We start from the raw sequence: 274,899 nt of genomic DNA, 5'->3' as shown, positions 1-274,899 counted from the left end.
GGAAATGATCTGTTATATTATCTAATAATCTTACATTAGATACTGTCCTTGTGGTTCCATCTCTTGAATACAATCTTTTGTCTGTTAGCCAAATTACTTCCACTCTTGCTTGTACTGTAACTTTCTGGCTGTCGTTTTGTGTCTTTCAAGACATTCTAACCCAAAAGATTTTTGGTTATAGTGTTAGACGGGGCAAGCAATTTGTAAGCAATTATATGGTTATGGCACTGAAGATTAGACCATCTTTCCATTGGATATCTTAAGAAATTGCAACAACAACTTTTTTCAGGTTTGAATGATTTGAATTTTCATTGTGACACCTATGAACTAGCTAAGAGCCATCGTATCTCTTATTTATCGAGTTTAAATAAAAGTTCTGAACCTTTTGATGTTATTAATTATGATGTTTGGGGTCCAGCAAAGGTTCCCTTTATTTCTAAAGCTCGTTACTTTGTGACATTTATTGATGAATGCACTAGAATGACTTGGGTATTCCTACTTATAAAAAAAAGTGATGTGTCTAGCATTTCAGAAATTTCACAAAATGACACATACTCAATATCAAAAGCAGATTCGTGTTTTGCAATCTGACAATGGTACTGAGTTTGTCAATGCTTCTCTCAAAAAATTTCTGACCAATCATGAAATTCTCCATCAGACCACTTGCACCTATACTCCCCAACAAAATGGATTGCCAGAAATGAAGAATAGACAACTTTTGGAAGTAGTGCGTACCTCCCTCTTTGGCATGAATATACCTTGGTTTTATTGGGGTGAAGTTGTCAAATATGTTGCCTACCTCATCAATCGAACACGTTCTCGAGTAATAGATTTTCAAACTCCTCAACGCAAGCTGTAATCCCTGATTTCAATTCCCCATCTCTCGACCCTTGAACCTCAGATTTTTGGGTGTACTACATATGTTCATATCCTAAAAAACTTGAGAAATTAACTTGATCTATGTGCCAAACAATGTGTATTTGTTGGCTTCTCTAAATTTCAAAAAAGATATCGGTGCAATGATCCACACACCCAAAAGCTCCATGTGACTCTAGATGCCTCCTTCCATGAATCAGTGCCTTATTATTTAGGGGGAGTCTCTTGGAAATCTCTTCAGGGGGAGAGTTCAAGTGAAGAGAATGTTCAACAAGAGAATCGTAGAGGTGCTGAGTTTATTGAGTTAGAAGCAGTGAATGAATTTTTCAAGTGTCATGATGTGTAACAAAACTATGATCACAACCATGAAGCCGAGAGTGATTCATTAATTTCTCTTGAAGAACTCTCAGAGTTGCCTCCGTTTGCACCATCAAATAAAGAATCAACCAAGAATATTCCTCCTCAAGTAAATATGAATCCTGTGTTTGATGAGTCTAATGAAACATGTGTTTCTACAGAAAATTTAACCCCTGGATATCCACAAAGATTGAATAGGGGAGTTCCAAAAAAACAGTATGAACCTGTTCCTGAAGCCAAGACAAAATACTCAATCAACAACTATGTGTCCTCCCATAGGTTGACTAAATCGAATGCCTTTACTGTTGATCAATTATCCAGGGTTTCTATTCCTAGTAATGTGCAGGATGCATTAGCTGATCCAAAATGGAAAAAGGTGATGAACAAAGAGATGGAGGCTCTACAAAAGAATGTCACTTGGGAACTTGTTCCCCAACCAAAAGGAGTAAAAACAATTGGATGTCGATGGGTGTTCTCGGTGAAACTCAAAACTGAATGGAAGCATTGAAATATATAAAGCTCGGCTAGTTGCAAAGGGATATACACAAAGGTATGGGATAGACTATCAGGATACCTTTGCACCAGGAGCTAAGATCTGTTAGAGTATATGATGTAATTAGGGTGGCACTGATGTAATTAATTTACGTTTTCTATCTCTTCTTCACTCTTATTAGGGTGAAGGGTATGCTTGTAATATTGGTAGTTTTGATATCTATAAATATACCTTATGGGGGAGGGTTTGGAGCAAGTCCATAACCTCCCGTTTTCTCCCAATGGTGTCTCTCTTATTTTTCTCCATGACCTAAATCATAGAGTCCTGAAAATCAACATGGTATCAGAATTATTTTTTTATTTGCTCATATTCTGTTTTGTTTTTTGTCATTACTGAAGTCCCCTTTTGTTGAAGAGAAGAAGACGTTGTTGCTCTAGTGTTTGCTTCTCTCTGCGATTGTGCCTCATTACTCTATTTGGGTCTGTTACATAAGATCAAACGAATTCTCCATGGAGGGAAGAAAGGCAATTACAAAACTCAACTCTTTGCAAGTAAGTTTTTTCCGTTCCAGAACTTCTTTCTGAAAAAGGTTTGTTGCTGTTGTCATAGAAGTAGTATGAGACGTGGTTGTTGCTCAAATATGTTGGTTTTGTTGAAAAATATTGAGGCTCTGGCTGGACGATGAGAGTCTCTGGTCATATTGGCTAGTCGTTAATCTTCATTCTCTTCATTCTCTGGTATATTGCTGCCATGGCTGATTTACTGGACGATAAGGCGTATTCAATCAACCAAAGGATCAGGTCACACCTCTGTCATCCAGAATTTTTGGAAATTTCAGCCAGCTATCCGATAAAATATTTCATTCTGGATTTTATCTACATCAGTGGTTCGTCATTGTCCCGCTCTGTTCGGAAGCGGGGACGACGACAGCAGGCTGTGGCTGGAACAGCTGTTCCTTCGCTGCCTTATTCTTGCCTCAGCCGGATCTGAGCTATCTCTGCCAAAAATCATGGTCCCGTTGTGTCTGCTGAAAAGTTCTCTTCACTGAACTTGCCGAAAATCTGAGCTTGCCGATGATCTCACCTTGGCCGTTGATCACGGTCTGATTACTACGGAAGGTTCCGTTGAACTCTGGCGTGGCCTCTATCTTCCGTGGCTGGATTACAATATCCAGTAAGACGCATCCTTTATCTCATTAGCCGGATTAAGTTTATACGTCACGATATGTTTTAACCAGCTGGAGGATAAGTTCTCGTAAGTTTTGGTACCTGTTTTTGGTATCTCGGAAGATATCGCATTCGTTAATTCTGGCACGAAAATAGGATAGGACAGTCGCTTCTGAATTTAGAACTCTGCTCTTGTTACCTCTCCATCTGTTTTGGTGGACTCCTATGATGTCGTCTTCATCTCTTCCGCCGATGGGGGGATGCTCTGTTCGGCCGAGAAGAGGAAGACGAAGCCGTTCATACGTCTTTCCTAAGTTAGGAAAAAATTAATGTGGCGCCGGTTCAGCGCCTGACGCAACCCAGCATCCCGAGGGCAGTTACTCGTTCTGTTCCTGACCGAGTCAACTCGGACCGAGTCAACCTGACTCGGCCCACTTCTTTTTTGCCTCAGTTATACGGGTTTCGATCTCGAGTTTTATACTTATTTTTTCTGTGACTCGGTTATATTGGTCTATTATTTGACTCGGTTCAACTCGGTTCTCGGTCTTCGACTGGATTAGTATCTTGGATTATTACCCGGATTTGGTGCAACTTCTTTATTTACTAATGGACTCACTACGGACTATTTCATATGTCTTTATTACTCTTAAGGACTTCTATAATTTACCGGTTATCCGATACTATACAACTGCACATATTGCGCATATTATCTGGGCATTGGCCTATTTCCGATGCTGCTATTGTGTCTCTTTGATTGAGACATTATTTTTGAAGAAGAACTCCTCGGTAGCTTGCCTTGGGTTCTTTTGATGCAAAATTTGAATTTCTTAGAAAAATAAATCATATGGTGGCCTTAGCATAGTATTTTCTCTTTACCCATTACCCATTACCCTTTGGCAGTCTTTCTCTTGCCATCCTTTATTTGACTCTCACTTACCCTTATTGGCCAACCCTTTAAAGCCTTGCTTTGGTTGTCCTTTTTATTCATATGGGTGTTTAAAGTCCATTGAGCCTTTTAATTGGTACCCGTGGGTCTTTTATCGTCGTCTTGTGAATGACAGGCATTACCCACTTTTAGGGATTATTTTCACTATATTCGTGTGAAATCCTTGAGTTTGGTTTCGACTTATGTTTAATCATCCATTTTTACCCTTTGAGAGTTTGTGTCCAGTTTCGTACTTATCCTTGGGACACTGTGATGGAGGAAATTATTATTACATTTATGTTATTTGGTTCAAATTGGGATCACTGCCATTACCTCCCAGCTTGGGGGGGTGTTGGAGTATATGATGTAATTAGGTGGCACTGATGTAATTAGTTTACGTTTTCTGTCTCTTCTTCACTCTTATTAGGGTGAAGGGTATACTTGTAATATTGGTAGTTTTGATATCTATAAATATACCTTATGAGGTTTGGAGCAAGTCCATAACCTCCCGTTTTCTCTCAACGGTGTCTCTCTTATTTTTCTCCATGACCTAAATCATGGAGTCATGAAAATCAACAAGATGAATACAATTCACATTCTTATATCTATAACAGCAAATCGAAAGTGGCCTTTGCAACAATTTGATGTTAAAAATGCATTTCTCAATGGAGACTTAGAAGAAGAAGTTTACATGGAGCTACCATCTGGAGTTAAGCGTGGTTCTTTGTGTTAAGGTGAAGTCTATAAATTGAAGAAGTCATTGTACAGTCTGAAACAGTCACCTAGAGCATGGTTTGGGAGATTCTCGGTGCCAATGAAGGAATTTGGCTATAAGCAAAGTAACTCCTATCATACTTTGTTTATAAAACACAAAGAAGGAAAAGTAATAGCTCTAATTGTATATGTTGATGAAATGGTCGTGACAGGAGATGACCATGTGAAATGCAAGCTTTACAAGGGTACTTAGCCACTAAATTCGAAATGAAGGATCTCGGACAACTAAAATATTTTTTGCGAATTGAAGTTGCAAGATCGAAACATGGAGTATTCCTATGACAACGAAAATATGTGTTGGATCTTCTAGCCAAAACCGGAATGCTTGATTATAAACCAGTAGCGACATCCATAGAAATGATTTGTAAGCTCGGAATTCTCCCAGTTCAAACCCCAATAGACAAAGGGCATTATCAACGATTAGTTGGAAGATTAATCTACCTATCACACAATACAAAATGTAGCATATGCGGTGAGCATTGTGAGTCAGTTCATGCATTCACCAAGTGAAGAACATATGGAAGCGGTCTATCGGATCTTCAGATACTTAAAGAGTGCTCCAGGAAAAGGTTTGTTATTATCAAAAAATGGTATCTCTAATATTGAAGGATATACAGATTCTGATTGGGCAGGTGATCAGACAACCAGAAGATCCATGTCGGGTTACTTTACTTTTGTGGAAGGGAATCTTGTCACTTGTAAAAGCAACAATTAGAAGGTAGTATCAAGATCAAGTGCTGAAGCTGAATTTCGAGGCATGGCTCATGGTGTATGCGAGTTATTATGGATAAGGAATATACCGAGGGACTTAGGGTTTGAATACGCCAAACCTATGAATCTCCACTGTGATAACAAGGCAGCCATCGAAATAGCGAAAAATCTTGTTCAACATGATCGCACTAAACATGTTGAAGTTGATTGTCATTTCATCAAGGAAAACCTCAATGCAAAGATTATACAATTTTCTTTTATTCCATTTGAAAGTCAACTAGCTGATATGCTCACGAAGGGAGTATCAGGGAAAGTATTTCATGGTATAATTGACAAGTTGGGCATGATCGACATCTATGCACCAACTTGAGGGGGAGTGTTGGAATGAGCTGTTAATTGTGTAAGTTGTTACCGTAATTATAGGAAACGATTTTTTTCTTTGATTTGTTCCTAATTCTAAGATCTAAATTTGATCTTAATTAGGTTGTAAATGTATTATAAAAATCCTCCATGAGGAGAAGAATAGACATCGAAAAAAAATATTTGAAATCCTACTCTGTGTTATTCGGTTTTATGAGGGTAGAAAGGGGGCATATGAGCTTCCTTCTGTCCCGTAACTTTTGAACAGGCTACTCACCTCTATAATTTGTTCCTCGGTTAAACAAAATCAATTGACAACGAAGAACGAAGAGATTGATGAAGAAAATATAGAAATAGAGGAGGAAATCGAAGAAAAACGAAACTTACCTAAAGCACAAGATTGTAGACCTCTTCTTTCTCTGTTTAGGCTTGGAAAAGATCCGACCGAGGGAACTTCGCATCACCATCAATGATTTCCTTCTGATTTTCGTCTGATCTTGTCGAGCCTCTTGAATCCTTGATTCGCTACTCCCTGAAATCGAAGACTGAAGACAAAACAGAAAGTGGAAGAGAGGAAAGAGCTGTTTGTCAAAAATTTAGGCTCAAGCCTGAAATTGCTCATTAAGTAATGAGCCAAATCCCGAGCCACTGAACCGAACAGTGGTTTGCTCAAACCTCATCTCGAACTCGGTTCGAGTTCAGAATTTTTTGAGCCGGAACTGAGCCGAGCTTGAGCTGTTCATGAACCGGCTCGATTCGATGCCACCCCTACTCAAGGTTTCCTACTTTTACATCGTTACATCCACCTAATCTACACAAGAAGAGAAAGGAGACTAAAGAAAGGGGTACACTCTTGAATCTTCCCTAGGATATGTTGTGGTAGGCTTGATATAGGTAGTGTATATATTTAACAATCATATAAAATGTTGACATAATTGACGACAGAATGACATGAACCTTTTGTCATCATATCTTTACTCATGATCCATGACTATCTTTCACACAAAAAACCAATGGATAAGTAGAAGGTTTACTTGGCTTTATTTATCATCGCCAATGTTAACTTAGGTTGACTCAAGTCTCTAATTATGAGGATAAGGAAACTTAAAATACTGCACTAATGTTGTAAATCAAGCATTTCAGGAAGTAAACATGCATGTGATCTTCAAGAGATACACACAATGTCTAGAAGAGAATGGGTTAAATCAATATAAAAGTCATCAAGCAAAATGAAGAACAAGTCATCTTGAAGAAACACCTACAAAGAATGAAGTATGAAGACAACAAGTCATATTGAAGAAGCACCTACAATGAAAACAACAAATCATCTTGACGAAGCACCTACAAAGAATGAAGTATGAAGACTTGAAGAACTAGAGTCCAAGCACCTTAGAAATTCTTGAAGAAACTTTAGCCGTGTAAGAGGTTAACCAACCAACTTCCAATTGTGGGTAAAAGTGTGAGTAAGAGCATTAGGGCATCAAAGTTTTTCTAAAACCATGTTTTAGAATATCATAAGTGTTTTATAAATGTTTAATCTCTTATACTTAGCCTTTCTCATGTTCACAACATAATTAACTAATCTACCAACAGATGTGATTAATTATTATTTTAAATATATGATCGATTATATAGAAAGCAACAAATATTCTAGCATGCTCAATCATTGTTTATAAATCATTATCTATCATCAAGATTTGCAAAAAAAATTCAAATATATTATTGATTGTTGATCAATAGTTAGGCCTCTTAGAAAACTCACGTTTCCTAACATATTTTATTCAATTATATTTAATATGGACTAAAATTAAGTTGTCTAATTTTGGTAAACCCACTAAAGAATGAATATGGGTCAATTGAGTAGATACCCATATTGTCTTAATTAGGGAATTGTGGGAACCCTAATTAAACAATATAAATAGAACATCAGGGTTGTGGTCCCCAACACACTAAATCCAACATGGTTTCTCTTCTCCCCGTTCGGAAGAGTCATGATGGTCCCATAGTGGAATAAGGGTGATTTAGTTGAGGAAGATCATAAAACCATTCTATTCGTCATAGTAATTCCGCATCAGAAGACAGAATTTTGGAATGGATCCAGGTATGTATCCGAATCCTAATCTAGCGTGATGAAAATTTTGGGTCATGATTAAAGATTACGGTATTCTAACAAGTGGTATCAAAGTAGCATTACTGTTAGATTATTGGGATTGGAATGGAGGAATTCCGTGGAGAAAAAGGTTGGTTCTGTACAGAGTCAACGCTGTGTGCGTCGCTCTCCACGAAACTCGGTTTGGCGATGTGCGTCGAATGCCGGCGGCCGACATTAGACAGGAGTTCGACGTCCGGTAGAGGGCCATCGGTGAAAACCGAAGCCCTCTGTGCGTGGCTGGCGGTTGAAGACGACCTCTAGTGCGCACAGGGAAGAAAGAAAGAATTTTGTTTTTTTTTTGGAACTGTGGTTACCTTCGATTTAAATTACGAGTCGACTCGACTGAGTCAACTTGGACCGATTGGGATGATCACAGGGGGATGAGATGACTCGGACGGGTTGGCGCGACTCGGATATCAGGGTCGAATCAGACAATTCGAGTCGACTCAGACGGGCTGATCTGGCTCGCCCGAGAGAGGACCGAGCTGACTCGGTTCTAAAAATCAAATTTTTGCACCTGCGGGGATTTGAACCCGCGTGCATGAGTTCGTGTTTAGCGCATAGGACAAGTACGCCAACTCACAACCGTGTGTTGTCATAGGGTCAAAAAATAGTATATATATCAAATTTCAGAAATTACAGAATCTATTTTTTATGCAATTTTCATTCATGTGAATATTTATGCATGCACAGATAGTTGTTTTTATGCAATTGGTCTAGTATTTTATTCAAATTGATTGAAGCTACATGTTGCCAAAGTAACCTCTGTAGTGTAGATTAATTTGGCTGAAAATACATAGATATTTGTACGGAGTTATTTATGCAAATTGTGCTCGGCCCAAAGGAAGACAGTTTGGCCAAATCAACAACGTACCTGTGATGATAAATGTGTGACAATTATAAAGACTTTTCATGTGAACAATAGTCAGTCCAAAGAAAGGCTATTGTTTGACAAAACTGATTGTCAGTATTTGATCATTACAGAGAGAGTACCACTTACAGTTAATGTCTCTGCCCAAAGACTAGGAATTAATGTTGGACTAGGTATCTTGAGATGGGTCACCAATTTGGAATGTATGTACATGTCTTGTTTTCTTTATATGACATGTTAGTTAATGTGAGTATGCTTGTTTATTTTGTTCTATATACAGTTTATGTTGCTACTGCTTCGAATGTTACTGCTCAAATAAGCAGCATTCCAATGTTAAGTGGGATGAACTTTAAGGCATGGAAAGATACCGTGGAAATTGTCCTTAGTTGTATGGATTTAGATCTTTCACTTCAAGCGGAGCAACCCACTTCTACTCCAGAAAACCTCAATGAGGTTAAAATTGAGAAGTGGGAGCGCTCTAACCGAATGTGTTTGATGATCATAAAATGCTCCATTTCGGAGGAGTTTCGGGGCTCTATTACTGAGAGCAAGAGCGCCAAGAAGTTCCTTGAGGAAATTGAGCAATATTTTGCCAAGAACAAAAAGTTGGAGGCGAGTAGCCTTTTGGCTAAACTCATTTCGATGAAGTATAAGGGCAAAGGGAACATAAGGGAGTACATCATGGAGATGTCTCATCTCGCATCAAAACTCAAGTCATTTAAGATGGAGTTGTCTAAGGACTTGCTCGTGCACTTGTTTTTGATATCTCTTCCTGCACACTTTGGGCAATTCAAAGTGAGTTATAACATTCAGAAGGACAAATGGTCCCTAAATGAGCTCATATGTCACTGTGTGCAAGAGCAAGAGAGGTAGTAGTGGGATAAGACTGAAAGTGCTCACTTGGCCTCAACCTCTCAGAACAAGAAGAAGAAAAGAGGTAATGAGGCTGTAGAAAGATCTTCTCATATTAAGAAACAGAAGAAACAGGATGAGGAGTTTACCTGCTACTTCTATAAGAAGTCAGTACACATGAAGAAGGAGTGTCCCAAGTACGCCGACAGGCGTGTAAAGAAGGGTATGCCTCTAACTCTAGTTTGTTCTAAAGTTAATATAGCTTCTATACCTAAAGATACTTGGTGGGTGGATTCTGGTGCTACCACTCACATAAGTATGTCTTTGCTGGGTTGCATGTGGAGCCAATCGCCAAGTGATGCTGAAAAATTCATCTTTGTGGGCGACGACAATAAAGTTGCGGTAGAGGTTATAGGAACTTTCATATTATAATTAAACACTGGATATTATTTGGATTTATTTGAGACATTTGTTGCACCGTCTTTTAGGCAGAATTTAATTTCTATTTCCATTTTGGACAAATCAGGTTTTTCTTGTTCTTTTGGAAATAATAAAGTTAGTTTCTACCAAAATTCAAATTTTGTTGGTTCTGGTCCCTTAATTGATAATTTGTATATGTTTGATGTTGTTAGTTCCTATAGAGAAATACTGCAAACAAGTTCACGTGGTATAAAGCAAAAATTAAGTGAGAATTCCGCTACATTATGGCACAAACGTTTACGATACATCTCTAAATAGAGAATTCAGAGGTTTGTGTCGGATGGAATGCTTGAACCCCTAGATACTACAAACTTCCAAGTTTGTGTTGAGTGCATCAAGGGGAAACAAACAAACGTTATAATATTAGGTGCCAAAAGAGCTACAGATGTCTTAGAACTTATACATATAGATATTTGTGGTCCATTCCCTACAACTTCATAGAATGGACAATAGTACTTCATTACGTTCATAGACGATTACTCTAGATTCGGGTACCTATATGTAATACATGAGAAGTCACAATCCCTGGACGTCTTTAAGTCTTTCAAAGCTGAAGTTGAACGTCAACCTGGAAATAAAATAAAGGTTGTCAAATCCGACCGTGGTGGTGAATACTATAGAAGGTACGATGGATTAGGAGAACAACGCCCAAGACCCTTCGCGATTTTCCTCAAAGAGTGTGGAATTGTTCCGCAATACACCATGTTGGGCAAACCCAGCATGAACAGTGTTGCAGAGCGACGAAACCGAACTCTTAAGGATATGGTAAGAAATATGATCAATCATTCATCTTTGCCAAAGTCACTTTGGGGAGAAGCTTTAAAGACTGCAGTATACATCCTTAACAGGGTACCACACAAAGCAGTTGCCAAAACCACCTATGAGCTTTGGGCAGGCAAGAAGCCTAGCATTAGGCACTTGCACATTTGAGGTTGTCCAACTGAGGCGCGGCTTTATAGGCCACATGAAAGAAAACTGGACTGAAGGACGGTTAGCGGTTATTTCGGTTGTTACACTGAATGCTATCGGGGCTATAAGTTTTATGATCCCACATCAAGATCCTTATTTTAAACGGGAAATGCGAGATTCCTTGAGGATATTGAGTTTGGAGAGGAAGAAACATAAGGAATGTTGTCTTTGAAGAAGATTTTTTTATTGACAGTGATCAGGTTTCTATACCTATTGTTGTTCAAGGCATATCATGCACTAGAGGACAATGTTCAGGTTCCTATTCCTGACATTGTTCTAGATCAAAACAACAATGAGATTCTTCCTCAATGCGATTCCAGATGATTATATCATATTTCTCCAAGAACATGAGGATGGCGTCGGATTGACAGAAGATGATCCGATTAACTTCTGTCAAGCCTTGCACAGTTTTATCTCTCAAAAGTGGATTGATGCCATGAAGGATGAGATGAAGTTTATGAATGAAAATGACATTTGGGATCTCATCGAGTTGTCTAAAGGTGAGAAGCCCATTGGTTGTAAATAGATATTTAAAACCAAGAGGGTTTCAAAGGGCAATGTCGAGAGATATAAGGCTCGTCTAGTCGCTAAAGGCTTTACTCAAAGGGAAGGCATAGACTATAAAGAGACTTTCTCTCCGGTATCTTCGAAAGACTCTTTTAGAAAAATAATGGCACTAGTGTTCATTTAGATCTAGAGCTACATCAGATGGATGTCAAAACTGCGCTTCTCAAAGAAGACATTGATGAGACAATTTAAATGGTACAACCAGAAAATTTTGTATCTGGTAATCCAAAGTCTATTGTCTGTAAATTGAAGAAATCCATCTATGGTCTCAAACAGGTTTCCCGTTAATGGTATCACAAGTTCCATCAAGTCAATGATATTCTGCTCACTAGTAGCGATATAAGCTTACTGCACGAAACCAAGAAATTTCTGACGAAGAAATTCGAGATGAAAGATCTTCGTGATGCCTCTTTTGTATTAGGTATACAGATAGTTAGAGATCGTTCTCAAGGTATCCTTAGGTTGTCACAAAAGAGCTATATCGATAAGGTTTTGAGCAGATTCAGCTTGAAAGATAGTAAACCAGGAGACACACCCGTCGCTAAAGGAGACAAGTTTAGTCTCAAATAGTGCCCTAATAATGATCTTGAAAGAAAAGAGATGTAAAAAATTCCATATGCATCAGTATTAGGGCGTTTAGTGTATGCTCAAGTTTGTACTCATCCCAACATAGTATTTATAGTAGGAATTCTGAGCAGATATTTGAGCAATCTGGGTATGCAACATTGGAAAGCAGCCAAACGCGTGATGCATTATTTGAGGAGAACAAAAAACTACATGCTCACTTATCGGAGATCAGACAATTTAGAGATCATTGGGTTCTCTGACTCCGAGTTTGCTAGATGCCAAGAGAGCAGACGCTCCACATCAGGCTACATCTTTATGTTAGGGGAAGGAGCTATCTCATGGAAGTCCACTAAGCAGACTCTCATAGCTTCTTCAACCATGGTTGCGGAGTTCATTGCTTGTTTTGAGGCGTCCAACCACAGAATATGGTTGCGAAACTTTGTCACTGGGTTGCGAGTGGTAGATGGCATTGACAGGCTATTAAAGATTTATTGTGACAATAACTCGGTGGTACTTTATTCCAACAATAACAGGAGCTCGACGAAGTTGAAGTTTATCGACATCAAGTTTCTAGTTGTTAAAGAGAGAGTTCAAGATAAACAGATTTCTATAGAACATATAGGGACATACTCTATGCTAGCAGACCCATTAACCAAGGGCTTAACGCGTAAGGTCTTTCATGAGCACACTGCTCATATGTGCGTTATTTTTTTAGGATACCTTGGTTTAGTGGGAGTCATTTTTGTATTATCTGTTTGCTTTAGACATCGAGTTATTCAATTTTTTATATAATAAAATTGATTGATTATTATTCTATTTCTGAACTTGCTTGTGTTTCTTTTAAGAGCAATGTTCGCATTGTATTAAGGACTTTGGAAAGATCTCACCAAGTTGGAAATAGGCATGTCTGAGATCACATTGCATGTAATTTCCATGCTATTCCATATTTGAGCTATGTCATTGAGTGTATTAGTATAGTGATCATCGTGGTTTAGTCACGACTGTATTGTGATGATAGTCGCGGTGGTTCTATTATTAATATACAAGATGGTTCCATAGTATATAGATGCGCGCCTAAAAAATTTGTAATATAATTGTTTCAGGAATTATATGTAACCCAAGTGGGAGATTGTTAGATGAGTGCCTAAAGAATTTGTGATATAATTGTTTCAGGAATTATATGTAACCCAAGTGGGAGATTGTTAGGAAACTCACGTTTCCTAAGTTGGGTAACATATTTTATTCAATAATATTTAATATGAGCTAAAATTAAGTGGTCTAATTTTGGTAAACCCACTAAAGAATGAATATGGGCCAATTGGGTAGATACCCATATTGTCTTAATTAGGGAATTATGGGAACACTAATTAAACAATATAAATAAAACATCAGTCTTAATTAGGGAATTATGGGAAACACTAAATCCAACACGGTTTCTCTTGGTCCCGTAGTGGAATAAGGGTTAAAGAAAATCATAAAACCATTATGTTCCATGTTCCGTCATAGTAATTCCTCATCAGAAGACGAAATTTAAATCCAACTCTGTTCCATGTTCCGTCATAGTAATTCCTCATCAGAAGAAATTTAAATCCAACACTCCCCAACACACTAAATCCATCATAGTAATTCCGCATTTAAATCCAACACTCCCTAACACACTAAATCCAACACGGGGGTTTCTTGGTCCCACACTAAATCCAACACGGGGGTTTCTTGGTCCCGTAGTGGGTTTCTCTTGGTCCCGTAGTGGAATAAGGGTGATTTAGTTTCTTGGTCCCGTAGTGGGTTTCTCTTGGTCCCGTAGTGGAAAAAGGGTGATTTAGTTAAAGAAGATCATAATAAAACTGGAAAAAGGGTGATTTAGTTAAAGAAGATCATAATAAAACCCGTAGTGGAATAAGGGTGATTTAGTTAAAGAAGATCATAATTACGGGAATAAGGGTGATTTAATTAAAGAAGATCATAATAAAACCATCCTATTCTGTAGTGGAATAAATGTGATTCCTATTCTGTAGTGGAATAAATGTGATTTAGTTGAAGAATATCATAAAACTATTATGTTCCGTCATAATAATTCCGCATCAAAGAAATTTGCATCAAAGAAGAAATTTCGGAATGATCCAGGTATATTCTAACAGGCCATGAGGATTAAAAAACAGCTATTCAGGTATATTCTAACAGGCCATGAGGATTCAAAAACAGCTATTCAGGTATATTCTAACAGGCCATGAGGATTAAAAAACAGCTATTCAGGTATATTCTAACAGGCCATGAGGATTCAAAAACAGCTATTCAGATATATTCTAACAGGCCATGAGGATTCAAAAAATCGATCATAGATCAGTGCAACAATTTTAACCCTAAGCCTTCTATAAAGATTTATGTGCTACAAGGGTTTTATTTTACCCTTGCATGAGTATAAGCTCCAATCCTCCATATTATCCAAAATCCTTGCATTCAATGTTGACATTTCTTGTTTCTACAAGCTCCGCACACGTTTAGAAGTTTAGTTCTTACTAAGAGTTGATTATCTTAAATTCTGTCCATTGGTTGCCTAATATGACAAGTTGAAGACGAAACTTTAGATTCCACCATCAGAGATAAAAAGACTAAAATCGGTCCATATGTTGCCTAATATCATGTCTTCGTGACTTCATCTGTATCATAAGATCGATAGATAGTTCATGCTATTTCTCTTTCATTTTTGCTCCAACTTGTAAAACCACCGAAAGACTCTCAGAGAAGTCTGAATTCGAAGAAAAAAAACAACAAATATATTTGTGCCATGGCATGGCGTCTCTCATCATCTCTCACATTTCTTTGTCCTTATGCTTTTCCTTGGCTTCCTTCTCCGCCGTCGTCTCCCCCCAGTCCTCCTCCGACTTCCCCACCACCGTCTCCTTTATTTTCTGCGTCGTGTCCTTAGCCGCTCCCCAAGCACCCTGCACCGTCTGCTTCGCCTTCTCTCCCAGATTCTGCACCGCCTCTGCCGCCTTCATCGTCCCTTCCTTGACCTTCTCTTTCCCTTCGTGGGCCGTCCCTTTGGCCTTCTCCTTGCTCTCCTGTGCCCTCTCCTTTGCCCTTTCCGACATATCCGACGCCTTTTCCACCCCTTCGCCCGCGTACTCTTTTGCCTTCTCCTTGCTATCCTTCGCCATTTCAGTCCCTTCTCTCGCGTACTCTTTCGCCTTCTCCTTGCTCTCCTGCGCCGCCTCCTTCGCCCTTTCCGACACCCCCGACGCCTTCTCCCGGGTTTCCTTCATCTTCTGCTTCGCCTCCTCCGTCAACCGCTCATCTCGAGCTTCTTCCGGTGCACTGTGTGCCTGAAAAAGATTCAGCAACAAAACTCAATACTAATCAATCACTCTTCCCCGTCCAAAGACGAACAAAATAACTTACATCGTAGGACTTGGAGGCGGAGGTGAAGAAGATTTTGGTTTTCCGAGTGGAGGAACGGAGGGGCGGCAAAGGGTGTGAAACGGACTTGGAGATGTTGAACAGAGCAGTTTTTGCAATCGACATGGCTGCCTTGATTTCGCCGTTCCGCGTCGAGTGGCAGTGGGCTTTCGCAGTACAAATATAAGAACAGTTAGGAAAAAGGTGGCAGATGCTTGAAGGGACACGTGTGAGAGAAGAGACACGTATCTGGCATGCTGAGAGCCATTTGAGGAGCTGTCATCAGCCCACACGTTTGGACTTAGTTCGACTCTATTTCATTTTTTGGTAAAGTGGTTTTTATTTTATATGTTTACGTTTAATTTAAATATTATTCTCTTTTGAAAATAAAAAAAATTAAATCTAGCAGAGAAATTATTTTTTACTCAATAATTGACTTTCCCAAATTATAATTCAAACCCATTATGCGATGGGTGTTTTTTCATTACAGTAGTGGTTATTTTCTTTTCTGTTAAATCCTCATTATCCTTTTACTGAGTTACCTTTCTCTTACCATTCTTTTTTACTTTTATTTACCCTCTTCAGTCCAACACATGCTTCCGTTGGTCTTTTTTTTTTTTTTTATATATGGGTGATCTTGTCCATTTTCATTATCGTCTTTTGAGTAACAGGCATTACCCTCTTTAGTTTTTATTATCATTATTTTCTTCAAAATCTTTTGAGGTTGGTTTCGACTCCTGCTTTATGACCCATGTCCGATTGAGTACTTATTCTTAGGACACCTTGATGGAGGAGATAATTATTACAACTATTTTTTTTTTCAAGTTAGGATCATTGCCACTACCTGCCAATTTAAGAGGGAGAATAAAATGAGAGGTATGAAGCATGGGGTAGGTGACAAAATCTACTATGAATGATTCTACAAGTTAAATCAAGTCAGGTCACATTCATTACTCTATTAATTTGGTGGACGTTTTCTTCTTATTTTCTTTACATGTAACAATTTAGATTGGAAGTTGAGTGTTGCAGTAGTTGCGTCTCCTTCCGAATTTTATGTGATTAGAATATCCAAGTAAGGGAGAGAATTAGATGAAAACAAGAAGATTACAAGCAAGATGTGAATAAGAATAAGATGAATACAAGAAAGCCAATTAAAATTTCTTTTCCAAGCACACAAGTTTTTTTACTAAGATTATTTATGAAGTGAAGATACAAACACTAGCTTGAGGGAGAGTGTTAAAAGACATCCACATGTGTAGGGGTGACATAACTAGTAAATAAGGAAAACTTTCATAGAGATGACATAAAATTGTAGTTATGCAAGTTGGTGTATGTCCTCTTATGTCCTTTCCTTTTTGAAGCTTGTACCCCGAAGGGCATTATAGTCATTGTAAACACCTTCACACACCTATAAATACAACTTCAAGACATTCAAGCCTTTTCCTCTTAGGTCAAATTCATCCATACACCTCTCTCTCTCTCTCTCTCTTTTCCCCTTCCTTCTCTCCTTTGGTTTTTTCTCTCCTCTTTCCCAAGAGCTAGAGTTCCTTTATTCTTTCATTCCCTTGAGATCTTTCGCGTTAGAAATCAACAATAATTATTGATTAGGTAAGAAAATAATCAATTAAGCGATGATTTATTCTAATTAACCTGCTAATTGACCTATTTAATGTAATAACTAATAAATTATTTAATAGAACAAGTAGTAATTATTCTAATTAATTGAATACATTCTAATGATATAATTAACTACTCAATTGATTCAATTAATATGGTTAATAGGATTAATAGAGTTGGTGCAAACAACCAGAATGACATACTAGTTGATCATCGCTAATACTAGTTAATTAATTGATAATTAATTAATTTAATTATTTAATAATTACTTATTAGATAAGAAAATGATCAATTATGCAATGATTTGTGCTAATTGACTAGTTGATTGACCTATTTAATGAGATAACTAATAATATTCCAATCGAACATGTAGTAATTAATTAATTAAATCCATTATAATTAAATTATTAACTAATTAAGTGACTCAATTAATTTTCGTAGTCGAATTAATTTATTATTATTATTTATTCATTTTTAATATTGTAATAGTTAATTAATATATTTTTAATTATTATTTTTTTATTCTTTCTCTTTTTCCTTATTTTTAATTTTTCCTTTTCTTTATTTTTCCTTTTTTAATATTTTTTTATTTTTTATTTTACGGATAATATTGACCCGGGTTAGTATCTTTTTTCTTACCGTCCCTGTTGAGTCATTGACTGAGTCGATTACTCAGTATTTTTTATATATGAGTTGGATTGTGGATGGAATCACTCCTATTTTGGCAATTCTATTATTAGCCTTGGTCTCATCTGACTTTCAAATCAAAACTTTGGATGACCTAGTTCCTTAACTCACAGTAAAAGGGAATTTTACTATATACTATCCATTTTAAAAAATAATAATATAAATAATTAACTTTTTAATTTAATAACATAAATACCTAAGTTTGATCAATCAATTGCACATGTATACAGTCAAAGGCTATAGGTAAAATTTGAATGCTTACATAGTGGCACATCAGTTCCTGAAAAAACCAAATGACATATCGTCCACCATATCATTGCATAGCCGCGTTATTATCCATGTAGGATACCATGCTATTGAACAACTTTGTCATTATCAATATTCTATGCCACATCACCACGATCCACTAAGTTTAATGAATTTTTTTGAAAAAAAAATATTAATTATTTTTAAATTAGAAAATGTCTTAAATCGATTAAAAAATGTTAAACATATTAGAAGAATATTTTTAATCAATTAATATAAATATTTATATTTTTATTAATATAAATATAAGGGAATAAAATGCGTACCAATAAATTAGAATTTTAAACATTAAAATATTTTTTAAATAAATTTTTCTATAAAAAAATTTTAAATCAATAATGAAAGGTGTTAAATAGGTAAGAATAAAATGTTTTAATTAATTAATATAATAATTTTATATTTTTAATTATAAAAAAGAAGGTTGTAAAATATGTACCAATAAATAAGAATTTTTAAGACTGAATTAGGTATTAACATATTAAAAAATAAATAATTAATAATCAAAATTTATATTTTTATTATATTAAAGTGAATGTAATGAAATGAACTGTGTAAGATTTTTAAAAGCAGAGATTAATATTTTTAATAAAAACATAACTTAAATCAATCATGAAAAGAAAAAGGGAGAAAAAAAAGTAAGATAACATGGAGGGCTAACTTGGCGTTTGATGATATGGCTATGCAATGGCATGGCTGAGTGGTTCTTTAGGTGCTGATGTGCTACATAAGCGATCAAAGCTTATGTGTTACATATGGTATATATGTATAGTTGATCGGTCAAAGTTGGGTACGAGATACCAAGTCGGTTACTTATACTATTATTAAAAAAATATAATATAATTCCCTAAAAAACATGCGAATAAACCGGCCCAAGGGGAATCATCGTTCACCGTTCACAGTGATTTGGTCAGGAAAAAATTCAAACATTTGGTCTACTAGCATGGGCATTAATGGTGACAAAACATCTATGTGATAATATAAAAACATGTAGCATGCTATGATAGAACGATATCTTAAGTCGTGTTATCCATTCAAAACGTGAAGTTGTCTTTACTTTCATCTTTAAAAACATCAAAAAAGGGTCCAGAAATGGAAGTATACTGGTTGGAAACGAATATTCCACAATATAAAATATGCAACTTGAATGCTCTTTGATTTCGAGTTCTGGACCTTCTTGGCATTTCTGCAGGGGTCAAGAGCATCTGCATGTGCCTTCACTCGCTTATTCTGATTTCCAGATAGGAGTTTCTGGGTATGTTCAAGAAATTAATTAACTCTCTATACCATGATGAAGCTCTTCTTTATTAATTTAAATAAGGGAAAGCCAGTTCATCTCTGCAGCAACAATGGCGTCTGTGCCAGCTCCTACTGCAACTGGTTTCCCTTCTTTCTATAAGGTGAAAACAGTAGCACTTGCCAGACTTCGAGCATCATCGTCTTGTTTTGAAAGAGCCACCCGTTTACCGATCGAGATTGTTTTAACTGAACATCATACGGAGAAAATGAAAACCATTGCAGGACATAGCTTAATGGGGATGATCCCAGATGACGCGACTGCGGTTACTAAGCTTCTAGCGATTGCAGACATAGTCGCGGATCGTGCTGAGATGCATTACAACGTGGCAGAGCAGCGAGATAATTGGAATAGGCTTCTTCTGATCTCCATCAATGCCATGACGCTCTCCGCAGCCACCATGACAGGACTTTCGGCCGTCCCCGCTGTTGTGGGAGGAGCTCGAGTAGCCTTCGGACTTTCTGCCACGTTCTTGTATTTAGCTGCCACGGCGCTGTTGGTGGTCGTGAACAAGATCCAGCCGTCTCAGCTTGCCGAGGAACAGAGAAACGCCGGTCGGTTGCTCCGCCAGCTCTACTCCAAGATCACCACAAGCCTTGCCGTTCAGCGTTCCGATGCTGCTGATGTAGAGGAAGCCATGGAGAGGATTCTGGCCATCGACAATGCCTACCCCCTTCCCTTACTCTCAGCAATGCTTGAGAAGTTCCCCAGACGAGTTGAGCCAACCGTTTGGTGGCCTTCAGTAACCCATTTACAGCCACAACCAGAAGTGCAAAACAAGGATGACAGCGGGAACGTTAACAAGAACGGGTGGAGTAAGAAGCTAGAGGAAGACATGAAAGAAATACGCAGAGTTTTGGAGGAGGAAGATATCGACGAGTACATGAGACTTGGCAAATTGGTGTTGACAGTTAATCGCGTCCTGGCAATCTCCGGCCCAGTTTTAACCGGTCTAGCTGCAATCGGGGCTGCATTTGCTGGGATCTTCTCTCAGGGATCCTGGGCTCCAGTGGCTGGTGTTCTCGGCGGAGCCATGGCCAGCGTGGTGAACACACTGGAACATGGCGGGCAGATTGGGATGATCTTCGAGATTTATCGAAACTGTGCCGGTTACTATACGCTTCTGAAGGAGTCGATTAGTTCAAACTTGAGGGAAGAAAGGGTCGAGAGGAGGGACAACGGAGAAGTGTTTGAAATGAAGTTGGCTCTGCAGCTGGGAAGAAGCCTATCAGAGCTCAGAAACCTTGGTTCTGCTTCACATGAGAAAGACGATGATACAGTAACCGAGTTTGCTGGAAAGCTGTTCTGATACAGTAATTTCCTTTCGCAAACTTTTTATTTTCTCGCAATTCTGGTGTTTCCGACCAGATCCCGACCAGTAACTAAGTCCAATGGACATTCACCAGCAGCGGCCTATGAAGAAGATGATCATTCATATAAATAATAGAATCTAGAGGATCACATCTTGTTCTCCCAAGAGTAATTCCTTCGTGTGGAACATAATTAGATAAATGACGAATTTATGAACTTATTTAGGAAAATACCTAATTTTGACCTGTCTGTGTACAATTAAAAGTAACAGGTAAGCTTTGACGGATCACATGTTGCCACATCAGCACATGGTCAGTCGAATGACACCTTAACTGACACATCATCACCCATGTAGGATGCCACATCATTAAATGACACAAAAAACCTCAGTTTAACATTTAGCTTGGCAAATCATGTCATCATCAATTTAAAGTATTTATAAATTAAAAAAATTATTCAAAAAAATTATTATGGAGTTTAAAAATCAAAGTTATCGATACACTTTTTATTATTTTATATTTAAATTAATAAATTATTAAAAAATCTTACTCTTACCTATTTAACACCATTTATTATCGATTTAAAATATTTATTAATTAAAAAAATGAAAAATTAATATTAGAGTTTAAAAATAAAATTTATCGGTACACTTTTTATTACTTTATATTTAAAATAATAAAAAATAAAATAATAGCAGCCAGTAGTGGGGAATGGCGGCAGAGCAGGCATGGCAAGAGGGCGCGAGGGTGAGAGGAGAGAGATCGAGCGGCGGGAGCGGGCTCAGCGAGAGGAGAGGAGAGGAGAGGAGAGAGATCGAGTGGCGAGAGAGAGAATTGAAAAAAAATAAGAAGGGAGACGAGGGCTTACGTGGCATGAGATGACATGGCATGATGACGTGTTAAAGTATTTAATGATGTGGTATCTTACATGGGTGATGATGTGTTGTTCGGCTCACCGGGAGCTGATGTGGCATGATGACATGGTGACACATAATCGATCAAAGCCTGCTTGTCATTTTTGACTATACACATATGCAATTGACCAGTCAAAGTTAGGTATTTTCCTAAATAAGGTCAAAAGTTTGTCATTTATCTAATTATGTTTAAAAAGTTGGGTAAAAAACCTAATGTCTCTTTAATCATCACTTGGTGTCAAAGTAGCGATTTGAGGAGTACAATTTGATAAGATAGTGATCTACTTCAATTTCGACAAGAGAAACCAAAAATCCATAGTTCGATTTCGATTGTTTCTCATAGTATGTTTAGAGCATATCAATCTCTCTTTAACCTTTAGGAAGATTTAAGGGTTATTTAGTACCTAAGGATCCTTTAGAAATTGGTGAAAAGGATTTGTTTTAGTGTAAAAAAATTGGTTTTGTGAAAGTCTCCTCGACACCATGAGTCTACTCCACTTTCACAATTGGTATTTTGTTTATTGTAACAACAAGAAGATAAAGTCGACTTCATAAAAGATCAGAGTTAACTCCATAGAGGATTGAGTCGACTTGATTGGTCATAAAACAAATGTTTTGTTGGTTTTCTTGTTTGACTTTATGCCTTTTTTCCAAATTTCGTGGGGGCATTTTGAGCATGAACAACAAAATTAGAGATTTGGTGATAGTTAAGTTGGATAATTCTAATTACATCTTGCGGAGTGACTTAGTTTGCGCATATATTTGAGGCAAGATGCTCTAGAACATAAGGAAATTGAGAATTCTGCTACATTCCTTACAGTTGAAGGGAAGCAAAGTGACAAAAAATGAAAGAAAAATGAGGTTATTGTTAGTAATCCAAAGTTTAAGAAGTGGGATTGCAGGATATGCAAGTCCTTGGCTAGATCGAAGCAACTTTGTTTCTTGAAATTCTCTTTCAAGTGAAAAAATTTAATAGTGCCCATGAGTTGTAGTAGGAGTTACGAAAACTTTTATTTTAACTGATGCTTGAGTATTTAAGTTATTGATGGAGTTGCAGAATTCTAAACAAGGGGACAAATCCATTACCAAGTTCTACAATCAGGTGTACAATTTATGTTCTCCACTACAAATTATTTGAGAAATGATCTCCTCTTAGGATAAATTTGTTGACCTAGGTTCACTCCTATCAATATTTTTACGATAAAAAAACTCAATTGAGCTAATGATTATAAATTAAGCATTTTAAATGCCAAACCTTTAAGATAAACAATTTCAATGATCTTTGCAAAAGCACCTACAAATTCATCTCAAGGCATTGAGCTCAAAGAAGTGACAAGTCATTTTGAAGAAGCACTTGCAAGAAGTTTGAAGACTAGAGTCAAGTCTAGTAGAAATATCTCATGAACTCTAACCATGTATGAGAACAATTATCCAACCTTCAATCCTCAGGTACATAAGAGTTTTGGAGCTTTTGGACAAATTCTTTCAAAATTGTGTTTAGTTTATGCATATCAGGACAATTTTATCATGCTTAGAAGTCACTTCAAAATACTAGTAATTGGCATGATCTATTATACCATTGGTTATGATCGATCATCCAAAGTGCAATCTAACATGCAATATAAAGCATGATTTGATCAACCTATCTATCTTGATCGATCATACAATATCTTGCCAGAAAGAGCTACAAAACATGATTGATCATTCGAACTGGATTGATCGATCGTACCAAGTCAGGTATATTGAAATATAAAGCATAATCAATCATACAAACTGACTTGATCGATTGAATAAAAATATGCCAAAAAGGGAGTATGATGAGTCATTCCCCTTTACATGATTGATCATACTGACTTCTTTACTACCACGACTAGAAATCATAATCGATCGATCTGGTAGGATTGATTGATCGATCAAGATTTTATGAAAGACATGAAAACTTGTTGATCGATGCTATGTTTAATAAATAAACCTAAGGAATAAAAAAAATAGCCATTACGTACAATTGATCAATCATAGCTTTCTAGTGATTGATCAATTTGTATGCCAACTTTTTGCAAATGGCTAAATAACTACTAGTTTAGTTGGGATTTTATCAATAGCCCTTGAAATATCTCTTACAATATTGATTGAATATTTACTTAAAAACAAAAAGTATTAATTGTCATTTACTAAAAATTTCTACTCAAACTCACTTTTGAGAGAAAAGAACACGATTTTGTATTTCCTTTCAAGTCTCTCAAAGTTTCTTTGCATCTAGTATTCTCAAGCACCATCAAATTTTCTCTTGTGCTCAAATGGATTGGAGACTTAGATATCACTAGGAGAATATTGATTCTCCCACTTAAAGGTGTAAGTTTCCCTTTTCTCTTACATTTCACTTTGAAATTGTAAAATTCTTCTAGAACTTCAAATCTAAAAAAGGAAAGGCCCACTTGAGCTACAATCTAGTTGTTTAACTCTTTTGGAGAGTTTGTAACAATGTAATATGGTATTTACACTTGGCTTAAAGAGAACCAAAATCTCTTTGAGATTTTAATTTCTATCTAATTGAGTAATCAATGAAATTTTCCAAAGCAAGGGTTCTTGGGTGGTGATTACCAAAACGGGGACATTGAGAGCACAAATTATTTGTGTTCTTTTGTGGTGTGTGCTTACTTACTTTATTGTTTGCATTGATTTTTTATTGAGCATCAAAATTTTATTTTGTATTTCTTAATTCACCCTCTTCTTGAGAAACCACCTAGGCCAACAATTGGTCTCAGTGGCCATTAACATTTGAAATCAAAATCTTAATTAATTTCATTAAAATATTTCAATGACATATCAAGACAAAATGTTCGTTCTTCAGGGATTGTCCGCCAAATCTCTCCTAACGTTTAACGAGACAAACTATGAGTATTAGAATGTAAGAATGAAATTCTTCTTCCAATCCATGGATTAGGACATTGGTTTGTCACAAAGAATGGACCATTCGAACCACTAAACATAGTTAACAGTTAACTTATCTCCTAGAAGTATGGGGTTTACTAGGGAAGATAAAAGATAACTTTGAATGAACTCTAAGGCAATTAACCTCCAAATTATGTGCCTTAGGTTCTAATAAGTTAAATAGAATCTCTACATACAAACATCCAAAGAAATTTGTGATAGGTTAGAAGTGGCCCATGAAGGAACTACTCTTGTTAAGGACTCTAGAATCAACCTCTTGGTTACCCAATATGATGAATTCAAAATGAAATCGGGTGAATCAATTAATGAAATGAACTCTAGCTCCACTCATGTTATAAATGGGTTGAATAGACTAGGAGAGAATATTTTCCTTCATTGGAGAAATGACAAGCTTCTCAAGGCACTTCCAAAGTCGTGGAACATCAGGAAGATAGACATTTGTGATAATGAGATGGAGCCTAAAGGAAGAGAAGAGGAACAACCTATTTTGCACTTAATGCCAAGTCTAGTGTGAAAGGTGACACTAGTGAAGATAACTCTATTTAGGTGGGCTTCATCATTTGGCATCTTCAAAGATGTACAAGAAGAAGAATTTTTTTGAAAGAAGCCAATTCAAAGCTAACAATGATAAATCAATTAAAAAGATTGCTATTTGTTTAAGTGTGGAAAGGTAGGCATAGAAGAAACAAATGCCAAAATTTTGAAAGAAGAACTTTATCCTCAAGTAAAGTCTTGAATTTCTGGAGAAAAAAAAAATTATTGACTTGTTGTAATTTGAGTACAATGAACTTCTATTTATAATAGAGGAAACAAGTAGAATCCAATTATAATTAAACTACCCTTATCTATGTTACACTCAGAGTACTAAAAGATAAATCCTAGAACAATTGAACAAAAAAATTAAATAGAAGACTAACATAACTAAAACACATTTAACTAAGATTCTTCTGTGAGACCTCCTCCTGTAGACTCCACCATATTAATTTTGGCACTTTGAGAATTCTTACTGTGAAAGTCATGTAACACTCTTCCACATCTGCTCTTTAACACTACCCCTCAAGCTGGAGTTTGTAAATTCAACTAAGGTTGATTGATCGATCATCCAGAACATGACCAAATTGTGTTATAAAGCATCATCAATAAATCCAATTGGACTGATCGATCAATATTGTCCAGGCAAAGAAAAATCATGATGATTGATCGATCAACCTTCAGAGACTAATCAATCATACAAAATTTTGTCAATCAGGAATATAAAGCATGATCGATCATACTTATTATGCACTGCTAGTATGAATCTTGATTGATTGATCTTACTATGTACATTGATCAGTCAACTTTAAATGTCAAACCCAATGAGAAATATTGATCGATCATACCATCAATCAATAGGTCACATTTTGACAAAAATATAGTCGTTACATAGGATCGATCGATCAATGTAAAATCAACATTTTGCATACGAGCAAAAAATGACTAGCTTGGCTTGAGGAACTTATAAATTCCCCACCAAACCTCCCATTGAGAAGTTAAGGAGATTTTATTGACAAAACTACTTCCATTTATTCTCAATCATTTGAAAATCCTTCCTAAGTTTGATTTTGAGAAAAAGAGAGCCACACCTTGCAAAAACTTTGCTTTTTTTTTTTTTTTCTCATTCCATCTCTTTGCATTCACATCACTCAAACTCCTACATTCTCCATTGTTCATTAAGGGCTGGAAGCTTGAAACTCTCTAAGTAGAAGGGTTTCTCTCCAAATTCAAGGGTGTACGTTTTACCTTTCTTGTAATATTTCATTTATGATAGGTTCATCTAGAACCTTGATAAATCTAGAGAGAAAGGACCCACTAGCTCTAGAATCTAGCTAGTCTCTTGGGAAGATTAAGTTGTAATTGTGTACTTGGGCATACACGCAGCTTGAAGCATAGTCAGGATCTCCTTCTTGTAATTCCAAGCCAATTGAGCTATTACTATTGGAATTTCCCAAGCATAGGTACTTGGGAGGTGAATACCAAAGGCGGAAACATCAATAACAAAATATTTGGTGTTCAATTATGGTGTGTGAATTTTTGCCTATTTGCTTATATTTTTATTTGATTTAATTCTTGTACACCTTAAGTCCTAAAACTTGAAAAACTCAATTCATGCCGCCCTCCAATGTTAAAATTATGCAAAAAATTTCTTTCAAATTTGAATACTATTATGAACATTATGATTTGAAAGTATAAGATCAATGCATCTTAAACAAAAGGTGTTAAATAACAAGTTGAAGTTTTGAAATACTTAAATGAGGAAGAAAATCTTCAAAATTTACTTATTTTGGAGTTTTGGAGGTGGCACCAATCCTCAAAATTGTATGTGAAGGCTTAGAAGACTTTGAAAACACTATGACTCAAATATCTCAATGTTTGAGGCAAGTTTAGTTAAATAGAAAATTCTTCCAACATTAAAAAGCTAGTCACAATGTTATTAAAACGGAACCGGCCATCAAACCAAAGGATGGTCGATTTTAATCTAATCGGGTTAGATCGGGTTCAACTGTAGGTTGGACCGAAGTGGGATGCTATCATTAGATTTAATTATATATTTATTATTTCATAAGATTTTAACACAATTTATTAGTTTGGAAAGTTGATACCACAAGTGTTGGTCATCATTTCAAATCCTTCCTCCAACAAAAAAAATTTAAGCTTTTTCATATACCGGTTACCAAACTAACCCAATTCAGTTAGTCTGATTTATGGTCAAACTGGACCAACCGGCCAGGTTAGTTGATTTTAAGTGAATCTGATTTTTATCCAAATAAAAATTGAAAAAGCGTTCGATTCCAATTCAACCCAGTTGAACCAAATGGTTCAATCTGGTTTTAACAACATTGACAAGTCATTAAGGCCATAATGATTTTTTGTCATTTAGCAAAACTAGGTTAAAATAGGTCTAGAAAATCTAAAAAATGTACACTAAATCTTATTTTTGCTACTAAACACAATGGTAGATCATTTGAAAATTAATTTTGAGACCAACTCCAAAACATGTGTTCGAAAGATTGAAGATTTGAAGTTTTGCACAAAAGGGATGGCTTTATTCAAAGATTTGAAGTCTACGTATGGAATTTCTCCATTTCATCTCGATACATCCACCTTCTTGGGCCCACTAACATTGATGTAGCGAACAACAACTCCCTTGGTTTGAACTTATTTGGACCGCCATCGTAGCACGTTTTTTATAGCACTCTCCACAGGAAAATATTGACCTATGATGTGCTACAAAAACATTTCTAATTATTTTTAATTAATTTAACCATGAAAACTAGTAGCAATATTCACTAGAATATAACAACACAATTGATACCTTCTACCTAAAGTGGATTTTGACTCTCTCTATTTTATAGAATAAGTAGGACAAGTATTTTGAATCTTCTGCATGGACAAAAGAAGGGGAGAAAAAAAGAAAGTGCATGTTCAAATCCATCAAGAATCGATTTGGGTCAAATTCATATTGGATCGAGTTTTATACTATATGTAAATATTGTATTTGAAACATAAAATTTCTTTACTTAAAATGAATCATTGAAGTTATATTAACAAAATTAATAAGATGAAGTAAAATAATAATAAAAATAAAGCAATAAAAATGAAATTATATGCCTAATTAAATCATAATACAACAATTTAGTATTGATGATCTAACATTCATATCAGACTTAGAATTGAGTTGGATTCATATTAACCCCCTATCTCTTATAAGTGATCAGTCAAATCAGCCAACTAACTTATTGCTAGGCTTCAACTCAACCACCAAATCAGACCTAAACCAACCCACTCAACCCTTCTCTCCTTTTTCTACCTTTGTTGGAACATCTCTTCTATGGTCTTTTCTCTTTCAATGGCAGCTAGTCATCAAGGTGGGATTTTGCACCCTGATCCTTTTTCTATTTTATTTTATTTTTTTGCGAAACCTAATGCCCTGTTAGTGCCTTTTGAACGAAACGTTGGAAATACATTTCTAGTAAAAATACATTTTCAGAGACCATTAGTGCTTCATATTTTTTGGAAATATTTTTTTTAGCTGAATTTTTTTATCAGGAAAATAAAATAATTTTTCAAGTACGATTTTTCAACCAAGATAGCCGGAAAACCATATGAAAATTTTTTGAATAAATATTTGACAATTGATACTATAATACTTTTAGCATAAGGTTATTTTTCTAATAAAAAGACATTATCAGGTCCATTAAATTTTCCTTGGAAATTTCTATAAAAAATCATCTAATTTCCTAGTAAGTCGCTAATAAGATTTTATCTCAACATTGTTTTGGAAATGTAACATAGGAAAAGTATTTCTAGCTTTTATTGGGATATAAATTTCCAGCCAGGGGCTCTAATGGGCCTAAACCTATCCTGCCACCTTCAGAAAAATAAAAAGTGAGAGGTCAAGGATTTGTTTAATTTTTTTTCTTATTGAAGCAATAAAAAACATATTTTCCTTTATTCTACATTGAATGTTTTATTGGACAAGTGTAATTAGGGAGAAAATTTGGGTCATGTGAGAATTATTTTTTCACTTGTACTTTTTTCTATGATTTAGTATTGGCACAAATGCACCATAAGAAATGTTGGGCCACTTCTCTTAAAAATACTATAAAAATTTCTATAACTTTCCTCCTTAAATACTTTTTGGCTTAAAACCCAACCCAATCACTGAATTTAGTTTCAATAAAATCCAGTAAATAAAAAATAATCTTTTAATCCCGTATGCAACGGAATCCACCAATACCCTATACTTAATAAGGGGAAATACCTAAAATTTTATTATTAAAATTATTTTTATATCTAAAAAGTCTCTTAAACTATTTTATCATCTGATCCCCACTCATAAATAGCAATGTATATTGCCTACTTTCTTCTAATTTTTAATAAAATTTTATTATTTTTATTGATAAGTTAATATCATAATAGTCTCTGTGTAATTTAATTGTAAAAAAATCATTGAAAAGGAGGTAGAATTTTAAATTATATCTAAATACAATTAATTGAGGGTATTTAAATACTTACTCATTATAAGAATTATTTAATTAATTTTTTTATAATGCATTGTTTAGATATTTTAATAAGGTCATTTTAGCTAGTTTCTTTTATTCAGTGTTAATAAATCGGCCATTAAAAATCAATAGAAATAATTCTATCATTTTAAGGGTTTTATTAAAGTAAATACAGGTAATAAAATTTTATAGAAGAGTATTATATATATTTTAACCTTGATGAGGTCATTATTGAAGCCCTCCCCAAGGTTCTGCCAGGTGAACACTTCACATATGTTCTGCTCCAATGTACACACAAATACTTGAGCTTGGCAAACATCTTGGCTCACCGAAAGGTGCTTTTTTCACAGGGCTTAACCTTCAAAAGACAAGCCAGAGGCTTCCAAACAATCAAGTAGGTACAGGTAGGGGTGGCATCGAGCAGAGTCGAGCCTGAACCTGCTTATATTCGAGCCGAGTTTGATTTAAATATTTTAAAATCGAGTTCGAGTCGAGCCTAACCTCGAGCCTAAAATTTTTATCGAGTTTGAGCCCAATAATTTTAACCGAGCTCGAGCTTCAGCATTCATTTAAAACTTTTCAAAAAATACATGTCTCGAGTTCGAGCTCCAACATACATTTAAAATTTTTCAAAAAATACATGTTAAATAAATTGTATATAAAATTATTCATACATTTTACATAAAATCTAGTATGACCTCTACAAAAATTTGGGCATAACCTCTACTTAAAATTGGGCATAAGGGTGACATCAAATTGAGCTGAGCCAGGACCTTCCAATCTTCAAGCTGAGCTTGATTTAAATATTTAAAACTCGATCTCGAGCCGACCCTAGCCTCGAGCCTAATAATTTTAACCGAGTTCAAGCTCGAGCTCTAGCCGAAATCGAGCTTAACCTACATTTAATACTCTAAATAAAATATATGTCAAATAAATTATATATAAAATTACACATACATTTTCTAAAAAAAATGATAGAAAATATTTGGGATTGAATCTCGATAATGGATTAGAATGCACTAATATTGATATTTTTTACCACAAATGTTGTCTAACTTATTTTGTAATTTTTGAATCTGACCATAAATTTACTATGGCCTCTTTAGCGCCCCTGGTTGAAAATTTATATTCTAAGAAAAACTAGAAATATTTTTCCTAGGATATATATTTCCACAAAAAAACTTTTAAATAAAATCATATTACTATTAGTGACTTACTAAAAAATTACAAGAAATATTTTAAAATTTTCTCAGGAAAATTAAATGGACATCTTAATGCCTCTACTAGGGAAATAAATAAAAATTAATAATTAATCTAATATATTACTATACTTATAGATAATTTTTTAATAAAATAAAATATCAAACACAAAATTACTATGAAAATTGTCTCATACTAAAAGTATTACAACATCAACCATCAAATACTTATTCAAAAAATTTCTATACAATTTCGCAAGAAAATCTTACCTAGAAAAAGGCGACCACAAGGAGCAACACAGAGGGAAAAAGGCAAAAGGCGGCCGGCGAGGCAGCTATCGACGGGTACAGAGGCAACCACCGCAGCGGACGAGAGGGGCTCAACAGTGACGAGGGGAGGAAGAATCCTCCCCCCTCCCCGCGGCACTCCAGCTCTCGAATCCCACACCACTCGGCTAAATTAACGAGTCAGCTTGCGAGCTTTCAAGTTGAACAGTCGAACTCAACTCGTTAATTTAAACCAGCCAATCCCGGAACTTCTTGCAAGCTAACGAAACCATATATGTATTTTTGAAAAGCCAGTAAATAGTCTTCAAAACTTCTCAACTGTTTGGGTTAGTCCACAATGAAGAGGAATGAATTCCCCCCGCATTACCTAGTTCATTAAATAACGTCATTAGTGTAGAATGAATTATATTGAAGTTAAATTACATGAGTTCATTCTCCTAGGCAAAAATGGGGGAATTTGGATTCAGCTACACACACACACACACACACACACACACCCACACACACACACCCACACACACACACAGAAAGAAAAAAATTATTGTCATTTCCCTCTGTCCTCTCCCTCTCCCTTGGCCTTCATCTCCCGACGATTTTTTTTGCCCCATCTTCGCTCTCTCTGCTCTCTCTGCTTTCTCTCATCATCTCTCGTTGTCGCTCTCAGCTTTCTCTCGTCATCGCTCAATTTTTTTTGCCCCATCTTCTTCTTCTCTTCTACGCATCTCCTCTCTGTGTCTCTCTCGGCCTCACTCTTCCTTCTCCTTCCTTCCCCCACCCCCGATTTCCTTCGATTTAACCTATTCCTGTTTCGATATACTTCAATTTCCTTCGATTTTTTTACATTTAGGCGTCGATTTCTTCAACTGAGCTTAGATTTCTCCATTCGGCGATGGTTTTCCCAAAATTTCAGAAGGTAAGCCAAAACCCTAATTTTTTTCAACTAATTTAGTATTGCATTTGATTTAATTTTAATTTATGTGTGTAATTTATCTTGATTGTGGCCTAATTGTGGGATTTAGGGTACAATTTCGTCTTGATAGGGTTTAATTTCGGGATTAGAGTTGGGGTTTGGGACTTTTAGGGTTTTAAGGTCTAGAGTTTAGTCTAGGGTTTATGGTTTTTTTTAAAAAAAAAGTAGGGTTCTCGGTTTTTGGGGTGATAGTATTTTAAAGGCTTAGGGTTTAGTGTTTGGGGCTTTTAGGGGTTTTAAGGTCTAGGGTTTAGGGTTTAGGTTTTGGGAGTTTTAGGGGTTTTAAGGTCTAGCATTTAGGGTTTGGGGCTTTTAGGGGTTTTAAGGACTAGGGTTTAGGGTTTATTTTAATTTGTTAGGGTTCTCGGTTAGACTTTAGGGTTTAGGGTTAAGGGTTTGCGGCTTTTAGGGGTGTTAAGGTCTAGGGTTTAGGGTTTGGGGCTTTTAGGGGTTGTAAGGTTTAGGGTTTAGGGTTTTTTTAAATTTGTTAGGGCTCTCGATTAGGGTTTAGGATTTAGGGGGTTTAGTCCAGTTCAAACAAGGTTGAGTCACCTACACGGCCGTCCATTAGCCAACAAAACCCGACTACTATCATTGACGATGTACGATTCGTAGTGACTACAAAGTATATGGGGCTCTACCAGGGGTATTCGTTGAAATTGGACTTGATGTGTTTGTTTTTGCATTGTTCTAGTCATCTGCAATGAAATTAGTTCGATTAATTTTGAAATATTTAAGAATGTTGTTCATTATGTTTGGAGTACTATGGAGTGCTCTTGCTATGTAGTGAGGAGATTTAGGTGTTATAAATATCCACCACATGGTATTTTTTTTTTTTGTTGGTTGTGTTTCCGTGTGTCCCTAGTTACTACGATGGTAATGGTTGTCTGATAAAAAAATTTCCATGAGGACCATCTCGGATTTAGATTATAAATGGCTGGAAGAAGACAACAAACTCCTCGAATATATGACATTTGGACCTTTGATGATGACAACAAAATGCTCGATCTCTTGGTTGAGCAAGTCAATATGGGGAACAGGATGCCCAATGGAGTTTGGAAGCATGAGGTGTATTAGGACTGTGTCAATAGGTTCAATGAAGACGCAGCTATTAAAAAAGTTGTTCAACAGCTCAAGAATCGAACAAGATGTTATGGACTCAATAAGACTGAGTCATCTACTTTACTTTTATTATTTATGTTGCTTTTAATTTCGAATTTTATTGATTTGTAATAAGACTTAAAGGTAGGGGTAGAATTGGGTTTTATAACCCTAACCTATGTTGATGTTAATTACCCTATTTAAGGGGTAAGGATGGAGAAATAAAGCAAGTTCGGAATTAGCATAAACTAGGGTAATTTAGGTTCCTTCTAGGCTCTCTATTCTAGGTTCTTGGTATGAACTCTCTTGGGGATTTGCTGCATCCATTGGGGAGTCTTTGAGGAGATCTTGGAAGGAAAAGGAAGAGGAATTACCTTTCTCTTTCGAGCTACAAGAGAGGTCATCTCTTTCACGAAAATTCTGGTTGCTGGATTGGTGTTGACGTCAAGAGGTATTTGGAGAAGGGTTGGCGTGAGCTAACCAGGAAGGAGGACAAATTCTGGTTATTGGATTGGTGTTGATGTCAAGAGGTATTTGCTAATTTTATTCCAAGCATTAAGATTAGATTTATGTTTCTCTTTTACGTAAGGAACCAGTGCTGCATAAAATTGGAAACCCTACCTTGACGTAAGCCATAAGAAAGGGGGTTCCACGTTGGGGCCTCAAGGAGCTTCCTTGACTAGCTGAGTTCATTCATAATTAAGAAAAGGAAACTCCTTTTCAAGGGGAATGAATTCAGTAAAGGGAAAGGGGTTGTTCTTGAGTCATTACAGCAAGTAAAACCCTCTTGTCTTGAATCATAAAAGAGGGGTTTCATAGCTGAGTGCTTAAACAGTCCTTTAACTTGCTTGTTGCATCTATAATTGAGAAAAGGAAAATCATTTTCAATCCTAACGTGAAAGGAGAAGTATAAGAGAGTTTTTTCACAAATACGTGATAAGAAACCTTCAAACAGTGCTGGATTCATATTCAACTCGCCGAGTTACTAGATCCATGGCTAGGGACCGTAACACAAGATCATGGAAGAAAATTTACCATGCAGTAGCGAGCTGTCTCAACACTAGTGGATTCGGCTGAGATGCAACCACACATCGAGTTACTGCATGTCATTCTGTATGGCAAGACTATATCAAGGTCAGTAAATTATGATGTACTGTAAAACATTTTGTATATTTTTCGCATTACTAGAACTCTATTCTAAGCCGTCTAAATGATGTTTTATTCTTATAGGAGCATAAAGAAGTTGAAAATATACACAAGGAGGCTGTCCCCTTAATGACAAATTGGCTTTTGTAATGGGAAGCTCAATAGCCATGGGGACAGTAAGTTAAACTGACGAAGACATGTGCAATGATGTCCAACATGAAGAAGAAAATTCACGCTTGGACATGCTCGAGGATATTGATTTAGGTAAAGAAACTCCATCACCATTCTTTACAGAAAATGAGTCGGCACCTGAGCAATCTCAAAATGCTAACTCATCAACATCAAGTCGCCGTAGAAAGTGACCAGAAATGTCCACTGATGACAGTTTCATATTCCTTGATACAATGAAAGAAATTGTTGCGGTATTGTGATATGCTATAAAACCAGATGATGATAAAGTCAACGAAAAGAAATGGATTGCAGCCCTAGAAGAAATACTATTGAATGAACTTTTGGTGTTGTAAAAGCTCGATTCCAAATGTTGAAAGGCACTCCTCCGTTTTCTTATAAGATCCAGATGAAAATTGTAATAGCTTGTTGCATATTACACAATTATATACGTAAAGAGGATTACAATGACATGTTTGAATTGGAAGATGATGATTCGGATGATGAGCTTCATGGAGGAGGTGATGATGTCCGATTAACAGGTACAAATGAGGATAAAGATAGCGATGATAGCGATGATCTTCGGGATGAAGACAACCTATCAACAATCATGCGAAGGCGTCATGCATTAAAATCCACTAGAGCCGCACAATTTCGAGATGCCATAGAGACTAGCATGTGGAGTGATTATTAATGGTTGTACTTTATTGCTTTTAAACATGTATGTTGTCATTCGTTTATACTAAACTAGTAAGTTGATGATTTTAAACGCGCGAACTCGTTGTTATATTCCAAGACATACACCTTTGCTTTTATGTTGTAAATTGAGGACTATTAGGAGTAACTAGGCTCATTTTGAAGCATGTGTTTTTTTAAGTTTTAATTATATATATATATATATATATATATATAGATATATATATATATATATATATAGAGAGAGATATATATATATATATATTATTAAAAAAATATTTAAATTATTCATTTTTATTTCATAAAAATATATTATTAATTACGTAAAAAATTCATAGTATGTTATTAATAAAAAAATATTTATTCAATTCAAATAAATAATTTAGTCGTTAATTATATTCGCTTTTGTTATTTTATACTTTTTTTCATGTGTTTAAAATTTATTCTAGTCACACGTAATTAGTATATTAATTTATAATCAATTTTAATCATTAATTAGTTTAATTATCCAATTTCTATAATTAATTAAACAAACGGTTTTATGTTTTGTGTTAATATCTTATTTTTTTATTTTGTATTAAAATAGTGAGTTTTAATGTTAAACTATATCTTATGTCATTACAAAATAATTTATTTATTTATTATATTTACTTATGTTATTTTAAAAAAATATTTATTTTAAATAATTTATTTTAGTCGCACGTAATTATTGTTGTAATTTATAATAAACTATAACCATTAAGTAATATAATATAATTTTTCATTAATTAAAATATTAATATATTCTAATACTACACATTAAATCACTTAATCATGTTTATTTTGGTTAATTATATATTTAAGTATATTGTAAAAGGTTATTTATTTTCTTCTTTATATCATACTTTTCGTTTGGGGGCACTAACACTAGAATCTATTTTCCGCCACTTGAACTTTTCTACACTAACACCCAAAGATGAATTGAAGTTGAATCAATTAATTTAAGTTCAATTCAATTTTTTACTTTATTTCAAGTTCATTGTGTGCTAAAAATAGTCTATCTTATCTACGTTCAGATAAGACGCCACAAGCTTTTATTAGAAAGTACAGTTTAAACCGAAGAGGAATGAACATACGGTTAGATGAAAAAGTAACCAACCGTGTATTGTAGGATGAAACCGGAGACTATCTCTTTCGGCATTGACATTGCCCCACGCAGATCGTCAAGAGTGAGAGGGTCATGCCCATTCCTGGATCGCAACAACTGAGCAAATAAAAAGACGATGCTGTAACACCAATAACAGACAAATAGCAGTAAGATACATAATTAAGGGATGTCTAAAACATAGATACCGAGCATTGAGAGCGCCAGGCCGACCACCTGCCACTTAGGGTTGATCCAGGCGAAACAAGTTGGTCTACAGAGGCCAAAACCACAAGCCAATGCGACCCACAAAGGAAACCCGGTCGATAAGATGACTGAATCCGACCATGAACACCTTCAGCACCATTACCGCTGCTCCGGATTTCGCTTTCCCCGGTCGAAGAAGTAAATAGAGGTGTTACTAGGTTTTCCCTTCTGACATCGTCACCGACAGAAGTAACGCGCTTGATAGATTTCCCATGCCTCGGCCAACTAAACGAACACCCAGGTATAATTTTGATTACTTAAAAGTAATTTGGTTTGTAAATTAATTATTTGACAAATAAAATTTTAAAATTCTACTTAAAATCGTGATAAATCTAATAAAAACCTATAGAAATGAAAATAATATGATTAATCATGTTAACATATTAATTAATATATTATTAAATTATTTTCAAGCAAGTATTTTTAAACTAAATCATCACTATTTATAAAGAGAGGCTTTTTTTACTTGCATACGGAGAAAAGAATATTTATAAAATGAAATTTATTGGATAAATAATAAAAGGGTAAATTAATAAATATTTAAAAAATATTAATATTTTTATTTATGTTACTTTTTTATAACAGAATAAAATAGTAAAATAAATAATTAGTTATAATTACCACCCTTAGTGAATCGAGCCTGCATATTGAAAAGGGTTTAGCGAAGTTTATGAAGGTTAAAAAATTGAACAGAACAACAGACCGGATTCCGTCGTTTTTAAGGATCGGAAAACGTTGATGCAATAAAATACTATTCATCCATTTGAACTGCCATGACTGATCTCATCACATTTGCAAGTTAAGCTAGTTGGGTTAATTGAATCAGAAAATAGTGCATTCCATTCAGAAACAGAACCCAATCCACTGTTATTCACAAAAAAAAAAAAAAACACAGTAATTAGATTCAATTAGCAAAACCCTAAAAAATCACCCTATTAAATCGGTTTCTGAAATTTAAATTCAGGTGTGAAGGGTGAGTAGGGCTTCGGTTTTGAGAGAAGGGGCGGCGAGAGAGCGAAATAATAGGGTAATAAGAGAGGAGGCCCTAAGAGGAAATTATAGGGTTTGGTTTTGAGAGAGAGGGTGACGAAGAGATGAAATGATAGTTTTCGATTTTGAGAAAGGGGCGGCGAGAGGATGAACAGAGGGGAGCGGAGAAGAATAATGAGAGATAAGACTGAGACGAAGTCTGGGTTGAGACGAAGAGAGAGGGGGGGGGGGGGGTGCGTCGAGGGCTAGGTCGAGCGGCGACAACAGAAGAGTGAGCGGCGGCAATGGCTAGAGGAGAGGGGGCGAGAGGAGACGCGAGGAGAAAGATCGAGGAAGAGAGATTTTTGTGAAAAAAACATTCAAGTGAGGGCTTACGTGGCACGATATGACAGGACAAAATAATTTAATAATTTTGGTTTTTTCTGTTTTTGGCTTCGAGACATAAAATTTATTATTTTTCCCAAAGATAAATGTCCAATATTGTAGATATTAGGTAATAAAAAATGTATATGATTTTTTTATTTAAAAAAATATATTTAATTTTTTCATTTAATGATGTGGCAGTTTATGTGGTAGATGACGTGGTAGCCGACGTGTTGATCTATATTTACTACACTGATGATGTGGCGACACACAGGTAGTCAAAGCTTACGTGTCGTTTTTTACTGCACACATGTGCAGAGGAGCGGTTAAAGTTGGGTATTTGTGAAAATATTTTGATGACGTCGTTGTTTTTCAAAATAAGTTATTTTAAATGGTTGTTTTTGTGAAATTCCCAAAAATAAATTCTTTCTCCAACTGTTTCCAATAAGAAATAAAAAACAGTAAAAGATCTTTCAGTCAACGAAAGGAAGCCGTTTATTAGGCTTGTAATGGTCTAACCTGACGGGTTCTCCTATTAATCATTTCACAGTTCGAAATTCTAAGATCAAATTCAAGAGTGAGATTGAGTCAAGTCAATGAAATGAACCCAGAGAGAATTCGAACGACGCCACCCTTCTCTCCTCCGCTGCTATATAAACAAGAACAACTTACCTCTGTTCTCATAATCTGTTGTGCAGCTATTTCCTTCCACTTTTCTTTCACAGTCAGACGTTTATACCTTCAAATCACTATCTGGAAAAAGGGCCCGATCGAACGCAACCTTTACAAAGAGAGAAATGGTTGCCTGCAAAGCTTCTGGTCTTTTATTGTCATCCTCTTTTGCTTCATCTGGGTCCTCGAATGGCAAAGTTCTTGCTATTCTGCAAGCACGAAGAACAAAGCTTGGATCAAGTCCTCTTCGGCTGCCGAAGCTGAAGATGCAGAGCATAGAAGAAGTCAAGATTGCCGGGAAAAAGATTGAAACCCGAAGAAATGGTACAGAAGATGATGCTGACTCCATCACCATTACGAAGCTTTATGCACTTGCGGAGGCCGTTGCTGATAGGGTTGAGATGCATTCAATTATCGCAGAACAAAGAGCAGATTGGAACAAACTTCTTCTCAACTCTATCAATGCTATCACCCTCACTGCAGCTACCATGGCCGGTCTCTCGGCAATGCCGGCAGCGCCGGGTGCATCCTTTTTAGCGTTTAAGCTCTCGTCCACCGTCTTGTATTCGGCGGCAACAGGACTACTGCTGGTGATGAACAAGATGCAGCCATCTCAGCTCGCTGAAGAACAAAGAAACGCGGCTCGGTTGTTCCGTCAGCTGTATACCCAAATTCAGACGATCCTCGCCATAGGTAATCCATCCCCGGCCGACGCCGACCAAACCATGGAGAAGATATTGGCACTTGATAAGGCCTACCCCCTTCCTCTACTGCCTGGAATGCTAGACAAGTTCCCGAAGACAGTCGAGCCCACTGTTTGGTGGCCAGAGCTGCAACAATCTCAGACAAAAAAGAAGGCAAACAAGAACGGATGGAGTGCTGAACTTGAAGAAGAATTAAGGGAAGTTCTTCAGGTCCTGAAGGAAAAAGATGTTGCAGAATACGTTAGATTAAGCAAATTGGTGTTGAAAGTGAATAGGATACTGGCGTTCTCAGGGCCATTACTAACAGGCCTCGGTGCAATCGGAGCAGCATTTACTGGCTCTTCTTCTGTTCATGATGGGTCATGGCCTGCTCTACTGGGCGTTGCCGCAGGTGCACTGGCTACTGTTCTCAACACGTTGGAGCATGGCGGACAGGTCGGGATGGTTTTCGAGATGTATCGCAATAGCGGAGGATTCTATCACCTGTTAGAAGAATCCATTCGTTCAACATTGAAGGAAGAAGATGTGGGAAAGAGGGAGAACGGCGAGGTGTTTGAAATGAAAGTGGCTTTACAGCTGGGAAGGAGCCTCTCTGAGTTGAGGAATCTTGCATCTTCATCACACGAAGAAGACAAAGGAACAAGTCCAGAATTCGCTGGGAAGCTCTTCTGATTGTTTTTCAGATTTTTTTTCTCCATGTTCATTCTTATATTCGTTAATCAAAGCATAAAATGCTTTGCTGTACATTCATCTATGCTTACTCCTGACTTGTGAAGTTGATTTTGTAAGCATCCAATTAAAGGAGTGCTAACTGACTCTCACACAATGAAACAAAAAGAGCCAAGCACAATGCAAGAGAACAACTAAGGAAGTAGGGGAAATGAATTCTTATTTCCAAGTCATCTATAATTACAACCTAATGGACAATTATGGTCAGACAATTTATTGACTCAATAGATAAAATAAGATTAACAAGTTTTTTTAAAAAAAAATTAAAGGTCCTTTGAAGAGGTGCTATGGCAGAGAGAAAAGAGGAAGGGGGAAGGACAGGATTCCCTTCCCATTTCCATCACCAGGGAGAGGTGGCATGACCCTTCCAAATGCAAGAAAACAAAGGGAAAGATCTTCCTTTCCCCTCCTCTTGTTGAAACAAAGAGGTAATAAAGAATGCCGGAGGTGGGCGATTCCCCCTCCTAATGCTGAAACATGAAGGGGGAGGGGGGGTCTCCAAGAGGGGGTGGCAACAATATCCCTCTTAGTGGTAAAATTCAAAGAGGGAGGGAGAAGCAGGACTTCTCAAATGGCCATGTCACCAGATTGAAGGGAACGAACCCATGCAACTTGAAACGTTCATAATTGTCAACTAGAGGAGAAAGGATTCTAAACCGTTAACTTCGTCGGTCAATGTTCAGAAATGTCACAGACGTCTTACATGACTGTTTCTCCTTCATTTGAGGAGCAGCCATATTAAAATTTCTCAACCTTTCCTCCTCAGTAGCTGAAGAAAAACATAGAAAATGGCTTATGGTAGATTTTTTATTGGTATACATCGTTTAAGTTTGATTTTGTATATGTTAAACTGCGACAAGATGTCGTATTCTCAAATGCGTCGGTCTGAAAGCCATATTTCCTTCATCACACGGAAACCAGGAACCCAGCGTACCCTATTGGAACAACGTTCTATCTGATTCTCGAGCTTCCATAGGCAGCAGGAATAGAAAATTGGTAATCGGGGAAATTTTCTTTCTCTAATTATCTCTGGTAAGAGATAAGCAATAGTGAATAGTCGTAGCTGACGGGTTCTCATCTCAAAAAGTTGGCGCTGTCGAAATTATAAAATTAAAATCAAGACTGAAATTGAGTCAAGTCAATGAACTGAACAGAGCGAGGATTCACACAACCAACCCTCCCACTCCTCTCCCGGCCTGCTATATAAACAAGAACTGCCCGCTTCTGCTCCCATACTTTCTGTTGTGCAGTCTTCCTTCTACTTTTCTTTCATTCACAGAAGTTCATACCTTCAAACCACCCATCTGGGAAAGACACTCGAAGGCAAGCTTTACAAAGAGAGAAATGGCTGCCTGCCGAGTTTCAGGTCTGTTATTATCATCTTCTGTTGTTTTTTCTGGGCAATCTAACGGCAGAGTTCTTGCAATTCTGCAAGCACCCAGGTCAAAGCTTGGAGAAAGTCCTATTCGGCTACCAAGGTTGCAGACACAGATCATAGAAGAAGTCAAGATTACCGGAACAAGGATTGAAACCGGACGAAATGGTAGAGAAGATGATTCCGATTCCATCACCATGTCCAAACTTTATGCACTGGCGGAGGCCGTTGCTGATAGGGTGGAGACGCATTCTATCATCGGAGAACAGAGAGCAGATTGGAACAAACTCCTTCTCAACTCTATCAATGCTATCACGCTCACTGCAGCCACCATGGCCGGTCTCTCGGCAATGCCGGCAGCCCTGGGTGCATCCTTTTTAGCATTTAAGCTCTCGTCCACCGTCTTGTACGCGGCGGCAACTGGACTACTGTTAGTGATGAACAAGATACAGCCATCTCAGCTGGCTGAGGAGCAAAGAAACGCCGCTCGGCTGTTCCGTCAGCTCTATACCCAAATCCAAACCACCCTCGCCGTCGGTAATCCTTCTCCGGCCGATGTCGACCGAACCATGGAAAAGATTTTGGCGCTTGATAAGGCCTACCCGCTTCCATTACTGCCTGGAATGCTCAACAAGTTCCCTAAGACTGTCGAGCCCACTGTTTGGTGGCCAGGTGTGCAACAATCACAGCCAAAAGAAAAGACCGAAAAGCTTGCTGGGACTGACAAGAACGGATGGAGTGCTGAACTTGAAGAAGAACTACATGCAGTTCTTCAGGTCCTGAAGGAAAAAGATGTTGCAGAATATGTTAGATTAAGCAAATTGGTGTTGAAAGTGAATCGGATACTGGCGGTATCAGGACCATTACTTACAGGCCTCGGTGTAATCGGAGCAGCATTTGCTGACTCGTCTTCAGCACATGATGGGTCATGGCCTGCTTTGCTAGGCGTTGCCTCAGGAGCCTTGGCTACTGTAGTCAACACATTGGAGCATGGGGGATAGGTCGGGATGGTTTTCGAGATGTATCGCAACTGCGGAGGATTCTATCACCTGTTAGAAGAGTCCATTTGTTCAACATTAAAGGAAGGAGAACTGGGAAAGAGGGAGAACGGGGAGGTGTTTGAAATGAAATTGGCCTTACAGCTGGGAAGGAGCCTCTCTGAGTTGAGGAATCTTGCAGCGTCATCAAATGAAGATGATAAAGGAACCAAGCCAGAATTCGCTGGGAAGCTCTTCTGATTCATTATCAGATTTTATTTTTCTACTTGTCCATTCTTTTATTCGTTAACGAGTGCAGTGCATAATCTTTGTTGGACATTGATCTAACCTAACTTCCGACTTGTGAAACTGGTATATAAGTATATTTGTGTTTCCAATAGATTTTTTGTACCTCTGTTTACAGAATTTCTTGTATTGAGTAGTTGTCAAACATATATCTAGAGCCCGAAATTACTCTTCTCAATATTGGACTATATGAGAAACTGATGTTGATTGAATAGAACCGCGTTTTTCCATTGAATTAGAGTGATATATATACAAATTTACAATAAGAATCGCCTAAACAATTAGGGTGATTCAGAGGAGCCCCCTCACGATAGCCCACGGTCAGAGAGATCAATCTTATCTCTTAGCAACAGAAATTGAGAATGTGGCAATGGCTTGGTAAGGAGATAAGCAAGTTGGTCAGCAAAAAAAAAAAATGAGCCACAAGAAGTAGACCAGATTGAACCTAATCACGAATGAAGTGGTAATCAACTACTACGTGTTTCATTCTAGAGCGAAACACGAGATTGGAGCTTAACTGAGTGGCACCAATATTATTACAATAGCAACAGGAGAAGACTACAAAGTCACACCAAGTTTAGTAATCAGATAGCACACCCACCGAAGTTCAGCAATAGTAGTAGCAATTGATTGATACTCAACCTCAGTAGAAGAATGAGCAACAATGTGTTGCTTCTTTGAACTTCAGGAAATGATATTGCTCCCAAAATAGATAAGGCAAGCACTAGTAGAAGTGTAATCATCTTTATTGTCAACCCAATCGGCATCAGAGAATCCATGACGAGATATAGGAGATTTACGATGTAGAAGAAGCCCTTTATCCAGTGAGATGAGTCTTTTTTAGCAGGTCTTGGATGTATCTATGCTGAGAGAGTAATATGTCATTGTGATGAAAGCAACCTCAACTCCAAGGAAGTAAGAAAGAGAGTCAAGATCTTTCAAAGAGAAAAGTTGAGCGAGACAATCAATAAAATGAGAAATAAGGTCATCACTATTACCAGTAATAATAATATCATTGACATACACCAGTAGAAACATAACATGTTTGCTAGTATTGAGAGTAAATAGGGAAGTATCAAAGTGAGAATTCTTGAAACTTGAACCCACAAGAAATTGTCGCAATTCATGATACCAAACTCGTGGAGCCTGTTTGAGACCATAGATATTTTTATGAAGTTTACAAATATAAGTTGGATGATTTGAATCAACAAATCCCGGAGGTTGTGCTATATAAACATTTTATGAGAGTCGGCCTTGAAGAAAGGCATTGTTGATATCAAGTTCACGAAGGAATCAACCATTGATACTGCAATACTAGGTACAAGTCTCAAGTTGTTGGGCTTAACAACCGGGTTAAAAGACTCATGGTAACCCATTTACAACCTACAAAATCAGTGATACCATCAAGAGGAACTAGCTCCCATGACCCATTACGGTCAAGAGCATTATATTCTTCAAACATTTCTTGAAAGCCAGTTATGATCTTTGAGGGCTTGAGTCATGGAAGTAGATTCAAGGTCAGGTTGGGATGTTATGTGTGTGCGAAGGTTGAGTTTTTTATTTGGTTTACGAATATTATTTTGCCTGAGTGGTCATGCGATGTTGGGTGAGTTGTTGGAAGGTAGATTGTGTTTCGATGGATAGATGGGCAATATATGGTGATGGTAGGATGGGTCGTGGTTGTTGCTCAATTTCTATTTGATGAGTTGGTATCTCAGAGGTTTGTGAATTATATTAGAAGGAGGCATGTCTTGAGGGCACCCTTGAGGTGGATTGTTAGAAGTCAGTTGTGGTGACGAAATTGATGAAATAGTAAGCATAGGGGGGATCCAAGTATCTATGGTGGTAGAGGTGGGATGAGGTAGGTGATTATTAATGGAGGTGTACGGGAAGATTAACTCTACAAACTTGACAAGATGAGAAAAAAATATTTTTGAAGTAGATAGTTCAAAATAGAAGTAAACACTTTGAGATAATGAGTATCCAAGAAATACGCATGGTTTAGTGCTTTGATGAAGTTTGTGAAATGTATATGGACGAAGCCATGGATAACATAAACAACCAAAAATCTTTAGTTTAGAAGAGTTTGGCATTTTGTGAAAAATTAATTCATAGGGAGATGATAGATTGAGTGTAGTGGTCGACATCTTGTTTATTAAATAGACAACAATGGCAAAGTCATGGGACCAAAAGGTAATTAGAAGGGAGGCATGAGAGAGTAAGGTGTGACCAGTTTCAACAATATGATGATGTCGTCTCTCTAAGTAGCCATTGTGTTCAAGTGTATGGGGTAGAGTGGTTAGGTGATGGATGTCATTTAAAGAAAGGTCAACTTTGAGGCTCATATATTCTCCCCCATTATCTGAATAGAGTATCATAATTTTTTTTTTTGAAGTAATTTTCCATGATGGCTTTGTAATGGTGAAAAACTTCCTGAACTTCAGATTTTCGTTTGAGTGGGTAAAACCATATGTATTTGGTATAGTGATCAACAAAAATGATATAGTATTTGAAACCATCTTGTGATAAAATAGAAGTCCATACATCAGAAAAAATAATTTCAAATGGTTGTGTAGCGATAAGAGATGAAGTAGAGAAATGCATCTTATTTTATTGCAAAGACATGTATTACATGAAAACTTTTTTGCCATAGGAGTAGAAATTTTTTAATGATAACTAGAAAAAATGTATTTCAAAATGGGAAGAGTGGGATGACAGAGACTGCCCCAATGAGAAGATCATTCACATGAAAGGAAGATGGTAAAAATTCAACGTAAGCATTATTATTAGTGCAAAAATGAGAGATAAAAATTAAGTTCTTTTGCATGATTGGTATGCAAAGGACATTATTCAAAGTAAAGGTTGTAGTGGGAGTTTGAAGAGATATAGAATCTGTGTGGGTGATGGAGAGACCAGTGTCATCGCCAATCATAACATCATTAGAGCTAGTATAGGGCGCATGAAGAGATAAGTTTTCAAGTCTATTGTGACATGGTGAGATGATCTATTATCAAGTAACCTAGTTGAATTGCTGGAGATGACGTTAGCAGCATAATGAACTCATGGCTGCCATGGTGTTACCGAAGTATAAGGAGGTGGAAATCCTATGTTGGTTGGTTGAATTGGTATGAGTTAAAATGATGGACATCGCTTCACCGAGTGCCTGTGGATATCACAAATTTGACAAAACCCTAGATTTGGAAAAGGTCGAGGTCGATTGTTATGTTGGAGCACTTGAGTTGGTAGCCATGGGTGGTCGGCTAGGGTTGTTAGGTGACGGGTGCCAACCTGCATGACTAGTAAGATATTGAGAGGGCGATTGTCAGTTGTTGTTGGACTTTGGTGGGTGTTATGTGATATTTATTCTATTTGTTGGATTTGTAATTATTGGAATATGTGCATCAGGTGTTATGTTTGCATGAATGGTTGCTTCAAAAGATAAAATTTTCTCATGAAGCTCATCAAAGGTTATGGGTGTGTCTCGAACTTGAAAAATACGAACAGGCTCTTTGTAGTCATCTCCCAATCCATCCATTGGTGCTCTTAGTATGACAAGTTCATCTGCACGAGATTTAATATATTGAAGAAAATCAGTGATATTCATAGTACCTTTGGTGGGAGTTTTTACAAGATTATTGACTTGTTTAATGTGGCCACGAGATGGTTTGGTGTATGTATTGCCAATAATAGTTCATGCTTCTCTAGAGGTGGTGGCTCAAGCAATGAATGGGATAATTGTAGGAGACTGAGTTGGTGAGGGCATTAAGAATCAATTGATCTTGTTAGATCCAAACATTGTAAGCTGGATTTGGAGAGAGGTTTGCAGTGAGGGTCTTCGGTGGATAGGGTTTGGAGCCATCAACGTACCCAAAGAGATCATACCCGATAAACAGAGTTTCAAATTGAAGCTTCCATGAGAGATAATTGGTAGAACTGAGTTTCAAAGGAGTTTGTGCAGAAATATTGATGGTAATAAGTTTAAATCCGTTGGTTTTGAGCACTATTGAGTGTACTGGAGCATTTAAAGCTTCGTTTGTAGTGGACATAGTTATTGATATGGCTGAGTTGATGTACATAAAATAAGTAATGAGTTGGAACTGAAAAATAGTGAGCAGGCTGCCTTCGATCATGAGAGATTTTTTTTCTTTTTTTTTCCCGCACATGTGAAATTCACATGTGTACCTCGCTTACGTGTGTGTGCTTCATCTTCAATGTCGTGCACACTTCGTCTTAACCTCCCATTGATACAATCGGGAGTGGTGGTTGCATCGTTGCGCCTGGGTGGCCACTACGATGCTTTGCAACACCATTCCGAAGGCTCAGTTGGGGTTGTCGGAGGCGCATGAATGTTCGTGGTTGTGCTGGAAGGAGTGTAGGCAACAGAGAGTGCTTGAAGTTTTTGCCAAAGCCTGTTTCCTTTTTTCTTTATCCCGATTGTAGTTGCCTTGCCGTCGCACTGGGCAAGCTAGTGTAGGCAACATAGGAGGAACAATTGATGGAGACAGAAGCTTGAACTGGTTGGTGAAGAACAATGAGTTGCGGGCACCAGTGATGGTGCTAGTGGTTGTTGCAAAGAGGTGTTACTAGAGGAGAGGAAGAGCAAAAGATCTTGACAACAAATTTCCAAAAGGAAACAAATACAAAGGATTCAACGAGCTGCTTTGATACCATATGAGAGATTATTATTGATTGAAATGAACCATGATTTTCCATTGAATTAGAGTGATATATATATAAATTTACAACAAGAATCACCATAAATAGAAGGGTGATTCAGAGGAGCCCTATTCTCATCGAGTACTCAACCAATTTAGCTATGAATTTTTTCAAAGTCAAACTGCGAAGTTTATCTCTTTAGACGACTCATCTGCCTTTATTTTCCTAATACAATAACCCCCTCCTCCTATGACTTTAAATTATAAGACCAGCTTTAAAAGGATGCTTTGATTTTTATACTATGATTTAAACTAATCGACAAAATATAGTAGTATTAATATTGGGAAGAGCTATGCATTTGAATAATCCACAATCTTCTACTGACTCTGTACAAATACAAGTAAATAGACACTGACGAAGATAAATTTAGAATCAATTGCTTTTCTTAAAACGTCACAATGTTGAACGTCGTTTTGCTCTTGGATTTGAGCCTCCACAGATGCATTGGATGTCTGATCTCAACAGCTCTTCCTGCTGTCTCTACTCCATTTCTGATTTTCTGGGTATAAAATTTCGTAAGAATGGTGGTAGGAGGATGACCTTGTCTCATCTCGGAGCCTGAAGATGTCGTTTTTGACTCTTACGAAGTCCGTGTCTTTAGCGAGTTGATTACCATAAATCCTTGCACCTTGGACGTTCGTCACAGTCTGCGATCGGAGAATGATTCTAACCCTTTGCTTCGTTGGTCAATTTTGTAATCTTAAAGATCTGACTCTTTTCTCTCTCCTGAGACTAACTGGATACACAGGATTAAACCTTTTGAGTGAAGGCTCCTTTGCAATGACCACTTGTCCCTTGTAGTGGTTTTGAATAAAAAATACTCAGAGAACAACTGAATACCTAAACATTGACTTCCATTTTGAAAAAAATATGTGCTTTTGATTATGAATAACAGCAATGCCAGCACGAGAAGTCACAGTAAGATAGAGAAGAACCAGGCAAACTGTCATAATTTCATTAATTGAGGAGATTAGGAGATTAGGTTGATATTTCTATTGCAATATGTTCTGATCTGTACGGTAAAAAATTACATCCTCTTTGATTACACAGCAACGCTAAACAAACTCTTTTAAGAAGGACAACATCATGAGCTCATCATGTGTCACAGCCTCCCTCTCTGTATGAACTTGAGAGACCACCTTGTTCCACTCCACCAAAGCATTTAACGCTTGGTTACATTGGGTAGAATCGATGGTGACGAAAGATCTACGTGCCCCGTTTCTCTTTCCTCAGCCTTTGGAAGAAAGAAATAGTTAAACAGCAAAGGGCGAATTGGGGCCTGCCTGGTATGTCTCATCTTGAGGCAGAAACAATCGGGATTATATCATTCAGAGACCAGAACAGTTGCTTTGAGGAAGCCCAGACGGTTCTTTGTGAGAGTTATCTTCTCCTCTGCTTCAGCTGCTTTCTCTCTCACTCCACGGACAACTTCCTCGGGCTCTTTCTCTACAAACTACAGTGAGAAGCAAACAAGCATGTATATTATGCATTTTTCATTATCATCAATGGCTGTACCTTAACATGATACCAACATATACTAGCAAAAACCAGTAGAAGTTATTTGAGACACTATAGAGTTACAACATCATTACTGTAGAAGTATGGGGTATTTTACTCATTTTATAGTGGTAGTAAATCGGTAATAACATAGCCAGGAGGTCTCAGATTTATAGTATGGAGTAGGGGTAGTTTGTGTTAAAAGACTAGGGGTGGCATGACTAAAAAATAAAGAGAACTTCCATAGAGATGACATAGAGTTATAATTACGCAAGCTGGTGTATGTCCTCTTATGTCTTTTTCCTTTTGAAATATATAGCCCTAAGGGCTTTGTAGTCATTTTAAATACCTTCACACAACTATAAATATAATCTCAAGGTATGGGGTAGAGCATTCAAGCCTTTTCCTCTTGGCTCAAATTCATCCATACACCTCTTCCTCTTTTCCTCTTCCTTCTCTCCCTTGGTTTCTTCTCTCCTCTCTCCCAAGAGCTAGAATTCCTCTCTTCTTTCCTTCCCTTGAAATCTCTTATGTTTATGTTTTGTCCCTAGAAATCAACAGTTTGTATGTGATTTTCAATTATTTTGGATGTTGGTTTTTGGCTCTTATGTAAAGGGTGATTCACTCTTTTTGTAATACATCATAAAAGGCTTAATAAAATGGGAGATGGGGGTCGACTTCTCCCCTTAACAAGTTGGCTCAACTATAATCTCTTCTTTCATCTCATTTTATATGGTACAAGAGCAGTACGATCCAAGAATCAAGTTAGGTCTTTCCTCTTTTGAAGCCTTAGGTCTCTCTCCAAGATTTGATTCCTCAAGTCTCTCTACTGATTGGACTAACGGTTTGGTCTTTTCCTTCTACTGTGTCTTAACCTAAGGGTTAATAGCTTATACTGCTGCTTTACAAGCAGTTACTATGTCATTATCTGATCCTGTAAGGATCGAATTGTGTTCCTGAATAATTACTGCCTGCATCACCTAGCTTAGACACAAGGCTTCCTGAGCATATTAACTTTTGGGCCCATTTGCTGTCTTATCTCCTGTATTGGTTCAATTAGTATTCAAAAAGGGGATAGTACATATCAAGGCTTGGTGCTAAGAAATACTAGGAGTTTTTTTTTTTCATATCCTGTGAGGCCCACATATCTGCACATTTATATTGGATCTGCCTAGTGTTTGTCAAAAGGTGTGTGACGAGACTTGTTGTATCACTGCATGTGTTTGTTGGCTGATTATGAGGGTGAATATGGTTGATTCGGGATAAGTTATCACCCCTATGAGGTCTATTGAAACTGCAGAAAATCAGGAATATAATCAGATTGACCTCTGTAAAGTCAGATGGGAAGAATTACTTGAATTGGTCTCAAGCTGTTAAAAAGTTTCTGATTGCCTAAAGGAAAGCTAAGTATATTAGTGGGGATCCAACGGATCAAATTACAAAAAATTGGGAGGCTGAGGATCATTAAGTACAGACATGGATGCTGAATTCTATGAAGCCTCATTTTAATAATCAAGTTATCAGTTGTGAAACTGCCAAGGATATGGGGAAGACGCTAGAGTATCTTTTTTCAAGAAAGTAAATTGTCTCATGTGCATGAGCTACATGTTAAGTTTTTCAACATGAGGAGGGGAAATAAAACTGTGACAAAGTACTTATATTGAGATGCGTGGGGTGTTGCAAGAGATTGGTACTCCATCCCTTCAGATCTTGTGAAACTGCAAGAAAAGGATGGACAAGTAAAAGCTTCCAGATTTTTGGATAGATTGGGTCTAGAATATGAGGTTCTATAAGCACAAATATTAGCAGATAATGATGTACCTACTCTCGAGAAGGCTTATAATAGACTAAATACAGCATATAATGCATTAGTGTCTAAAACCAGCAAGGAACCTAAAAGTTCAGATACTGCAGCCCATAATCTATCCTCCTAAAAGTTCAGATACTGCAGCCCATAATCTATCATCTACTCCTCGATTTGAGACAGCTAGGGGGGGAGGGGGAGATAGAGGACGTGGAGATAAGGAAATATTCACATTGTGGATGAACCAACCACAATTTTGATAAATGCTGGGAAAAATTTGGAAAATCGGCATGGGCTAACTTCATATCTAAAGATACTTCAAGTATATAGGAATTTATTACTAGTCCACAAGGTGAAATTTAGCAGTTCATCATTTAGGACAACTCACTACTACATCTATGACCATTATTGTAGCTAATACATCATACTTCGCTCATGCCACTTTGGTTATGCCAGGTATGTCTACACAACATGTTTCTTCTCAGTCATAATGGGTTATTGATTTTGGGGCTTCAATTTATATGTCATTTCATCCTTGTTCACCGATTTATCCCCTACTTCCTAATGTAAGTTTGTGATCATGGTGGGTCCATTTGGGCCGATCTTCTAACACACTTGGATATGTGGGGTTTCCTTGGTCGTGTGGGCTTGGGCCCATCTTCCAACACTCCCCTTCAAGCTGGGGGTAAGAGACCATCATGAACTCCCAGCTTGCTACAAATGGTGTATAGAATTTTCTCGTATAAAATGGCAGTCCTCCATATCTTCCAACGCTCCCCCTCACACTGATGGTCTCTTCCATGAGGCTCAACTAGCATAAGATAAGTCAGAGTAAAATTACTCCAAGCCGTATGACATGGCTCCATACTCCAGTCATAACCTATGCTGGATGTAGGGTACACTCCTATCTTCTGTAGGTAGTGGGTCTATACGCAGTGCTCAAAAGGATAATAAAACTCCTCCATCACTGTGTCCCAACCTGGGACACCGACTCCTATCTTCTATCAATATGTCTTCCTTGGGTACTCTCGTTGTCACAAGAGATAAGATCCCATCACTCTCAAAACATATATGTCTACATATGTGACATTCTTGAACCAGATTCCGTCTCATCCGATCACCCTTTCTCTCAATCTAAGTCTTAGTCGAACAGTCCACTTCCTATAGTTGTTATGAAAGCTCATGTCTCAAATGCCTTTCACACAATTGCAATTTGTCTTCAAGACATTTTTTCCCGTTTCTAGGGTTACAACTATTCAGATTTTGATCTTTGTAGTTGTCAATAAAGGATGGCCCTTATTTTAGTTGGACATTTGAAATGTATTTCTATATGGCAATTTGAAAAAAAGAGGAGTATATGGAGCAAAATCCTGGGTATGTTGCTCAAGGGGAGGTAGGAAAGGTATGTCGGTTACCGAAAGCCATTTATAGTCTTAAACAAAGCCCCATAACGTGGTTTGAAAAGTTGAGCCAAGTAGTTATGGAGTTTGGGTTTACTATGGGCCAATCCTTTAGGTACCAAAGTACATTTAAGTGTTGTTTACAAAAATTTTGAAGTATCTCAAAGAATCTTATGGAAAACGATTGTGGTATATATCACATGGTAATGTTGATGTTATGGGATATTCTGATGTTGACTTTGTAGGGTCAAAATCAAACAAAAGATCTACAACTGGACATTATTCTTATGTGAAGGAAATTTAGTGAGTTGGAGAAGAAACAGAGTGTTGTGCCCAGATCAAGTGCAGAGGCAGAATATAGAGTCATGACACATATAATATGTGAACTCGTGTGAATTAAATCTGTTATGGTGTAAATGGGTTTCCTAGTATGAACCTATGGTTATGAAATGTGACAATCATACGACTGGATATTGTTATTATGTCAAAGGAAATTTAGTGAGTTTGAGAAGTAAGAAACAGAGTGTTGTGACTAGATCAAGTGCAGAGGCGGAATATAGAGCCTGGACACATACAATTAGTGAACTCATGTGAATTAAATATATTCTGGTGGAAATGGATTTCCTAGTAATGAACCTATGGTTATGAAATGTGAGAATCATGTTGTTATATTCAAAGGAAACAATCCACTATTTCATGAAAAGACCAAACACATTAAAGTGGATTGTCAATTTATTCGCGATGTTGTCATACAAGGAAAAAATGTTACTCCATATGTCAGATCGTTTGAACAAGTAGGAGCATTTATAGCGAGCTAGAGCTGTTAGATATTTATGCTCCAGCTTGAGGGGCATGTTAGAAAATATGGTCCAGGGGTATTTTGGTACTTTACCAATGTAATTTTGTCTCTGATTGGCCAGGTCTCTTGTTAGGAACTAGCCTACGACAGTATCTTAATATTCGGTCTTTTTTTATTTTTTTCTGTTTTGTTTAGGTGCATTATGTAAGGATGAAGGAGAGGGGTAGTTCTATCGTTTTTAGCCCCTCTTACTTAAGTTAGTATAAAGGATTAGACTTTTTCCCCTAATCCAGCAGCATTTCTCACGCTGGTTTTCATCCCCCCATTCTTCCTCGCTCTTCTTCCTACTTCTTCATCCTCTCTATTTTCCTTTGTTTTAACAAAGTTAAAGCAGCAAATATTGAGAAATTATGCAACTGACCTAGTGCAGAATAGCAGACATTCATTTGTGATATAATAACTTTTATCCATCCACAAATCAATTAATCCATTCTTACATTACGATCACTATATCTCCAGTGTGAACATGGGAAGACTCTCTAAAAGCACACCATTTTACGGAAGATAAATTTATTACATTTTTTTGAAAAATATAAGAAGGTCATTAATGTTGGTTAGCCGCAGTTTAGCAAAGAATAACGTCATTAGCTAATCAATCAGGTCAGGGCAGAATGTGGATACAGTAAGATGTAGTTTAAATAAGATAAACAGGATAAATACACGATACATTACCATTTGGATATCCGCTCCTCAGAGGTAAAATCAAATGACTTTGCTGTCTCTGGAGAAACAAATACTCCATTATCCGACGCCGCAACTAAAACACCCCAAGTCACAAACTAGTAAATGAAGGAAAGAACACGAAAGACGAAGCCACGGAAATCATTCTGGAATAAATTGGACCACGAAGGAAAAGGGTGAAATATTATACCCAACAGGGGTTGAAAACAGAAGCAGGGGATGAAAACAGAAGCATAATAAAAGCATTACCAGCATAAAATCTTTGACTGAATCGTTTGATTTTCCGATGAGGAACGAAATTCCAACAATACGACAAGAGAAAAGGAGAGGATTAAATCTATGTATGGAATACGAAGAGAAGATTGAGGGACTAGAGAGCGCCATTATGAGTTTCTGTTTGGCTAGCGGGAAGGTTCAGACATCCGCTTCACTTCGGCCCACGTCATCAAGTTTCTGCGACAGAAATGGGCAATGTAATGAGTTTTATGAAGTTAGGAGAAGATTCAGTTTCTGCCAGTGGGTGTATTACGCGTCACGCGAGTTCCCGAGATAGCAATCCTATTCGGTGAGAACATGAACCGAGAAATGGATAAGGCGGGAACAAAAGCCTCCTCGCAGAATCGCCGTTCCTCTCGTCTTTGCAACTTTCGAGCAGAGAAATCAAGTTGGTAGACGGATCCAGATAATATCGAACCCGAATCCGATGCGGATGCGAATCCGAGACACTTATAATAACTGCAATCTGGAACAGGGAGATCCGTTCCAATTCGGGGACTAGCTTCTCCAACCCGGACCCATGTGAACGAAATGGGGATACCATATGTGGTAAGAACGGGTCTGAGATGGGTCAGGTTATAGGGATGGAGTGAGTTTAAGTCAGATTTATGGAGACAAGATGGGGAATTGTCCAAACCTACACGATCAAGGAAGGCTCACATATCCAAGTATGTTGAAAGATGGGCCCAAGCCCATAAGACCAAGGAAGGCTTACATATCTAAGAGTGTTGGAAGATGGGTCCAAGCCCATAAGATATGGGACCCACTATGATCAAATGAGGTGGCATAAGAAATCTAACAGGGCCTCAATTATTATGGAAGTAGGTCTAATAAAGGAGTTTTAGTTTAAAAGTGTTTTAGTCAAATTAATCTTCTATTTATATTAAGTTATTTAATTATGCTAGGACTTATCTTTAAGTGTTAGAGTTTGGGTGTAATTGGAACAAATATAGTTTAATTGTAATTGGACTCTACTACTTTCCTCTATTATAAATAGAAGTTCATGTACTCTGATTATAAAAAGTCAATGAAGTATTTCTCTTTTTGATAAATTCAACAATTTTTATTAACTTTATTTAGTTTTCAATTCTTGGATATTTGAATACTTATAAATAGATCATATCTAGATATTGCCATATCCAGTCTATTTTATAGCACTAGTGAAATTAATTTTACTACTTTAAAGCATAATAATAAAAGGTTTTGATTAGCCAATACAATATAGCATATATCAAATTATTATAATAAAAGTTTAAATCAATGTAAAAAATCGCCCCAATAAAGTGATTGAGTTTAAATTAAACAAGCATCGATGTTAATATTCAAAATTACCAAGTGGGGGCATACTATAAAGAGGTAGGGAGTGCATATCCCTGCCCCTCCCCCTTCATATGCCAATTTGGAAATGCAGATCAATTTTTACTTGAAATCTTGAAAATCAATATAAACTTCTCAATGTGATTCAACCTCAAATTCAACTTTACAAATTTGGAACTAAAATAAAAATTTAAGATTCATCTTGTAACCTGGTGTGCGAAGAGGTTGATGTAATTGACTTTTCCAACAAATTGAAAAAATTAAATTAAAAATTTTACTTATCATATTTATTTTTTGTAATAACTATTATTGTGTCTCTACCTTTTTTTCTTCTCTTGCAAAATATACCCAATGACAGTTTATCATTATTATCATTATCGTCAAAACTTTAATGCAAAGCTCTATCATCTTAAATTACTTAATTTGGTGTACAATATCACTAATAGTAAAAAATTTAATTTAAAGTATTAAAATTATAAGTCATTCCTTATTTTCTTGACCTTATTATAATTTCATTCCTATAGGTTACCTTAATTTTAAAGCAATTTTTTAAAGACATTGCAACATAAAGAAAATTGTAGCAAACACGTAACTACTGAGGAAACATTTATCCTTTGCATCACTTTGGTGATGAACACATCCTTATACTACCTAAAATGGCTAAGGGTTCGACATCTAAGGTTTTGCAACATTTCTCTCCCTTGGTATGTCTTATCCTTCAGGATCTACAAAAGCAACTGCATCAAGAGGTTGTTGTTTGCCTTAAGAGATGCTAGTTGATTATAGCTTTAATGGTTTAGGGGGAGGATGAACTGGTGTGACACTAATCCCTGATTGGAGTGTCCATTCTTTATTCGATTTTGTTATTGTGGAAATTTGGTGATTATTTCCAAATTTGTAGGCTTTGAACTAGGTGACAAAAGGTATGATAATGTTGTTGTCATCCAAATAGTTCTCTTAAAAATTAATTATTACATATCTATCTGTAGATTAGATAATTTGATCAATATCTTGATTGATCAATGTTGTAGGGGGGGACTACCCGAGAAATAGTCCAATTTTCTGGAAATCGGATTTCATCCCAATTTATCATTATGGGAGTGACAACATTTGCACTCATTAAATCAGTTTCTATTAAAATTGTTTTACATACTTTATTTTTTATCTCCTACATCATTTCGAAGGATATCTTACCTCTCAAATATACAAAGGGAAAGAAATGTTGCAAAAACCTTAGATGTCGAACCCTTAACCATTTTACGTGGTATAAGGATGTGTTCATGGCTAAGGTGATGTAAAGGACATATGCCAATAATGAATATTGGAAAGCAAAATTCATTGATGGTTTACCTACTTTATTTATAGAGAAGGTTAGAAAGAAATTAAGAAATGACGTAGGAATGATAAACTACCTCAATAATAACTGCATTCTCAATAACAACTCAATAAATTTAATAAATTGCATAAACAAAACAATAAATATGTAATAAAGTAGATATAAAATAGAAATAGTAAACTAATTAATAAGTATAAAAATTTAACACAAAATTAACAACAATATCCGATAAAAATAATAAAAATGAGTATTTTATAAAACAAGAGTTAATAATATAAAAATAGGTAATTAATTATTAATAGCAAAAAGTAAAAGTAAATAGATTAGCGAATAAAATAAAATAAAATATGTTAATAATGAATTTAAATATTAATTAAAAAATTAGACATTATGCTAGTTTAGAAAAAATAATTAATCAACTAATAAAATATTAAATTAAAATTTTAAAAATTAAATAAAAACAAAAATATTGAATAATCAATTTATAAAAAGATCATAAACATGAATGAAGTAATTAGTAGCAGAAAGAAATTAAAAACCAAAATACCACATAAATCAGTATAAATTAGTAGTTTGGAAAAATATAACTAATCAACTAAAAATATTAAATTAAAAATTAAAAAACTAGGAAATAAAAAATAAATAAATAATAAAAAATATTATATTTTTTTAAATTAAGATAAATAAAAATTATGTTTGGAATAAAAATCCAGAAACTAATTGAGGAATAATAAAATATTAAATTACCAAAAAAAAAAACTCTTTATACAAACAATGGAAGAAAAATTTGTAAATAAGCCTCATCGATGGAAAGACTTTCAAGTTGAAGAATCTAAAACCTTTTTTCCTCTTAAGACCATCCCATATTGTGACCATGAGAGAGAAAAAAAAAATGGGTTGGTTGAGTATGTGGGAGGGGGAGGGGGAGGGGTGCAAGAGGAGCATGTGAAGATGGCACACCACACTTGTTGTGGTCCACCTTATCACTTCATCCTCATGCTTCCCCCTTATCCTCCTCTTCCCGACAAGATTCCTCCCCCTAGTGACACCTCTCTCTCTCTCGGTAGCTTTCATTCTCTCTCTTTAAAGGGTATTTGTTTATTTATATTTTAAATTATCCAAGAATTAAATATTTTAAAAATTAAACATTTTTTTACCTAATAAGAGATACATCTTTTATATAAGAAAATTGAGTATAAACTCACACGGTTGATCCAATATGAAAAATCATTTGGTGCGAAACAAATAAAACAATTATCTCAGTTATTCCCCCTTATCCTCTCCTCCTCTTCCCCGACAAGATTCCTCCCCCTAGTGACACCTCTCTCTCTCAGTAGCTTTCATTCTCTCTTTAAAGGGTATTTGTTCATTTATATTTTAAATTATCCAAGAATTAAATATTTTAAAAATTAAACATTTTTGTACCTAATAAGAGATACATCTTTTATATAAGAAAATTGAGTATAAACTCACACGGTTGATTCAATATGAAAAATCATTTGGTGCGAAACAAATGAAACAATTATCTCAGTTATTCCCCCTTATCCTCTCCTCCTCTTCCCCGACAAGATTCCTCCCCCTAGTGACACCTCTCTCTCTTAGTAGCTTTCATTCTCTCTCTTTAAAGGGTATTTGTTCATTTATATTTTAAATTATCCAAGAATTAAATATTTTAAAAATTAAGCATTTTTTTACCTAATAAGATATGCATATTTTATATAAGAAAATTGAGTATAAACTCACACGGTTGATCCAATACGAAAAATCATTTGGTGCGAAACAAATGAAACAATTATCTCAGCTATTCCCCCTTTTCCTCTCCTCCTCTTCCCCCACAAGATTCCTCCTCCTAGGCCTAGTGACACATCTCTCTCTAAAGGGTATTTATTTATTTATATTTTAAATTATCCAAGAATTAAATATTTAATTTTTATTTATTTTTACCTAATAAGAGATACATCTTTAGAAGAAAATTGACTATAAACTCACATGATTGATTCAATAAAAAATTATTTAGTGCAAAATATGCGAAACGGTTATCTCATCTATTCAATCATGAGTCCTCAACCCAAATCCATCTAAATTATGTATATCCAAATTAAGTTTAAATTGACTTAGTTTAAATTAATATTTTCTTATCCTCCATATGGTTCTTTTCTTTGTGTCACGATTGAAGTCTATTTTTATTATTTATTATTTATTATTTTCTTATTCTGCATATGGTTCTTAATTGGGTCATTTTTTTTTTCTTGCACGGAAATTACAGAAATTTTACTAAAATTTGCACATCCCACTTATGGGTGTCAAGAAAATTACAGAACCGGATCGACTCGGCTGATGAGACGATGCGATCAGAGACATGGATCAATTAACACAAAATGGAAAGAAGAACTCCATCGACATCTGCTCCTGCAACAGCTCGAGCTATATACATGTACACATACGAATCACGACAATAAAAAGAAATTGAAAAACGGTTTATGATCTATCTACATCACCAACTCGTTCACCCAGTCGAGATCAGGGCAGCCATTGTCGTTTGAGAAGCTACTGTTGTCTCCTTGGTCATTCATCTCCTTTTCTTCGTAATAATCTTTTGAAGCAGAACCGGTTGGGGACAGCAAGAAGGCTTCAGTGGTGCCACTGGATGATGCGGACGGAGAGGCTGAAGCAGAAGCAGAAAGATCCACGGTATCTAGGGAGGTGACGAGCTTTGCAAATAGGGATTTGTAGTTTAAAACTCCATGATAGCCGGAAGTGCAGCACACCAGAGGTGAGCACCCTGGAGATAGCGGAGGGGACAATGGCGGCGAGAAATAGGAGAGACCCATTAAAGTAGAAGTCGGGGAGGACTCGAGTTGTGTGGAAGTGGATTTATAGGGGGAGAAAGCGCAAGAGCATATGAGGCTACGTGCGGTATTGCTCTTCGCGGCCGAAGGGGAAGAGGTTAAAGTAGAAGAAGACGGCGACGACGATCCCAAAGACGGCAGAACACGGAGCTGATCGGGCGTATGCGCAAAGAAACAGACCTTCCTCCGACAACTCCGTCCATCCCGACATGGCTGCGTCCGGTATCGCGCCGGATGGAGCCAACACTCAAACACCCCGTGCGCAAACTGGCAGGCGTCACCCCGTCGGCAAACCCCGCGGCGGAACTCGGGACAGGCATTCCCGGAGTAATGAAAGCAGCAAGGGTCCCTCCGGCGAGCCTTCTCACCAGGGTGAGCAAAGGGGCAGTCCGTCCAATCGTGACTGCAGCAGCGCATACACCGGCGGACCTTGAACTCATACATCCGGAAATCGTCGCCGGCGTAGGAGTCGGAATGATAGGAGTCGCCCGCGTCGTAGCGGGTCCTGACGGCTGAGGACATGTTCAGAGAAGCAGGGGAGGAGGAGGAGGAAGAAGAAGAAGAAATCTCGCAAAGGATTATATGGAGGGAGGTAAAGAAGAGGAGGGGGGAGTTGCAGAGAGTGAAGGGGAGGGAAGCGGTTAATAAAGAGTGGGGCAGGCCGTTAAGCACGCAACAAATGGTGAGATGGGTGTAGGTGTTGGGGGAGGGCTGCGTGGCAGCATAGCATTCGGCGGCACCATCCACCTTATGAGAACCCCAAGCCTCGCCGAAATCATTTTTAATCTATATTTATCCTTTTTGCCCTTAATCTGTGATTATGGGATTCTAGTTTATCCTAATTTTAATCATCTTGCCGAAATCATGGGCCAATGGAGCAATCCTGACCATTCCTATCGCTTGGACTTGAAAGTAGGGTCAGACTCAGAGAGGGGTAATATGTCTTAAATCGATGAAATTATTCTGTTGATCTATAAGATCCAACGGCTGTGATCGTCGAAGCAGTAGGTCAAGCGACGGTCCGGAACCCGTTGGTGATATACTTAATTAGCGCAAATGGATCAAGGCTGAAAGAGGAAAAAAAATAAAAAAAAATTTGGACCATTTCTCGATTTGTGCGTGTCATCCTTGCGCAGGGGCCATGCTAATCTTCTCTGTATCGTTCCAATTTTATCGGATGTCTCCGAAGAGACGACAGTGTTCCTCTCAGTGTTCCTAAATAAAGCAACACAAATAGGTTGGCCTTCACGGTGTGGGACTATTTGTCAGCACACGGCGACTGTTAACGTGAGTGATTCTCGGTTTTTAGGTTTTTGATTGACATCAATGTTTTCAATCCTGGAACTTCAGATCTTACTCTTTTTTATCCGAAATCACTGCCCACCGGTCTCCTCACCAAAAAATTCTTACTATTCTCTCCATTCCTTTGATTGTTTCACTCAAAAAGCTCTCGAGTCCTTCTCTTTCGCCCCAAAGTTGCAGCCATTCTGTTTAAAATCTTTCTTTTAAGTCGCCCCTTGGGAAGAGTCACCTTAGTTTTGTTTTCTTTCCTTTGTTTGCACATCTCTCTGTTATTCATTCAGTTTTTTTAGTTTTTTTATTTTACCCTTTTCATAATTAGGCTTTTACCATGTAGAAATATTTCCCACTTTGGACTTAGTTTTCCTCCTTGAAGAAGAGCCCATTATCTGTACATCTATATTTCTTGATGTACAGCAATAAGATCAAAGGACTCTTACCGTAAGTTCAATACCTTATTTACCACTAGAGTGATGATAGTGCATATAGTTCCTTATTACAACAGCTTAATTTCTCCACATTAGTCAATCTTGAGACCTTAGGAGACCATCTGCTGACAGTACTGCTTCAGATATTAATATCTGTATGAACTTTATAATTTTTTAAATGATTACATTCTGCAACCCTCAATTTTTATGCATGCCTTGATATTCATTTAGGACCTAAAGCCTGTCTTTTGCTGTTGATAGGATTAGTGAAGCAATTTGTAAGTGCTCGACTAAGGCAAGGAGTGAATTACGGAAAAAAATGTGTACAATAAATCTACTTGTTATACAGTGCATCATCTATTCCATTATATGGTTTGCTTGTGCTAACAGCCATCTTGACATAATTTTGGATGATGATTCAAATATGAGATTATCAAGTTAAAAATAATAAAGTTACTGGTTTTTAACATAGACAGGTAATTGTTTTTACTACCTTTGCTAGCAGGTTTGTATTATTGCTGTAATACAATGGAAATTTTTATTGCTTCCAAATATTCCTATGAATTATTACCATTGTTACTGGTTCAGTAATATTATTTTCTACTGCAATGTCATTGTAGATTCTCATTTCCCTATTACTCCTTCCACTTTATGTAGGCTCAGTAGTTATTCTCAACCTTTGTCACATTTATAAGTGCTTGGTCCTGATATTAAGATCAACAGAACATTTATGTAGGTGTCTTGTTTAAGGGGTACTGATCTACTCAAATTATATTGGCCTTTAGTAAGAGTTGGTGTTTTATGAGTAGCCTTTACTAGTCAGTCTTGGATTTATGTCATTTTATGCAGGTTTTCTTAATTGCTCCCTATATGTTCTATGTTTCTTGTCCAATTTGTTTGGATGGAAATATTTCTGGTTGTAATGTTCGCATAAATTCGTAATAGTTCTTAATACTTAGCATGTTTCTATCTGAATGCGTGTGGAGGCTGAATAACATATGAAGCTGTAATAGGTTATCACATTTGTAAATCCGTAGTCATTTGTGGTCTTGCCACATTAAAAGAAGCTCTTACTACTAACCCTAAGTCATTATTCTCTTTATCACTAGAAGTTGTCTCATTTGAATAGGCCTTGGTGGTAATACTAAATACCAATGATTTACTATATGATGATGCCCTTATCCAAGGGTGCTCTCACTGTGTAGTTTTTTGAAAATTTTGTTGTTGGTAGTACATCGGAAATAGCTCTCTTCTAAGTTTCATTTCTTAAAATTTCATGTCTCTAGACTCTCAAATTAAATGTCAGAGTGTTATGTTGTTTGAGACTTGTTTGTTTAGAGTTAATTCAGTATATAAATGAAGTTTTCACCCATGATGCAGTTGTCATACTTCTATTCTTTTTAGGGGTGTCTATGGAATCCAATCCACTAAGGTGAAATCAACATCTGATCCATTAAAGAAAATGAAAATCTGCTCTTGTCATCTTTTGATGAATCTGGATGGGTAAACAATTTTTTGTAGTTTGAAAATGGAGATGGACCATCTATTGAAAAACAGACATTTATGATGAATCCTACTTTTGAGAACTCTGATGAGAACTCTGTGCTTCTGTGGTGTGTTATTCTTTTTTTCTTCCCCTTAACATAGATGTAGTTGTAGTGGCATATTTCTGTCATTTCTGTACTCGGCAAAATTGAAACAATATATAGATTTTTTTGTATTTCGATTAGCCATTAATTAGGTTTATTGCAAGCCTTCAAAGTGCATTCTTCTCACGTACGAACCTTCAATCATCAAAGTTTGATGTATGTTACGACTAAATTTTTTCTTCCTATTATTTCCTTTTCAATGCTTGTTTGCTGCTCTCCTTTCCTTCATTAAGTGTTTTAATGAATATCCCTTTCTTAATGGGTCGAATATGGTTTTTACCGGGTAAAATAACGGATAATCTGGCTAACCTGTTAAGATCATAGAAAAGTAGATTTTCTTACTTTGTTCCTAAGACTTTGTTTGTTTGCAAGCATGAGAAGAGAGGATTAAAAGGCAACACCATAGGAGGGTATTTCTCTCTCTGAATTTAAAGTTCCTGTTTATGCAAATGGCATTTTTTTTCTCATTGAGGAATTGTTCCTTTCTAATCCATTATTTTTGTTTTCGGTCCTACTTTTTTTGTTCTTTACTTGGAGCCGGTTGCCTGATAGGGACGAAATTTAACAGGCATGTGCTATTTTTATTTTTAATTTTATGTTTCTGTGAATTTTTGCAGTTTGTCTGATAGTCTTGGAGTTTAATAGGTCTATACTGTTTTCATTTTTGTTTTATGTGCAGTAGGCATGATTTCAAAAGCGCAGCTGAGATTTCTAACCGTGATATAAAAAAAAATTAGCAGGTAGCATTCTTTATGGACCCAAAACCAGATTCTTTAGGGGTCGTCCACTTAAGCATATGGAAACTATCTATTCTACTTTACATCTCTTGGAACCATGATTGAAGAATAGAAGGAATATAGCTTTGCTGGAGCTTTAGCTAACTCAAGCAAATTTGAGGTGGAGTGTTTAAAATACTACCCTACTGCTATTGAATTCAAGTTAAAGCAAACAGAGGGAAAAAGGCAACTCTCAAGATGAGCCTAAAGATTGGTCTTGATGCCCTCTCCCAACTGCTTAGCAGTCTACAAAATAGTTGAAGCATGAACGAGCCAAAACGCTATTTATTGATGACTATTGAGAGTTATTTGCTGTTTTTAAGAAATCTAGAGAGAAATGCAGTGTTGAGGGCTATCTGTGCTTGATATGAGGAGTTAACTAATCCCTCTATTTGTTTGAGTGAAGGTTTAAATTCCGATACCTTTCTTATAACATCATTTCTCCGAATTCTTCATATTCGCCCAATTGAAACTTTTAATTGGCTTTTCATTATATATGCATGTTTGAGACCAATGAAAGCCCCTGAGAAATGGGAGCATATTGTGTAAGATTGAGAAAGCAAGCTTTTTCATCATATATTTATGAATACTTCTAAAATTGCTTTATGATTTGTTTCCTATGTAGATATTTTTGCTCGGTTTATGTTAGGAAAATAAATAGGATTGATGGATTTTCAAATGCTGCTATTTGCAGTACTTAATTTTTTCAAAAGTATTTGATGCTATTGTAGGGAAGACTCTGTGCTAACAAGAAAACTCTGTGGCCTAACGGTATGGCACCAGGCAACTGGAGATCTGGGTTCAAATCCCGGTAGAGTCATATTACTCTTATTGTGTACTACACTTTTTCTAGTTTTCTTGATTAGCCATTTGGTGATATTTGTTTGAGCTTTCAACTATAGATGTTTTTTTTTTTAACTTATTGTTTCATTTATTACTGTTTTAAGTGTGTTAATCGAAAACAAAGGCATGCTGCATAACTTTGCTTACTATGGTATAGAAATGTGTATTGCTAACGTAAGACAGTCCAAGATGAAAGATACTACCGATGTTGACATCTTATTTTTGTTGTTGTTGCCATCTCATCTACTAACATAGCAAAATATCAGCTTAAGAGAGCAATGGGATTCTAACAGTTGGGGGGATGGGGGATAACTCCAAATTCATGCAGAACAATTGCACTTTTGGTGGCATATATACCTGGTTGGGAGTGTTATTGACAAAACCCTTCATCATATTCTTCTTCGTGGCATATATATATATACAGGTTAAATTTGTTTGAATCAATTCAATTTGTGCATTTGTTTAAAACTAATTAAATCAAGTCAAAGAGTACATATGAAATGGCAAAGATATGAAATTACCATGCTCAGTTACATTAGTTTACAATACTCAAATTATAATACTCAAATTACATATGAAATTACAATGCTCAAATTATATTTGTTTAAACCACATAAGAGTATTACATCTGAAATTGCAAAAACACATTTATGTGATACAATTCATAGCATAAAGAAGGTGTCGGAGTATAAATGATAGAGAATAATATGCTTCAAAACTTGACAAAATTTTTATTGTCAAAACTTTTGATAATCGGCCCTATGCCCTTCAATATCTTTGACTCAACTTGTGTAGTGCAACATCTATCTGAAAGTTCAATGAATACTTGCAAAATAATTAAAAGTAATAGTGTATGCCTACAAACTTTGATTCTGAGGTCACAATCTGAAAGGTCAAGTAACTTGCCTTTCTTTGTAGTAGCTCACAATCTTTTGATCTAGCTCATAGTAATAAACCATATTTTTTCAATGGTTTCATATACTTGCAAAATAGTTAAAGTGATATCAACTTTTCTGCTTCATGTATCACTACACCAAAATATATAAATTTATAATGCTCAGATGAGAATAACTTGAACACTCACAATTTGTTGTTGAAGTTTGAGACTCATATAAGGGATATCCCTCTACTGTATCCCTCTACTGATATAGAACCTTTTGTTCAAAAATCTCAGGAGGATAGATCGAAGGATTACCTTTAATTTTCTCTTTCCTAAATTCATTTTCCACTTGTTGAGGTAATTGGAACTCAAGTATTTGCTGGTGGAGGGTAACTGTTTTCTTTTTTACAAATTCATATGCTTCATTAGAACAATTTGTTATACGTAAGCAATCAACCCAAATAAGTCCCAACTCTCTCATTCTATTAAGTGTTGAGAACACTATACAACACCTCGAAGTTCACAATTACCATGATCCAAACTAACAGTTATACTTTGTGTCCATCTCTTCATGATGTAGTGCTCAAAAAGTTGATCAATATACTTATTTCTTAAAATGATAAGAATGTGCCTATAAGGGATACCTTCTGACTCAAACTTCATATAAAGACAGTAAGCAAGTTGTTGATGTGGATCATATGAAACTTTTCAGGCCGTTTTTTTTTTTTAGGAAGACCCCACCCAAGAAATTTTACCTAATGTATTGTTGAATTTCCCTCCCTCTGTGAACCAAACTTACTCTCTGTTAATTCTTTTTGAAAGTTAAAAAGTATGAACTATTTGTATACTTCTACTACTTGCTTCCCTACTCCTTTGAGAAACTTAAAGCTGCTCTCCTTGTTTAAAACCTGAACCGGAGATCTCAATGCTTAAATTAAATCTCGAACCGGGGAAAGGGAAGATAACCCCGCCCCATTGGGAAATCCCAAAATCAATCGTGTTGCACGTGCGCCCTTTGGGCCGCTCCTGTCTCCTCAGTCCAAAATAACCGTTAGTCTCGACGCCTTTCCATGAGTCGTTCCAAACATCCAAATAGTGTGCATTCGAATTTCCGACCGTTGGACAGTCTTAACGTTCTAACGCGCCTCTCTCTCTCTCTCTCCTCTTCTGACTTTCCGTCCCTTTTTCCAAATTCCGAGTTCTCCTACAACTAAATCTTCCGCGGGTCTCTCTGCTATTTCTTCTTTCAATCTCTTCGCACCGTTTTCCTCACGTCATTTACCTGCTCATCAAGTCCTGCCATGGCAGCGGAGGAATCGAAAGGAGGAGAGGAAGTTGTAAAAGCAACAGAAGTCGTCCCCAGACATTCCCAGATCGACGAGACATACGAATTTTCGGCACCGAAGTTCTTTGATTTCATTAATGGTGAGACGGAGGAGGAGATGAGAGCTGCCGAGCTCTGGTTCGAAAGGGATCATAGTTATGCTCCTTCGCGTATGTTTTTCGTCCTCAGATCTGCGTCTTCTTGTTGAGTTTTCACGATTGAAAATCTTTTGTCCACTTTCTGGAGCTAAGATTAGTTTAGGAAATTTTAATGATTACAACCGAGTGTAGGATTTATAGGGTTTTTGCCATTTTTCATTTCCCGACTTATTGAAAGGTGTGATGCAATTCTGTATCAATTGACACCCCAGTACGATAAAATTTGGAATGGGTGAAGGTGGACCAATGATTTCTATTTCCCCTTTTAAAATGAATAAACGTTTATCTCTCTCGCTTCCTGAAGCTTTCATGCCGAGAATCAAGAAGGGGCGATCGGTTCAGCCGGAAAGTCTCTGTAACTTTGAAGATGACGAGCAAGTTGAAGCCACTGTCCCTGATTCATCTTCAGGTTCCATTACCAATGCCACAGAGGTCGGAATGCAAGAATCTCAACATCAAGGAGAACACGATACAACGGCTTTTGTCAAACAGGTAGTTAATAATTTATGCTGTGATTATTTGAAAATATCTATCAAGAAGAAACACCCCTTTTTCCTTCTTTGTATATTCATCTCTCCCTTTCGTGCTCTGATTAGTCTGGATGGTCTTCCTCAGATTTCTGTCGACACACCCAGTGAAGACAGCGGAAACAATCAAAAGGATAACAGGTTCCTTTTTCTTCCTCCAAACTTCGTGCCTTTATATGAATTTGCCAACCTGTCTCAAGACAAACTTATCAACTATCATCGAATCTTCTTCCTGCCGCAGATTCTTGCCTGAAAACTCTTCTAAAATGCCGGCAACCGAAGGTTGGGACTATTGAATTTTTCTTTTCCTTCGAATAATTAAGTGTCATGAAATGCACTTCAGAAAATAAAAATAAAAATCTAATTATTATCTCCGCGGACACAGAAGCTTGCACGCCCTTAGTACAACCAGTATCTTCAAGGAGGCCACCATTACCAAGTAGTTCAAAGAACCAAACTGCCAAAAAGATCGCCAGTCTGATTCGGAATCCTTCTGCACTAAAGCCCAAGAACGAGTCTCAGATACCTTCAGATAAAAGCGCCAGATCAGTGAAGCCAAAACACACATCACTGTTGTCAGCTGATAAAAAATCTGTCAATGGAATGAGGTGCCTGTCTCACTCAATACTGTCAGACCTTTTTCTGAATCAATTATCTGAACAACTCACCGAAAATTTTACTTTCAATATCAATCGACCAGGTGCCCGAAGAGTGTGGCAAATAGCACAGCAGCGACTGAGATTGCTCAAGAAAACCAAGCAATCAAACGCCAAAAACTGGACGGAGGAAGATCCAGACAGGTATGTCGACGGGTAATTCTGTTCTTTCTACTATAATCCGAGTAACCTGGCTAGTGCCTAACAAGGGATGTCCCACTTTTTTATTTTCAGATACTCAACGTCAAAAATCATGTTCTAACCCACAAGTCCAAATTGGCACTGACTAATGGAAATGAGGTGGGCGCTTCTGCGAATAAACGGGGCAAAGAATCTAAAAAGAAGGACCCGACACAGCGGAAGGTCTGTACTGAAAACCAGTCCAAATGTTCTCTAATCTCTTTCGGGATTGGGTCTAATGCTTTTACTTCGAAATATTCAGGTTTATGTTCGTGAACAAATCAACCCTAACCCATTCGTTTCAACGGCTGAATTGGTGAAAAAATTCCAATCAGATACAAGGACATTACAGCTGCCATTTACCCACAAATCCCTTTCTCAAGTATGTTATGATTGCAGAAACGGAGATGAAAAAAGGTCCATTAATGCATTGGTTTCCGGCGTAATAATATATTTCCTTTTATGTATTTAGGATGATATTGACTCCATGTTACAGAGGAGAAAAGTGCTTAAACTGACACGTCCCCAAGAGCCTGAATTCCACACTGTGCAACGATTGAGACCCACGAAGGTAAAGAGCACAGCGGAACTGGAGGAAGAGATGTTGGCAAATATGCCAAAATTCAAAGCTCGGCCACTGAACAAAAAGGTAAGTTTTACACCAAAGGATCAATAATTTAACATTTCTAGTTGAAATTATAATAACAAGGCTTTTAATGTGGTTGCGTATGCCACTTCTCAGATCTTGGAAGCACCCACAATGCCTGCACCACTGAGGAGCACACCGCATTTGCCAGAATTTCAGGTAAAATAGCATTCATAGTCACACTGCTGTTAATAGTGTCAATGATGAATGTCAATTTATGGGTGCTGAAATATTATTCATTTTTAAAGGAATTTCATTTGAAAACGATGGAGAGGGCTGCTCAGAACCCTGAAATAGCATCCTCATCAAATCCGTCAACAGTTGTGGACAATTCATGCCAGGTAAGAAACTTCTTCGGTTCTTACTCGGTGCAAAGCTTCATACCTGCATTTGACGGTTTTCTCGTCTACTGCAGAACCATCAGAAGCCTCACAAGCTTACTGAACCGAAGATACCTCACCTTGAAACATCATTGCGGGCTCGACCGACACAGTAAGTAGCTCACAAGTTTATAGAATCTATCCTCCTCCAGATTGATTAGTGAATGATAATTATTGATTTAATTTTTACAGGGTAAAAAGTTCTCAAGAGTTGGAGCAAGAGGAATTGGAGAACATGCCAAAATTCAAGGCTAGGCCGCTTAATAAGAAGGTGAGAGGCTGAGTTACTTTGTAACGACACCAGTCATTTACATCTTAGGCATTTATAATGTTATATGTCTACAGATATTTGAGAGCAAGGGAAGCATTGGAGTGTTATCCAATCTGAAACCCCAAATAACAGTTCCTCAAGAGTTCCACTTTGCTACAGATGAGAGATTGCCACCTCCTAAATCAGTTTTTGATCTCTTTGAAAAGGTAGTGGAACATGTTAATCTTTACCTCTTGTAGAACATAGAAACTTTTTTACTTTTTTTCCCGTGGAACTGTCAATAACTGGAGGATTTTTCAGTTCTCATTGAAGTCTGAACCTTGCCGTGAGCAACAACTTCCAAGGACCACTATACCTAATCCATTTCATCTCCATACTGAGGTTTGCCTCTCGTTCCTATCCCATTTTGAGTAAGCATATTGGAACCTTGTTTTGAACCAATAGAGAACGTGACAGTTAGGGATCCCCTCTTACTCATGACAGGAGCGTGGGGTGGAGAAAGAGAGAAGGTTTGCAGAAGAACTTCTGCAAAAACAATTGGAGGAAGAGAGAGCAAGAATTCCTAAGGCTAATCCATATCCATACACTACTGACATCCCAGTGGTGAAGATTCTTTCTCTTTTTTTGTTTTCTATTTCCTTCTTATTTCCTCGTTTTGTGATTTGCACTTCATTCCAGATAATAAGAATGAGATTTTTCACTTATTTCTATGTGACTTTCTTCTTTTCTATAGGTACCTCCAAAACCAGAACCAAAGAAATGCACTAAGCCTGAAGCATTTCAATTAGCAAGCTTAGTTAGACACGAAGAAGAGATTCAAAAGAAATTGGAAGAAAAGGAAAGAAAGGAGAGAGAAGAGGCACAGATGAGGCTGTTCAAAGCACAACCAATAATGAAAGAGTAAGTTCCTGTCTTAGGTTGATTAACAGTACTTTTTCCTCTGTTCAGAAAATTATGTATGATCAACTAATTCTTTCACCACCCTAACCACGGCAGGGATCCAATTCCAATTCCAGAGAAGATAAGGAAGCCACTCACTGAAGTACAGGAGTTCACACTCCATGTAGATCATCGAGCTGTTGATAGGGCAGAGTTTGATGCGAAGGTAGAACAATGCCATCCAACTCCATTTTAATTCACCTTAGCTTTTTCTCTATTAACAGCTTACATGTATTCTCATGTTTTGCAGGTCATGGAGAAGGAAATGGTGTACAAGAGGTACAGGGAAGAGTTTGAAATGAATCAAAAGGTAAGTAATAAGCAACGTGTTGTACTCCATTTGTAAATCTTTTTACTGAAAGTATAGAATATGGGTGCAGTGGGTCAGGCTCTCGGATCTTTTCAGTTTTGATAAATTCTCTTTAATTTGATTTCCTAAAAACTTTTCTCCTTCATTGCAATTGTAGATCGAGGAAGAGAAGGAGGTGAAGCAAATGAGACGGACGATGGTTCCGCACGCCAGACCTGTTCCCAACTTTGCCAATCCTTTCCTTCCACAAAGGTAGTTTATTTGTATAGGATCTGTCTGCAGATCGGAGAAATCTTCTTAATGCTAGTTGTTAATGTTGTTGGTAATGTTGACAACAGATCGTCGAAGGAGAAAACGAAGGCCAAATCTCCCAAACTTCGGGTACAGAGCAGGAAGGAGAGGAGAAGGGTTGGTTCTGCTGCAGCTGCTACTGACATGAGATAGTGTTTTCCTAGGCACCAGTTGGAGTACAAGATTGCTTGTAAGCCATATTGTGCAGCTTGTATAACATTTATGTGTATTATTTCTTGCAAACTTCATTTTCCATCTGAAGGAGGAAGAAGAGTCAACAAATTCATTAAATCTTGAGAGGTTGTCATATGATTCACTTCAGTTGCAAATGTTAAGATGAGATTCAACTCTATTCATTGCAAGTCATTCTTTTGATTATGTACTACGCCTGTATTCCGGCCTTGCATCCTAGCTTTTCTGCTCTAAGTCTGGTTCTTCCCCTCAGAACCCACATCTTGTAGTCATTATCATCTCTCCTCCCATGCTGTCCAGCTTCATAAATGATGTAAATTGAATACTGGTCTTTATTTATAATAGAAATATTACATAGAATCTAAGTTAAATTAACCTACCCATATCCCAGTTACACCCAAAGTATAACTCTGAAAAGATGAGTCCTACAACAATTACACAACTCTTAACAAAATAAAAGTCATGATAATACTAAAATTCTTCCATGGTTGTAGCTTTTTCTCATGAGAGTCGGTCATGTAAAACTCTTTCATATTTATTTTTCATAACTCCCCTTCAAACTAGAACTTATAACTTCAGTTTGAAAAAAAAATATTGTTGGTTTTCAATATTCTTCGTCAGTGCAAAATTTTGATTTTATGTTATCTCCTTTACTTGGAGTATTAATAGTTTGGTCAACAATAACACCTATGGTTTGGAATATTTTTCAGCGAACACCACCATATTCCTCTACTTCTCTCCCTCAAACTAAGTAGCACATAGAGCCCCAACTTGCATGAAAGAAAAAACAAATAGATAAGAAGATAAGTGAAGACAATGACTTTTATAAACCCTGCTTATAGGGTAGAACCCAAAAAATGAGCCAAAAAGAAGGATGGATGATAGATAAATCAAAGCCAACACTAAGACTTTGAAAATAACTTGAATAGGCTAGGATGCCACTTGCAATCTCCTAAATACCTTTCGAATAAGAAATATCCATATCAAATGGTCACAAACAAATCACTAAGGACATGATGAACTCATTCATATAAAATGAGAAGATCAACTCAAATAAAAAGGATTGATACATTCAACTCCTAAATACATGAGACAATTTCTTAAGAAGAACTTCAAACTGTAGATGAATACTGATGGAAAATCTATTGAGGGGTATTTTTGTCTTTTCACATCAACATATTTAGTTATGTCAGGTGTTTTGGTTATGTACATTGGGAGATATAAGGGTTTAAGTGTTTTAAGTATGTGAGGGCATTGTTGTATTTTGACCATTCTTCACTTAATAAATAGACTAGGGGGTTGAGCATGACCACCTACAAGACTCTTCTCTTCTCTTCTCTTCTTCTTCTCCCCTCTTCTCTTCTTCAATTTCTCTCTTTATACTCTCTTATTTTAAAATTTCACATGGCATTAGAATAGTGAATTCTAGCTGAAAGCCTTTATTAAGTGTTTTTCAATTCCATTGAAGAGTACGTCACCTTAAAAGGAGGTTTCTTGAGGTTCGTACCTATTGGTTCAATAAAAATCAACCTTTTCTTTTTCTTTCTACCAAAACCTTAGGGTTATTCGCCACTACTACATTTAAGTACAATTTTTCATGCAATAAAGTCCTAAAAGGACTTATGATATGGGGAAATTCCCCCTTTACGTAGTGCTTAGTCCAATATTGGGCTTCTTGACTATGTCACTCCTCAGAAGGTGACATCAGCCCTAACTATTACAAAATTATGGTTTCTGAGTGTGTAATCACTCTCTATCGGTGGAAATTGTATCAATTTGAAGTTTGACATAGATTGTATAAAAACCCTATTTTTTTTTGTGGTGGGCCCCCCTACCTTGCACACCTATCTTGTTACCTGAAGTTATATTTACTTAATTGTGGCTGTTTTCCTAATTCAAGTGAGGTATATACTTTGTCAAGGCAAGTTGGTAGTTTTGATGGAAAAGATACCATTGTTATCACTTGAAAAATTGATGGGCATAATTATCTTAGTTAGTCTGTCTGTACAAATGTATTTATTTAAAGGTGAAGAGAAAATAAAGACGTATTAGAGATGACCCTCCTATGCCTATGAATGATGATAGGGAGGCACAAGATTGCAAAGTTATGTCATGGATTGTAAATAGTGTTAATTCCAAATTGAGGAATCAAGTCATGAATTTTTATACTTCAAAAGAGGTGTGGGTGTCCCTGGAATCATTGTATGCACAAGAGAGCAATCTATCTCAAGTGTATGAGTTATAAATAAATTTATTTTGTCTAAAGAGAGGTAGTAGACCTAGTACAGAGTACTATAGTGAAATTCTAAGGGTATGGCAAGAGATAAATGTCTATCATTTGTTCACTATTGATGAATGAGAGTTTAGAAAGCAACATATTCAGCTGTTGGTTGATAAATTCCTTGATGGCATGGGTTCTGAATTTGATGGATTAATGCACAATTACTTGTTTTAGATGATGTACCTACCTTGTCTAATAGATTAAACAAAATCATGCTTGTTGTAACTACTGTTGTATCGAGGGGTGCTAAGGGAGTGTTAAGATGGTGGATGCCTATGCACTTAATACCTCTAGTTTTATAGAATCTTCTAGAGGTTGTAATAGTATCAGTAGAGGCAGGGGTAGAGGTGGACCTCGTCGAGGTCGAGGCCAAGTTGATTGCATATCTGAGAGCAAATGTAATCATTGTGGCAAAATCAAACCATTTCTCAAATAATTGTTAGACCAATTTTAGTAAACCAACGTGTTCAAATTCGACCATTCATGATAGTAGTGAGACTCCATTGAGGTGTTAAGCACTATTATACTAGGGTCATGTGATGAAATGCACCAATTACTACTACAACAACAACAACAACACCTAGTATAATGCATGGCTTAGCTCTCAATTGCTTCTTCCTCAGCTCTATAGCACATGCTTCTGCTCCTACCACCACTCTGGCTAGTTCAAATATGTGTGCTCTTCACGTATATCATTATCATGGGTTCTTGACTCAAGTGCTACTGCCCATATGTCAGTTACATCATCCTTCTTTTTAGATTTAAAAAGGATCTTTTGATATTTGATATATTACCTTAGTTGATGGTTCTATTTCATCAGTTCAAGGAGTCAGTACATTTTCCCCTACATCAATTGTATATCCTCAGTTTGTGTTATTTGTTTCCAAGTTTCCTTTTAGTCTATTTTTTGGTGAGTCTGTTGACAAAATCAATGGATAGTTCGTTAACTTTTTATCCTACCCACAATGTTTTTTGGGATCTTGTGACGAAGAGGATGATTGGTTTCACACATGAGATGGGCAGATTGTATTATTTGGAGAGCCACTCACTAGATAATACACTACATGATTTACACTTTATACTCTCACCTATACAGTGGCATTTATGGTTAGGTCATCCCTCTCCAGAAAAATCGGTTAAGCTATTTCCTGCATTTCCTTCTAGTTTTCATTTCAATGTGACTCATGTTAGAGGGCAAACATTACTTAACAACATTTCTTGTATCTCATTAAGGGAATAATCAATTATTTGACATTTTTCATTCTAATGGTTGGGGTCTTGTCATGTAACTGCTTTATTTGGTTATAAATACTTCTTTTTGTTTATTGATGATTTCAACAAATGTACTTGGGTGTATTTCCATCATGAGAACTTGGAGGTGTTTGATGTATTTTAAAAAATTTTAAATGAAGTAAAAAATCAATTTTGACACTTTTATTCATGTACATCGTACTTATAATGGGTTGGAGTTCATGAACCAAAAATTTGATATCTTTGTCAGAGTCAATAGATTATTCACTAGTCATCTTGTTTGTTTACTCCACAACAAAATGGAGTAGTTGGAAGTAAAAATTGTCATATGTTGGAAGTGGCACATACTGTGTCATATCATATGAACTTACCCAAGTTGTATTGGGGTGTAGTCATTAATGCGTGTTTTCTCATCAACGGGGATGCCTTCATCTATTCTTGGGAGTAAAATACCATATGGCTTTTATTGACTTCTATTCCACTATTCCTATTATTTTCACGTGTATTCAAATGCGTTTGTTTTGTAACCTCGTTCAGTAAAGTATATTTTCCTGGGATATTCTTGTACATAGAAGAGATACAAATGTTTTTTCCTTCTATAAAGAAAATATGTGTATCCGCTGATGTAAAATTTTTTGAGGATACTTCATTCTTTGCGTCCTCCTACACTTGTGGAGGACGGTTCAAGACTTTCACCTCATGTATATCATCGGCGACTGGTGCCCTCACCTTAGACTACAATTACTTCTCTCACACTAGATCAAGAAACCACTTTGTTTGTAGGTCCTAAGGTAAGTGATTTATATCTTCCAATTGCTCTTTAGAAGGGTGTTCGAAAAGGTACACATTATCCATTGTCAAATTTTATTTCCTTTGATTTGTTGTCTAATTGGTACAAAATGTTTACTTTTTTTTTACCTCTTGCACTATTCCTTCTTTAGTGCAAGCTACTCTCTCCTTTCCACATTTGAAGCATGCCAAGGATGTTGACATGGAGGTACTGTTGGATAGGGGGACCATGCAGTTGTGTGATATGTCTCCATGTGCTATTGTTGTTGGATGTGGATGGGTGTAAACAATGAAATATAAGGCCTATGGATCTATCAAGAGATACAATGCTAGACTAATAGTCGAAGACTACCCCAAAGACTTAATGTTTTTGTGACCTTTTCTCTAATTAGAAGATTTTCCTCTATCCTAATTTTGGTTTCTATAGCTGTGAACCAGGGGTAGTCACTATGTCAACTCGACATTATAAATGTTTTCTTGTATGTTGATCTAGAAGAGAAAGTTTATATGGAGTAACCTCCTAGATATGTTACTCATGGGAGATTAATAAAATTTATAGGCTCAAGAAAGCTATATATGATCTCAAACAAAGCTCGCTTGTATGGTTTGAGAAATTTAGCAAAATTGTTATGTCCATTGGATTTCCAAGAGTTATTGTGATCATTCACTTTTTTGCCCTTGTTGAAGAGCAAATATGGAAGAATCTTACAAGACTCTCACAACAAGAAACCTCACAAAGACAAAAATAATATGGTGGAGTCTTACCGGAGTCTTAGAGGAGGAGGTCTCATATAAGAGTCTCACCTAAAGGTGTTTAAGTCATATTAGGCTTCTATTTATGTTCAGTTGTTCAATTATTCTAAGACTTATATTTTAATGTTTAACTTCGGGTATAACTAGGACAAAGGTAGTTTGATTGTAATTGGATTCCACTAGTTTTCTCTATTGTAAATAGAGGCTAATTGTACTCAGTTATGATCAAGTCATTAAAGTATTTCTCTTTTCCAGAAATTCAACTTGGTATTAGAGCAGGTTCTATGAGTTGACTTAATCAACCCACAGAGATAATGTGATCCCTTTCTGGTTTATGTTCTTTTGTAGTTTAGGTTCGTATTCTACCATTTTTCTTTATTTGTTGCCATAGTACCTGTTGTTTCCTTAGTGTTCACACCTCCATACTAAACTTTTTTATTGAAGAGCTGATATGGAAGAGTCTTACATGACTCTCACAATAAAAAATCTCACGAGCCATAATTAATATGATGGAGTCATACAAGAGTCTCACAGAAAGATGTCTCATAGAAGAGTCTCAGCTAAAAATGTTTTAGTTATGTTAGTCTTCTATTTATGTTTAGTTGTTCAATTATTTTAGAACTTATTTTTTAGTGTTTAACTTTGGGTATAACTAGGACAAGGGTAGTTTAATTGTAATTCAATTGTACTTCTTTCCTCTATTATAAATAGAGGCTCATTGTACTCAGTTAACAATAAGTCATTGAAATATTTTTCTTTTCCAAAAATTCAATATGGTATTAGAGCGAGTTTTGTGAGTTGACTCAGTCAACCCACAAAGATAATGTGATCCTGTTATGATCTATCATCTCTAGTAGTTTAGGTTTGTATTATATATTTTTTCTTTCTTTTATGTCCCAATACACGTTGTTTTCTTGGTGTTTGCACCTCTATACTAAAATTTTAATATTAAAAATTATACATTGACAAAAAGATCTTCGAGCCTACTTTCAAACACAAAAATAATTTTGGAAATCAGAGTTTTCTAAAAAGTTAAATCAATATTTGAAGCAGCAAAGGTCAAACTACAAGAGATGTTCAAGCAGCAATAAAAAACTTCAACTTTTGAGGCATTTTATGCCATCAAGAACAAGACTTTATATGGAGAATTATATGTCAAAAAATATTTATCTGTACGTTTATTTTCTTACCTATTAAACCAATTCTCAATTTGAGTTTTCTAGAGGGAGATATCAATATCAGAAGAGTCAATGGGTTATGCAAGCCAAAGAAAAAAAAAGTACTTAGTTCAACAAAATTAGAGAGTCCAAAATCTATCAAATTAATTCTCTCAAAATAAGTATATTTTATGAAGAAATATTATACTTAAAGGAAGTGTATCGAAGTTTAGTTTCATAAGGAGAAAATTTCATGTCAATCTGATCTATATGTAACGAGATATTCTCATTGGAGTCGGTAACCATGAAGCCACAAAATGAAGAAAATAAAGAGGTCATAACAGTTTCAAGAGTGAAGTTTTTGATGTCAAATTAGGTATCAAATTAAAGTTCTTTGAGTCTAGTTTCTTAAAAAATAAATTATTTTTTTATTTTGATCTATTTTGTGGGAGATATTAATATAAAAAATATTAAAGGTCAATTCTGCCAAAAATGTCTCATTTTCCTATTTTTTCTCCATGCTGGCATGAATTGAGTTTCCTTTTCTCCTAGAATCCTAGTTTTTTAGCCAAAATTTTCTTCTAATTAGGGATTTTTGGGCAGAATTAATCACTTCATGATGTGCTTGTTCAAGCAATGTCAAGTTTTACATTTTTGTTGCTTGGTTGTGTATCTTACGCATCGTCAACTCTGAAAATTGTGGTCACCTCCAAAAAAAGTTGTACTTGGTCACATTTATTAAGTTATATTGTTTATTGTCTCCCCTAGTTTTTTTTAAATCATATTCTAGAATTTATTTGGAAGTATAAGTCTTGCATAGTCGCCTTCTTTCAGTTAAAGTTGTTTTCCTTTACCATTTCTTTAGTTTATCTTCATGTGGTTTCATCAGTTCAGAGCAATGACTAAACCCACTACCCAAGAAGTATAAGAATGTGTCTAACATCCAACTTGAGTTAAATATTTTATTCACACCTAAGAGGTGATTTGTGTTTGAGCTACCTTTAAAAAATGAGTAGTCTCTTTATTGTACCCTAAAGTTGGGCAGTTTTTCCGCCTCTAAAATTGAGCAGAGTGTATTTTAAACTATGACCGTTTTGACTGGTATATGAAGCTTTGTCGTATGGCTAGGAGTAATTTTCTTCTCGCATATTGTGTTTTGTCCAAGTTGGGTCTCTATGTCATTTTTATCCCCAACTTGTGAAGGAGAAGTAGAAGAAGAAATACAAGAAAGAGGTATTTTGTTCCACATGTTGTGGTAATTCTTATGTGACCAAAATATTCAAGAAAGGGAAAGAACAAATGATGAAAATTTAACACCTATGGAAACTTTTTAGTCAATGGAGATTGAAGACCAAGAAGACTTTTCATTACAAATTGAAGTTATAAACTCTAGTTTGAGGGGGAGAGTTAAAGAACATAAACGGAAAAGTTTTACATGATACTCATAGTAAGAAGTCTCACATAACAAGAATTAAGATGATGGAGTCTTATAGGAGGAGGTTTCACAAAATAGTCTCAGTTAAAAATATTTTAGTTATGTTAATCATTTATTTATATTTTAATTGTTCAATTGTTCTAGGACTTATCATTTAATGTTTAACGTTGCGTGTAATTGGAATAATTGTAATTGGATTTTATTTTTTTTCTATTATAAATAGAGACTCATTATACTCAAATTACAACAAGTCGATAAAATATTTCTCTTTTACAGAAAATTAACAAGATGGACTAAAAAATAGGTCTTATATATGGGAAAACTGTATTTTATCAAATTTTAACTTGTGCCCCACCCTACTTTCAGTTTGAGATGGAAACTTCTGTACCTAAGAAATGCGTCCTTCATACGCGTCTAGTGAGGTGATGAACTGAGTCAGAAAATTATTGTTTACTGAATTCTGTCGCGCTAGCTTTTGTCCTTTCTTCTTTGCCCTCTACCTCCTGACTGGCTCTGTATCGAAAGGAAAGTCGGCTTCTTTCATTAGAAATCGTCTAATTCATGCAGGCGCAGCCAAGAAATATAAAACTACCTCGTCTCTGCACGACCATTGAAGATTTCTTAGGAAGCTGGTTTGACTCCGTTAGCTGTTTTTCTCTATAAATACCCATTAACGGCACACTTTTTTTTTTCTCATAGCAACAATCGAATTCCATCATCTCTCCTGTTCCTGAAGTTGGAGGATGGCTGCCTTTGCTCTTGTACTCGTCCTTTTGCTCACTGCTTCCTCTGTTTCTTTAGCATCCGATCCCAGCTCCCTACAAGACTTCTGCGTTGCCACGAAATCAGATGGTAATTATATGCTTTTGTTTGCTATCGTCATAATCTTCATTTCCAGACGAATATGCCTTTGCTGGTAATATATTACTGAATACTACGTTCTTGTTTTTTTCTTCAGTGCTGGTTAATGGGTTGGTCTGCAAGGACCCAAAGCTTGCTACAGCTGATGATTTCTTCTTCTCCGGACTTCACGTACCTCGCAACATATCAAACACAGTGGGTTCTACTGTCACCCCTGTTAACGTAGCACAGATTGCAGGACTGAACTCACTGGGCATCTCCATGGTTAGGATAGATTACGCACCCTATGGCCAGAATCCCCCCCATACTCATCCCCGAGCCACAGAGATTTTGACTGTCCTTGAAGGCTTTCTCCATGTTGGCTTCGTCACTTCCAACCCTGAAAATCGCTTGATCGCCAAGGTTCTCCAAAAGGGTGATGTCTTCATCTTCCCCGTTGGACTTGTCCACTTCCAGTTCAACGTCGGTAAGACCAACGCAGTCGCCATTGCCGCTCTGAGCAGCCAAAACCCAGGTGTGATCACCATCGCCAATGCTGTGTTCGGCTCCAACCCGCCGATTCCAGCTGATATCTTGGTTAAGGCCTTCCAAGTGGATAAGAAGATTGTGGGTTACCTCCAGTCACGGTTTTAAGATTAATTTTTTTGAGAAGTAGACACGATTTCAAATTGATCACCGAACCTGACCAGTTTCTTATTTGTGTTTTTTAATTCATTGTTCTGTGTTCTGTCATCGTTGCAGTATTGTTGGTTGCTCATTCTTGTTGTAATGAATGCTTTGGCCTTCTTTCATTTCTCTTTTTCTTCTTATTCATAAAACTAAGAATAGGGATTCAGAAGTAATCAATGGCGGTGTAGCCACTGTTCGAGTACACACGAACACGAATCGGCCAAGAATACATAGAGAATAAAGCAGATGACAAAACTGAGATCTTTACGAGACATAATTTGTGATTCTTTTTTATAAGGTTTCTTGCAATCAATTATACTCGACTAGGTATTGCTTAGAGTCTGTGAATTTTCGCTGAAACAATTTGGTGAGGATAAAATTCACCATATTCGCTTTTCACAAATTTGAGTCCTAATGACCTGTTTATGTTGTTACAAGAAATAAGTGAGAAAAAAAATATTTTTGACCAATTTTCCCATTAAAAATTTCTAAATTGAAGATCAAAGTCTCCTTGATTTTTTTTTTTTCATTTCGTTTTCTTAGTGAAATTTACTATCATTTATAATCATATTTTTTTGTTAGACAAGATGAGCTAGGTGAAAATTTTCCCATCTTCTAAAATCAACACGAATAAAAAAATATTTTGGTGAAATAAGAAAAATCATCTTTAATATTTTTCTATGATTTTTTTATGAAGCACAAACACACATTCCTAATAAGTAAAAATCGGAAAATCCATTACAAACCATGAACGAAAGTATTTTGGGAAGAACATGGAATATTGATTCCTTGTCATATTAATAATAAACTGCATGGGATTGGATAACCTTGAACAAGTCGAACAATTCCAGTTGGAACGAGAATCAAATTCTGCAGTCCCTTATTGATCTTCAATTATATTATCGAGTATAATAAGTATGAGATTTTTTCTCTGTGTATTGAACCTCTATGGTATTGCATCAGGGATGATTCGAGAGGATATGTAAGCTCACCTTGTTTATCCGCATCCGTTACAAGTTGGCAGCTGATCCATGTCTCGGATCTGAGCTTTGTGCATTGGATCGACCCGAGGTTGAGCACCGTGGACCCTGTACCATCGTATTGGGTAAGCCCACAATTCCTATGTTGGGGCTAGTTTTTGAAATCGGATTAGTGAGCCAACATGACTATTAGGGTGGAGTCTTGGTGGCTCGCCACCTACCTCTCGATGCTAATGAACTAGATATGGAAAATTCAATTAGGCATTTTTTTCAATGAATTTTTCAAAACGGAAGGAGAATTCATCATATTCTTTATCTCTTTCAAATGAATGCTTCAATTTAAAGCACGATGAAGATATAGCAAAACACATTTGTTGAGTACCTAGCCAATACTACCCAAAAGACCGGCCTGATAGGTAGCGAAAAACTAAGTACTTAACCCAGGACCATAACATCACATCCCACGTTCACGACCCGACGTCCACGACAGATTTTACCCACATAGCGATGAGGGGATAGCTGTTACATTATCACAGCATGGCCTACGTCCGGGTGACGTGATCACCTGCGATCGTGGGGAATCGAACTCGCAACGTAACACCCACTCTGATACCAAATGCTGATTATCTAGCCAATACTACTCAAAAGACCGGTCTGATAGGTAGCGGAAAGCCAAGTACTTAACCCATGACCATATCAATATTCATTTAAAACATATTATCCTTTAGGAAAAAATATGATTTTTTTAAATTATTTATGATAAAATAACAAGCAAAATGTTTGTATTAAGCCAAGTTATCTAATACATGAATTAATATGAGTGATAACAAACGAAATTTATATGGCAAAATATTAAATTAACTGAACGACAAAAGTAGGTTCAAACTAGACCTTGGGCTCTGATACCATGTGAAGCTAGTCCAAGGTTCACCCCAAAATGATCAGTCAAGTTCAGAAGTCTCTTTTTCAACTAATAGATATAAGATATTTAAACTTACTAATCCATGTATAACTATCCTTTTTACTATATTAAGATTAAAAAGGAGATTGTGGCTTGAGAAGGTTTCAACTCTGATGTAGTAAAATATTTTATAATTTGACTTTCAATAAAATTTGTTGAGGTCGAAGCCCAGAGATGTTTTTTGTTTATCAAAAGGGCAATCTCTTTGTTTTACTCTCAACCGGCGCTTACTCATGTTCTTCTGCTTGTAGAGAGAGTGAAAATGGTTAGCGTCTACCTTCTTTTTGTCCTCCTTGCCTTGGCTTCTCTTCTTACATTTGCATCAGGTCCAAGAATATTGCAGCATTTCTGTGTTACAGAACTTAACAGCACAAGTACTATAAATTAAATTATTTTTTTATCTTTCAACATGGATCCATTTTTTTAACCAACGGAGGTGATCAGTGTTAAGTACTAATTGAATTGTTTCTTACCTTCTCATGTAGTTTGAGAAAATGGGTTTGTCTGCAATGACCCCAAGTTCGCTATAACAAATGATTTCTTCTTTACTTTCAGAACCCCATTGAACGTTGTTGGTTTCATAGTGAGAATAGTGAATGTGAACCAAATTCCTGGTCTCAACAGTTTGGGCAGCTCCATGGTAAGGATCGGTTATGCGCCTTACAGCCAGAACCCTCCCCACATGCACCCATGAGCTACAGAGATTTCAGCCCTCCTAGAGGGCTCACTCTTCATGGGTTTTGTCAGCTCTAATCCTGCCAATAAGGAAGGTGATTCAAAAGGGTGATGTGTTCGTCTTCCAAGTCGGAGATATCTAACTTTGAGCAGCTATAACCTGGGGTGATCACCATTGCTAATGCTATTTTTGGGTCAAACCCGAAGATTTCAGCTGATATTCTATCTAGAGCTTTCTAGGTAGAGAAGAAGATTGTTGATCTTATATAGTCCAAGTTCTAAACGAGAAGATAGCCAGTGCTAGCTCTCTATATGTTTGAGTAATAAAATCCATAGTGATACCTTTGTACTGGTATAGAGGAAGGTTTAGCATTCATGTAGTAGCGACTTGACAAAGATGTTTCAATTGTGGTTCTTTTCTGTCGGTATTGTAATAATAGAAGTTCCTGAGAGTTCCTAAGAGTGTTTATTGTTCATTATTTTGAGACCCTTGAGTGTTTGATTCTGTCATTGTCTATCTTTACTAGTATTCACATGGAACTGTCAAATAGCCATGAATTCTTTCACCATGGAGTTCTTAGGGGAAAACAAAAAGGACAAAGTATTTAATTAATTCTTTGATTTACCACAAAAAAAGGAAACAAGAAAATGTTGATCCCTTGAGGTAATTGTTGGCTGAAAATTACCTTAGATCATAGTGAATTAGTGGGCTATACATAACACACACACACACACACACACACACACACACACACACACACACACATATATATATATAGATAGATATTATTTTGTTCAAGTAAAATCAACAATAGTTGGAATATCTATGTTCTTATGTTGCTAAATTGATTGTTGAAGGTACAAGTTCAAGTTACCAATATCACAACTCTGTTAAGTTAAAAAACTAATGATGACAATGTAAAGTGGTTGATCGATCAATTGCGTGTAACGATTATTTTTCTGTCAAAATGTGTCTTAGTGATCAATGGTATGATCGATCTATATATTCCCATTGGGTCTGATATTTTAAGTTCATTGATCAATGTACATGGTATGATCGATCAATTAGAATTCCCAATGGCAGTGCATAACAAGTATGGTTGATCAATGACCTTGTTGTGACCGATAATGTTTTATATCCCTGACTGACAAATTTTTGTATGATCGATTAGTCACTAAGGTTGATCAATTAAGCAACATCAATTTGCTTTACTTGCACAGTATTGATCAATCAGTCCAAATGGGTTGATTGATCAGTCACTAAGGTTGATCAATTAATCAATAAAAAATTACTTTACCTGGACAGTATTGATTGATCAGTCCAAATGGGTTGATCGATCATGCTTTATAGCACATATATTTTTGGCTTGTGCACTTCCAGTTGATTGATCATTGGCAAATGTTGATCGATCATTCTAATGCCAGTTCATCATGTGGATTTTTAAAGCATAAGAATTAATGATCCTAAGTGATTCTAACATGTATGAGATGTATGTAAGCATTTGTGAAAACATGTTTGAATGTAAAATATGTCCTAAAGCTCCAAATTTGTATTATACCTCTAGTTTTGGAAGAAATAGAATGCTCTCTTACATAGAATGAGTTTTTGACATTTCTAATTGATTCCTAAACTCTAGTGTTCAAATTTTCTTCATCTTCTAAGGGTGCTTCTTCAAAACTTCTTTGACATTCCAATGCTTGTGTCTATCCAATGCTTTAGACCTTGAAATTGATACCTCTTGAAGGAAAAGTATCTAAAATTGTTATCATCAAAATCAATAAGGGAGTCTACGTTTGGTCAACTCTTCAGAGGGCAATGTAGAAAGAAGAGAGGATAATTCCTCTCCTCCCTCCCGTCAAGCAATAGAGGAAGGGTCACACCCTTTGTCCACAACAAAAGGGAGAGGAGAGTGACCTCTTCATCAATGAAGAGAGAGAGAAGGGGAGAGGAGGCTACCCCTCCTGCCCTTCTTTCTTGGATAGAAGTGATAGTGTCGTGCCTCCTCTCCATTTGAGAGAAAATAGGGGGCATCATTGAAGAGAGAGAAGGGGAGGAGGAGGGAGCCCCCTATTTTTTGTATGGTAATCATTAAATTTTAAATTACTTCTTTACATCTAAGCTTGACGGAATCCATCAATTGTATTTGAAATTTGGTCATATATGGAGTTAGCAACATCTGACCATTGAATTTGAAAATACAACAAATAAGAAGGTCATATTAAAAAACTACCCAAATTGTTTATGAGAAAATAGCTATTATTCCCCCATGACCACCTAAAACTAAGTATCATGTTAGATGATGGAAGAGCCTGAAAGCTGAAAGCAAAGTCTAGTTTCATTTAGTTTCTCCTTTGTGCTTGGCCTTAATTGTAGGGGATTATTTTGACATAAATTTTTAAGATAGGATTTGTTAGTTGGATGTTTTGAACAATTGAACCATCACAAGGGTCTCCTTTCTCTCCTTACCTACAAGAAATCTTTGATGAACATCTCATGAAGAGGTGTCTACCTGCAGCTTGACTAAGCAGACCTGCCTATGTTGGAATCCCCACAGTAATTAGGCAAAAAGTATAACCACACAAATTAGAATTTGTGATAAAAATAACTCACCTACCTAAAAATCTGATAAAGGAGGGGTGGGGTGGGTGGCCTTCTCCCCCTCTCTCCGTTTTGTGTAATAGACAAAGTAGAGGAAAAGGAGACGACCCCACCCCTCTCCACCTTTTTTGGTGGATAGAAGGAGGTAGCCACAACCCTACCTTCCGTCTATAAGAGAGAGAGGAAGGCAGGAGGAGGTTTCTTAGTCTTTTTTACTAAAATATGTGTTTTTTATTTGTTTAATTCTATATTTTTAAAATTTTAATATTTTAAACCATCTAATGACTAGTCTATCCTCCAAATTTAGTGAATACGTTGACTGTATTTGAAAATATGGCAGTTAGCAAGGTCATATTTGAAATTAGCCAAAAAAACTCATTGGGATATAAGAAAGAAATGTTTTGTTCAGTTCAGCCTAGTTTAATGTAGCAATCCATGGCCTATATGAAGAAGGATTTAGAGGTCTAAGTCAAAACCAGAGTTTCTCTTGTCTTCATGGAAGATTTGAGTGAGAAGTGGAGGGTACTTGAGAAACTATTGGGATGAAGAAACTCTCCAACAGGTAAATTTAGAGGGTATATCAGGCATCATCCAATGTTTAATGGACATCCTCTTGAGATAAAGCCTTTGCGTGAAAACTAGGTGATTTGGGGAGAAAATAAAAGAGAAAAAGGATTTCTGGAAGAGGGGCAGATTTGTCTTGGCTGCCTTAGAATCCGAGCCAAAAATCCCCTTCCTATTTCTTTATAATCAGGTTTTAAGTTAAAATTTACAAAAGGACAAAAATGCCCCTCAATAATCAAAATTACATCTCCTAAAATATATGTCTAAATTGAATAAAAATTTAACTAGAGATAAAACAAGACATTCTCTATCTAATAGCATACTATGAAAGAAAAATATAATATTGAAAATATTAAAAATGACCAAAATACCCCTAACTTGTATTTTAACACTCCCCCTCAAACTGGAGAGTAGATATCAAACAATCCCAGTTTGTCACTAAAGGATACATGTTCATGTCTCCCCAAAGGCTTGGTAAATATATCTCCCAATTGGTCTAAAGACTTTACATAAAGAGTTACCACTTTCCCCTGCATAATTGCATGTCTAATGAAGTGGTAGTCAACCTCTATATGTTTTATTCTCTCATGGAATACATGGTTGCTGGCAATTAAAATGGTTGTCAGGTTATCACAATTCATAACCATAGGGTTAGGAAACATAAAACCAAACTCAAGAAGTACAGACTTAATCCACATAAACTCACTAATTGTATGAGCCATTACACTGGACCTAGCCACAACTGTTTGTTTCTTACTTTTCCAACTTATTAGGTTGCCTCCAACAAAACAACAGTAGCCTGATGTAGAACGTATGTTCATCTTACATCCAACATAATCAACATCAGAATACCCAAGTACATCAATTTTTCCATTATGAGTATACAGAAGATCTTTTCCAGGGGCACCCTTCAAGTACTTCAAAATCCTCTAAGCAGCTTCTAAATGGACTTTTTGAGGATTTTTCATGAACTGGCTCACAACTCCTACAACAAATGCAATATCTGGCCTGGTAACTATAGCATAGATCAGTTTACCTACTGACGATCGGTGTTGAGTTTTATCCTCGAGTGTAGGACCCTAGTGTCATGTAGATTATGATTAACTTCCATGGGGGTGTATATGGGTTTAACACCTAATAAACCATACTCCTGTAATATATCCAATATATATTTTCTCTGAGAAAGAACAATACCTCGCTTGCTACGAGCGACTTCAATGCCAAAGAAGTACTTGAGAGAGCCCAAATCCTTTTTGTCTAAAAATGTGTGGCCAGATATTGTTTAACTTTTGTAATACCATCAAGATCATCACCAGATAATACAATGTCATCTACGTAGACAACCAAAATCACCATACCAGTCTTCCTTTTTAAGTAGGAACATAGAATGATCACAATGACTCCTATAGAACCCGAATTATAATACCACATCACTAAATTTTTCAAACCAGGCCCATGGACTCGGTTTAAGTCCATAAATAGCCATCTACAGCTTACATACCTTTTTTGTCTCCCCTTGAGCTACATACCCAGGAGGTTGCTCCATATACACTTCCTCATGTAGATCACCATATAAAAAGACATTCTTTACATCGAGTTGAAAGAGAGGCAAACCCTTATTAATAGCCACATATATTAAGATACATACCGAAGTAAGTCGGGCTATAGGAGAGAATGTCTCAAAGATATCAACTCCAAAAGTCTGCGTATATCCTTTCGCTACCAACCAAGTTTTGTATCGGTTAATAGAGCTATCAACATTATATTTAATAGTATAAACCCAACGACACCCCCACAATAACTACTCCTGCAGGTGGATCACATAGATGCTATGTTTTCTGAGACAGTAAAGCACTCATCTCATCATCCATAGAATGTTTCCATTCTAGAGAGCACAAGGCTTCCTGCACTGAACGAGGTATATGGGAAGTAGACAATGACATAGCAAAGGACTTGAAGGATGGGGAAAAAAATCAAGTGACACATATTTGGATATCGGATGAGAAGTACAAGATTGTTTACCTTTTCGTAGACTAATAGGCAATGAGGAATTTGGTGGATCATGAGAAGAGAGCTCTGTAGAGGTAACTGTTGGAGGCACTACAGGAGTACAAGAGTGATGGCTGTAAACACAAAGAAGCAATGAAGAACTCGATGACGTTTGTACATCCAAAACTATAACAGGAATAAGACTGTCTGAAAGAGATTCAAGTGATACAGGAAGCTCAATAGATGATGAAAAATATGGAGTATGTTCAAAGGTCACATCAGCTTACACATATGCTTTCTATCGAAGATGATCATAACATTTGTACCCTTTTTTTTACGAGAATATCCCAAAAAAACACATTTGATAGACCGAGGTAACAACTTATCAACCGAAGTTTCAAGCATATAAACAAAATAGGTACATCCAAAAATACGAGGAACCACACCAAACAATTTACAATTGGGTTTTAAAACCTGAAGAGGAACTTGACCACTCAAAACAGATGAGGGCACACTATTAACCAAGTAGCACGAAGTTAAAACCGCATCTCCCCAAAAAGATTTAGGAACATCCATATGCAATAATAGTGTCCTTGTAACCTCAAGGAGATGTCTATTTTTACATTCAGCCACCCCATTTTGTTGTGGTGTATAAGGGCAATATGTTTGATGGGTAATACCATGAGATGCACAAAATACTAAAAATTTATAGTTAAGATATTCCAAACCATTGTCAGTATGAAGTACGTGAACACATGCACCAAATTGATATTTTTTTCTTTGAAAAAATTGAGGAATACATCAAATACTTTGGACTTCTCCTGTAGGAGATACTCTCAAGTGACTTTACTGAAATCATCAATGAACGGCACAAAATACTTAAAACCAAATGGGCTAGGAACCCGACATGGACCCCATGCATTAGAGTGGACTAATTCAAACAACTTGGTGCTTTGACTAGAACTAATTGGAAAACAGGAGCGATGATGATTTCTCAGTTGACATTATTCGCAATCGAATGAAATATCGACTGGTAGAAAAGGAAAAAACTGACACAACTTAGCTAGTGAGGGATGTCACAAGCGCAGATGTCACAAGTAAGAAGAATCTACAATAGTGAAACGGATACATCATCCAGCATGTAGAGCCCTCTCTTCTCATGTCCTGAACCAATCGTCCTCTTCGTCTACAAGTCTTGGAAAACACAAAAAGTAGGATAAAAGGTTACTGAACGGTTTAAGGATTTAGTTATAAGATTCACTGACAAGAAATTAACTAGAAACTTTGATACAAATAAAATAGAATCTAAAGATATTTGTGGAGTAGTGCGAACTATACCCTCCCCCTGAATGGGAGAGGTGGATCCATGAGCTAAAGTAACTCGACGATATGAATGAGATGGACTAATGGAGTGAAATAGAGAGGGCATACCTGACAAGTGTGTAGAGGCTCTTGAATCAATGATCTAAGAGGGGGAATGAGACACATTTAGTGCATCATACCTGTACTAGCCATCGTGGCACTCGCTGAGGAAGGAGGAGTCTCTGTAGTCTGAGAAGCAGTAGATGAAGTAGTCAATTGACCCAGTCGCTGTAATAACTGTTGAATTTCCTCGTAGGATCCCCAGTGTGTGAGTGTGCGTCCTTATTTGTGACTATAGAGTTGGCCCAGGTAGGTTTACCAAATTTGTCCCAGTATTTCTCAGAAATATGATTAGTCCTACCACAATAAACATATTTTTGATTCCCCCGATCATTTCGGTCACAAGCACAGGTTGTATAAGAGCAACATCTACCTCTATTATTACCACCATGAAACTAACCATTGGGCTTACCAGTAGAAGATTGAAGGTTAAGAGCAACTGCTTCTGGGAGGGCTCCACCTAATTCATTCTTATTTATAATTGCACCTTCAGCTCGAAGAACTCTATGAAAAGCTTGTTCAAGAGTGGTTACATCCTCATTGACCAACAATTGGACTCTAATAACATCATACCCATGCCCCAAACCATCCAAAAATTGGGCTACTTGAATCTAATTTTCTTTCTTACATTCGTAGTAAAAAGATGAAATATACTAATCTCCTGTAGTACTGCCCTAATCTCAGTGAAATAATTTGTCACTGATCTACCTCCACGCTTCATACTATAAAACTTCATATATAACTCATAGATCCTTGATAAATTACTTTCTGTAGATAAAATGGAAGCCAATGTAGTCCACATTGCCTTAATAATACTGCAACTCAAAATTTGATCATTAAATCTGGATTCCATACCATTGACCAACCAGGTCATTACCAAATTATCTTCTGCCACCCAATCTTCAGTAACAGGTACCGCGGGATCATCATTTATATATTTTCCCATTCTTCTGGTCCTTAAATACATCAAAACTGATCTAGACCAATTTACATAATTGGATCTATTCAACCGGATCGTGGTTATCTGAATAGACTGAGAGAATTTCACATCTGAGTTCTCTGCAGTCCTTTGGACATCAACCCGTGTGTTAGAATCAACCATTAAATATCACCAAACACCACAATTTAGTACACTAGAGTGTCAATTAACCAAAGGGAAGCATTTTTCCCAAAATTCAATTTTGCATAGTCAAGTGGGTCCCACACCGAATTCAATTAAGTCAATGCAATACCCAATACATTCAATTTAGAACCAATAGTGATTAATTCTAGCAAATGAAATCATAAATCAATAAAAGAATGACCTAATTGCAAGAAATCAAGATGGTGTAGGCTATATGGATGATGACGCAAGTATTAGGTTGATTATGCAGGCAGATTTGAATTTTTTTCTCAAATTGGGATTATCAAATACTTCTAAATCCCAACATTTAGTCAAATAGAAATTGTAATCATTAATAGCCATACTATAAGAGAAAAATGTAATATTAAAAATATTCTCTATCTAATAGCCATACTATAAGAGAAAAATGTAATATTAAAAATATAAAAATAACCAAAATACCCCTAAACTTATATTTTAACAGTGAAAAAAATAGATGAACCTCGAGATTTATTAAAAAAGAGAGGAAAGGTGGAAAACTTTAAAAGGAAAGGAAATGAAAAGGGAAGAATAACAAGAAAAGAAAACTGAGAAAAGTAAAAAAGAAGAAATTTGGAAAAGAAACCTAAAAATGGCTCTTAGAAAAAGCTATAAACTCCGAAGAAAAAGTGTAACTTTCCCTGAATCCTCAACAAGGAACCGCATGGATATAGATCTAATATATGAAAGTAGTGTGAATCCAAAATCAGACATGAATGCATCATATGTGGAGAGCTTAGACTAATGGCAAACTCAATCAATTGGATATAGAGGAGGTCACATTGACAAGAGTTCAAGGGTAATCTATAATTTAATGAAATATATTAAGAAATCTCCAAATGTATATTGAAACTTATATATTAAGAATTGGATGTTGAGCATTCCATTGGTTTTTATTAAAACCAACTTTAATTACAAATCTCAAGTGCACAAATCATTATTCTTGATATTTAGGTTGGCTCTCGATTAAAAGAAAATTTGCAACCTGACTTTAGAAGTCTAATCCTTGAAATTTTACAAATCTGAGAAATCTATGAAAAGATCTGTTCAATGTGATACGATATCAAGATTATGTCATCAAACGTTACAAGACTGACAACAACGAATTGAAAGTACTTGTCAAAGATATCCACATCTAAGACGTCATAGAGATTGATACAGAAGACCGAGTTGGAGATTAGGTTCTACGCAACTAATATCTTCTAGTTTTACAAAGCAGCTTTCGTGGTGAAGAAGATGACAAGAAACAGCAGAAAAGCAGAAAACAATAACTCGACGTAGACTGTGGGTCTGGCAACACCACGAATTAGTCTAACGACTGTGATCAGCCACCCACTCACCGGACAACCTGCTGTCACTCAGCCATGACGTTCTTACCCATTTGCAAAAGCATTCAAGAAAGCGACTACGGAAATCGCCCATTACCCTTTACTGGGTCGGATTGTATTAAAAAACAGTGGCTTTCCTGAATCAAGAAGCTCAAGGAGAGCCAAAATCCACCACCGAAGCAATCTTTTGGCAAATCTGACTACATAAGCTTTTGGCCACAATCCACACCAAAGAAGGCTCACCTTCACTATGTAGTTTTCCTTCTTCATTCGCCTTAAATTATCATCAATCTTTTACTAGATTAAAAGGTAAATAGCAACTTCATCGTGGAAGCCTAGAAAGTCCAGTTGATCATATTTAGTGAAACAAAAGACACGGAAAAGACATCAAAGTAAATAATTAGTCTTAAGGCACGTATGCATCTAGTTTACTCCATCTCCATCATTGCAATAAGAAAAAGATAACATGATAATCAGAACCACCATCTTAACAGAGTTTGTTCATTTTCTATTTTTTTGGCTTTTTGAATAGCATTACTGGTTTAATCTCTACTAAATATCAATTTATTCATGACTCCTCACTCAAGCAGGAAGACCCCGTTCTAGTTGTGTATCACATCAGAGAAAGGGTCTCTGTAGAATCATCAATTAGTATATAGGTGACTTCCTTTCATCTTCAACAGCTTATGCTTCACTAAATGCTTACCTAATAATGAAATACATTTCAGGTGAGATTAGACCCAGAGCCTGATAGTCACATAAATTTATCCCTATAAGTGCAGCAGATAGTTTGCATCACTTTCATTCTTTTTAACAAGTTGGTTTCATGCCACTCACTTACCCCTTAAATTGATGTAGAAGAACATCTGCTCAGAAGGATCAAGTAGAATGAACTGGAAATTCCAGCAAATAATGTATGCCACAATCTTATCAGTAACAAATACTAAACCCAACCTAATATTAACACCAGAAAATAAATAAGAGAATTTAAAGTTCATATCATAACATAGTTAATTTGATAAATTTGTGTGATAACTTTACAAAGAGTTAGTGAAGCTGTGATAACTTCTGCAAGCATATCAAACTAAAAGCAGATTTTTTTTAACTCACCAAGCTGTCCGTAAGTACATGATATCGGCACGTACTAAACCACTTAGAAGGTGTTATCTATACAAAAATTTAACATCACCTTGATCATCATTAAAGCCTTGTTCTAACTATGTTAGGATCAAGCTGGTTTAAACAGAAACTTTCTCGAAATACTCTGTTTCTACCACCAGATCCTTTTTTTTCAATATTTTTTTCAAATGGTGAGATTTTATTGAGAACAAAAGCAAAGTACCACTGGAACCTTGATTTCTTTAACTCCTACACAATGAAATGAGACTACCATTGTGCTTACAACTGTTTCATATATAACCACGCTGGACAAGCAAAACAAAAATAAAAATAAAAATATAAAGCACACCTCACTGACAGGCAAAACAAAGATATCTTCAAGTAAAAAACAAGGACAAAACTCACTTCAAGCCTTCCCCACCCAAAAGAAAAAACAGAATAAAGCAAAAAAGGCCAGCAAACATATACAGAGGAACTCCATGCTATGCATCTGGAACCACAGAAAGTAAACGAAGGTCAAAGGCACCTCCACAGGTTCACAAGCAAATCTGGCTAACAGAATCAACCAAATAAAAGATACCTTCAATGAAAGATCATTACATAGATATGGGGAATGATCTTGATCAGTGATACAGTAATATATAATAAATAAATGGAAAATGATGCCTTCAGCACGAGAGACCACTACATTGAGGAGCCCAAGTATACACCAGATTCAACTTCCACATTGTTGATCCAAGAAGATGGTCCATAGAAGTAAACAATTTCCTCAACGAATGGAATTAGTAACTTAAAATATAGCATTTGGAGTAGCATTCAAACTCAATGGATTCTTGATGGATACTCTTGAAGCAAACTTGAAATTAGTGCTTTGCATCTCGATGAACTAGCTCTAACCACCCTTTAGCCATTTCAAATGTCAAATGCCTAGCCAATACAACCCAAAAGATCGGTCTGTTAAGTGCGGAAAACCAAGTATCTAACCCAGGCAGACCAGGGGCGGACGGAACCTAACCCAGGTGGACCGGAACCACCTAGCTCTGACACCCACCATTCCCGTTCCCTACCGCTTCCGCCGGGATTCGAATGCGGAATGTGGTCCCTAGCTCTGATACCATGTCAAACGCCTAACCAATACAACCAAAAGACTGGTCTGTTAAGTACGGAAAACCAAATACCTAACCCATCAAGGGTGGACGGAACCTAACTCAGGTGGACTGGAACCACCTAGCTCTGACACCCACCGTTCCCGTTCCCGTTCCCTACCGCTTCACCCGGGATTCGAAGGCGAAACGTGGTGCCTAACTCTGATACCATGTCAAACGCCTAGCCAATACAACTCAACAGACCGGTCTGTTGAGTTGTATTGGCTAGTCGTTTGACATGACCGGTTTGTTAAGTGCGGAAAGCCAAGTACCTAACCCAGGTGGACCAGGGGTGGACGGAACCACCTAGCTCTGACACCCAACGTTTCCCTTCCCATTCCCTACCGCTTCTACGGGGATTCGAACGCGGAACATGGTGCCCAACTCTGCTACCATGTCAAACACCTAGCCAATACAACCCAAAAGACTGATCTGTTAAGTGCAGAAAGCCAAGTACCTAACCCAGGTGGACCAGGGGCAGATGGAACCTACCCCAAGTGGACTGGAACCACCTAGCTCTGACATAAAAAACAAAGAAAAAAAAAAAACCATTTAAAATTTATCGAATGGATGATATCAGATAACCATTGGTGACCATCGGGCAAGCTTTAAAATCCAAACAGAAGTTTCACACATCAGCATAAAGATGTTGCCATATGAAAAGTAAGATGGAATTGGTAAGGGTTTATTTTGTGGGCGTTATCCCAAAGCTTTTCTTGGCCCCAAAAATCCATTTTCAATCTAAGATTACCACTTTTTTCATATTTTTCCTTTTTCTGAACATCCCTTATGATTCATAATCACAATATAAATAAAGGTTAATCAAGTATGCGACAAGTAAATTCCACAATTTAGGCCGATGAAATCAGCCTCCATCTTCCACACGATTCCGTTATAGCAAAAGTTAAAATGATTTAAGTCGGCACATCCACGTACTATACCTATCATAGATATATGATGCAATAAAATTGCCTCCCATTTGCAATAAGATGTACAATCGGAAATTACTACTCTCATCAATAAGAGCTTTAATCAACCCTGCAGAAAATAACTCTATTGACAATCATCAATAGCACACGCACATGATTAAAACTACTAGGCAACAAGCACAACTGCTACTGAGTTTGTAAGATCAAGAGGATAGGCATAAAGAGTGCCTTTGATTAGAAAAAAGCCACAAGATGACAGAAGAGAGAGAGCAGGTTTAAAACAATTGGATCTTATCTGATCTGGAAATGCTTGAAACTGCTATTCCCGGGGAGAACTATAGGCATCCTCCCACTCTGGTCTGCTTGTCGGCAATGATCTTTACGGCTGGAGCTTTCTCCATGAGTATCAGTTGATGAACTCTTCCTGCGTCGCTCATTATGGCCTGCTAAACGCCTGCGGCAGCTCCTCTTTGCTTCGTCGAATTCCGATAACTCATGGAACCTTCAGAAAATTGTAAAACATAATTATACTAAAAAAACAGATCCGAACTATACTTTGTAAATACTTACTTAGCCAAAACCAAGAGTTTCGCCACCTTTACTAACAAATCTTAGGGAGCATTGAACAACGGGTTAATTACAAAAAAAAAAAAAAAAAAAAGTCTGAAGCTTGAACATCCGCTGTTGACGCTGGAGATAAAAACAGAAAAAAAAACCAAGTGAATGCAAGACGGAAAGCATCAGAATTGACTTTGGCCAAACAGCATATACAGTCATCAGTAGGATCTTTGAGGGGAAAAAAATGATATCAACCGTAGATACTCCGTGTGACATCCGGTAACAATTGACACAAGAACATTCCCTGGCGGAAATGAACAGTAGAAAGACAAAAGAACTTGAGCACTTTCTAGTAGTTTGAGCCGTTCACTTAGATAAGCTCCGATCTTTTCAAACCGAACAAATTATGAACATAAACGAACTTCGCACTACTCTTTTCCGTTAAAACTTTGCTACACTAGCATAAGAGACGTGGGGAAGAGGAGCCGCCGCAAAACTTAAAGCAACAAATTCACCGAAACCGTACTAGAAGCAAGTGAAATTGAAATGATCCACCTCTGTAACGAAGTTCAGGCTTTTGAGAGAGAGAATTTCCGGTTGCAACTACCTGCTGCATTGCTGACAGAAGCGCTGCCGAAGACCGCCGACGAGAACGACAGGCGCCTTAGAGTGGTGCTCGCAGACTTTGTGCCTCCGGTGGTAGCGTTTCGCCTCGGACAGATCAACAGCGCACTTCTCGGCCTGGCAGGCGGGCGCGCTCAGCTGCTGGGCCCCACCGCCTCCGGCAGACTTCTTGCCATGTGGGGACACCGCCGCGCCGACGTGTCTCTTCCTCTTATCGTCCTCCGCCGCCTCCTCCTCGTCAGCGTCGTCATCCAACACCTTGGGCTTCTCCGCCTCCATCCCTTCCCCTTCTCTTTTCCTTCTCTCCATGGGCAGCCCAGAAAATTAGAGCAGCAGGAGCAGACGGAAATAGTGAAGAGAGAAGAATGAAAAGAGAGAAGGAAAGAGAAAGAGAGGAAAAAGGGAGCGGTAGAAATTTAGGGTGAGAAGAGGAAGTGAGGTGAAAAGGAGGAGGGGCGTGTGAGGACCACAAAGCTCCATTTCTTCCTTTTCCACCACTGGCAGTACACTACGCCCCAACAACACCACCATCAACAACAAACATATTAGAGTTTAGATAGAGAGAGAAAACTCCACGGTAAACACCTACCTTTGTTTCTTAACAGTCATGGTACAGTTGAAGCACAGAGAAAATATATAATTTTTCTCCCTCTATATAATTGACGGAGTTGCGACTACGAGTACACCAATCGCTAAAACCTAGAAGCTGTCTGCACCAATCGCACAGACCCAAATATTTGTCTACACCAATCATCTGAAAAGCCCCAGCTTCTTCCTCAACAGTGATCTTTACAATCTTTTAACCAGAAAAATAAAAAAAAACTAAAAATTATAAGTAAGGGAGAAGAAAGGATTTTCCATTTACCATGTACGTGTATTGCTTTTGTAGGATACCAGCATTTACCTGCTAATTCTTATTGAAAACCGGGTTACAAATTGATGTTATTTGTCTGCCTTTTACAAACGGTCCAACAGAGCTTAGCCATAACAAAAGTAACAGTCGAACAGATGCTCTGTTTTGATGGCGAGTACAAAGCAAGACCAGACCCTTTCCGAAATCATTGTTTTGCTTTATAGTGTTCCAAGTTTCAGCATCAAAATTGAACTGAATCGACCGCTCCCACAACGAAAACCTGTCAAATTTTGTGGAGAAAATCAATCCTTATTCCAGCTGAACTACAGCTAAACAAGTAAATAAGGGAAAACGATCGCTTGTCTCTGAATTTCAACAGAAAGAAACAAAAATTGCTCAAAATTTGAAAGACCATACTTCGGTTTTTTTGTATTTTTTCTGTCTACGATAAATTCTTGACGTATAATCTCCCTGGACGCAGAAGAGATCAAGAGCATGAATAAGGAACCCCCGTGAGGGCGACGAGGGCTGGGCTACCATTTCCCTTCCACCAAGTGTTTTTCTGCGGCAACACGTGCTTCGTACGCTTTTATCTGGTCCGGATTAAAAAACAGAACCTCCGACCGGCGTGGTCCGCAGCCGGTTCAGTAACTTTTGATTCCAAAAGCGCGGGACCCACACTCTGCCTGAAGCGGGTCGTACTCGTCCGGCCTATTTCGTGTAACGCATAAAATGTGGGCCCATCGTGATGAATAATTGCGGTCCCACTAGAATAGTACTACTGCCAGCTTTTCTTTTTGGCCTAGCTTTTTCGCCGTGGTCCGTGGAAGTGGTACAATGTGCGTGAGCCTTTCGGATCGAAGCAAAGTATCACTTGATCATTGAGCAACACTCTTCAAGGTGGGCCCGCATCTGTTATGAAAGCGGAAGAGGTAAAATCCGACGGTTATCCCGTATGTGACTTTAACCAAAAAAAACCTATTGACGGGAGACCGGAAAATATTAGTCGAGTGTGTTCACACTAAAACGGGTTACACAACACGTGAATAAGTCTCCGTCATGGAATCATTTTTATCTATCACTTCTAGTAGAGGTGTATCACTTTATCCGTAAGTGTACCCGTCCATAGCACAATATTGGAGAATGTTACGGGTATCAGATTTTGGCAAATCTGGCACCCGTTAGATGTAGACAACTTATAATTTGAATGGTGAATTGATGTTTATAGAAAATGATGGGAAATGGTAATTTATAAGCGATATCATAAGGTCTTCCATTAGTACATCGATTGAAGATGGGGTCTAGAACTATTTGTTGTACTCGACCAATCACATGGTTCGAGGTTAATGGAGTTTAAGCTCATAAGACTCATTCAAACATGACTAGGTGACCCAAGTCAAGGGAGTTCATGAGAGCAAGACCTATGGTCAACCCAATAGTAAAATCATGTTGGTCTCCATTATTGTGATGATAACAAAAAGCATAACTTGAAAGTGTGTTATTAATAGTGTTATTAGTGTATTTTATACATATGTTTTCTAACACGAATATTATAAGATGTATGGCAAAAGTTCAAGACAAAAAAATGGATAATCAAGTTGCTAAGTCAAGACCTGAAGTAAAAACACATTGGAGATTGTTGTTGAAATGAAAAACTTATACCAACAAGATGTTTGAACGACTTGAAAACTTAAAGTCAAATTCAAATAGAAAATCTCAAAAATTTTAACTTTGTAAGTAGATAGTCAACCAAACTTTGATTTATACGGACAATTATGTTATGGAGTTTTAGAACATGAGATATTACAAAACCATATTTTACTGATGGTATATAAATATTTTATAATTGAAAAAAAACCCCTTAGAATAGCCTATATCAAGCTTAAATGTCAAAATAGTGAACCGGTATATTGTATAATCAATCTATTTAAATGGGCTTGATCGATATGTAGACTGGTAAAAAATATAAAACATGATAGATCATACTTTATTGACTTATAGATTATACAAAACCCTACATAGCCAATCATATAAAATATGATTGATCAATCAGAATAGATTTGATTGATCAATGAGTTTTTTGAAAGGTTAAAAACTCATTGATTAATGTCATAATCGATCAATATGCCTAAGGAACATAAAAAGTATAGATGTTATACATGGTTGATAGATCATAACACCTTTCTCAACTTTTTGTGAATGAAAAAGTTATAAATAGGCATTGAAACTCACAAGGGACTAAGAACTAAGCATTTATTGGCAATTCAAAGCATTCAAAAAACTTTTTCAATTCATATAAACTCTCTTTGAGAAAAAAAAAAAAAACAATTTTATCTCAAAATCATTTCATTCTCTTTCAAATGAATTAGCATTGCTAGTTTTGTATCTCCTGTTCAAAATGGTGTACGTTTTTTTTTTGTTTGTGTATTTTTCGAATGATCTTTTAAGAGGTGTTCTAGAACCTCCATCTAGAAGGAGAGAGTATTGTAGAATCATAATCTAGTTTGTACGATCTTTTAGAGAAAATTTGACTTGGGCGGAGATTAGACATTCTCTTTAAGAAGGGTTTTTGGACAGTGACTACGGTTAGGGAAACCACGAAAACAAAAATATTATTATCTCTTATAGGGTCTAATTGTTAATTATTTATCCTATTTTATTTTTATACACTCACAGCTTAAATTTTAATTTAAAATTTTCAATTCACCTAGCCACATGGGCACATGCATAGCTTTGAGGGAATGAAACGGTGTTCAATATAAAGCACCACACCAAGTCGCATATTAACGACTGATACCTGACCTTGACGCTTGATAGTGCTCGAGTGCAAAACTCGCCGTCAAGATGTTTGCTGAAATGCGTCACCAGGCTCCACTTCAGGCGAGCGTGGTACCTTTGGTATCATTTCATGCAGCAAGCATCCATGCAGAGCCCACAACCTTTTCAGTAAAGGCATCTCGGGACAAATGATCCAGAGGACAGAGGGTCGTTGGCCTGTTGTCTCTTTCTGCGACATGTCAGATCTATTGCTCTTGCCTCCGACCCCATTACCCAGCTTCCCCTGTAATCAATCTCTGAATTCTCCGCCGCTGGAGCTCAGTTTAAACCGAGGAACTGAAGCTGTATATGTCTTGGTGAAGAAGGCGGAAGAGTGGGAACTGGAAAGCTGATTCGATAAGGACATTGAACCGTATTCGATGAGAGTCGTCTTTTCTGTCGTGCCTCCAGATTACGGATTGTTCATTGGGCACGACTGGTAGGAAGGAATAGCCACAGCGGCGCTGTGTTTTCTGTCCGCTGCTTGTTTCGTTTTCATCACGTGGGTGGATGCGGGCGGGTGGGTGGGTGGGTGAACCCGTGAATTGTGACGTGAGGTTCCCTTCGGCACGGTACATAAACGCATAATGCATTCACTTTTTATCTTCTTCTTTCTTCCCGGTGACGCTTTTGCCTGCTCAGGTCACCGTCGTCAAGTGCTGTCCCAGATGCGAAACCGATACGCCGGAGTATTCCAAAGTGACACTTGTTACATGACTCGGGTCTCTCTTGGCTTGGAATTTGTTGAACAGAAAATTAAAGACTACTGAGTAACATTTTCTTTTCATTGAAACTTCACCTGTTTTGTAAGGCATCTTAGGCCACCAAGAAGTAGGACCATGTATGAACTTGATGTCACACCATCATATAATATTGTACATATACGGTGGTAATTGGAACTTTAGCCTATTAACCTAATTACCTCTTGATTTCACTTTCATTGATCTTAGGAATCGACTTGATTTTTATGTAAGATATGTGACTCTTTTGGAGTAGGAAACATTGGATAAAACTTTATTTGATGCATCTAGCCACTTTAGAGAAATCATATTTTCTATATAGTTTAGAGGTTCTACTCCTAAGAGAAACTCATCCCAAGGATAACATCATAATTTTGAGAGAAATCAAAAAAATTGAGAATTTATTGATTTTATTCAAAATTATGGATATTCTAATTCCCATAAAGGATTTGACAAATAACTATTTTGAAATTATTTTTATTTTTCAAAAATATCTCATTTAAAACTTTATTGGAGTTGGGGCCAGTGGACCATACTATTGTCTGTCATGTCTGGGATCAAACTCAGTTGTTGGGGGACACTACATTTAACTAGAGTTTGAGTTTGAGATAAAGAAAGAATCCTAATTAGAGTCAGATAGGTTGATGGGCTCTTGAGCTCCATACAAACACTCACTGAGGAGGTCACATTAATTACCCCATCTGCTAAGAAAGATACCTACCATCAAAGAGTTGTCGCCAAAGAGGATTGTTGGACTTCAAGCAATAGAAAAATTTCTGCAAAGAGATAACTCTTTTAACAATTTTAATTTTTTAAAATCCAGAAATGGTTGTTAATTATAGAAAAGTCAAAATTAATATATGGAACAACATAATAAACGTGCATCTACATGAAAAAGATACAAATACTTGGCATATGAGGCTATTTATTTGGAATCTGATAGTTGTTGTTGTTGTTATCGTTATAACAATTAAAACTCATTATCTTATATTATTATGCATGGTACTCATAGTTGGGTATCATAAATAAATCCTTAAAATTTCGATATAACATGTTGATACGTATTGTATATCAGTGCAATATGGAGTAGGCATTGGGTAAATATACAATAAAATTTTAAACTTAATATGTATGTATTTATTGTTGTTGTATCTCACACTTAACAGATAAGATAGTAGATTACATGCCCGATGAAAGATAAAACACCACCAATCACAACAAATCATGTGTCATAGATGTTGGGAACTGAGTATTTGAAGTATAGAAGAAAAAAACAAGCAAAAACCTCACTTTCGAATTCCCAATATAAATGTAGACACCTAGTATGCGGATGTCCCTACTACATTTGAATAGTGCTACCTAAAAATATGCAAAAGTGAATTTCAAGCTTTGATTTGAGCAAAATAAGTCTTTTGGTAATAGTTCAAACCAAGAATTTTTAATATTTATCCATGATTTTTTGTTAAGGATTTGTGTGCTTTTCAAACAGACAAAAAGTTTCTTTTTAGTTCAATTATGAAGCTTGTTAACAACAAAAGAGGACTCTCTAAAGCAAACTCATACCTTCAAATCATTTTTAGAAATTGGACGAGTCTTTATTTTTAAATCTTTGTCTAAGCTTAGATATGACTCATAACTAATATTTGGGTGTTGCAAATTTGATTTTTAGTTTCAAGTCAAGTCAATTTGCATGAACTTGAGATGTTATGACAATAGAAGCACACATAAGACTAGGGTGTAAATTATATTTGTTTTCAAAATTGTTGTCTCAACTTATCAAGAGACACAAAGTGTAGTGAAAATTGTTAGTAAATCTTATATTGTCATGGGACTAGCCTTGTGTAAATTTATCTCAACTCATATCATGCTTAAAACTTGTGTGATTATGGTTAAGTTGTCGTGTAGTGAGTTATATATTCATCGGTTAAAAGTATTTGTTGCCTTTTGGTGTTGCCAAAAATCCTTTTGTAGACTTAAGTTTGGGTCTAGGCTTATGTGACCTAGTTGAGCTTATGTAAGTCTCTTCTATGGGCAATTGATGCAATTGGTCTTTGTGGCCTCATTGTTGTTAGTATTGTTTATCAATTTTACAAGTGGTTTTAACTCCAACATATGAAGACATTTTGGAAGTGGATTAGCAACCTGAGTTCGAGTTTTCAACTATTAAAAAAATCATTGTATAAATTGAGGGTTAATTGAATGTATATTTGCTTATATTAGAAGTTTTAGTATATTTTTCAGGGAAAAGTCCTTAGAAATTAAGTCGATCAAAAAGTTTTAAACTTTGAAATTGTCGGTATAAACATGTCCCCTTTAATACTCAATTGTGACTGGTGTAAGAATAGCTTTTTTGTTACATCATTTACAACATATTTGGTTTGTGATTGTTTAATTAAAGGGACCTCCCCCTCTTTCTTCATGAGGAGTGCCACCCCTTCTATCATCTATAGGGATCAAGAAGCCCCTCCTAGAGTACATAGAGGGACAAGCGCCCCCTCCCTATTTTGTTCTCTATTTGAATAAAGGAGCAAAGGTGAGGAAGGAGCCACCCTCCCATCTTTTCTACTCCAAGAGGGGCTAACTCCCCCTCCCATCGACGATGAAAGGAGAGGTAGTGGTGGCTCTACCGTAGGTGAAGGCAAAAGAGTAGGGGGGCTCCCAATTACCCATTTAATCGGCTTACAAAATACTGTGATTGGGTTTTCATTAAAAAAAAAAATCCAATCCCACCTTGTAACATCAAGGGTTGACCTCATCCACATTTAGGGCAGTTCAAAGCAGCGTGTGTTCGGAATTTTCTTGCTTTGGATCCCACCCTATTACAAGAATAGGTGTCATTAACCCTTTCTTACTCTATTTTACATGGTTAACTAACTCTGCATTGTCATGTAGGGGTGGCATTGAGTCGAGCCGAGCTCGAACTTCCGTATGTTCGAGTTGGGATTGACTTAAATATTTCAAACTCGAGTTCGAGCTGAATCCAGTCTTGAGCCTAAAATTTTAATCGAGTTCGAGCCCAATAATTTTAATTCAAGCTTCAGCTCTAGCTGAGTTCGAATTCTAACTTAACATTATTTTTTTTTCATAAAATACATATCAAATTGAGCCATTATCTATGGCCACACTAGAACTAGTGTTAACTATTGATGTCAATTGAACATGAAATGTTGGCATTCTTACTTCTTAAAAAAAATTAAAAATTAATTACATAAAAAAAATCCAAACAACAAAGATAAAAATGCAACTGTTCTTTATATTTATGTGGGTTAAGAATATTTAAATTATCAATCAATACTTATTTAACATTATAAATCACTTCTATGAGTTGTGAGTATGAACATTTTTATAGCATTGGTACTGGTTTTGATATTCTGAGAGGCAAACACCCCTGAATGGATGGCACACAAAGCTCCGTTTGTCAACTCAACCAGATGAAATAGGTGTTAGGAAACTCACGTTTCCTATTCTAAATTGGGCAACATAATTATTATTCAATTATTTTTACTATTTAATGGAATGGGCCAAAATTAAGTGATCTAATTTTTTTACGCCCATTAAGGAATATAGGCCAATTGAGTAGATACCATAGGGAATTATGGGAACCCTATATAAGAGACACATTATGGTTATGGTCCCCAAGATACTAAATCACACACAGTTTCCCTTCTCCCCATCCAGAAGAGAGACGACAGTCCCATTGAGGAACTAAGGAGATTTAGTTGAGGAAGATCACAAAACCAATTCATTCGTATCGTTTGTCATAGTGATTCCACAATAGAAAGACAAAATTTTGGAATGGATCTATGTATTCCGAATCCTAATATTCTGTCGTGATGTAAATTATGGATTAGGATTTAAGATTAAGATTTTCTAACAAGTGGTATCAGAGCAGAATTACTGTTAGATTATTGGGATTGGAATGGAGGAATTCTGTGGAGAAAAACAACGGTTTTGTATAGCTCCAACGCTGTGTGTGTCGCTCTCCACGGAACTCGCCTCGGCACTGTGCGTCAGTCGACGTTGGCAGCAGTCGATGTCAGACGGGAGTCCGACTTCTGACAGAGGGCCATCGGTGGAAACCGAAGCCCTCCCTCTGCGCGTGACAGTAGGTTGAAGATGACCTCCAACACGTGCATGAAATAATTTTTTTTTTAAACTTAGGTTACATTTGATTTAAATTACGAGTTGAGTCAACTCGCCCGAGAGAGGATTGAGCCGACTCGGTTCTCAAAATCCAATATTTAGCACGTGAGGATTTGAACCCGCACGAAAGTTTTCAGTTTAGCGCAAATAACTAGTATGCCAGATCACCTTAGTGTGTTTTTTTATATAAAATTTTTTATATATTAAATTATAGAAATTGCCATTGGGAAATGCTACAGTGCCCGTTCACTACAGTTCATCATTGTAGATGGGTGAGCTGTAGTGCCCGTTCACTAAAGCGCCCATTGGGTGCGTTGTAGTGCCCATTCACTGAGGCAGGGTGTGCTGCAGTTGGTCGTTCACTACAGGGCCCATTGGGTGTACTGCAGCGTCGAAGACAGAGAGTTTGGCGCTGCAGCGCGTCTTGAGAAAAAAATAAAGAAAAATTAAATTAATTTTGCTCAGTTGGTCTAGTATTTTAAATCAAATTGATTGAAACTACATGTTGCCAAATTTACCTTTGTAGTGTAGATTAATTTGACTAAAAATACATAGATGTTTGCGAGGAGTTCTTTATGCTCACCGTGTTCGGCCCAAAGGAAGACACAATTTGGCCAAATCAACAATGTGCCTGTGATGATAAATGTGTCACAATTATAAAGACATTTTTGTGTGAACAATAGTCGGTCCAAAGAAAGGCTATTGTTTGACAAAACTGATTGTCAATATTTGATCATTGCACAGAGAGTACCACTTACAGTTAATTTTTTTACCCAAAGACTAAGAATTAATGTTGTACTAGGTATCTTGAGATGGGTTCCCAATTTGGATTGTTTGTACATGTCTTGTTTTTCTTTTATTTAACATGCTAGTTAATGTGTGTATACTTGTTTATTTTATTCTATATACAATTTCTATTGCTACTACTATGGATGTTTATTCCCAAATCAGTAACATCCCAATGCTAAGCAGGATGGACTTTAAGGCTTGGAAAGAAACTGTGGAAATTGGCCTCAATTGTATGGATTTGGATCTTGTAGTTCGGGTGGAACAACCCACTTCCACTTCGGATAACTGCAATGAGGTTAAAATTGAGAAGTGGGATCGCTCCAACCGAATGTGCTTGATAATCATGAAACGCTCCATTTTGGAGACGTTTCGGGGCTTTATGACTAAGAGCAAGAGCGCCAAGAAGTTCATGGAGGAAATTGAGCAATATTTTGCCAAGAATGAAAAGTCGGAGGCGAGTAGCCTTTGGCTAAACTTGTTTCGATGAAGCATAAAGGCAAAGGAAACATAATGGAATACATTATGGAGATGTTTCATCTCGCATCAAAACTCAAGTCACTTAAGTTGGAACTGTCTGAGGACTTGCTGGTGCACTTGGGTTTAGATATCTCTTCCTGCACATTTTGGGCAATTCAAAGTGAGTTATAACACTCAGAAGGACAAATGGTCCCTCAATGAGCTTATATCTCACTGTGTACAAGAGGAAGAGAGGAACCAGTGGGATAAGATTGAAAGTGCTCACTTGGCCTCAACCTCTCAGAACAATGAGAAGAAGAGAGGTAAGGTTGTTGCGGAAGGATCTTCTCAGAATAAGAAACCGAAGAAGCAAGATAAGGAGTTTATCTGCTACTTCTGCAAGAAGTCGGGACATATGAAGAAGGATTGTCCCAAGTATGCCACTTGGCGTGTAAAGAAGGGTATGCCTCTAACTTTAGTTTGTTTTGAAGTTAATTTAGCTTATGTACCTAAAGATTCTTGGTGGGTGGATTTTGGTGCTTCCACTCACATAAGTATGTATTTCTAGGGTTGCCTGTGGAGCCGACCACCAAGTGATGCTGAAAAGTTCATCTTTGTGGGCGACAACAATAAAGTTGTGGTAGAAGTTATAGGAACTTTCATATTACTATTAAACATTGGGTTTTATTTTGATTTATCTGAGACATTTGTTGCATCGTCTTTTAGGCGGATTTAATTTCTATTTCCATTTTGGACAAATCAGGTTTTTTTTTGTTCTTTTGGAAATAATAAAGTTAGTCTCTACAAAAATTCTAATTTTGTTGGTTCCGGTCCCTTAATTGATAACTTGTATATGCTTGATGTTATTAGTTCCTATAGAGAAATACTGCAAACAAGTTCACATGGAACGAAGCAAAAATTAAGTAAGAATTCAGCCACATTATGGCACAAACGTTTAGGACACATCTCTAAACAGAGAATTCAAAGGTTCTCGGATGAAATTCTTGAACCCCTAGATAATACAAAGTTCCATGTTTGTATTGAGTGCATCAAGGGGAAACAAACAAATGTTAGAAAATTAGGTGCCGAAAGAGCTACAGATGTCTTAGAACTTATACATACAGATATTTGTGATATATTTCTTACTGCTTCATGGAATAGACAACAATACTTCATTACGTTCATAGACGATTACTCTAGATTCTGTTGCCTATATTTAAAACATGAGAAGTCACAATCCCTGGACGTCTTCAAGTCTTTCAAAGCTGAAGTTGAACTTCAACTAGGAAAGAAAATAAAGGTTGTCAAATCCGACTGTGGTGGTGAATACTACGGAATGTATGCTGGATCAAGAGAACAACGCCCAGGACCCTTCGCAATTTTCCTCAAAGAGTGTGGAATTGTTTCACAATACACCATGCCGGGCAAACCCAGCATGAACGGTGTTGCAGAGCGATGAAACCGAACTCTTAAGGATATGGTATGGAGTATGATAAATCATTCCTTCTTGTCAGAGTCACTTTGGGGAGAAGCTTTAAAGACCGCAGTGTATATCCTTAACAGGGTACCGAGGAAAGCAATTGCCAAAACCCCCTATGAGCTTTGGATAGGAAAGAAGTCTAGCATTAGGCACTTGCACATTTGGGGTTGTCCAGCTGAGGCACGAACTTATAGGCCACATGAAAGAAAACTGGACTCAAGGACAGTAAGCTGTTATTTCGTTGGTTATATTGAACGCTCTCGGGGCATCAAGATCCTTCTTTGAAATAGGAAATGTGAGATTCCTTGAGGATATTGAGTTTGAAGGGGAAGAAAGCATAAGGAATGTTATCTTTGAAGAAGAATATGTTATTAACAGTGATCAGGTCACCATATCTATTGTTGTTCAAGACACAGTTCAGGCACTAGAGGACAATGTTCAATCTCCTATTCTTGATCTTGTTCTAGATCAAGACAATAATGAGATTCTTCCTCTAACACCACCTTTAAAACAAACTCAGCAACCACAAGAAGTGCCACTAAGGAGATCCACTAGGGAGAGGAGAAATGCAATTCCATATGATTATATCATATTTCTTCAAGAACATGAGGATGACGTCAGATTGACAGAAGATGACCCATTTAACTTCTGTCAAGCCTTGCGTAGTTCTAACTCTCAAAAGTGGATTGATGCCATGAAGGATGAGATAAAGTCTATGAATGACAATGACGTTTGGGATCTCATCGAGTTGCCTAAAGGTACAAAGCCCATTGGATGTAAATAGACATTTAAAACCAAGAGGGATTCAAAGGGTAATGTCGAGAGATATAAGGTCCGTCTAGTCGCTAAAGGCTTTACTCAAAGGGAAAGTATAGACTATAAAGAGACTTTCTCTTTGGTATCTTCGAAAGACTCTTTTAGAACAATAATGACACTAGTGACTCATTTAGGTCTTGAGCTACATCAGATGGATGTCAAAACTGTGTTTCTTAATGGAGACATTGATGAGACGATTTATATGGTACAACCAGAAAACTTCGTATCTGGTGATCCAAAGTCTATGGTCTGTAAATTGAAGAAATCCATTTAAAATCTCAAATAGGCTTTCCGTCAATGGTATCACAAGTTCCATTAAGTCATCACCTTATACAATTGACGAATGTGTATATCATAAGTTTAGTGGGAGTAAATACATCTTCCTGATATTATATGTCGATGACATTTTGCTCGCTAATAGCGCTATAGGCTTACTGCACAAAACTAAGAAATTTCTAATGAAAAGATTCAAGATGAAAGATCTTGGTGATGCCTCTTTTGTATTAGGTATACACATACTTAGAGATCGTTCTCATGGTATCCTTAGGTTGTCACAAAAAAGTTATATCGATAAGGTTTTGAGCAGATTTGGCATGAAAGATAGTAAACCAGGAGACACTCTCGTCGCTAAAGGAGACAAGTTTAATCTCAAACAGTGCCCTATTAATGATCTTGAAAGAAAAGAGATGTAGAAAATTCCCTATGCATCAATAGTAGGGAGTCTAATGTACGCTCAAGTTTGTACTCGTCCTGACATAACATTTATAGTAGGAATTCTGGGCAGATATTTGAGTGATCCGGATATGCAACATTGGAAGGCAACCAAACGCATGATGCGTTATTTGAGGAGAACAAAAGACTACATGCTCACTTATCGGAGATCAGACAGTTTAGAGATCATTGGGTTTTTTTACTCTGACTTTGCTGGATGCCAAGATAGCAGATGCTCCACATCAAGCTACATCTTTATATTTGGTGAAGGAGCTATGTCATGGAAGTCTGCTAAGCAGAATCTCATAGCTTCTTCAACAATGGTTGCGGAGTTCATTGCTTGTTTTGAGACGTCCAACCATGGGATATGGTTGCAAAGCTTTGTCACTGGGTTGCAAGTGGTAGATGGCATTGACAGACCATTAAAGATTTAGTGTGATAATAACTCGGCGGTACTTTATTCCAACAACAACAGGAGCACGACGAAGTCGTTGTTTATCGACATCAAGTTTCTAGTTGTTAAGGAGAGAGTTCAGGATAGGCAGATTTCTATGGAACATATAGGGACGAACTCTATGCTAGCAGACCCATTAACCAAGGGCTTAATACCTAAGGTCTATCATGAGCACACTACTTATATGAGTGTTATTTCTGAGGATATATTGGTTTAGTGGGAGTCATTTCTATATTATATGTTTGCTTTAGACATTGAGATTTGAGATTTTCTATGTAATAAAATTGATTGCTTATGATTCTATTTCTTAACTTTCTTGTGTTTTTCTATGTGTAATGTTCACATTGCATTAAGGACTTTGGAAAGATCTCATTAAATACTAAGGAAAGACCAATAGGAAATAGGCATGTCTGATATCACATTGCATGTAATTTTCATGCTACTCATCCATATTTGATTTATGTCATTGAGTGTATTAGTATGGTGATCACCATATGCCTTCATCTTCCAACACTCCCCCTCACGTTGTTGCATCCTTCCATGAGGCTCTGCTGACATAATATAAGTGAGAGTAAAAATCACTCCCAGCCAGTAAGACATTGCTCCATACTCTAGTCATAATGCTAGATGAAGGGCACACTCCTTCATCTGTAGGTAGTGTCTATCGACATTGCTCTGAAGTGTCCACCATCGTATCCCTCCATAGGACAACAACCTTCAAGTGGTAGGAGTAATAAAAACCATTACAGAGGGGGGGGGGGGATATGTTTATTTATAATGGTGCCCCAATCTGGACACCGACTCTCATGGTATCCCAACCATGATATTTTTTAGAGTTAAATTTATCATAGTGTCCCAATCCGGGCACCAACTCTCATGGTGTCCCAACCGTGATATTTTTTAGAGTCAAATAAATTATGGTATGAGAAAAGGTATTGAGGCCACCTCTTCTTCAATAATAATGTTTTATCCAAAGAGAGATAAAAGCAACAACTGTAATATAACACGACCATCTTCCAACACATATAACACGAACCAAATAATAAACCTTGTAGAAGGACCCATTAAATAATCATAATCAGATATAAATATTTTTTCTTAGATGCAAAAACTTCATCTTTTGTGCTCCTCCTTTGTTGAATATTTTGGTCACATAAACTTATTCACAACAAATGGAATAAAATACCTCTTTCTTGTACTTCTTCTATTTCTCCCCCTCAAACTGGGATGTAATGGCAATGATCCTAGTTTGAACCAAATATCATAGATGTAGCAATAAACCCAAATAACATAGATGTATAAATAAGCTATCAAACCAGGGAGAAGTGAGATATTTTTCTGATATATCAACTCAAAAAGTGACACAAAATAATGGGCATAAATTTGGATTTTTCAATGCAATAGAATACCCGCATAACCTTTGATTCCTCCAATGCAAATATATCTTTAAATATAGATCCGATTGACATGAAATGTTTACCTTATGAAACTAGACTTAAATAAATTTCATCCAAGTATAACTTCCCTTCATAAAATATAATTATCAAAAGAAAAATAATCTGATAGATTTCGTTCTCTGTCATCTGGCCGAACTAAGTATTGTTTCTCCTTTTTTTCCAGCATGACCATTGACTCTTCCAAGATCAATATCTTCTTATAAAAAACTCAGATAGAGAATTGGTTGAATAGGTAAGAACATAGACATACATATATTTCTTTTAATATATAATTATCCATATAAAGTCTAGTTCTTGATAGTATAAAATACCTCGGAAGTTGAAGCTTTCTGCTGCTGCTCGAACCACTTTTGAAATCTGACCTTCACTCATTCAAATATCAATATCTCTTTGTAGATAACTCAGATTGGAAAAAAAAATATTTTTCCTTGGAAAGTAGACTTAAATATCTTTCCGTCAATAAATAATTTTCAATATAAAAATCTCAATATAAAGGTGAAAAACTCAAAGCAAAATACGAGGGTAGGGACTGAAAAAAAATAAAAACTACGAACCTAGAATTAGGGTTTAGGGTTTAGATAAAAGGATCTCATTATCTCTGTGGGTTGACTAAGTCAACTCACAAAACCTGCTCTGATACCATTTTGAATTTATAGAAAAGATAAATATTTAATTGACTTCATTGACTTCTTATAATTAGAGTACTTGAACCTCTATTTATAATAGAGGAAGGTAGTAGTCCAATTACATTAAAACTACAATTGTCCCAGTTACACCGAAACTCTAACATTTAAAGATAATTCTTAACATAATTAAATAACTCAATATAGATAAAAGACAAACATAACTCAAACTAGAACTCTTCTACAACGTGACCATAAGATAAAAATGCCTTTATGAGTCCTTCTTGATCTTCCAACTTATGTGATAAGGATGTCACCTCGTGGTAATCATGGTGGGTCTTACTTCTTATGTGTTTGGGCCCATCTTGTGGGCCTTCCTTGGTCGTGTGGCTTATCTTATAATACTTTTAGATATGTAGACCTTCCTTGGTCATGTGGGCATCGACTTATCTTCCAACTTTGGTTTGTGTTATATGGGCCTAGGCCCATTTCACCTGCAACTATTGTGTCTCTTCGGATGGGACATTATTATTGAAGAAGTGGTCACATCAGTATCTTGTCTTCCTCTTTACCCATTACCCTTTGGTTATTTGACAACCTCTCTCCCACCATCCTTTATTTAACTCTCAAATACTCCTTTGGGCCAACCTCTTGTGTGTTGCTTTGATATGTGTTTTAAGTTCATACATAAATACATATATATGGGTGTTTTAAGTCCATTGAGACTTTTTTATATATATACCTATGGGTCTTTTATCGCCATTTTGTGTATGACAGACATTACCCACTTATCACCCATTTCTACCTTTGAGAGTCGGTGCCCGGGTTGGGACACCGTGATGGAGAACTTTATTACTACATTTATGTTATTTGGTTCAAACTAAGATCACTGTTATTATCTCACCCCCAGCTTGAGGGGGAGTGTTGGAAGACATGGAGGATTGCCATTTTATATGAGAAGATCCTATCCACCATTTGCAGCAAGCTAGGAATTCATGATGTTTTCTCACCTCCAGCTTGAGGGGGAGTGTCGGAAGATGGACCCAAACCTACACGACCAAGGAAGACCCACATATCTAAGTGTATTGGAAGATGGGTCCAAGTCCATAAGATATGGATCCACATGATCACACGAGCTGGTGGGACCCACCATGATCACGTGAGGTGGCATGATGAGTCTTACAGAGTCAAAATTATTATGAAAGCAGGTCGCATAGAAGAGTTTCATTTTAAAGGTGTTTTAGTCATGTTAGTCTTCTATTTATATTGGGTTATTTAATTATGCTATGATTTATCTTTAAGTGTTAGGGTTTGGGTGTAATTGGGATAAATGTAGTTTAATTGTAATTGGACTCTACTACCTTCCCCTATTATAAATAGAAGTTCATGTACTCTAATTACAAAAAATTCAATGAAGTAATTATCTTTTCCATAAATTCAAATTGATCATTTAGATTTAATCATTCACATGTTTTAAAAGTCAACATAATTGAACTAACACTGGAATGATCGATAAAGTTGTGCGAATGATCGATCATCCAAAAATGCACAAGCCAAACTTATAAAGCATGATTGATCATCTAAAGCATGACCATTACATGCTATAAAACATGATTTAATCAATAATGTCTAGGCAAGTAAATATTACATAGAATGATTGATCATCCTACACGAATGATTGATCAAACAAAAGCTTGCCAGACAGGGACATAAAGTATAATTGATCATAGGAAGTTTATCGATCGATCGTACTTGCATTACCCTATTAGAGGGAATTTTGATTGATCGATCATCCCTTTGCAATGATCGATCAAATTAACTTTTCGGGACCAAAGGTAATATATGATCGATCAGTCCATCGATCAATAAATCACATCCTAATAGAAAATGAGTCGATCAGTCCATCGATCAATAAATCACATCCTAATAGAAAATGAATCGTTATGATCAATTGATCGATCAATCAATTTAAAAAAAAATTGTAGATATGATTTATTAAAAACACCCCAAATGAACATATGATGCGGATTTGAGGATTGTCCTTCTAAATTGCATGCAAATGAGTTGTTAAACCGTGATATTTATCTTACTTAAAGATGTAAGTTGTCTCATATACCCAATTTGACATTCTACAATTAGATACAAATCGGTCTGATTGAATCCATCGGTTGATTGAAATGGATTCAATCAGACCCTATCTCCTAACTGAATCATATAAAAGGAAAAACCCAGTCGGATTTGCGTACTTATTAGTCCAACTGGATGACCTAATTCAATCAGCCAAGTCACCCTTCCCCCACATGCACTAGTGGTGAGGGAAGGTAGCTTTGACCTCTCCTTCACCACATAAGAGGAACTCTGCTAAGGTGTTGCATTGATCGTTCTAACATGGTGCTAAACCTCTTAACCAAATTTGAAATTGGTTAATTTTGTAAAAACAGAAGAAGATAAGTCAGGTATTGTGTTAATAAATTTTTTAGAGGGTATTATGACAAATCCCCTAATGAATCGCCTTAGTCCGACCTTGGACTCGAGTAAACCAATTTGACTCAAGGGTGATCCAACAAGATTGATCTAGTTTGTCCTGTCTTAGTTGCTGTACCATCGCTTTGTCCGCTGGCTGCTGCGTCCACAAGATGACAAGATCTATCAATACCCAAAGTTGAATTATTAATCATCCCATTCACGTCCCATCAAAACCTTATCCCCAGGTAAAAAAACAATACTTTACTCATAAATATCTCAACAAATCTTATCTCGTCGCTTAACACTCCATAATAAATGAATAATCCAACCCTTTCCCCTTGGACCCACCTTCCAACAACCAGTCTCATCAAAATTCATGTCTAGGGGCCCACATTAAACCCAAAGCTAATTAAGATCAAACGGCACTTAATGATAGATTAGAAGTCCAAAAGGCAAGTCACCACATGGCTATAGAAAAACAACATACTTATTCCCCCTTTTGTACATATACACTACACCCCCACCAGACATACGTAGATCTACGGCCTACGGAAGACGTACTCGGTAGTCGGTTGCCACTCCAGGCAAGGAAAAAACTTCGAAAAGGCACACGTGGACTTGACACGTGTCAGACCTATTCACATGGTGGAACTCCCGCCGCCTCTAACACTCAGCGGTGGTTGCTCTTGGTGTCGCCACTGTAGAGCCTGCAGATGTGATTTCCTTTAGTAGAAAGAAGAGAAAACGACCGACATAGGACGATCTAGCAACTTTTTTTTCTGTTCCAAAGAGTAGAGAAACATACCAGTCGTAAACAGTGGGTGAGTTAGGCTGTGGCTTATCGAAGACGTGAGCACCGATTGACTTGGTTGCAAGATTGCTGCCTGGATTGAAAACACTCCTCCAGACGTTTTCCTTTTTAGCTGAGGACGGAGTCGTCGGCGTTGTTGGAGTTGCCGGAGAAGCTGGCATGGACACGGTCCGATGGAACTTGTCCTTGCTGCTTTCGCCATCCACCTCCACGCTCACTGTAATCGAACAATTTTACAAAGGGGGAAAACCTTAATTATCTCGCTCCAGACACTACCAAACTGTAAAAGAAAAAGGCAAGAGGGAGATCAAACCAACTTTGACGAGTTGAGACCTTCCGGAGCTTGCCGAGGCCTCGATCTGGATGAGGACCAGCGATCACGTCGTCCCAGAGCTTCTCCAGCAGAACCATTTTTCTCTTCTTTGAGGGCAGCAGCACGGACGCGTAAATTTATAAGAGCAATCCATAAATTCTCACTTCTTTAATAATATTCTATTTATTTAATTAATTAAATTAACTATTTCATTTCTTACGTGGAAGATAAGGATGAAGTAGCGGGACCCACAATAATATCTAGTTGCACACGTGCCATACTGTCTCTACACAGGACAAGTTTTACTCGATTGGAGTTTGAATTGGCGTCCGAGACTAAAGGTATCTGAACTTCTGCCTAATAGCACAGAGTGATTTGGATGATGACTTTTGGTGCATTCCGTCATGAGACACAATGCTGAATGAGAAAGGGAAGTATTTAAGGTGGAGTTTTTCAATTCAATCTCTATTACTCCACTTGTGTGGAGTGAAAAACAAAGGAGAAAAGACAAAAGATACGGAGAAAGAAAGAGGAAGAAAGGGGAGACAACTACATGAAAGAGACAGGTTCATTCCCCAGGATCCTTAATCTGGTTTTTATTAATCTCTTAAGCGAAATTATATTAAAAAGATAAAAATACCCCTCTAGTATACCAAAAATTACATCTTTAACCCCTTAACGTAACATTCTACTAATGTAGTATTGGCAGCACTACTTTATACACTCTGAAATAGCAAACTATACTATTGATTTTCAGGACTCCATGAATTGCATTCATAGAAAAAAGGGAAATAAACTCACTAGGAGAAAACAGGAGGAAAAAAGTTATGGAATTGATTACTCCTTACCTTCCCCTTGAAACTTTATTTATAGATTTATGAAACTACTATATTATAATAATACCCCTGAACTTAGGGTTTAGGGTTTAGGGTTTTAACCCTGAAACTTAAACTTAATTACATCACTGTCATCTCTATGAGATGACCCTTTATTTACCATCCTGTCATCAATGTATGTGGGTCTATGGGTCTTCTCCTTGATCTATGGGCCTTGAGCTCATCTTCTATATCTCTTGGTTGAATGGGTCTTCCTTGGTCTTATGGACTTGGGCCCATCTTCTTATACACTTTGATATGCAAGTTTTCCTTGGTTGTGCGGACTTGGGCCCTGTCTTCCAACATAAACAAACTATAAAACTCCCTCTCAAGTCGGGGCATATGTTTTTAGAAACCTCTTCCTAAGGGTTGTTAAACACCTAGCTAATACTATCCAAAAGATCGACTTATTAGGAGCGGAAGACATAGGTATTTAACCTAGGATCCAACTGTCTGACTCACTGTGATTGTTGTTCCATAATAGTACTCCCACCGTTACGAGTCGACAACCACAGCGGCCAGCGACACTGGCCCAACCACAACCTACCAGTAATTTTAATCCAGCCTCTACGACCTACCAATAATTTTAATCCAGCCTCTGCACGCCCCGGAATCTAACTCGCAACGTGGCACCCGCTCTGATACCAAATGTTAAGCACCTAGCCAATACGACCCAAAAGACCGGCATGTTAGGAGCGGAAGGCATAAGTACTTAACCCAGGATCCAACTGTCTGACGCACTGTGATTGCTATAGGGCCTTTTTTAAATACATCTCCAATTTAATCTTTTATCTTGACAAATGGAGTGATCATTTTTCTAGATATTATTGCATTACAAATAAAATAACAGTTCACTTCTATATGTTTGGTTCTCTTGTAGAACATTAGGTTGCTATTATGAAAATAGTTGCTTAACTATCACACTTCAATACAATTGACCTATTTGACGTTAGGTGCAACTCATTTAACTCCGATTTCACCAGCATGAATTCACCGATAGTGTGAGCCATAAATCGTTATTCCGCCCAACACTTGATATTGCCACAATGGTTTGTTTTCAACTCTTCCAACTTACAAAATTACCACTGACAAACACACAGTACCTTGTAGTGGACTTCCATTCTAGCTTGGACCTTGCATAGTTTATGCCTGTAACCTATAATATCTAGATGAGCATGCGACTTGTAAGACAATCCTTTATGGGAGCTCCTTTTTGTTAGAAGGTGGGCTCAAGCCCACACATCCAAAAGGTGGCATATTGGTAAATAAGAAAACTTCTAATAAAGATGGCACGAAGATGAAATTACTTATCTATTTATGTCTCTTCTCTTATAATGTTATAACCCTAAGGGCATTGTAAAAAAAAACTATAAATAGATGCCCTTGGCTAAGAGGTAGACCATAAAGATCTCTTCTCTTCTCAAATTCATCCAAACTCTCCTCTCCCTTCTCTTGGAAGTTGATCTCTAATCTCTCTCTCATTTCTCTCTTCTTCTCTTCTTCTCCTCCTTATTCTTCTTCTTCTCTCCCTCTTTGGCTCGAGATCATTATGAATGCGTCATAAACTCTACATGGTATCATAGCTGAGGATTTAGGACTCCCACATTGAAGTGAAACTTAAGTACCTTTGAAGATTTCATGCAAGGCGCTCTTGAAGGAAAAGATTCAACCATGGAAAGATAAGTGAGTTCTAGTTATATTTTTTCTTACATTCATACTAGGTACCGAGCCCATAATCTCTATATTACATCAAGAAACAAATGGCTTTCATATGAAAAGTTGTGAAAGCTAATACTTAGTGTTTAAAGGATATTATGACCTTGATCTTCTTGCACTCACATATTGCAAGTTTGATCAAGATCGGTTGCCAACAAGGTTATGAAGACCTATTGATTATTAAGTTGATGGTTATATGATGGAAAAATGATATGAGACTTAACTTGATCTCTCATTATTCAATACCAGTAGTTCACTTGATTTTTTTTTTATTAAATCAAGTTGGTTTATGATTTATGGTACTTAGATTCTCCAAACATATAAAAATTGTTTGAGGGACTTTGTCGAGCTCAAAGAGCAATTGTTTTTTGGTAATTTATGATTTTTTGGAATTACTAATTCCTTCTCCAACCCTTTAAGACTTATGAGCAATTTCATTGCTTAAAGGATTTTTGGAAATGAGTGAGAGAAATATGTTTTTTAAAGTGATAAATATGACAGATATCATATGGAAAAGTTAAGCCATGCTTGGGTTAAGAACCAGCCATGAGTTCTTGAGTTTTTTTAAGACTAAAAGAAAGATTCGAATTGGTATTGAGTGAGTAATTGATCTATGCTACTTAAGATACGATTTTTGGTTTATTTGGAGCCTGATTTAGTGGTTAATGTAGAGGATAAGAACTTATATTTATTTGAAAGTGTCTAGTATTTGAAAGAAGGCCGTTCAAATTGATTAAGTGGATTATTTTTCAAATTTGAATGATGGATATTTTTGACAAACATGAGCCTCCAATGATTAGGGTTTCTGTTTGAATACAAGTTCAAATTTTTTGGACTCTTAAGGTCCTTCTTGAGTTTAAAATTCGGATTGGGAGGAAGGCATCCACGTCACTCAGGTACCTTTTTTTTTGGACAACATATTATTGCTTTAATTGCTTCTCAAGTTTGATTATTGGATTATATCAATTCTACTTCAGTCCATATCAGTTCTTCAATATTGGATTATAGCGATTGTGCCATCTTTATTGGAGTTTTAGTTTGATTGGATCTTCATCATATTCTCCTCTTGTTAGTGCTTTCCTAAGCATTGGTTGACTTAAGATTGCTGAAGGAAATACAAGTAGTAAGAGTAACATACTCAAAATTACTAATATTCCCTTAAGGGGATTATCCAATTATCTTAGTTGGTCTCAATCGGTAAGAAGAGTTCTTATTACTCAAGACCTTCTCGGTCACTTAACCAAGCCTTCTCCACCGATTGATGAAGAAAATCACACCTATCTAAAGTGGGTTAAGGATGAAATTTTGGTAATTAGTTGGCTTATTGATGGCATGGAAGAGTATGTAGCCAACAATGTGGTCCACTTATAATCAACCAAAAATATTTGGGACACTTGTACTAAGTTATACTCTAGTACGACTTCTTTACAAAAGTTATTTGGTATATTGCAAAACATGCTCAATACTAAGAATTGAGACAATATTCACGAACTGTTTGCTTGGTTTCAGGATCTACTTTAAAAGTGGAAGACCACTAAACCATACTCCACTGATATTTCAGTTCAAGAGAGACAAAGGGAAGCTTTAACCACAACAATTTGTTTGACAAATATCAAGTCATACCTTGAAGTTGTTAAGACAACTTCTTAGCTCCTCCGCATTACCGTCCTTTAATGAAATAATGATGCTTCATATGCTATGTATTTAGGTAATAGAGGTACATCATCCTCTAACCAAGACCACAACAAAAATTCAAGAGGAGGCTGAACAAGAGGTGGTAGAACCGGTCCTAGTTACTCTCGCACAGAGCCTCAAATATGCACTTATTGTGGTGGTCAAATCCACCTTGTGGAAAATTATTGGAAGCTTCATGGAAAACTGGAATGAATCATGGCTACTCCAACCTCCGTTACTGTTAAATTGGGTCCAAGGCCTTATCCTAAAATGACTAGCCACTTAGGAAACCTCTTCTGTCAACTAATAAATGCAAGATCTTTATACTCACTAATATATGTGGGACTATCCAAAACACTGCCCCTCACATGTAGACACGTGGATAATTTGGGTAGAGGCCCTCACGTGGTGGCACGTGGATAATTTGAGTTGATGTCCACATATGAGAACCTTGCTTTGATACTATATTAAATTGGGTCCAAGGCCTTATCCTAAAGTGACTAGCCACTTAGGAAACCTCTTTGTCAACTAATAAATGCAAGATCTTTATACTCACTATTGTATGTGGGATTATCCTTAATAGTTACCAATGATAAACGGGAAGAAAAGGCTAAATCACAAACCGGGAAGTTGACTCTCACTCATGAAGACTATGAAACATTTAAGAAAATGAAGTCATTCATGGGTTCTTCCCTTACATCTTTACCTAAGGCTGCTACCACTATCACTTCAGGTATGTTTTCTTCCACTTCCTCCTCTTTATCTTGGATTAGAGACCCAGGGGCCTCTAAACAACTCTCAGGTAACAAGCATATGCTAAATTTTTTATCTCCATGTATTCCCGATAAGTTTGTTACTATAGCTAATGGTACCCAAACCAAAGTACTTTACAAGGGATCATCTTCTATTACACCATCTATCCCTCTTTGAGATGTCCTATTTGTTCTCCAATTCCCTTTAAACTTACTCTTGGTAAGTCAATTCGCAAAACATCTAAATTGCTCTATCACCTTCTCACCCTCTTCTTGTGTATTTCAGGATCTAACAACGAAGCGAGTGATTGGTGAAGGTCATGAAAAGGGGGGTTTATATTACTTAGACCTGCCTCCATTAGCTGCACTTTCATCCTCTCCATCCGAGGAGCAACTTGGGTACAACCAGCTTGGCCATCCTTCTACGTCTTCTCTTCGACATTTATTTCTTTAAAGTCTTTGTTTACTTTAAATTGTGAGGTTTGCCAGTTAAGCAAATATCAGCAAAATACATATTCTCCTTGCCCTACCAATAAAAGTGTTGTTCTCTTTTCTCTAATACATTCTGATGTATGGGGACCCTTGAATGTCTCCAATATTTCTCAAGTTAAATATTTTGTTACTTTTGTTGATGATTTTACCCGGGTTACTTGGTTATATCTATTTAAAGAAATATCTGACATATTTACTATCTTTAAGGCCTTTCATGCTATGGTATTAACCCACTTTAGCAAGAAAATTCAAGTTCCTAGGTCTGATAATGCTAAAAAGTATTTTTCTAGTGAGTTTCTGTCCTTCTGTGAAAGTAATGGCCTTATCCATCAAGCATCTTGTACCTACACACCTCAACAGAATGGTGTTGCTGAAAGAAAGAATCGTCATCTCCTTGAGGTTGCTCTAGGCCTCCTCTACTCCATGAAGGTACCCTACTTTTATTGGCCTCATGTCATACTTATGGCCTATTTCCTTATCAATAGGTCACTTTCATCTGTAATCGGTCATAAGACTCCATATTCTATATTATTTCCTAGTGAAGAATTATTTTCTCTTCCCGTAAAGGTCTTTGGGTGTGCTTGTTTTGTCCATATCACATCTCCTCATAAAAATAAACTTGCTCCTCACTCTATGAAGTGCATTTTCTTGGGTTACTCTCACACCCAAAAAGGTTATGTCTGTTACAATCCTACCTTTCCTACCCTTTGGCAGTTACTTGTGTCTAGGGATGTGACCTTTTTTTTAGGATACCTCATTCTATTCTTCGAATGAAGCTCCTCCGGGTTTGTCAGTCCCTCCTACCACTTCTCGTCCATTTTTATCCTTTAATGCCGATGTCACTTCGCCCCCCAAAGCATCGGCCGACACCACACCTGTGGAGTTTTCGGATCCTACCGGGGTAAGTCCTTCCCCTATTTCATTTGGTCCACAGTTTGATACTTGGCCCATTGCTTTAAGAAAAGAACCTCGTACTTGTAATCATCCTATATCCAACTTTATGTGTCACCATCGTTTGTCTTTTGCATGTTATTATTTCCTTGCATATCTTTCTTCCATCTATATTTTGCAGTCTTTTCAGGAAGTCCTGAGACATCCAGGATGGAATGCGGCTATGGATGAGGAAATGCAAGCCTTCTATGAAAATCAAACATGGAACTTAGCACCGCTTCCGACGGGTAAGAAATTGATGGGTTGTAAATCGGTTTTTATCGTCAAACATAATCCGATGGTGTTGCTCACCTTAAGGCCCGCCTCGTTGCTAAAGGGCACACTCAATGTTATGGTATGGATTATGAGGAGACCTTCTCTGCTATTGTCAAGTTAAATTCGGTACGTATCCTATTATCGCTTGCCGTTTTAAATCTTCATGGTTCGTCTATTAACTCAATGTCAAAAAGGTTTTCTTAAATGGTGATATACACGAGGAAATTTATATGATTCAACTACCTGGTTATGTGGTTGACGGGGAGTCTGTATGCCGCTTAAAGAAGTCCTTATATAGGCTTAAATAGTCCCTTCAGGCCTGGTTTGATAAATTGAGCCAAGCACTACTACAGTTTAGATTTCATCGGTGCTCAGTAGATCATTCAGTATTTATTAAAGATACTTCAAAAGAAAAGATATTGTTGGTTGTGTATGTTGATGATATTATCCTAACTGGCAATGATGCGAATAACATGCAAGAAGTAAAAAACATGATATGTCATGAATTTAAAACTAAAGATCTTGGACTTCTAAATTATTTTTTGGGCATAGAAGTTTTTCAATCCAAGTATGAGATAATATTATCTCAGATGAAGTATGTTTTGGACCTCCTCGAAGAAACGAGAATGATGGGGTGCCGCCCAACTGACACACCAATGGATGCGAATATTAAATTATGCGCAAATTCTGGAGAAGATTATTGGCAAACATCAAAGACTTGTGGGCAAATTTATCTACCTCACGGTAACTAGACTAGACATATCATATCCATAAACCACAACTTACCCATTGGCAAGCCTTGGAAAGAATATTACGATACTTAAAAAGAGCCCCAAGAAGTGGATTGCTTTATAAGAAAAATGGCCACTTCAACATAGAAGGTTTCTCAGACGCAGATTGGGTTGGATCACCTGATGGCAAGAAGTCCACTTCTAGATGTTGCACTCTTTTTGGAGGGAACCTAGTTACTTTATAAGAAAAATGGCCACTTCAATATAGAAAGTTTCTTAGATGCAGATTGGGTTGGATCGCCTGATGACAAAAAGTCCACTTCGGGATATTGCAAAATGTTACAAGATCTAGTGCAGAAGCATAATACAGGGTTATGGCTCACACAGTCAGTGAACTCCTATGGATTAGGTCCCTTCTTACTGAATTAGGATTTTATAAAGGAGGTTCTATGGGTCTATATTGTGATAACCAAGTAGCTATTCATATCACTTTGAATCTGGTCTTCCATGAAAGGACCAAACACATTGAGTTGAACTGCCACTATATACGGGAGAAATTTTAAGTGGTATAATCTCCCTCAAACATGTTTTAGCACAAGATCAAGTAGTGTATATTCTTACTAAACCAATTACATCTAAGATCCTATCTTTTATATATGGCAAGATGGGTATTTATGATGTCTTTTCTCCTCTAGTTTGAGGGGGAGTGTTAGAAGGTGGGCTCAAGCCCACACATTCAAAATGTGGCATATTGGTAAATAAGAAGACTTCTCATAAAGATGACATGAATATGTAATTACTTATCTATTTATGCCTCTTCTCTTATAAGTTGTAGCCCTAAGGGCATTGTAAAAAAACTATAAATAGATACCCTTGTCTAAGAAGTAGAGCATAAAGTTTTGCCCTCTCTTCTCAAATTCGTCCAAACTCTCGTCTCCCTTCTCTTGGAAGTTGATCTCTAAACTCTCTCTCCTTTCTCTCTTCTTACCCTCCTTCTTATTCTTCCTCTCCTTTCCCTCTTGGGCTTGAGATCATTATGAAGGAGTCCTAAATTCTACACTTTTAAATATCTTAAGATCCTCTTGACAACTTCAAAGTGAATCTTTTGACTAATTGACTCACAAATCCTATAGCAAAAGATATATTGGTCTAGTAATCATAGCATAAATCAACTAGCCTACTAACCTTTTGTACGTTGTTTTCTCCTCGAGCAAAGGAATGCCTTCATCATGTGGATTTTAATTTACTCTATAGGGGTCTCTACAAGTTTTGCTCCCAATAGTCAATGCTTACTCAACATATCAACTACATATTCACGCTGAGACAATACCATACTGCTCTTACCTTTTGAAACTTCTATACCCAAAAAATATTTAAGTGACCCTAAGTCCTTAATTTGAAAGTGTTTCTTTAGATACTCCATCACTTTTCACTTTTTTAATCCCCCTCAATATCATTCCAGACAGCCAGACAGCACTATGTCATCTACATATACCTCCAATATCACCATACTTAAGGGTTGGTGAAGAATAAATAATGAGTGATCACAATTGCTCCTAGTAAATGCAAAAGACATGACCACGTTACTAAACTTGTCAAAGCACGCTTGTGGACTTTGCTTTAAGTTATAATTTGCTTTGTTAAACTCCTGTAGTTTTCCAATCTCCCCTTGAGTAACACACCCAAAGGGTTATGTTATATAGACCTCGTATAAGTCCTCATATAGGAAAAAATTTTTAATATCCAACTAGGAGAGAGGCCAACCTTTATTAACAACTACAAAAATGATATTTTGAACAATACTCAACCATGATACAAGAGAAAGTATAAAAAACATTTAGCATCCAACCTTGCATCATTGCTCTCCACTATCCCATCATTATATTTCACCATGTAAACCCACCTACATCTAACTACCATAGGCCCATTTAAAGGATCAACCAATGTCCAAGTTTTCCTAGCAAGCAAAACACCCATATCCTCATCCATAGGCTTTTTTCCACTCAAGGGACGCTAAGGCTCTTGCACTTTAGTGGGAACGGATATACTGGACAAAGATAAGGCAAATGGCGAAAAACAAGTGACAAGTAATTAAAGAACATATAATGAGAAATAGGATATCGTGTACCTTTTCAGATAGCAATCGGATATCAAGCTCACTAAATTCTGGAATTGCAGGCATGGAGGAAGAAAGTAAGGGCAATGAGAAAGATGTTGGTCTCTTTACCCATTACCCATCAGTTATTTGGTAGCCTCTCTCCTACCATCCTTTATTTGACTCTCAAATACATCTTTGGGCCAACCTTTTGTGTGTTGCTTTGATTGGTGTTTTAAGTCCTTTGAGACTTTTTTATATATATACTCATGGGTCTTTTATCGCAATCTTGTGAATGACAAGCATTACCCACTTATCACCCTTTTCTAACTTTGAGAGTCGGTGCCCTGGTTGGGACATCGTGATGGAGGAGCTTATTACTACATCTATGTTATTTGGTTCAAGCTAAGATCACACCCCCACACCCCCCCCCCCCCCCCCCCCCCCCCCCCCCCCCTTAATTGGCATTTATTACCTCCTAGCTTGTTATTTTGAGAGTCATTGTCCTATAGAGGGACACAGTGATGGAGTTTTAATACACTTATGAGCACTACGGAAAGACCCACTACCTGAGAATGATAAGAGTGTGTCCTACATCCAGCATGAGTTATGACTGGAGTATGGAGCGGTGTCATATGGCTTGGAGTGATTTTACTGTCACTTATCTTATGCTAGTTGGGCCTCATGGAAGATATCACCAGTGTGAGGGGGAGTGTTAGAAGATATAGAGGACATTTTATATGAGAAGATCATATACATCATTTGCAGCAAATTAAGAGTTCATGATGTTCTCTCACCCCCAGCTTGAGGGGGGGGGGGGGGTTGGTAGATGGGCCCAAGCCCACACAACCAAGGAAGGCCCACATATCCAAGTATGTTGGAAGACGGGCCCAAGCTCATACTACCAAGGAAAGCCCGAGCCCATATGATATGGGACCCACCATGATCACGTGAGGTGGCATAAGAAGTCTTATGCAATAAGAAGTCTAATAGAGCCACAATTATTATTGAAGTAAGTCTCACATAAGAGTTTCAGTCTAAAGGTGTTTTAGTCATGAGAGTCTTTCATTTATATTGGGTTATTTAATTATGTTAGGACTTATCTTTTAAGTGTTAGAGTTTGGGTGTAATTGGGACAAAGGTAGTTTAATTATAATTGGACTCTACTATCTTCCTCTATTATAAATAAAGTTTCATGTACTCTGATTATTATAAGTCAATAAAGTATTTCTCTTTTCCATAAATTCAAAATTTAATTATGCTAGGACTTATCTTTAAGTGTTAGAGTTTGGGTGTAATTGGGACAAAGGTAGTTTAATTGTAATTGGACTCTACTACCTTCCTCTATTATAAATAGTGGTTCATATACTATGATTACAAAAACTCAATGAAGTATTTCTCTTTTTCATAAATTCAACAGTATTGTTAAGAATTAGAAGCTCTAATTCCAAACTAATGAGAGCAATAATAATAATAATCACGAAAGAAAGGATAAACAAACATAAGTACAAACAAGATTTATACAGGTTTGCCTCAAGGTGAGACTACATCTTGTGTTTCGCAACTGCAATAATCCACTATGAAGATGAAATAATTTGCAAGAGAGATCGCACACACTTATAGGTGTTTTTTTTCTCTAACCTCTCTTGGCCGCAACTAATGCTCCTCGGATGATAAAACCCTAATAGTGGTGCCCCAAATATAAAGAGGAAACTAGGGCAACCGTGATACAAGAGTAAAATTTCCAAACTGCCTTTAATGAAACAATAGTTATTATATCGTGGACTTGGCGAGGGCTCCGTTCCCACACCCCTGGGAGGGGGGGGTTTCCCACCCCCTTCCAACACCCACGATGACCTTATCATGAAAGTCGATCCGCGTACCTGCTCAACGTAGGGCATTGATTAGGCTCCACAACTTAACTAGTACCTTTCTGGTGGTCTGCTAGTTCTAGTAAATCTCCTGAGTTTAGTCGTAGGAATGTTCTGATTTATTTCTAGGGGTATGTTTTCCTAGTCTTCTTCAGCAAACTCTCCATCTTAATAATTGAAAGATCTTTCAACTGAATCACTTCAAACTTCTTGGTTTCATCAGTTGTGCTCTCAAATTTCGTTCTCAATTTGTCTTTATACAGGGCACCTTTATTGAATATCACGTCTTTGCTCCTGATAACCTTACAACTTTGGTCATTCTAGAAGCGATAACCAAACTCGTTACCACCATAGCCAATAAAGAAACATATCTTAGATTTAGCATCAAGTTTACTTCTAACAACAAAATCATTATGAATATAAGAGACACAACCAAAAACTTTCAAGAAAGAAAAGTTTATATCTTTGCCGCTTCAGACCTCTTATGGTATTTTTCAATCCAATGGTGTTGAGGGACCTCTGTTGATCAAATAGGAAACTATGTTAACAAACCATAACATCTTTGGCAATCATGCATGTAATCTCATGCTCCTAGCACGCTCGTTCAAGGTTTTGTTCATCCTCTCACTCACACCATTCTATTGAGGTTTTTAAGAAATGGTCTTCTTCATCTTGATTCCATTATCGGCATAGTACCATTTTAAATCATCATTTATGTATTCTCCCCCATTATCTGACTGCAGACACTTCACCTTCAAATATGTGTCATTCTCAACCATTGCTCTCTATCTCTTGAATGTATAAAAAACATCTGATTTCTTTTTTAGTAAATAAACCCATACATTTCTGTGTGCATCATCAATAAATGTCACATAGTATTTAGAATCACCAAGGAAGGGAGCAGTTGAAGGCTCCCACACATCTGTGTGAACCAACTCCAATTTTGCTGTCTTTTGCTCCTTTCCAGCCTTAGAAAAGTTAACCCTTTTCTGCTTGCTCAAAATACAACCTTCACACAAACTGTTGTTTATAGTTTTCAATCCTGGTAGCTTCCTTTTGGACTAAAGCACTTTCATTCCCTTCTCATTTTTGTGACCGAGCATCTAATGCCAAATATCATAATTAGTAACAATATCAACAACTGCAACCGTGTCTCTGCATTTGGAAGTGATGTAAAGAGTTCTAGTTTTAACTCCTCGTGCAACAACCATGGCTCCCTTAGTGACTTTCCAGGTAGCACCATTAAAAGTCACATTATGACCCTCTTCATCAAGTTGCCCTATTGAGATCAGATTTCGCATAAATTTTGGTACATGTCTCACCTTGTGAATTTTCCACACTGACCCATTTGACATCCTCAAACTGACATTACTAATACCGACAATATTCAAAGGTTCTCCATTAGCAAGATACCCCTTCCCATGATCTCCAACAACATAATTCTCCATGATCTCACAGTGCACAATGGTGTGAAAAGAAGCTCCTGAATCTAACACCCAAGAGTCAATAGGGCTATCAACCGATAAGAGTAAAGTATCTTGTACTTTTTCAATCACCGCATTTACGGAATTGTTTTTCTTTTCATCCTTCTTCGATGCTCTGCAGTTCTTCTTTATGTGACCAGACTTGCCACAATTCCTGCACTCTACATTCCTTCTGAATTTGGACTTGCTTCTACCATTTCTTGACTTCTCTCCACCTTTGCCCTTGTTGGATTTCCTTTTGAAGTTCTTGCCCCTAGTATCAACATTTAGGTCAGAATTAGATGTCGACGATTCTCTGAAGTCCTTTCTACGAACTTCCTCTGCAAGAATAGTATCCCAAATATCATTAAAGATCAATTTTCTATTGCTTATAGAGTTACTGACCGCATCCCTCATAGGCTCCCAACAATTTGGCAAAGACGCTAAATGAATTAAGGCACGAATGTCATCATCAAATTTAATTTGAATGAAGGTCAATTGATTGACAATTGTGCTAAACTCATTCAAATGTGTTGCCACTTATGTATTTCCTGTCATCTTTAAATTGAAGAGTTTTTTCATGAGATGTAACTTATTATTTGTGGAAGGCTTCTCATACATGTCGGACAGAATCTTCATCATCCCCGATGTGGTTTTCTCTGATGCCACATTATGAGCAACGTTCTTTGAAAATGTTAATCGGACAATTCCCAATACTTGTCTATCAAGGAGATTCTACTCATCATCTTTCATACCTTCTAGTTTCATATCCAGAAGTGATGAGTGCAATTTTTTTACTGTATAGATAATCTTCGATTTGCATCTTTCATAAAGCAAAATTCCTACCATCAAACTTGTTGATTCCTAGTATTGATCCTTCTCCGCTAGCCATTGCTCTCAATCACAAACCAAAACTTTGATACCACTTGTTAGGAATTAGACGCTCTAATTCCAATCTAACGAGAGCAATAATAATAATCGTAGAGGAAAAAAAAAGCAAACACGAAAATACAACAAGATTTATACAGGTTTGCCTCAAGGTGAGACTATGTCTTATTTTTTGCCGTTGCAGTAATCCACTATGAAGATGAAATAGTTTACAAAGAGAAATCACACACACTTATATGTGTTTTTTCTCTAACCCTTCTTGTGCTGCAACTAAAGGTCTTTCTCCATGATGATGATAAAACCCGAATTGCACCCCCTGCCTCTAATTATAAAGAGAAAACTACGGTAACTGCTTTACAAGAGTGAAATTCTCAAACTCCCTGCCCTCCTTCCAACCCCCACTACGACCTTACCGCGAAGGTCAATCAGCGTACCGACTCAGCGTCAGACATTGATTAGGCTCCACAACTTAACACCTCATCAGAAGCACCCAAAACAATATTATTCCATGGTGCAGTAAGGACTGTATTTTTCTCATGAACCGTTGAGTTGTACCATGCTGGTTTCCCATACTTAATACTCTTAAGTAATGATTGCATTTATCAGAGAAGCAGTTAGTCCAACTATAATGACTGCATTTTGGTTCGAATTTACCATCACCTCAGTCTCAGCCTTTGCTAGGCTAGGCCCATCTCTCCCCCTGCCTCTACTACTACTCCACGACCTTTGGAGGACTCTTAGTAGTTAATAATGCTAAGTGCAGATTAATCAACAATTTTAATACTCTTGTCACTTCTAGATATTACTATATTCTCGGTCCTCATAATCTATTAAAGGTAGAAGATAGAGTAGGTACCTCATTTGAGGCAAGTAACTATGTTTTTACTTCATCAAATTCTGATTCTAATCCATCAAGGAACCTTGAAACCAGCAATTGAGATTGTTGTTTTTTCAGTTCTTGTTCATTAGTAGTGAATGAGTGATAAACATTAATTTCTTACTCGACTCCAAGAAATTCACTATAAAATTCAATAACAAGTCTATCACCCCTCCTGATAGTAAAAAAATTTGTATACAACTCATGCCCTCGAGATAAATTACTCCCTTGTGCATATAAGGATTTTAGTGAGATCCACATCTTCTTTGCTGTCTCGCAATTCATAATCTGATTCCTTAGTTTGGAATCCACATTATTTATTAACTATGTCATTACTTGAGAGTCTTTTGCCGCCCAATCATCATTTAAAGGTACTGGTGGGTCATCTCTGATAAACCTTGACTTTCACTTGGCGGTCAAGTAGATCCTCATAGATTTGGCCTAACTTAAATAATTTGAGTCACTCAACTTTTTTGATGTAATTAAAATAGTGTCTTTTCCATCATAGTTACTAACTTCTCTTGAGGGAGGAGTGTCAACTTTACCGGTATCAACCATTAGAGTATGATAAGGATTAAATAAACCTTAATTTTACCTTCAAAAGACTTGTGTAAGTGTCAAATATGTAGGCTTCACTTCCGAATTTCCTAGGGTTTGGGCAAAGTGAGTATACGCACACCAAAACAAGGTTAACTTTAAAGATGATGCAAACACATGGTCATAATCTTGGTTGTGCACATAGGGATGGAGTTACCTTAGCCTAGAAATCCATCAAGAGGCAAAGATTGTACATAGAACTACTCAATCAGTAGTAGAGATTATCAAACCTAGAGTTATGGCAGAAGTAGGAGACAAAAAAATAAAAATTTTATTAACTAGTCAACAACAAAATTGAAAAAACTCTGCTTTCTTGGATGTTGCACCTTTCAAAGAGAAGATCTGATTGACTAAAGGACCCTCCAATCAGGATCTATCACTTTGATACTATAGAAAAGTAAAACTCTGAGAAAAAGGGTAGAAATTGAGAGGAAGAAGAGAGACGAATAAAAGATTCTTGAAATTGAGTCTTATTAGGGGTTGTGCATGACCCCCATTTTCTTAAATAAGTGGGATAAGTGGGGTTAAATTCAAATTACAAAATTACCCCTCTTCACTTAAGTGTACTTAATCCTTTATATCTCCCACTACACTTACTAGAATTATATAAAATTTAGACCAATGACATATTAAAAGATGTAGAACAACATAGCATAGACTCCAAGAAATACATAATATGTAAAATGACCAAACTGTCATTCTCTAGGATTTTCAACAAAGTCAATAATAAATGACTTCAAATAATATGAAGGAATGATGCACATTGTTTAAGTAATCTTTTGTTTTGGTTCGTATTGTATGTATAAATTTTTTTATAATTATTTAATGATATTATTATTTTCAATGTAACTAAATTTTATTTGATAAGTAAAAAATTTTAGTATGTCCTAACTCCCAACACCACCGCCCAAAAGAAATTTTCTAACTCCACCAAAACCAGAAATATAAGGAGGTAGAGCTTCAACCCTTCCCTATCATTTGAAGGCAATCGTCCCCTCCGTCATACCGAAGTTCCATGGGAGGAAGGGAAAGACAATGCCCTTCTTCCATGGGGTTACAATGAGGCTTTGTTTTCTCTCATCCTTTGCAAAATGAAAATTCATGCAAAGAAGAAACTTCCCCCAATCATTTATTTAGTTTAATTTTATGCATGACATTATCCAAGGTTGCTGGGTCAAATCGGGTTCAATTAGAATTGATTACCTCTTGCGAATATTTTTTTATAACTTTATCCCCAACCAAGTTGGTAATTTTTGTTCCACTTTGGTAAATAAAAACAATTATTTTATAGTTAGTTTTCTATAATTTTTATGAACCTAAGTATATATATAAACTAAGTCCATCCAATTTTCACTTTTACTATCATAATTGAATTGAATAATTAAAGTTTATTTATTATTATTCTATATTTGTTTATTAGTCTATACATTTTTGTTGATATTATTTTAATATTTTATTAGTAAAATAATGATTATAATATTAATATAAATAAATTATATTTTTTAAAAAACAAAAAGTTTGGTAGTAAGTCCAGCCTCTTTTCCCAATTTTAAATTTGGAGAAAAAAAACTCTTCGAAGTTTTATCTTTGACCTACTCATCTAGACACTCGGTGCACACTTGCTAGGTCCAAATGTAACTTTCGCCATCAAACCGCGCAGAAGGCCTCCGTCAGCCCATCCTGAGCCGTATCTAAATCGTATCAGCACGTCCTGAGCTTTCAATGTCGCTCATCGCGAACTTGTGCCGAACTGACAAAATGCAGAAAGTGGAGTGAAGGGGAGACTGCACAGTGAAATCCCCTCATGTTCTTTTGTTGACATAAATTTTCTCTACCGAGATGAGTAGATGAGATGATTCCGTTTTGGGAGAAGGGAGGAAAGAGCTAAGATGACAAATTGAAGAGGAATTAGAGAGTAGAAAAATGGGTGATGCTGCAAAGGAGTATGTCGCCGGTTTCGCTGCAGGCATTGCCACAGTTGTCACTGGGCATCCGTTCGACACCATTAAGGTACATATATCTTCTTATAATGTTCACTTAATCCTTGTTTATTGTCTGATGTTGTTATTTGTTGGAGTCTCTGTGATTAAGTTTTTGTTTGGTGTCTGTTCTCCACTCAAATATGCAAAAAGACTTATGGCATTTCTTTCATGTACTTCTTGTTCGCAAACTATGATGAAAGTTATAATGGAAATTCCATTGCTAAAAATATCTGCTTGGTTGTATGAAAGTACCGATAAGTACCGTAAACCCGGTCAGTAATCACATTTTTATTTCATTGATATTATAGCCGAAACTTGCTGAAGATATCTGGCTTTTTCATACGAAAGTACCGAGGACTGTAAACGTGGTTAGTAATTCCATTAGTATTTCTTAAATTTTCTTTATAATTTTACTAAAAAAACGCACTGCTCTGTACTTTCAAATACCCAAGTATTTGAGAGTTTGTATTTTTATTCAGTAAAACGTTCATCATATTTTTCTCTTGTTATTTGAAAATGTAAAATAGCTAGTTGAAATAATTGCAATTAGGACCATTGTCTCAGGTAACACATCAAAATTTTCACAATGACATTTAGAGGAAGCGCATATATTAGATTCCTTATTATGTCAGATGTTTTTTTTTTTTTGAAATAAGATGTATAAGCTTATTTATTATGTCAGATGTGCTTGTTCTTTTTCAAATTGATTAGCATAAAGGAAGCCGAATGTTTTCTTTTAGTTGTCTCTCATCCCTGTCCTGGCTGTTGGTCCATATGATAAGTTATATGTATCTCTCAGGTGAAACTCCAGACGCATAATACCGAAGCATCAGGAAAGAAGTACAAGAATGCACTGCACTGTGCCTCAAAGATCTTGAGTAGTGAAGGAGTAAGAATCCCCTATCTGCCGACAAGTAATTATTTTTAGTGTGAAGGAAACTAATTCTGTGATGTTTTGCTGTATATTTGCATGTTGGCCCCAATAAAATACGGGTTTTTTCAGGCTCTAGCAATAGCTATTGTAGATTGCTTTAAGAAGAAATTTGGCTTGATGATCCATGGGTCAAACTAGTTGATAAATGATCAAATCAATCAAATTGGCTTTTCTCATCCTGTCTAAGAGTTTTATAGAGAGTAGCTTGTGTTCTTTTTTTTCATTTAGTTGGAGCATGGAACCGACAATAAATAGCGAAAGGCTGAAAATAGCATGAATATAAGTGATGAATAAAGGCTTGAAGAAGGGTAACAAAGAGATAAAATTAGCTTTTGACACAACTGATTGGGGAATGAGGATTCATGGAGATGACCTTGACATTGTAAAGGATAAAGCTATGGCAAAGACGATGAGGATAGATAAACGGAGCTAAAAAACAATGATTCCAAGAGCACTTAACTCTCATATTTGCCTTTCCCTCAAACAATGACAAGTAGGAAAAAACTATGGACTTGACCAACTGTGATTAAGGATAAGTTTTCCTATTTTATCTGTACTGAGGATTGCCCTCAGTTTTTAGGTGCATGAGGTATACTTTTGGTTGCACGAAACAGACTGGGACGATAAGTGTCGTAGTTTGCATTTCTTTGCTGGATGGAATCCACTAATTAGTGAATTGTGTTTAGGTGGATGAAAAAGTCAATGCTTATTGTCAAGAGGGTGCTGATATCGTGATTTTTTGAACATGTTTAGTGCAAGAGTAAGAGTAAATGTGATCTTATTTTCCTCAAATTATCTGAATTCTAAACTTTGAATTGTAGTTAAAAATTTATACTGGTATAATTTTTTTGAAGGGTACTAAATACTATAAATTGGACTATAATGGGCACTAATGTTCATGAATTGGACATGACAACCTTCAAATCAATGGTAGCAGTGAACATTTTCTGATATCATTGTAAGGAAAACAACAACCTGGTACAACCCAATAACAAGAATAAAGATTTCCAAGCCAAAGAGAAATAATAGACGAACCTTCACTGCTGAAATCAAAATAAATAAACCTCCTTGAGTCGACGATGAATCCTCGACAGTGCTAATGAACCCCTGATAGCACTAATCCTTCGGCACAATGATAATAGAGATAAAAAACGGGCAATTCCACTCTTGAAATCAAGGTAGAACTCACTGGAAATAATCGACGATAACCACTGGTATTCAAGAGACCAGTATTCTCCCTGAGGCACGCTCTAAATACAAAACGATGCTCCCCTTCCTCTCCCACTGTTCCGCCTCTAAATTCCCTCCTGAACCACTTAAAATTATAAAATTCCCAAAATGCCCCTATCCACATTAATCACTCTCTAATTATCCTCCCAACTGCTGTTTACTCCTGCTAGAGTAGGTAACACTAATTTGGGGTCTATCATTACCCCCTGCCCAAACTTTCACCTTGTCCTCAAGGTGAAAAGCAGGAAACTGGAGCCTTATTGCCTCAAAATCCTCCCAAGTGGCTTCAAATTCGGGTAGGTCCTTCCATTGCACCAAAACCTCCAACTGTTGTTGCCCATTTTGTCCACTCTTCGTATATTTAAAATGGCAGCAGGTTCAACCTACATTTCTAATTCAACAATCAATTGTGGAGGAAGAATTGAAGATGAATGTGATATTCTTTTTGCTCGACGAAGTTGGGAGACAAGAAACACCGGATGCACAGAGGACTTTTGTGGGAGTTGCAGTTTGTAAGCAACTCTTCCAACTCGTGACACCACCTCAAAAGGTCCATAAAAATGTGCTGCCAACTTCTCATTGCGCCGAGTGGCCAAGGAGTGTTGCCGATAGGGCCTGAGTTTTACAAACTTGCGATCCTCCACCTGAAACTCTCCATCCCTTCTTTTAAGATCAGCCGTGGCCTTCATTCTCTACTGAGCCCGTAGTAATTGCATCTTCAAATCGTCAAGATACGCATCCATCCCGTTCCTCTAAAATCTGTTCGACTTCAGAAACTGTAGCTGTCCTAGACTTATAGTGCAATAAGGACGGAGGGTCACGTCCGTATAAGACTCGGAATGGAGTAGTACCTGTAGAAGAATGGAAGCTGGTGTTATACCAATATTTTGCCCATGACAACCATTTCGCCCAAGTTTTTGGTCTATTAGAAGCGAAACATCGAAGATAGGTCTCCAAACACCTGTTAACCACTTCAGATTGACCATCTGTTTGAGGGTGGTAGGTGGTGCTGTGCCGCAAATCAGTCCCTTGGAGGTGAAAGAGTTCCTGCCAGAAATGACTCATAAACACGTTGTCCCAATTCGAAATAGTAGACTTGGGCACCCCATGCAAACTAATCACCTGTCTTACAAATAAATCAGCCATAGTTTTGGCTGTAAATGGGTGCCGCTACACCAAAAAGTGAGTATACTTGCTCAACTTATCCACCACCACCATAATAGTATCAATGCCCTTTGACTTTGGCAACCCTTCAATAAAGTCCATGGTCAAATCCTCCCAAACCATCTCTGGTAAGTCAATAGGCTGTAGAAGACCAGCTGGAGACCTTGCCAAGTGTTTGTTCTTTTGGCAGATCTCACAATTTTGAACGAATTCAGTCACTTGTTTCTTCATACCCAGCCAATATAAGTTCACAACCATTCTTCTATATGTTTTAACATCTCCTGAATGGCCCCCAATAGGTGTGCAATGGTATTCACGCAATAAGGTTGGAATTAAGGAAGAAGTCATAGATAAAACCAACCTACCATTGTAAAAGAGCTGCCCAAACTCTACTACCTTGTCACCAGTTTGCAATCGTGTGATAATTTGTTGTAAGAATGAGTCTGCTGCCACTTCTTGTTGTAAAACATCCATATCCAGCCATTGCACCCCAGAAACTGCAGCTATATTCATCATGTCCGGTTTGCGAGAGAAGGCATCCGCCACTCTATTACTTGCCCCCGGTCGATATTGAATGTCAAAGTCATAGCCCATCAATTTCACCAACCAGTGTTGATATTTCACACTTACAAGACGCTGTTCCAGCAAGAATTATAACTTTACTGGTCAGTTCGCACCAAAAACCTCCTTCCTAGCAGGTAAGGACGCTATTTCTGAATAGCCAACACAATGGCCATGAGTTCTATTTCATAAATAGACTTCAATTGGGCTCGTTCACTCAATACTTGACTAAAAAATGCAATCGGCCGTTGATCTTGCAGTTGAACAGCCCCTAGCCCATATCGAGATGCGTTGGTCTCCACAATAAACAACTTCGAAAAATCAGGTAGAGCCAAAACTGGTACCGTAGTCATGGCTTCCTTCAAACGCTCAAATACCCCGGTGGCTTCATCCGACCACCCAAACCTTTCTTTCTTTAATTAATTAGTCAAGGGTCTCGCAATATCTCCATAACCCGAAACAAATTTCCGGTAGTATCCTGTAAGACCAAGGAAACCCCTTAGTTCCTTAAGTGTGGTTGGTGCGGGCCAATCCACCATAGCCTGTATCTTACTCGGATCAATTGACACCTCCTCTCTAGAAATGATATGTCCCAAGTATTCTATCTGTTCTCTCCCAAAAGAACACTTCGTAAAATTAACATACAGCTTGTGTGCTCTTAATTTCTCCAAAACAGCCACTAAATGATCACAATGAGCACTCCAACTTGGACTATATATCTCAAAATATCATCGAAGAATACCAATACAAATTGCCGGAGAAAGGGTTTGAATACCTCATTCATAAGGGGTTGAAATGTAGTTGGTGCATTGGTAAGCCCAAAAGGCATGACCAAGAATTCGTAGTGTCCTTCATGAGTCTAGAAAGCTGTCTTGTGCACATCTGCTGCTTTCATTCTGATTTGGTGGTATCCCGACTTCAATTCCAGCTTCTAAAAGACTTGTGCTCCATGAAGCTCATCTAACAACTCATCAATCACTGGGATGGGAAACTTATCCGGAATAGTCTCCTTGTTAAGGGCTCTATAGTCCACACAAAATCTCCAGCTACCGTCTTTCTTCTTGACTAATAGCACGGGGCTTGAAAAAGGGCTAGTGCTAGTATGTATGATTCCAGCAGCCAACATTTCTCCCACCAACCTCTCTATTTCATCTTTTTGTATTTGGGGGTACTGGTATGGACGAACACTCACCGGTGAAGCTCCATCCTTCAAAGTTATGGCATGCTCCTTTTCCCTTTTTGGTGGTAACTCTTGGGCCATGGCAAAAACATCCCCAACTCCGTCAAAACTTTCTTCACCATCACTGTCGTGTCCTTCTTCAGTTGTGACGCTGCCACTGTGGTACTGTCCAACCCCACAAGAACCCCATGTCCCTCATGCTTGATAGTTCGCATCATCGCCTTGAGTGAAACCAAAGTTTTGTGCAAGGAGGGATCTCCCTGTAACACCACCGTCTCATTTTCCAATTCGTATATGTTCCTCCTAAGGTTTCCAACCATTGTACACCTAAAATCACATCAGTGCTTCCTGATTCTAAAGGCAGAAAATCCTCCACGACCTCTATTCCTTGAAGAGTTAATCGAACCCCCTTACAAATTCCTTCCCCTGGGAAGTGCCGCACTTGTACCCTATTGAACGCCATACTTTGCTATTGGAGATAAAGGCAGGCACATTTTTTTTACCACTGTAGTGGAAATAAAATTATGGGTTGCTCCCCTATCAATAAGTACGATGACTGGTTGTTCTCCGATACTTCCCGCAATCTTGATAGTCTTTGGAAGTGTTAATCCAACTACCGAATTCAACTACACCTCCACTATTTGAGCAACCACTCTAACCTCTTCCTCCTGCTGTTCACACTTGCCGTCTTCATCATCCTCCATAACTTCATCTTTCAGCTCTTGTAAAATCAGCACTTGTAGATCCTTGTTTATACATCTATGCCCAACTGAGAATTTTTCATCACAACGGTAGCACAAACTCTGCTCTCTTCGGTATTGGATTTCGGCTTCCGTGAGTTTCTTGAATGGCGTCTTCTTCTACATCTCATGTTTCTTCATGTCTGCCATGGACGTGGTCCTCCCATTACCCCCAACTATGGTCCCTGCTAGTTTTGGAGTACCCAGCCCAAACCGAGTCTGCTTAATAACTTTATTTTTTTCTTCCAACTTTTGGGCCAACTCCATGGTCCTTCCCAATCCATTGGGCTCCAACACCCTCACCTCGGCCCGAATTTCAGGCTTAAGCCCATTAACAAAGTTGGACTCCAACACCTTTTCTGGAATATCTTTCAATGTGGAAGCCAAATCCTCAAATCGCCTTCTGTAATCTCTCACGGTGGTCTCCTGCTTCAGCGCCAAAAATTTCTCATAAGGAGAACCGTCTTCGGAACTTCTGAACCGTTTTAGCAATAAGGACTGAAATTCTTCCCAGTTCATGATCTCCCTCCTGTTATTTTCATACTTGAACCATTTTAATGCCTCCCCTTCTAGACATACTACTGCGACAGCCAGTTTTTCACCGTGAGATACCCGGTTAAGTGAGAAATAGCGTTCAGCTCTGTAAATCCAGTCATCGGGGTCTTCTCCCTAAAAAACTGGCAACTCTAACTTTCTGGGTCGCACTTCATATCGGCTCTGCCAATTCCGGTCAACCTCGCCATCGTGTCTTCCGTGTCCGATACCTCTCTGGATCAAGTTATCGCCCACTGCCGAGTCCAGCCCTTGTCTCGTCGTCTCCAACCTACTCTACGCATTCAGATTTCGGTCGAGCTCCTCTTGGGTACGCAGGAGTTGTTCAACACGCCCAATCAGCGTCGTCAACCCCTGTTCCAAGGCCAGAATCTTCCGAACCTCTTCCTTCATCGAGCTCTCCTCCTCCCTTACTGAGCTCACGATTCCTCCACCGATTCCACCCTCGACTCCATTTTGGTGGTTGCCATGAGGATCGTTTTTCACGCTCTCGACCCGACGTTGTTCTCCTGATAGCGTTGCTGTACGTCCGATAGAAATAACGAAATCTTTTGCGAATCCAATCAACGGAAAGAAACGGAAACTCCGCTTCACTGCTGAAATCCAAAGGCGAACCCAACCTCGCTCTGATACCAGATGATACAACCCGATAACAAGAATAAAGATTTCCAAGCCAAGGAGAAATAATCGACGAACCTTCATTACTGAAATCGAAATAAATATACCTCCTCGAGTCGACAATGAATCCTCAACAGCGCTAATGAACCCCCGATAGTAGTAATCCTTCGGCACAATGATAATAGAGATAAAAAAATGACAACTCCACTCTCAAAATCAAGGTAGAACTCACTGGAAATAATCAACGATAACCACTGGTATTCGAGAGACCAGTACTCTTTCTGAGCCATACTCTGAAGACAAAACGACGCGCCCCTTCCTCTCCCACTGTTCTGCCTCTAAATTCCCTCCCGAACCACTTAACATTATAAAATTCCCAAAATACCCCTGGCCACATTAATCACTCTCTAATTATCCTCCTGTTTACTCCTTCTAGAGTAGGTAACACTAATTTGGGGTCTATCACAACCAAGCAGAGAAACAAAATTTCACTCTGGTGATATGCCTAACATGGTTAAAACATCAAGGTATTTAAACACCAAATTCATGAAATGATGGTAAACCATTCATTGACAAGCATTTTATGAAACAATGGCCGTCTATGACAGGTCTTAGGTGATTTGATGTACAAAATTTGGACTTATTTGGTGATATATTACCTTGATGATAAGCTTCCATGGATGTTTAATTTTCACTTGTCACAGAAGCAAGTTTCTAGTTTCTTTTTCTAATGCATTGTCCTTTAAATGCATGTCATGCTCAAATACTATTCCATTCTCTTTTCAGGTCAGAGGACTTTATAGAGGTGCAACATCTTCTTTTGTTGGGATGGCGTTTGAAAGTTCGCTTTTCTTTGGCATGTACTCCCAACTCAAAAAGACATTGCAGGTTTTAACATGGAAAAAGTCCTTTTTTTTAAAAGCTAAACTTCGTCTCCTGTTTTTGACAATTATACCAGCTAACTTGTGTCTTTGTTTGATTTAACATTTTTTCTGTTGGTTCATAATAAGGGTGAAATGTCGAGTAGCAGGCCACAGATCCAGGTAGTTGTTCCTTCAGCAGGTTGTAGTGGAGCTATAATTAGTTTAATACTATGTCCAGCTGAGCTGGTGAAAGTAAGTTTGTGTGCCTGCTATGTGTAATCATGATTTTGTGCTATTCACAATTCTTGTGACATTTAAAGCTGTTTCAGTGTAGGATGCAAGTATATGGAATGGATTTAGCAAATACCAAGTATAATCGATACAATGGTCCTCTTGATTGTGCTGTGACAACCATAAAGACAGAAGGGGTGAGCAGATACTTTTGTCATCTTCTTCCTTGGTTGACACTGTATATGCATGAAGTTGATGTATGAGCTTTCTTTCAGATTAAGGGTATATTTCGTGGATATTATGCAACAATATTGAGAGAATCCATTGGAAATGCTGTCTTCTTCAGCACTTACGAGTACACACGTTATTTCATGCATACAAAAATTGGTTCTGCTCTGAATCACCTTAGTGAGCAGCCAAAAGCATTAATAAATGTTGGGATTGGCATAGTCAGTGGCGGGCTTTCTGGCATAGCTGTAAGTACTGAAACATAGTATCTTTGGGATAGAAAAATCAGTGTAAATTATATTTAAAAACTCTTCTCAGACTTACTATTTTGGAAAGAAAGACCATAAAACTTGTTGATGGAACTGATTCAGGTTCAGATTCATCTGGAGTAACTTGGAAATGTTTTTTAATTCAATAATTTTTTTTTGCTCATTTTCCTTGTTGAAACATATGTAAAAGGGTATTTTAGTCATTTCTCATGGTCGTATGTTCCTCTTAGGATAGCTGTTACCTTGTCTTCTTGTTGAAACTATTTGGTTAAATTTTCTATCATTCTAATGGGTAATTAAAGAGTTATAGGAGCTTAAGTGTAGAGGGTATATCAGTCATTTTGTAATCTTTTAACGTATGTGAGGTTACATGGAGAATTAGGGTCAATCTCAGACCCATTGGCTGCTACTCTTTCAATGCAGCTTGCCAACTTCTTCTCTTCTCTTTTTCCTTTTCTTTCTTCCTCTATTTCTTCTTATTTTTCATATTTTTCATATTTTCTTCAATCGATCTGATTTTTATGGGATTAACAAGATTTTTCTCCATCTCAAGCATGCATAGTCTCCAGAACGAGGGATTTCACATAATTACTACTGATTGAAGGTAAATGTTAGATTTTTTTCCCTTTATTTGTGCCATAACCCTAGGGTTGATAGCTTGTGCTGTCAATTGAACTACTTTATGAAGTTTTTTCTGCCCCTAGAAGGTTGTTTGGGTTCCCCTATCTAATTTTGTGCTTGCGAGGTCTGCTAGACCTGCAAATTACCTGCATCATCATTCCCAGGGCTGACATAAGCCCTATTTGATCTCTTTTGAAGTTGTTTCACACAGATTACTGTATAGTGGACGTGTGGTCATATCAATTGTGTTGGTGCCCTAATTTTATGCACTATGTGGGCGCCACTTTATTTGTGCAGGCTTATATATTGCTCCTTTAGTGTTATTTTATATACTAGTTCATTTGACAGTATATTCTGGCATCTATATGTGAAAATTCTGGTGGCTGTAGTTACTGAATGATGGCTGATTCAGGAGAAGTGATTACACCAGCCAAAAAATCTGAGAATTTTTAAGTAGTAAGGAGACCATTATAGTCACTATTGAGAAATTAAATGGACAAAATTATTGTTGGTTTAGGATTTATCTGAAGACTAAACGGAAGACAAAATACTTAAGGGATGATCCTCTTGACCTGATAACGGATGATTGGGAGGTAGAAGATAGTTTAGTCATGACTTAGCTCCTAAAATGTATAGAGTCAAAATTCAGAAAGCAAGTGATGAATTGTGAGACCTCCAAGGAAATTTGGAAGTCACTAGAAGCCTTCTATGATCAAGAGAGCAACTTATTTAGAATCTATGAGTTGTATTTGAGATTTTTGGATTAAAGAGGGGATATCACTCAGTTATTGATTATTTTAGTGAGTTGTAGAGTATTCTACAGGAAATTGAGACATATCATCCCTTCACCACCAAAGAATTTGAGCTTCGAGCACAGTAGGGACAACTCCATAAATTCTTCGACGGTTTGGGGTCAGAATATGATGCAGTTCGAGCCCAATTACTTGCAGATGATACTACTCCTACACTCAGAAAGGACTTTAATCGTGTAATGTGTGCAGAAGTTGCTGGAGTTCCATAGGGAAATAAGGATAACAAGGGGGTATAAGCTGCTGGTCTCAATATCCAGCTAGTTCAAGATCGCTTGAGACGCCTCGTGAACGTGGCCAAGGTGGTTGAGGATGAGGCAGAGATACATTTGGGCATGCCTGAGATTGTAGTGGTGGAAGTAGTGACAAAAAATGTGTCCATTGTGGATGTGCTAATCATATTTCAGACAAATGCAGGGACAAAGTTGGCAAGCTAGCCTGAGCAAACTCAACTTTTCTTAAGAGTGGGAAATCCTCTACTAGTGGTGTAGTTGGAATTGCTCTTGGTGCACCGGAGGAACTTCAACAGTTGATTCAGTGCATGGCACAATTGGTTGCAATCTTCATCCATGGCTCAGAATGCTTCCATCCCTATAGCTACTGATACGAACCACATCAACCTGTGACGAAACCCGATACCAAATCTGGTAATCGTCCCCAAGACCTTTCAAGTTTGGATGGAAACCGCGACCCGTTGCTTAGCAAAGCAAGAACCTCGGTATAGTGAAGACGCCACAAGCGGAGATGGAAATCCGTTTGATAAGTCGATTTTGAAAGCCATAGGAGAAACCCTGATAAGTTCGAAAAGTTCCTTCAAGAACTCAAGAAGAATAACTCTCAATTTCAATAATGATCAAATGTCTTGAATCCATGTACAAGTCATTTATTTATAATGGAGGACGTGGTAGAATCTAGATAGAATAAACCCTTTCCCTAATTACATTCAATTAAAGAAAACTACTTACGGTAACTTGATGTAAATAGAATCCTAATATAATACAAACGAGATCTTCCAAGATATGTTGCCTACTCATGGATATATTTGTGGATCCCACAAGATCTTCTAACCACCTGCCCTTCTAGGATAGATTGCCAACTCATGGCTATCCTTGTGGGTCCCACGAAATCTCATGGTGGGTCCCACATTGTAGTAGATTAAATCTTGCCCATGTCTTCATGGTGGGTCCCACTAGCTTGTGCCTCCATGGTGGGTCCTACAATATAACAGAGTAAAACCAACCTATGTTGGTGGGTCCCACTAGCTTGTGACTCCATGGTGGGTCCCACAATATAACAGCGTAAAACCATCCTATTCACTGTGTTTTTTATGACCTATAGACAGGGAGGATGATTGGTTTCGAGTATGCGAAAGAGAACTTCTACTACATGGAAGATGTAGTACAACCATCTCCATCTCCTTCAATTTTCAATGCAGTTGTTTCACCTCTCCAGTGATACTTGTGGCTAAAACATCCATCTCTAACCAAGTTACTCCAATTACTTCCAAAGTTACCTTCTACTTTGTCATTTCAATGCGACTCTTGTCAACTCGTGAAGCACCATAGAGTGTCCTTTTCCCCCAGTTCAAGTCGTAGTAATCATTTATTTGATATTGTTCATTCAGATGTATGGGGTCCTTGTAGGATACTCAATGTCTCTGATTACCTTTTTTTTCCGTTTATTGATGACTCCAATCGGACTACAAGGGTGTATCTCCTATGGGAGAAATCAAAAGTTTGTTATGTATTCTTGAAGTTTTATAGTAAAAATAAAAAAATCAGTTTGGTTCTTCATTTCATACTGTGCATAATGATAATGGCCTTGAATAAAAAATTTGATACATTTTGTAATGCCAATACCATTTTTACATTAGTCTTCCTGTGTCTATACTCCACAACAAAATGGAGTTGCAGAACGAAAAAGTCGTCACTCGATGTTGTACACATTATGCTCTTTCAAATGAAGGTTCCTAAATCTTACTGGAGGGATGTTGTTCTCACTACTTGTTTTTTTATCAATAGAATATCGTCATCTGTGCTTAGTGGTAAGATTCCTTTACAGATTCTAAAGCCTACTAGTGAATTATTTCCTCTTTGCCTTCGTGTCCATGTTCTTGGTCAATCCTTTGATAAACTATCTCATCAATTAGTCAAATGTGTCTTCTTGGGTTAGTGTTGTATAAATTATTTGCCTTATACCTTTCCAAAGATCCATCTGAATTGTATTTAGTTGTGAGCACCCATCTACACCCAACTGGTTTCTCCGCTCTTGGCAGCCTCACCAAGTCCCAACTCTTGTTTTTCTCAAGTGCTTCATCTCAATCTTCATAGCATTTTTCTAATTCTCATTTCCTAATGCCTCACATAATGTTTTAGGAATATCAACTTCATTTAATCTAGTAAGAAAGGTCTTGTGTTTAGGAGAAAGATTCTTATAGGATATGAACAAATACAAAGGGTGTTTGGTATCATCTTTAACTCCTTTTCTAAGAGCAATAGGAACATCACAGTCCTGTTGTTCAAGTGTTTCAGGGACTATCATCGAGAGGAGTACTTACTTCGATATGACCAGAAGTAGAATCAAATGATTGTGCCGGCATAGGTTGATAGATTGGTACTCTTTTCTTTGAGTAAACCTACAATGGACCATTAGAGTCTTGAGTTTGCATCCCATGTAACATTCATTGTGACTTGGATGTATGAGGTTCAACTTCTAATTGCAAGTTTGATTCAGATGTGGTGTTTGGCAGAATGTTTGTCTCGGAATAAACGACTGGAAACTCAAGGAGAAAAAAATCCCTATCTTTATCTTCTATGAAAGATTTCTCCTCCTGAAGGTAAGGACTAGTAAAGTAATGATCTTGTTTGACAAAAGTAATACCAGCTGACACATAAAATTTCCTTATAGGGCTAGAAATTTGTAGCCCTTTTTTGTGGAGGAATAGCCAACAATGACACATTTAAGAACTCAAGGGTCGAGTTTTCCTCTATTTTGAGAATGCACATGAACAAATGCAACACAGCCAAATATTTTTTGGACAAGATTAGTTGATGCATTAAAATCTGGAAATAAATGTTGGAGAACACTCATTGGACTTTTGAAGACCAGAACTCTTATAGGGAGCCTATTGATGAGATGTGCAGCAGTTAAAACTGCTTCCCCCCAATACTGTTTTGGGACTTTTTTTGAAACAAGAAAGCCCTTGTAACGGCTAGAAATTCTTGCATTCGGCCACTCCATTTTGTTGGGGTGTGTTAACACAAGTAGATTTATGGATGATACCCTTTTCTTGGAAATGAAGAGAGAGAAATTGGTTAAAAAAGTCTTTAGCATTGTTAGATAAAAAACTCTTTATCCCAACATCAAACTGAGTTTTGGTCATATTATAAAAAGTTGGAAAGACCACACTCACATCAGATTATTTTTTAACAGAAAAATCCAAGACACATGAGTGCAATCGTCAATTAATGAGACGAACCATCGTGCCCTAGAAACATTAGCAACTGTAGACACTCCCCAAATATCACTATGAATCAAGGGAAAAGGAACTGATTTTCTTTTATTGTTGATAGGAAAAGAAGCAAGTTTGTGTTTTGCAAGTTCACACACATCACAGTGAAAGCTGTCAACGGCTCAACCTTTGAACAGTGAAGGAAACATTATTTTGAAAACCTTAAAAGATGGGTGACCAAGATGAAGGTGTTGAAGCCAGATCTTGTCTTTTAGGATTTGAATGACTCGAAAAGGAATGATAATCGTGATAAACTCTTAACTCTGTTATCCATTCAATTCTTCAAGATAGTAAAGACCGTCTCTCCCTAGCATGTCTAATCATCCTCTTTGTGCCCTATTCCCGAAACACAATGAGAGGGATTAAAGGACACACTGCAATTAGAATCAGCAGTGAGTTCTTGGATTGACACAAGATTGGTGCATAATTTTGGGACGTGAAGGACATTCTTAAGTGTAAGGTAATCACTCAAAAAGACATCCCCCCTGGCCAGCTACAGTTGTCATTGCTCCATAAGCCATAGTTATTTTTCTATTGTTGGGCAAGGGGTATAGTAAACAAAATTTTGAGATGAATGGGTCATGTGAGCTGTAGCTCCTGAGTCAATGACCCAGGAGTTGAAGGAGACCTTATTCGAGGTATTAAAAACATGAGTAGAGGAAACATGAGAAGAGCGAGGAGAAATACTTGAGAACACCAAAGAACAAGTACCTGTTGTTGGCGGCTTCTCTAATGTCCCCAACAGAGTCGTCAATTTTTTAATCTCCTTTTTGTGGTATTCGGTAGTTGGGAAGTTTTCTTCATTCTTTGGGTGTGTTAGCCATATGCGCTTGTCCCTATCCTCTTGTTTGTCCACTCTTCTCGGACCATTTTTTGTCCATTGTTTGAGGTTTGCCATGGAATTTCCAGCACTTCTCCTTGGTATGGCATGATTTTTTGCAATATGTACACTACAAAGAGTCCTTATTGGATGGTCTTGACAGATCTGTTTGCCCATTGCCTTTATCAAGATGCTACTCAGAGCCTTAACTCTTCATAGTATAATTTTTGGACACCAACTGCCGAACTCACTACTGTCGGAGTTTCAATCATAACACCCCTTCTACCTTCCTCAATAAGAACAATTACTATTGCCTCATTCAAAGATGACAAATCCTTTTTTCCAAGTATTTGTACTGTTACGGCATCAAACTCAATGTTTAATCCAGCAAGAAACTCATAAATTTTATCTTTTTCAACATATCTCTTAAGGATAGCTGCATCTTCACTGCATTTCATCTGGATGCATTGATAATGATCCATCTCTTGTCATAGGTTCTTCAAAAAAATTGAATATTCTGTGACTGATCGATTTACCTGTTTAGCGACTGAAATTTTTGTTTTGATCTCATAGATCTGTGCAACATCACCAAATTTAGAATAGGTCTGGTTGACTGCTTCCCATATCTCCTTGGCCGTGTTCAAAAACATAAATGTATCATTATTTTCTGGTAACATAGAGTTCCATAACCAAGACATCACCAAAGAATCTTGTTCATCCCAAGCATAAAATTTAGGATCGCCTTGTTTCGGACCGGTGCCAAGCAGGTGACTCAATTTTCCTCTACCCTTTAAGAACGTGTGGACCAATTGAGACTACTTCAGATAATTTTTCCCGTTCAACCTATATGCTGCCTGAATATTCTGCAATTCTCCCATTGTGGCAGACTTGTTGTTGTTGGTCAAAGAAACTTCGAAGTGTCACTGGTTTCAGTGAATGAAGACATGGTTTGAAGAAGAAAAAAAGATACTGGAATTCACGATTTGATGGTGACTTCACCAGAAAAACAAACTCAAAGCTCTAATACCATGACAATGATTTATATGTACAACAGAGTGTCACTATATTAGGTCACTACCTAATCCAGGAATTACAAATATTCACAGCTGTACACGAACTGTCTTTTCCCACATGCTGCACATGCTGTATTCACAGTTGTACATGGACTGTATTTCCCCACATGCTGTATTCATAGCTGTACATGGATTGTATTTTGCCACAGTAACAGAGTACTATAGTTCCTTTTTGGGTATTTGGTAAGAGATTAATGTTTATCATCCGTTTACTATGGATGAACGGTGCAAAATTCCTTGATGGTTTGGGTGCTGAATTTGATGGAATCAAGGTGCAAGTCCGATTGTACCAAAGGCAGAAAAAGATGCAAAAATGGGTGAAGCTACGATTCTTAATACATTAGCTACTGTATCTAGTTCCATCGATTCGTCCAGGGGACGTACAGGGTTGGCAGAGGTAGAGACAACTCAAGCTGAAGATGAAGCCGTGAGGATGGCAAATCTGAAAGAAAGTGAGTTCATTGTGGACTCACTAATCATTATTTTGACAGATGCTGAATAAAATTTGGAAGGCTTGCCCGGGCAAATTCTACTATACATGATGGTAATGCACCTGTTCTTGATGTTACAACACCTGCCATACTTGGAGCCACTGATGAAATGCAACAACTAATTCAACAACAACAACAAATTGCTCAACATATGGCACAACTCTCTATTACTCCCCCTTGCATCTTTGGCCCATGCTTCTCCTCTCATAGGTATGTCTACATTCACTCTTATGTCATTCTCCATCTTGGTCCCTGATTCAGAAGCTACTAAACACATATCAGGTATGTCTTCGTTATTTTATGACTTAAAGGAGTCCCCGCTCATTAAACATGTCAATCTTGCTGATGGGTACCTCCTGGGGAAGATGGGATTCAGGGAAAAATGGTGCTTCTGGATCTAAAGCTGTATCTCCTCTGCAAGCTACTCCGTCCTTCTCAACGGAACAATTTGTGGGTATTTTAAGGGAACCAGGGGAATCAGATAGGGAGATCCCCTCTCCCCCTTGCTCTTCAACGTGGTAGTAGAATATCTATCCTCCTTGATCTACTCAGCCAAGAACAAGGGATAGCTCCTCCCCACGACAGATTGCACATTGTTTGATATTCCGATCCTCCAGTTTGCGGATGACACTATTTGCTTCGGGGTTGGTACTATGGATTAGATCAGAAAATTGCGTGCTGTTCTGGGATTATTTGAATTGGCTTCCGGTCAGAACATAAATTGGGGAAAACACGACTCTTTTTGGCTACCACATTGATCCAGTTGGGCTACGGGATATGGCGGACTACTTGGGATGCTCTGTGGGAAATATGCCAGCTACATATCTTGGGCTCCCACTCTTTGATTATGGGCCTTCGGCGTCACTATGGTCCCCCCTCATTGAGAAATTTGAAAAGAGGCTAGCCACTTGGAGGGGTAAGCTCCTATCTACAACGGGGCGTCTCACTCTCCTCAAGTTTTGTATGGTAGGGCTGCCAAACTATCTGATATCATTCATGCACTGTCCGACCTCCGTTTGCTCCAAAATTGATGTCATCTGTCGGCGATTTCACTGGAGAGGTTCAAAAGACACCTATAAATACCATTTGGTTAGTTGGAAGGATATTTGCATGCCTCATAATAGGGGAGAATTGGGCATCCGACCTACAAGGGAAATGAACAAAGCTCTTATGCTCAAATGGATTTGGAATTTCAAACAAATCTTCTGAATTTGACCAAAACAACTAGCATAACATTTTATGGAGGAATATGGTTAAATTATACTTCAAATTTCGGGTGCCTGGTGGAGAGAGGGTGGCGTCGTTCGCCTCCTATCCCCGATATGGAAATCATCACACGAGCAATGGAAGGACCCCTTCTCTTCTGGTTGGATGAATGGTGTGGCCCCCGATCTCTCTCGGAGGACTTCCCGGGGCTGCATAGGGTGGCTAGAGACCTCTCTTGCTCTGTGGCTGATTCATGGAGTGATCAGTCGTGGAATCTCCCGTTTCGTTGGGGGACTAAATGATGAGGAATTGTTGGCTTTTTGCTCTCTCCTTACCAGACTCAGTAGTACTGTTATCCGGGAGCATTCAATTGATAAGTTGATTTGGAAGCCCAACACTAATGACTGATTCATTGTTACTTCTGTTTACTCTCATATAAGAAAGCAAGACTATGATAATCATGTGCACAAGGCAAATCTGGCTTGGAAACTCTTAGTGCTAAGCAAAATCAAATTTTTTGTATGGTCGGTCATCAAAGAACAGATTCTTACCTCGGACAACCTTCATAGAAGAGGCTTCACCGCCCCTGATCTTTCTTGTCCCCTTTGTGGTGAGTGCGATGAGACAGTCTAGCATGTTCTCTTACGTTATGGATTTTCGTGGCAAGTCTGAATGAAGATTTTTCAGAAGATTGGGCTCCAAGTAGGGCTGCATTAGGATGTCTTCGGCACCTTTGAGAAGGTTTGAGGGATTCACCTTCCTCGAATGGGTAAGTTAATACTTTCAGCCTGTCTTGCGCATGTTCCATGGTGCATTTGGCTCGAGCAAAACAATTGAAGATTAAACTCCTAAGCTTGCACCCTGGACAACATGTCTTCTCATGTCGTGGGCCTCATCTCAAGCTGGCATCATACAAGGAAGGAATTTTTCGCTCTATCGGGTGTTTTCCTTCGGGAAAATTGAAGTTTGATCGCCCATATGTCTGGCCCCTACAAATGGTCATCTTGGATCCTCCCCCTTGCGACTGCATTAAGCTGAATTTTAATGGTAGTGTTATTGCTTGTCCTGGGCCGGCTGGAGCAGGAGGTGTGTTTAGAGGTCACAATGGTGACCCTATTCTTTCTTATGCTGGTCTGGTGGGCATTGCCGATTCTAATACTTATGAAGTTAGTGCTCTGCTGTTCGGCCTCCAAATTTTCAGGGATCATCTCTTGGTAAGTTAATCATCGAAGGCGACTCGAAGACTTTTATTAGTTGGTGTTCCAAAGACAGCTCCCCCCCTTGGCATCACTGATCCATCACGGATAGTATTGCTGACATTGTATCTTCTATTGATTGTAATTGGAATCTCATTCCTAGATCCGTCAACTCTTTGGCTGATAAATTGGCAAACTTTGGAACTTCCCAACAATCTCTCATTGTTTGGGAAGGTTTCTGTCCTTTGTAAATTGTTCTTTTGAGTTTTTGTCTTAATAAAAATCAGCATCATTTAAAAAAAAAATTAAAAAATAAATCTTGCTGATGGGTCAGTTTTACCAGTACGAGGAGTGGGAAATGTCACCCTCGCTTCTTTCCTATCACCTCAGTCTGCATTACTTGTTCCCAAATTTCCTTTAAATTTACTATCTGTTAGTCCACTTGTAAAGTCTATAAACTGTTTTTATCTTTCAGGATCTCGTGACGAGGAAGACGATTGGTTCCGCTTGTGAGAGAGGATTTATTATTTGGACAGCCACATACCAGATAATACGTTATATGCACTATACGCAGGCGATTCACCTCTATAGTGGCATCTTAGACAAGGTTATCCATTACCTGCAAATGCTAATTCAAGTAGTTCTAGAATTTCCTTCCAACATTTTTTTTAGTGCGAGTCTTGTCAATTGGGCAAGTATCACTTGAGTTCCTTTCTAGTGTCATCTCATCCGACAAGTAAATCATTTGAGCTTGTTCACTCAGATGTCTGTGGTCCTTATCCTGTGCTTAGTTAGTTCGGTTATAAGTATTTTATTTCATCCGTTGATGATTTTAGTAGATGTACTTGGATTTATCTCCTTCGAGAAGCTTTTGATGTATTCTAACTTTTTTATAATGAAATAAAAAATCAATTTGTAGCCTCAATCAATGTCTTGCATACATACAAATGGTCTTGAGTTCATAAATTGAAAGTTTCTCTTTTTGTTAAGGGATTATTCATCAGACATCTTGTGTATTCACTCCACAACAAAATGGAGTTGCTAAATGTAAAATTTTTAATTGAGGTGGCACAAACTATGTGATTCATATGAATGTTCCCAAATCATATTAGGGTGATGCTACATTTACTGCATGTTTTTTGATAAACAAAATTCCATCTTTAGTTCTTAAGGGTAAAATTCCCATTCAAATTGTTTTACAACTATACCACTTTTTCTTGTAACCCCCCGTGTATTTGGTTGCGGTTGTTTTACTCATGCTTTCGAACCATCCAGGGATAATTTGTCGCTCTCATATGCAAAAAGGGTACAAATGTTTTTGTCCATCTATGAGAAAAACATTTGTATTTACAAATGTTACAATTTTTGAGGATGTACAATTCTTTGAATCTCCTAGGTCTGACATCGTTTCTCCTGGTCCCTCAGTTCCTAATCTTGTCATTCCTATTCTAGTTGATGAATGTATTCAGTCTACATTTGATATCCCTATTGAGAAACTATTATAGGTATATCGATGTAAATAGGCACCATCTCATTGTAAATAGGCACCATCTCATCCCGCTCCAGACTTCTTTCTCAGAACAGCCATGGCTCTACATTGTCCCCTGATCCTGATGAAAGTGACCTACACCTTCCTATTGCTCTTTGCAAAGGTGTCAGGAAAGGTACTTGCCATCCTCTTATCTCATTTTGTCTCTTTTGATTCATTATTTGACAGTTATCATAAGTTTGTTTTGTCCATCTCCACTTACACTATTCCTTCTTTAGTATATGATGCCCTTTTGCCTCCTCATTAGAAGAAAGTCATGGATGTTGAGATGGAAGCACTGGTCGAAAGAGGTACTAGGGAGTTATGCGACTTACCTCTAAGGGATGCAGTAGTTGGTTGTCAATGGGTGTATACAATAAAATACAATGTAGATGGATCCTTGAAAGATATAAGGCAAGTCTTGTTGCTAAAGGATACACCCAGACTTTTGGAGTAGATGTATGTAAGACTTTTCTTTGGTTGCCTGCCTGTCCTCTATTCGAATACTGGTCTTTGTTGCAGTAAATCAAAGTTGGGCTCTGCCCTAGCTAGCTATCAAGAATGCTTTCTTGTATAGTGATCTTGAAGAAGAGGTGTACATGGAGCAACCTCTAGGGTATGTTGCTCAAGGGGAGATGCGTAAGGTATGTAGACTTAGAAAGCTCTTTATGGTGTAAAACAAAGTCCATGGGCATGGTTTGAAAATTTTAGCCAAATAGTTATGTCCATGAGATTTTCAGAAGTTACTGTGATCATTCCTTGTTTATTATGAAGAGATCTTTTGGGATTGTTGTTTATTATGTAGATGATATCATCTTATCAGGGAGTGAGAGATCAGGCATTGAAGAAGTCAAATCACACTTGGCGACTCATTTTCAGACTAAGGATTTGATTCAACTAAAATATTTTCTAAGCATCGAAGTTGCAAGAAGCAAAGAGGGAACTGCTCAGAGGAAGTATGTAACTAACATGTTTCAAGAGTATGGTCTTTTGGGAGCTAAACCAGTTGATACACCTATGGAGGTAGGATATGATCTTCATGATGATCAGAGTCCGGAATTGTAAGATAAAACAATGTATCGGAGATTAGTGGGCAAGCTCATATTGCTACAGTTACTAGACCAGATATCTCATTTGCAATGAGTTAGTTCACGGAGCGTCCATGTAAGATTTACCTAGAGGCTGCACAGAGAATCTTAAGATATCTGAAAGGAGCACTAGGAAAGGGTTTTCTCTTTAGACCCAATGATCACTTGAGGATTGAAATTTTTTTTTATGCTGATTATGCAGGCTCCAGGTTTGACAGAAAATCGACCATTGGGTATTGTGTTTTTCTATGAGGAAACTTAATCAGCTGGAAGAGTAAGAAACAAAATGTTGTTGCTCGATCTAGTGCAGAAACGGAATATAGAGCAATAGCCAACACTGTTAAGTGAATTAATGTAGGTGAAATCTATTGCCCAGGAGTTTGGCTTCTATCAGAAGGAACCTATGACTATGTACTATGATAACCAGGCTGCAATCTTCATTGTTAGTAATCCAGTGTTTCATGAGAGAACAAAACAAATAGAGGTAGATTGTCATTTCATTCGGGATACAGTGATGGAGTTGACAACCCCATATGTTCGGTTTGGTGATCAACTTGGTGATGCTTCACTGAAGCACTAGGGAAGCATCAATTTCTGAACTTCTATAACAAGCTGGGTTTCTTTGACATGTACGCTTTAGCTCAAGGGGGAGTGTTGAAAAACTAGTACAAGGGCATTTTGGTCATTTCACCTTGCCCTCACTCTCATATCTTGATTTAATCTTGTTCCCTATGTTGAATTATGTCTATAGTCCAAGTTTCATGTACATACGACATGTAAAATGGGAGATATAAGAAGATTAGGGTTTCACTTAAGTGAGGGCATCATTGTGATTTTATGAAATTCACTTAAATAATAAATAGGTTGGGGGTTGTGCATGACCCCCAATGCAGCTCACTTTTCCAAGCTTTCTCTCTCTCTCTCTCTCTCTCTCTCTCTCTCGCTCTCTCCCTCCTATATTCAGTCTTGTTGTATGGTGATTTGGCTTAGGAAGTTTATATGGAGCAACCTCTTGAGTGTGTTACTCAAGGGGACACAAGGAAAATGTGTAGACCATATAAAGCTATCTCAAGGGCCTCAAACGAAGTCTATGAGCTTGGTTTAATAATCAGTAGTTATGTCATTGGGATTTGCAAGGATGGCCCATCACGCTAGGTTTATCTCTCTTCTTTTTTAATAAAATTTCACCTAGTTCCCTAAAAAAATGTCATTGGGATTTTGATGCAGGCGAGAATCTGATGAGGGTATATGTTCGGATCCGGAGTAATTAGTTGGATCCTTAATCGGATCTTTAGTCGGAGTTGGATCCATATTCGGATATTTAGTCGGATCTTTAATCGGATCCTTATTCGGATCTTTTGTATTGAACCCGGGTTGGACCAGAATTATTAGGGTCGGGTTCGTGTTTTTCCGAGCTGCAGCCCGGGCTTGTCGGGGGCGTTGGATTTGGTTAAAAGGTTGTTTAGGTTTCTTTGAAGGGAGATGAATGATATCTTGAATCGGAGTTAGAGAATTTCTCTACGATTTTAGGGCAGCTTTCGTGACTCCTCCCGTGATTCTCAATTTGATCTGCCTGCAGGATAATCGCTATCCTGTCCGGCATCAGTTGGTATCAGAGCTTCAGGCTCGGGACGAAGCTGATCTAGCCAGACACTGCAGCGAGCAGAAGGGTCGACGAAGACGACGCCGTCGCCATCGCCGTCACCGTTGAGCTACCGCTCAACACTGCTGCCGTCGCCGTTGAGCTACCGCTCAACGTTGCTGCCGGAAACACTCGGGATTCGACCGAGCAGAGCTCGGGACTCGACCGAGCAAGTTACAGACACAGAGCAGAGGCTCTGGCTTTGCCGGAAAAGAGGGATTCGGCAGGAAAAGGGTCGGCATCGACGTCGTCACCGCCGGAACTGCTGTGCGACGTTGCCGTTGCCGTCGCCGTAGTCGGATCTGCCGTCGATGGAGCTCGACGACAGAAAAGGTTCGATAATTCCGGAAAATCGAGCACCGAAACAGAGGTTCGTGGTGCCGAGAAAGGGGGTCCGAGACAGGAGACCCTCGTTGCCGGAACGAGCCAGCGTCGCAGGCGGCGACAAGCTACCGGAGACGACAGCCGGAGAAGACCGCCGGAGAGGTCTCGATTTCGAACACAGAAGGTTCCGAAATCCCGATTTCGGGAGAAACTTTCCATCGGCGTCGGGACGTCGAGGTATTTTCGATTTGGGGAAAATTATATTATTATTTTATTCGTATAAAAAAAAAAAAAGTGGACAAATATTGTCTTCCATGGCTGGTGGTCGTGGTCGTAGCCGTAATGTTCAAGTAGTGATAATTGACGATTTGCAAAGACAAGTCGCACAGTTAGTACAACTTGACGATTTGCAGAGGCAAGTCGCAAAGTTAGTGAAAATTTCAGATTTGCAGAGACAAGTCGCAGAGTTAACCCAGCGTCTCACGACGCAGGAGTTCGGGTCTCGTGAGATGGAAACTCACCATTACGATCCCAGGTGCGACAACCAGAGTTTAGGATTCCAGGAGCACCGCGGTCAGGGAGATCGACCTTTAGACCTTGGTTTCAGCGTACCGCTACCTGAGATTTCTGGGATGTTACAGACCGACGGAGTCCCCGCCTGGTTCCCTGACAATGAGGCGTTTGGTGATCCTGTGTATGATGATGATGTGGAGGACCCTGTGTTTGATGCTGCTGATGTTGTTGCAGACGTGGTCGATGTGAGTGAAGAGCTTGGTGACCCTGTGTTTGATAATACGGATGTAGAGGACGGCGTGGTCGAGGAGATTGCCACGTTTGGTGACCCTATCTATGATGATGCAGATGGTGAGGAAGTCATAGTCGGTGACACTGCGGGGCTTGGTGAACCTGTGTATGATGTTGCTGATGATGATATGTTGTGTGGTGATGGCCATGCGCCTCTCCTTGTTCGTCTGAGTCTGGTGCCTCCCGCGGGGGCTTCAGGGGCTGCTTGGCTGCAGGGCACTCTTTTCCCCTCGCCTTGCCCCGTTGTTGAGCCAGTCTGCAATATGACCATTGACAGTAGTATTTGTGCGATTGTTATGTCTGACGCGACTGTCCGCTCTCGTCCGGCAAGCCTCCCTTCTCCTCCGTTCGCCATGTTGTTCGTAGAGGTTGCGCCTGGCGACGTCGCGGTGGATCCTCCTCCTGGCCTGCCGCCTGAGCAGGGGATGCTGGCCTTTCCCGCCTGTCCTTTGTGGACTGCCGCTGTTTTTCATGTTGCACCCTTGTGTCCTTCGTTTTTTGGGTTCTGCTGAAGTTATTATGCACTCGAGGGCGAGTTCTTTCCAACCCGAGGAGACTGATGCAGGCGAGAATCTGATGTGGGTATATGTTCGGATCCGGAGTAATTAGTTGGATCCTTAATCGGATATTTAGTCGGAGTCGGATCCATATTCGGATATTTAGTCGGATCCTTATTCGGATCTTTTGTATTGAACCCGGGTTGGACCAGAATTATTAGGGTCGGGTTCGTGTTTTTCCGAGCTGCAGCCCGGGCTTGTCGGGGGCGTTGGATTTGGTTAAAAGGTTGTTTAGGTTTCTTTGAAGGGAGATGAATGATATCTTGAATCGGAGTTAGAGAATTTCTCTATGATTTTAGGGCAGCTTTCGTGACTCCTCTCGTGATTCTCAATTTGATCTGCCTGCAGGATAATCGCTATCCTGTCCGGCGTCAAATTTGCAAGGAATCACTATGATCATTCGTTGTTTGTTTTGAAGAGGCTTTATAGAGTGGTATTGTTGATATATATGTTGATGACATAGTATTGTTAGGGAGTGATGTAAACAATATTGAAGAAGTCAAAAGGCATTTTGCGAATCACTTTCAAACCAAGGATTTGAGTTCCCTTTAAGTATTTTCTTGAGATTAAGGTCGCAAAGAGTAAAGCAGGCATTTTTTTGCTATAGAGATAATATGTTATTGATATGCTTCATGAATGGATTATTAGAAAATAGATCTATTGAGAGGCCTATGGAAGTCAAAGGCTCTGTGAAGTTGATAGTGTCAAGCTTAAAAACAAGACAATATACAAAAGTATTAATAGGTAAGCTTATCTATGCTATAGTAACTCGACCTGACATATCATTTGCAGTGTGCATGGTCAGCCAATTTATGGAGCACTTGAGGAAGATTCATTTGGAGGCCGCACACAGGATACTACGGCATTTGAAGGGTGCACCAAGAAAGGGGTTGCTGTATGCACCACATAATCACTTGCAAATTAGTGGATATTCTAATGCCGATTATGTGGGATTTAAGTTGGATAGAAAATCCACATTAAGATTTTGTGTTTTTGTTGGTGGAAATTAGTTAGTTGGAAAAGTAAGAAACAAAATGTTGTAACCCGTTCTAGTGCAAAAGCCGATTACTGCGTAATGGCTTATACAGTTAATGAACTTTTGTGGGTGAAGTCAGTGATACAAAAGTTGGGTTTTCCTATTACAAGAGCTATGAAGAATTTTGTGATAACTAAGCTGCAATATTCATTGCAAGTAACCCAATGTTTCATGAATAGACTAAACATGTAGAAGTTGATAGGCATTTTGTCCGTGATGATGTGACGAGTAGAATTATAGTCACTCCATATGTTTAATCTGCGGATCAACTTGGTGATATCTTTACAAAGGTTTTGGAAAAGAAAGAGTGTGGGAATTTTTATGACAAGTTGGGGCTCTTTGATATATGTGCTCCAGCTTGGAATGTTGAAATATATGTAAAAAGGGTATTTTAGTCATTTTCCATGCTTGTATGCCCCTCTTAGTATAGCTTTAGCTTGTCTTGATGTTAGAACTATTTAAATAAATTTTTGTGTCTTTCTAATGTGTAATTAGGGAGTTATAGAAGTTTAAATAGACGGGCCACTACCGGTGAGCTTGTTGTGGCCACTGCAGAAGAAGAGCCAATTGTATCAATGGTGAGACTACCTCGGACAGAGCCCTTATTTCTCACAATCTGGTGAGCGTTTTTGCAGATCTCTACACTGAAGGTCAGACAGTTTGCCCCTTTTTCCAGTGGGTTAATCTTATGGCCATACCTGTTGCAGCCACGGGTCTTATTGAGCTCCCTTTTCTAGTAGGGAAATTAAGGAAGCTAGTTATGGGGCTCCCTTTGGATCGTGCTTCGGGCCTGGACGAATTTAAGAGCAAATTCTATTGGCGTTGCTGGCCCCTCATCGGTGAAGACATAGCTCACATGGTCCACTCGTTCTATCACCGAGGCATTGCTTTCAAGAATATTGGGGATTTTTTCATCGCCCTTATTCCCAAAAAAGTCAGGGCAAAGCTTCCCTCTGAATTTCGGCCTATCAGTTTCACCACCAGCACCTATAAAATCATTGCGTGCCTTCGCCTCAGAACGGTTCTTCCAATTGCTATTCACCAAGGGCAGAGTGCCTTCATCAAAGGGAGAAACATACTGGATTTTGCCATGGCTTGTAATGAACTTCTGCACAACTTCAAGACCTTGAAGCTCCCAAGATTTGTTCTCAAGCTAGATTTTGAGAAGGCATTCAATAGAGTCAATTGGAAGCTTCTTGATATCCTTTTGGAAAGAATGGGTTTTGGTGCTAAGTGGAGATTCTGGATTCAAAGTTGCATCTCCTCGGCCAGCTACTCGGTGCTTCTGAATGGTACAGTATGTGGTTTTTTTAAAGGCACTAGGGGCATTTGTTAGGGGGACCCCCCCTTTCCCTTTGCTTTTTAATATGGTGTCGGAATATCTCTCCTCTCTGATTTATTCGGCCAAGGGATTTGGATGACTTCTTCCCACAACAGATATTGCGGCTTTTGATATCCCGATTCTTCAGTTTACCGATGACACCATCTGCTTTGGTGTGGGCACAATGGATTAGATCAAGAAGTTGAGAGCTGTTCTTGGTCTATTCGAGCTGGCTTCGGGTTAGAATGTTAATTGGAGGAAAACTACTCTACTGGGATATTATATAGATGGAGCTGAGCTCAGAGATATGACTGATTTATTGGGATGCTCCCTGGAGAATTCGCCAGCTGCATATTTGGGTCTCCCCCTCTTTGATTCTCATTCCACGACTGGGCTTTAGTCCCCCCTAATTGAGAAATTTGAGAAGCGACTTGCCACTTGGCGGGACAAGCTTCTATCCATAGCGGGTAGACTCACTCTGCTAAAGTCTTGCTTGGCTGGCCTGCCAAATTATCTCCTATCTTTAATTAAGTGTCTAGCCGTTGTGTGCTCAAAGATAGATGTTATTCGCCATTGCTTCCTATGGAGAGGTTTTGAAGAGACACAAATATCATTTGGTTAGTTGGAAGGAGATTTGTCTGCCTTAGGTTAAGGGTGGGGTGGGCATTCGGCTTACAAATGATATGAATAATGCCCTCCTACTTAAGTGGATTTGGAACCTTAATGCCAACCATAGAAATTTGTGGAGAAATATGGTGTGCCACTATCTACAGATTTCTAGGCATTGGTGGAGAGAGGGAGGCACTCCTTGCCGTCTATACCTGATTTGGAAATCCGTTTATAAGTTACTCCTAACCTTCAAGGCCGCGACCTCTTTCTACCCAGGAAATGGGAGGACTCTTTTATTCTGGAACAATGAGTGGTGCGGTCCCCTCCCCCTCTCTAAGGAATACCCGGGTTGTATAGAATTGCTATGGACTTTTCATGCTCGGTAGCCGAATCTTGGAGTAATCTTTCTTGGAGTCTTCTCTTCCGCCGGAGCTTGAATGATGATGAAGTTGGCCTTCTGCTAGCTTCTTTCGAGTCTCAGTAGTACCATCCTCCGGGAATGAGTGTCAGATAAACTGATTTGGAAGCCTGGTATTAGTGGTACATTCACAGTCGCTTCAGCCTATTCCCACATCAAGGAAGTTGTCCTCAGTCAACTAGAGCACAAGGCAAACCTCGATTGGAGGCTTTCAGTTCCTAACAAAGTAAAATTCCTTATTTGGACAACCATCAGAGAGCAAATCCTTACGGTGGACTATCTTCACAGGAGAGGCTTCACCGCCTTGGATGCTACATGTCGCCTATGTGGCAATTGTGAGGAGTCAGTACAACATATTCTTTTGCGTTGTGGCTTCTCGTGGAGAGTTTGGATGGCAGTGTTCTAGAAAATTGGCATTCAAGTGGGCCTCCATCAGGATCTATTTGGCACAATACAAATGGCTCTTGGGACTTGCCTCCCTAGAATTGGCAAGATTATGCTCTTTGCTTGCCTTACTCACATCCGTTGGTGTCTCTGGCTCGAGAGAAATAATCGGAGATTCAATTCCAAGTTCAGCAATCTGGATGGTGCAGTCTCTTGAGTCGTCGGTATGGTTTCCAGTTAGCTCCACACCAGGAAGGAATTTGCTCCTTAGGCCGGTGTCTCCCTTTGATGGAATTGGTGTCTTCTGGCTCACATAGTGGGCCCCCAGAGGACTCCGATCATGATTGAGTGGGAGCCTCGCCCCAGTAATTGCATTAAGCTGAACTTCGACGATAGTGTTTTTTGGGGTTCAGGAATCATAGTGGAGAGACCATCTTCTCCTATGCTGCGCTTGTGGGCATTGCTGATTCTCTACCTCTTCGGTGGTAAATGCTTTTCATCTTGGGTTGAAGATTTTCAAAGACAGACTTCAAGGGAAGCTGTTGATTGGGGACTCTAATGTGGTCATAAGCTGGTGCTCTAATTCAGCCTCTCCCCTGTGATGGCATTGGCCAATTACTTCATCTATTGCAGATATTGTATCTTCCATTTCTTGTAGTTGGAATCATATTCCTAGGTCAGCCAATTCTGTGGCTGATAGGCTAGCTAAATTTGGAACATTCCAACAATCTCTCATTGTTTGGGATGGTTCCCCCACCATGTAATCTTGCTCTTTTGAGCCTTTTAATATAACTCAGCACTATTTAAAAAATAAAAAATAAATAGACGGGCATATAAATCATTTTGTAATCTTTTTACTTAAGTGAGGTTATGAGGATAATTAGGGTCGAACTCAGACTCATTGTCCACTGCTCTTTCAATGCGGCCTCCTTCCAACAGCTTGTCTTCTCTTTTTCTGCTTCTTTCTTCCTCTATTTCTTCTTATTTTTCATATTTCACATTCCATTTATTTTTACACTTGTTCATTGAACCGATTCAAACTTGTATTAATCTTGAGTAACTTGGAATTTTTTTAATAATTCAATAGAAAATTGTTGCTAATATTTCATTATTTTTACTACTAGAACGTGCAAATAGATGCCATGGCTTCATTTGTTATCTTACTAATAATTTAGTATTTTAAAAACAAAAAAGAAAAAGTTTGTTATAATTGGCAAGTTCTCATGTCTTACTGGTGAACAGTATTGAGCTGCTTCACTGATCCCATATAGATCCAATATATAATACCATCATGTCAACTCACTACTCAACTTGGTAAATTCATTTTTTATGAACAACTAATATTTTTTTCATATATTAATGCAGTTCAAACTTGTGATCTTCACAGTTCTGGTCTGCTGTTCTACCCCTGGATGTGGCCAAAACTGTAATACAGACATCCCCAACTATAGAGTCTACTGCTGATCCTTTCAGGACATTGATATCTGTAAAATCTCACTCCCTGCCTCTGATTTTTCTCACAAGTATCTAGAATAATAATATGTTTTTCCTTGGAGCAGATATACAGGAGAGTGGGATTGAGAGGATGTTATGCTGGTTTGGGACCAACATTGGTTAGAGCATTTCCTGCAAATGCTGCTGCTATTGTTACTTGGGAGTTTGCAGCAAAAGTTTTAGACATTAAACGGGACTGAAGTAGTACATTGGGATCCTCCAACTGCTTTGGGGAAGAATAGATATACAGATTTTATTTGATCTGAGAGGCTTCATGTCTACGAGTGTGCCTCCCAAATCTCAGGCTATATCATCATGACTTGGTTGATGAAGTTTTTCAATGGTCCCATAATTGATTTTCCTGTTTTTTTTGGGTTGTTTTAAATGCCTCTTAGAAGCAACAGGAGAGAAGAAAAAAGGTGCCGCCTTCGTGACCATCTGTGATCTCAGGAGGGTGAGTTACTAGCTGGTCTGTCCCTTACAATTTTCTCACTACAACTTGTTACAGTAATCTGAAAAAATTATACAAATACATCTCTGAAGCTCTGTTTTGTTTTCTGGAGCACTTGACCAAGTCTCATTGTGTTTAATCCTTTTCTTTTTTTCCATTTTGCAGTGGTTTGGCACTAAGAAAAGACAATTAACATATTTCCTTGAATATTCTTCTTCTCTGTATCTTTTTCTTTTAAATTTTTATTGTTTTTTTTTTTTTTTTTGCTGTAAGTTGTAAGAAATGTTTCCTAGAAAAGGTGTTTACAAATGTGAAAATTGACAAAATACCAAGACAAAAGTTATACCAGTCCTTCAAAAAAGGGTTTCATTTAGCAACTATCAAGACAGCTGGTGACACCATTCTGTCACCTTTGTGATATCTAAGAAGCCCAAAGAATTCATAATGAGCTTGACATCATCATGAGTGCATTTTGTAAGCAACGAATTGTCCTGGACCAGGTGTTCCTCCATTGTGTCAAACAAAACAAAAAAAAATTTCTGAAAGGTGCGTGCAAAGGTAAGTCAAGCAAGACAAGGATACGCCCCTGAGATTTCCTGAGACGTGTTTTAGGATCCTTGGGAATCGAAAAATTTTGAGGTTTGCATCTCATATACATGTCACGATACATGGTCCATAGTGTTTTATTTCATTTCCTTTCTCCTTCCATTCTCATCATCGTCTCTTTCTTTTTTCTTTTACCTTTTTTCACCACCTATTAAGAGACTAGACAGAGGGTGGTGAAATATGCATTACAGTGACACCAAGAGATGGTAGCAGCACAAAAGGAGAGACAGAAATGGAAGAAAGTTGCAACAGAAAATGGATGAGGAAAGTTGCGACAGGTTGTATGGTTCAAATCAATTTCTACATTATTTGAAGGGGCTACATGTTGATTTCTGCTAGCTGAATTAATATGCTTCCTCAGCTTTCTAAGGAAAACACTAGATTCGATCTCAGGCGGCCCTTTTCCTTTTGTGATCACATTTTACTAGGAAGTATATGTGCATGAAATCCTGTTTTCTTGACAAACAAAACCTGCCTTTCAGCAAGAAACTTTGCAAAACGAGACGCTTTCTGCTCTTTTTATGCTCTAGTACAGATGACGAAAGCCCGGGACCAGCCTGAGATTTCTTGCTGAATGGGGCTGGAGTCTTCAATGCCCACACAGCTGACAAGGACTCATCAGGTTGGTCCGTGACATGTAAAAATGACTCGTCCAACGTTTCTGCAGTATGAAAAACAAGAACATTAGTAACCAATGCAGAGATAGAGCGATTCAAATAACTCAAACTGGAACATTCAAGTAACCAATACTATCTTTTGAAACTTATTATTTACTTTAATTTTGGATGAGGAGGCACCTTTGGTCCATACTCCCTATTAATTAATCCTATCTCACCAAAAGAAAATAATTAAAGGCCATGAACCCTAAATATAAGGTATTATAGATGATATGTGTATGTGTTGAGTTTCAAGAAAAGAAATAATAATTCATTGATTTGATAATAACTGAGTAGAATGAGTCTCTATTTATAATAGAGGAAACAAGTAAAATCATATTACAATTAAACTATCTTTGTCTCAGTTACACTCAAAGTTAAACACTAAAATATAGGTTCTAACATAATTAAACAATTGAACATTAATAAAAGACTAATATAACTAAAACTCCTTTAAATTGAGGCTCTTCTGTGAAACTCTTGTTAAACTTCCTTGTATTAATTCTTGCTATATGAACCTTCTTGATGTGAGAGTCTATTATGGTCCCGGATCTGACACAAGGATTCTTTGGGAGGATCTGGGGTTTGCCACGGGTTACGGGTCTTCCAGACATTACCGTAGGGGTAATAGGAAGACATGGGAAAGACGAAAACGAAGATCAAACTTAAGGGAAGCTTGAAAACCCTAGAGCTCGTTGAGGAGAACTCTAAGCCTCTTTACACTAGATTTAACCTAATTCTTAATACTTCAATGCTTCCTTTTCTCATTACTCTTACCCCTTAAATAGGGTTCACCCTGTTAGGGTTTAATAAAATATTACAAAAATATTCCTATGAATAAAATATTCTAAAAATATCCCTATTAATAAATAATTCCAAAAATACCCATATGGCCTAAAACTGAAATAAAACAAAGTAAATTAAATAAAACAACTAAAATAATAATGTTATTGCGTGCATAATAGAGTCACATAAGACTCATTCAATACGCCCCCTCAAGCTAAAATTTATAACTTTTTGCAATTAAAAGAGATTCTTGGTCTCCAGGAAGAAATTCCCTATAACATACTTCCCATGACGTAAATATTTTTGCCTCATAAAATTTAATTACCACGACACGTGGAATTCTTCATAGTAGATTGTATTTCATCTTTCAAGTGATAGTAATACCCATAGTTTAATTCCGAAAGGAGATGTAACCACTACAACACTCAACTTTCAAACAAAATTATCAAATCAACAAAGTACGGAAAATGATCAGGCTTGATTTAACTTGTGGAATCTTCATACTTTTCCTTCTATTCTGCCCCTCAATTTGGGAGGTCAAAAACATAATTGTATTTATTATCTCCTCCATCAAGGTGTTCTGAGGATAAGACTCAATCATACACACTCTCCATAATAAAAAAGGATAGGTAACATATACATATAAAAATAGAAACCAACCTCATAGGATTTCGAAAAAAATAGTGATAATAATCACTAAAAAGGGGTAATACCTATTATTCAAAAGATGACGATAAAAAATCCTTTTAAAGGTACTCATAAAAAAGTCTCAATGGACTCAAAACACCTATATATATATATATATATATAAGAAGAACCAATAGAAGCAATGCAAAAGAGGTTGGCCCAAAAGGGTATGCAAGAATAAAAAAAGGATAGGAGAAAAATAACCAGTGGGATGAAAGGAAGATAAAATAATCACTATGGTAATAAGAAGAAGACTAAAGGAAAACCAAAATTAACAAATTTGACCAAGTACGACCTCAAGAGAATTTTAGGGGGTGACAAACATTTTTCGAAGATGATGATGCAAAAGATACGCAACCAATGCAGACAAGCCAACCAACACGAGAGAGGAGATCCCGAGTCAAATCGCCTGGTGCAATCTCCCCAAAACCAAAAACATATTTTTATTAATAATAACATAAAAAATCGCCTGGTAGACCGACCCTTCAAATTTCCCAAGAAGAGGAAAGCAACCTTATCTCTGTACCCCTCTTCTGTCGTATGAATTCCATTCCAAGAGAGGTGTTTTGAGGATATAGAACATGCAGAAGTTCCTGGTGGCCTACACATTCTTGATGTATCGAAATTGTAATCGCCGCCTAATCCACGACAAGCTTTGAGCAAGGAACTCTCATCAACACTATCAACTGATGAAGCTTGTCAAGAACATATTCTACAAAATTCTGAGCTTCACCAAGATTCTCAATGCAACTGCAGCCAAATTCTACTAGAAGATTTTGTGTTGCTTTTACATGTTCAACGTGTCTTCCAGGAAAAACATCTATGATTTCTTCAACTCATCCATTGCATAATCATTACCATCTGACCTTCTATTGCCTTTTTTTAATGGTCTAGAGACCAAGAGCAGCCCATAAAACAGCTCCATTAATTCTGATTAAACTTCTCAGATCTCATCTACCTCGTGATAAAATAGCTCATGCTGCCAACACTCTTGCCTCTTGCTGCCAACCCATCCTTCCTTCAGCATCTTCCAGACAAGTAGGTAGGTGACAAGGTAAATCACGTGCACCTTCAATAGCTGCTAAAATGCATATGAGATATGCACCTTCAATAATATCAACAAGCCTCCAGAGGTCGGACATTAAAGAAGAAGATGCAGAGCCTATTATCTAGGTGAAGCTTTCTTGATCTTCTCCAAGAAGACGCAATCCAATACAAGCAAGAAGCAATAAATCAGCAGCCGAATACCAGCAGCCTCTCGGATAGCAATATAGTTCAGCAAATTCATGAGTGAGCTCAAATTTCTGGAACTTACAAACTTACAAACTCAAGAACTCAAGAACTCAACAATTCGAGAATTCACGAATTCAAGATGCAAGGTCTCAGCTGTGTCAAACCCAAGAGCAGTAAGAAGCAGTTAGTCAGATTGCTAAACAATCTGAACTTATCAATCACCATCATGCCTTTCCAGACTGAGAATACAGACTACTGATTCAGAAACAAAGAAAAAAAGACACGATCACGGAGTTGAGCATGAGAAGAAATCCAAACTAATGGACTGGATCGTGGAAGCAGGTGTTCCTGCTCGTTAATGTAATCTGCTGCTGTAATCATGTGGAAGCAGGTGAAAACAGCAGGTGTTCATTCAATTTATGGACTGATGAATTCTTCTCAGCACCTCTAGCAGTCTCGATGGCTGGACTCTGGAGCAGTTATAGAACGTTAACGAGGTTGTAGTGGCGGTCATGCTAGAGACTTACAGGAACGTGATTCTTCCCAAAGCTCAGACCAGATGGCACCTTCACGTATGAGTCCGAGTGGGAACTAGAAACTCACACTTTTGAGTTCTACTCAAAGTAGGACTGCAAGCGACTCATGAGCTGGACATACAAGGAGACAAAAAAGAACAAGAAAAAGAAAACAGAAGATACTAGTCCTCGTAGGATCCTTGTCGCTGTCCAATACAGCTGTTAGAATTTCTTTTCTGCTGTTTGGAGGTTTGGACTATGAGAGACTTCACATAATTACTGGCAGAAGGAATCCAGCCATAGACGAGTAATCAGTTTGGAATCCAAAAGTTGTAGGAAAATTTTTGAGGAACACAGAACTCTGTCTAGCCTAAAAGAGAAAAAAAAAAACAGATTCAAGTAGATGACCAAAAATTCAAACGCCAGAACAAGGAAAACTTGGCTCAAAGACTGCTGCACTAGAAAACTAAGCCAAACCATTAACTGCCGCTAGACGAGGGTATCAGTCTTAAATTCCTAACATGAACTCCTATTTTAATTATGAATTGACTGAAAGAAATCCAAGAGATGGAGAGGAAAAGACCTTGTATGCTGCACTTGTATGGAGAGGGAAGAGACCTTGTATGGACAGATTTATGTGGTCAAGTTTTTGACTGGTATGGGTCTGTATATGATGTAGTTCAAGCCAAATTACTTGCCTCATATGATGTGCCTTCACTTCCTAATACCTTCAATAGAGTTGTACATGTCGAATCTGCTATGGTCTTGTCTTGTAATAAAGAAACAATAAATGTTGAGGTTGTCGCCTTAACATTTAATATGCACCAAAATTATGAGAAACCACTTGTGCACGGGGTGGGGGCAGTAGAGAACGAGGCCGAAATAGTTCAGATCATGGTTGAGACTAAGGTGAGGCAGAGATGACACACGATGCGTACATTGTGGACATACCAACTACTTTTCAAATAATAGCTAGGACAAGTTTGGTAAACCAGCATGGGCAAATTCTAGTGTTTCTGAGAACAATGAGACCTCTACAGCTAGTGTGGTTGACAGTGTGCGTGATGCTGAAGATGAGATGTAGCAGTCAATTCAGAGGACGGTCCAATTGACCTCTTCATCTATGTTTATACCTCCATCCAATTTTTTACCTAAAGCCACTTTGGCTAGATCAAGTGAGTCTGCTTTGCATGTGAGTCCAGTGTCTACAATAGTTATTCATTCTGGTGCGTCGTCACACATATCAGGTATGTCCTCGTTATGTTTGAGTTTAAGTCAATCCTCACCATGTAAACAAGTCACTTTTGCAAATGGTTTCTCATCTTCAATTAGTGGAGTAGGCTCCATCCAACCTACTTCCTCATTACCCTGAGGTTCAATTTTATTAGTTCCTAAATTTCTTATGAAATTTCTATCTGTTAGTCAGGTTACAAAAATTTTAAATTATTCAATAACCTTCTATCTTACTTACTGTGTTTTTAAGCACCTCCAAATGAGGAGGACGATCAGCTCAAGCCATGAGAGATGGGTTGCATCACTTGGAGGGTCATCACAACATACCTCTTTTGCACTTCATGCAGATGATACACTCTTCCAGTGACATCTTCGGCTAGGTCATCCTTCTCTTGAAAACTTTCTCAGTTATTTTCCACCTTGCCATCTAGATCTGAGTAAAGTTTTCAATGTATTCTTGACTTTTTCAAATGAAATAAAAACACAGTGTAGTGATTCTCTCCGTATTCTGCGCACAAAGAATGGGCTTGAGCTTATGAATCATAAATTAGCTTCATTTTGTCAGTCCACTAGCATTATTCATCAGTTTTTTTGTGTGCATACTCTACAAAAAAACGGAGTAGCAAAAAGAGTAAACCATCATTCGCTTGAAGTTGCACTTACTATGCTATTTCATTTGCATCTTGGCTCCTTATCAGGCTCAACGTCCATCCCTTCTTCCACAAATTCCAAAGTTGAACCATCTCGCACATCGAGCCAAAGTTTTAAAAGTTCGTCAGAAAAATCAATGTCCTCTTCCATGCCTCTATCAGAAACCCCTTCACATGCTACTTTCTTGAATCCCAAAATTTCATTTTTCCTCACGTCCTCCTCAACTTTTCCGAATCCCAAAACACCACCCTCTCCAACGTCCTCTTCTCCCTTCTCAACCCTCCAAAATAGCCCCCATCCCATCACGAACCTTTTGTCTAATCCCCTCTTCCAAAAAAGTCCTTTCACCTCCCCATTTTCCCCCTCGTCCCGAGAAAGTCTTACTTGGCTGCTCTTATTGATGGATGTTGGACTGAAGGTCCAAGCCTAGGTAGAAGGGAGTGGGCCTTCCCTTTGAAGCTCCGTTTCTTAAAAGGAAAAATTAAGGAATGGGACACAAGCTGTTGTGCCTCTCTGGTTGCCAAGAAGGCTTCTCTCCTTTCTCAGATCGCGAACTTGAATCCGGCGGAAGAACAAAGGTATTTAACTCCGACGGAGTTCTCTTCCCGAGTTTCTCTTAACTCTAATCTCATTGCCATCCAGCGTCAAGAGAAGATAGAAGCAAAGAGCCAGATTTAAATGGTTGAAGGAGGGAGATGCAAATACAAAATTCTTCCATGCCGTGGCATCAGCAAAATGGAGGTTCAACCGAATTACCTCATTATGTATCAATAATGAGGTAACGTCATGTCGGACTTCGATTTCTAATATGTTGCTTAAGTTTTTTTACAAACTTATATTCAGAGGAGTGTCCTAACAGGCCAAAGGTTCAACACATCTATTTCTCTCGTCTCTCCAGTAGCTGCCTCTTTATTAGAGCTTCTTTTCTCTACTGGAGAAATTGAGCGTACAGTTTTAGGCATGGAAAATGATAGGGTGCCGGGCCCTAATGGTTTCAATGGAAATTTTTTAAAAAGATTTTGGCCTCACCTCAAGGAGGATATCATAGCAATGATCCACGACTTCTTCGGAAATGGTATCACCTTTCACAATATTGGCGCATCTTTTATTGCCTTGGTTCCGAAGAAAGTTAGTGTTAAGAAGCCAGAGGATTTCCAGCCAATCAGTCTTGTCACAAGTGCCTATAAGATCATAGCAAGAATTTTGGCTCATCGTGTAAAGGTTCCTCTCCCAACCCTCATTCACAGTGGGCAAAGCACTTTCCTTAAGGGAAGAGAAATTTTGGACTCCACTCTGGCAGCACATGAGCTTATTGATCATTTTCGTCATAACAAGGATCCAAGAATTGCCCTGAAGCTTGATCTTGAAAAGGCTTTCGACATAGTCAACTAGATCCTGCTCGATGAGATTATGGAAAAATTGGGTTTTGGCTAAAATATGGAGATTTTGGATCAGAAGTTGTGTGGGCTCGGCCTCTTATTCTCTTATCCTCAATGGCTCAGTTAGTGGGTACTTCAAAGAGACCAGAGGTATCAGGCAAGGTGATTTGTTATCCCGCTTCTATTCAACATGATTGCTGAATTCCTCTCCTCAATGCTTTACTCAGCGATCAATCTTGGGTGGCTTCCTCCTACTAGTACCCAACAGGCTTTTAATGTTCCCATCCTACAGTATGCGGATGATACCATCATATTTGGAAACGGTAATATTGATGGAGCTAGAAGGATTAAAGCGGTTTTGGGTCTCTTCTAATTAGCTTTTGAGTAGAAAGTTAATTAGAAGAAAACCTCTCTAATGGGTTTCAATGTCAGACCTGAGCTCCTTGCAGAGATGGCAAGTATATTTGGCTACACAACAAGTCACCTACCAACAACCTATCTTGGCCTGCCCTTATTTAATGGCCGCATAAACAAAAATCTTTGGAATCCTGTGGTTGAGAAGATTGAATCCCGGCTAGCAACCTGGAAGGGGCATTTACTCAATAAGGCTGGGAGGCTCATCCTCCTCAAGTCTTGCATTGCAGACATCTCAAACTATGCACTATCTTTTATGCCCAATCCTACACCCATATGTTAAGCACCTAGCCAATACTACCAAAAGACCGGCCTATCAGGAGCGGAAGACATAGGTGCTTAACCCAGGACCATAACATCACACCCACCGTCGCGAGGCCGACGCCCATGGCGGCCTACACTTGAGACAGCCCACTTCTGACGACGGCCCACTCTAGCGGCGGCCCTAAGGTGCGGTAACACACTCAGGTCACCCCTTCCGCTTATAGTGATGGCCCATGGTGCGGGAACACACTCTGGTCGCCCCTTCCGCTAGGTCGCCCCCTCCGCCCAGGGCTACACACCTCCACACGCCGCTTGCAGCACACATGAATTGAACCCACAATATAGCGCTAGCTCTGATACCAAATGTTAAGCACCTAGCCAATACTACCCACAAGACCGGCCTGTCAGGAATGAAAGACATAGGTACTTAACCTAGAACCATGACACCATATGTAATGCTTAAACAAAGATTTCTATGGAGGGGATTGAGTGATGCTTTTAAATATCATCTGGTCAGATGGGATGATATCTGTTTGCCAAAGAATATAGGTAGCCTGGGGATTCAAAAATCCAAGGAAATGAACCAAGTGTTGCTCCAAAAATGGTTATGGAAGTTCAATACAATTCTTCCAATCTTTGGAAGGAAATGGTACTTTTTAAGCTTAATGGTGGCGCTCCTTGGTGGATTTCAAGAGGTAATCGGAGATGTCTATCTTCAATTTGGAGAGCATTATACCTACTTTTTCCAAAATTCTCCTATGGCAGTAGATTCTTTGTTGGAAACGGCAGATTCCTCAAGTTTTGGGATGATCTATGGATGGGGCAGGAGCCGCTACAGAATGCTTTCAGAAGTCTTTTTCTCCTCTCTACACATAGAGACATATCAGTAGTTGATGCTTTTGAGGGGGTTGGTCTGAGCCTTCATCCCGAAAGGGGCTTTCTGATACAGAGGCTTCGGAAGCCAGCCGCTTGATAGATTCTTTAAACTCGGTAAAAATTCGACCTTCGGAGGCCAACAAGCTCATTTGGTGGCCAGACAAAAGAGGTACTTTCTCTGAATCATCTGCATTCAGATACATTAATGACTGGAATCCGTCTCAAAAGGAGCATGAGGTCTACTTTGTATGGCGTCTTTGTGCACCTCCCAAGATAAAATTCTTCATGTGGAGCGCTTGTCAAAGTTAGATTCTCTCGACAGACATGCTTAGAAGAAGATGACACCCCTCAATCGACCCCATGTGCCCTTTTTGCAACACTAAAGCTGAAACCAAAAGCAACATTCTGCTACAATGCATCTTCTCATGCAAGGTGTGGACCTTCATTCTTAGTATGTTGGCGTCACAATTCTGCATGATAGCTGTTTTGATCTCTTTTAGTAAGTCGCTCATTGATACTCCCCTGCCTGGTCTCGGAAAAGTGATGTTGTCCGCTTGTACTAGTTTCATTTCGTGGGGGCTTTGGAATGAACGCAACCGAAAGTGGTTCGATGCAAAAAGTGAATCAACGGTTCATGTCACAGATCGAGTGGTGGGACATTTTTTCTTGGCTCCTGACTAAGAAGTCTTTCTCCTCCTTTGTGGGTACCCCTATCTGTGAAAACTGGAGCAATTTGGCAATGATGCACTCTGGGATAAAGGTCCCAGTCATGCAGGAATGGACCCCTCTTGAACCCGGTTACCTTAAATTGAACTTTGACGACTCTTCTCTTGGTAATTCTGAGATTTCTGGCTTCGAAGGTGTTATTTCTAATCCTTCCGGTAATCAGCTTTTATCATATGCCGACCCTTTAGGCATATTGTTATGCATGCAATAACATTATTATTTTAGTTGTTTTATTTAATTTACTTTATTTTATTTCAGTTTTAGGTGAAAAGGGGTATTTTTGGAATTATTTATTAATAGGGATATTTTTGGAATATTTTATTCATAGGGATATTTTTGTAATATTTTATTAAAACCTAACATGGTGAGCCCTATTTAAGGGGTAAGAGTAATGAGAAAAGGAAGCATTGAAGTATTAAGAATTAGGTTAAATCTAGCATAGAGAGGCTTAGAGTTCTCCTCAACGAGCTCTAGGGTTTTCAAGCTTCCCTTATGCTTGATCTTTCGTTTTCGTCTACCCCATGTCTTCCTACTATCCCTACGGTAATGCTTGGAATACCCGTAACCCGTGGCAGACCCCAGATCCTCCTAAAGAATCCTTGTGTCAGATCCGGGACCATAACAACTAGTATCAGAGCGGGAACACAATTGGTTATTCTATATCCCAAGAAAGATGAATCGCTATGGGTAAGGAATTGGAGGAAATACGAGCGCGGTTAGATGCTTCCATTGAACATTTCGCAAGGGAGGAACTCGTTGCTACAACAAAACAGGTCACACGACCTCAAATATCCGACCATGAAATATGCGCACAAGAGGTAGCAGAAACTATCTCGGACGGCAAAACGGCCACTAGCCAGAAAATTCGAAGATTTTATCTTCTTTACCGGCCGACATCCCAGAAGATGCAGACGCCAAGAAGGACCCTGGAAATCAGAAATCGGAGGGGTATGCGACCACAAACCCGTCGGTAAGGGTTGATTTGGGTTCATCCTCCTCCAACCCCTCCTCACGGCTAGCAGAAGCGATTCGTCCTCCAAGGAGCCATTTCCGAGAGCCCTCAGTCGCGGAAAATAACCAAGAGGCGAAGCCCCAAAGGGCTGCCCTTTGCCACCGAACACGGAGGAGGCTCCGTCGGACACAACTCCAGTGGGATTCGACTTCCGGCCACCACCTCCCACACTCAATCCACCTCTCGGCAGAACAGAGCAAACCATTGTTCCAAATTGGGGGGGGGGGGGGGGGGGGGGGGGGGGGGAGGAGGGGGGAAGGGGGGGGTAAGTGTATCGGAATTTATTTTTTTTTGAGGGGCTTTGTGTTTCTGTGGATGAGCACAATACCTGTGCGGATGTGGATCTTCGAATTGCAGTTGTGGGATTTAATTTTTTGGATCCCCTGTAAGTTGTTCAACCACGAACTTTCCGCCCTGTTCGGAGCCGTGTGGACGGAAGACGACCGTCGCCCGCCTTCGTCGGCGCCCTGAGGGAAGGAGCAGTTGTCGACAAGGTTTTGACACTTACCGACGACGGTTATGCTTGGAATCGGCAGGAGGATAACGCCGGATTCTGATTTCCGAAGAATCGTTGAAAAAATTTCCGCCAAAGAAAGAAGATGGTTCAATTCAAATTTTCCAAAGTTAGGAAAATTTCCTCAGCGCACGAAGCTGAGTCATGCGCCAGACCGGGGTTCCTGAACCGAGTCAACCCAGGTAAACTCGGACCGGGCCAAAAAAAAAATGACTTCTAGAAGGGGCGTCGTGTGCCGGACCGGGGTTCCTGAACCGAGTCAACCCAGGTTAACTCGGACTGGGCCCAAAAAAAAAAAAAAAAAAATTGGTGTCCTGAAGGGGGGTCATAACTATCGCGGATGCTACTTCGGCACTGGTGGAGACGTCGGCATACCGACACTACTTCCGAGCTTGAGGGCAAGCTCGTCTTCCAAGGGGGGTGTAATGTTATGCACGCAATAACATTATTATTTTAGTTGTTTTATTTAATTTACTTTATTTTATTTCAGTTTTAGGTCAAAAGGGGTATTTTTGGAATTATTTATTATTAGGGATATTTTTAGAATATTTTATTCATAGGGATATTTTTGTAATATTTTATTAAAACCTAACATGGTGAGCCCTATTTAAGGGGTAAGAGTAATGAGAAAAGGAAGCATTGAAGTATTAAGAATTAGGTTAAATCTAGCGTAGAGAGGCTTAGAGTTCTCCTCAATGAGCTCTAGGGTTTTCAAGCTTCCCTTAGGCTTGATCTTTCGTTTTCGTCTTCCCCATGTCTTCCTACTATCCCTACAGTAATACTTGGAATACCTGTGACCCATGGCAGACCCCAGATCCTCCCAACGAATCCTTGTGTCAGATCCGGGACCATAACACATATCCGATTCTACTTCAGCTAAGCTTCATGGCCTCCTCAACGGGCTATGTGTTTTCAAAGACAAGTGCACCAGTCTCCTTCACATTGAAGAGGACTTGAAGGTGGTCATTGGTTGGTGTGAGTGTGCAACCCCTCCCCTGTCGCGCCATTGGGACATCTTTCGATAGATTCTAAAAATTACCTCAATTTTATCTTGTATTTGGACTCACATTCTGAGATCCGCAAATTCGGTAGCAAATTGCTTGCCAAGCAGGGAGCTATCCTACAATCGCTTGTTGTCAGGGATCTGCTCCCTTCTCTTTTGTAATTTTTCTCTTGTTAATATAAATACATCTTTATCAAATAATAATAATAATAATATGCATCTTTCCAAATCTTATTGGGGTGATGCCATTATCTTTGCTTGTTTCTCATTCACGGGATAACTTCCTCAGTGCTTGGAGGAAAAATTCCTCTCTAAATTCTCAAGCCTAATATTAAATTGTTTCCTCTATGTCGTCATGTTTTTGGATGCGATTGTTTTGAGCATACGTTTGGTTCTACAGTTGATAAATTATCTCCCAAAGCCATTAAGTGTGTTTTCCTGGGTTATTCACGAACACGGAAGGGGTTTAAATGTTATAGTCAGTCTACGAGGAAAACTATTGTATCAATTGATGTTATATTCTTTGAGAACACTCCATATTTTTCCTTGTTTGTTCCCTCGCATATTACTCCTTTTAACATGGATCATGTTTCTGCTCGTCCTGTGAAGGACACTCCTAGCTCAATGCCATTGGCTGAAGCATCAAAACCATTGCAGGTTTATCAACAAAGAAAACATACTAAGACGCCACAAGAGGCCCTCTCTCTGCCACCTGTGCTAACACCTTCTTCATCTAAGGCTCTTGAAGAAATTAATTTGCATCCTCTTATTGCTGTCCACAAAAAGGTGTTCGTACATATACATGCTATCCTACTTCTCAATTTGTTTTATTTGATTCATTATCTGAGTCTTTTAAAGACTTTCCTCTATTAGTTGTATTATTCCATCATCAGTGCAAAAAGAATTATTGTTTCCTTTGTCAACACAAGCTATAGATGCAGAGATGGATACTCTAATGGACCGTGGGACATGAATTTTATGTGATTTGCCTCTTGGTACTACAATTGTGGTATATCATTGAGTATATACAGTGAAGTATAAGGATGACAAGTCTATTGAAAGATATAAAGCCCATCTTATAGATAAAGGATATACTTAGACTTAGGGTGTTAATGCTTTTGAAACATTCCCTCTTGTAGTCAAAATTATCTTCTGCTCAGATTCTTATTTCAGTAGTAAGTGACTAGTGGCTGGCCATAATTTCAATTAAGCCTTCTTATATGGAGACTTGGATGAAGAGATCTATATAGAGCAACTTCTTGGATAAGTTGCTCAGGATGAAACTAGAAAGGTATGTAAATTGAACAAGGAGATTTATGGTCTCAAACAAAGTCCCAAGGCATGGTTTGACAAGTTTGGAAAAATAGTTTGGTCATTGGGTTGTTCTAGGAGTCATTGGGATCCTTCCTTATTAGTAATGAAAAAACATATCGGTATTGTGGTGCTACTTGTCTATGTGAATGATATAGTATTTTCGGGAAGTGAAAAGCAAGGGATTGAAGAGGTGAAAGCACACCTTGCTAGACACTTCCAAACTAAAGACTTAGGGTTCCTAAAGTACTTTCTAGGGATTGAGGTAGCCAGAAGTAAAATAGGCATTGTATTGACACAACAGAAGTATGTAATAGATACATTGCAGGAATGTGGGTTAATAGGGGCAAAACATGCAGACGGTAGTGTGGAACTTAGGGATAAGACCATGTACAAAAGGCTAGTAAGTAAGCTTATCTATGTTACCATTACACATCCAGATATATCATTTGTTGTAAGCATGGTCAACCAACTTATGGAGTGTCCCGTAAGGTTCATCTAGAAGCAGCTAATAAAACATTACAATACTTAAAGGAGGCACCAAGAAAAAGTGCATGAAACTCATAGTCAGTTGAAGAATGAGGCATATTCAGATGCAGATTATGCTGAATCAAAACTGGATTGAAAATTTTCTATTGCTCTTGTGTTTTTGTTAGTGGAAGCTTAATTACTTTGAAGATTAAGAAACAGAATGTAGCGGCCCACTCTAGTGCAGAAACCAAATAGACACTCGGTGAGCTTATGTGGGTCATATCTATGCTGCAAGAGTTAATTTTTCTGAATAAATAGGCCATGACTATTCACTGTGATAAACAAGCTGCAATTTTCATTACTAGCAACCTTGTTCCATGAACATACAAAGCAAGTAGAAGTCGATTATCACTTCATTCATGATGCAGTGATGAGAAGAGAAATGGTTACTCCGTATGTTCAGTCTGCTAATCAGATTGCTGATATATTCACCAAGGTCTTAGGCAAGAAAGAATTTAGGGCGTTCTATAACAAGCTAAGGTTTCTCGACATATACGCTCAAGCTTGAGGAGGGGGGGGGGGGGGGGCGGGGTGCGTTAGAATCTTTGTTAAGGTATTTTGATCATTTCACCGATCTACACCTCATGAGACACTGGTAGGGTAAGAGTCATGTTAGAAGTATAAGTTTCAAGTTTGATAAAATTCTGAGTAGTATTCAATTTTTTTTTTTTAGTAGTATTCAATTTTTTGAGTTGCTATATTAGGAAAATATCTCACTTCTCCCTGGTTTGAGAGGTTATTACTACATCTATGTTATTTAGACTTATTGTTACATCTATGATATTTGGTTCAAGTTGGAATCACTGCCATTACCTCCCAGCTTGAGGGGGAGAAGTAGAAGAAGTACAAAAAAGAGGTATTTTATTCCATATGTTGTGGATAAGTTTTATGTGACCAAAATATTAAAGAAAGGGGGAGCACAAATGAAGCTTGTGCATCTAAGAAGAAATTTTTATATTGGATTATTTCATGGGCCCTTTTACAAGGTTTATTATTTTGGTTTGTGTTATATGTGTTGGAAGATGGTCGTGTTATATGGGACTAAACCCATTTCAGCTGCAGCTATTGTGTCTCTTTGGATGAGACATTATTATTGAAGAAGAGGAGACCTTAGTATCTATGTTACATCATTGTGACGAAGGAGCTTATTACTACATCTGCTATCTGTAAGAGTTGGTGCCCATGTTGGGACACTGTGATGAACGAGCTTATTACTACATCTATTTTACAGCATCGTGATGGAAGAGCTTATTACTGCATCTATGTTATGCCCCCTTATATTGGCATTTATTAATCCTACCGCTTGAGAGTCGTTGTCCTATGGAGGGACACGGTGATGGAAGAATTTTATTACACTTCTGAGCTTTGTGTATAAACCTACTACCTACAGAAGATAGGAGTGTGCCCGGAGCACTATCATACGACTTGAAGTGATTTTACTCTCACTTATCTTATGCTAGCTAAGCCTCATGGAAAAACCAATGGAGGACTGGAAAAATCACTAGCGTGAGGGGGGAGTGTTGGATGATATGGAGGACTGCCATTTTATACAAAAAATCATATATATCATTTGCAACAAGTTGGGAGTTCATGATGTTCTCTCACCCCTAGCTTGAGGGGGAGTGTTGGAAGAGTCCACATTTCTAAGAGTATTGTAAGATGGGCCATTCGACAAAGGAATGTCCACATATCTAAGAGTATTATAAGATGTGTCACATGACTAAGGAAGACCCATATTTCTAAGAGTATTGTAAGATGGGCCACACGACAAAGGAAGGTCCACATATCTAAGAGTATTATAAGATGTGTCACATGACTAAGGAAGACCCATATTTCTAAGAGTATTGTAAGATGGGCCACACGACCAAGGAAGACCCACATATCTAAGAGTATTGTAAGATGAGCCCAAGCACATAAGGAGTAGGAGCCACCATGATTACCACGAGCTAGCATCCTTATCACATAAGTTGGAAGAACAAGAATGACTCACAAAGATAACCACATGCCAGTTGGAAGATCAAGAAGGATTCACAAAGATAGCTACGAGTTGGCATTGTTATCTTATGGTCACATCCTCAAAGAAGAGTTTTAGTTTGAGTTATGTTTGTCTTCTAAGTGCAGAAAGTCAAGTACTTAACCCATTAGTGGGGGACGGAACCACTGCCAACTCTGACACCCACCATTCCCGTTCCCGTTCCCTACTGCTTCTGTCGGAATTCGAACGCAGAACGTGGTGCCCAGCTCTGATACCATGTCAAACGCTTAGCCAATACAACTCAAAAGATGGGTTTGTTAGGTGCAGAAAGCCAAGTACCTAACCCATCAGTGGTGGACGAAACCACCTAGCTTTGACACCCACCGTTCCCGTTCCCTATCGCTTCACTCGAATGCAGAACGTGGTGCCCAACTTTGATACCATGTTAAACGCCTAGCCAATACGACTTAACAAACCGGTTTTTTAAGTGCGGAAAGCGAAGTACCTAACCCATCAATGGTAGACGGAAACACCTACCTCTGACATTATTAAAATATGTATACTTTAATTAATAAGAAAAATTGTTACGAGATAGATATGTTGAACCCCTCCAATCACAAAAGGCTAAGAAAATTAAGCTTACGAAAAAGGTCGGATAAGAAAATACCCATTATCACCAAGAAGCCATGGAAGAATAAACTATGAGATGTTAAACTGAACCACTCCTTTGTATTGATTAAGAGTAGTATTTATATATAATTTAAGATCAAAATGATAAATACAATAATTATAAATCTTCTCCTAAACCGAAGGGAAGATAATCATTGTCATGCTCCCTCAAGATAGGTTGCGGTTGGATAAGCTAATTTTGTCTCATAGTAATTGAAACTATAGAACTACTGATTTCTAAGGCCAACACATTAACACAAGATATCTCAAGGGAAGGAGAGGAGAGGAAGTCTAGCTTTTGGAAGAGAGGAGAAAAGAAACCAAGGGAAGGAGTGAATAGAGGAAGTCTAGCTCTTGGAAGAGAGGAGAGAATAAACCAAATGAGAGAAAAAAGAGGAAAAGGGAGAAAAGTGTAAGGATGAATTTAAGCCAAGAGGGAGAGGCTTTGTAAGGATGAATTTGAGCCAAAGGGAATGACTTGAATTTGGAGAGAGATTTGCAGTAGGGGTTTTTAGGGTTTGGAACCATTGATGTACCCAAGGAGGTCATACCCGATGAAGAGAGTTTCAAACTAAAGTTTTCATGAGAGATAGTTGGTAGAGGTGTGTTTGCACAGAAATATTGATGGTAATAAGGTGAAACTCGTTGGTGTTGAGTATTGTTGAATACATTGGAGCATTTGTAGATTCGTTTGTTGTGGACATAGTGATTGATCTAGCTGAGTAGGCAGTGAGCTGGAATTGAGAAACAATGAGCATGCAGTCATTGACCTTAAACATTTGTCGCACATGCGAAACTCGCATGTGTGAACCACTTAAGCTACACATGCATTATTCGCACGTGTGCGGGCTCCCTTTCCTTCGATTAGTCAAAAAGTTTTTAATTAATCGAAAGTTGAAATAGAGAAGTGAAGGAGGAAGAAGGGGAGACCAAGGCAGCGACTGTTAGAAGCTCGATTCCGATGATGGTGGTTGATGAAGGTGCTAGTAAACTTCCTTTATAGCAACGCCGATGCTTTTGTGGGGACTAACAGATGGTTGAAACATGACATAGGCTAGAGGGCATTGACTTGGGTTTTGCCAGTGGTCAACATGGGAGTAAGGGATGCATCATCGATGAGTAGTCTGAAGGACAATGATGGAAGGAAGAATGACCGTCAATGGAATTTGGGTGTCGACAATGAGAAGAGGATAACTGGAAGATGAAAAATCTAGAAGATGAGTGTTGGAAAGTTGGTGAAGAGACTCTCGACGTTCCATCGAGGCTTGGTGGGAGGTCTTTTGTGATAGCTTTGTTCGAAAATGTCAACCCAAAATCAAAATCGACTTCAAATGTCAATAGGGACAAAATCGACGACAACAAATAAGAATTTGGTGCTAGTTTCCACTAAAGAGGGTGTTACAAAGGAGTAACAGGGAAAGAAGATATAAAAAAAAAAATCAGAAGAAGGCAGATACAGAAGATTAATCAATCTGCTTTGATACCATATGAGATATTAAACTGAACCACACATTTGTATTGATTAAAATTGATATTTATATACAATTTACAATATAAAAAATAAATACAATTATTTATCTCCTAAAGATAATTCCTTATCATAAACAACACAATATCAGCCTTTCTTTTCCAAAACGTTTTGCCCATACTTTCCTCTAATACACCTTGGATGTATCAACCACAACGTCTCACGTGTAACATTATGTAAAATTTATTTTATATATCACATATCATATAAGATGTTAAATTGAAGATCAAAAGTGATATTTATATACAATTTAAAATATAAAAATAAATACAATCATTTATTTTCTAAACCGAAAAGAGAAAAAATCTTCTCCTAAATCGAAGGGAAAATGATCCCTCATCATAAACAACACAATATCAGCCTCACTTTTCCAAAACGTTTTGCCCAAACTTTCCTCTAATGCATCTCGGATGTATCAACCACGTCTCAGGTGTAACATTATGTAAAATTCATTTAATATATCACATATCGGCCCCTTCCCGAGACGTCCTGAGGCAAAACTACGAAAACACAATAAACAAATAACTAAACAAATAACTTAGGAGCTTTGGAACTTCATCCGACTACAACCACAGTAAGGTCTAATTTCAAAGAGATTTTCACAACATTATCCTCAAAAGAAACTCGAAGACACAGCTACACGCCCACCATATTTTACACACAACATCATTGAGAAGAGAAGAACAAACTCAAATTCAACGGCACAAGCTCAGCTTTCTTTACCTGCTCGGTTGAAGAAATCTCTGGCATAGAAATAATTATCCACATCCTAAAGAGTATCAGTGAAAGTATACAACAACGCATGAGATATCATCTTTGCTCTTCTTAGCAAGACCTTCTTCTGTGAGATGCTTGGCCGCAGCTTGAGCATCCTTCATGTCTCTGATCGAGTCTACAGCCTCTTGATTTGACATCACCTGGACAAAGAAACGTTTTACTGTCTCACCAAAAATTTTCTCCTTACTACTTTAAAACTCGTCTCAGAACTCCCATGAGTTACCTTGATTATCAGTCAAAGGAAATTCATTTGGTGTCTCATATATAACTACTACTGAGACAATCGGGTATGGTACTAAGAATTGCAGGTTGATTTCTTAGGGGCAGTTTTCAAACAATCTAACCGATTCAAGTATTTTTTATGTCTTATGATGCACAGAGCATGTCTGCTGCATTCATTTTCATCATCCTATATTGGCCTTCTTTGTTGCGTATACTTTTTTTTTTTTCAATTGTCTGACAGATGTTGCGTTTTAAGTTATTTCCCTTAATATAATTACTCATCATTCTTAAAAAAAAAAGATATTGATTTGGAACTAACAGAAGTAATCACCTTCCACAGCCCGTCGCTAGCCAGTATGAGCAAATCAGTTTCTTCATCTATCTTCTCCACCACCACATCTGGCTCTGAACTAAGGTGCTTCTTCAGACTCTTGTCACCGAAAGCCCTTGCTACTGCCAGCTGCCCATCAACACGCGGAACGTCACCTGTGCCATATATTATCAAAGCAAATCTCACGCTCACAAGACCGTCAGAAGTCTTTTTAGCTAAAAGGTAAGTGTCTGAGTCAAATGCATATCAATTTCCCTAGTTACAGTTTTAATTCCATTACTCCTTACAGGAAGACAGCCAGCACAAAATTTTCATGTATTTTGAAGCAGTTCTTCATAAAAGTTCTGCAGGGGAAGCAGAAAAAGAGACGCTTTCCAGGAACTAATTGAAGAAAAGTATCAGATGGAATTGGATCCTTGCGTTGCCGCACCTCCAATCGGGACCTCTTTGCTTCTACCAAGGCAAATGTAGTTATTCTTTAAAAAACCAAGACGGCTTCTCTACCCCTTGGCTATATCTGCGAGTTGTGGCCCCTTAAGGAGCCTGGATGGATTTATGTGGATGCAATTGGATCGGCTGGCAGCATTCTGATGGTGTGGGACACCAATACCATAGAGGTGCTCGATCGTTACCGTGACACTTACTCCCTCGGAATTAAGCTGAGAGACAAAGGTTCTGGGAACAGTTGGTACCTAGTCAGTGTGTATGGCCCTACTAGACACCATGAGTGACATCGCTTTTGGGATGACCTCTTGAGGACTTGTCAGATGTGGCCTATTCCTCTAATGCTTACAGGAGACTTCAATGTTACCCGCTTCTGCCATGAGAAATCCCTACCCTCCCGGAGAACTACAACCTCCATGAGGCCATTTGCAAACTTTATTGGCGGTTGGGACCTAGACAAGATTACCCTATTTGGGAAGACCTTCACTTGGTCAAATGGCAAATAACCCCCCGTCCTCTCCAAGTTTGACCGCTTCTTAGCTAACAATGATTGGCTCCAGTTATATAGCAATGTCACAGGCAGATTTCTCAATAGGGTCGTTTATGATCATTGGTAGATTCTGGTGGATACCCATTTCGGCAGTTTACCACACCCCCCTCCCCCTCTTTCAGATTCAACAATACTTGGATGACAGCCCCCTCTATCCAGTCCTTCTGGGCGAGGATGGTCGTTGTTGGCCCTAGCGAATAGACCTTCCCAATTAAGCTCAAACTGTTGAAACCGTTGCTGCGGTCTTGAGCCTCCACAAGAAAGGCCTCTTCCTCAGTAGAAAGAGCTTCTGCCCTTGCTCAAATTACCACTCTAGACTCAGAGGAGGAGTCTAGAGGCCTCTCTTCCTCAAAAGTAACTCAGAGATATGCCCTCCAAAGGCAAATGCAGTCCTTCGCCCACAACTAGCTTGTGCACTGGAAGTAGCGTGCCAGATTTAAGTGGCTCTCAAATGGGAATGCTAATACTAAATTCTTCCACACAGTTGCCTTTGCACGGAGAAGAGCCAACCGCATCACCTCACTTAGGATCAAAGGCAAGACTACCTCGGATCGGGCCCTTATTTCAGACTCACTGGTATTTTTTTTGCAGATTTATATTACGATAGCCAGCCAGTCCGCCCTTTCATCCAAAGGGTTGACTTCCAAGAAATTCCATCGACTGCAATCAGCCTCATCGAGTTCCCCTTCTCCAGTCGGGAAATTGAAAAAGCAGCCCTGGGTCTTCCTCTGGATCACGCTCCAGGCCCGGACGGATACAATGGGGAATTCTATTGCCGATGTTGGCCCCTCATCAAAGACGACATTTTTATCAGCATGGCATCAGATATAGGAGTATCAGAGCTTTGTTTATTACCCTCAGCCCTAAAAAGAATGGGCTGAACTCCCATCTGACTTCCGACCGATCAGTCTCACCACCAGTGCCTATAAGGTGATGGCGCGCCTCCTTGCTAATCGCGTCAAGGCGGTTCTCCCTATTGCCATTCATCATGGCCAAAGTGTTTTTATCAAGGGAAGGAACATATTAGGTTCGGCTATGGCATGTCACGAGCTCATCCACCATTTTACGGTTTTAAAGCTCCCCAGATTCATCCTCAAGCTTGATTTCGAGAAAACCTTCGATAGAGTTAACTGGAAGCTTCTGGACACCCTCCTTGGCAAGATGGGATTTGGGGGAAAATGGCGTTTCTGGATCCAAAATTGCATTTCCTCTATGAGCTACTCCATTCTCCTCAATGGAACGGTTTGTGGGTATTTCAAGGGATCCAGGGGAATTAGACAGGGAGACCCCCTTTCCCCTTTGCTTTTCAATGTGATGGCAGAATATCTCTCCTTCTTGATCTATTCAGCCAAGAACTTGGGATGGCTCCTCCCCACGACGGACTGTGTAGCCTTTGAAATACCGATCCTTCAGTTTGCAGATGATACCATTTGTTTTGGGGTTGGTATTATGGATCAGATCAGGAAACTGCGTGCTGTCTTGGAATTATTTGAATTGGCATCTGGGCAGAACATCAACAGGAAGAAAACCACTCTCCTAGGCTACCACATTGACTCATCTGTGTTTTGGGGTATGGCTGACAACTCGGGCTGCTCATTAGGAAATCTACCAATTACCTCTCTGGGGCTACCACTTTTTGACTCTCGACTTCGGCGTCGCTTTGGTCCCCCCTTATTGAGAAATTAGAGAATAGGCTAGCTACTTAGAGGGGTAAGCTTTTATCTATAGCAAGGCGTCTCACTCTCCTCAAGTCGTGTTTGGCAAGGCTGCCAAACTATCTGCTATCATTCATGCATTGTCCAACCTCTATTTGCTCCAAGATTGACGCCATCCGTCGGTGATTTCTCTAGAAAGGATTAGAAGACACCTTTAGATGGAAATGAACAAAGCCCTTATGCTCAAATGGATTTGGAACTTTACGTCAAGCATAACAACCTATGGAGAGATATGGTCAGGTTCTACCTCCAATTTTCGGGTGCCTGGTGGAGAGAGGGTGGCGTCACTCGCTTCTTATCCTTGATATGGAAATCAATTCAAAAGCTCCTCCCAGTATTCAGATATACAACTTCCTTTTACACAGGCAATGAAAGGACCCTCCTCTTTTGGTCGGATGAATGGTGCGGCCCCCGCCCCCTCTCTGGGGACTTCCAAGGGTTCTCTAGGGTGGCTAGGGACCTCTCTTGCTCAGTGGCTGATTCTTGGAGGGAACATTCGTGGAGTCTCCCGTTTCGCCGGGGACTAAATGATGCGGAAACTTCGGTTTTTTGCTCTCCTGTTCAGACTCAGCAGCACTACTATCCGTGAGCATGCAGTTGATAAGCTGACTTGGAAGCCCAGTATTAATGGCCGATTCACTGTTACTTCCGCCTACTCTCATGTCAGAAAGCAAGACTACAGTATGCATGAACATAAGGCAAACCTGGCATGGAAGCTCTCAGAGCCAAGTAAAATCAAATTTTTCATGTGGACAGCCATTAGGAAACAGATCCTCACATCCGACAACCTTCATAGAAGAGGTTTCGCCACCCCCGATTGCACTTGTCCTCTTTGTGGTGTGTGCGAGGAGACAATTCAACATGTTCTCTTACATTGTGGTTTTTCATGGCTAGTTTGGATGAAGATTTTTTAGAAGATTGGACTTCAAATGGGGCTTCACCAAGACCTCTTCGACACCTATGAGATGGTTATGGGGATCCGCTTCCTCGGTTGGGTAAGTTAATTCTCTTGGCATGGCTTGCACATGTCCCATGGTGCCTATGGCTCGAGCAAAATAACTGGAGATTCAACTCCAAACAATACGACTTCACATGTTGTGGGCCTTATCTCAAGCTGGTTACATACCAGGAAGGAGTTTGTCTCTCTATCAGGTGTTTCCCTTCGGAAAATTGGAGTTTGATCGCTCTTATGATCGGCCCTTGCAGGATTCCGGTTATGGCCATCTGGGATCCTCCCCCTTGTGACTGTATCAAACTCAATTTTGATGACAGTGTTATAAGTTGTCCTAGGCTGGCTGGAGCAGGTGGTGTTTTCAGAGGTAGCAATGGAGACCCTATTTTATCTTATGCTGGGTCGGTGGGCATTGCTGATTCAAATACTACTGAAGTGAGTACTCTTCTATTCGGCCTCCAAATCTTCAAGGAACGTCACCTTGGCAAGTTGATTATTGAAGGTGACTCAAAGACAATCATCAATTGGTGTTCAAAAGATAGCTCTCTCCTTTGGTGCCACTGGCCCATCACTAATTGTATTACTGACATTGTGTCTTCTATTCATTGTAATTGGAATCTCATTCTTAGATCAACCAATTCTTTGGATGATAAATTGGCAAAATTCGAAACCTCCTAGCAATCTCTCATTGTTTGAGAAGGCTTCCCTCCTTTGTAATTTGCTTGTTTGAGCTTTTGTCTTAATAAAATTCAGCATCATTTAAAAAAAAAAAGTATCAGATGGATGGATACCTGGCATGTTCGACACAAAGCCACCTTTGCTCACAATAGCATCCCGCTCCATGCCAGGTTCATGATCAACAGATAGCTGCTTCGCCACACCATTCTTAGATATAACTGCTCGTGAATCCCCAACATTTGCCACTACCAACTTTTCTCCGTTGACTAATATAGCTGTAACAGCAGTAGAACCACCTCTTCCAAGGTCAATTGCTCGTTCCAAAATTTTACTGTCAGTTTCTTCGTAAGCTTTTCTGATGGCATTTTCAGTTTCCGTCCAGAAGTTAGGCTGCTCCCAGCAAACAATATAAAGAAAAATTACAAGATGTTATTTAAAAATACGAAAAAGATAGCAGGTTATACCTGGAAGCAGCACCTTACCTCCTTCAAGATATTATCGAAAAGATGGGACTGCAAATAGTCAGCAACATCATGACCCAAATGACCATCAAATATTGCAAACAATCCTAATTCAGAGTCGTGTACTTGCTTGAATTTTGCAACAACATAATCTTCCATGGCATGATTTGACTTTCCTTTGACCAGATGGAAGCCATGAGTTATATGTTTCCCAAAGATCTTGCTCTTCCCTTTCCCTGTATCAGATGGACCAAACCCAGCTTTTGCCTGCAAGCAGCATATGAAAACTAACATGAAGGACTCTGGCAGAGGCTTTACAAGTCTCAAATATTGAAAAATAAAAAATAAAAAGCCTCAGTTACAGTAGTGGAAAAAAATAAGGATATCTTCCCTCAAGTTAAAAATAACACTGGTTCATCCAGGTTCTTGAGACATCTCACAGTTAGTCCTCCACATAATTTTTTACTAATGATTGGTAAACTTCAATAAGGATACAAGGCATTAAATAAATAGTAATGCTCACCACAAATAATCGAAAACATATGTGAAGAATTGAAGAAGTTGTGCTAGGAAAAGATTATTGCAAATAAATGTAAGAAAGATGAAGCATGGGTGAATTGCTCGTGGTTTTTTAAGAGCTCAACTTAACAATTTCCCAAAAATCAAATTGGTCAATGAGTTCAGCTTCCACTTACTAAGCGTTATCTGAATAAGAGGCAACAACAGACCAGGGATCTCAACCACCAAGAAATTGAATATTAAATAATCAACGAATGCTTTCTAAATATTTTTTTAACCCACTATACTGACAAGCCTTACAATAATTTGTGCAAAGAGTCTTTCCCGATGACTTGTAAACTCCAACAAGGATCATAAGCAATAATAATTACCAAAAATGATTCAAAATTAGGAGCTTGAATTTGATATTCCAAAATATCTAATTAGTACATACATTCAGGACAGCATTTACTAAGACATCTTTATCTGTACAAGGAGTCTATAAGCCAGTGACTTCAGTTAGGGACAAAATTAACAGGATAGTTCTTCATAACATCTCATTTCTGTAACAAGAAAATTAAGAAAGTTATCCACCAAAAACCCCAGTCATAAGACTTCCCTAGTTATTATAAAAGCTCTAAATCTTTAACAGATATAATTCACAACCAAGCCAGAAATAAACAACTGAGGAACAATATGACTCCAACTTAAAACCACGAGCAAGACTGTCTTCAGAAGGCAAGTCAGGTCAGAAACCACAATATCCAAAAGGGATGCTATCAAGGAACCAGAATATCACAATGTCACTAGTGAACATCCATTTCTCTTTTTGTTTGAGAATTAAGAAGTTGGTATAGCTATCCATAATATCATAAACTTGTCATGTTATCATTTTTTTACATTTAGAAGGTTGTTTTCTTTCTTCTCTAATGTTGGTTGCATACAAGCACCATGGCCCCAACACCCAGTGCATCCAACTACGAAACCCAAAGGTTGAATGCACCACTTAAAAAAGTAATGTACATTAGCATCTAAGGACACTTAGAAGATATCTTCTTTCCACCTTGTAGCCATCCTTTTATCTTTGTCCATGACACGAAAATTTTTACTCCCCATCCAAAAAAAGTTGATTATGAAGTTCGTGGAAATTATATATGTTACAGATTAACAGAAGCCCAATACAGAAATATTTACAGATGGCATGGGAGCGACAGATCAATTACAAAAAAATTTAAGAGTTATTCTATCTTGTTAACCATATCCTTTGTAATGACGACAGAGTCATAAATATCTGACCAACAAACTTTCTGCTAATTAATGCGAGCCTAATACGGCTACTGCCAGACTGAACTGTTCAACAGAGAAGTCAGGAGGTCGATCAGGAAAGTTTTTCCTTTGTAGACAGGTGCCCTTTTTATTCCTTAACAAGACTTAGCATGGAATCGAGAATATAAAAAAGGCCAAATGCATTTCTATTCCATGAGACATTAAAAACAAAAAACAAAAAAACAAGTTTACAGGGTCAAGTGCGATTCTGATTTTGGTATTGCTTCATTGCCAGCGTTCTAAACAGAAATTTTAGTGGTACCCACTGTAATAAAATCACTTCTCATAGCAATGTTCACTCGCTATTTTGATTAATCCCAATCAATAAAATTGCCGAAGGCACCTCCTCAGAACCACCTTCGACCACCCAAACTCATAATTCTACTCCTCACAAACGCTCCCTTCTGTTATTTTAGAATTCCATTTACGAAATAGAGATCATTACCCAATGCGATCCGATTCACAAATCAGAAAACTACATAAGAACAACAGCACAACAACACCATCTTCACCCATCATTGCTAGAAGTGCGAACCTAGATAGTACTACCAATACAATGGATAATGACAAAGAAGAAAACGTAGAATAGGAAAAAGGGTACCTTCATCTTGTGCAGAATTTCCCTTCCAGTCATGTCTGCTTTTGGATGGAGATGCTAAAAACACGAAGAGGCGAGAGAGGATGAACGAGACGGAGACAGGTGTGTCTGAAAGAAACCGTACGTGTCCGCAGGGAAGACAATATTAGTTTAAATCCAAATGTCGACCGGTAAAATGACCAAACAATACCTCCATTTTAAGGGAGCGTGTAGAGCAAAAAAAGTCTTTCCGCTAAAATTGAAAAAGGACCATGAAAGCCAGGGGCCGACAAGGCCAATCCTCACAGTTCTCCATTATCGACGCGGTTTCTCTTTTCCTTTCTTATTGGTACGAAAAAGCGTCTGGGATATTCTTTCACATTTCGAATCCAGTCGGTAAATCAGTGTTTGACCCGGTTCTTCGTTTCTCCTTGGCATGAAGAACTATTATTTTTACCCTTGCAGATTACTCACAATTTTCACGTTGAGCGCCAGACCGAGTCGTGAACTTTGCCGACTTGACACGATTTTTCTTGTTTTTCTAAAATCTTATCAAACTGATAGCCGGTGGATTCGGTATTCAATATTTAATAATGGCATCAACCCAGATTCGTTGAATCGGACCGGCCCTGGTCCTCTTATCCTGTTAGTGTACACCGAGAGTGAAAATTAAATCCCTTCCCTGATCGTGTTATTTCACTTAACTCGTTGCCCTCTCCCTTGGACCCTCTCACCTATCGGTCAACTTTGCCCCATAACCTTGTCCCATTGGAGGTTGACCTATTCTACAACCCCATCTCCACCTACTCCTGTCATGTCACAATAATGTGGTTGATTTTTTAACCTTCTCTTAATAGCCTTTTTTGTGTATTAAAAAAAAGATGACTTATTTGTGTTAGGATGATTATAAGACTTTATTCATGTCCCAATAATGCGGTTGATTTTTTAACCTTCTCTTAATAGCCTTTTTTGTGTATTAAAAAAAATGACTTATTTGTGTTAGGATTATAAGACTTCATATGAACTTCTAAACATTAAATAAAATTTATAAACTTAAACGGAAACATATCTCCCATCATGGCGATCAATTTTTGGCGATGATCGTAACATCTCATCTATTTCAAAGGCTCATCGATGGCAACATTCAGAAATCCTTTGCTAGACTAGATCCATTAACTTCTCCTTTCCATCCAAGGAGGAGAGGTTGTAACTACTACCAGTTACAACCGACGATCACTATTCACCCAGGGAAACCACCCGATGAATGAGTCAGTTTTGGAAACTGACTTATATTCTCCCACTTGACCCATTCGTATACTTAATATGTATCATTGAATATTGATACATCTTCAAGAATATTTCTCATGGATATAATATCCTTATACTCAAACAAAGAAGATTAAATTACATGAATCGTGATGGTAAGTCCTTTAGAGTAAGTATTACCTTCCACGTATTATAATGCAACTGTCACCTTTGAATGAGAACCTTATGTGACACATTTTTTTATAAATTAACTTCCAAATGCTTATTCAAGATCATTTTATATTGTCATTCTCTAAACTTTATGTATACAACCAAATAAGAGAAGACAAAAATGAACTTAATGGAGCTTTTTTTCAATTGACAAATTGCGAGAGAAACATAAAAAGAATCTCAATTACATAAATTACATAATAGAACTGAGTTTCATATGTTCAACATGTCCCAGCAACGGGTGGTAGACCTTTTGTCAACGAATCAACAATCATTAATCCGGTATAGCTAAAAACTTTATGTCAATATGCTTACTATGACTTCCGCTCTTATTGTTCTTGGCCAAAAGCACTGCTGCGGAATTATTGCAATAAATCCTTAATGACTTAGAAATTGTGTCAATAATTTCAAGCCCTGAAGTAAAACTCATAAACCATATAGCTTGTGATGATGCTTCAAAACATGCTACAAACTCTGCTTATGTGTTACAATAAGCAATCTGCTTTGCACTTATCCAAGAAATGGCCCCTCCAGCTAATAAGAAGATATATCCTGATGTCAACTTTCTGATATCAACGCAACCAACAAAATCAGAGTTTGAATATCCAATCACTTCCAGATCAAATCGACTATACGTAAGATTGTAGTCTTTAGTCCCTTTAAGGCATCGCATGACTTTCTTTGCAACTTTCTAATGGTCCAAACCATGATTACTTTGATATCTACCTAACATTCCCACTGCATATGCTATGTCAGATCTTGTGCAAACCTGAGCATACATTAAACTTCCAATTATGAAAACATATGGAATGTTTTTCATTTGTTCTCTCTCTAAATTATTTCGTGGACCTTGTTCCAAACTTAATTTGTTACCTTTGACAATAGGTGCAACAACAGATGAACAATTATTCATACGATATCTCTCTAGAATTTTGTTGATATAGGTTTCTTGAGACAATCCTAATGTCCCTTGGGATCTATCTCTATCAATCTTTACACCCATGACATAAGAAGCTTCGCACATATCTTTAATATCAAATTTCATCGAGAGAAATCGTTTGACCTCATGAAGTAATCCTAAATCACTTGAAGCAAGTAAAATATCATCTACATATAGGACTAAGAAAATTATTTGGCTCCCACTAATCTTATGGTATATACATTAATCTATGATATTCTCTGTAAAACCAAATGAAGAAATAACATCATGGAATTTTAAATACCACTGACGGGAGGCTTGTTTCAGTCCATATATAAATTTAGTAAGTCTACAAACTAAGTGATCAATCCCCTCTGAAATGAAACCTTCAGGTTGTTTCATATAATCCTCTTCTTTTAGGTCTTCATTGAGGAAAATTATTTTCACATCCATTTGATGTAACTCCATATCAAAATGAGCTACTAATGTCATGATTATCCTAAATGAATCATTCTTTGAAACAGGAGAGAAGGTATCATGATAATCAATTTCTTCTTATTGAGTAAATCCTTTGGTTACAAGTTTTGCCTTATATATTTCAATATTGCCTAAAGAGTTTCTTTTGGTTTTAAAAACCCACTTAGGAGGGGTTAGTCCACAATGAACTTGAATTGAAGTGAAGAATTGAATTGAACTTAAATAAATTGATTCAACTTCAACTCATCCTTGGGTGTTAGTATAGACGAGTTCAAGTGCACTAGAAAACATATTACAGTGTTGGTGCCCCCGAATGAAAAGTATGATATAAATAAGAGAATGAGTAACATTTTTATAATATTCTTAAATAGAACATATACCTAAACAGATAATTAACCAAAATAAACATGGTTACTACACTTAAAAGTGATTTAACGTGTAGTATTAAAATATGTTAATATCCTAATTAACGAAAAATAATATTATATTACTTAATGATTATAGTTTATTATAAATTAATACAATAATTACGTGTGACTAGAATAAATTATTAAAAATTAATAAAAAAGTAAAAAATAACAGAAGCGCATATAATAAATAAATAAATTATTTTTTAATAACATAAGAAATATTTTAAAATTAAAACTCACTAATTTAATATAGTAATAAAAAATAAATATAATAAATAAATTTATCAATAACATAATATATATTTTTATGTATTAATAATTAATAATATATTGTCACAAAATTTAAAACCATTGGTTTAATTAATTATACCAATGGGATAATTAAACCAAAAAAATAAATATTTTAATTATGACTATTAAATAAATAATTTAATATAGTAATTATAAAATTAAAAAATATATTTTATAAATAAAAAATATAAATTATTATTCTTATTACGATGGTTTAATTTTTCCTTAAATTGGAAAAAATTAAACCATCGTCTTCCTCAGCGGCGGGCCACGACGACGGAGGCGGCGCTCCGATGGTACGCCGAGAGTGAGAAGAGAGGGAGGCCGAGAGAGAAGAGAAGCCGGGCTCGGTCTCCCGTACTCTACGACGGAGGTTGAGAGAGAGACGAGAGGGGGGGGGGGGGGGAGGAGAAGTGAGGGAGACCAAGAGGTTCTGCGACAGAGGCTCGGCCTCCTATACTCTACGACGGAGGACGAGAGGGAGAGGAGAGGAAGGCCGACGGGAGGCAGGGAGGGAGAAGAGAGAAAAACAATTTGGCCGAAGGATCGCGGAGGGGGGGAAGCAACGCACGATTCAATTGGTTGATTCTCAAAATAGTGGGAAACCAAATGCCCTGATTTTTGCCTGAGAGAATGAAGTGATGTAATTTAACTTCAATTCAATTCATTTTACACTAACGATATTATTTAATTAAGTAAGTAATGCGGGGCTTCATTGTGGACTACCCCCCCTTGCAATTCAACAATATCCCAAACTTGGTTTTTAGCCATAGAATCCAACTCTTTCTTCATGACATCATTCGATAATGTGGATTTATGTCCACTCATGGCTTGTGAAAACATAATAGGGTCATCTTCAGCACGAATGTCCATGTCAGACTCTTGAAGGTACACTTCATACTCTGAAGAATTTGTAGGTTTCCTAACTCTTGAAGATCTTCTTAATGGTACTTCAACATTTTTGTGTTGAGAATGTTGAGTAACTGGATCTATAGGAGTATCCTCATGATGAGATAGTTCTTCAACTATTGTTTGTACTTGAGAAATCGGATCCTGATGATTATCATGAATGACAACCAATCTATGTGAAGTTGTAGGAGCTGGTTGAGAACTTGTATGCTCCTCAAAAACTAAGTTTTGAGGTTGGCTACTCCCACTAATCTCATCATTCTCAAGTAACCTTGTATTTTTAGATTCAAAAATTCTTGTCGAACGAGATGGACAATAAAATTTGTATCCATTAAGACTTTTCTACATAGCCAATGAAATATCCACTGACTGTTCTAGTCTAATTGTTGAGATTTCTTCCCTTATACAACAATATATTCTTTCCTTGAACAGAATATATTGTAATCCCTATAATCTCTGTAATCTTTGTAATTACAATCGATCTTACCATGTGTAGATGATTACGATCTATAAAATGGTTATTTATGCCAGACGATGTGAATAGATAATTAATACAATTCTAACCATATTTTTGACTTGGTATTAGAGCACGAGAACCCTTCTCCTTCCCGTCGTTGAGGAATAGAGAAACAACTCTCCATATTAATCTCTGTAGTCGTCGTGAATAGCACTGTTTAGTAGTGCTACCGTATTCATCTTTGTCGTCGCCGTGAACAACACCATTGTCACCCTACTCCGGCAAAACTTTTGAAAGTCGCCGACTACTGCAGCCTAGCCACCACTCGGCCTTCTAGCAACCCGCACCAATGGTCCCAACGGAGAAGAAAAAGCTACCTTAACTTTCCCGTATTCTTCTCTATTTTCGTCATGAATAGAACTGTCGTCACCCTACTCTAGCGGAACTTCCGAAAGTCGCCGACAATTGCAGTCGAGCCACCGCTCGGCCTTCCAACAACCTGCACCAGCATCTCGATGGGAAGAAGAAGGTGCGATTTAATTTTTTTCTTAACTTAGGTATAATTTTTATTTTTCTATCGAATGACCCATGACAGCGGCTAGCCAATACACCCAAAAGACCGATCTGTTAGGTGCGGAAAGCTACCGCCTACAAGAGTGGATGGAACCACTCTGACACCCACCCCGCCCATTCTTGACCGCCTCTCACGGTATTCGAACGCAGGATGTGGCATGCCCAGCTCGGATACCATGACAGTGGCTAGCTGATACACCCAAAAGACCGATCTGTTAGGTGCGAAAAGCTACCGCCTACAAGAGTGGACGGAACTACTCTGACAACCCAGACTCGGACCATACCAGAATCAGAGACCCAAACTGGGTCAACCCAACAACAAGAAACAAACTGGACCAGTTCTCAAACCAGACCAGAATATGAGATCCAAATCGGGTCAACTCAGCGACAGTACTCAAACCGAACCAGAATCAAAGACCCAAATCCAGTCAACCCAGCGGCAGGAAGCTGGCCAGACCAATTTTTGAGTGTTTATTTTATTCTAATCACGATCTTCTTGTATCATGTCGAAGGAATCAACATCAATTATTCATGTTCAATATGAAAACTCTGGTTTTACAACCAGCGTCATTCTTACGGAAGTTAACTACAATGTATGGTCCCAGATCATGGAGATGCAAATTGCAAGGCGTAAGAAACTTGAATATATTATGGGAAAACACCACTCCCACAAGAAACTGATGCTCCCTATATGAAGTGGTATGCCGAAAATCAAAAGGTCAAGGGGTGGTTGCTAACCTCTATGTCATCGGATATTATGAAGCACTATATTTGACTATGCACCGCATGTGAAATCTGGAATACTCTAGCCAAAGATTTCTACGATGGGTCAAATGAATCGTAACTTTTTTCATTGAATCAGAGAGCTTTCTCTACCAAACAAATTGGTCGCCCTCTATCAACGTATTATTGTGATCTTGTGGAAAATTTCCAAGAACTTGATCATCGGGACAGGATTATAATGAAAGATCCTAATGATGTTATCGCCTATAGAAAATCCGTTGAAAGATTGTGTGTACACATTTTCTTAATTGGATTGGATACAGAATTCCAACAAATCCGAAGTGAGATTCTCAAAAAGGACCCAACATTGGATCTTGAAGAAGCCTATGCTTACGTAGAACCACTCTAAATGGTGAAGTTGATCGTGTTGAATCATCTGCACGTCGAGCTAAACCTAAAACAGCTCGACCAACTGGTCCAACCTGTAATCAAAATCAAGCATCAGGATCTCAAAATTGTAGCTATGAAATTGGAACAACAAAATCATAGCATATTTGTACTCATTGTGGTGAAACTGGGCATACAAAGTCATGATGTTATGAACTGATTTGGTGAAACTGGGCATATAAAGTCATGATGCTATGAACTGATTGGGTATCCAGAATGGTGGGATCCTACCAAAGCACCTCGCAAACAAAACTCTAAACCAAATAATCATGCTTCAGTTGTAGTAGCAGAACCTTCGACCTCCAACAAGATCGAGTATGCATCAGCTTTAACTGCAACATCTGGCAAGGTTTTTCATACTTTCGGTCCTGGTAATAATAGTGAATGGATAATTGATTCTAGTACTACTAATCACATGACCTTTGACAATCATCATATTCTAGTTATGAAACCATCTTAACAGCATATTGTATCCACAACAAATGGTACTCCCTCTCATGTTATTGGAGAAGGTTCCATCACCCTCACTCAAAATTTGAGTCTTGATTCTGTATTAGTTGTTCCAACTCTCAATCATAATTTATTATCAGTGGCTCAAATAACTCTTACTCTGCATTGTATTGTGATTTTTTTTGCCTAACCTTTGTGTTTTTAAGGACATTCGAACTCAAAAGACAATTGGTTATGGTAGTAGAAGGGGGAAGCTTTATTACCTTGATCTAATGCTAGAGATTTCTAATAAGTTAGCTCAAGCATTCGTCGTGAATAAATCTGCAGATTCTGAAATTTGGCTATGGCATAAATAGTTAGGTCACTCATCCTTTGGATATTTAAAGAAATTGTTTACAAAACTCTTTACTCGATTATCTGTTTCAGAATTTAAGTGTGATGTATGTGAATTGGCTAAAAGTTATCGTGTTCCATTTCAAATAAGCATGAATAGGAATCCAGAACCCTTTATGATTATCCACTCTGATGTATGGGGTCCGGAAAATATAACCTCTCTTAGTGATAAATGGTGATTTATTTCCTTTATTGATGATCACACTTGTATGAGTTGGATTTGCTTAATGAAATCAAAAAGTGAAGTTAGTTCATTGTTCAAACAATTTCATAGAATGATAGCCACTCAGTACCATTCTACAATACAAACTCTCCGTAATGACAATGGTGGAGAATTTTTTAATCAAGGCTTCAAATAATATCTAGATGATCATGGTTTACTCATCAAACTACTCGTCTGTACGCCCCTCAGCAAAATGAGGTTGTAGAGCGAAAGAACCACCACCTTCTTGAGGTTGTTCATGCTTCCTTGTTTGAAGCTCATATGTTGGCTAGTTACTGGGGTGAAGCCATCACAACTGCAACGTATTTTATCAACCGAATACCCTTGAGTGCATTAAAATTTCAGACCCCCATGAGTGTTCTTCATGAAGCTGTAAGTTCACTTGTTGTGCTGAATCTACTACCTAGAGTTTTTGGGTGTGTAACCTTTGTTCATCTTCATAAGCCCTTGCAAAATAAATTGGAACCACAAGCTCTCAAGTGTGTCTTTGTTGCTTATGCTCAACATAAAAAAAAGGTTATCGTTGTTATCATCCTCACTCTCGCAAATTATATGTCACTCTTGATGTTGTATTTCACGAAGATAAATGTATCATTCTACACCCAAGTCATCAATTCAGGGGGAGAACAAGATTGAATTGCAGATCCTTAATCATCATTCAGACACCTTGGATATTACAAGTGGTGAGTATTCAGATTACAACAGTGAACATTAAAGTGATTCAAAAGAGCATGATTCACAGGATGGAAACAATCAAGACCAAATGAAAGTGGCGCAACCAGAATCTCAGCCGACTACTTTCCCCCTTCATGATGTATCAGTGGATCAATTGCTTTCTGAGTCTGAGCCTCAGGTAAGTTTTGAAATTCAACTAAGAGTGCTACCTCATCGAACCACAAGAGGAAAACCTAGAGTTAATTATGAACCTCTTCTCAACTCTAAATCTCAGTATCCCATGCATAATTTTGTGTCTTACCATAGATTGTCAAAGGAAAGTGAAGTATTTGTGAATCAATCATCTGCTATATCTATTCCTAGTAGTATGTAGGAAGCCTTGAAAGATCCTAAGTGGAGATAAGCTATGAATGAATAAATGAAGTCCCTCCAAAAGAATTCAACATGGGAAGTGGTTGACTTACTTGTAGGAAAGACACCAGTTGGATGGAGGTGGGTATTTACCATTAAATATAAAGCCGATGACACCATTGAAAGGTTCAAAGCAAGGCTTGTCGCCAAAGGATATACTCAAACCTACGAGATTGATTACATGGAATTATTTTCACCAGTGGCCAAGATCAATACTGTTCAAATTCTACTATCTCTGATTGTGAATCTTGATTGGCCCTTATATCAGTTTGATGTTAAAAATGTATTTTTGCACGGAGATCTCCAAGAAGAAGTATATATAGAATTATCTCTTAGATGTATTATGCAAACCAAATGATGCAAACAAGTATGTAAACTGAGGAAGTCCCTATATGGTTTGAAACGGTCCCCGAGGGCGTGGTTTGGAAGGTTCACCCATTTTATGAAGTCTATTGGATACAAGCAAAACAACTTATATCATACTCTCTTCTTGAAATCTAATGAGGAAGCAATCACATCTCTTATTATGTATGTTGATGTTATCATAGTAACTGAGTATGATCCAAAAGAAAAGAAAGCATTGCAAAGTCATCTTGCCGGAAAGTTTGAAATGAAAGATCTTGGTTACTTAAAATACTTTCTTGGTATTGAAGTGTCAAGATCGAAGGAAGAATTTTTCTATCTCAACAAAAATATGCTTTGGATTTGTTGTAGGAAACTAATATGACAGCATGTAGTCTAGTCAGTACTCCCATGGAAGAAAATCTGAAACTGGAAACACATTCAGATCAAGTCCCTACTAACAAGGAACGTTATCAGAGACTAGTTTGGAGGTTAATGTATCTTGAACATACCAGACCAAATTTAGCTTATGTACCACGTGTGGTTAGTCTGTTTATACATTCTCCAAGTGAAGAACATATGAATATTGTCAACCGTATCTTGTGCTACTTGAAATCATCTCCAGGGAAATGAATTTTGTCTAAAAAGGGAGGTGACTAGAAAATTGAAGGTTATACCGATGCCAATTGGGCTGGGTCAATAGAGGATCGACGATCTATATCTGGATACTTTAAATTTGTAGGTGGAAATTTGGTCACTTGGAGGAGCAAGAAACAAGAGGTGGTGGCTAGATCGTCAGCTAAAGCCGAATACAGGGGAATGGCCAAAGCAATATGTGAATTATTATGGACCAAGAATTTGATGTAAGAATTACACATTGAGCAGACAAGTCCTATGAAATTATACTGTGATAGTAAGGCAGCATGTGATATTGGTCACAACCCAGTCCAACATGATAGAACTAAACACATTGAGGTTGATAGGCACTTTATCAAGGAAAAGTTGGAAGCAAGAATTACTTAAGTCCCTCATGTTCGGTCTCAAGATCACCTTGCCGATGTGCTGACCAAGGCAGTGTCTTACCGAGGGGGAGTGTTGAGATTTCTTCCTTGTACAACAATATATTCTTTCCTTGAACAAAATATATTGTAATCCCAGTAATCTCTATAATCTCTGTAATTATGATCGATCTTACCATGTGTAGATTATTACGATTTGTAAAATGACTATTTATGCCAGATGATGGGAATAGAAAATTAATGCAATTCCAATGTTATTTTTTACTTAACTTTGTCTTATGTGGATTGTAGATCCAAACTTCAATGGAACAGCTCCAAACATGTACATGCCTTAAACTTGGTTTCCAACCTTTCCATAACTCAAACGACATTTTATGAACCTCCTTGGTTGGAACCCTATTGAGTACACAAACTACAGTTGTGAGAACTTCACTCCACAAGGACAATGGGAGATCGGAGTTACTAATCATACTCCTCACCATGTCCACTAATGTTCGATTTCTTATTTCAACCACATCATTTTGAGATGGTGAGCCAGGCATTGTGTATTGTGGATCAACACCTTTCTCCTCAAGAAACCTTGCAAAAGGACCAAGCAATTGTCCCCTTTCAATATACCTACCATAATATTCACCACCTCTATCTGATCTCACGATTTTGATTTGTTTGCCTAATTATTTCTCTACTTCTACTTTGTAGACCTTAAAAGTATCTATTGCTTCACTTCTATCATAAAATAGATGTAGCTACATATATTGTGTATGGTCATCAATAAAAGTAATGAAATTTTTCTGACCATGGAAACATGCATCATAAGGACCTAAAATATCAATGTGTAATATTTCTAAACTTTTGAAGTCCTCCTAGCCCCTTTTTTTACTTGTTGGTTTGCTTTCCTTTAATGCAATCCACACATGTGCTAAAATCAGTAAAATCAAGAGCCTTAAGGACTCCATCATTAACCAATATTGTAATTCTATCAATGGAGATATGATCTAATTTCCTATGACGCAACATGGAAGATTTCTCATTTATAACACTAAGCTTAATGCCAACATTAATACCATGCACAGTAAGACAACAATCAAAGGTAGGGTTTAAAAAATTTTTGAACAATTCTTCATCTAAAATTCAATTTCCAACAAGAACATGGTCTTTATACAATTTAAGGGAATTTCCAAGGAAATTAAATTGAATCCAAAAAGTGAAAGTCTAGAAACTGAGAAAAGATTTTTAGAAAAAGATAGAGCATAGAATGTCCTTTCAAAGTCTAATACAAAGCTAGTATTTAGGGCAAGTCTGTAAGTTCCAACCGCCTCCACATGTGAACCCATCTTGTTTCCTGGATAGATGGAACATTCTCTTGGCATCGGTTTTCGTTGGTTTAAGAAACCTTGCATGGTGTTGGCAACGGGGATTGTAGTACTAGAATCAATCCACCAAGTGTTATAAGAAGCATGAGTCATATTAGATTCAAAACTCACTAAAGATATGAAATTACCTTTCTTTTCAATTCAACGCTTAAACTTGGGGAAAGTCTTCTTTATATGTCCTTTCTTCTTGCAGAAGAAACATTTGACACCACCCTTATATTCTTTATTAGACACTTTTCCCTTCTCTTTCTTAAAAGGTTTCTTGTCTTGAATCGTCAAATGCACACTTTCGATCCTCTCCTGATTCTGCCTCCCTTCCTCTTGTACATACATGGTCAAAAATTTATTAATTGACCATTTATCCTTATGTGTGTTATAAGAGATTTTGAAGGGTGCGTATGCATACGGAAGCGAGTTATGGATGAAGTGGACAAAAAATGACTCGGACATCTCAATCTCCTTCGATTTTAATCTTGCGGCCATATCTCGCATCTTCATGATGTGCTCATGCACACCCTTGGTGCCAGTAAATTTCATGGAACACATTTGGGTTATCAAGGTGTTCACTAATGCCTTATCGGAAGTCTCAAACTGTTCCTAAATAGCTTGAAGATATCCTTTGCTTTGGCACATTTAGGAATTGATCAACGGATACTTTTCCCAATATGAGACTTAATAAACATCAAACTTAATTGATTGGATCGCTCCCAAAGTTCAAATGATGTTTTCTCAATTTGGGTATTAGATTCTATGGGATTTAGAGGTTCATCCACTCGAAGTGCCAAGTAAAGATCCATGCACCCTAATAACATGAGAATTTTCTCTTTCTACTCAATATAATTTCTCTATTTAAAGGAATAATAGAGGAATCAAAGTTTGGGACAGACAAAGTTTGAAGAACTGCAAAAAAAACAACAAGCTTACTAAACATGTATTGAACAATTTTTTTTGAATATTAACCTATGTAAATAATTCAAAAAAATAAATCAGCGTGTTAGTATAATCTTTCTTGTGGTTTTAAATTATAACACATATGCAACTTATGTCTCTTTATGATGGGACCCAAAAAAATTGTTTGTAAATGAATATTCTAGGCCTGTGGGCAACTAAAACTTTTTTTTCCAGTATTTCTTTCCCATCCTGATTAATCACTTAAATATAACATTTACTTTGTGGGTTAAATTATTATATCTTCATGATTAATCACAATATTTTATGTCATTAACTTTATGTGACTAAACTTAATGTCACTAGACATTTTCATAATCAAGAATGTTGTGGCAATAACTCAATTATTCAAATGTATACTAAAAATCTGACTTAAAAAAATAATTGACTAAAATTGTTGTCAATTATTAATTCCTTATATTTAGGTCAACTTAAAATATGCATAAAAATGAAGTATGCATAAAACCTAAATAAAAATTTTCACAATTGAAAAATTGAAAAAATATGCACAATGACTATATGTGCATGCACAATTATGTAATTCATATGAATTAAAGGAGAAACTGCATAAAAGACAGATATATTGATTTTCTGAAATTTAACTTTATATTATGTGTATCCAACGATCATACATAAATGTAAGATGGCCCAATGGTCTCCGGCACCAGAATTGAATCAAGCGCGCGGGTTTGAATCCCTACAAGCGCCAGCCACGTGTAGAGGAGAGTTCGATGATAGCCACCATTGACCCCCCACCGGACATCAGTGTCTCTGGCGCACCCCAAGCCGGCGAGCACTGCCGTTTTGCCACTAAGGACCGAAAACCTTCCCTGGCCTCTGTCAACAACTCGACGCTGGCTTGCACCAACGCACGACACCCACACTGACCTCCAACGCATGATTCCCATGCGTGAACCTTTGGCCGACGCGTGCAGAGAACACCGTCAATGCTCTAGCGCTCAAATGGCTCAATCAGTATTGCCGGAGAATTCATAAACCGGTGCTCCCGACCTAGCTTCGCTCTTTTGAGAGCCTTCTTAATGCTGACGCTTATAACGCCGATGGGCTTCATAGCGCCAACGCACGCAAACATCGAAGAGTGTACATATAGTGTGTCGCTTTGTTTTGATCAGAGAGGACAACTCTGATACCAAATGTAAGACTTCATATATGAACTTCTAAACATTATGAAATTCATAAACTTAAAAGAAAACATACCTCCCGTCATGGCGATCAATTTTTGACAATGATCAGAACGTCTCGTCTATTTCAGAGGCTCATCGATGGCAATGTCCAGGCATCCATTGCTAGACCAGATCTATTAACTTAAACTCCTATCCATCAAAGGAGGAGAGGTTATAACTACTACCTGTTACAACCGACGACCACCATCCACCCGGGGAATGGGTCAATTTTGGAAACTGACTTACAAGGATGACCCCTCCTAAACTCTCTATTACAAATAGAGAAGTTGGAAAGAAGGGGACTCCCACCCCATTCTCCAGTCTTCCATTTGTTTTTAAGATAGGAGTTTCTCCTTTGTCATATGGAACTTTTGCAAGATGAGGGAAAGGCTCTCAAACCCTTCTTATGTCATGTGGAACCCTACCAACTAAAGCATATGGTGTTCTCACATGATTTTAGTTTTTTCCTTTCTATGTTTTGAAATGGTATGGTCACATATGATCTTCCTAAGTCATGGTGGTCAAGTAACCCAATTAAATTAGAATCTACTCAGTCCAATCATCTCATCGGCTCATATTTTATAATTTTGCTATTAATGATTAATTATTTGTGTTTAACTTAATTGAATATCAGAATATGGGAAATTATGAATGTTAACATTTCACATAATACATGCATGAGCTAGTTTGTTTTTCAATGGATGAATCATTACCAAATCCAACTTCACCTTGTTCAGTTCAAGTCAAATGCCAATTCAATTGCATATAAATATCAACTGATTATAAATTACTATAGAAATATCAAATGATTATAAATTACTATAGAAAAATCAAATGATTAAAAAACATTATTATAAATAAATATAAACTTTTTTTATCAAATAATAGTGAATGTATTTTATTCTATTATCTTATAGTAAGTTACATGGTACGACTGAGGGGTATAAACTCCAATTGAAGACATCAATAGTCTTTAATTCCACCTTTATAAAAATTTGAATTTGTTCAACCAAATTTTGATTCATTTGATTCAATCTAGTTAGCATTGACTAGCTAACATCAAAATCTCGTGGATTTTTCTATAAGAATCAAAATACCTAGGATTACTAAGAGTGTGTTTGTGCAAATAGGAAAGAGCAGGAAAAATATAATACAAAAATTTTCACCTTTTGTGCTATTATTGGGGACAAAAAAATTTCCTCCCAATTCTTCTTGTTTCCTTTCGATTCCTCACACCTTTAAAAAATTATTAAAAATGAAAAAAAAAAAATTTCTTATTACTCCAATAGGAAACTATTGGAAAATTAAACTACTAAGCACTACAGTGCTTCTTCATCACTTATCTCTTACATTTAATCTTATTTTTTTTAGTATTTATAAAAATGAATTTATATCTAATGTCAATGCAAACACCATCATTAATTTTTTTATTGCTTCCTATGATAGCACAAATGACAGAAAACCGACAGAAGGAAAAAGAATTTAATAAGAAAATTTTCCAAACAGAAAATTGATCAAAGAAAAATTAATTCTCCCATCGTTTTGTTTTCCTTTAGCCACAGAAACGGTCCCTAAGTCAATTGACTACGTCAAGAGACTAAGACATGATAGCCAACACTTACTAAGCCTAATGAGTAGCTAAGTATAAAGTCCTTCCAATACAAAGATCAAACAAAAAAGTCATATCATAATAATTGATTTAGGATTTCTTGAGGCACGTTTCAGCATCGTAACAAATCACGGTTATCCATTCATGTGGATAAAAAGATAAAAAGAAAAACTATAACAAATCAGGTTTTCTTGAACCTTATCTCAATATAAGACCAAATTAAGGCCACTATCTGTTCATATAGATCTCATGTGGATGGAAAGCCTAGACACAGCCTCAAACTGATACACGGCTTGAGGTATCCCAGAAAAATAATGGTTAGATAATGTTATTTTAACCTGATTATACTTATCTATAAAGACTATGTACTCTATTCAAATTTTAATACGTATAATGAAGACTTTTAGTAGTTAATACAGTTGCAAAAGAAGGTGAAGACGTATCTTTAGCTCAAAAGGCCAATTTGAGGTTCCTCTCACAGCGTCTCCAGTTCCGGGAATTTACATTTGCACCTTTTTTATCGCTTTCACACAAGCCCAACCATCCATATGGGACACAATTATATTGTCTACGTACTTGGAGTAGCACTCCTCGATCTGTGAAACCTGCAATCAGATAAAAGATAATTAGATGGTTCTCAAGGACAAGGAAAAAAACTGCTTTTAAATGATTCTAGACATCCCGTTTTATTTTTCTTTTGTCACAAACCAGGGGCTTCTTAATAAAACACTCTACATGGGTCCAATGCATCATCACTTTTCAATAAGGGAGGGGGAGGGTTCGTGGTTGCTTATCAAGTACTTTCCCATGAATACATCGCCTCAAGATGGTTACAACTACCACCATAACTATTAGCATCCCAAAAGCAACTGCAGATAAAGTCACAGAATTTCAAATTGATTTGTAATCAAACCCTGAAGGAGCAAATTATAGCAAGTTTCTGTAGAATAACAATACCTGCTCAGATAGGATACCAGAAATGCCAATGACTCCTCCAGGCTTAGCATAGTCCGCAATGTGATCAGCCAACTCAATTAAAGGATTCAACAATATGTTTGCAATAACGATATCAAATTTTTCTTTTTCATTATAGATTTCCTTATGCTCTCTGGCATCATCAACCATATGGCCATCTGGGGAATGAAGAGAGACCATGCGCGAACCCAGATACAAATGCATCTTATCAGGTTGGATGTCATTTAGAGCAGCGTTTTGGCGTGCAGACGTTATTGCCTGGGGATCTATATCAACTCCAACAGATAAAGCAGCTCCCAACTGCAGTGGAAAAGACAGATACAGTTGACCTCCAGATGATAATAAAAGTGGAGGGGTGAGTGAACCCAAAAATTTCCACCCACTCTCAGAAATAATCAATGTTAATAAACATTATCACCAAACACCTTTCTCAACATTTATCAGGTAGCTAGATTAACCCGGTTGAGTGAGACTTTTTAACATCTAATCAAACACTCCCAGGTCTCCTGTTTTGTTGGACCTTACTGGTTTGCTGGCACTCAAAGCACATCTATTCAAGAGGTATTTCGCCTAAGAATAGGTCCATGCAATATAAATTAACAAATTGTCCCTACTTTTGTATTTTATGTTGAGTGACAAAATATAAAATGGCAAAGCTGTAATTTTCTGTTTTTTTAAGGTTTTTTTTATATGTAAGCAATCAAGGGTAGTGTTGAAGAGCAAATATGGAAAAGTCTTACATGACTCTCACAGTAAAAATTCTACAGAGCCAAATCAATATGGTGGAATCCAAGAAGAATCTCATGGGAGGAGGGTCTCACAGAAAAGTCACAATTAAAGGTGTTTTAGTTATGTTAGTCTTACATTTATGTTTAATTGTTCAATTATTCAATTGTTCCAGGACTTATCTTTTAGTATTTAACTTTGGGTATAGTTGGGATAAGGATAGTTTAATTGTAATTGGATTCTAATTGTTTCCTCTATTTTAAATAGAGGCTCATTGTATTCAAATTACAACAAGTCAGTAAAGTAACTCTTTTCTAAAAATTCAATAGGTAGTTTAGCCAAGTCATATAAAATCAGTTTATTTCATGCATTGGTGCAAGGGCTTTATGTCTTTTAGCCCTTTATCTTATACTTCAGGAGAGGAGGGGTCAAACTATTGCCCTAATCTAGATTAAGGAAACTGTAGCAGATTATCTATTCTGGCCTCTCTTCTCATTCTCTCATCTTCTCTGTAATACCTATATCAACTCATCATGATCAGAGCTCCGGGAAATTGAAACCCATGCAGTTTAGCCCTTCGTACCTCTTATTCCTTTCTTCTTCATAATTTTTCCTTTCTAAATTCATCAGGGACGGAAATACATCTACAGATCATTATTGCAGATCTCAAAACGTTCCTCTTATTCCTATCGTACACCTTCAGACGATGGATTGACGGCCTATCTCCCATCTCTGGGTGACAATCTCCCACTGCCTGGTTCTGTCTGTGCAACACTCTTGTCTATGTTCTGCTGTTTCAGGATGCAGTGAAGGTGTTTGCTAATCAAAGCTGAGTGATGGTTCTTCTAGTGCCTGTTTTTTTACCTGTGACATGTCCAGGCATGAGGTTTCTTTATCTGAAGCAACTCAAGGAGAGGTTAGTGCACATGGAACCTAGAGAAAGAAAAAGTGAATGAGAATTATAGGATGATTTACTTTCTTTAGAGAATATAGTTTATTGTGAGAGTGCGTCCTATAGACATTGTAATAGAATACATTTTTTAGTATTAGCATAACCTCATGGAAAGTGTTCAGGAATTAATTAATAAAATGAATTTAAGATGAGATAACGAGAAGAAAATGAAAACTTATGCAACTATTGGCTACTCCAAATCTCTAAGTTAGAAAATAACTTTTAATGTAATAACTGGAATTTAATTTTATAAATAATTAAGAAAAAATTAATTTAAATTTTTATATAATTTTCAATTGAATTCGTAATAATTTTATTTAATTAATATAATTATAAATGATAAATAATCACAAATTTTCCAAATGAATAAATTCATAAAATAAAATAAAAAAATAATTTATAAATAATCATCAATTGAATGCAAAATAATTGTATTTAATTAATTAATATATATTAATTAGTTTAATAAATTATTGATTTACATATATTATTAATTTCATATTGTAAAAAGTATGAAACTTGGAGAGAGAAGAGGAGGAGAGAGAAAGGGAGAAGAGAAAAGGATGCACAAGCTCTAAATAAGCTGTGTTAGGGGTCATGAACGACCCTCAATACTATTTATTAAGATTAGACAATGGGAGATGGACAAGCTCGTAAGGACCCGCAGAGAACGAAACAGAATCATTCTCTTCCTTCGTTAGGTTCCCCGAAGATGAGTTTTACAGAAATCCTGAGTAGCTCTCCTTACTGAATCCTCCAAAAGGTAAAGAGGATCGGAAACGGGTGTAATGGGCTGAGTGACTAGAGGTAGGAGGAGGCAGAGAGGCTGTGTTTCTCCATCTACAGCGCCAAGAGTAGGTAACCACGGCGAAAAAACAAGGCTGTCTATTTAAATTATTATTATTATTTAATTTACCGACCCTACAATAAATTACATAAATGACAAAAATGCCCCTCTTACATAAGAAAATCACTTATTTCCTTATAAATCCCATTCTACACTTCCTATGAATATAAAATTTTAGATAGACTAAATTGAACATGCTGAACAAGATAGTGTCATAATATAAAATATCCTATCATGTAAAATGACCAAAATACCCTTGAGCTAATTTTCTCACACCCCCTCAAGTTGGAACATATATATCCATGAGGTCCAGCTTGTCACAAAAGGTCATGAATCCATGCTTTCCTAATGCCTTGGTGAAACCATCTTCATGTTGATCAACTAACTGAACAAGGGGGTGATCACTTCTTTCTTCATCACAACATTTTTCACAAAATGGCAATCCACCTCTGTTCTCTTATGAAAAATTAGATTGCTAATAAGTTTGTTTATCACAAAACATAGTCCTGGCTTCCTTCTGATGAAAGCCTAACTCCCTAGATACCGATCTTACCCTCGCTAACAGTATCTGCGATAACTCTGTATTCAGCTTCTACGTTGGATCTAGCTACCACATTCTGCTCCTTACTCTTCCATTTGATTAAGTTACCACCCAGAAAGACACAATGGCCTGGAGTAGATTTTTTGTCTAGCTTTGACCTAACCTAATTTGCATTAGAGAAAGTCTTAATTTTCAAGTGACCATTATTTTTAAAGAAAATACATTTCCCTGGTGTTCCCTTGAGATATCTCACGATCCTTTGAGCTGCTTCAAGATGGATCTTCAGTGGGTATTCCATAAACTAGCTTACTACACTCACTGCAAAAGATATACCCGGGCACGTAACTATGGCGTCAAGCTTCCCAGTCAATCTCCCTATACTATATTTTATCATTCAATTCTACACTTTCGTCATCGTGCAAATTGAGTCCAACTTACATTGGAGTATCTACAAGTTTAGCTCCCAATAATCCATACTTGTGTAACATATCAGTTATATACTTTCTTTGAGATAACACTAATCCTTCTTTGCTTCTTGCAACTTTTTTTGAGAAGGTGATATTTTTAAAAATCAAAGCCAAAAGGCCACAAAAATTCAAGAGAGCGAATCCAAAACAACAAGAGAGGGGAGAGGAGCACCTTGCTTAGCAAGGGCATCATCTACAAATTAGCAGATCTTGGAATGTGAGACCAAGTACAATCATTGCTTCTAGCAACTTTAACACCCAATAAATATTTCAATGCCTCCAAGTCTTTGGTTTGGAAGAAAATAGCAAGTAACCTTTTAACTTCTTCAATTCTAAGGGTATCGCTACCGGACAATATAATATCATCCACATATACAAGTAAAACTATCCCGAAGGTCTTTTCATGACAAACAATGAATGATCGCAATGGCTCCTACAGAAGCCCATAGACATCACTACTAGGTTAAAATTTTCAAACCAAGCACGAGGGCTTTGTTTTAGATCATATATTGCTTTCTTGAATCTGCATACCTTGTGCATCTCTCCCTAAACAACATACCCCGGAGGTTGCTCCATGTAAACTTCTTCTTCAAAGTCACCATATAAGAAGGCATTTTTTATGTCTAATTGGAATAAGGGACACCCTTGAGTAACAACAATAGATACCAGAATGTGTACTGAGGACAATCGAGCAACTGGAGAAAAGGCAAACACATCTACACCATAAGTTTGTGTCCTTTGGCAACCAAATGAGCCTTAGACCTCCCAACCGAGCCATAAACTTATATTTGGCAGTATACACCCAACTACAGCCAATCACTGTAGTACTAAAGGTAACTCACATAATTGCCCGTTTCCTCACTCTAACAGAGTAGCCATCTCAGCATCCTTGACTTCCTTCCATCATAGAGAGGACATAGCATCCTGCACTAAAGGAGTAGTACAAACAGAAATAGACAATGCAAACTTTTTGTAGCTGTCAAGCTGATGATCATATGACACAAAATGAGACAACAGATAATGAGTACCTTTCCGAACACCTTTCCTTAAAGCAATAGGTAAGTGTAGATCATTTACCTCAGGATCCTGAAACAGAGACGAGACATGGTCTGGCATGAGAGAAGAGGCAGTGGGCTGAGAGAGATGCACCTGTCGATGTTGATAAACCTACAAGAGTTTCTCAATAATGGTATTTGGCGTAGGTCCAAGACAATTATCAATCAGTAGGGGAATAACTAACTCAGAAACTGAGGAAGAAGATGGTACATCAATGGAAGTAGTCGACTCAAAAAAGGGAGTATCCTCAAAGAATGTGACATCTGTTGATACAAATGTTTTTTTAGTAGATAGATAAAACACTTGTATCCCTTTTGTGTATGAGAATACACAAAAAAGACACACTTAACTGCATGACGAAATAATTTATGCATGGATGATCCCAAAACATAAGTAAAACAAACACATCCAAAGACACGAGGAGAAACTGAAAACAATGGAGCTAAAGGCAACAAATTTTGAATAGAAATTTTACCTTCAAGGACAGATGAAGGCATCCTAATGAGCAAGTAACATATAGTAAGCACTGTGTCACCCCAATTGTGCGTCATATGCAACATCATAGTGCAAGCTACTTCTAATAGATGACGATTTTTACACTCTGTAACTCCATCTTGTTATGGAGTAAACACACATGAGGCTTGATGAATGATCCCTTGATTTTGACAAAAACTATCAAACTTATGATTCATAAATTCAAGACCATCGTTATTATGCAAAATACAAATGGAAGATGAAAACTAATTCTTTATTTCATTGTAAAAAAAAGTTTGAATATATCAAATGCTTCAAATTTCTCCCGAAGGAGGCAGACCTTTGTACACCTACAAAAATCATCAATAAATAAAATGAAGTACCTAAAACCAAACAAATTAGTTACAGGACAAGGACCCCAAACATCTGAAAAAATAACCTCAAATAGCAGACTTATCTTATGATGTGAGGTTGGAAAGAAGCTTCGATGATGCATGCCCAACTGACATGACTCGCACTAAAACGTAAGACTAGAAGGAAATTCTGGAAAGACTTGAATCCGGTTTGCCAGCAAAGGATTACCTAATCGCAAATGCCACTAGAACGGAGTAGTAGATGCATGAAGCGCACGTAGTGTATTATCTGATAGGTGACCCTCCAAATAATACAACCATCTCTCTTATGTGTAGAACCAATCGTCCACTTCATCAAAAGGTCCTAAAATGGACAATGAGTAGGATAAAACATCAAAAAACAATTCATGGACTTAGTTAACTAGCTCACTGACAACAAATTTAAGGAAAATACCGGAACTAGTAAAACTAACTAAGGAGACAAGAAGGATGAGGGATAACATTACCAACACCCTAAACTAAGGAAACAAACCCATCAGCTAAGTTTACTCGTTTTAATATGTGATGACTTTTTCATGTTAGAAAATAAGGATGACATACTTGACATGTGAGTAGTAGCTCCGAAATCGATAACCCAAGAAGGAGAAGAAGACAAATGTGAAGCAGACAAACCTGAAGCAAGAGCATGAACCATGGATGCCGAAGATGAACCAATTGATAGCTGAGTTAGGCGCTGCATAATTTGTTGTTGTTGCTAAAATAGTTGTTGTACTTCATCAGCTCCCCCTGAAGGTACAGGAGCAACAACCTCTGATGTTGTTCCACTGGTTTCATGACTGGTTCCAGCACCTATATGAGTAATGGTTAGTTCGTCTACAATAGACACTTCCTCTAGGACTTACCATCACCTTTGCCTTGACCCCTGTCTAAATTGTCTCTACATCTACCTCTCCTAGAACCTACTCGACCTCAAGATGAATCTGCTGGGCTAGAAATAGGGCCCAAAGTATTAAGTGTAGTAGCATTTGTCACTTTACCCCCTTTTTTTCTTCTTTGGATAGCAAAGTTGTTTCTGCCCTCACAATCCTATTGAAAGTAGTAACTACTGGAGAGAAGGTGGTGTTATTCGACACTTAAGCACGATTTGGAAATCAGTTTACAAGCTTCTCCCCGCCTTCAGAGCTGCGATAGAATCAATAAAAAAAAACTGAAACCATTTTCTTTAGTTCATTATGATATTTGAGGTCCAATTAGAGTACAAAGCTAGTTAGGTTATCAGAATTTTGTTACATTTATTGATGTTTATAGTAGAGTCACTTCAATCTTCCTATTGAAGGAGAGGTCTGAAGTATTGCATGCATTCAAACAGTCTTATGTTCAAAGAAAAGTAGAAAATGCAAAAGAATACACAACTTTGGCTTTTCAATCATTCTCTGCTGAAAATGGGATTATGCATCAGAACTCACATGGAGTAACTGAGAGAAAAAATCAACATTTATTTGATGTTGAAAGGACTGACCATAATCTTCCAAATAAAAGTTTCCAATAAAGTTTTAGGGGGAGGCAGCATGTTATTTATATAAATCATTTTCCATCCAGTGTGCTAGATGGCTAGACTCCTGTATCTCGGTCCTCCTCACTCCTTTTGTTTTCTCTGTCTCCTCGCATGTTTTAGATGTATCTATTTTGTCCACGTATTTCAACCTGGTTTAGATAAATTGTCACCATAAGCAGTGAAGTGTGTATTCCTTGGATATTCCAGATTTCAAAAAGGATATACAACTGTTATGATCCTACCCATGGGAAAATGTTTATATCAGCTGATGTGACAATCTTTTAACGGTTGTCATATTGTTCTGATCAGATTCATAAGTCTCTTGATGATCTAAAGCCTCCTCCACATCCAGTCCCTTTCCCTCTTCTCATCAAGCCTGTCACATGCCCTACACCAAGAAACGTTGAGGCTCCCATAAGGCCTCTACAAGTATATAAAAGAAAAGACAATGTGCCATACCATCGCAGCCTATGGTGGTACAAATTGATGTAGATCAGGCTCCATCCTTGGTGTCCGTCCTCCCAAGTCCAACTCTTCTGAAGATCTCTCTCAGGTCAGTACCTCACCTTTGGATATTCCTATTTCTAAGTTTATTTGTTTCAGAAATTTGTCATCTAGTTATCATATTTTTGCTCCTCGCTATCTTCTTTTGTTGCTCCTAATCCTTATAATGAAGCTAAAGTTGACAGTAAGTGGGTGTGTACAATGGAAGAAGAGATGTGAGCACTATAGTCTAGAGGAACATAAGAATTATGTGAGTACCACCTGGTGTACATCCGATAGGGTGCAAGTACTGTAAAATAACATGCTAATGGTACTGTTGAGAAATATAAGGTCAAGTTAGTGGCTGAAGGCTATACCCAGACAAATCTGCCGTACTTTGACACATTTTTGCTGGTGGCTAGAATGAATTCTATTCAGATTTTGGTCTCTATTGCGATTAATCAAGGATGGAATTTGTATTAGTTAGACATTAACAATGTCTTCCTCTAAAAGGTGTGTTAATTTGGATCCAAGGCCTATCCCAAAATGACTAGCCTACTTAAGAAACCTCTTTACCAACTAATAAACTCAAGATCTTTGTACTCACTAATCTATGTGGGACTATTCCTTAACACTCCCCCTCACGTGTAGACCCTCTTTTGTGGTTCTATAAGTGGATAATTTAGGAGTAGGCAGTTTAGGTATAGGCCCTCTTTTGTGGCTCTACAAGGAGATAGTTTAGGTGTAGGCCCACATAAGAGTACCCACTCTGATACCATGTTAAGTTGGGTCAAAGACCTATCCCAAAATGACTAGCCTATTTAGGAAACCTCTTCACCAACTAATAAACTCAAGATATTTGTACTCACTAATCTATGTGGGACTATTCCTTAACAAGGTGTATATAGAGAAACTACTACATTTGTTGCTCAGGTTGAGGACAAGAAAATATGTCAGTTGAAAAAGCTATTTATGGTCTCCAACCCAGTCCGTGTGCCTGGTTTCAAGAATTTAGTGATGTTGTCACAGGATTTGGGTTTACAAAGACTCATTCTGATTATTCTGTCTTTGTACGTAAAAAGTAGTCTAGAAGTGTAATTCTGATTGTCCGTGTGGATGACATTGTCATTTCAGGGAGTAACACAGCTGGCATGGAAGAAACCAAAGACTATTTAAACAAAAACCAAAGATCAGAGCAAGCTGAAATATTTTCTAGAATTAAAGTAAGTCACAACAAATAAGTTATTATACTATCTCAAAGAAAGTACATTACAAATTTGTTAACACAGACAAGGTTGTTGGGAGCAAAGTCGGCTGAAACCCGAATGGATACTAGTCTAGATCTACATGATGAAGGAAGTCCAAAGTTAAAGACAAGACTGGGTACTGCAAGCTAGTTCTCAAGTTGTTGTATGCAATTTTTTATTTTTTATTTTAAATGATGCTGATTTTTATCAAGATAAAAGCTCAAAAGAGCAATTTACAAAGGAGGGAAACCTTCCCAAACAATGAGAGATTGCTGAGAAGTTCCGAATTTTTCCAATATATCAGCCAAAGTGTTGGTTAATCTAGGAATGAGATTCGAATTACAATGTCAACAATACTATCAGTGATGTGCCAGTGGCACCAAGGGGGGGAGTTGTATTTGGAACACCAACTAATAACAGTCTTCGGTTGCGCTCAGTAGACCCCTTATGTCCTCTCTGCAATATAAAAGCTGAGTCCACTCGTTTCATTCTGCTTCAATGCATCTTCTCATGGAAGGTGTGGACATTCATTCTCAGCATGATGGGGATTCAATTCTATATGGCGGCCGATTTGCTCTCATTCAGTAAATTGCTACTTGGTATGTCCATTCCTGGTCTCGGAAAGGTGATGCTCTCGGCCTGTGCTAGCTTCATACTGTGGGGTCTATGGAATGAGCGCAACCGTAGAAGGTTTGAAGGTAAAATCGAATCAGTGAATCGGGTGGCAGATCGAGTGGTAGGGCATATTTCTTCTTGGCTCCTGATGAAGAAGTCCTCCTCATTTGTGGGGACTCCTGTCCGTGAGAACTGGTTTAATTTAGCTAGGATGCACTCGAGAACAAAAGTCCAGACTATGTAGGAATGGACCCCTCCTGAACTTGGTTATCTTAAGTTGAACTTTGATGGTTCTTCTCTTGGTAATCCCGGACTCTCAGGATTCGGCGGGGTTATCTCGGACCAGCTAGGTAACCAACTTTACTCATATGCCGGCCCTTTAGGAATCACACACTCTACATCGGCAAAGCTTCACGGTCTCCTCAATGGGCTCCGTGTTTTCCGAGATAAGTGCACAAGTCCCCTCCATATTGAAGGGGACTCGAAGGTGGTCATTGGATGGTGCGAGCGTACATCCCCTCCCCAGTGGCGTCATTGGGACATTTTTTGGGAGATTATTGAAATTTGTTCATTATTATCTTGTATTTGGTCTCACATTCCGAGATCTGCAAATTTGGCAGCCGATGCACTTGCTAAAAACGGAGCAACCCTACAATCCCTGGTTGTCAGGGAGATGCTCCCCTCTTTGTAATTTTTGTATTTTCTTGTTTTATATATATACATCTTTTTCAAAAAAAAAAAAAGTCTTCGATTTGCCTTCAATGATTAACTTGCCATGGAGACGGTCCCTGAAGATTTGGAGGCCAAAAAGAAGAGCACTAACTTCTGCAGTATTAGAATCGGCAATGCCCACCGGACCAGCATAAGAAAGAATAGGGTCTCCATTGTGACCTCTGAAAACACCACCTTCTCCAGCCAGCCCAGGACAACCAACAGCACTACCATCAAAATTGAGCTTAATGTAGTCGCAAGGGGGAGGATCCCAAATGGCCATACTCGTAGTTTTGTAGGGGCCAGTCATATGGGCGATCAAGCTCATATTTCCCGTAGGGAAACACCCGATACAGCGACAAATTCCTTCCTTATATGAAGCCAGCTTGAGATGAGGCCAACGACATGAGAAGTCGTGTTGTTCGGGGTGCAAGCTTTGAAGCAGCTTGAGATGAGGCCAACGACATGAGAAGCCGTGTTGTCCGAGGTGCAAGCTTTGAAGTTGAATCTGCGGTTATTCTGCTTGAGCCAAATGCACCATGGAACATTCACAAGACAGGCCGAAAGTATTAACTTGCCCAACTGAGGAAGGTGAATCCCTCTAACCATCTCAAATGTGTCGAAGAGGTCCTGATGTAGCCCCACTTGGAGCACAATCTTCTGAAAAATCTTCATCCCGACATGCCACGAAAATCCACAAAGTAAGAGGACATGCAGGACTATCTCATCACATTCACCACAAAGGGGACAAGAAAGATCAGAGGCGATGAAGCCTCTTCTATGAAGATTGTTAGAAGTAAGAATCTGTTCTCTGATGGCCGACCACACGAAAAAAATTATTTTGCTTGGCGTTGAGAGTTTCCAAGTAGGATTTGCCTTTTGCTCATGAATATTGTAGTCTTGCTTTCTGATATGAGAGTAAACAGAAGTAACAGTGAATCGGCCATTAATATTGGACTTCCAAATCAGCTTATCAACTGTATGCTCCCAGATAATAGTACCGCTGAGTCAGGTAAGGAGAGAGCAAAAAGCGGACGATTCCTCATCATTTAGTCCCTGGTGGAATGGGAGACTCCACGACTGATCTCTCCATGAATCAGCCGCAAAGCAAGAGAGGCCTCTAGCCACACTATGTAGCCCCGGGAAGTCCTCCAAGAGCGATCGGGGGCCACACCATTCATCCGGCCAGAAGAGAATGGCCTTTTCATTGCCCATGTGAAACAAGGTTGCATCTCTGAGTACTGGAAGAAGCTTGAAAATTGATTTCCATGTCGGGGATAGGAGGCGAGCGACACCACCCTCTCACCACCAGGCACCCGAAAACTAAAAGTAGAATTTAACCATATTCCTCCATAAATTGTTATGCTTCTTGTTGAAATTCCAAATCCATTTGAGCATAAGAGCTTTGTTCATTTCCCTCGTAGGTCGGATGCCTAATCCTCTCCTATTATGAGGCATGCAAATATCCTTCCAACTAACCAAATGGTACCTGAAGGTGTCTTATGATCATCTCTACAGAAATCGTTGACGAACGGTATCAATTTTGGGGAATAACAGATAATTTGGCAGCCCTGCCAGACAAGACTTGAGGAGAGTGAAACGCCCCACTGTAGATAAGAGCTTACCTCTCCAAGTGGCTAGCCTCTTTTCAAATTTCTCAATGAGGGGAAACCATAGTGTCGCCGAAGACCAAGAATCAAAAAGTGGGAGCCCAAGATATGCAGCTGGCATATTTCCCACAGAGCATCCCAAGTAGTCCACCATATCCCGAAGCCCAGCTAGATCAATGTGGTAGCCAAGAAGAGTGGTTTTTCCCCAATTTATGTTCTGACCGGAAGCCAATTCAAATAATCCCAGAACAGCACACAGTTTTCTGATCTAATCCATAGTACCAACCCCGAAGAAATAGTATCAATTGTAAATTTGAGGATCAGAATATCAAAGGTTGTGCAATCCGTCATGGGGAGGAGCCATTCCATGTTCTTGGCCGAGTAGATCAAGGAGGATAGATATTCTGCTACCACGTTGAAGAGCAAGGGGAAGAGGGGGTCTCCCTATCTAATTCCCCTAGTTCCCTTAAAATACCCACAAACTGTTCCGTTGAGAAGGACGGAGTAGCTTGCAGAGGAGATAAAGCTTTGGATCCAAAAGCGTCATTTTTCCCCAAATCCCATCTTCCCAGGAGGATGTCCAAAAACTTCTAGCTAACTCTATCAAATGCCTTTTCAAAGTCAAGCTCGAGGATGAATCTGGGGAGCTTGAGGACCTTGAAATGATGACTAAGTTCATGATATGCCATGGCCGAATCAAGAATGTTTCTTCCCTTAATAAAAGCACTTTGGCCATGGTGAATAGCAATAGGGAGGACTGCCTTGAGTCGACTAGCTAGGAGGCACGCAATCACCTTATATGCCCTGGTCGTGAGACTGATCGGCCGAAAGTCGGATGGGAGCTCTACCCATCTTGTTTAGGGATGAGGGCAATGAAAGAGGCTCCAATGCTCCTATATCTGATGTCATGTTGATAAAAGGAGCGGGCCATGCAGGAAATGTCGTCTCTAATGAAGGGCCAACAGCGGCAATAAAATTCCCCATTGAAACCATCCGGGCCCAGAGCGCGATCCAGAGGGAGACCAAGGGCTACAATTTCAATTTCCTGACTGGAGAAGGGGAGCTCAATGAGGCTAGCTGCAGCTAATGGAATAACCTGGAGGTTAACCCTTTGGAAGAAAGGGCGTACTGGCTGGTGATAAGAGATATAAATCTACAAAAAAAAATCACCAGTGAGTCAGAAATAAGGGTTCAGTCAGAGGTGGTCTCACCATTGATGTTGAGCATGGTGATGTGGTTGGCCCTTCTTCTTGCACAGGCGACTGCATGGAAGAATTTAGTATTAGCATCCCCATCGGAGAGCCATTTAAATCTTGCACATTGCTTCCAATACACTAGTTTGCTGTGTGCGAGGGACTGCAATTGGGGACTTCTGAAGAAGAGAGACCTCTAGACTCCTCAAAGTCGAAAGCGGCTATCTGAGCAAGGGCATTGGCTCTCACAGCCGAGGAAGAGACCTTCTTTTCGAAGGCCTAGGACCGCAGCAACAGCTTCAACATCTTGAGCTTGATTGGGAAGGTCTACCCACTCGGGGCAACAACGATGATATTATCCCAAAAGGATTGGAGAGAGATCAAAAGAGGGGTCTGCCATCCAATTATTATTGAATGGGAGGGGGGGGGGGGGGGGGGGGGGGGGGGATGGGGTGTGCGTGGGGTGTGAGGGAACTGCTAAAATGGGTATCAACCATAATCGACCAATGATTAGAAACGATTCGATTGAGCGCTTTGCCAGAGACATTACTATAGAGCTACAGCCAGTCATTGTTGGCTAAGAATCGGTTCAGCTTTGAGAGGATAGGGGGTTGTCTGCCATTTGACCAAGTGCAGGTCTTCCAAGATAGGGTAATCTCAACCAGGTCCTAACTGCCAATAAAGTTAGCAAAAAGCCTCATGGAGGTTGTGATTCTTCGGGACAACGGGGATTTCTCATGGCAAAAGTGAGTAACATTGAAGTTGCCCGCAAGCATTAGAGGAAAAGGCCACATCCGACAAATCCGCAATAGATCATCCCAAAAGAGGTGGCGCTCGTGGTGTCTGGTAGGGTCGTAGATACCAACTAGGCACCAAATGTTCCCTGAACCTTTGTCTCGCAACTTGATGCCAAGGGAGTAATATGAAGTACCCCCGATAGCGATGATGTATCCCGATAACAGTAATGAAATGTTTCAAATAAAAAGGGAAGAACGTTGAATATTCACTGTCGAAATCGAGAGAAATAAACCAACCTTGAGCAAACGATGTACCCCCGATAGCGATAATGCACCCCCCCCCCCCCCCCCCCCCCCCCAATAGCATTAATGAAATTTCTTTTCAAATACAATAGAAAGAAATGTTGGAATAACTTGTCTTTAATATGCATGTTGCGCCTTCGCTAACAGACCGGTCTTTTGGCGCAATGGTAAGTAACATGGTATCAGAGCAGGTGGTCTCGAGTTCGAGTCCCGCTCCCCCCGTTTGTTTCGTCCCCGCATAGGTGGGACTTTGTCTTTGTTTCGTCCCCGCATAGGTGGGACTTTGTCTTTGGCCGTCCCCGTATAGGTGGGATTGTGCATTTGTATTTGTACACGGGTGTTCCCCGTGCGGGGGAGTGTTGGAATAACTTGTCTTTAATATGCATGTTGCGCCTTCGCTAACAGACCGGTCTTTTAGCGCAATGGTAAGTAACAAGAAATGCATAAGATCCACTGTCGAAATCAAGTGAAATAAGCGAACATAGCTATTGGTATTCGAGAGACCAGCACTCTCCCTAACCAAAGCTCTACGAAACAAATCCGAAAATCCCCCTTTCCTCTCTCTCCACTAAACCCACGATTCCTATAACCAACTCTGCCCAATTCCCCAAGCCAAAACCGTAAAATTCCACATCAAAAAAGTGCTCCCACTATTCAATTGATAGTAAACCAAAAATACCCCTGTCCTCCTTACTCTATCATCCACTGTTATTTCTTCTAATTAGCCTTCAGCTGCTGCCTATTCCTTCTAGAGTAAGTAAAATGAATTGGAGGTTTATCATTACCCCCCGCCCAGACTGTCACCTTGTCCTCAAGGTGAAAAACAAGAAACTGGAGCCTCATTGCCTCAAAATCCTCCCAAGTGGGCTTCAAACTCTGGTAGTCCCTTCCATTTTACCAAAACCTCCAGTTGTTGCTCCACATTTTTTTCCACTCTGCGTATATTCAAAATGGCAGCAGGTTCAACCAACATCTCTAATTCAGCAGTCAATTGTGGAGGAAGAACTGGAGATGAATATGATATTCCTTTTGTGTGACGAAGTTGGGAGACATGAAACACCGGATGCACGAGGACTCTGGTGAGAGTAGCAGTTTGTTAGCAACTTTTCCAACTCGTGACACCACCTCAAAAGGTCCATAAAAATGTGCTGCCAGCTTCTCATTGCGCCGCGTGGCCAAGGAGCATTGCCAATAGGGCCTGAATTTGACAAACACACGATCCCCAACCTGAAACTCTTCATCCCTCCTTTTAAGATCAGTCATGGCCTTTATTCTCTGCAGAACCCGCAGTAATTGCATCTTCAAATCGTCAAGATACGCGACCCGTTCCTCTAAAATCTGTTCTACTTCAGAAACTGCAGTTGTCCCTAACTTATAGTGCAATAAGGAAGGAGGGTCACGTCCATATAAGACTCGGAAAGGAGTGGTACCCGTAGATGAATGGAAGCTGGTTTTATACCAATATTCCGCCCAGGATAACCATTTCGCCCAAGTTTTTGGTTTGTCAAAAGCGAAACATCGAAGATAGGTATCCAAACACTTGTTAACCACTTCAGATTGTCCACCTATTTGAGGGTGGTAGGCGGTGTTGTGTCTCAAATCAGTCCCTTGGAGATGAAAGAGTTCCTGCCAGAAATGACTCATAAACACTTTGTCCCAATCTGAAATAATAGACTTAGGCACCCCATGCAATCGAACCACCTATCTCACAAATAAATCCGCCACTGTTTTGGCTGTAAATGGGTGCCTCGGCACCAAGAAATGAGCATACTTGCTCAACCTATCCACCACCACCATAATAGTATCAACACCCTCTAACCTAGGCAACCCTTCAATAAAGTCCATGGTCAAATCCTCCCAAACCAGCTCTGGTAAGTCAATAGGCTGTAGAAGACCAGCTGGGGAACTTGCCAAGTGTTTGTTCTTTTGGCAAACCTCACAATTCTGAACGAATTCAGTCACTTTTTTCTTCATACCCGGCCAATATAAGTCAGTAGCCATTCTTCTATATGTTTTAACCTCACCCAAATGGCCCCCAATAGGTGTGCAGTGGTATTCACGCAATAAGGTTGGAATTAGGGAAGAAGTCTCAGATAAAACCAACCTACCATTGTAAAAGAGTTGCCCATGTCACCAGCTGCCAACCGTGTGAGAATTTGTTGTAAGAATGAGTATGCTGCCACTTCTTGTTATAAAACATCCATATCCAGCCATTGCACCCCAGAAACTGCAACTATATTCATCATTTCAGGTTTGCGAGAGAGTGCATCCGCCACTCTATTACTTGCCCCCGGTCGGTATTGAATCTCAAAGTCATAGCCCATCAATTTCACTAACCAGCATTGATATTCAATACTTACTAGGCGTTGTTCCAGCAAGAATTTTAAACTTTGCTGGTCAGTTCGCACCAAAAACCTTCTTCCAAGCAGGTAAGGACGCCATTTTTGAATTGCCAACACAATGGCCATTAGCTCCTTTTCATAAATGGACTTCAGTTGGGCTCGTTCACTCAATACTTGACTAAAAAATCCAATCGGCCGTTGATCTTGCAGTAAAACAGCCCCTAGCCCATATCCAGAAGCGTCAGTCTCCACAATAAACAACTTCGAAAAGTCAAGTAGAGCCAAAACTGGTACCGTAGTCATGGCTTCCTTCAAACGCTCAAATGCCTCGGTTGCTTCAAAAGCCATGACCAAGAATTCGTAGTGTCCTTCATGGGTCCGGAAAGCTGTCTTGTGCACATCCGCTGCTTTCATTCTGATTTGGTGGTATCCCAACTTCAAGTCCAACTTCGAAAAGACATGTGCTCCATGAAGCTCATCGAACAACTCATCGATCACGGGAATAAGAAACTTATCCAGAATAGTTTCCTTGTTAAGGGTCTATAGTCCACAAAATCTCTAGCTTCCGTCTTTCTTCTTGACCAAGAGCACGGGACTTGAAAAAGGACTAGTACTCGGTTGTATTATGCAGCAGACAACATTTCTCCCACCAATCTCTCTATTTCATTTTTTTGTATTTGGGGGTACCGATATGGACGAACACTCACCGGTGAAGTTTCATCCTTCAAAATTATGGCATGTTCCTTCTCCCTTCTTGGTGGCAACTCTTGGGGCATAGCAAAAACATCCCCAAACTTCGCCAAAACTCTCTTCACCATCACTGTCGTGTCCTCCTTCGGTTGTGATGCTGCCACTGTGGTACTCCCCAACTCCACAAGAACCCATGTCCCTCATGCTTGATAGTACATCATCGCCTTGAGTAAAACCAAAGTTTTGTGCAAGGAGGGATCTCCCTGTAGCACCACCGTCTCATTACCCAATCTAAACTACATAACATGGGTTTTCCAATATGTATATGTTCCTCCTAAGGTCTCCAACCATTGTACACCCAAAATAACATCAGTGCTTCCCAATTCCAAAGGCAGAAAATCTTCCACAATCTCTATTCCTTGAAGAGTTAACTGAACCCCTTTACAAATTCCTTCCTTGGGTAGAACCGCACATGTGCCCAATTGAACGTCATACTTCTCTGTTGGAGATAAAAGCAGATGCAGTTTTTCTACCACTGTAGTGGAAATAAAATTATGGGTTGCTCCTACATCAATAAGCACGATCATTGGTTGTTCTCCAATGCTTCCCGCAATCTTGATGGTCTTCGGAAGGGTTAATCCAACTACCGAATTCAACGACACTTCCACTATTTGAGCAACCGCCCTAACCTCTTCTTCCTGCTGTTCACACTTCCCGTCGTCGCCATCCTCCATAACTTCTTCTTCCAACTCTTGTAAAATCAGCACTTGCGGATCCTTGTTTTTACATCTATGCCCAGCTGAGAATTTTTCGTCACAACGGTAGCACAAACCACACTCCCTCCGGTATTGGATTTCGGCTTCCGTGAGTTTCCTGAATGGCGCCCTCTTCTCCATCCCATTTTTAGTTGTTTCTGCCATTGTCATGGTCCTCCCATTACCCCCAACTATGGTCCCCGCTGGTTTTGGAGTACCCAGCCCAAACCGAGTCTGCTTAATAACTCTATTTTTCTCTTCCAACTTTTGGGCCAACTCCATGGTCCTTCGCAGCCCATGGAACTCCAACACCCTCACCTCGGCCCGAATTTCTGGCTTAAGCCCATTAACAAAGTTGGACTCCAACACCTTCTCTGGGATATCTTCCAACAAGGAAGCCAAATCCTCAAATCACCTTCTGTAATCTCTCACAGTGGTCTCTGATAGACCCCAAATTCGTTTTACTTACTCTAGAAAAAGTAAGCAGCAGCTGAAGGATAATTAGAAGAATTAACAGTTGATTAATGAGGACAGGGGTATTTTTGGAATTTTACTGTTTTAAGTGGTTACAGGGATCGTGGGGGAATATGGAGGGACAGCAGTGAGAGAAGGGGATTCGCGATTTGTCTTTAGAGTCTCGAATACCAGTGGCTTTGTTTGTTTATTACCTTTGATTTCGACAGTGGATTTTCCGCATTGCTTCCTATTGTATTCACACAAGGATTATTACGGCTATCGAGGGTATTTCATCGCTATCGGGAGTGCATTGTCGGCTCAAGGTTGGCTTACTTTTTTTCGATTTCAACAGTGAAGGTTCAACGTTTCGTTCTCTTTTTCTTGAAATTTTTCATTACTGTTATCGGGGTACATCATCTGGTATCAAAGCGTCTAGTCGATCCTCATGGCTACCACCAGAATGGAGTCGAGAGTGGATTCGGTGGAGGGAATCGTGAGATCAGTAAGGGAGGAGGTGAGCTCAATGAAGGAGGAGGTTTGGAAGATTTCGGTCATGGAGCAAGGGTTGACGACGTTGATAGGGCGAGTTGAACTACTCTTGCGTACCCAAGAGGAACTCACCTGGAATCTAGCTGCGCAGAGTAAGTCGGCGACGGCGAGACAGGGGCTGAACTCGGTAATGGGAGAAGACCCGGATGACTGAATTTACAGAGTCGAATGCTATTACTCACTAAACCGAGTATCTCACGGTGAAAAACTGGAAGTTGCCGTAGTATGTCTAGAAGGGGAGGCGTTAAAATGGGTCAAGTATGAAAATAACAAGAGGGAGATCATAAACTGGGAAGAATTTTAGTCCTTATTACTAAAACAGTTCCGAGTTCTGAAGACGGCTCTCCTTATGAAAAAATTTTGGCGTTGAAGCAGGAGACCACCGTGAGAGATTACAGAAGGTGATTTGAAGATTTGGCTTCCACGTTGGAAGATATTCCAGAAAAGGTGTTGGAGTCCAACTTTGTTAATGGGCTTAAGCCAAAAATTCGGGCAGAGTTGAGGGTGTTGGAGCCCAATGGGTTGGGAAGAACCATGGAGTTGGCCCAAAAGTTGGAAGAAAAAAATAAAGTTCTTAAGCAGACTCGGTTTGGGCTGGGTACTCCAAAACCAGCAGGGACCATAGTTGGGGGTAAAGGGAAAACAACGACAATGGCAGAAATGACGAAACATGGGATGGAGAAGAGGGCGCCATTCAGGAAACTCACAGAAGCCAAAATTCAATACCAGAGAGAGCGGGGTTTGTGCTACCATTGTGATGAAAAATTCTCAACTGGGCATAGATGTAAAGACAAGGATCTACAAGTGCTGATTTTACAAGAGCTGGAAGAAGAAGATATGGAGGATGGTGACAACGGAAAGTGTGAACAAGAAGAAGAGGCTAGGGTGGCTGCTCAAATAGTGGAGGTGTCGTTGAATTCGATAGTTGGGTTAACCCTTCCGAAGACCATTAAGATTACGGGAAGCATCGGAGACCAACCAGTCATCGTGCTCATTGATGGAGGAGCAACCCATAATTTTATTTCCACTACAGTGGTAGAAAAATTGCACCTGCTTTTATCTCCAATAGCAAAGTATGGTGTTCAATTGGGCACAAGTGCGGCACTACCCAGGGAAGGAATTTGTAAAGGGGTTCAGTTAACTCTTCAAGAAATAGAGATCGTGGAGGATTTTCTGCTTTTGGAATTGGGAAGCACCGATGTTATTTTGGGTGTACAATGGTTGGAGACCTTAGGAGAAACATATACGAATTGGAAAACCCATGTTATGAAGTTTAGATTGAATAATGAGACGGTGGTGTTACAAGGAGATCCCTCCTTGCATAAAACTTTGGTTTCACTCAAGGCGATGATGCGTACTATCAAGCATAAGGGACATAGGGTTCTTGTGAAGTTGGGAAGTACCACAGTGGCAGCGTCACAACGAAGGAGGACACGACAGCGATGGTGAAGAGAGTTTTGACAAAGTTTGGGGATGTTTTTGCTATGCCCCAAGGGTTACCACCAAAACGGGAAAAGGAACATGTCATAACTTTGAAGGATGGAGCTTCACCGGTGAGTGTTCGTCCATATCAGTACCCCCAAATACAAAAAGATGAAATAGAGAGATTGGTGGGAGAAATGTTGGTTGCTGGAATAATACAACCAAGCACAAGCCCTTTTTCAAGTCCCGTGCTATTAGTCAAGCAGAAATACGGAAGCTGGAGATTTTGTATGGACTATAGAGCCCTTAATAAGGAAACTATTCCGGATAAGTTTCCCATTCTAGTGATCGATGAGTTGTTAAATGAGCTTCATGGAGCACAAGTCTTTTCGAAACTGGACTTGAAGTCGGGAAACCACCAAATCAGAATGAAAGCAGCTGATGTGCACAAGACAGCTTTCTGGACTCATGAAGGACAACGAATTCTTGGTCATGTTTTTTGGGCTTACCAATGCACCGGCTACATTTCAATCCCTTATGAATGAGGTATTCAAACCTTTTCTCCAGCGATTTGTATTGGTATTCTTCAATGATATTCTGATATATAGTCCAAGTTGGAGTGCTCACTGTGATCATTTAGTGGTTGTTTAGGAGAAATTAAAATAACACAGGTTGTATGCTAATTATACGAAGTGTTCTTTTGGGAGAGAACAGATAGAATACTTGGGACATATCATCTCTACAGAGGGGATGTCAGTTGATCCTAGTAAAATATAGGCTATGGTTGATTGGCCAGCACCCACCACATTTAAGGAATTAAGGGGTTTCCTTGGTCTTACAGGATACTACCGAAAATTTGTTTCGGGTTATGGAGATATTGCTAGACCTTTGACGGATCAATTAAAAAAATTTAGATTTGGGGGGTCGGATGAAGTAATCAAGGCGTTTGAGTGTTTGAAGGAAGCCATGACTACGGTACCAATTTTGGCTCTACCTGATTTTTCGAAGCTGTTTATTGTGAAGACTGACGCTTTTGGATATGGGCTAGGGGGCTGTGCTACTGCAAGATCAACGGTCGGCTGCATTTTTTAGTCTAGTATTGAGTGAACGAACCCAACTGAAGTCAATTTATAAAAAAGAGCTAATGGCCATTATGTTGGCTATTCAAAAAAGGCGTCCTTACCTGCTTGGAAGGAGGTTTATGGTGCGAATTGACCAGCAAAGTGTAAAATTCTTGCTGGAACAGCGTCTCGTAAGTGTTGAATATCAACGCTGGTTGGTGAAATTGATGGCCTATGACTTTGACATTCAATATCGACCGGGGGCAAGTAATAGAGTGGCGGATGCACTCTCTCACAAACCTAACATGATGAATATAGCTGCAATTTATGGGGTGCAATGACTGGATATGGATGTTTTACAACAAGAAGTGGCAGTGGACTCATTCTTACAACAAATTCTCACACGGTTGGCAGCTGGGGACAATGTAGTAGGGTTTCAAGCTGACCATGGGGCAGCTCTTTTACAATGGTAGGTTGGTTTTATCTGAGACTTCTTCCTTAATTCCAACCTTGTTGCGTGAATACCACTGCATACCTATTGGGCACCATTCGGGAGAGGTTAAAACATATAGAAGAATGGCTACTGACTTATATTGGCTGGGTATGAAGAAAAAAGTGACTGAATTCGTTCAGAATTGTGAGGTTTGCCAAAAGAACAAACACTTGGCAAGGTCCCCAGCTGGTCTTCTACAGTCTATTGACTTACCAGAGCTGGTTTGGGAGGATTTGACCATGGACTTTATTGAAGGGTTGCCAAGGTCAAAGGGCGTTATACTATTATGGTGGTGGTGGATAGGTTGAGCAAGTATGCTCACTTTTTTGGTGTTGAGGCACCCATTTACAGCCAAAACCATGACTGATTTATTTGTGCGACAGGTGATTCAATTGCATGGGGTGCCCAAGTCTATTATTTCGGATCGGGACAAGGTGTTTATGAGTCATTTCTGGTAGGAACTCTTTCTTCTCCAAGGGACTAATTTGAGACACAGCACCGCCTACCACCCTCAAACAGATGGTCAATTTGAAGTGGTCAACAGGTGTTTGGAGACCTATCTTCGATGTTTCGCTTCTGACAGACCAAAAACTTTGGCAAAATGGTTATCCTGGGCGGAATATTGGTATAACACCAGCTTCTATTCCTCTACGGGTACCACTCTATTCCGAGTCTTATAAGGACATGACCCTCCGTCCTTATTGCACTACAAGTCCGAGATAGCTATAGTTTCTGAAGTCGAACAGATTTTAGCGGAACGGGATGCGTATCTTGACGATTTGAAGATGCAATTACTGCGGGCTCAGCAAAGAATGAAGGCCATGGCTGATCTTAAAAGGAGGGATGAAGAGTTTTAGGTTGGGGATCGTGTATTTGTAAAACTCAGGCCCTATCGGCAACCCTCCTTGGCCACTCGACGCAATGAAAAGTTGGCAACACGTTTTTATGGACCTTTTGAGGTGTTGTCACGAGTTGGAAGAGTTGCTTACAAACTCCAACTCCCACCAGAGTCCTCAGTGCATCCGGTGTGTCATGTCTCCCAACTTCGTCGAGCAAAAGGAATATCACATTCCTCTTCAATTCTTCCTCCACAATTGACTGCTGAATTAAAGATGTTGGTTGAACCTGCTGCCATTTTGAATATACGAAGAGTGGAAAAACATGGGCAGCAGCAATTTGAGCTTTTGGTGCAATGGAAGAACCTACCAGAGTTTGAAGCCACTTGGGAAGATTTTGAGGCAATGAGGCTCCAGTTTTCAGCTTTTCACCTTGAGGACAAGGTGAAAGTTTGGGCGGGGGGTAATGATAGACCCCAAATTCGTTTCACTTACTCTAGAAAGAGTAAGCAACAACTGAAGGATAATTAGAAGAATTAACAGTTGATTAATGAGGACGGTGATATTTTTGGAATTTTATAGTTTTAAGTGGTTACGGGGATCATGGGGGAATATGGAGGGACAGCAAGGAGAGAAAATGGGATTCACGATTTGTTCTTTAGAGCCTTGCTCAGGGAGAGTGTTGGTCTCTCGAATACCAGTGGCTTTGTTCGTTTATTTCCTTTGATTTCGACAGTGGATTTTCCTCATTGCTTCCTATTGTATTCGCACAAGGATTATTACAGCTATCGGGGGTATTTCATCACTATCGGGAGTGCATCGTCGGCTCAAGGTTGGTTTTTTTTTTTTTTTATTTCGACAATGAAGGTTCAACGTTTCTTTCTCTTTTTCTTGAAATCTTTCATTACTGTTATCGGGGTACATCAGTCTCCGGCTTCAACGCCAGGAATTTCTCGTAAGGAGAACCTTTTTTGGAACATCAGAACCGTTTGCGCAATAAGCACTGAAATTCTTCCTAGTTCATGATCTCCCTCCTGTTATTTTCATACTTAAACCATTTTAACGCCTCCCCTTCCAGACATACTACAGCAGCTTCCAGTTTCGCAACTTGAGATACTCTGTTTAGCGAGAAATACCATTCAACTTTGTAAATCCAGTCATCAGGTTCTTCTCCCTCAAAAACTAGCAACTCTAACCTTCTGGGTCGCACTTCAAATCGGCCCTGCATATTCCAGTCAACCTCGTTACTATCTCGTATGTTTCCATTACTTATCTGGATCGAGTTATTGCCAACTGCCGAGTTCAGCCCTTGTTTTGTCGTAGCCAACTTACTCTCCTCTTGGGTACGTAAGAGCTGTTCAAATCGCCCTATCAATGTCGTCAACCCCTGCTCCATGGCCGGAATCTTCCGAACCTACTCCTTCATCAAGCTCACCTCCTCTCTTACTGAACTCACGATTCCCTCCACCGAATCCACTCTCGACTCCATTCTGGTAGTAGCCATGAGGATCGACTAAATGCTTTGATACCAAATGATGTACCCCCGATAGCGATGATGTATCCCGATAACAATAATGAAATGTTTCAAACAAAAAGGGAAGAACGTTGAATATTCACTGTCGAAATCGAGAGAAATAAACCAACCTTGAGCAGACGATGTACCCCCGATAGCGATGATGCACCCCCCCAATAGCATTAATGAAATTTCTTTTCAAATACAATAGAAAGAAATGCAGAAGATCCACTGTCGAAATCAAGTGAAATAAGCGAACATAGCTACGGGTATTCGAGAGACCAGCACTCCCTGAGCAAAACTCTAAGAAACAAATCCGAAAACCCCCTTTCCTCTCTCTCCACTGTACCTGTATACACCCATGATTCCCGTAACCAACTCTGCCCAATTCCCCAAGCCAAAACCGTAAAATTCCACATCAGAAAAGTGCCCCACTATTCAACCGATAGTATACCAAAAAGACCCTTGTCCTCCTTAATCTATCATCCACTGTTATTTCTTCTAATTAGCCTTCAGCTGCTGCATGTTCCTTCTAGAGTAAGTAAAACGAATTGGAGGTTTATCATAATATGCAATTGTTACTAGTCCTGATATATCTTATGTAGTGGGAGTGTCATTAACCAATTTATGGAGAAACCAAGAAGGGTACATCATGAAGCAGTAGTCAAGATCTTAAAGTATGTTAAAGGAGCTCCTGAAAAAGGGTTGAGTTTTCATCCACATAGACAACAAGACGTAGTAGGCTATTCTCATACTAACTATGTTGGCTCTAAAATGGATAAGAGGTCTACAATTGATTATAGTACATTTGTAGGGGGTAACTTGGTAACTTGAAAAGGCAAGAAACAAACTATTGTAGCTTCTTTTAGAACTAAAGTAGAGTATAAGGCCATGGCTCATGTTGCCTGTAATGGATTAAAGGACTTTTGGCTGGATTTTGGGTTTGCCTTTTATAAGCTCATGGAAATGTTTTATGACAACAAGATAGCAAACTTTATTGCCAACAACCCAGTATTTCATTAGAGTACCAAATATATAGAAGTTGATTGTCACTTTATAAGAGATATTGTATTTGTCCAAAAAGATTGCTAAACATTATGTGCGACTATCAAAACAATTTGGAGATGTCTCACCAAGCCTTTGCCAAAGAAAATGTTTACCATCTCATGTATCAGGCTTGGCTTACAACATATATACTCCAGTTTGAGGGGGAGCATCGAATGACAAAATGTAAAAGGTTAGAGCTGAAATTTTCTGTTTCTTTATGAGGTTGTTTATTATATTTAAGCAGTTAAGGATAGTTTAGTCAAACTAAAGTCAGTTTATGTTCAGTAAATGTGTAAGGACTTTTATGTCTTTTAGCCCTCTAAGTTTTACTTAAGGAGGAGAAGGGTCAAATTATTGCCCTAATCCAGATTAATGAAACTATCACAGATTATGGTTTCTCTTCCTGTTCTCTCTTCTTCTCTCTTTAATACCTCTAATATCTCGAATCATCACTTTAAATTTGTAACAAAAAACTACCTTTAATGCAGCAATACTCAGAACACCAGAACCGGTACCATAATCCAGGAATTTCTCCCCTCCTTTAACCAACCCATGTAACAACAGCAAACACAACTTAGTTGTTGGATGCTCTCCGGTTCCAAATGCTAGTCCTGGATTCAGAATGATATTTGTTGCATGGATATTCTGCCAAAAGAGTAAAGAAAATAAACATTAGACTTCCTACTCTCTTTTTTCTGGGGACAGTTTTTAGAGGGGCATACATAAATCTGTTTCATGAAAATCAAGTAGGAACGTATCACACCAGTTTATCTTTGCAGCAGTGCTGGCGGTTGTCTAAATTATTTATTTATAGAATATATAAAACATTTAAGAGATTTGAGTTTAGCTCACACTTAGAGCAGAAAGAAACCTCAAGTTATTGTGTGTAATGGATAAAATCTAAGCAGTTAAAGGATCAAAACTACATGAAAGAAAATATAATATGTTTCTGAGGAACATCTTTGTGTGGGAGGACCGCTAGTTTCTCTTTCTATTGAAATTCCAACTGATGCCAACTGAGTCATAGTCCATTTTATTTAGTCCATTATGATGTATGGGCCCCATGTCGGGTTCCCAATTCTTTGGGTTTCAAGTATTTCTTAACGTTTATAGATGATTATAGTTGTGTGACTTGGGTGTATCTCCTTAGAGAGAAAACAAAAGTGTTTAATGTATTTCTCAAATCTCATGCTGAAATAAAAACACAGTTCAGTGCTTCCATCAATATCTTTCGTTTTGATAATGGTCTTGAATTTGCTAATAATAAGTTCTCCACTTTTTTTTTATCTATGCACAGCATCATTCATCAAACGTCTTGTGTGTATACTCCTCACCAAAATGGGTTTGGAGAACACAATAATCGACATTTGCTTGAGATTGCTTGCACAACTTTGTTGCAAATGCATGTTACAAAGTTGTTATGAGGAGATGCTGTTCTCACATCCTGCTATTTGACTAATAGAATGTCATCTTTTGTGTTAGATGGTCGCATCCCTATGCATATTTTGAAACCTGGAAGCAGGTTATTTGATTTATCTTCTTGAGTTTTTGGATTCATCTATTTTGTTCATTGTGTTGGTCCTCATACTAATAAATTGTCTCCTCGGGCTATTCGTTGTGTTTTCCTTGGGTATTCCAGAACCCGGAAGATTATTGGTGTTATGACCCTACATCTAGGAAAGTGTTTGTCTCTAAAGATGTCACTTTCTTTGAGAATACACCTTATTTTTCGTCTTTTTTTTGTGTCCTTCACTCCCAAAGGGGACAGCTCTTAAGGCATCTTTACCTATTCCCGTTCTAGATGTCCCAAGCACTAGCACTAACCAATGACAACTAAGGCCGTTACAGGTATATCAAAGGAGGCATGTATGACTACAGCCATCACCAGTTAAGGACCAAGTACAGATATCAATGGCACCCACTCCTTCATTGCCCCACCATCAATCTCCACGCGTACAAGAATCACTTAAGAGAATAAGGGTTAGTCTTTATACCAACTTGATATCAAAAATGTCTTTTTGCATGGAGACATGCAAAAGGAGGTGTATATGAACCAACCTCTAGAATATGTTGCTCAAAGGGAGACGGGTAAAGTGTGCAAGCTTCGGAAATCCATATATAGTTTAAAACAGAGTCTACAAATATAGTTTGAGAAATTTAGTAACGTGGTGATGTCATTAGGTTCATCAGAAGTCATTGTGACCTTTCCTTATTTATTTTGCATAAGCAGTCTGGTATTATTGTGTTAGTGGTGTAGCTATCTGCCTATCAGTGCTATTGGTGATCTCTCCCCCTCCTTAGCTGATGTCTTTGTGTCCCTTGACCAATCGACAAATCTTTTGTCTGTTGGTCAACTGGTTGATAAAGATTATAATGTTCAATTATCTCACTCTGGTTGTGTTGTGCAGGATCAAGCATCGAGGAAGGTGATCGCGAAGGGGCCTAAAGTGGGACGGCTATTTCCACTTAAAGTTTTTCTATCCACCATTATTCCACGTACTCCTGTACTTTATTTTGCATGTAATGTTGTTGGCTCTGGCACTCAGTGAGTGTGAAAGATATTCTCTTGTTGTACTTCTGCTTCCTCTTCTTTAGCTGGCAAGCTTAAGGGGTGCGACTAGTCCAAGCATCTCACCATTATCTGCCCCGAACTCCTCATCTCCGATGGGGGCATCCTCCAATGGTGGCATGTCATCTAGATCAGCTTCGTCTTCAGAATCAATTTCTCCATTTTCTCGGATCACCATAACTCACTTGTTTAGACATTGGCTAGCTATGTGTCCTCTCCCCTGACATTTGAAACATTTAATCTCACTAGAATAAGTCGAAATAGGAGCTGATTTACCTTGAGAATTCATGGTAGCGGTGACTGTTTTGAGCTCGTGTTTGGCCTTGAAGGTGGACAGATTTTCTTTTGTCGTTGGGTAGTTTGACCTCCAATGTGTTGTACTCGAATTCTCTGGTCTTGGTCGTGTACCACCCTCTTGAGTTGTCTCTCAACTTTGATTGCCATATGCACCAAATCCTCCAATTCTACATAATGGTGTATCTCGATTGTGTTAGCAATCTCTTGGTTTAAACCATTCAAAAATCTGGCCATTGTCGCCTCTTGATCCTCCTCCACATTGGCTCTAAGCATAGCCATCTCCATCTCTTTATAATAATCATCAACGCTTCGGTTACCCAGATAGAGACCTTGCAGCTTGAGGTATAAATCCCGGTAGTAATGACTTGGTACAAATCGTTGTCTCATCACTCTCTTCATCTCATCCCAATTTTCAATAGGACATTCTCTATTTCGCCTCCTATTGATGCACAATTGGTCCCACCACACAATAGCATAATCAGTAAATTCAATTGCAGCGAGTCTTACCTTCTTAAATTCGGAGTAGTCGTGACAATCGAAAACCAACTCCATCTTCTTTTCCCACGCAAGGTATGCTTCAGGATCACTTCTTCCTTGAAACGCAGGAATTTTCATCTTGATACTTCCCAAGTTGTTATCTACCCGGTTCCTAGCTTCTCTATTCCGGCCATATCTCCTATGGCTGCCCACTAACATCCTCTCAAACTCTTCTTCTAAATCGTCAAATTCACCCATATCCTCAACTTCCCTTCGGTACAACTTGTTCCTCCTTGGGTTGTTCGGAACAAATGATGGTTGCCCACATTGTGTTCCCTTTTCTGCCTTTTCCAACCTCCCATGTATATCTTTTAACTCCGCCCTCATCATCCGTCTCATCTCCCCCATTAATGCTTGCATTTGCAGATTCAGAACACTGGATGATAGAATCTCTCGATCTTGCAACATGATTAAAATCTGCAAATAAGGTTAGAATAATATGCAAAAAATAATGGGTCCAGTTGACTCACTGAGTTGGATCTTTGGATCGGTATTGATACGAACCACGTCAACCGGTGACGAAACCCGATACCAAATCTGGAAATCATCCCCAAAATCTTTCAAGTTTGATGGAAACCGCGACCTGTTGCTTAGCAAAGTAAGAACCTTGGTATAGTGAAGATGCCACAAATGGGGATGGAAAATCCGTTTGATAAGTCGGTATTGAATGCCACAAGGAAACCTTGATAAGTTCGAAAAAGTGAATCACTCATAATATCAATAATCATCAAAAACTTTCTCAATCTATGTACCAGGTCCTCTAATTATAATGGAGGACGTGGTGGAGTCCTAATTACATTCAAATTCTAACTCTTAAAGATAAACCTATCATAATAAGATAACTCAATGTAAACTAGAATTCTAACATAACTGATAACATAATCTACTAGAGATCTAATATAGCTAAAATTCTAACTCTCTAAGATAAGCATATCTTGAAAAGATAACATAATCTACTAGAGATCTAATATAACTAAAATTCTAACTCATGAGGACTCTTCTTGGCATCCCACGTTCTCATGGTGGGTCCCACCAGCTTGTGCCACCATGGTCAGTCCCACATTGTAATAGAGTAAATCCAGCCCACGTCCGCATGGTGGGTCCCACTAGCTTGTGCCACCATGGTGGGTCCCACAATATAACAGAGTAAAACCAGCCTTTGTTCGCATCAGGTACAAAGTCCGCCTCGTAACCTTAGGGAACAAGCAGGAATATGGGATTGATTATGAGGATACATTTGTGCCAGTTGCCAAGATGACCACAGTCCGCACTATATTAGCCATTGCCGCCTCCCAGTCCTAGCCACTGCATCAGATGGATGTGAAAAATGTCTTTCTACATGGTAATCTACAGGAAGATGTCTACATGAAGCTCCCCTCTGGTATAACTACCTCCTCTCCTGATGATGTCTACAAGCTACACCATCCTCTATATGGGCTTAAGCAAGCCCCTCGAGCTTGGTTTGAGAAGTTTCGCGGCATACTTATTCTCCACAAGTTTACACAAAGTCAGTATGATTCTTCTCTCTTCTATCACAAGTTTTCCGCGGGCATGGTCATTCTCTAAGTTTATGTGGATGACAACATCATTACTGGCACTAACTCTGGCCTGATTACCAATCTTCAACAAGTGTTGCATGCCACCTTTCATATGAAGGACCTTGGTCAGCTCACTTCTTAGGGCACTGACCCAATGGTATTTTCTTAAACCAGCATAAGTATATTCGAGATATTATTACTCTAGCTAGGTTGGAGGACACATCTTTGGTTGTTACTCCTATGGAGGTCAACGTCAAATACAAGAAAGATGAAGGGGCTCTTCTTGATTATCCTAGTAACTATCGACGACTGGTTTGGAGTCTCATATACTTGACCACTACTCGCCCGGACATCTCCTATGATGTTCATCAGGTCAGTCAGTTTATGTATTCTCCTTGACACCTTCACCTTGCGGCAGTTCGGCGCATCATCCGCTATCCACGAGGTTCTCCTACTCGTGGATTATTCTTTCCTACAGGCTCCGCGCTACGACTGGTTGCCTACAATGATGCTGATTAGGCTGGGTGCCACGATACTCGTCCCTCTACTACAGGTTGGTGTATGTTTTTAGGGGATGCACTAATTTCTTGGAAATGTAAGAAACAAGACTGGGTGTCCAGATGATCCACCGAGGCCGAGTATCATGCCATGTCTACTACGTGTTTTGAAGTTATATGGCTCCGCGGTCTTCTAGCTGAGTTCCGGATTCCTCAGACTTCACCTACATCACTTCATGCTGATAATACGAGTGTTATTCAGATTGCTGCCAACCCTGTTTTCCATGAGCGCTCCAAGCACATTGAGGTTGACTGTCACTCTATCCGCGACACTTTGGAGTGCCAAGTAATCTCTCTTCCATACGTTTCTTCGGATCTTCAAGTGGCTGATGTCTTCACCAAAGCATTGTCTCAACCCCGGCATAATTTTCTGGTTGGCAAATTGTTGTTGGTTGACTCCCTAGCATCAATTTGAGGGGGGATGTTACGATATGTTGGGATGTATATTAGATAGAATTTATGTTAATATTTGTTGAATAATTTGTGTTATGTACACAGGGTAATTAGATAGGGCTTAATGGGTTGGGTTGCATTGTATTGGGCCCATGGGCTGTTATGTAATAAGCTTAACCTAAGACCTAAGTAAAAATAGAAAACAAGAGGAAGGGAAGGCCTCGAGCAGATTATTTCCAACAACTCACTTTGTCTTCCTCACCAAGAAACCAGAGCGCGAAGCTCTCTATTTGGGTTGCATCGTCGGCCTCTAGAGGTTGTGGTGGTTTTGTCCACCACTATCAGAGCTTGGTGGTCTCTGTTGGGCTATGCCGTCAGCCTCGTGACGAGGTGGTTCCTTCCACGAAAATCTAGTGGTGAGCTCTGGTCTTGGCTGCTCCGTCAGCCTCGGTTCACCGTCGTCGACCTCGGTTTGTCATCTAATTCAATGTCGGCTGAGCTTCACGACCTCCTCAATGGGCTTCGCGTTTTCAAAGACAATTGCAGTAGCCCCCTCCACATTGAAGAGGACTCAAAGGTGGTCATTGGTTGGTGCTATTGTGCATCCTCTCCCCGTGGCACTATTGGGACATTTTTGGTAGATTCTAGAAATTGCCTCTCTTCTCTTGTATTTAGTCTCACATTTTGAGATCTACAAATTCGGCAGCAGATGTGCTTGCCAAGCAGGGATCAACCCTGCAATCTCTTGTTGTTAGGGATTTGCTCCCTCTTCCTTTGTAATTTTTTTCCTCTTTTTCAGTTCCAATACCAGTTGTTTTCATTTCATTCGCACCTCCATACGGAGCATGTAATATAGAAAATTATATATTGACATAGAGATATTTGAGTCTACTTTCCAACACCAAACGAATTTTGGAAATCGAAGTTTTCTACAAAGAGAAATTGATATTTGAAGCAATAAAGATCAAACTATAAAAGAAGTTCGAGCACCAACAAAAAGCTTCTACTTTCAAGCCGTCTTATGCCATCAAGAACGAGACTTTACAGGGAGAACTATATATCCAAAGAAAGATCTGCAAGTCTATTTTCTTACATATTCAACCAATTCTCAATCTGAGTTTTCTATATCGAGATATCGATCTTGGAAGAGTCAGTGGTCATGCTGGCCATAGAAAAAAGTGTACTCAATTCGGCCAGCTTACAAATTCCCCAAATATATCAATTTCTTTATCTCAAAAGAAGTATATTTTATAAAATAAATTTTTATATTTGGATGAAAGATATTGAAGTCTAGTATTAGAAGGAGAAAATTTCATTTCAATCTGATCTATATTTAAGGAGATATTCGCATTGAAGTCAACAAGAGTCAAGATACAACATGTAGAGAATCAAGAGGTCAACAGATTCAAGAACGATTTTTTTTATGTCAATTTAGATATCAAATTAAAAATATTTGAGTCAAGTTTCTTGATCAACAAACCTTTTGTGATTCTGAACTATATTTTTGGAGATATTTATATCAAAAGTATCAAAGGTAATTTCTGTAGAAAATCTTTCTTTTTTCCCTATTTTCTATCATATTATCTCTCCAAGCATTGACATGATTTAAGTTTCTTTTTTTCTCCTAAAATCCGAGTTTTTTTAGCCAACTTTGTCCTCTAATCAAAGAATTTTGGTCCAACTTAATCACTCCATGATGTGGTCATTCAAGATATGCAATATCTTGCATCAATGTTGTTTTCCAGTTTTGTGTTTTTGTTACTTGGTTGTATATTTTCTGCATAAGTAACTCTGAAAAATTGTGATCACCCCCCTAAAAGGTTATACTTGGTCAAGTTTATTAAGTTCTACCGTTATAATCTCCACTAGTTTTCCAAAAAAAAAAAAAAAATTGTCACTTCGGAAGTATGAGTGTTGCATAGTCGCCTCCTTTCGATTAAAGTTGTTTTCCTCAAAAATTTCTTCAATTTATCATCTTGTGTTTTTATCACTTCAGAGCAATACCTAGACCCACTACCTAAAAAGTATAGGAATGTGCCCAACATCCAGCTTGATTCAAGTCTTTTATTCTTCACCCAAGAGGTGATTTGTGTTTGAGCTACCCTTAAAAAGTGAGTAGTCTGTTTTTTAAGCCCTAAAATTGAGCGGAGACTGTTTTAGACTATGATCATTTTGACTGGTATATGGAGCTTTGTCGTATGGCTAAGAGTAATTTTCTTCTCCCATATTGTGTTTTGTCCAAGCTGGGTCTCTATGTCCTTTTTATCCCTAGCGTGAGGGGAGAGAAGTAGAAGAAGTACAAGAAAGAAGTATTTTATTCCACATATTGTGGTAATTTTTATGTGATCAAAATATTCAAGAAAGGGGGAGCATAAAAGATGAAGTTTTTGCATCTATGAAGAATTTTTTGCGGCCAAGAAAATTGAAGACCAAGAATCCTTTTCATTGCAAGTTGGAGTTATGAACTCCAGCTTGAGGAGGAGTATTGAAGAGAAGATATAGAAGCTCTTACATGACTCTCACAGTAAGAAATCTCATAGAGTCATAATTAATATGGTGGAGTCTTACAAAAATCCTGTTAAGGAATAGTCTCACATGGATTAATGAGTACAAAGATCTTGAGTTTATTAGTTAGGAAAGAGGTTTCCTAAGTTGGCTAATCATTTTGGGATAGGCCTTGGACCCAACTTAACAAGTCCCATAGAAGAAGGTCTCACAGAAGAGTCTCAATTCAAAGGTGTTTTAGTTATGTTAGTCTTTTATTTATGTTGAGTTGTTTAATTATGTTAGGACTTATCTTTAAGTGTTAGATTTTGGTTGTAATTTGGGACAAGGTTACTTTTACTGTAATTGGACTCAATTACTTTCCTCTATTATAAATAGAGGCTCATGTACTCATATTACAATAAGTCAATGAAGTTTTTCTCTTTTTCAGAAATTCAACACCATAATATGGCTACATTTTTTGTTTTACAAACTTTAGTTTGAGATTAATAGTAAAAAAAAAAAGAAAAAGAGACCAAAAACATGAGCAGTTTCTCGCCATGCAAAGGAAATTGTGCAAAGAAAGAAAATTCATAATATACAATCTTAAACTTTAATTTGCAGTTTCTAAAACAAAACTTTAAAAAAGTAGACACGATATTACTCATACTGGAGGTGTCCTCCATGCTGGGATAGTCCATATGTCATCAGTAACATTCACCGGATGAAACATTTCCTGCAGCAGAGAAATAGCAAACTCAGATCCAAGACCTGATAAATTTAGATGAGTGACAGAGCACAACATGCCAGTTATTTTGCCTGAAAAACTGTAGAAAAGCCAATAGCTAAAGTGTTACTTGATAAATTTCCTTCTAAACATTTTCTGGCAGAGCAGTAACTTTTCAGGGCAACCAGTGCCACAACTAAATTTTCAATTTTTTTTTTTTTTAATCTTGAACCCTATTCCCCAGTGAAACTTCAAACCCAAAACCTTTAACTAGAAAAGTCCCCATGCGGCCATTTAGTCAAAGGCCCAGTCCACTAGTCAAAGGAAAGGTAGGAGCTCAATGTAGCTAAAGTTAGTGCAAGATCAGAAGTAAGAGGCCAAAATGGGAGGATATGCCCCTTAAAACCATTACAAGAAGCCCAAAGAAAAAGCATTAAAGAAAATAAGGATAACCAAATTAGACATTAGAGAGTACCATAAAAGAGGATATTAACCTGTGAATTCTTCACCCAGTCACAGTCCTCCCCAGTTGTGATTTCAAAAGGAGGGACATCATCCAACCCAATTGAATCAGCAGCTTTTGAGATGCATCTGTCCAAATCCTGGTCCCCGGTGAAAATTGAACTGATGAAAATTTCCTGAGACACAAGACCATCATTAAGGTGCAATCCAACTTTGATATTTGAATTGAACAGAATAGTATAATCAAGCCCATAAGCGTTAGCACATTCCTCGTTTTGCCTCTCATTGGGCAGATATCCAGGCTAAGTTGGGTATTTCGCCCAAACACCTTGTTGTGGAGGAAGGCCCGCCTAGCTAGGTTTGTTTGTACTTTTCTTTCTCTTTTAATAGTTTATACATCCTATTTTAAAAAAATAATAATCAAGCACATAAGCATTAAACATAAGCTACCACCATGGTGATAGACCCCAAATTAGAGGGTGATTAATGGGTCAGGGGCATTTGGGAATTTAATTAATGGGTCAGGGGTATTTTGGAAATTTAATAATTTAAGTGTTTTCGGGAGGGAACTTAGTGGGGGACGAAGGGAGAAGGGGGATGGTCGTTTTGAGTATTCAGAGGAGCGTAGCTCAAGGAGAGTATTGGTCTCTCGAATACCAGGGTTATCGGTGACTATTTCCGGTGAGTCTTACATCGATTTCGACAGAGGAGTTCCTGTTTCTAGTCATGGGTCGTATTCGCATCAGGAGACGTATCACTCGGGGAGTATTCTTGTCGATTTGAGGGATTTCGGCAAGGAAGGGAAGGTTCGTTGTTATTTCTTTCGTTTGTTTTGGCTTGAACATTTTTATTCCTGCTTTGGGGTATATCATTTGGAATCAGAGCATTGGTTGGGTTCACATCTGGAGCTCGGTAGTGAAAAGGAATTTCCGTTTTTCGATTTCAGTGGCATTCAAGGCTTCGGCTTACTGAATCGGAAGATATTTGAGGCTTCGGGAGCGTCGTCTACTCGAAGAAGGTGGGTTCTGTTACGATTTTGGCAATAAGGAGATCAGAAGCGTCGTCTGCCGGGAGTCGAGGGGAGTCGAGACTTCGACGATTGGTAGAGAAGAAGAAGAGTAAAAAAAAAAAAAAATTGAAAAGAGCGTGAAAACGATCCGCATGGCAACTACCAGAATGGAGTCGAGGGTGGATTCGGTGGAAGGAATAGTTAGCTCAGTAAGGGAGGAGGTGAGCTTGATAAAGGAAGAGGTTCGGAAGATTCTGACCATAGAACAAGGGTTGACGGAGCTGATAGGGCGTGTTGAGCAACTCTTGCGTACCCAAGAGGAGCTCAACCGAAATCTGAATGCGCAGAGTAGGTCGGCGACGGCGAGACATGGGTTGGATTCGGCAGTGGGCGATAACTCAATCCAGAGAGGTATCAAACATGGAAGAGACAGTGGCGAGGTTGACCAGAATCGGCAGAGCCGATATGAAGTGCGACCCAGAAAGTTAGAGTTGCCAGTTTTTTAGGGAGAAGACCCCGATGACTAGATTTACAAAGTTGTCGCTTAATCGGGCATCTCACGGTGAAAAACTGGAAGCCGTCGTAGTATGTCTGGAAGGGGAGGCATTAAAATGGTTCAAGTATGAGAAAAATAGGAGGGAGATCATGAACTGGGAAGAATTTCAGTCTTCATTGCTAAAAAGGTTCCGAAGTTCTGAAGACGGCTCTCCTTATGAGAAATTTCTGGCGTTGCAGCAGGAGACCACCGTGAGAGATTACAGAAGGCGATTTGAGGATTTGGCTTCCACATTGGAAGATATTCTAAAAAAGGTGTTGGAGTCCAACTTTGTTAATGGGCTTAAGCCAGAAATTCGGGCCGAGGTAAGGGTGTTGGAGCCCAATGGGTTGGGAAAGACCATGGAGTTGGCCCAAAAGTTGGAAGAAAAAAATAAAGTTATTCAGCAAACTCGGTTTGGGCTGGGGACTCCAGACCCAGCGGGGACCATAGTTGGGAGTAATGGGAGTACCATGTCCATGGCAGAAACGATGAAACATGGGAAGGAGAAGAGGACGCCATTCAGGAAATTCACGGAAACCGAAATCCAACACTGGCGAGAGCGGGGTTTGTGCTACCGTTGTGATGAAAAAGTCTCAGATAGGCATCGATGGAAAAACAAGGATCTACACGTGCTGATTTTACAAGAACTGGACAATGAAGTTATGGAGGATGGCGAGGACGGCAAGTTTGAACAGCAGGCTGAAGTGGATAAAGCGGATGCTCACATAGTGGAGGTGTCGTTGAACTCGGTAGTTGGATTAACACTTCCGAAGACTATCAAGATTGCGAGAACCATCGGAGAGCAACCAGTCGTCGCGCTCATTGATGGTGGAGCAACTCATAATTTTATTACCACTACAGTGGCAAACAAACTGCACCTACCTTTATCCCCAACAGCAAAGTATGGCGTTCAATTGGGTACAGGTGAGGCACTTCCTAGGGAAGGCATAAGGGGGTTCGATTAACTCTTCAAGGCATAGAGATCGTGGAGGATTTTTTGCCTTTGGAATTAGGAAACACCGATGTAATTTTAGGTGTACAGTGGTTGGCGACCTTAGGAGGAACATATACGAATTGGAAAACACTTGTTATGAAGTTTTGATTGGGTAATGAGACGGTTGTTACAAGGAGATCCCTCCTTGCACAGAACTTTGGTTTCACTCAAGGCGATGATGCAAACTATCCAGCCTGAGAGACATGGGGTTCTTGTGGAGATGGGCAGTACAACAGTGGCAACGTCACAACTTGCTGCCAATCTGACAAAAAGCACAAAAAAAAAAAAAGACAGGGTAGTAGCAGTTGGCATCTTTGGTGCCATGGAAGGACCTCCCAGAGTTGACGCCACTTGGGAGGATTTCGAGGCAATGAGGCTCCAGCTTCCAGTTTTTCACCTTGAGGACAAGGTGAAAGTTTGGGCGGGGGGTAATGATAGACCCCAAATTAGAGGGTGATTAATGGGTAAGAGGCATTTTGGGAATTTAATTAATGGGTCAGGGGTATTTTGGGAATTTAATAATGTTAAGTGTTTTCGGGAGGGAACTTAGGGGGGGACGAAGGGAGAAGGGGGATAGTCGTTTTGAGTATTCAGAGGAGCATAGCTCAAGGAGAGTATTGGTCTCTCGAATACCAGGGTTATCGGTGACTATTTCCAACGAGTCTTACATCAATTTCGACAGAGGAGTTTCCGTTTCTAGTCGTGGGTCGTATTTGCATCAGGAGACGTATCTCTCGAGGAGTATTCTCGTCGATTTGGGGGATTTCGGCAAGGAAGGGAAGGTTCGTTGTTATTTCTTTCATTTGTTTTGGCTTGAACATCTTTATTCCTTCTTTGGGGTATATCACATGGTTGTAAAAGAAGCCAGTTCTCTTCAAACCAGGAAGAAACCAGAAAAAGAAAAGCCATATTATCAACAAACAAACGCAACAGTGTAAGACTATCTCAAAGGTGCCAAATTGGTCCTGATGTAGCCCCATTTGGAACCCAATCTTCTAAAAAATCTTCATCTAGACTTGCCAAGAAAATCCAAAGTGTAAGAGGACATGCTAGACTATCTCATCGCACCCACCACAAAGGGGACAAGAAAGATCAGGGGGCGGTGAAGCCTCTTTTATGAAAGTTGTCAAATGTAAGGATTTGTTCTTTGATGTCCAACCACACGAAAATTTTGATTTTGCTTGGGGCAGAGAGTTTCCAAGCAGGATTTGCCTTGTGCTCATGTATACTATAGTCTAGCTTTCTGATATGAGAGTAAGCAGAGGCAACCATGAGTCAGCCATTAATGTTGGTCTTCCAAGCCAGCTATCAACTGAATGCTCCCGAATAATAGTGTTACTGAGTCTAGTAAGGAGAGAGCAAAAAGCCCAAGATTCCTCATCATTTAGTCCCCGATGGAACGGGAGACTCCACGACTGATCCCTCCAAGAATCAGCCACACCCTATACAGTCCCAGGAAGTCCTTCGAGAGGGAGCAGGGGTCACAACATTCATCCAACCAGAAGAGTAGGGACCTTCAAAATGCCCTTACTTAAAGTAAAAACCCTAATTCTATATATCTCCTATTCAATGTATCCTCTTTACATGAAACTTGGTCCATAGACATAGTTGGACATACATAACAAGATTACATCAAGAAATATATATAAAGAAATGACCAAAATGCCCCCATACTTGTTTTTCAACACCCCACCCCCCCCCCCCCCCCCCCCCACCCCCCTCAAATTGGAGAGTATATGTCAAATAGTCCCAGTTTGTCGCAGAAGTTTAAAAACTCATGCTTTCCCAGTGCTTTAAGATACCGCCGAGTTGATCACTAGACAGAACAAATGGAGTGATTACCTCTTTCTTCATTATTGCATCCCAGATGAAAAGACAATCTACCTCTATATGCTTCATCCTTTCATGAAACACTGGATTACTTGCAATGAAGATTGTTGTCTGGTTATCACCTTACATGGTCATAGGATCTTTCTAATAGAGGTCTAATTCCTGGATAACAGATTTTACCCACATTAGCTCAATAATGGTGTGGGTCATTGTTCTATATTCAGCTTCTGAACAGGACCGAGCAACAACATTCTGCTTTTTACTCTTCCATCTGACTAGATTTCCTCCTAGAATACACAATATCCAAATAGTAGATTTTTTATCAAACTTAGAACTTGCATAGTCAGCATCAGAGAAAGCCTCAATCCTCAAGTGATTATTAGGTTTAAAAAGGAGACCATTTCCTGGTGCTCCTTTCAAATATATCAAGATTCTTTGTGCAGCCTTTAGGTGAATCTTATATAGATGCTCCATGAACTGACTCACTACACTGATTGCAAATGAGATATTTGGTCTAGTAACTGTAGCATAAATGAGTTTGCCTACAAGTCTCTGATACATTGTTTTATCTTTCAATTTTGGACTTTGATCATCATGAAGATCAAGTCCTACTTCCATAGGTGTATCATAAAGTTTGGCCCCTAGAAGTCCATACTCTTGAAGCATATCCGTGACATATTTCCTCTAAGTCAAAGTTGTTCCCTCCTTGCTTCTTGCAACTTCAATACCCAAGAAATATTTTAGTTGACCCAGATATTTGGTCTAAAAGTGATTCGGTAAATGGGATTTAACTTTTTCAATGCTTGATCTATCACTCCATGACAGGATGATATTATCTATCTACACCAATAAGATAATAATTCTAGATGATCGTTTCATAATAAATAGTGAGTGATCACAGTAGCTTCTGCGAAATCCCATGGATATAACCACTTGACTAAATTTCTCAAACCATGCTTGTGGACTCTATTTTAAGCCATAAAGGGTCTTCTACCTTATGTGTCTCCCCCTGAGCAACATACCCTAGAGGTTGCTTCATAGAGACTTCATCCTCAAGATCACCATATAAGAAGATATTTTTAATATCTAGTTGAAGCAGAGACCAGCTTTGATGGATTGCAACAGAAATGAGTATGCGAACAGAAGACAAGCGGGCAACCAAAGAAAAAGTCTCAAAGACATCCACACCAAACGTCTGACTATATCCATTGGCAACAAGACGAGACTTATATCGTTCAACAGATTCATCAGAGTTATATTTAACAATATAGACCCACCAACAGCAAACCACAGCAGCACCTGGAGGTAAATCACATAACTCTCAAGTCCCCATATCAATTAGTGTTTCCATCTCAACATCCACAGTTTTTTTTTCAATGAGGAGACAATAGAAAAACCTGCATGGAAGAAGGAATCGTGCAATTGGAGAAGGACAGAGCAAACTTGCGGTAATTATCAGACAAGGAATCAAAAGAGACAAAGTGACATAGAGGGTGGTGAGTACCTTTGCGAACACCTTTCAGAAGAGCGATAAGAAGGTGAAGATCACTTACCTCATGTTTTGGTGAGAGTAGGGGGTATGGAGCAGGACGAGATGGTTGTTGTTGGCACTGATATACCTGCAGTGGTTTCTCAGTAGGAGCGTCACATGAAGTTGGAACACATTCATCAACTGGAATAGGAATAACAGGACTAGATACAGAAGGTTCGGGTGGAACTGACTCACACCTGGAAGATTCAATAAATGAAACATCCTTGAAGAAAGTAACATCTACAAAACACAAATGTTTTCCTCAAAGATGGACAGTAACATTTATATCCTTTTTGTTTCAGAGAATAGACTAGAAATATACATTTAACGGAATAAGGAGACAATTTATCCTTGGAGGGATTGAAGATATGTACAAAACATACACACCCAAACACTCAAGGTGATACAAGAAAAAGAGGTGCAGTGGGTAAAACAATCTGAATGGGAATCTTGCCATCAAGAGCAAAAGATGGCATTCTATTTATTAGAAAACATGCAGTAAGAATAGCATCACCCCAATATGGCTTAGGTACATTCATATGAATTAACATAATGCGAGCTACCTCAAGTAAGTGACGATTATAGTGTTCAACAACTCCATTTTGTTGTGGAGTGAACACACGAGAAGTCTAATGAATGATTCCTTATGACTGACTAAAAGAGTCAAATTTACGGTTCATAAACTCAAGACCATTGTCTGTACGCAAGATATGGATAGAGGTTGAAAACTGATTTTTTATTTCATTATAAAATAGTTGAAATACATCAAAGGCTTCAGATTTTTCTTGCATGCGATAAATCCAAGTACATCTACTAAAATCATTAACAAACGAAAAAAATACCTATGACCAAACTGACTAGACACAAGACAAGGACCTTGGACATCTGAGTGGACAAGCTCAAATAGTTTATTTATCTTATAAGATGAAACAGGAAAAGAGCTTAAGTGATGCTTGCCTAGTTAACATAACTTGCACTGAAAAGTAATACTAGATAGAAAGTCTGGAACTACTTGAATCAGTTTTGCAGTTTGGAGTTGTATGTAATGCATGCAAAGTATTATCTGGGTTGTAGTTGTCTAGATAGTATATACCACCTCTCTCACGAGCGGAACCAATCATCTTCCTCATCACTTGACCTTTGAAAACACAATGAGTAGGATATAAGGTTAGAGAGCAAACGGGCTTAGCCACCTGAAATATAGGCAGCAAATTTAAAGGAAATTTTGGAACTAACAATGCAAATTGAGGGGAAAGAAAACGAGCAAGTGTAACATTTCACGCTGCTTGTATGGGTGAAATTGAACCATCAACAAGGTTAACATGCTTAACAAGAACGGACTCCTTTGTCCGAAAATAGCATATGGCTAGGAAACTCTTAGCGCCAAGCAAAATCAAATTTTTCATGTGGTCAGCCAGCAGAGAACGGATTCTTACTTCAGACAACCTTCATAGAAGAGGCTTCACCGCCCCTAATCTTTCTTGTTCCCTTTGTGGTGAGTGCAATGAGACAGTCCAACATATCCTCTTACACTATGGATTTCCATGGCAAGCCTGGATGAATATTTTTCAGAAGATTGGGCTCCAAGTGGGGATACATCAGGACCTCTTTGGCACCTTTGAGATGGTTCGAGGGATTCACCTTCCTTGGTTGGGCAAGTTAATACTTTCGGCCTATCTTGCGTATGTTCCATGGTGCATTTGGCTCGAGTGGAACAACCGGAGATTCAACTCCAAAGCTAGCACCCCGGACAACACGACTTCTCATGCCATTGGCCTCATCTCGAGTTACCTTCATACAAGGAAGGATTTTGCCACTCTATCGAGTGTTTACCTTCGGGAAAATTGGAATTTGATCGCCCATATGTCTGGCCTTGCAGAACTCCGAGTATGGCCATCTGGGATCCTCCCCCTTGCGACTGCATTAAGCTGAATTTTGATGGTAGTGTTATTGGTTGTCCTGGGCCGACTGGAGCAGGGGGTGTGTTCAGAGAATGGAGACCCTATTCTTTCTTATGTTGGTCCGGTGAGCATTGCCGATTCTAATACTGCTGAAGTTAATACTCTGTTGTTCGGCCTCCAAATCTTCAAGGATCGTCTCCATGGCAAGTTGATCATTGAAAGTGACTCGAAGACTGTTATTAGTTGGTGTTCCAAAGACGGCTCCCCCCCTTGGCGCCACTAGCCCATCACTGAAAGTATTGCTGACGTTGTATCTTCTACTCATTGTAATTAGAATCTCATTCCTAGATCAGCCAACTCTTTGGCTGATAAATTGGCGAAATTCGGAACTTTCCAGCAATTTATCATTGTTTGGGAAGGCTTACCTCCTTTGTAAATTGCTCTTTTGAGCTTTTGTCTTAATAAAAATCAGCATCATCTCAAAAAAAAAAAAAAGTCCGAAAATAGTAAGGACATATCTAACATGTGTTTTGGGGTACTGGAATCAAGGACCCAGGATGGAGAATGAGACATAGAGAATGCAAACATACCTATGGAGGAATCGTATATGCCAAGGATGCAGAAGAAATAGATAGTGGTGTCATACATTGTGAGATCTGTTGCTGCTACTGTGAGATATGTTGTTGTGTTGGATTAATTTCTGTAATTCATCTAGAGCCCCAGGTGGGATTGATGTAGTAGTTTAAGACCCCAGAGCTATACCCTCATGTGTAATAGCGTTTGCCCACGCAGGTTTCCCAAACATAGTGAACACACTTGTGCTCAGATTTACCATCTCCTCAACCTCGTCCTCTGCCCCAAGTTATCTCTGCCAGTCCCTGTGCATCCTCTGGATATCTCAGTGGAATCAGATGTTGTAGTTGATGAATTAAGAGCAGTAGTTTCACCCACTTTGGTATATTTTCCAACTTTAGGTACAACAATCTTTTCAACTCTCTGTATCCTATGAAAGATGAGGTACTTCATCAGAGGTCAGAATTTGTGCCTTTATGCACTTCAAAAAAAAATTCAGCACCCAAACTATCTAGAAATTTTGCCACAAGGAGTTTATTTTGTTGTTTTCGGAGTACCCGTTCACCCGTAGTAAATGGATGAAAGATATTAATCTCCTGCCAAATGTTCAAAAAAGAACTATAATATTCTGTCACAGTTCTATTACCCCTTTTTAAGCCAAAGAAATTTGTATATAGTTCATAAACCCTGTAAAGATTGCTCTCTTGTCCATAAAGAGCTTCCAAAGACAGCCACATGGCTTTGGCAGTTTCAAAGTTCATAACTTGGCTCCTGATATTAGATTCCATGTTGTTGCCAATCCAAGTCATCCTTGACTGTATTCAGCCTCCCAATCATCATCTTGAGGACAGAAGGGGCATTCCTAATAAATTTCAGCTTTTTTTCTGCTCTTTAAGTACGTTCTAACATATCTAGACCAAGTAAAGTAGTTATCACCATTCAACTTATCAAAGGTGATAGTAATAATATTTTTACCATCTGGAGTATATGATTCTTTAGATGGAGCGTAAACCTCACCAGAATCAGCAATATTAGATATATAAGAATACCAAACAGATCAAATAAAACTTTCAAAAAGTTCCAAATCAACTGGTTTAAGTGGGCCCCACCACATAAAATCACATTTAGAGTAGATAGATGTTGTGCGCAAGTCAAGAAATCCAAAAGATACAACACAAGGATCAAATTCTAGAAGATACAGTCCACTGAGAGCAGCATTAGGGCTGATGTCAACAAATGCCAAAGATTATGTCAGCAGTGAAAGGTCTAGAAGTTGGCGCACATCTTGAGATCAACAAAAAAAAAACTCTTTTGGGCAGTTTAGAACATCAGAATCTATTCTTAGAACAGTAGAACTAGTAATCCTAGGGTTATGGCAGAGAGAAAAGGAGAAAAAAATAATTTTTTACTAATTAGCAGCAGAAAAATTGGATACAGATCCTTCTTTTATGTAGTCATCTGCTTCAAAGGGATTAAAAACTTGACAAAAGTCTTCCCACATGCGATTCTACTACTCTGATACCATGAAAAAATTAAGAGAGAGAGAATGAGAGGGAGAGAAAGTGGAGATGAGAGAAACTGAAAACTATGTTGGGGGACCTGCAAGTCCCCCAACCTCTATTTATAATAAGAGTTGAGTACAATTTACAAAAATGCCCTTACTCAAGTGAAAACCCCAATTCTCTATATCTCCTATTCTACGGGTCCTTTTTACATGAAACTTGGTCCATAGACATAGTTGGACATATAGAACAAGATTACATCAAGACATATAAATAAGGATAAGTTAAAATGACCAAAATGCCACTGTACTTGTTTTTCAACAAGAGATTTGTTTCAAACATTTACAGATTGGTAACTTTTTGAATGTTTACACAAGAAATTCGGGACCTATCTACCTTGCAGGTTGGTAATTTTGGCCGCAAAACTAGTTTGTATAATCTATTCTATATCATAGCTGGCTTGCACCAAACTTTGAGTATATATTAAACAGCTTAACTTGAAAGAGTTCCAAGAAAAACCAGCAGCCAACACTTGAAAGTTAATAATTGAAGGATGTTCACTTTATTTAACTTGATGGTAAGCAAGAGGTTGTCATGGGTCAGGGATGCTTGATTCTGTTCAAGGAGATCAATCTATTATCTCAGTTCTTGGGACGCAAGCAGTATAGGAAGTCCTGAGGAGGCTGGTAGGAACAAGAAATTCTGTGCCCCAAGGTTCTTTTCTTTTTTGTATTGAATGTAATCCTTTTCATTCTTCAGTTCTTCAAGGTAACTCTTACAATCCTTTACCAAAAAAGTAATATAAAGTACTTAACAATAAGGAACCAGTTAATTAGAGGTGCCCCAGTCCTCTAGATATTGGACAAAAGGCTACATCTAGCAAAGTCCTAATAGTCAACCTGTACCAGAATTGCACTCTCACTGAATGGAGTCTCAAAAGAACTAAAAGAAAAAAAAATTACAAGACTGATATGGTTACAACTCAAGAGACTTTAACCCCCTTATATGCAATCCAAGTTTCCCAAACTCTCCAAACTTGGTCTCTTTCAGTGCTCAGAAGCCCAGAAAAAAATAGGATTAAGAAAGATCTAGAAAAGTCACTGTTTCTGAATATCTACTACATAACATTCCAAAGCAGTCAGTTGTTCAACACATGCAATGGCCTGGTCTTATCAGGCTTGCCTGGTACTTGTTCCTTCTTATCCTCCAAAGGATAGCAAATCAATGTGGAAATTCGCAATGCTGAGACACTCTATCCTGCATATTAGATCTTTTTAAATAGCACTCACCCTCATAGTGCTTAGTAGCTTATCAGACATGCTCGCATGAAAACAGTATGAATAAGAGGTACAGAAGGTTACAGTCCTACAGCAATAATATGTCCTATAAATGTAATGAAAAAGGAATAATTTTGGCAAGAAAATTAATTTAGCATAGAAAAAGATGGTGATAAAATATTTTTTAGGTACTTGCCTTATCAAGATGCTCAGTACGGCCTAGTTCTTCAATGCTGGTAGAACTTGCCCCAAAACATAAAAGAGCTTCTGAAAGCATGTCCTGCCAGAATAAAATTTTATGAGAACATGATATTATCACAAAAAGAAATGTACCTATCTAAGTTTTATTGCCACGAATAAATATAGTCAATAATGGATCTGGAAATAATAAGGTGAAAGGTAAGTAGCTAAATTGTCCATATTGTTCGCAGCTTCATGTAAAATATTACAAACTAGACTAAAGATGCAGCTTCTTTCCAATATGTGGAGTAAATCAGCTGTACAAGTAAGGGAAAATATCGATCATGTTCTTCTTTTTCTCTTTTTCTTCAACAATCCACTAATAAAGACAAAATAAAATGTGTATTTGCAATCTTTTAGTAATGAGATATCCTAGATAAGGAGATCCTTGGCGAGGGACAACTGTACAGAAAAATAAATTAAACACGATTAAAAAGCGAGGCAAAGCATTTCAGAGAATCAGATGTTGCCGTGAGATTCCTATTCCGCCTCAACTAGAAAAGCCAACACGATGCATAATGCCTGTAATTGTCCAATAATCCACCATTCTTCTATTACAAAATGCAAATCCAGGACAAGCCCTCAAGCAACAAAGAATGTCGCCACTGTGCAGATAGTCCAATATTCAAAAGAGACGAAGGTAGACAGAAAGAATAGATTTAGAAGAGTGGTAAATCCTCTCCATTAATCTAATTCAATTCAAAAAAAAATCGTCGACTGTATAGATGTGGGTCGACTCGACCATTCCATGAAACTCGCGAATTCAAACTGCACCTGGCACGAACATGTTCTTTCAATTTCATCCAAAACTCGCGTTAGGTTCAAAAATCTGTTTTGCACAGAAGAAAGACCGCAGCTAACACCAGTCAAATGAAGAAAACATCTACAACTAATATTTGGTAATCACTAGTAACTCTGCAACAACTATCATGAAAAGAGGACGCTAAGAGAGTAACTTACAACCACATTTGTGCGACATTTAATGCGCACGGACTGGTAAGGAGAAGATACAGAAGAATAGCAAACGATCCGTCCATTTGTATGAGGGGAGGCAGTAGAAGCAGTGAGAGGAAGGAGAGGGAAAGAGAAACAGGGAGAAAATGGAAATTTGAAGAGCGAAGAGGCGCGATTGCGGAGAGACTGCATGTTTCCCAGACAGAAGATGCGGTCGAATAGGTAGCCCGCGTGTGGTGGGCAAAGGTTTACATTCTACCATTCAAATTATTTTAGTGTGGACGAGATCAGCTCTATTACAAAACAATAGTGTTAGTACCCAACATAAGAAAAATATCAAAAAAAAAAAACTAGTATATTATAATAATATATTTAATTAAAACATAATACTTAAACTCCAAATTAGGTAAAACAAACATGATTACTACACAAATAAGTAATTTAATGTATAATTAAAATATATTAATATACTAATTAATTAAATTATATATTATATTATTTAATGATTGCATTTTATTATACATTAATACAGTAATTACGTGAGTCAATTAACTGTGTACATGATTAATTATAAAAAATAACATTAAAAATAACATAAACAAATATAATGACGTTAAAAATTAAGAAACTTATAATGTGTTAAAATTGTCAATGGCAATTACAATGATTGATATTTTCTCAAAAAGAAAAAAGATGATTTACATAGTCATGATAAGGGAGCCGTTTAAAGAATGAAGAAACTTCCTCTCCTCTTTATATAAATATATTGAAAAGCCACAAATTTCTGAACACCGGATGCATCAGTCTTAACTAATAGGAATCAAGAATGTACAGAGATAAATGTACAGGACAAACACCACTCCAAAATCCTCATTGTTGTTTTTCAGTTCCAGGGCTTCAGTTCAATAAGATCATGGCTTCAGATGGGAATCAAATTGGGTTCCCTTGAAGCCACAAATAACCACTTATTTGAAGCCATAGATAACCACTTATATGTAGGTACAGAACTGAACATCATTCGAGCATCGCTTAGGGGGGTTAGTCAACTTGAAGTCTGAGATGATCTTCAACCGCATGACTCCCTTCAACACTTTGAAGTCATAGTGGAGCGCATATGACATCTCATCTGGATGGAGGGGATGAAGCGGTCCTTCATCACGGACATCATTTCCCTTTTTTTCTTCCTCTCTCCCGCACTCCCTCTCTCGTCTCCCTGCGCCCCCCCACGTCGTTGCTGCCTCTCTTCTCTCAGATTCTCATCTCCGGCCTCCATCTCTCGGTCTTCTCTCGAACTCGCCCTCTCTCTTGCACCCCCTCTCTCGTCTCCGTGCGTCCCTCTCTTCTCTTGGACGCACTCCCCGTTTTTCTCTCTCTCTTATCCCTCTCAACCTCCCTTTCTTCTCTCTCTTCTCCCTCTCCTCCCTTTCAGCCTCCCACTCCCTTCTCTCTCTGGCTATTCTCCTTTCCCCCAAAACACCCTCCGATTTCGTTCGAATTCCCCATTTCGATTTCGATTTTCTTCGATTTTGACATTTGGGCATCGATTGCTTAATTTCTACTTTGATTAGGCATCGATTTCCCCATTTGGCATCGATTTCACCCTTCGGCTTCGGTTTTCCCCAAATTTTAGAAGGTATGACTAAACCCTAATTTTTTTTCATTAAATTAGTGTTTTATTTGATTTAATTTTATTTCCAGTGCCTAATTGGGGTTATTTGTGCATAATTGTGGGATTTAGGGTTATGATTTAGGGTCTAAATTCTTGATTCGTGTTAGGGATTATTTTTAGGGTTTGGTGCTCGGTATTTAAGGGTCCTGTAATTAGGGTTTAGGGTTTATGGTTAAGGATTTAGGGTATTTTAGGGATTAGGGTTTTTAAGGTTTTGGGGGTTTTGTGTTTTTAAGCTCTAGGGTTTTTTGGGGTTTAGGGTCTAGAATTAGAGTTTAGGGTTTAGAGTTTAGGGCTTTTAAGGTATTAAGTTCTGGAATTAGTGCTTAGGGTTTAGAGTTTAGTAGGTGATAGGGTTTAGGGTTTGATGGTTTAGGGTTTTTAAGGTTTTGGGGGTTTTGTGTTTTTAAGCTCTAGGGTTTTTTGGGTTTAGGGTCTGGAATTATGGTGTAGGGTTTAGGGCTTCTAAGGTTTAGGGGGTCTAGGGTTTAGGGTATTATGTTATGGAATTAGTGTTTAGGGTTTAGAGTTTAGTAGGTGATAGGGTTTGACTTTAGGGTTTGATGGTTTATGGTTTAGGTTTCATTAGGGATGTTTTAGTCCAATTTAAACAAGGCTGAGTCGCCTACACGGGCGTCCATTAGCCAACGAAACCCGACCCCCATCACTGACGAGGTACAGTTCATAGTGACTATGAAGTTATATGGGGCTCTACCAGGGGTGTTCGGTGAATTTGGACTTGATGAGTGTGTTTTTTCATTGTTTAGTGCATATGTTGTAGTGAAAATAGTTTAATTAATTTTGAAATGTTTGAGAATGTTGTTGAGAATTTTTGAAGTGTTATAGAATGATTTTGCCATGTGGTGAGGAGATTCGGGTGTTATACATATCCACCACATGGTATTCTATTTTTTATGGTTTGTGTTTCTGTGACGGGTAAAGGTTGTCTGATAAAAAATTTTCCATGAGGACTGTCTCGGATTTAGATTATACATGGCTGCAAGAAGACAACCAACTGGTCAACCATATGACATTTGGACCATTGAAGACGATAGCAAAATGCTCGATCTTTTGGTCGAGCAGGTTAATCTAGGGAACAAGTTGCCTAACAGGGTATGAAAGCATGAGGTATATATGGACAGTGTTAATAAGTTCAATGAAGACGCAGTCAATAAAAAATTGTTGAGCAAGTGAAGAATCGGACAGGATCATGGAAGAAAACATACTAAACAGTAACAAGTTATATCAACATTAGTGGGTTTGGTTGGGATGCAACCACACAACGAGCATGTAATTTTGTATGGCTTGACTACATAAAGGTTAGTAAATCATGATGTACTATAAAAAAAAATTTATGATTTCCGTGTTAGTATAACTCTATTCCAAGTCGTATAAAGGATGTTTTATTCTTGTAGGAGCATAAAGATGCTGAGAAGTACAGACATGAAGGCTACCACCCTGTACGACAAATTAGCTGTGGTGGAGGGAAACACAATAATCGTACGGCCAGGAGGTGCAACCTTTGTAGATTAGGGCGATGAACTCCTCCGTGAATCGAAACATGTCCCGATGGATGAGCCCGAGGATGTTAATATAGTTAGGGATACTTCATCGCCATTATTAAGCATGGATGAGTCTCCAGGTAATCAATCTAAACGAAGTAAGCGGTCATCTTCAACTCGTCGTAGAAAGAGAACCAAAATGCCCGATGATGACACTAGTAGATTCATTGATGCAATGGACCGAATAGCTCAGACATTTGAGAATTTCATGATGAAGCCTAAAGAGAAAAAGCCCAATATTGAAAGAGATTGGGTCAAAGCCCTCAGGGAAATACCGGACATGTCTAAAAAATTGAAGGTTGGATACGCCAAGTAAGAAGGTCATGTTTGCGGAGATGACAGTAGAAGAGCGGGTCGAGTGGCTTAAATTTTGTTTTGAAAACTAATTGTAATGTGTTATAAATACACTATTCTTTTGGAATATTGTTATGTATTAGGTATGATGTTTGAATTATGACGTTACAAGACTTATTAGTAAGGTTAGTATTAAAATTTGATATGTTGTTGTGTTTATATATTGCATGGATGAATATGGTAGATGAGTATAGATGTGGACAATTAAATGAATATGGTTGTGTAGGGATGTGATTGAATGTAGGATGTGAGAATGTGGATGAATATGGTTGTGTGTAGGTGTGATGGCAAATAGGTTATGATTGAAGATTGATGTTTACTTGTGTTTATGACATTTAGGCGATTGAATTTGTAGATTTCCATGGATACTATGACAGACAAAGAAAATGTTGCAACTATGGTTGTAATCACAACTTTGTTTATCACCATGGGAACATACTATCTATACCATTGCAACAGACGTATACCACGTTCTTGTGGGATGAATGGTCCATTGTATTTGCAAAAGGCAGTAGACAAATCACCAGTTAAATTTCGAAAAGTTTACAGGATGAATCAACTGGTATTTCACAAATTGGCAGATATACTTACTAGTAAAGGGTTTTTATCAGCCACAAAGACCATGTCAGTTGAAGAACAACTTGCATATTTCCTCCTAACTATTGGTTAACAACAATCCTATAGTATCACAGTAGAGATGTTTGATAGATCAAACTTGACCATAAGTAAGTATTTCAACAAGGTGTTGGATGCAATCCTCAAACTTCACTCTGATTACGTCAAACGACCTTCGGAACGCACACACTCGAAGATTTTAATCAGTTCAATGCTTTATCCGTACTTCAAGGTAACGTCACTTCCTATAACTAAATAATTTTAGATTAATATACAAAGTTAGTCAATATTAATTGAAAATATATAATTAGGATTGTATTGGAGCCATTGATGGAACTCATATCAAAGCGAACATTCCACTTGAAGATCAACCAAGGTTGTCAAATAGAAAAGGCCAAAATGTGATGGCAACATGCTCATTTGACATGCAATTCACTTATGTACTTGTTGGATGGGAGGGATCAGCAGTTGATTCCCGTGTACTGAAGGATGCATTCACTCGCCGAGATAAAATCTTTGTATCTGAAGGTAAGTAATATATTTTTATGCAGTCATTTTTTATCTATTTTATCTTCAATTATTTTATGTGGTATATAATTTTTATTATAGGAAAAGATTATCTAGTCGATGTTGGTTATGCAAATCTTCCAGGATTTTTGGCTCCATATCGAAGAACCTGGTATCATCTGCAAGAATTTGAAGATAATATTCATAGAAATTAAAAAGAATTATTCAATCGAAGACACTCATCTTTACGGAATATTATTGAGCGAACTTTTGGTGCTTTAAAAGCTCGATTTCAAATGTTAAAAAGCACTCCTCCATTTTCTTTTAAGACCCAAGTGAAAATTGTACATGCTTGTTGCATATTGCACAATTATATATGTGGAGAGGATTATGATGATATATTTGAAGATGAAGATGATGATTCGGGTGGCGAACTCGGTGGAGGAGGTGATGTGGTCCAATTAGGTGCAATGGATGATACAGACAACGACGATTGTGATGGTCTTGAGGATGTGGGTAGCCAAGTAACATGCTTTCAGAGGCAGAGTGCATTAGAATCCACAAAAGCTGCACAATTTTGAGACGCCATATCGACTTCCATGTGGAAATTTAAATGATGGTTGTATCTTATTACTTTTAAACATGCGTCGTTTATATCTACTAAACTTGTAACTTGATGATTTTAATATTATAGGCACGGACTCGTTATTAGAATAATCTTTCTTTTACGTTATTAATAAAGTTGTATATGTATTTATTTATTATTTTTTTTCAATTTTATTACTATATTAAACTTCATATTTAAGTCTCTGGTAAATAAAATATAATTAAAGTATGCATTTGATTAATTAACTACTTTTAATTTTGTCAAAATATATTATTAATTAATACCATGTAAAAAATCTATCTTATGTTATTAATATAAAACTTTTTTATTCATTAATCATATTTATTTTTTATTTACTCTATTGTATTAGTGATTTAATAGTGCTAATTAAAGTATTGTTAACTCAAACACTTGGTTTAATTAACTTATTTTTATAATTAATAAAATCAATGGTTTTAAATTTCGAAGATGAACTTGTTCACACTAACACCCTATTTCAAAGATTTCAAAGATGAACTTGTCCACACTAACACCTATTTCGAAGATGAACTTGTCCACATTAACACCTATTTCGAAGATGAAGATCATGTAGATGCATGAGATGAAGATGAAGATGAAGATCAAATTCCTCTCCCCCCCCCCCCCCCCCCCATAATAGAAGGAAATGTTATTCAAAATAATTTGAACTCAGGGCTATAAAATGATCGATCTCGAAATTCTTCAATTATTCTCCTCTGCACAAGTATGGGGGAGGGGGGTGGGGGGCTCAGTCAACGAAACGAAAAATTGAAGTTCATCTTTATCTCCTGATTCAAATTCATTTCATTCATCTATATGAACTTCATCTTTGAACTTGATGTTAGTGTGGACGACTTCATGTGCACTGGGAAACGGTTTCCAGTGTTAGTGCCCCTGCACGAAAAAAATATAAAAAACAAGAAAATCCCTAAACCCTAACAGTATACTTAATTAAAATATAATCCTTAAACCCCAAATTAGGTAAAACATGCATTATTACTACATGACTAAGTAATTTAATGTATAATTAAAATATATTAATATGCTAATTAACTGAATTAGATATTATATTGTATATTAATACAATAATTACATGGCCAATAAAATACGCACATGATTAATTATAATAAATAAATAAATAACGTTATAAATAACATAAACGAATGTAATAAGTTTAATTATTAATTTAATAATAACATATGTATATTTTAAGAGAAAAATGAATGATTTAACAAGAAAAATTGATCTAATCATAACTTTAACACACTATATATCTGTACGTATTATTAATTAATAATATATTTTTGTTAAATTTAAAACCATTAATTTTATGAAATAAAAAAATGGGTTAATTAAACCAAAATAATTGATCAAATGCTTAATTTAACAATATCTTAATCACCACTATTAAATTACTAATATAATATAATAATTAAAAAATAAATATAATGAATAAATAAATAATTATTTTATTAATAACAGAACATGGCCTTTTTACTCAGTATTAATTAATAATATATTTCCATAAAATTGAAAATAATTAATTGATCAAATGCATATTGTAACTATATATTATTTACTAGACTTAAATATTTAGTTTAATATAGTAATAAAATTTAATAAAAATAATATATAAATAAATATACAACTTCATTAATAACCTAAGAAAGATTATTCTAATAAGGAGTTCGTGCCTTTAGTATTAAAATCATCAAATTACAAGTTTAGTACATAAGAACAACACATGTTAAAAAAAAATAAGATACAATCATTATTTATCATTCCACATGCAAGTCGTTTTGTCATCTCGAAAATTGTGTAGCTCTTGTGGATTCTAATGCATTCTGCCTCTGAAAGTTTGCTGATTGGGTTTCCTCTTCCACAAGATTATCGCTATCATCACTATCTGTATCATCTGTTGCACCTAATTAGACCCCATCACCTCCTCCACCGAACTCGTCATCTAAATCAACTTCTTCCAAATCAAATATATCATTGTAATCCTCTCTACGCATATAATTGTGCAATATGCAACAAACGATTACAATTTTGTTTGCATCTTAAAAGAAAACGGAGGAGCGACTTTCAACATTTGAAATCGACCTTTTAAAACACCAAAATTTCTCTCAATAGTATTCCACAAAGATGAGTGCCTTCAGTTGAATAATTCTTTTTCATTCCTAGGAATATTATCTCCAAATTCTTGTAGATGATACCGAGTTCCTCGATATAGAGGCAAAAATCCTGGAAGATTTACATAACTAGCATCGACTAGATAATGTTTACCTACAATACAAATTATACTCCACATAAAATAAATGAAGATAAAATAGATAAAAGATTATTGCATAAAAATATATTATTTACCTTCAGGTACAAATAGTCTATCTCGGGGAGTCAATGCGTCCTTCAGTACACATGAATCAGTTGTTGATCCCTCCCATCCAACAAGTACATAAGTAAATTGTATGTCGAATGTACATGTTGCCATCTCATTTTGTGAGAGATAGCCATTTCTGTTCCAGAACCTTTGTTGTTCTTCAAGTGGGATGTTCGCTTTGATATGAGTTCCATCAATAGCCCCAATAGAATCCTAATTATATAATTTCAATTAATATTGACTAACTTTGTATAGTAATCTAAATTTGTTTAGTTGGAGGGTAAGTGATATTACCTTGAAGTATCGATAAAACATTGAATTGTTTAAAATCTTCGAGTATGTGCGTTTAGAAGGCCGTTTGATGTAAGCATAGTGAAGTTTGAGAATTGCATCCAACACCTTGTTGAAATACCTATTTATGGCCCAGTTCGACCTATCAAACATCTCTGCTATGACACTATAGGATTGTTGTTGACTAATAGTTAGGAGAAAATAGACAAGTTGTTCTTCCGCTAAGATGGTTTTTGTGGCTGATAAAAATCCTCTACTATTAAGTATCTCTACCAATTTGCGAAATACAATTTGATTCATCATGTAAACTTTTTAAAATTTTACAACTGACCATTAATCCCACAAGAACATGGTACATGTCTATCGCAATGGCATAGATAGTATCTTTCTATGATGATAATAATACATGTCAATCCAACAAAAGTTGCAACCATTTCTTCGTCTGTCATAATACCCATGGAAATCTGCAAATTTAATCCTCCTAAAAGTCGTAAACAAAAATAAACATCAATCTTCAATTATAACTTATTCATCCATACTCAACAATCATATTCATAGCCATGAAAATCTTTAATTGACCACATCCGTACTCATCCACCATATTCATCCACATAATATATTAACATAACAATCATAAAAAATAAAAATATTAACCATACTGATAAGTCTTGCAACGTTAAAATTCAAACATCGTCATTAATACATAACAATCTTCCCAAAGAATATATTGTACTTAAAATGCATTACACATATTTGCTTGCACAATATTTAAGCCACCCGACCCGCTCTTCCACTATCATCGCCTTAAACATGGCCTTCTTACTTGGCGTATCCAACCATTCAGGAGCGCCATACTTCATGTCGTCTGATAGGTCCGGGATTTCCCTGAGGGCATTGACACAATCTTTTTCGACATCGCCCTCATTAAGCTTCATAACACTATTCAATGCTTGAGCGATACGGCTAACTACATCAATGAATTTACTACTGCCATCAGTGGGCATTTCGCTTCTCTTTCTATGATGACTTGAAGATGACGTTGTACTTCTTCGAGATTGTTTAACTATGGAATCATTTCCAATAATGAATTGCAATGGATTTTCCCTAACTACGTCGACATCCTCGGCCTCGTCCATTGGGATAGGATTCAACTCACGGAGGAGTTCATCACCCAGATCTACAGGAGTTATACTACTTGTCCCCATGGCTATTGAGTTTCCCACTACCAAAGCCAATATGTCATAAAGGAAGCAACCTTGTTCTCTATACTTTTCAGCATCTCTATGCTCCTACAAGAATAAAACATCATTTAGACAACTTGTAATAGAGTTCTAGTAATGCGGAAAAAATACAATACATCATGATTTAGTGAGCTTAATGTAGTCTTGCCATACAGAATGATATGCAGTAACTCGCTGTGTGGTTGCATCCCAACTGAACCCACTAGTGTTAAGACAGCTCATTACCGTTTGGTATGTTTTCTTCCATGATCTTGTTTGATTCTTAAGCTGGTCAACAATTTTTTATTGACTGCGTCTTCATTGAACTTATTGACACATTCCATATATACCCTCATACTTCCAAACCCCATTGGGCAACTTGTTCCCTATATTGACCTACTCAACCAAGAGATCGAGCATTTTGTTGTCTTCTTCGAAGGTCCAAATGTCATATGATCAAGCACTTGGTTATCTTCTTACAACTATTTATAATCTAAATCCGAGATGGTCCTCATGGAATTTTTTTTATCAGACAACCAATACCCATTACGGAAACAAAAACCAAAAAAACGAAAATACCATGTGGTGGATATTTATAAGACCCAAATCTCCTCACCACATGGCAAAATCATTTCATAGCACTTAAAATTTTTCAACAACATTCCAAAATTAATCAACTATTTCTATTGCAGGTGCACTAAACAATGCAAAAACACACACATATCAAGTTCAAATTCATCGAACACCCTTGGTAAAGCCCCATGTGACTGCGCAATCACTACGAACTATACCTTGTCAGTGATGGGGGTCTGGTTTCGTTGGCTAATGGACGCCAGGGTAGGCGACTCAACCTTGTTTGAATTGGACTAAACATCCCAAACCCTAAACCATAAACCCTATCACCCCAAAATCAAGAACCCTATTTTTTTAAACACTAAACCAAAAGAATAAACCCTAAACCCTAAACCCTTAAATACCAAGCATTAAACCCAAAATACACTAAACCCTAACCCTAATCCCAAAATTAAACCCTACAAAGAAGAAATTGAACCATAAATATCATAAACCCTAATCCTAAATCCCCAAATTACGCACAAAAATTAAAATTAAATCAAATACATCACTAAAATAATAAAAAAAATAAGGTTTTAGGTTTAACTAAGAAAATTTTGGAAAAACCGATGGCGAAGGGTGAAATCGAAGCCGAATGGGGAAATCGAAGCCAAATGGGGAAATTGAAGCTGAATCTAAGTAGAATAGAAGAAATCGACGCCGAAAAGTTAAAAATCGAGGAGGGAGAAGAGAGGGTGAAGAGAGGGAGGCCGAGAGGGATAGGAGTGAGAGAGAAGCGAGTGGGAGGCCAAAAGGAAGAGCTAGTGCGAGGGGGAGAGAGGGAGGCTGAGAGGATGTTCACAACGAGAGGGAGAAGGGAAAGCGATGCCGTCGATAGAGAGAAGGGAGAAGCGAGAGGGAGTAAGGAGAACGGAGATGACTGCAGAGAGAGTGAAGAAAAAATTTGAGGAGGAAAAAATGACGAGAGATGCAGGAGACTAAGAGAGCGAGAGAGACCAAAAAAAGAAAAAAACGACGAGGGTTCGAATCGTGGTGCTAGAGTCATCTGGATGATTCACAATATGCTACAAAACCAGATTCCCGAAATTACTCTGTGGAGGTGATTTTTGGATTCATCTTTGTCATCTACATGACTTGAACTCTAGTGCTCCACTAACGGCGTTAGGAGATGAACCAAGTAATGCGGTTGAAGTTCATCTTTTGCGACTGAAGTTGACTAAATTGGATAAATCATAAGTTTCAATGCGTGCTGTTAATGGTAGAAATAGAAATTGCTAAAGTCTCCAAGGGAATGAAAATGCCAAACATGTTATAAAATATGATGATAAAGCCTACTCAATCTCTAGTACGAGTTTTCATAGGATCTGTATTAGTGAAGCAAAGGAAGATTCCAATACAAACTAGAAGCAGGTAAGAGAGTAGAAATTCTATGAAGAAGTGTAACCAGTTACAGGTATAAAAATGCATACAGGTTGTATCCAATAAACTAGAGAATATTCCAACCAACCATAAAACATGTAGTCCAATTACGTGCCTATATTACGTTAAAACTTTTTTTCCATTATTAACCACAACCCTCCGTCAAAAATCTTGCATATGGAGAATTTGGATGGAAGCTCACACACAAGTAGTTTCTCTAATACTATATGAAAGTACAAAGCATATATTACCTACAGGTCAAATGGAGTTTACCTGGTGCAAGAGTTGTTTCCTGGTCTTTGGTGGAATGTAATATGATAGTTCCATAAAGAACAATAATAAATCCACGCAGCTCCGAAGCTATCCTACTCACATTTTGACCAGACCAATCCTGACCCAGCATAGAAAGAAAATCAAGCCCACGACTCCAAAGAAAATGAATCTAAAAAATCAGTACTATTCTAGAAAGAACACTTCATGTTGACAAAATAAAGAAAACCTTACCTTAAACATTATCGCACTTGCAACTATTGTTAGAGTAGTAAACATTACATAGTAAATTGGAGAAACAATTGCAGCGTTGAAGAAAAACAAAATATAGATGATAGAATATCAAATAACACAAGTTTCTTTGTAGATTGTCATTTCCATCAATAGTAACATCATCCTGGAATTTGCAAGAACATTGTTGTGTCAGTTCATCCTCATCTTTGAAGAAAAACAAAATCCCAACTCATCTTCATTGATACATGCAAATGGTGATCGAGATTGCTAATCTCATCAGACTTCAAATTCATGAAATTCAACATCAAACTATAAATGAACAAACAAATATAATAACTAATCACAGTTTCTACAAATAGCTATCAAAGAAAAGATGATGAGCAAAAGTTCATATAACGGCTGGAAGCACATATTAAGAGATTAAGAACATCTGATTAATTGCTTTTCCTTAAGAATACCATAACAGAAGATAGGCTTACCTTTTGAAATTTTGGGAAAACCAAAACCGAATTGAAGAAATTGATGCTAAAATGTCAAAAATAGAAGAAAATTAAAATCAAAAGGAGGGAAATTGAACCAAATTGGGAGGTATTTCAGGGGGAAAGAGAATAGCGATAGGGAGAAGGGAGTGGGAGGCCAAGAGGGATGAGAGAGGAGGAGAAACGAGTGGGAGGCCGAGAGGGAGAGCGAGTGCAAGAGAGAGAGTGAGGCGGAGAGGACATTCGCAACGAGAGGGAGAAGGGAAAGGGAGGCCGAGAGGGAGGAAAAAAATTTAAGAGGAAGAAGAGACGAGGGTTCAAGTCATCCCGCCCGCTTCATCTGGATCATTCACAATATACTACAAAATTCAGATTCCATAAATTAAACCATGGAGATGATTTTTGGATTCATCTGATTCATCAATATGAATCAGACATTGGTGCTCCACTAACGATGTTAGGAGATGAATTGAGTAATATTAGGAGATGAACTGAGTAATGTGGACTCTCCATGGCTTAAAATGGATGAACATATTAATTTTTAACTTTGCACTTTTTTTGATTAACTTTATTATGTTTTCTTACAGCTACTGAAGAAGCAATCTGCTTGTCAAATAGCAAAAAAAGCATCACCTACAGAGCATCTTCTCCTGACATTGCAACAGGTAAGTTATTGGTTCAAGTACGCAAAGATCTAGGGATAACAAAGTACAAGTCTTTTGTATGCCTAACAAATGTTGATGTTAGGAGCTGTCTGTAAATAGGTCAAAGGCTTATTCCAATTTTCCATGTACTTTACCTGTCTCAATTTTCTAAGGCATGGGTGATTACTAGGTTTGCTTGTCTGATGATTCAAGCATTTGTGGTATTTCTTCTTTTATTGGAGAAGATTTTGAAGTTCTTATATAATCTACATCAGTAGTCACCTGGGTTTGGTAGATAACAATTTATTATGAAATAAATGTTCTACTATAATGATTTGATGACTGGACATAGATTAAGAGTTGACTTTGTAAAGTCTGAATTAACGTGACATTCCCTTATTGGAATTCCTTCTTTTGGGCCAAATCTTGTGAAACAGTGAGTGCTGCTAGTGTGGTTGATCGCTTGCATGTCTTCATAGAAAGTAAAAAGGTTTATCTCATGCTTTAAGAGGTTTAAATTTGATACTCCATCATTAGGTCTTCTTATTATAATTTAATTTAGTTTATTATTTTTTTTAATTTCTTGAAAAGGCATTGATAAATGGGAAAAGAGACCATAAGGGATAGGAAGAACACCCCAAGACTGCTACACCTTCAACACAAGACAAAATATAAAAATAGAATATCCAAAGATGGTATTGTATTTTGCTTTTTGAATTGCTACCTCCTAGCAAGAGAGTATTTTGTAGCTTGAGGTATATTTAACTTACTTAAAATGGAGCGTGTAGCAATTTTGTAACTAAGTTGTTTCATAGTTTGAAAATGTAAAATTTGGCGATATAGTATAATGTTTTGGAGGACTCTTATATGTGACAACCAACTGCCATTCTTAGACAGAGTTTTGAAGTTTCTGTGAAGGAGTTGGACACTCTAATTTCTCTCCTTCAAGAGAAAAAGAAGAAAATTGAGCAAAAAGAGGGAGAGACTAATATGCAGATATTGCATAATTATATACGCATGGAGCATTACATGGATTTATTTGAAGATGAAGAACATGATTCAAGTGATGATTCTGGTGGTGAACATTGTGAAGATAACAATGTAAATGAAGATGAAGAGAGTGATTGTGGTGATGAATTTGAGGATGATGTGGACACTCAAAGAAGTACTCAGAGGGAGTTTGCAATACAATCTGCAAGAACATCATATTTTCAAGATGTATTAGCAATTCAGATGTGACAATATTTTTGACTATTATGGTTTAATGAAATTACATAGCTTTTTTGTATTTTGTATGTACAATTGTAGGCTTTTTATACTAAATATTAGATTGAGTCATATTTGTGCTATTTTTATTTTTATTTTTACGTTGGATAATGATTAGTTTAAGAGAGGATTTAAAAAAATTTTAAATAATAATTAATTAAGTATTTTGATATTGTAAAAGTAAGTATTTTACAAAAAAATTATTTTTTATATATTTAGTTAATAAATTAATATTATTTTGATATTACTAATAGACTAACTTTATATAGGGGGTTAGTCAACTTGAATTAGGAGATGAACTTCAGTTGTATTACTCAGTTCATCTCATGATGTCATTAGTGGAACACTAGTGTTCAATTCATGTTGATGAATCAGATGGATCAGAAGATAACACCCACGGTTTAATTTCGGGATTTCGGATACCGTAGTATATTGCAAATCATCTGGATGAAGTGAGCGGGACATATTGCGTCATGCCAAATTTTTTTTCTATCTCTCCCTCTTGCTTCTCCCTTTCTCTTCTCCCTCTCGACCTCGCTCTCTTCTCCCTCTCGGTCTTCCCCGACGTCTCCGTCGCAATACGTCATTGTACCTTCTGGCCTCCCGACGGCAAACATCATCTCTGTCGCATCACTACCTCCATCGCAACCCTGACAGAGCCTCCAACGCCACCTCCGTTGCAGAGTCTTCGTCACAGCCCTCATAATCCCCCCCGGGGCTGCCTCTGTCGCAGAGCCCTTGCTGCAAAGCCATGAAGAAGAAGACGCTGATTTAATTTTTCCTAAGTTGGGATAAATTAAACCACTGGTTCTGTCCGAGTCTCGGATCGGACCCTCCCAAGTTTTGCCAAGTTAATCCGGGTCAACTCGTTTAAAAAAAATTAACCCATTTTTATAATTAATAAAACCAATGCTTTTAAATTTAACGGAAAAATAATATTAATTAATAATATATAAAAATATATAGTGTGTTAAAGTTAGCATTTGATCAATTTTTTTTTGTTTAACCATTCCTTTTTATGTTAAAGTATATCATATGTTGTTAATAAATTAATAACTTAATTTATTATATTTGTTTATGTTATTTTTAACTTTATTTATTTATAATTAATCAAGTGCACAATTAATTGGCTCACGTTATTATTGTATTAATGTACAATAAATTGTAATCATTAAATAAAATAATATTTAATTTAATTAGTTAGTAAATAAATATATTTTAATTATACATTAAATTACTTATTCGTGTAGTGTGTAAATGGAAATGAAAGGAGAAGAACGGGAGGGTTACAGAGCGAGCGAGAGCAAGTGAAAGTAAATTTTGAAGTCACTTTTGCGCATTTGTCATAAGAACGAGGGCACGTGAATTTTTCGAGTCACTTTTATTAGTGTAACACTTTCATGTCAACTTGTCCTGCACACTAATAGGGCTTTTTACTAGATATCATTTAATTTCAACTTTGAGTTTTTTACCCAGGTATAGGGATTGCTTTGTCATCCTTCTAGCTTCACCCTAAATAGGTTGGGCAAGTCTAACCCCCATCCAACCTGACCTGCCCCTTTGAAAAATTGAATCAATTTCAAAGTCAAAAAACTAAAGATTAAAAATCATACATGAATATCACAAAACTAAGCATATATTTGGGATTTATGACATGTATTTTGTCTTCAAGTATCATGATATTTACAATCCTTTCTTACTATTCTTCCACAAGTAATATTAGACTTGACAAAGTAACATAATGGTAATTCGACATATTAGTAAGATTTTTTTGTTAGGGATTAGGAACCAACTTTGGCTTGTTAACACTCAGGTTGGATCTATCAAGTCAAGTTAGCTCAAACTGTAGACTTTGTTGGACCCGATGCATGTCAAAGGGTACTAGCCTAAACTAGAAGGGACAAGTTTTCCTGGTCAACTTGTAAGTCAAAAAGCATTCATATTAGTATGTCGTTGTTATCTTTTTGAACGAGACTAATTGCATGTGAAAGTCATAGGTGAAACATTCAATCACATGCTAGCACGAGGCATGCTCACCACCAAAAGGGTAGGCATCCTCCTTCAATGCAAACATTTTTATGTTTTTCCCTTTTTTAATTATAGCAAAGAGGGTTGGAAGCTTGAGGTAGAACTCTCTCTCTCTCTCTCTCTGGTCTTTGTTTTCTCTACCTCAAGGGATAAAGGTGGGAGAAGGTGGAATGACTTGGGTCTGTTCTTACAAGTAGAGAAGAGAGTACATGGAAGGTGGGCTACCCCCTCCCACCTTCTCTCACTATGATAATGAAATATACTAAAAAATCAATGATAGGTGGAAGGAGGGTGTATAGGGCACAACCCTGCAGTCTCTCCTCTCCATTTTGAGTAGGAGGGGATTGAGGGGCACAAAGATGCGCCTTTGGTCTCTCACCTCCCTACTTCTTGCCAATGGTGATGAAGAAAACTAAACAAAAATTCTTGGGATATACAGGTAGCATTGTCAACTTGATTACACCTTATAGCATGCAAGGATTCAGCTTGAATTAGTTAAAACATATATTGTTTCAATTCATAAAACACATTTTTCTACCTAGTTGAGACAAAAATATCTTAACCAAGTGGAGTCGAACATTAGGGTCATGATATAGTGATGGTAACGAGTTAGGTTAGGTCAGGTTGCATTTTGAGCAATTCAACTTTGTCCTACCACCCCTTCTCTGCATATTTCACAGAATCTTCTATAATACTATAATAAATATAAGATTTATCTAAACAAGGTAAGGATTTTTCTTTACATTAGTTTTTTTAATAGTATATATTTTATTTTCAAATATTTGTCTATATATTAAGTAAACTAACGGGGGGTCGAGAGGAAATCGGAGTTTTTTAAGTTGGCAACTCCTCATTACCCCTAAGACTCTAAGCAAACAAGAGAAGGGAGAAATTCAAGAGAGAAACTCAAATATAAGAGTAATTCGTTCTATTCGATGTTAGAGTAGTCTATTTTGTTTTAGCATGGAAGCAAGCACAAAATTTTAGGGCTAAAAAAGAGAGATTTAGAAAGAAGTTGGGGATTAGAGGATGAAAAATGAGAGTTGATCAGGGTTCTCTCAAACAGGAAGAAGGGGAAAAGAGATGAAGAGATTTGCATTAAAAATTGATGAAATGAGTATGGCATAATGGGCGGAGCTCTCAAGGGTATTATGTGAAAATTTGTTCAAGGGTCTTGTTCCTTCTACTGCTACAATGGAGAGAAGAAGAAGGTTCATGCATTTTATTGACAAATGCGAAGAATTCAATTCCACTCTTTGCCCTCTTTCCCTACAATATTTTTAGTTAACATGTGTATTTAGGTTTTCTTGGTTTGGAATTTGGATCCTGTTGGAATGACTTGTCTTTAATATGCATGTTGCGCCTACAGGTCTCAAATTCAAGTCCCGCTCCCCCCGTTTGTTTCATCACCACATAGGTGGGACTTTGTCTTTGGCCGTCCCCGTATGGGTGGGATTGTGCATTTGCATTTGTATACGGGTGTTGCCCGTGCGGGGGAGTGTTGGAATGACTTGTCTTTAATATGCATGTTGCACCTTCGCTAACAGACCGGTCTTTTGGCGCAATGGTTAGTAACAGATCCCAGATACAAAACAACAAGAACAATGGTGGGTTTCTCTTTTGCTTGAAGATGGAGTAATCATGTGCTTCTTTTAATAGTTTTTAATTTTTATAGTTCCTTTCCTTTTTTGTTCATCACAAAATTTCGTTTTTACTTTGTTAATTCTATTTTCATAAACTTTGTTATCTTCTGACTTCATCCTTGGTCTTCATCTACCAGGTTACGGAGAAAGCTGGATTTGGTAGAAGGCTATTCTAGAGACCAGTTTCATTGGGTAAATAGGAGTTTGTGGCTATGCAGTACCTTCGATGAACAATGTGGCATTGACACAGGCCAAATGAGCTTTAATTCTATAGATTATTTTGAGTTTTGATCAACTTAATTGTCACAATTTCCATAACTCATATTCGATTTCATTTTTTGGGTTTAGATTCATATAGAAGTATCTTTTGTGGATATTAGGCCATGAACCCACCTTGGTTAGTAGTGGCTCTATTTGGAATAATGTTATTCTTGATGCTTAGAATTGAACAAAATTATACAAGAGTAATACAAGAGTGACCAGTCATAAGAAATCCTTAGAGATTTTTGGAGTTGTGTCTCAGCATGAAACAAAATTATAATTATAAATTCATTAAGAAACCCATTGATGGAGAGAGCATATTACATTGTAACGGTGAAAAGCGGCTCAAGAAACCATGAGTCATAACATTTTTTCATTTTTTCTCACAAAATATAAGGAATAGTTGTTACGAATTAAACGCCCTAATTTCAAACTAACGAGATCAATAATAATCAACGCGGAAGAAAGAAAAAAAAAAGCACGAAAAAACAACAACAAGATTATACAGGTTCGCCTCAATGTAAGATTATGTCCAGTCTTCCGCCGCTGCAGTAATCCACTATGAAGATGAAATAATTTACAAGAGAGATCGCACACTTATAGGTGTTTTTCTCTAACCTCTCCGGCTGTAACTCGAGATGCTTCTCAGATTAAGAAAATTAATAAAACCCTAATAGCGGCACCCCTATTTTATAAAGAGAAAGTTAAGGCAACCGCGATACAAGAGTAAAATTCCCAAACTGCCCTTAATGAAATAACAGTTAATATATTGTGGACTGGGCAGGTCGATCCGCGACCAACTCAGCGTAGGACATTAATTAGGCTCCACAACTTAAAAATTACCTCATTATTAGAATGCCCCCTACTACCTTGTAAATCTCATCTCCCATCTCCCTACTCCTACGCACACAAAGTTCTTTCAACTTCCTCTAAAAATCTTTGGGTGCATTTGCTTTGTTCACAACTCTACTTCTAGTCAAACTCAACTGTATGCTCGAACATTTAAGTGCATCTTTCTTGGATATGTCAAAGAAAAAAAGGGATATGTTTGTTACCACTCTAGTACTTCACCAAACCGTTATTTCTGCACATGTAACCTTTTTTTTATGATCAACCATTCTAATCTAGCCAAAATTCACATTTTGATGGCTCAAGTGGCTTCTCAAGAGAAGGATGAATTGAGATTTACAAGTTAAGAGTTTAACTAAGGTGTGGAATGTAAAACATGCAATTAAAAAATTTCAAAGTAAAATTTAATCACATACCATAGGGAGACATAAAAATTTTTGTTATAGATGTTCTCCTATTAATATTCACCCTCCAATAACCCGTGCTTGAGAAATTCCACTATTTAAACTATAATAGTTAGAATTTATATCAAAGAGATTTTGGCGCTCTTTAAGCCATGTGTATGCATGCTTTTAAAAATACAATTTCTCCAAGAGATTGGTTAGATTCTAGGTCTACCTAGGCCATTTTTATCTAGATTACAATAGGTTCTAAATGAACCTTTCACAAAAGGAAAATCAAAAGAAAGGTAAAAACCACTTACACCCTTTCACTTGGAGAGTACCTTCTCTATCGTTGCAGCATAATGTGAGTATGAAGCTTCTCTAATACAAATACAAGGGAGGGTGGAGGAAAGAGTATAATTTTTTTTGCAAGGGAATTACTCTCTTTCACTCAAAAGCATTTTGAGAAGTATTTGCAACACTTTGAGAATAAAGGTTTGAAGATTTGCCAATAAAGTCTCATTAACTTCTCTATGAGATGTTTGGTGGGGGTATTTATAACTTCCCTAAGCCATACTAGCTGCTTTTTACCAATTTTTCAAAAGTAAGTGTTTAGATTGATCGATCACTATAAAATGATTGATCGATCAATCGTGTGTAACAACTATTTTTCTATCAGAAAGTGACTTAGTGATCAATGGTATGATCGATCACTATATTTTCTTTGGGTATGACATTTTAAGTTTATTGATCATTGCCAAGGTATGATCGATCAATCAGAGTTCCCTTTGGCAGTGCAATGCAAGTTTGATCGATCAATGAGCTCTCTATAATGGATCATGTTATATGTCCCTAACTGGTAAGATTCTGTCTGATTTATCAATAGTATTGGATGATCGATCATTTGATGTAAAATTTGGTTGTCTGGATAGTATTGATCAATCAATCCAAGTGGGATGATCGATCATGCTTTATAACATGAAATGGCCATGTTCTGGATGATCTATCAATTGACTTAGGTTGATCGATCATGCTTTATAAACTTGGTATGTACACTTCAAGATTGGATGCTTTATAAACAAGTTATGAGGCTGAAATCGTTCTTCTTGGTTCAGAATTACTTTCCTCTGTCTCTCATTTTATTTTTAGTTTCCATTTTCATAGAACTCCATGCTTAGCTATTCGAAATGCCATGATTTTCTCGTTCAGGAATTTGTTTCCCTTTTTCTGGTTCGAAATTTGTCCACTGTATTCCCATTTTGATTCCTCAACCTTGTATGGTCACTTCCTTTGACTTATCGAAATGCATCAAAGAGATGATTAGGTAACTCACACGAGCCCTCTCTTTTCCGAATCTGTCTGTTAATGTCATGCCCATCAATTGTTTGATGAAATTGCTCTCTTTCTAGGGTTGTTTGTTTCCTATTTCTCATTTTTCTTCTCTATTCCTTATAGTTTGGGCAGTAGTTGTTCTCTGTAGATTTTCACTATTAACACTATTTGTGGCAAGTGTATATTTGCAAGAGTTCTTGAAGTGCCTCCATATTTACAACACAAAAATTATATCTTTGTCAGAATTGTAGACTTTGGTTTGCTCTCTACCTACCTATCCACAACTTATTCACCAAAACAACCATTACTTCAGGAATCTGTTTTGTATTATGTGGTCATTTTACTGAGTGTATGGCTTCCCTTGCCCTATGTAAATTTGGACTTTCTATTTGTGTTGATCCCAATACAGTTGTATGATGACTTGCAAAATCACTATTTTTTCTTACCTAGAATATTGTCTTTGTGAATTGAATACTTAGACAAGCTGCTCCTAAACCATTTATGTAATTTGCTCTTCTTGGTTGTTTTCTCTACTTGGCCACCCGATAGTTGAACATTCTTTAAAATCACTTCAATATTTCATTGATTATGAAGGCAAAAATGGTGTTCGTAGCAAGATTCTGGAACGGGAAGTTTCCTCTCACAGAACATAATGGCAGCATGTATATTTGACATGCAATTTACTTATATACTTAATGGATGGGAGAGATCAACACTTGATACCCGTGCTTTAAAGTCAACATTAACCAGACGAGGTAAACTTCTTGTTGTTGAAGGTAAATGTCACTTCTCTCTCTAGTCTATTTTAATTTATTATTATTTTTATTATTTTATGATAGATATATATTTTATTGTTAGCAAATATTATTTGGTAGATGCTGGTTATGCAAATCTTCTAGGGTTTTTGGCTCCCTATCGAGGGACTCATTATCACTTGCAGGAATTTGGAGATAATACTCATACAAATGAAAGAGAATTATTTAACTGAAGACACTCATATTTATGAAATACTATCGAGCGTATATTTGGGGCTTTAAAAGCTCGTTTTAAGATATTAAAAAAGGTTTCTCCTTTTGATTTTGATGTCCAGGTAAAAATTGTAATTGTTTGCTGTATATTGCATAATTATATACGCATGGAGGCTTACATGATTTATTTGAAGATGAAGAACATGATTAAGTGAATATTCTATTGGAGAACATTGTGAAGATAACATTGCAAATGAAAATGAAGACAATTATAGTGGTGATGATTTTGTGGATGATTTGGACACTCAAAGAAGTACGTAGAGGGAATTTGCAGTCCAATTTGCAAGAGCATCGTATTTTCGAAGTATATTAACAATTAAGATGTGGCAAAATTATTGACTATTATGTTTTAATGACATTAAATATATTTTTGGTTGTATTTTGTATGTACAGTTGTAGGCTTTTTATA

At 38.0% G+C, this 274,899-nt stretch overlaps 14 protein-coding genes, 1 non-coding gene and 1 pseudogene across 18 annotated transcripts; 7 read left to right on the top strand and 9 right to left on the bottom strand.

The window, feature by feature from the left end:
- Window positions 1–14,930: 14,930 nt before the first annotated feature.
- LOC137952661 (late embryogenesis abundant protein 2-like) lies at window positions 14,931–15,642 on the bottom strand. Its single transcript, XM_068799725.1, has 2 exons — window positions 15,520–15,642; window positions 14,931–15,443 (listed from the first exon to the last, which is right to left on the bottom strand). Exons 1-2 carry the CDS (start codon window positions 15,640–15,642, stop codon window positions 14,931–14,933), a joined length of 636 nt encoding a protein of 211 aa, XP_068655826.1.
- Window positions 15,643–19,472: 3,830 nt separating this feature from the next.
- On the top strand, window positions 19,473–20,729 carry LOC137952660 (probable F-box protein At4g22030). The gene has a single exon (XM_068799724.1). The coding sequence runs from the start codon at window positions 19,473–19,475 to the stop codon at window positions 20,727–20,729; it is 1,257 nt and encodes a 418-aa protein (XP_068655825.1).
- Window positions 20,730–38,746: 18,017 nt separating this feature from the next.
- Window positions 38,747–39,997, top strand: LOC137952517 (probable F-box protein At4g22030). The gene has a single exon (XM_068799592.1). The coding sequence runs from the start codon at window positions 38,747–38,749 to the stop codon at window positions 39,995–39,997; it is 1,251 nt and encodes a 416-aa protein (XP_068655693.1).
- A 1,401-nt stretch (window positions 39,998–41,398) lies between these two features.
- Window positions 41,399–42,667, top strand: LOC137952529 (probable F-box protein At4g22030; annotated as a pseudogene).
- A 16,420-nt stretch (window positions 42,668–59,087) lies between these two features.
- On the bottom strand, window positions 59,088–60,001 carry LOC137952659 (zinc finger CCCH domain-containing protein 2-like). Its single transcript, XM_068799723.1, has one exon. It carries the CDS (start codon window positions 59,967–59,969, stop codon window positions 59,088–59,090), a length of 882 nt encoding a protein of 293 aa, XP_068655824.1. The 5' UTR covers window positions 59,970–60,001.
- A 536-nt stretch (window positions 60,002–60,537) lies between these two features.
- On the bottom strand, window positions 60,538–60,640 carry LOC137954048 (U6 spliceosomal RNA). The gene has a single exon (XR_011112480.1). It is a non-coding gene; the product is annotated as a U6 spliceosomal RNA (small nuclear RNA).
- A 5,890-nt stretch (window positions 60,641–66,530) lies between these two features.
- On the top strand, window positions 66,531–71,378 carry LOC137953062 (protein TPX2-like). The gene is made up of 21 exons (XM_068800257.1): window positions 66,531–66,816; window positions 67,109–67,296; window positions 67,420–67,472; window positions 67,573–67,613; window positions 67,717–67,939; window positions 68,032–68,131; window positions 68,222–68,350; window positions 68,430–68,549; window positions 68,640–68,816; window positions 68,910–68,972; window positions 69,062–69,154; window positions 69,229–69,305; window positions 69,386–69,464; window positions 69,539–69,670; window positions 69,765–69,845; window positions 69,948–70,067; window positions 70,198–70,364; window positions 70,461–70,569; window positions 70,654–70,713; window positions 70,871–70,965; window positions 71,052–71,378. The coding sequence occupies exons 1-21, from the start codon at window positions 66,624–66,626 to the stop codon at window positions 71,155–71,157; spliced, it is 2,406 nt and encodes an 801-aa protein (XP_068656358.1). The 5' UTR covers window positions 66,531–66,623; the 3' UTR covers window positions 71,158–71,378.
- Window positions 71,379–79,605: 8,227 nt separating this feature from the next.
- Window positions 79,606–80,356, top strand: LOC137953004 (putative germin-like protein 2-1). Its single transcript, XM_068800172.1, has 2 exons — window positions 79,606–79,714; window positions 79,821–80,356. The coding sequence occupies exons 1-2, from the start codon at window positions 79,606–79,608 to the stop codon at window positions 80,354–80,356; spliced, it is 645 nt and encodes a 214-aa protein (XP_068656273.1).
- A 15,102-nt stretch (window positions 80,357–95,458) lies between these two features.
- Window positions 95,459–96,824, bottom strand: LOC137953118 (squamosa promoter-binding protein 1). The gene is made up of 2 exons (XM_068800349.1): window positions 96,410–96,824; window positions 95,459–95,746 (listed from the first exon to the last, which is right to left on the bottom strand). The coding sequence occupies exons 1-2, from the start codon at window positions 96,733–96,735 to the stop codon at window positions 95,536–95,538; spliced, it is 537 nt and encodes a 178-aa protein (XP_068656450.1). The 5' UTR covers window positions 96,736–96,824; the 3' UTR covers window positions 95,459–95,535.
- A 17,816-nt stretch (window positions 96,825–114,640) lies between these two features.
- On the bottom strand, window positions 114,641–115,469 carry LOC137953639 (dormancy-associated protein 1-like). Its single transcript, XM_068801094.1, has 3 exons — window positions 115,360–115,469; window positions 115,037–115,259; window positions 114,641–114,938 (listed from the first exon to the last, which is right to left on the bottom strand). The coding sequence occupies exons 1-3, from the start codon at window positions 115,451–115,453 to the stop codon at window positions 114,902–114,904; spliced, it is 354 nt and encodes a 117-aa protein (XP_068657195.1). The 5' UTR covers window positions 115,454–115,469; the 3' UTR covers window positions 114,641–114,901.
- Window positions 115,470–132,232: 16,763 nt separating this feature from the next.
- Window positions 132,233–162,986, top strand: LOC137953712 (mitochondrial arginine transporter BAC1). 3 transcript variants are annotated; one of them, XM_068801190.1, is made up of 10 exons: window positions 132,233–132,602; window positions 133,374–133,463; window positions 140,340–140,441; window positions 140,564–140,668; window positions 140,746–140,844; window positions 140,923–141,123; window positions 151,347–151,478; window positions 161,970–162,068; window positions 162,142–162,530; window positions 162,693–162,986. In XM_068801190.1, the coding sequence occupies exons 1-9, from the start codon at window positions 132,516–132,518 to the stop codon at window positions 162,274–162,276; spliced, it is 1,050 nt and encodes a 349-aa protein (XP_068657291.1). In that variant the 5' UTR covers window positions 132,233–132,515; the 3' UTR covers window positions 162,277–162,530; window positions 162,693–162,986. The 3 variants fall into 3 exon arrangements, with proteins under 3 accessions (XP_068657291.1, XP_068657292.1, XP_068657293.1); XM_068801191.1 differs by lacking the exon at window positions 151,347–151,478; XM_068801192.1 differs by lacking the exons at window positions 151,347–151,478; window positions 162,693–162,986 and having other exon boundaries at window positions 161,948–162,068; window positions 162,142–162,221.
- Window positions 162,987–181,612: 18,626 nt separating this feature from the next.
- On the bottom strand, window positions 181,613–189,970 carry LOC137953413 (probable protein phosphatase 2C 39). 2 transcript variants are annotated; one of them, XM_068800804.1, is made up of 5 exons: window positions 189,652–189,970; window positions 187,248–187,493; window positions 186,879–187,155; window positions 182,415–182,581; window positions 181,613–182,013 (listed from the first exon to the last, which is right to left on the bottom strand). In XM_068800804.1, exons 1-5 carry the CDS (start codon window positions 189,682–189,684, stop codon window positions 181,876–181,878), a joined length of 861 nt encoding a protein of 286 aa, XP_068656905.1. In that variant the 5' UTR covers window positions 189,685–189,970; the 3' UTR covers window positions 181,613–181,875. The 2 variants fall into 2 exon arrangements, with proteins under 2 accessions (XP_068656905.1, XP_068656906.1); XM_068800805.1 differs by having other exon boundaries at window positions 182,427–182,581; window positions 189,652–189,967.
- Window positions 189,971–205,132: 15,162 nt separating this feature from the next.
- On the bottom strand, window positions 205,133–252,945 carry LOC137953878 (uncharacterized). The gene is made up of 7 exons (XM_068801415.1): window positions 252,865–252,945; window positions 251,861–251,944; window positions 240,542–240,685; window positions 239,991–240,056; window positions 231,423–231,590; window positions 205,894–206,211; window positions 205,133–205,541 (listed from the first exon to the last, which is right to left on the bottom strand). The coding sequence occupies exons 2-7, from the start codon at window positions 251,939–251,941 to the stop codon at window positions 205,437–205,439; spliced, it is 882 nt and encodes a 293-aa protein (XP_068657516.1). The 5' UTR covers window positions 251,942–251,944; window positions 252,865–252,945; the 3' UTR covers window positions 205,133–205,436.
- A 3,151-nt stretch (window positions 252,946–256,096) lies between these two features.
- LOC137952658 (protein ALP1-like) lies at window positions 256,097–258,146 on the top strand. The gene is made up of 4 exons (XM_068799722.1): window positions 256,097–256,387; window positions 257,370–257,586; window positions 257,668–257,737; window positions 257,873–258,146. Exons 1-4 carry the CDS (start codon window positions 256,097–256,099, stop codon window positions 258,144–258,146), a joined length of 852 nt encoding a protein of 283 aa, XP_068655823.1.
- Window positions 258,147–260,345: 2,199 nt separating this feature from the next.
- On the bottom strand, window positions 260,346–261,014 carry LOC137952657 (uncharacterized). The gene is made up of 3 exons (XM_068799720.1): window positions 260,865–261,014; window positions 260,558–260,783; window positions 260,346–260,476 (listed from the first exon to the last, which is right to left on the bottom strand). The coding sequence occupies exons 1-3, from the start codon at window positions 261,012–261,014 to the stop codon at window positions 260,346–260,348; spliced, it is 507 nt and encodes a 168-aa protein (XP_068655821.1).
- Window positions 261,015–261,604: 590 nt separating this feature from the next.
- LOC137952656 (uncharacterized protein At2g29880-like) lies at window positions 261,605–262,324 on the bottom strand. The gene is made up of 2 exons (XM_068799719.1): window positions 262,256–262,324; window positions 261,605–262,150 (listed from the first exon to the last, which is right to left on the bottom strand). Exons 1-2 carry the CDS (start codon window positions 262,322–262,324, stop codon window positions 261,605–261,607), a joined length of 615 nt encoding a protein of 204 aa, XP_068655820.1.
- Window positions 262,325–274,899: the final 12,575 nt, after the last annotated feature.

Source organism: Aristolochia californica, unplaced genomic scaffold (assembly GCF_029961685.1).
Source record: "Aristolochia californica isolate CCGP_79_NKW_82.1479 unplaced genomic scaffold, dmAriCali1.0.hap1 SCAF_16, whole genome shotgun sequence".
Classification (NCBI taxonomy): domain Eukaryota; kingdom Viridiplantae; phylum Streptophyta; class Magnoliopsida; order Piperales; family Aristolochiaceae; genus Aristolochia; species Aristolochia californica.
The sequence above is the reverse complement of the archived record's forward strand: the minus strand, read 5'-3'. Positions and strand labels throughout refer to the sequence as shown.

Excerpts from the sequence above, each read along its gene's own strand:
- LOC137952517 (XM_068799592.1), top strand. The coding sequence starts at position 38,747 with ATGGTTGCCTGCAAAGCTTCTGGTCTTTTATTGTCATCCTCTTTTGCT.
- LOC137953118 (XM_068800349.1), bottom strand. The coding sequence starts at position 96,735 with ATGGAGAGAAGGAAAAGAGAAGGGGAAGGGATGGAGGCGGAGAAGCCC. Across the intron at positions 95,747-96,409 it reads TTCTGTCAGCAATGCAGCAG|GTTCCATGAGTTATCGGAAT; the intron begins GTAGTTGCAACC and ends AATTTTCTGAAG.
- LOC137953413 (XM_068800804.1), bottom strand. The coding sequence starts at position 189,684 with ATGACTGGAAGGGAAATTCTGCACAAGATGAAG. Across the intron at positions 187,156-187,247 it reads TCGATAATATCTTGAAGGAG|CCTAACTTCTGGACGGAAAC; the intron begins GTAAGGTGCTGC and ends TGCTGGGAGCAG. Across the intron at positions 182,014-182,414 it reads TGTGGAAGGTGATTACTTCT|GTGATGTCAAATCAAGAGGC; the intron begins GTTAGTTCCAAA and ends TTCTTTGTCCAG.
- LOC137952656 (XM_068799719.1), bottom strand. The coding sequence starts at position 262,324 with ATGAGCTGTCTTAACACTAGTGGGTTCAGTTGGGATGCAACCACACAG. Across the intron at positions 262,151-262,255 it reads GAGTTACTGCATATCATTCT|GAGCATAGAGATGCTGAAAA; the intron begins GTATGGCAAGAC and ends TTATTCTTGTAG.
- LOC137953004 (XM_068800172.1), top strand. The coding sequence starts at position 79,606 with ATGGCTGCCTTTGCTCTTGTACTCGTCCTTTTGCTCACTGCTTCCTCT. Across the intron at positions 79,715-79,820 it reads CGTTGCCACGAAATCAGATG|TGCTGGTTAATGGGTTGGTC; the intron begins GTAATTATATGC and ends TTTTTTCTTCAG.
- LOC137952658 (XM_068799722.1), top strand. The coding sequence starts at position 256,097 with ATGGATGAGCCCGAGGATGTTAATATAGTTAGGGATACTTCATCGCCA. Across the intron at positions 256,388-257,369 it reads ACATGTCTAAAAAATTGAAG|GATTGTATTGGAGCCATTGA; the intron begins GTTGGATACGCC and ends ATATATAATTAG. Across the intron at positions 257,738-257,872 it reads GCTCCATATCGAAGAACCTG|CACTCCTCCATTTTCTTTTA; the intron begins GTATCATCTGCA and ends AATGTTAAAAAG.
- LOC137953639 (XM_068801094.1), bottom strand. The coding sequence starts at position 115,453 with ATGGTTCTGCTGGAGAAGCTCTGGGACGACGTGATCGCTGGTCCTCAT. Across the intron at positions 115,260-115,359 it reads GAAGGTCTCAACTCGTCAAA|TGAGCGTGGAGGTGGATGGC; the intron begins GTTGGTTTGATC and ends GTTCGATTACAG. Across the intron at positions 114,939-115,036 it reads TCACCCACTGTTTACGACTG|GCTCTACAGTGGCGACACCA; the intron begins GTATGTTTCTCT and ends TCACATCTGCAG.
- LOC137953878 (XM_068801415.1), bottom strand. The coding sequence starts at position 251,941 with ATGCTTTCAGAAGCTCTTTTATGTTTTGGGGCAAGTTCTACCAGCATT. Across the intron at positions 240,686-251,860 it reads GTACTGAGCATCTTGATAAG|GAAATTTTCATCAGTTCAAT; the intron begins GCAAGTACCTAA and ends CTTGTGTCTCAG. Across the intron at positions 205,542-205,893 it reads CTGGTATCCTATCTGAGCAG|GTTTCACAGATCGAGGAGTG; the intron begins GTATTGTTATTC and ends ATCTGATTGCAG.
- LOC137953712 (XM_068801190.1), top strand. The coding sequence starts at position 132,516 with ATGGGTGATGCTGCAAAGGAGTATGTCGCCGGTTTCGCTGCAGGCATT. Across the intron at positions 140,845-140,922 it reads CAACCATAAAGACAGAAGGG|ATTAAGGGTATATTTCGTGG; the intron begins GTGAGCAGATAC and ends GCTTTCTTTCAG. Across the intron at positions 141,124-151,346 it reads GCGGGCTTTCTGGCATAGCT|GATCTCGTGACGAGGAAGAC; the intron begins GTAAGTACTGAA and ends TTTATCTTTCAG.
- LOC137952660 (XM_068799724.1), top strand. The coding sequence starts at position 19,473 with ATGGCGTCTGTGCCAGCTCCTACTGCAACTGGTTTCCCTTCTTTCTAT.
- LOC137952661 (XM_068799725.1), bottom strand. The coding sequence starts at position 15,642 with ATGTCGATTGCAAAAACTGCTCTGTTCAACATCTCCAAGTCCGTTTCA. Across the intron at positions 15,444-15,519 it reads CCGCCTCCAAGTCCTACGAT|GCACACAGTGCACCGGAAGA; the intron begins GTAAGTTATTTT and ends AATCTTTTTCAG.
- LOC137953062 (XM_068800257.1), top strand. The coding sequence starts at position 66,624 with ATGGCAGCGGAGGAATCGAAAGGAGGAGAGGAAGTTGTAAAAGCAACA. Across the intron at positions 66,817-67,108 it reads TCATAGTTATGCTCCTTCGC|CTTTCATGCCGAGAATCAAG; the intron begins GTATGTTTTTCG and ends CGCTTCCTGAAG. Across the intron at positions 70,570-70,653 it reads GGGCAGAGTTTGATGCGAAG|GTCATGGAGAAGGAAATGGT; the intron begins GTAGAACAATGC and ends CATGTTTTGCAG.
- LOC137952659 (XM_068799723.1), bottom strand. The coding sequence starts at position 59,969 with ATGTCCTCAGCCGTCAGGACCCGCTACGACGCGGGCGACTCCTATCAT.
- LOC137952657 (XM_068799720.1), bottom strand. The coding sequence starts at position 261,014 with ATGTTTGATAGGTCGAACTGGGCCATAAATAGGTATTTCAACAAGGTG. Across the intron at positions 260,784-260,864 it reads TGTTTTATCGATACTTCAAG|GATTCTATTGGGGCTATTGA; the intron begins GTAATATCACTT and ends TTATATAATTAG. Across the intron at positions 260,477-260,557 it reads TAGACTATTTGTACCTGAAG|GTAAACATTATCTAGTCGAT; the intron begins GTAAATAATATA and ends TTTGTATTGTAG.